The sequence below is a fragment of the Telmatherina bonti genome (genome assembly GCF_933228915.1).
Source record: "Telmatherina bonti genome assembly, chromosome: 12".
Classification (NCBI taxonomy): Eukaryota; Metazoa; Chordata; class Actinopteri; order Atheriniformes; family Telmatherinidae; genus Telmatherina; species Telmatherina bonti.
The window spans coordinates 3,975,996-4,264,353 of record NC_136610.1 but is presented as its reverse complement, the minus strand read 5'-3'; the positions used below and the strand labels follow the sequence as shown (position 1 = coordinate 4,264,353).

The window sequence follows — 288,358 nt, the reverse complement described above, 5'->3', positions numbered from 1 at the left end:
TACAAATACATACATACTACAAATACATGCATACTACAAATACATACATACTACAAATACATACATACTACAAATACATACATACTACATATACATACATACTACAAATACATGCACACTACAAATACATACATTCTACAAATACATACATACTACATATACATGCATACTACAAATACATACACACTACAAATACACACATACTACAAATACACACATACTACAAATACATACATACTACAAATACATACACACTACAAATACATACACACTACAAATACATACATACTACAAATACACACATACTACAAATACATACACATTACAAATACATACACACTACATATACATGCATACTACATATACATGCATACTACAAATACATACACACTACAAATACACACATACTACAAATACACACATACTACAAATACATACATACTACAAATACATACACACTACAAATACATGCATACTACAAATACATACATACTACAAATACATACATACTACAAAAACACACATACTACAAATACATACACATTACAAATACATACACACTGCAAATACATACATACTACAAATACATACATACTACAAATACATACACACTACAAATACATACATACTACAAATACACACATACTACAAATACATACACATTACAAATACATACACACTACAAATACATACGTACTGCAAATACATACATACTACAAATACATGCACATTACAAATACATACACACTACAAATACATACATACTACAAATACATACATACTACAAATACATACATACTACAAATACATACATACTACAAATACATACATACTACAAATACACACATACTACAAATACATACACATTACAAATACATACACACTACAAATACATACATGCTACAAATACATACATACTACATATACATACATACTACAAATACATACATACTACAAATACATACATACTACATATACATACACACTACAAATACATACATACTACATATACATACATACTACAAATACATACATACTACAAATACATACACACACTACAAATAAATGCACACTACAAATACACACATACTACAAATACATACACATTACAAATACATACACACTACAAATACATACATACTACAAATACATACATACTACAAATACATGCACATTACAAATACATACACACTACAAATACATACATACTACAAATACATACATACTACAAATACATACATACTACAAATACATACACACTACAAATACACACATACTACAAATACATACACATTACAAATACATACACACTACAAATACATACATACTACAAATACATACATACTACATATACATACATACTACAAATACATACATACTACAAATACATACACACTACATATACATACATACTACAAATACATACATACTACAAATACATACACACTACAAATATATACATTCTACAAATACATACATACTACAAATACATACACACTACAAATACATACATTCTACAAATACATACATACTACATATACATACACACTACAAATACATACATACTACATATACATACATACTACAAATACATACATACTACAAATACATACACACACTACAAATAAATGCACACTACAAATACACACATACTACAAATACATACACATTACAAATACATACACACTACAAATACATACATACTACAAATACATACATACTACAAATACATGCACATTACAAATACATACACACTACAAATACATACATACTACAAATACATACATACTACAAATACATACATACTACAAATACATACACACTACAAATACACACATACTACAAATACATACACATTACAAATACATACACACTACAAATACATACATACTACAAATACATACATACTACATATACATACATACTACAAATACATACATACTACAAATACATACACACTACAAATACATACATTCTACAAATACATACATACTACATATACATACACACTACAAATACATACATACTATATACATACATACTACAAATACATACATACTACAAATACATACACACACTACAAATACATGCACACTACAATTACATACATACTACAAATACATACATACTACAAATACATACACACTACAAATACATACATACTACAAATACACACATACTACAAATACATACACATTACAAATACATACACACTACAAATACATGCATACTACAAATACATACATACTACAAATACATACATACTACATATACATACATACTACAAATACATACATACTACAAATACATACATACTACATATACATGCATACTACAAATCATACACACTACAAATACACACATACTACAAATACACACATACTACAAATACATACATACTACAAATACATACACACTACAAATACATACACACTACAAATACATACACACTACAAATACATACATACTACAAATACACACATACTACAAATACATACACATTACAAATACATACACACTCCATATACATGCATACTACCAATACATACATACTACAAATACATACATACTACAAATACATACATGCTACAAATACATACACACACTACAAATACATGCACACTACAATTACATACATACTACAAATACATACATACTACAAATACATACACACTACAAATACATACATACTACAAATACATACATACTACAAATACATACACACTACAAATACATACATACTACAAATACACACATACTACAAATACATACACATTACAAATACATACATACTACAAATACATACATACTACAAATACATACACACTACAAATACATACATACTACAAATACACACATACTACAAATACATACACATTACAAATACATACACACTACAAATACATACATACTACATATACTTACATACTGCAAATACATACATACTACATATACATACATACTACATATACATACGTACTACATATATATATATACACACTACATAGACATACATACTACATATACATACATACTACAGATACATACACACTACAGATAAATACACACTACATATACATACATACTACATATGCATACATACTACATATACATACATACATATACATACTTACTACATAAACATACATACTACATATACATACACAGTACATAAACATACATACTACATATACATACACACTACAAATACATACATACTACAAATACACACATACTACAAATACATACATACTACAAATACATGCATACTACAAATACATACATACTACAAATACATACATACTACAAATACATACATACTAGATATACATGCATACTACAAATACACACATACTACATATACATACATACTACAAATACATACACACGACAAATACATACACATTACAAATACATACACACTACAGATACATACATACTACAAATACATGCATACTACAAATACATACATACTACAAATACATACATACTACAAATACACACATACTACAAATACATGCATACTACAAATACATACATACTACATATACATACATACTACAAATACATACACATTACAAATACATACACACTACAAATACATACATACTACAAATACATACATACTACAAATACATACACATTACAAATACATACACACTACAAATACATACGTACTGCAAATACATACATACTACAAATACATGCACATTACAAATACATACACACTACAAATACATACATACTACAAATACATACATACTACAAATACATACATACTACAAATACATACACACTACAAATACATACATAATACAAATACACACATACTACAAATACATACACATTACAAATACATACACACTACAAATACATACATGCTACAAATACATACATACGACATATACATACATACTACAAATACATACATACTACAAATACATACACACTACAAATATATACATTCTACAAATACATACATACTACAAATACATACACACTACAAATACATACATTCTACAAATACATACATACTACATATACATACACACTACAAATACATACATACTACATATACATACATACTACAAATACATACATACTACAAATACATACACACACTACAAATAAATGCACACTACAAATACACACATACTACAAATACATACACATTACAAATACATACACACTACAAATACATACATACTACAAATACATACATACTACAAATACATGCACATTACAAATACATACACACTACAAATACATACATACTACAAATACATACATACTACAAATACATACACACTACAAATACACACATACTACAAATACATACACATTACAAATACATACACACTACAAATACATACATACTACAAATACATACATACTACATATACATACATACTACAAATACATACATACTACAAATACATACACACTACAAATACATACATTCTACAAATACATACATACTACATATACATACACACTACAAATACATACATACTATATACATACATACTACAAATACATACATACTACAAATACATACACACACTACAAATACATGCACACTACAATTACATACATACTACAAATACATACATACTACAAATACATACATACTACAAATACATACACACTACAAATACATACATACTACAAATACACACATACTACAAATACATACACATTACAAATACATACACACTACAAATACATGCATACTACAAATACATACATACTACAAATACATACATACTACATATACATACATACTACAAATACATACATACTACAAATACATACATACTACATATACATGCATACTACAAATCATACACACTACAAATACACACATACTACAAATACACACATACTACAAATACATACATACTACAAATACATACACACTACAAATACATACACACTACAAATACATACACACTACAAATACATACATACTACAAATACACACATACTACAAATACATACACATTACAAATACATACACACTCCATATACATGCATACTACCAATACATACATACTACAAATACATACATACTACAAATACATACATGCTACAAATACATACACACACTACAAATACATGCACACTACAATTACATACATACTACAAATACATACATACTACAAATACATACACACTACAAATACATACATACTACAAATACATACATACTACAAATACATACACACTACAAATACATACATACTACAAATACACACATACTACAAATACATACACATTACAAATACATACATACTACAAATACATACATACTACAAATACATACACACTACAAATACATACATACTACAAATACACACATACTACAAATACATACACATTACAAATACATACACACTACAAATACATACATACTACAAATACATGCATACTACATATACATACATACTACAAATACATGCACACTACATATACATACATACTACAAATACATAAACACTACAAATACATACATACTACATATACTTACATACTGCAAATAGATACATACTACATATACATACATACTACATATACATACGTACTACAGATACATACACACTACAGATAAATACACACTACATATACATACATACTACATATGCATACATACTACATATACATACATACATATACATACTTACTACATAAACATACATACTACATATACATACACAGTACATAAACATACATACTACATATACATACACACTACAAATACATACATACTACAAATACACACATACTACAAATACATACATACTACAAATACATGCATACTACAAATACATACATACTACAAATACATACATACTACAAATACATACATACTAGATATACATGCATACTACAAATACACACATACTACATATACATACATACTACAAATACATACACACGACAAATACATACACATTACAAATACATACACACTACAGATACATACATACTACAAATACATGCATACTACAAATACATACATACTACAAATACATACATACTACAAATACACACATACTACAAATACATGCATACTACAAATACATACATACTACATATACATACATACTACAAATACATACACATTACAAATACATACACACTACAAATACATACATACTACAAATACATACATACTACAAATACATACACATTACAAATACATACACACTACAAATACATACGTACTGCAAATACATACATACTACAAATACATGCACATTACAAATACATACACACTACAAATACATACATACTACAAATACATACATACTACAAATACATACATACTACAAATACATACACACTACAAATACATACATAATACAAATACACACATACTACAAATACATACACATTACAAATACATACACACTACAAATACATACATGCTACAAATACATACATACGACATATACATACATACTACAAATACATACATACTACAAATACATACACACTACAAATATATACATTCTACAAATACATACATACTACAAATACATACACACTACAAATACATACATTCTACAAATACATACATACTACATATACATACACACTACAAATACATACATACTACATATACATACATACTACAAATACATACATACTACAAATACATACACACACTACAAATAAATGCACACTACAAATACACACATACTACAAATACATACACATTACAAATACATACACACTACAAATACATACATACTACAAATACATACATATTACAAATACATGCACATTACAAATACATACACACTACAAATACATACATACTACAAATACATACATACTACAAATACATACACACTACAAATACACACATACTACAAATACATACACATTACAAATACATACACACTACAAATACATACATACTACAAATACATACATACTACATATACATACATACTACAAATACATACATACTACAAATACATACACACTACAAATACATACATTCTACAAATACATACATACTACATATACATACACACTACAAATACATACATACTATATACATACATACTACAAATACATACATACTACAAATACATACACACACTACAAATACATGCACACTACAATTACATACATACTACAAATACATACATACTACAAATACATACATACTACAAATACATACACACTACAAATACATACATACTACAAATACACACATACTACAAATACATACACATTACAAATACATACACACTACAAATACATGCATACTACAAATACATACATACTACAAATACATACATACTACATATACATACATACTACAAATACATACATACTACAAATACATACATACTACATATACATGCATACTACAAATCATACACACTACAAATACACACATACTACAAATACACACATACTACAAATACATACATACTACAAATACATACACACTACAAATACATACACACTACAAATACATACACACTACAAATACATACATACTACAAATACACACATACTACAAATACATACACATTACAAATACATACACACTCCATATACATGCATACTACCAATACATACATACTACAAATACATACATACTACAAATACATACATGCTACAAATACATACACACACTACAAATACATGCACACTACAATTACATACATACTACAAATACATACATACTACAAATACATACACACTACAAATACATACATACTACAAATACATACATACTACAAATACATACACACTACAAATACATACATACTACAAATACACACATACTACAAATACATACACATTACAAATACATACATACTACAAATACATACATACTACAAATACATACACACTACAAATACATACATACTACAAATACACACATACTACAAATACATACACATTACAAATACATACACACTACAAATACATACATACTACAAATACATGCATACTACATATACATACATACTACAAATACATGCACACTACATATACATACATACTACAAATACATAAACACTACAAATACATACATACTACATATACTTACATACTGCAAATAGATACATACTACATATACATACATACTACATATACATACGTACTACAGATACATAGACACTACAGATACATACACACTACATATACATACATACTACATATGCATACATACTACATATACATACATACATATACATACTTACTACATAAACATACATACTACATATGCATACACAGTACATATACATACATACTACATATACATACATACTACAAATACATACATACTACAAATACATCCATACTACATATACATACACACTACAGATACATACATATTACATATACATACATACTACAAATACATACATACTACAAATACATACACACACTACAAATACATGCACACTACAATTACATACATACTACAAATACATACATACTACAAATACATACACACTACAAATACATACATACTACAAATACATACATACTACAAATACATACACACTACAAATACATACATACTACAAATACATACATACTACAAATACACACATACTACAAATACATACACATTACAAATACATACACACTACAAATACATACATGCTACAAATACATGCATACTACAAATACATACATACTACAAATACATACATACTACAAATACATACATACTACATATACATACATACTACAAATACATGCACACTACAAATACATACACACTACAAATACATACATACTACAAATACACACATACTACAAATACATACACATTACAAATACATACATACTACAAATACATGCATACTACAAATACATACATACTACAAATACATACATACTACAAATACATGCATACTACAAATACATACATACTACAAATACATACATACTACATATACATACATACTACAAATACATGCACACTACAAATACATACACACTACAAATACATACATACTACAAATACACACATACTACAAATACATACACATTACAAATACATACACACTACATATACATGCATACTACAAATACATACATACTACAAATACATACATACTACAAATACATACATACTACAAAAACACACATACTACAAATACATACATACTACATATGCATACATACTACATATACATACATACATATACATACTTACTACATAAACATACATACTACATATGCATACACAGTACACATACATACATACTACATATACATACATACTACAAATACATACATACTACAGATACATACACACTACAAATACATACATACTACAAATACACACATACTACAAATACATACATACTACAAATACATGCATACTACAAATACATACATACTACACATACATACATACCAGATATACATGCATACTACAAATACACACATACTACATATACATACATACTACAAATACATACACACGACAAATACATACACATTACAAATACATACACACTACAGATACATACATACTACAAATACATGCACATTACAAATACATACACACTACAAATACATACATACTACAAATACACACATACTACAAATACATGCATACTACAAATACATACATACTACATATACATACATACTACAAATACATACATACTACAAATACATCCATACTACATATACATACACACTACAGATACGTACATATTACATATACATACATACTACAAATACATACATACTACAAATACATACACACACTACAAATACATGCACACTACAATTACATACATACTACAAATACATACATACTACAAATACATACACACTACAAATACATACATACTACAAATACATACATACTACAAATACATACACACTACAAATACATACATACTACAAATACATACATACTACAAATACACACATACTACAAATACATACACATTACAAATACATACACACTACAAATACATACATACTACAAATACATGCATACTACAAATACATACATACTACAAATACATACATACTACAAATACATACATACTACATATACATACATACTACAAATACATGCACACTACAAATACATACACACTACAAATACATACATACTACAAATACACACATACTACAAATACATACACCTTACAAATACATACACACTACAAATACATACATACTACAAATACATGCATACTACAAATACATACATACTACAAATACATACATACTACAAATACATGCATACTACAAATACATACATACTACAAATACATACATACTACAAATACATACATACTACATATACATACATACTACAAATACATGCACACTACAAATACATACACACTACAAATACATACATACTACAAATACATACATACTACAAATACACACATACTACAAATACATACACATTACAAATACATACATACTACAAATACATACATACTACAAATACATACACACTACAAATACATACATACTACAAATACATACATACTACATATACATGCATACTACAAATCATACACACTACAAATACACACATACTACAAATACACACATACTACAAATACATACATACTACAAATACATACACACTACAAATACATACACACTACAAATACATACACACTACAAATACATACATACTACAAATACACACATACTACAAATACATACACATTACAAATACATACACACTCCATATACATGCATACTACCAATACATACATACTACAAATACATACATACTACAAATACATACATGCTACAAATACATACACACACTACAAATACATGCACACTACAATTACATACATACTACAAATACATACATACTACAAATACATACACACTACAAATACATACATACTACAAATACATACATATTACAAATACATACACACTACAAATACATACATACTACAAATACACACATACTACAAATACATACACATTACAAATACATACATACTACAAATACATACATACTACAAATACATACACACTACAAATACATACATACTACAAATACACACATACTACAAATACATACACATTACAAATACATACACACTACAAATACATACATACTACAAATACATGCATACTACATATACATACATACTACAAATACATGCACACTACATATACATACATACTACAAATACATAAACACTACAAATACATACATACTACATATACTTACATACTGCAAATAGATACATACTACATATACATACATACTACATATACATACGTACTACAGATACATAGACACTACAGATACATACACACTACATATACATACATACTACATATGCATACATACTACATATACATACATACATATACATACTTACTACATAAACATACATACTACATATGCATACACAGTACATATACATACATACTACATATACATACATACTACAAATACATACATACTACAAATACATCCATACTACATATACATACACACTACAGATACATACATATTACATATACATACATACTACAAATACATACATACTACAAATACATACACACACTACAAATACATGCACACTACAATTACATACATACTACAAATACATACATACTACAAATACATACACACTACAAATACATACATACTACAAATACATACATACTACAAATACATACACACTACAAATACATACATACTACAAATACATACATACTACAAATACACACATAGTACAAATACATACACATTACAAATACATACACACTACAAATACATACATGCTACAAATACATGCATACTACAAATACATACATACTACAAATACATACATACTACAAATACATACATACTACATATACATACATACTACAAATACATGCACACTACAAATACATACACACTACAAATACATACATACTACAAATACACACATACTACAAATACATACACATTACAAATACATACATACTACAAATACATGCATACTACAAATACATACATACTACAAATACATACATACTACAAATACATGCATACTACAAATACATACATACTACAAATACATACATACTACAAATACATACATACTACATATACATACATACTACAAATACATGCACACTACAAATACATACACACTACAAATACATACATACTACAAATACACACATACTACAAATACATACACATTACAAATACATACACACTACATATACATGCATACTACAAATACATACATACTACAAATACATACATACTACAAATACATACATACTACAAAAACACACATACTACAAATACATACATACTACATATGCATACATACTACATATACATACATACATATACATACTTACTACATAAACATACATACTACATATGCATACACAGTACACATACATACATACTACATATACATACATACTACAAATACATACATACTACAGATACATACACACTACAAATACATACATACTACAAATACACACATACTACAAATACATACATACTACAAATACATGCATACTACAAATACATACATACTACACATACATACATACCAGATATACATGCATACTACAAATACACACATACTACATATACATACATACTACAAATACATACACACGACAAATACATACACATTACAAATACATACACACTACAGATACATACATACTACAAATACATGCACATTACAAATACATACACACTACAAATACATACATACTACAAATACACACATACTACAAATACATGCATACTACAAATACATACATACTACATATACATACATACTACAAATACATACATACTACAAATACATCCATACTACATATACATACACACTACAGATACATACATATTACATATACATACATACTACAAATACATACATACTACAAATACATACACACACTACAAATACATGCACACTACAATTACATACATACTACAAATACATACATACTACAAATACATACACACTACAAATACATACATACTACAAATACATACATACTACAAATACATACACACTACAAATACATACATACTACAAATACATACATACTACAAATACACACATACTACAAATACATACACATTACAAATACATACACACTACAAATACATACATACTACAAATACATGCATACTACAAATACATACATACTACAAATACATACATACTACAAATACATACATACTACATATACATACATACTACAAATACATGCACACTACAAATACATACACACTACAAATACATACATACTACAAATACACACATACTACAAATACATACACCTTACAAATACATACACACTACAAATACATACATACTACAAATACATGCATACTACAAATACATACATACTACAAATACATACATACTACAAATACATGCATACTACAAATACATACATACTACAAATACATACATACTACAAATACATACATACTACATATACATACATACTACAAATACATGCACACTACAAATACATACACACTACAAATACATACATACTACAAATACACACATACTACAAATACATACACATTACAAATACATACACACTACATATACATGCATACTACAAATACATACATACTACAAATACATACATACTACAAATACATACATACTACAAAAACACACATACTACAAATACATACACATTACAAATACATACACACTGCAAATACATACATACTACAAATACATACATACTACAAATACATGCACACTACAAATACATACACACTACAAATACATACATACTACAAATACATACATACTACAAATACATACACACTACAAATACATACATACTACAAATACACACATACTACAAATACATACACATTACAAATACATACACACTACAAATACATACATACTACAAATACATACATACTACATATGCATACATACTACAAATACACACATACTACATATACATACATACTACAAATACATACATACTACAAATACATACATACTACATATACATACATACTACAAATACATGCACACTACAAATACATACATACTACAAATACATACATACTACAAATACACACATAGTACAAATACATACACATTACAAATACATACACACTACAAATACATACATGCTACAAATACATGCATACTACAAATACATACATACTACAAATACATACATACTACAAATACATACATACTACATATACATACATACTACAAATACATGCACACTACAAATACATACACACTACAAATACATACATACTACAAATACACACATACTACAAATACATACACATTACAAATACATACATACTACAAATACATGCATACTACAAATACATACATACTACAAATACATACATACTACAAATACATGCATACTACAAATACATACATACTACAAATACATACATACTACAAATACATACATACTACATATACATACATACTACAAATACATGCACACTACAAATACATACACACTACAAATACATACATACTACAAATACACACATACTACAAATACATACACATTACAAATACATACACACTACATATACATGCATACTACAAATACATACATACTACAAATACATACATACTACAAATACATACATACTACAAAAACACACATACTACAAATACATACATACTACATATGCATACATACTACATATACATACATACATATACATACTTACTACATAAACATACATACTACATATGCATACACAGTACACATACATACATACTACATATACATACATACTACAAATACATACATACTACAGATACATACACACTACAAATACATACATACTACAAATACACACATACTACAAATACATACATACTACAAATACATGCATACTACAAATACATACATACTACACATACATACATACCAGATATACATGCATACTACAAATACACACATACTACATATACATACATACTACAAATACATACACACGACAAATACATACACATTACAAATACATACACACTACAGATACATACATACTACAAATACATGCACATTACAAATACATACACACTACAAATACATACATACTACAAATACACACATACTACAAATACATGCATACTACAAATACATACATACTACATATACATACATACTACAAATACATACATACTACAAATACATCCATACTACATATACATACACACTACAGATACATACATATTACATATACATACATACTACAAATACATACATACTACAAATACATACACACACTACAAATACATGCACACTACAATTACATACATACTACAAATACATACATACTACAAATACATACACACTACAAATACATACATACTACAAATACATACATACTACAAATACATACACACTACAAATACATACATACTACAAATACATACATACTACAAATACACACATACTACAAATACATACACATTACAAATACATACACACTACAAATACATACATACTACAAATACATGCATACTACAAATACATACATACTACAAATACATACATACTACAAATACATACATACTACATATACATACATACTACAAATACATGCACACTACAAATACATACACACTACAAATACATACATACTACAAATACACACATACTACAAATACATACACCTTACAAATACATACACACTACAAATACATACATACTACAAATACATGCATACTACAAATACATACATACTACAAATACATACATACTACAAATACATGCATACTACAAATACATACATACTACAAATACATACATACTACAAATACATACATACTACATATACATACATACTACAAATACATGCACACTACAAATACATACACACTACAAATACATACATACTACAAATACACACATACTACAAATACATACACATTACAAATACATACACACTACATATACATGCATACTACAAATACATACATACTACAAATACATACATACTACAAATACATACATACTACAAAAACACACATACTACAAATACATACACATTACAAATACATACACACTGCAAATACATACATACTACAAATACATACATACTACAAATACATGCACACTACAAATACATACACACTACAAATACATACATACTACAAATACATACATACTACAAATACATACACACTACAAATACATACATACTACAAATACACACATACTACAAATACATACACATTACAAATACATACACACTACAAATACATACATACTACAAATACATACATACTACATATGCATACATACTACAAATACATACATACTACAAATACATATACACTACAAATACATACATTCTACAAATACATACATACTACATATACATACACACTACAAATACATACATACTACATATACATACACACTACAAATACATACATACTACATATACTTACATACATGCAAATACATACATACTACAAATACATACATACTACAAATACATACACACTACAAATACATACATACTACAAATAAAACACATACTACAAATACATACACATTACAAATACATACACACTACATATACATACATACTACAAATACATACACATTACAAATACATACACACTACAAATACATACATACTACAAATACATACATACTACAAATACATCCATACTACATATACATACACACTACAAATACATACATATTACATATACATACATACTACAAATACATACATACTACAAATACATACACACACTACAAATACATGCACACTACAATTACATACATACTACAAATACATACATACTACAAATACATACACACTACAAATACACACATACTACAAATACATACACATTACAAATACATACACACTACATATACATGCATACTACAAATACATACATACTACAAATACATACATACTACAAAAACACACATACTACAAATACATACACATTACAAATACATACACACTGCAAATACATACATACTACAAATACATACATACTACAAATACATACACACTACAAATACATACATACTACAAATACACACATACTACAAATACATACACATTACAAATACATACACACTACAAATACATACGTACTGCAAATACATACATACTACAAATACATGCACATTACAAATACATACACACTACAAATACATACATACTACAAATACATACATACTACAAATACATACATACTACAAATACATACACACTACAAATACATACATACTACAAATACACACATACTACAAATACATACACATTACAAATACATACACACTACAAATACATACATGCTACAAATACATACATACTACATATACATACATACTACAAATACATACATACTACAAATACATACACACTACAAATATATACATTCTACAAATACATACATACTACAAATACATACACACTACAAATACATACATTCTACAAATACATACATACTACATATACATACACACTACAAATACATACATACTACATATACATACATACTACAAATACATACATACTACAAATACATACACACACTACAAATAAATGCACACTACAAATACACACATACTACAAATACATACACATTACAAATACATACACACTACAAATACATACATACTACAAATACATACACACTACAAATACACACATACTACAAATACATACACATTACAAATACATACACACTACATATACATGCATACTACAAATACATACATACTACAAATACATACATACTACAAAAACACACATACTACAAATACATACACATTACAAATACATACACACTGCAAATACATACATACTACAAATACATACATACTACAAATACATACACACTACAAATACATACATACTACAAATACACACATACTACAAATACATACACATTACAAATACATACACACTACAAATACATACGTACTGCAAATACATACATACTACAAATACATGCACATTACAAATACATACACACTACAAATACATACATACTACAAATACATACATACTACAAATACATACATACTACAAATACATACACACTACAAATACATACATACTACAAATACACACATACTACAAATACATACACATTACAAATACATACACACTACAAATACATACATGCTACAAATACATACATACTACATATACATACATACTACAAATACATACATACTACAAATACATACACACTACAAATATATACATTCTACAAATACATACATACTACAAATACATACACACTACAAATACATACATTCTACAAATACATACATACTACATATACATACACACTACAAATACATACATACTACATATACATACATACTACAAATACATACATACTACAAATACATACACACACTACAAATAAATGCACACTACAAATACACACATACTACAAATACATACACATTACAAATACATACACACTACAAATACATACATACTACAAATACATACATACTACAAATACATGCACATTACAAATACATACACACTACAAATACATACATACTACAAATACATACATACTACAAATACATACATACTACAAATACATACACACTACAAATACACACATACTACAAATACATACACATTACAAATACATACACACTACAAATACATACATACTACAAATACATACATACTACATATACATACATACTACAAATACATACATACTACAAATACATACACACTACAAATACATACATTCTACAAATACATACATACTACATATACATACACACTACAAATACATACATACTATATACATACATACTACAAATACATACATACTACAAATACATACACACACTACAAATACATGCACACTACAATTACATACATACTACAAATACATACATACTACAAATACATACATACTACAAATACATACACACTACAAATACATACATACTACAAATACACACATACTACAAATACATACACATTACAAATACATACACACTACAAATACATGCATACTACAAATACATACATACTACAAATACATACATACTACATATACATACATACTACAAATACATACATACTACAAATACATACATACTACATATACATGCATACTACAAATCATACACACTACAAATACACACATACTACAAATACACACATACTACAAATACATACATACTACAAATACATACACACTACAAATACATACACACTACAAATACATACACACTACAAATACATACATACTACAAATACACACATACTACAAATACATACACATTACAAATACATACACACTCCATATACATGCATACTACCAATACATACATACTACAAATACATACATACTACAAATACATACATGCTACAAATACATACACACACTACAAATACATGCACACTACAATTACATACATACTACAAATACATACATACTACAAATACATACACACTACAAATACATACATACTACAAATACATACATACTACAAATACATACACACTACAAATACATACATACTACAAATACACACATACTACAAATACATACACATTACAAATACATACATACTACAAATACATACATACTACAAATACATACACACTACAAATACATACATACTACAAATACACACATACTACAAATACATACACATTACAAATACATACACACTACAAATACATACATACTACAAATACATGCATACTACATATACATACATACTACAAATACATGCACACTACATATACATACATACTACAAATACATAAACACTACAAATACATACATACTACATATACTTACATACTGCAAATAGATACATACTACATATACATACATACTACATATACATACGTACTACAGATACATAGACACTACAGATACATACACACTACATATACATACATACTACATATGCATACATACTACATATACATACATACATATACATACTTACTACATAAACATACATACTACATATGCATACACAGTACATATACATACATACTACATATACATACATACTACAAATACATACATACTACAAATACATCCATACTACATATACATACACACTACAGATACATACATATTACATATACATACATACTACAAATACATACATACTACAAATACATACACACACTACAAATACATGCACACTACAATTACATACATACTACAAATACATACATACTACAAATACATACACACTACAAATACATACATACTACAAATACATACATACTACAAATACATACACACTACAAATACATACATACTACAAATACATACATACTACAAATACACACATACTACAAATACATACACATTACAAATACATACACACTACAAATACATACATACTACAAATACATGCATACTACAAATACATACATACTACAAATACATACATACTACAAATACATACATACTACATATACATACATACTACAAATACATGCACACTACAAATACATACACACTACAAATACATACATACTACAAATACACACATACTACAAATACATACACATTACAAATACATACACACTACAAATACATACATACTACAAATACATGCATACTACAAATACATACATACTACAAATACATACATACTACAAATACATGCATACTACAAATACATACATACTACAAATACATACATACTACAAATACATACATACTACATATACATACATACTACAAATACATGCACACTACAAATACATACACACTACAAATACATACATACTACAAATACACACATACTACAAATACATACACATTACAAATACATACACACTACATATACATGCATACTACAAATACATACATACTACAAATACATACATACTACAAATACATACATACTACAAAAACACACATACTACAAATACATACATACTACATATGCATACATACTACATATACATACATACATATACATACTTACTACATAAACATACATACTACATATGCATACACAGTACATATACATACATACTACATATACATACATACTACAAATACATACATACTACAGATACATACACACTACAAATACATACATACTACAAATACACACATACTACAAATACATACATACTACAAATACATGCATACTACAAATACATACATACTACAAATACATACATACCAGATATACATGCATACTACAAATACACACATACTACATATACATACATACTACAAATACATACACACGACAAATACATACACATTACAAATACATACACACTACAGATACATACATACTACAAATACATGCACATTACAAATACATACACACTACAAATACATACATACTACAAATACACACATACTACAAATACATGCATACTACAAATACATACATACTACATATACATACATACTACAAATACATACATACTACAAATACATCCATACTACATATACATACACACTACAGATACATACATATTACATATACATACATACTACAAATACATACACACACTACAAATACATGCACACTACAATTACATACATACTACAAATACATACATACTACAAATACATACACACTACAAATACATACATACTACAAATACACACATACTACAAATACATACACACTACAAATACATACATACTACAAATACATACATACTACAAATACACACATACTACAAATACATACACATTACAAATACATACACACTACAAATACATACATACTACAAATACATGCATACTACAAATACATACATACTACAAATACATACATACTACAAATACATACATACTACATATACATACATACTACAAATACATGCACACTACAAATACATACACACTACAAATACATACATACTACAAATACACACATACTACAAATACATACACCTTACAAATACATACACACTACAAATACATACATACTACAAATACATGCATACTACAAATACATACATACTACAAATACATACATACTACAAATACATGCATACTACAAATACATACATACTACAAATACATACATACTACAAATACATACATACTACATATACATACATACTACAAATACATGCACACTACAAATACATACACACTACAAATACATACATACTACAAATACACACATACTACAAATACATACACATTACAAATACATACACACTACATATACATGCATACTACAAATACATACATACTACAAATACATACATACTACAAATACATACATACTACAAAAACACACATACTACAAATACATACACATTACAAATACATACACACTGCAAATACATACATACTACAAATACATACATACTACAAATACATGCACACTACAAATACATACACACTACAAATACATACATACTACAAATACATACATACTACAAATACATACACACTACAAATACATACATACTACAAATACACACATACTACAAATACATACACATTACAAATACATACACACTACAAATACATACATACTACAAATACATACATACTACATATACATACATACTACAAATACATACATACTACAAATACATATACACTACAAATACATACATTCTACAAATACATACATACTACATATACATACACACTACAAATACATACATACTACATATACATACACACTACAAATACATACATACTACATATACTTACATACTGCAAATACATACATACTACAAATACATACATACTACAAATACATACACACTACAAATACATACATACTACAAATAAAACACATACTACAAATACATACACATTACAAATACATACACACTACATATACATACATACTACAAATACATACACATTACAAATACATACACACTACAAATACATACATACTACAAATACATACATACTACAAATACATCCATACTACATATACATACACACTACAAATACATACATATTACATATACATACATACTACAAATACATACATACTACAAATACATACACACACTACAAATACATGCACACTACAATTACATACATACTACAAATACATACATACTACAAATACATACACACTACAAATACATACATACTACAAATACATACATACTACAAATACATACACACTACAAATGCATACACACTACAAATACTTACATACTACAAATACACACATACTACAAATACATACACATTACAAATACATACACACTACAAATACATACATACTACAAATACATGCATACTACAAATACATACATACTACAAATACATACATACTACAAATACATACATACTACATATACATACATACTACATATACATACATACTACAAATACATGCACACTACAAATACATACATACTACAAATACATACATACTACATATACATGCATACTACAAATACATACACACTACAAATACACGCATACTACAAATACACGCATACTACAAATACATACATACTACAAATACATACACACTACAAATACATACACACTACAAATACATACACACTACAAATACATACATACTGCAAGTACACACATACTACAAATACATACACATTACAAATACATACACACTACATATACATGCATACTACAAATACATACATACTACAAATACATACATACTACAAATACATACATACTACAAAAACACACATACTACAAATACATACACATTACAAATACATACACACTGCAAATACATACATACTACAAATACATACATACTACAAATACATGCACACTACAAATACATACATACTACAAATACACACATACTACAAATACATACATACTACAAATACATGCATACTACAAATACATACATACTACAAATACATACATACTACAAATACATACATACTACATATACATACATACTACAAATACATGCACACTACAAATACATACACACTACAAATACATACATACTACAAATACACACATACTACAAATACATACACATTACAAATACATACACACTACATATACATGCATACTACAAATACATACATACTACAAATACATACATACTACAAATACATACATACTACAAAAACACACATACTACAAATACATACACATTACAAATACATACACACTGCAAATACATACATACTACAAATACATACATACTACAAATACATGCACACTACAAATACATACACACTACAAATACATACATACTACAAATACATACATACTACAAATACATACACACTACAAATACATACATACTACAAATACACACATACTACAAATACATACACATTACAAATACATACACACTACAAATACATACATACTACAAATACATACATACTACATATACATACATACTACAAATACATACATACTACAAATACATATACACTACAAATACATACATTCTACAAATACATACATACTACATATACATACACACTACAAATACATACATACTACATATACATACACACTACAAATACATACATACTACATATACTTACATACTGCAAATACATACATACTACAAATACATACATACTACAAATACATACACACTACAAATACATACATACTACAAATAAAACACATACTACAAATACATACACATTACAAATACATACACACTACATATACATACATACTACAAATACATACACATTACAAATACATACACACTACAAATACATACATACTACAAATACATACATACTACAAATACATCCATACTACATATACATACACACTACAAATACATACATATTACATATACATACATACTACAAATACATACATACTACAAATACATACACACACTACAAATACATGCACACTACAATTACATACATACTACAAATACATACATACTACAAATACATACACACTACAAATACATACATACTACAAATACATACATACTACAAATACATACACACTACAAATGCATACACACTACAAATACTTACATACTACAAATACACACATACTACAAATACATACACATTACAAATACATACACACTACAAATACATACATACTACAAATACATGCATACTACAAATACATACATACTACAAATACATACATACTACAAATACATACATACTACATATACATACATACTACATATACATACATACTACAAATACATGCACACTACAAATACATACATACTACAAATACATACATACTACATATACATGCATACTACAAATACATACACACTACAAATACACGCATACTACAAATACACGCATACTACAAATACATACATACTACAAATACATACACACTACAAATACATACACACTACAAATACATACACACTACAAATACATACATACTGCAAGTACACACATACTACAAATACATACACATTACAAATACATACACACTACATATACATGCATACTACAAATACATACATACTACAAATACATACATACTACAAATACATACATACTACAAAAACACACATACTACAAATACATACACATTACAAATACATACACACTGCAAATACATACATACTACAAATACATACATACTACAAATACATGCACACTACAAATACATACATACTACAAATACACACATACTACAAATACATACACATTACAAATACATACACACTACAAATACATACATACTACAAATACATACATACTACAAATACATGCACATTACAAATACATACACACTACAAATACATACATACTACAAATACATACATACTACAAATACATACATACTACAAATACATACACACTACAAATACATACATACTACAAATACACACATACTACAAATACATACACATTACAAATACATACACACTACAAATACATACATACTACAAATACATACATACTACATATACATACATACTACAAATACATACATACTACAAATACATACACACTACAAATACATACATACTACAAATAAAACACATACTACAAATACATACACATTACAAATACATACACACTACAAATACATGCATACTACAAATACATACATACTACAAATACATACACACTACAAATGCATACATTCTACAAATACATACGTACAACATATACATACACACTACAAATACATACATACTACATATACATACACACTACAAATACATACATACTACATATACTTACATACTGCAAATACATTCACACTACATATACATACACACTATATATACATACATACTACAAATACATACATACTACAAATACATACACATTACAAATACATACACACTACAAATACATACATACTACAAATACATGCACATTACAAATACATACACACTACAAATACATACATACTACATATACATACACACTACAAATACATACATACTACATATATATACACACTACAAATACATACATCCTACATATACTTACATACTGCAAATACATACATACTACATATACATACATACTACATATACATACACACTACAAATACATTCACACTACATATACATTCACACTACATATATATACGTACTACATATATATATACACACTACATAGACATACATACTACATATACATACATACTACAGATACATACACACTACAGATACATACACACTACATATACATACATACTACATATGCATACATACTACATATACATACATACATATACATACTTACTACATAAACATACATACTACATATACATACACAGTACATATACATACATACTACATATACATACACACTACAAATACATACATACTACAGATACATACATACATATACATATACTACATAAACATACATACTACATATACATACACACTACATATACATACACACTACATATACATAAATACTACATATACATACTCACTACATATACATACTTACTACATAAACATACATACTACATATACATATATACTACATATACATACTTACTACATAAACATACATACTACATATACATATATACTACATATACATACTTACTACATAAACATACTTACTACAGATACATACACACTACAGATACATACTTATTACAGATACATACATACTACAAATACATGCACATTACAAATACATACACACTACAAATACATACATACTACAAATACATACATACTACAAATACATACATACTACAAATACATACACACTACAAATACATACATACTACAAATACACACATACTACAAATACATACACATTACAAATACATACACACTACAAATACATACATACTACAAATACATACATACTACATATACATACATACTACAAATACATACATACTACAAATACATACACACTACAAATACATACATTCTACAAATACATACATACTACATATACATACACACTACAAATACATACATACTACATATACATACACACTACAAATACATACATACTACATATACTTACATACTGCAAATACATACATACTACAAATACATACATACTACAAATACATACACACTACAAATACATACATACTACAAATAAAACACATACTACAAATACATACACATTACAAATACATACACACTACAAATACATGCATACTACAAATACATACATACTACAAATACATACACACTACAAATGCATACATTCTACAAATACATACGTACAACATATACATACACACTACAAATACATACATACTACATATACATACACACTACAAATACATACATACTACATATACTTACATACTGCAAATACATTCACACTACATATACATACACACTATATATACATACATACTACAAATACATACATACTACAAATACATACACATTACAAATACATACACACTACAAATACATACATACTACAAATACATGCACATTACAAATACATACACACTACAAATACATACATACTACATATACATACACACTACAAATACATACATACTACATATATATACACACTACAAATACATACATCCTACATATACTTACATACTGCAAATACATACATACTACATATACATACATACTACATATACATACACACTACAAATACATTCACACTACATATACATTCACACTACATATATATACGTACTACATATATATATACACACTACATAGACATACACACTACATATACATACATACTACAGATACATACACACTACAGATACATACACACTACATATACATACATACTACATATGCATACATACTACATATACATACATACATATACATACTTACTACATAAACATACATACTACATATACATACACAGTACATATACATACATACTACATATACATACACACTACAAATACATACATACTACAGATACATACATACATATACATATACTACATAAACATACATACTACATATACATACACACTACATATACATACACACTACATATACATAAATACTACATATACATACTCACTACATATACATACTTACTACATAAACATACATACTACATATACATATATACTACATATACATACTTACTACATAAACATACATACTACATATACATATATACTACATATACATACTTACTACATAAACATACTTACTACAGATACATACACACTACAGATACATACTTATTACAGATACATACATACTACAAATACATATATACTACATATACATACATACTGTTCTGCCCTCAGACTGTTCATGAATATAAAGAAATGCACATTTATTCAGGGAGTACTGCTTTATTTGATGCCGTTTTGAACAAACGAGACTTTGTGCAAGTATTGCTGGACTTTGTGGTACTTCTGTGTGCATCAAGGCCGTTAAGTTAATACATGTCAAGCAGTTTACAAGCAATGTCGAGTTTTTCTCAATATTTTCCCACGACAGTAAAGTCCGTAAGTATGTTGTTCGGTTTTACTTAGCTAATGCCGGGTGGACACTGCAATTTTAGAAATCTGACTGTCGGGGAAATGCTCCCACTGCACGACCGGGTTTGTCCCTCGTACTCTATTTGACCCTACGACATGTGTACTCCTACTGTACGACTCCTGTCAGCCACGATTATTGACAACCACGACTAGTTGTCGGAGTCAGTTGGTGTGTGATGGCATGACGTGCTCGAGTGTGAACAACGAAAAACAAAGGTTCCTAGTTCCTATGACAACCACAGCGTGCCTGACAACAAGATGGCAAGCAGGCAGCAAGTTGTTGCAGTTGTCTGCGCTGTCTTGTGGCAATCAAGAGACTGGTCATTTTTATAAATGGTGTCGTGGTTTGCTGTTTGAGTTTGTGCAGGTTGCCATGGGGACCTTGGGGCGGAGTCTGGAGCTTCAATTGCTACCACCTGGAGCTCATCTTCCTGGTTGATTACCCTGCTATGACAGCCTGCTATTTACGGACAAGCTGGAGCTCCAGTCTTCACCAGATTGTCTCTCTTTACTGCCTGGTAATTATGCCAGTTCCAGTGCTTACCTTCTGGCTCATAGCTGGAGATTTCATTTTGTTTTTCTTTGCCTCCTCAGCACATCAAGACCATTATAGACGTCTTTCTGGATTGGGATCCTTTTCCTTAGCCAAACTTCACCAACTGCTTATGCTTGCCTGCTCGCCCTGCCTCAAACCAGGACCAACCACCATGACCAGAGACCACACCCCAGCAACCTCCACTCTCATCAGAATTCCAGTTATCTGAGAAGTTCTTCCCTGGCCCTGGACCAGACCAACAGGATCTGAGTTACTAAATAAATACTTCATTCAGTTCTCCATCTGTGCGTTCTGCTTTTGGGTCCACCCCTCCACCCCGGTCTCTGACCGTGACAAACGACTGCCTCCTTGTGTTGTCTGCATGTCGGTATATTTGTAGGTTATTTGACAAGTTCCATTTGAAATATGAGCTTAAAATTATTCCACATTTGCATTTCCACTTTGATGGCAGGGAATCAAAACAACCTGCTCTGTTGTTCATGTCATGGGTCTGATGACCTGGTGTGTGTGTACAGGCATGTCTTGTTTTGTTCAGGTGTTAGTCAGGAGGTCGATTCCAGGCTTCCCCTGACTAAAATGCCGAAGTGTCCTGGGGCAAGACACTGAACCCCAAGCTGCCCCCCGATGTGCCTATCGGGGTATGAGTGTATTGTATGAGTGTGAATGGGTGAATGTGACAAGTAGTGTAAAGCGCTTTCAGTGGTCTGAATGACTAGAAAGGCGCTACAGAAGTACAAGTCCATTCAGGTGGAACCTTCATTCCCGGCAGGTTTTCCACACAGCTGTAGGCAATCTTTTCGTTACTGGCGGCAGTATATCTACCCTGGTTTGAGCACAATTTTCCGCTGGATCGTTTCTTACACTTCTCTGGTAACGTCTGATCTTCCCAGTCTGTCATCAGGTCTGATTGTGTGGTACTTCTGTCTTTGCTATTTGAAGGAAGTTTAGCTTGTTTTTCCAGAAACTCTTCCACCAACCAGCCGTTCCAGTCCCTCAGCTGCCATCACTGCCTGCCTTGCCGACACCACTTGCCACCTTTTTGTAAATAAACTGTTTTTGTCACCACAAGGTAACTCATCCCCTGTTGGATCCTTTTATTTCCCTCTTGACAGTTCAAGGTGGTATCAGACCGATTTAAACAGCAAAAACAAATCAGTCTACGGTCTTTGTGTTTCCTCTTTTTGGCATTCCTGAGGAGGATGGAAACCAGTTTTCCTGCAGCATTCTATAGTCTCCTGCCTGCTCCTGAAAACATGTTTATCCAGTTCTAACCTGGTTTTACAGAAACATGCAGCCATCACATACACACTGAAAGACTTTAGCTTCCTTCACTCAGCTGATCCGAAGCATGTGTCCCTGCTTGCAGCAAAGACTGCAGATGTGCACAAGGATCCTGTCAACCCATATTCCCATGAGACTTGCTTTCCATCGTCCTTTTTCCCTCCTAATCTACAAAAATCAGCTTTTTTCCTGAATGCAGTCTTACCTGATTCTGTGCCTCCTGTGTAAACCCTGTGTGTTCATGTTAAAAAAGTAGCAGCGATGAATGAAATGTGTCAAACTTGGATAAAGTTCATCGTTTTAACCAAGTGGAAAAGATGCAGGAGAGAAAATGGCAGGGAAGTTGACAAGAAGGGAATTAAAGGACAAAGGAGAGAAAAAACACATGATGAAATATGCTAATTTTCCCGATCAGCATGTTTTTCCACAACACAAAACTGGGACAGAATTGTGAATAATCCAAAGTTCCCCAAACAACCGCCCACCCACACTGCAGCCACCCACCCATCACCCTGAAGCTTCGTCTAAATCCAGAGAGACACAACAAACCAAATGCAACCAAAGGATGGGGGGGGGGGGGGGGGGGGGGGGGATTTGGAGCTCGAGTAGAAAAAAGTTCCATATGGACCTAAATCCTCACTGATACTGGTGATAAACAGAAGATTTAGTAAATGCCCAAATCATGTTGTCATGTGCACAAGTGGTGAAAATCAAAATGTTGCGACATGACAAGAATAAATAAGAGAACTGCTGTTTCTTTTTGCAGGTTGTTTGCACAGATTTGAAACATGCATGAGCTCCAGCTCTGTTTTTCCATGGATGGAGTTGGTGGGACAGTTTAAACCCTCTACTAGTGAAAGAAAACACCACAATGCTCACTGATTCAATCTGAACCTGACTAAAGTCATAATTAAAGGTACCTTAAAAATAACCAGAGAAAATCAGACATTTTCTTTTAAATTATATGATATATATATAAATGCTTAAGTCTGACCTCTGAAAAGCTACATGACGACTGTCACATCTAGTTAAAGACATAACGATGGAAGACGGCGACGCCGAGACAAAATGGTAAAAAATTCTCGTCTTTGTTGAAGTTGTGCCAGATTGTTCGATTGTTGCAAGCTGCAGATGAAACAGAAACATCTCTGCATATTAAAACCACCTCTGATCTGAACTCGTGTTGATTAACTCGTGTTTCTTCTGTGGATTTGTGAGAAATGTATTTGAATTTCAAATTGCATATAAATCATTTATTACATCATCACAGTAGTCACTTGCAGCACAGGAGGATGTCTCCAGTTCAGCTTCAGTTTTACTGTAAACATGAACATCATCATAAGTAAAGTGGACCTAACGTCGTCTGGCTAAAATCAGGATGGAACCATTAAACATGGAATCATACTGTTAAAGCAGCACTTTTATAATTACTGAAAAATGAAGTGTTTATACTGTTAATGTCATTAACAAACTACAGATGGAAATTAGCATTCAGCATGTTTATGGAAATATGTTTAGTGTACATTAATATTCAGTGTTCCAACCAAATACCGGATTAATTTAGGAGTCGCTCTGCAGGCGAGTGCCAAAGATTAAGTTGTGGTCAGGCTTTTCTGATGTGTGGCCACAAGATCTTATCCCTGGCCAGACATTATTAAGTCACGGCCACGTACCACTCATGCAAGAGAACAAGATAATTAACTTGTGGCCACTTTAATCTTCATTTTAACGGAGGAATGAATGGTAGTCTTGTAACATTGTTAGCTGTGCTCATCAGGCTGGAGAGTTTACAGCAAAACAACAAACGTCTGCGCTTGATGCTGCAGCCAAGTTTCACTTCACATGTACGAACACACACCTTGAATCATTTAGCAAAGACAACAAGCAGACATCGGAGGAAAAGACAAGAAAGGGAGGAAGGGACAGACGAAGAGGCCGGAGAAGCTGATATTTAGCTGGCTGGACAGAGAGAGCTCACAGTGCAGGTAGGAGGTGGCAGCAGCTGCAGGTTTTATGCAGAGGTTTGGGTCGGTGGGATTGTAGCCAACCTCCCTGGACATGTTCGCAGAGACAAAGCATTGAAGAGATGGACAGAGTCATTGGTAACCATAGAGCCCAGAAACATCTCTACAGACATTACAGGTAAAGTCCAGGATCAATGTAGGATACGGTTAGATGGCAACGTCCCTCACTTCATGGCAGATGACCAAGATGGGACCGAACTGGAGTCTTTAGCGAGACATCAGAGTTATGTTTACGGATGGAAAAACGCAGCACACTAAGAAAAGAAGACTGTCCCACATGTGGAGGCCCAGTTTCATCCTAGTTAGGTCCCAGTTATGTCCCAGTTACATCCCAGTTAGGTCTTGGTTATGTCCCAGTGACATCCCAGTTAGGTTCCAGTTAGGTCCCAGTTACATCCCAGTTAGGTCCTGGTTATGTCCTGATTACATCCCAGTTAGGTTCCAGTTAGGTCCCAGTTACATCCCATTAGGTCCCAGTTAGGTCCCAGTTACATCACATTAGGTCCCAGTTAGGTCCCAGTTACATCCCAGTTAGGTCCCGGTTATGTCCTGATTACATCCCGGTCCCTACAGTGGAACGTGGAGCAGACTGGGCGATGTTCCGGTCCCTACAGTGGAACGTGGAGCAGACTGGGTGATGTTCCGGTCCCTACAGAGGAACGTGGAGCAGACTGGGTGATGTTCCGGACCCTACCGTGGAACGTGGAGCAGACTGGGTGATGTTCCGGTCCCTACAGTGGAACGTGGAGCAGACTGGGCGATGTTCCGGTCCCTATAGTGGAACGTGGAGCAGACTGGGTGATGTTCCGGTCCCTACCGTGGAACGTGGAGCAGACTGGGTGATGTTGTGGTCCCTACAGTGGAACGTGGAGCAGACTGGGTGATGTTCCGTTCCCTACAGTGGAAGGTGGAAATAACTGGGTGATGTTCCGGTACCTACAGTGGAAGGTGGAAATAACTGGGCGATGTTCCGGTCCCTACAGTGGAACGTGGAGCAGACTGGGTGATGTTCCGGTCCCTAACGTGGAACGTGGAGCAGACTGGGTGATGTTCCGGTCCCTACCGTGGAATGTGGAGCAGACTGGGTGATGTTCCGGTCCCTACAGTGGAACGTGGAGCAGACTGGGTGATGTTCCGGTCCCTACAGTGGAACGTGGAGCAGACTGGGCGATGTTCCGGTCCCTACCGTGGAACGTGGAGCAGACTGGGTGATGTTCCGGTCCCTACAGTGGAACGTGGAGCAGACTGGGTGATGTTCCGGTCCCTACAGTGGAACGTGGAGCAGACTGGGTGATGTTCCGGTCCCTACAGTGGAACGTGGAGCAGACTAGGTGATGTTCTGGTCCCTACAGTGGAACGTGGAGCAGACTGGGCGATGTTCCGGTCCCTACAGTGGAACGTGGAGCAGACTGGGCGATGTTCCGGTCCCTACAGTGGAACGTGGACCAGACTGGGTGATGTTCCGGTCCCTAACGTGGAACGTGGAGCAGACTGGGTGATGTTCCGGTCCCTACCGTGGAATGTGGAGCAGACTGGGTGAGGTTCCGGTCCCTACAGTGGAACGTGGAGCAGACTGGGTGATGTTCTGGTCCCTACAGTGGAACGTCGAGCAGACTGGGTGAGGTTCCAGTCCCTACAGTGGAACGTGGAGCAGACTGGGTGATGTTCCGGTCCCTACAGTGGAACGTGGAGCAGACCGGGTGATGTTCCGGTCCCTACAGTGGAACGTGGAGCAGACTGGGTGATGTTTCGGTCCCTACCGTGGAACGTGGACCAGACTGGGTGATGTTCCGGTCCCTACAGTGGAACGTGGAGCAGACTGGGTGATTTTCCGATCCCTACCGTGGAACGTGGAGCAGACTGGGTGATGTTCCGGTCCCTACAGTGGAACGTGGAGCAGACTGGGCGATGTTCCGGTCCCTATAGTGGAACGTGGAGCAGACTGGGTGATGTTCCGGTCCCTACCGTGGAACGTCGAGCAGACTGGGTGATGTTCCGGTCCATACAGTGGAACGTGGACCAGACTGGGTGATGTTCCGGTCCCTACAGTGGAACGTGGAGCAGACTGGGTGATGTTTCGGTCCCTACCGTGGAACGAGGAGTAGACTGGGTGATGTTCCGGTCCCTACAGTGGAACGTGGAGCAGACTGGGTGATGTTCCGATCCCTACCGTGGAACGTGGACCAGACTGGGTGATGTTCCGGTCCCTACAGTGGAACGTGGAGCAGACTGGGTGATGTTTCGGTCCCTACCGTGGAACGTGGAGTAGACTGGGTGATGTTCCGGTCCCTACAGTGGAACGTGGAGCAGACTGGGTGATGTTCCGATCCCTACCGTGGAACGTGGAGCAGACTGGGTGATGTTCCGGTCCCTACAGTGGAACGTGGAGCAGACTGGGCGATGTTCCGGTCCCTATAGTGGAACGTGGAGCAGACTGGGTGATGTTCCGGTCCCTACAGTGGAACGTGGAGCAGACTGGGTGATGTTCTGGTCCCTACAGTGGAACGTGGACCAGACTGGGTGATGTTCCGGTCCCTACAGTGGAACGTGGAGCAGACTGGGAGATGTTCCGGTCCCTAACGTGGAACGTGGAGCAGACTGGGTGATGTTCCGGTCCATACAGTGGAACGTGGACCAGACTGGGTGATGTTCCGGTCCCTACAGTGGAACGTGGAGCGGACTGGGTGATGTTCTGGTCCCTACAGTGGAACGTGGAGCAGACTGGGTGATGTTCTGGTCCCTACAGTGGAACGTGGAGCAGACTGGGAGATGTTCCGGTCCCTACCGTGGAACGTGGAGCAGACTGGGTGATGTTCTGGTCCCTACTGTGGAACGTGGAGCAGACTAGGTGATGTTCCGGTCCCTACAGTGGGACGTGGAGCAGACTGGGTGATGTTCCGGTCCCTACAGTGGAACGTGGAGCAGACTGGGTGATGTTCCGGTCCCTACAGTGGGACGTGGAGCAGACTGGGTGATGTTCTGGTCCCTACAGTGGAACGTGGAGCAGACTGGGTGATGTTCCGGTCCCTACAGTGGGACGTGGAGCAGACTGGGTGATGTTCTGGTCCCTACAGTGGAACGTGGAGCAGACTGGGTGAGGTTCCAGTCCCTACAGTGGAACGTGGAGCAGACTGGGTGATGTTCCGGTCCCTACAGTGGAACGTGGAGCAGACCGGGTGATGTTCCGGTCCCTACAGTGGAACGTGGAGCAGACTGGGTGATGTTTCGGTCCCTACCGTGGAACGTGGAGTAGACTGGGTGATGTTCCGGTCCCTACAGTGGAACGTGGAGCAGACTGGGTGATTTTCCGATCCCTACCGTGGAACGTGGAGCAGACTGGGTGATGTTCCGGTCCCTACAGTGGAACGTGGAGCAGACTGGGCGATGTTCCGGTCCCTAACGTGGAACGTGGAGCAGACTGGGTGATGTTCCGGTCCCTACCGTGGAACGTCGAGCAGACTGGGTGATGTTCCGGTCCATACAGTGGAACGCGGACCAGACTGGGTGATGTTCCGGTCCCTACAGTGGAACGTGGAGCAGACTGGGTGATGTTTCGGTCCCTACCGTGGAACGAGGAGTAGACTGGGTGATGTTCCGGTCCCTACAGTGGAACGTGGAGCAGACTGGGCGATGTTCCGGTCCCTATAGTGGAACGTGGAGCAGACTGGGTGATGTTCCGGTCCCTACAGTGGAACGTGGAGCAGACTGGGTGATGTTCTGGTCCCTACAGTGGAACGTGGACCAGACTGGGTGATGTTCCGGTCCCTACAGTGGAACGTGGAGCAGACTGGGAGATGTTCCGGTCCCTAACGTGGAACGTGGAGCAGACTGGGTGATGTTCCGGTCCATACAGTAGAACGTGGACCAGACTGGGTGATGTTCCGGTCCCTACAGTGGAACGTGGAGCAGACTGGGTGATGTTTCGGTCCCTACCGTGGAACGTGGAGTAGACTGGGTGATGTTCCGGACCCTACAGTGGAACGTGGAGCAGACTGGGTGATGTTCCGATCCCTACCGTGGAACGTGGAGCAGACTGGGTGATGTTCCGGTCCCTACAGTGGAACGTGGAGCAGACTGGGCGATGTTCCGGTCCCTATAGTGGAACGTGGAGCAGACTGGGTGATGTTCCGGTCCCTACCGTGGAACGTGGAGCAGACTGGGTGATGTTCCGGTCCCTACAGTGGAACGTGGACCAGACTGGGTAATGTTCCGGTCCCTACAGTGGAACGTGGAGCAGACTGGGTGATGTTCCGGTCCCTACAGTGGAACGTGGACCAGACTGGGTGATGTTCCGGTCCCTACAGTGGAACGTGGAGCAGACTGGGTGATGTTCTGGTCCCTACAGTGGAACGTGGACCAGACTGGGTGATGTTCCGGTCCCTACAGTGGAACGTGGAGCAGACTGGGTGATGTTCCGGTCCCTACAGTGGAACGTGGAGCAGACTGGGTGATGTTCTGGTCCCTACAGTGGAACGTGGAGCAGACTGGGTGATGTTCTGGTCCCTACAGTGGAACGTGGAGCAGACTTAGTGATGTTCTGGTCCCTACAGTGGAATGTGGAGCAGACTGGGTGATGTTCCGGTCCCTACAGTGGAACGTGGAGCAGACTGGGCGATGTTCCGGTCCCTAACGTGGAACGTAGAGCAGACTAGGTGATGTTCTGGTCCCTACAGTGGAACGTGGAACAGACTGGGTGATGTTCTGGTCCCTACAGTGGAACGTGGAGCAGACTGGGTGAGGTTCCAGTCCCTACAGTGGAACGTGGTGCAGACTGGGTGATGTTCCGGTCCCTACAGTGGAACGTGGAGCAGACCGGGTGATGTTCCGGTCCCTACAGTGGAACGTGGAGCAGACTGGGTGATGTTTCGGTCCCTACCGTGGAATGTGGAGTAGACTGGGTGATGTTCCGGTCCCTACAGTGGAACGTGGAGCAGACCGGTTGATGTTCCGGTCCCTACAGTGGAACGTGGAGCAGACTGGGTGATGTTTCGGTCCCTACCGTGGAATGTGGAGTAGACTGGGTGATGTTCCGGTCCCTACAGTGGAACGTGGAGCAGACTGGGTGATTTTCCGATCCCTACCGTGGAACGTGGAGCAGACTGGGTGATGTTCCGGTCCCTACAGTGGAACGTGGAGCAGACTGGGCGATGTTCCGGTCCCTATAGTGGAACGTGGGGCAGACTGGGTGATGTTTCGGTCCCTACCGTGGAACGTCGAGCAGACGGGGTGATGTTCCGGTCCATACAGTGGAACGTGGACCAGACTGGGTGATGTTCCGGTCCCTACAGTGGAACGTGGACCAGACTGGGTGATGTTCCGGTCCCTACAGTGGAACGTGGAGCAGACTGGGTGATGTTTCGGTCCCTACAGTGGAACGTGGAGCAGACTTGGCGATGTTCCGGTCCCTACAGTGGGACGTGGAGCAGACTGGGTGATGTTCCGATCCCTACCGTGGAACGTGGAGCAGACTGGGTGATGTTCCGGTCCCTACAGTGGAACGTGGAGCAGACTGGGCGATGTTCCGGTCCCTATAGTGGAACGTGGAGCAGACTGGGTGATGTTCCGGTCCCTACCGTGGAACGTCGAGCAGACTGGGTGATGTTCCGGTCCATACAGTGGAACGTGGACCAGACTGGGTGATGTTCCGGTCCCTACAGTGGAACGTGGACCAGACTGGGTGATGTTTCGGTCCCTACCGTGGAACGTGGAGTAGACTGGGTGATGTTCCGGACCCTACAGTGGAACGTGGAGCAGACTGGGTGATGTTCCGATCCCTACAGTGGAACGTGGAGCAGACTGGGTGATGTTCTGGTCCCTACAGTGGAACGTGGAGCAGACTGGGTGATGTTCCGGTCCCTACAGTGGAACGTGGAGTAGACTGGGTGATGTTCCTGTCCCTACAGTGGAACGTGGAGCAGACTGGGCGATGTTCCGGTCCCTACAGTGGAACGTGGAGCAGACTGGGTGATGTTCCGGTCCCTACCGTGGAACGTGGACCAGACTGGGTGATGTTCCGGTCCCTACAGTGGAACGTGGAGCAGACTGGGTGATGTTCTGGTCCCTACAGTGGAACGTGGACCAGACTTGGTGATGTTCCGGTCCCTACAGTGGAACGTGGAGCAGACTGGGTGATGTTCTGGTCCCTACAGTGGAACGTGGACCAGACTGGGTGATGTTCCGGTCCCTACCGTGGAATGTGGAGCAGACTGGGTGATGTTCCGGTCCCTACGGTGGAACGTGGAGCAGACTGGGTGATGTTCTGGTCCCTACAGTGGAACGTGGAGCAGACTTGGTGATGTTCTGGTCCCTACAGTGGAACGTGGAGCAGACTGGGTGATGTTCCGGTCCCTACAGTGGAACGTGGAGTAGACTGGGTGATGTTCCTGTCCCTACAGTGGAACGTGGAGCAGACTGGGCGATGTTCCGGTCCCTACAGTGGAACGTGGAGCAGACTGGGTGATGTTCTGGTCCCTACAGTGGAACGTGGAGCAGACTGGGCGATGTTCCGATCCCTACCGTGGAACGTGGAGCAGACTGGGTGATGTTCCGGTCCCTACAGTGGAACGTGGAGCAGACTGGGCGATGTTCCGGTCCCTATAGTGGAACGTGGAGCAGACTGGGTGATGTTCCGGTCCCTACCGTGGAACGTCGAGCAGACTGGGTGATGTTCCGGTCCCTACAGTGGAACGTGGACCAGACTGGGTGATGTTCCGGTCCCTACAGTGGAACGTGGAGCAGACTGGGTGATGTTTCGGTCCCTACCGTGGAACGTGGAGTAGACTGGGTGATGTTCCGGTCCCTACAGTGGAACGTGGAGCAGACTGGGTGATGTTCCGATCCCTACCGTGGAACGTGGAGCAGACTGGGTGATGTTCCGGTCCCTACAGTGGAACGTGGAGCAGACTGGGCGATGTTCCGGTACCTATAGTGGAACGTGCAGCAGACTGGGTGATGTTCCGGTCCCTACCGTGGAACGTTGAGCAGACTGGGTGATGTTCCGGTCCCTACAGTGGAACGTGGACCAGACTGGGTGATGTTCCGGTCCCTACAGTGGAACGTGGAGCAGACTGGGTGATGTTCTGGTCCCTACAGTGGAACGTGGAGCAGACTGGGTGATGTTCCGGTCCCTACAGTGGAACGTGGACCAGACTGGGTTATGTTCCGGTCCCTACAGTGGAACGTGGAGCAGACTGGGTGATGTTCTGGTCCCTACAGTGGAACGTGGAGCAGACTGGGTGATGTTCTGGTCCCTACAGTGGAACGTGGAGCAGACTGGGTGATGTTCCGGTCCCTACAGTGGAACGTGGAGCAGACTGGGCGATGTTCCGGTCCCTAACGTGGAACGTAGAGCAGACTAGGTGATGTTCTGGTCCCTACAGTGGAACGTGGAACAGACTGGGTGATGTTCCGGTCCCTACAGTGGAACGTGGAGTAGACTGGGTGATGTTCCGGTCCCTACAGTGGGACGTGGAGCAGACTGGGTGATGTTCTGGTCCCTACAGTGGAACGTGGAGCAGACTGGGCGATGTTCCGGTCCTTACAGTGGAACGTGGAGCAGACTGGGCGATGTTCCGGTCCTTACAGTGGAACGTGGAGCAGACTGGGTGATGTTCCGGTCCCTAACGTGGAACGTAGAGCAGACTAGGTGATGTTCTGGTCCCTACAGTGGAACGTGGAACAGACTGGGTGATGTTCCGGTCCCTACAGTGGGACGTGGAGCAGACTGGGTGATGTTCCGGTCCCTACAGTGGGACGTGGAGCAGACTGGGCGATGTTCCGGTCTTTATAGTGGAACGTGGAGCAGACTGGGTGATGTTCCGGTCCCTACAGTGGAACGTGGAGGTGACTGGGCGATGTTCCGGTCCTTACAGTGGGACGTGGAGCAGACTGGGCGATGTTCCGGTCCTTACAGTGGAACGTGGAGCAGACTGGGCGATGTTCCGGTCCCTACAGTGGAACGTGGAGCAGACTGGGTGATGTTCCGGTCCCTACCGTGGAACGTCGAGCAGACTGGGTGATGTTCCGGTCCATACAGTGGAACGTGGACCAGACTGGGTGATGTTCCGGTCCATACAGTGGAACGTGGAGCAGACTGGGTGATGTTCCGGTCCCTACCGTGGAACGTGGAGTAGACTGGGTGATGTTCCGGTCCCTACAGTGGAACGTGGAGCAGACTGGATGATGTTCCGGTCCCTACAATGGAACGTGGAGCAGACTGGGTGATGTTCCGGTCCCTACAATGGAACGTGGAGCAGACTGGGTGATGTTCCGGTCCCTACAGTGGAAGGTGGAAATAACTGGGTGATGTTCCGGTCCCTACCGTGGAACGTGGAGCAGACTGGGCGATGTTCCGGTCCCTATAGTGGAACGTGGCGCAGACTGGGTGATGTTCCGGTCCCTACCGTGGAACGTCGAGCAGACTGGGTGATGTTCCGGTCCATACAGTGGAACGTAGACCAGACTGGGTGATGTTCCGGTCCCTACAGTGGAACGTGGAGCAGACTGGGTGATGTTTCGGTCCCTACCGTGGAACGTGGAGTAGACTGGGTGATGTTCCGGTCCCTACAGTGGAACGTGGAGCAGACTGGGTGATGTTCCGGTCCCTATAGTGGAACGTGGAGCAGACTGGGTGATTTTCCGATCCCTACCGTGGAACGTGGAGCAGACTGGGTGATGTTCCGGTCCCTACAGTGGAACGTGGAGCAGACTGGGCGATGTTCCGGTCCCTATAGTGGAACGTGGGGCAGACTGGGTGATGTTCCGGTCCCTACCGTGGAACGTCGAGCAGACGGGGTGATGTTCCGGTCCATACAGTGGAACGTGGACCAGACTGGGTGATGTTTCGGTCCCTACAGTGGAACGTGGAGTAGACTGGGTGATGTTCCGGTCCCTACAGTGGAACGTGGAGCAGACTGGGCGATGTTCCGGTCTTTATAGTGGAACGTGGAGCAGACTGGGTGATGTTCCGGTCCCTACAGTGGAACGTGGAGCAGACTGGGTGATGTTCTGGTCCCTACAGTGGAACGTGGAGCAGACTGGGCGATGTTCCGGTCCTTACAGTGGAACGTGGAGCAGACTGGGCGATGTTCCGGTCCCTACAGTGGAACGTGGAGCAGACTGGGTGATGTTCCGGTCCCTACAGTGGAACGTGGACCAGACTGGGCGATGTTCCGGTCTTTATAGTGGAACGTGGAGCAGACTGGGTGATGTTCCGGTCCCTACAGTGGGACGTGGAGCAGACTGGGTGATGTTCCGGTCCCTACAGTGGAACGTGGAGCAGACTGGGCGATGTTCCGGTCTTTATAGTGGAACGTGGAGCAGACTGGGTGATGTTCCGGTCCCTACAGTGGAACGTGGAGCAGACTGGGCGATGTTCCGGTCCTTACAGTGGGACGTGGAGCAGACTGGGCGATGTTCCGGTCCCTACAGTGGAACGTGGAGCAGACTGGGCGATGTTCCGGTCCCTACAGTGGAACGTGGAGCAGACTGGGTGATGTTCGGGTCCCTACCGTGGAACGTCGAGCAGACTGGGTGATGTTCCGGTCCATACAGTGGAACGTGGACCAGACTGGGTGATGTTCCGGTCCATACAGTGGAACGTGGAGCAGACTGGGTGATGTTCCGGTCCCTACCGTGGAACGTGGAGAAGACTGGGTGATGTTCCGGTCCCTACAGTGGAACGTGGAGCAGACTGGATGATGTTCCGGTCCCTACAGTGGAACGTGGAGCAGACTGGGTGATGTTCCGGTCCCTACAATGGAACGTGGAGCAGACTGGGTGATGTTCCGGTCCCTACAGTGGAAGGTGGAAATAACTGGGTGATGTTCCGGTCCCTACCGTGGAACGTGGAGCAGACTGGGCGATGTTCCGGTCCCTATAGTGGAACGTGGCGCAGACTGGGTGATGTTCCGGTCCCTACCGTGGAACGTCGACCAGACTGGGTGATGTTCCGGTCCATACAGTGGAACGTAGACCAGACTGGGTGATGTTCCGGTCCCTACAGTGGAACGTGGAGCAGACTGGGTGATGTTTCGGTCCCTACCGTGGAACGTGGAGTAGACTGGGTGATGTTCCGGTCCCTACAGTGGAACGTGGAGCAGACTGGGTGATGTTCCGGTCCCTATAGTGGAACGTGGAGCAGACTGGGTGATTTTCCGATCCCTACCGTGGAACGTGGAGCAGACTGGGTGATGTTCCGGTCCCTACAGTGGAACGTGGAGCAGACTGGGCGATGTTCCGGTCCCTATAGTGGAACGTGGGGCAGACTGGGTGATGTTCCGGTCCCTACCGTGGAACGTCGAGCAGACGGGGTGATGTTCCGGTCCATACAGTGGAACGTGGACCAGACTGGGTGATGTTCCGGTCCCTACAGTGGAACGTGGAGTAGACTGGGTGATGTTCCGGTCCCTACAGTGGAACGTGGAGCAGACTGGGCGATGTTCCGGTCTTTATAGTGGAACGTGGAGCAGACTGGGTGATGTTCCGGTCCCTACAGTGGAACGTGGAGCAGACTGGGTGATGTTCTGGTCCCTACAGTGGAACGTGGAGTAGACTGGGCGATGTTCCGGTCCTTACAGTGGAACGTGGAGCAGACTGGGCGATGTTCCGGTCCCTACAGTGGAACGTGGAGCAGACTGGGTGATGTTCCGGTCCCTACAGTGGAACGTGGACCAGACTGGGTGATGTTCCGGTCCCTACAGTGGAACGTGGAGCAGACTGGGTGATGTTCCGGTCCCTACAGTGGAACGTGGACCAGACTGGGTGATGTTCCGGTCCCTACAGTGGAACGTGGAGCAGACTGGGAGATGTTCCGGTCCCTACCGTGGAATGTGGAGCAGACTAGGTGATGTTCCGGTCCCTACAGTGGAACGTGGAGCAGACTGGGTGATGTTCCGGTCCCTACAGTGGGACGTGGAGCAGACTGGGTGATGTTCTGGTCCCTACAGTGGAACGTGGAGCAGACTGGGTGATGTTCCGGTCCCTACAGTGGGACATGGAGCAGACTGGGTGATGTTCTGGTCCCTACAGTGGAACGTGGAGCAGACTGGGTGATGTTCCGGTCCCTACAGTGGAACGTGGAGCAGACTGGGTGATGTTTCGATCCCTACCGTGGAACGTGGAGCAGACTGGGTGATGTTCCGGTCCCTACAGTGGAACGTGGAGCAGACTGGGTGATGTTCCGGTCCCTATAGTGGAACGTGGAGCAGACTGGGTGATGTTCCGGTCCCTACCGTGGAACGTCGAGCAGACTGGGTGATGTTCCGGTCCATACAGTGGAACGTGGACCAGACTGGGTGATGTTCCGGTCCCTACAGTGGAACGTGGAGCAGACTGGGTGATGTTTCGGTCCCTACCGTGGAACGTGGAGTAGACTGGGTGATGTTCCGGTCCCTACAGTGGAACGTGGAGCAGACTGGGTGATGTTCCGATCCCTACCGTGGAACGTGGAGCAGACTGGGTGATGTTCCGGTCCCTACAGTGGAACGTGGAGCAGACTGGGTGATGTTCCGGTCCCTACAGTGGAACGTTGACCAGACTGTGTGATGTTCCGGTCCCTACCGTGGAACGTCGAGCAGACTGGGTGATGTTCCGGTCCATACAGTGGAACGTGGAGCAGACTGGGTGATGTTCTGGTCCCTACAGTGGAACGTGGACCAGACTTGGTGATGTTCCGGTCCCTACAGTGGAACGTGGAGCAGACTGGGTGATGTTCTGGTCCCTACAGTGGAACGTGGACCAGACTGGGTGATGTTCCGGTCCCTACAGTGGAACGTGGAGCAGACTGGGTGATGTTCTGGTCCCTACGGTGGAACGTGGAGCAGACTGGGTGATGTTCTGGTCCCTACAGTGGAACGTGGAGCAGACTGGGTGATGTTCTGGTCCCTACAGTGGAACGTGGAGCAGACTTGGTGATGTTCTGGTCCCTACAGTGGAACGTGGAGCAGACTGGGTGATGTTCCGGTCCCTACAGTGGAACGTGGAGCAGACTGGGCGATGTTCCGGTCCCTAACGTGGAACGTAGAGCAGACTAGGTGATGTTCTGGTCCCTACAGTGGAACGTGGAACAGACTGGGTGATGTTCCGGTCCCTACAGTGGAACGTGGAGTAGACTGGGTGATGTTCCTGTCCCTACAGTGGAACGTGGAGCAGACTGGGCGATGTTCCGGTCTTTATAGTGGAACGTGGAGCAGACTGGGTGATGTTCCGGTCCCTACAGTGGAACGTGGAGCAGACTGGGTGATGTTCTGGTCCCTACAGTGGAACGTGGAGCAGACTGGGCGATGTTCCGATCCCTACCGTGGAACGTGGAGCAGACTGGGTGATGTTCCGGTCCCTACAGTGGAACGTGGAGCAGACTGGGCGATGTTCCGGTCCCTATAGTGGAACGTGGAGCAGACTGGGTGATGTTCCGGTCCCTACCGTGGAACGTCGAGCAGACTGGGTGATGTTCCGGTCCCTACAGTGGAACGTGGACCAGACTGGGTGATGTTCCGGTCCCTACAGTGGAACGTGGAGCAGACTGGGTGATGTTTCGGTCCCTACCGTGGAACGTGGAGTAGACTGGGTGATGTTCCGGTCCCTACAGTGGAACGTGGAGCAGACTGGGTGATGTTCCGATCCCTACCGTGGAACGTGGAGCAGACTGGGTGATGTTCCTGTCCCTACAGTGGAACGTGGAGCAGACTGGGCGATGTTCCGGTCCCTATAGTGGAACGTGCAGCAGACTGGGTGATGTTCCGGTCCCTACCGTGGAACGTTGAGCAGACTGGGTGATGTTCCGGTCCCTACAGTGGAACGTGGACCAGACTGGGTGATGTTCCGGTCCCTACAGTGGAACGTGGAGCAGACTGGGTGATGTTCTGGTCCCTACAGTGGAACGTGGACCAGACTGGGTGATGTTCCGGTCCCTACAGTGGAACGTGGAGCAGACTGGGTGATGTTCCGGTCCTTACAGTGGAACGTGGACCAGACTGGGTGATGTTCCGGTCCCTACAGTGGAACGTGGAGCAGACTGGGTGATGTTCTGGTCCCTACAGTGGAACGTGGAGCAGACTGGGTGATGTTCTGGTCCCTACAGTGGAACGTGGAGCAGACTGGGAGATGTTCCGGTCCCTAACGTGGAACGTGGAGCAGACTGGGCGATGTTCCGGTCCCTAACGTGGAACGTAGAGCAGACTAGGCGATGTTCTGGTCCCTACAGTGGAACGTGGAACAGACTGGGTGATGTTCCGGTCCCTACAGTGGAACGTGGAGTAGACTGGGTGATGTTCCGGTCCCTACAGTGGAACGTGGAGCAGACTGGGCGATGTTCCGGTCTTTATAGTGGAACGTGGAGCAGACTGGGTGATGTTCCGGTCCCTACAGTGGAACGTGGAGCAGACTGGGTGATGTTCTGGTCCCTACAGTGGAACGTGGAGCAGACTGGGCGATGTTCCGGTCCTTACAGTGGAACGTGGAGCAGACTGGGCGATGTTCCGGTCCCTACAGTGGAACGTGGAGCAGACTGGGCGATGTTCCGGTCCCTACCGTGGAACGTGGAGTAGACTGGGTGATGTTCCGGTCCCTACAGTGGAACGTGGAGCAGACTGGGCGATGTTCCGGTCCCTACAGTGGAACGTGGAGCAGACTGGGTGATGTTCCGGTCCCTACAGTGGAACGTGGAGCAGACTGGGTGATGTTCCGGTCCCTACAGTGGAACGTGGACCAGACTGGGTGATGTTCCGGTCCCTACAGTGGAACGTGGAGCAGACTGGGTGATGTTCCGGTCCCCACAGTGGAACGTGGACCAGACTGGGTGATGTTCCGGTCCCTACAGTGGAACGTGGAGCAGACTGGGAGATGTTCCGGTCCCTACCGTGGAATGTGGAGCAGACTGGGTGATGTTCCGGTCCCTACAGTGGAACGTGGAGCAGACTGGGTGATGTTCCGGTCCCTACAGTGGGACGTGGAGCAGACTGGGTGATGTTCTGGTCCCTATAGTGGAACGTGGAGCAGACTGGGTGATGTTCCGGTCCCTACAGTGGGACGTGGAGCAGACTGGGTGATGTTCTGGTCCCTACAGTGGAACGTGGAGCAGACTGGGTGATGTTCCGATCCCTACAGTGGGACGTGGAGCAGACTGGGTGATGTTCCGATCCCTACCGTGGAACGTGGAGCAGACTGGGTGATGTTCCGGTCCCTACAGTGGAACGTGGAGCAGACTGGGCGATGTTCCGGTCCCTATAGTGGAACGTGGAGCAGACTGGGTGATGTTCCGGTCCCTACCGTGGAACGTCGAGCAGACTGGGTGATGTTCCGGTCCATACAGTGGAACGTGGACCAGACTGGGTGATGTTCCGGTCCCTACAGTGGAACGTGGAGCAGACTGGGTGATGTTTCGGTCCCTACCGTGGAACGTGGAGTAGACTGGGTGATGTTCCGGTCCCTACAGTGGAACGTGGAGCAGACTGGGTGATGTTCCGATCCCTAACGTGGAACGTGGAGAAGACTGGGTGATGTTCCAGTCCCTACAGTGGAACGTGGACCAGACTGGGTGATGTTCCGGTCCCTACATTGGAACGTGGAGCAGACTGGGTGATGTTTCGGTCCCTACCGTGGAACGTGGAGTAGACTGGGTGATGTTCCGGTCCCTACAGTGGAACGTGGAGCAGACTGGGTGATGTTCCGATCCCTACCGTGGAACGTGGAGCAGACTGGGTGATGTTCCGGTCCCTACAGTGGAACGTGGAGCAGACTGGGTGATGTTCCGGTCCCTACAGTGGAACGTGGACCAGACTGGGTGATGTTCCGGTCCCTACAGTGGAACGTGGAGCAGACTGGGTGATGTTCTGGTCCCTACAGTGGAACGTGGACCAGACTGGGTGATGTTCCGGACCCTACAGTGGAACGTGGAGCAGACTGGGTGATGTTCCGGTCCCTACAGTGGAACGTGGAGCAGACTGGGTGATGTTCCGGTCCCTACAGTGGAACGTGGAGCAGACTGGGCGATGTTCCGGTCCCTACCGTGGAACGTGGAGCAGACTGGGTGATGTTCCGGTCCCTACAGTGGAAGGTGGAAATAACTGGGTGATGTTCCGGTCCCTACAGTGGAAGGTGGAAATAACTGGGTGATGTTCCGGTCCCTACCGTGGAACGTGGAGCAGACTGGGCGATGTTCCGGTCCCTATAGTGGAACGTGGCGCAGACTGGGTGATGTTCCGGTCCCTACCGTGGAACGTCGAGCAGACTGGGTGATGTTCCGGTCCATACAGTGGAACGTAGACCAGACTGGGTGATGTTCCGGTCCCTACAGTGGAACGTGGAGCAGACTGGGTGATGTTTCGGTCCCTACCGTGGAACGTGGACCAGACTGGGTGATGTTCCGGTCCCTACAGTGGAACGTGGAGCAGACTGGGTGATGTTCCGGTCCCTACCGTGGAACGTCGAGCAGACTGGGTGATGTTCCGGTCCATACAGTGGAACGTGGACCAGACTGGGTGATGTTCCGGTCCCTACAGTGGAACGTGGAGCAGACTGGGTGATGTTTCGGTCCCTACCGTGGAACGTAGAGTAGACTGGGTGATGTTCCGGTCCCTACAGTGGAACGTGGAGCAGACTGGGTGATGTTCCGATCCCTACCGTGGAACGTGGAGCAGACTGGGTGATGTTCCGGTCCCTACAGTGGAACGTGGAGCAGACTGGGCGATGTTCCGGTCCCTATAGTGGAACGTGGAGCAGACTGGGTGATGTTCCGGTCCCTACAGTGGAACGTGGAGCAGACTGGGTGATGTTTTGGTCCCTACAGTGGAACGTGGACCAGACTGGGTGATGTTCCGGTCCCTACCGTGGAACGTGGAGCAGACTGGGTGATGTTCCGGTCCCTACAGTGGAAGGTGGAAATAACTGGGTGATGTTCCGGTCCCTACAGTGGAAGGTGGAAATAACTGGGTGATGTTCCGGTCCCTACCGTGGAACGTGGAGCAGACTGGGCGATGTTCCGGTCCCTATAGTGGAACGTGGAGCAGACTGGGTGATGTTCCGGTCCCTACCGTGGAACGTCGAGCAGACTGGGTGATGTTCCGGTCCATACAGTGGAACGTGGACCAGACTGGGTGATGTTCCGGTCCCTACAGTGGAACGTGGAGCAGACTGGGTGATGTTTCGGTCCCTACCGTGGAACGTGGAGTAGACTGGGTGATGTTCCGGTCCCCACAGTGGAACGTGGAGCAGACTGGGTGATGTTCCGGTCCCTACCGTGGAACGTCGAGCAGACTGGGTGATGTTCCGGTCCATACAGTGGAACGTGGACCAGACTGGGTGATGTTCCGGTCCCTACAGTGGAACGTGGAGCAGACTGGGTGATGTTTCGGTCCCTACCGTGGAACGTGGAGTAGACTGGGTGATGTTCCGGTCCCTACAGTGGAACGTGGAGCAGACTGGGTGATGTTCCGATCCCTACCGTGGAACGTGGAGCAGACTGGGTGATGTTCCGGTCCCTACAGTGGAACGTGGAGCAGACTGGGCGATGTTCCGGTCCCTATAGTGGAACGTGGAGCAGACTGGGTGATGTTCCGGTCCCTACAGTCGAACGTGGAGCAGACTGGGTGATGTTCTGGTCCCTACAGTGGAACGTGGACCAGACTGGGTGATGTTCCGGTCCCTACAGTGGAACGTGGAGCAGACTGGGTGATGTTCTGGTCCCTACAGTGGAACGTGGAGCAGACTGGGTGATGTTCCGGTCCCTACAGTGGAACGTGGAGCAGACTGGGTGATGTTCTGGTCCCTACAGTGGAACGTGGACCAGACTGGGTGATGTTCCGGTCCCTACAGTGGAACGTGGAGCAGACTGGGTGATGTTCCGGTCCCTACAGTGGAACGTGGAGCAGACTGGGTGATGTTCTGGTCCCTACAGTGGAACGTGGAGCAGACTGGGTGATGTTCTGGTCCCTACAGTGGAACGTGGAGCAGACTTAGTGATGTTCTGGTCCCTACAGTGGAACGTGGAGCAGACTTAGTGATGTTCTGGTCCCTACAGTGGAACGTGGAGCAGACTGGGCGATGTTCCGGTCCCTAACGTGGAACGTAGAGCAGACTAGGTGATGTTCTGGTCCCTACAGTGGAACGTGGAACAGACTGGGTGATGTTCTGGTCCCTACAGTGGAACGTGGAGCAGACTGGGTGAGGTTCCAGTCCCTACAGTGGAACGTGGAGCAGACTGGGTGATGTTCTGGTCCCTACAGTGGAACGTGGAGCAGACCGGGTGATGTTCCGGTCCCTACAGTGGAACGTGGAGCAGACTGGGTGATGTTTCGGTCCCTACCGTGGAATGTGGAGTAGACTGGGTGATGTTCCGGGCCCTACAGTGGAACGTGGAGCAGACTGGGTGATTTTCCGATCCCTACCGTGGAACGTGGAGCAGACTGGGTGATGTTCCGGTCCCTACAGTGGAACGTGGAGCAGACTGGGCGATGTTCCGGTCCCTACAGTGGAACGTGGGGCAGACTGGGTGATGTTCCGGTCCCTACAGTGGAACGTCGAGCAGACTGGGTGATGTTCCGGTCCATACAGTGGAACGTGGACCAGACTGGGTGATGTTCCGGTCCCTACAGTGGAACGTGGAGCAGACTGGGTGATGTTTCGGTCCCTACCGTGGAACGTGGAGTAGACTGGGTGATGTTCCGGTCCCTACAGTGGAACGTGGAGCAGACTGGGTGATGTTCCGATCCCTACCGTGGAACGTGGAGCAGACTGGGTGATGTTCCGGTCCCTACAGTGGAACGTGGAGCAGACTTGGCGATGTTCCGTTCCCTATAGTGGAACGTGGAGCAGACTGGGTGATGTTCCTGTCCCTACCGTGGAACGTGGAGCAGACTGGGTGATGTTCCGGTCCCTACAGTGGAACGTGGACCAGACTGGGTGATGTTCCGGTCCCTACAGTGGAACGTGGAGCAGACTGGGTGATGTTCAGGTCCCTACAGTGGAACGTGGACCAGACTGGGTGATGTTCCGGTCCCTACAGTGGAACGTGGAGCAGACTGGGTGATGTTCTGGTCCCTACAGTGGAACGTGGAGCAGACTGGGTGATGTTCCGGTCCCTACAGTGGGACGTGGAGCAGACTGGGTGATGTTCCGGTCCCTACAGTGGAACGTGGAGCAGACTGGGTGATGTTCCGGTCCCTACAGTGGGACGTGGAGCAGACTGGGTGATGTTCCGATCCCTACCGTGGAACGTAGAGCAGACTGGGTGATGTTCCGGTCCCTACAGTGGAACGTGGAGCAGACTGGGCGATGTTCCGATCCCTACCGTGGAACGTGGAGCAGACTGGGCGATGTTCCGGTCCCTACAGTGGAACGTGGAGCAGACTGGGCGATGTTCCGGTCCCTACCGTGGAACGTCGAGCAGACTGGGTGATGTTCCGGTCCATACAGTGGAACGTGGACCAGACTGGGTGATGTTCCGGTCCCTACAGTGGAACGTGGAGCAGACTGGGTGATGTTTCGGTCCCTACCGTGGAACGTGGAGTAGACTGGGTGATGTTCCGGACCCTACAGTGGAACGTGGAGCAGACTGGGTGATGTTCCGGTCCCTACAGTGGAACGTGGAGCAGACTGGGCGATGTTCCGGTCCCTAACGTGGAACGTAGAGCAGACTAGGTGATGTTCTGGTCCCTACAGTGGAACGTGGAACAGACTGGGTGATGTTCCGGTCCCTACAGTGGAACGTGGAGTAGACTGGGTGATGTTCCGGTCCCTACAATGGAACGTGGAGCAGACTGGGCGATGTTCTTGTCTTTATAGTGGAACGTGGAGCAGACTGGGTGATGTTCCGGTCCCTACAGTGGAACGTGGAGCAGACTGGGTGATGTTCTGGTCCCTACAGTGGAACGTGGAGCAGACTGGGCGATGTTCCGATCCCTACCGTGGAACGTGGAGCAGACTGGGTGATGTTCCGGTCCCTACAGTGGAACGTGGAGCAGACTGGGCGATGTTCCGGTCCCTATAGTGGAACGTGGAGCAGACTGGGTGATGTTCCGGTCCCTACCGTGGAACGTCGAGCAGACTGGGTGATGTTCCGATCCCTACCGTGGAACGTGGAGCAGACTGGGTGATGTTCCGGTCCCTACAGTGGAACGTGGAGCAGACTGGGCGTTGTTCCGGTCCCTATAGTGGAACGTGCAGCAGACTGGGTGATGTTCCGGTCCCTACCGTGGAACGTTGAGCAGACTGGGTGATGTTCCGGTCCCTACAGTGGAACGTGGACCAGACTGGGTGATGTTCCGGTCCCTACAGTGGAACGTGGAGCAGACTGGGTGATGTTCTGGTCCCTACAGTGGAACGTGGACCAGACTGGGTGATGTTCCGGTCCCTACAGTGGAACGTGGAGCAGACTGGGTGATGTTCCGGTCCCTACAGTGGAACGTGGACCAGACTGGGTGATGTTCCGGTCCCTACAGTGGAACGTGGAGCAGACTGGGTGATGTTCTGGTCCCTACAGTGGAACGTGGAGCAGACTGGGTGATGTTCTGGTCCCTACAGTGGAACGTGGAGCAGACTGGGTGATGTTCCGGTCCCTACAGTGGAACGTGGAGCAGACTGGGCGATGTTCCGGTCCCTAACGTGGAACGGGGAGTAGACTGGGTGATGTTCCGGTCCCTACAGTGGAACGTGGAGCAGACTGGGCGATGTTCCGGTCCATACAGTGGAACGTGGAGCAGACTGGGTGATGTTCCGGTCCCTACAGTGGAACGTGGAGCAGACTGGGTGATGTTCCGGTCCCTACAGTGGAACGTGGACCAGACTGGGTGATGTTCCGGTCCCTACAGTGGAACGTGGAGCAGACTGGGTGATGTTCCGGTCCCGACAGTGGAACGTGGAGCAGACTGGGTGATGTTCCGGTCCCTACAGTGGAACGTGGAGCAGACTGGGTGATGTTCCGGTCCCTACAGTGGAACGTGGAGCAGACTGGGTGATGTTCCGGTCCCTACAGTGGAACGTGGAGCAGACTGGGCGATGTTCCGGTCCCTACCGTGGAACGTGGAGCAGACTGGGTGATGTTCCGGTCCCTACAGTGGAAGGTGGAAATAACTTGGTGATGTTCCGGTCCCTACAGTGGAAGGTGGAAATAACTGGGTGATGTTCCGGTCCCTACCGTGGAACGTGGAGCAGACTGGGTGATGTTCCGGTCCCTACCGTGGAACGTGGAGCAGACTGGGTGATGTTCCGGTCCCTACCGTGGAACGTGGAGTAGACTGGGTGATGTTCCGGTCCCTACAGTGGAACGTGGAGCAGACTGGGTGATGTTCCGATCCCTACCGTGGAACGTGGAGCAGACTGGGTGATGTTCCGGTCCCTACAGTGGAACGTGGAGCAGACTGGGTGATGTTCTGGTCCCTACAGTGGAAGGTGGAAATAACTGGGTGATGTTCCGGTCCCTACAGTGGAACGTGGAGCAGACTGGGCGATGTTCCGGTCCCTATAGTGGAACGTGGAGCAGACTGGGTGATGTTCCGGTCCCTACCGTGGAACGTCGAGCAGACTGGGTGATGTTCCGGTCCATACAGTGGAACGTGGACCAGACTGGGTGATGTTCCGGTCCCTACAGTGGAACGTGGAGCAGACTGGGTGATGTTTCGGTCCCTACCGTGGAACGTGGAGCAGACTGGGTGATGTTCCGGTCCCTACAGTGGAACGTGGAGCAGACTGGGCGATGTTCCGGTCCCTATAGTGGAACGTGGAGCAGACTGGGTGATGTTCCGGTCCCTACCGTGGAACGTGGAGCAGACTGTGCGATGTTCCGGTCCCTAACGTGGAACGTAGAGCAGACTAGGTGATGTTCTGGTCCCTACAGTGGAACGTGGAACAGACTGGGTGATGTTCTGGTCCCTACAGTGGAACGTGGAGCAGACTGGGTGAGGTTCCAGTCCCTACAGTGGAACGTGGAGAAGACTGGGTGATGTTCTGGTCCCTACAGTGGAACGTGGAGCAGACCGGGTGATGTTCCGGTCCCTACAGTGGAACGTGGAGAAGACTGGGTGATGTTTCGGTCCCTACCGTGGAATGTGGAGTAGACTGGGTGATGTTCCGGGCCCTACAGTGGAACGTGGAGCAGACTGGGTGATTTTCCGATCCCTACCGTGGAACGTGGAGCAGACTGGGTGATGTTCCGGTCCCTACAGTGGAACGTGGAGCAGACTGGGCGATGTTCCGGTCCCTACAGTGGAACGTGGGGCAGACTGGGTGATGTTCCGGTCCCTACCGTGGAACGTCGAGCAGACTGGGTGATGTTCCGGTCCATACAGTGGAACGTGGACAAGACTGGGTGATGTTCCGGTCCCTACAGTGGAACGTGGAGCAGACTGGGTGATGTTTCGGTCCCTACCGTGGAACGTGGAGTAGACTGGGTGATGTTCCGGTCCCTACAGTGGAACGTGGAGAAGACTGGGTGATGTTCCGATCCCTACCGTGGAACGTGGAGCAGACTGGGTGATGTTCCGGTCCCTACAGTGGAACGTGGAGCAGACTTGGCGATGTTCCGTTCCCTATAGTGGAACGTGGAGCAGACTGGGTGATGTTCCGGTCCCTACCGTGGAACGTGGAGCAGACTGGGTGATATTCCGGTCCCTACAGTGGAACGTGGACCAGACTGGGTGATGTTCCGGTCCCTACAGTGGAACGTGGAGCAGACTGGGTGATGTTCTGGTCCCTACAGTGGAACGTGGACCAGACTGGGTGATGTTCCGGTCCCTACAGTGGAACGTGGAGCAGACTGGGAGATGTTCCGGTCCCTACCGTAGAACGTGGAGCAGACTGGGTGATGTTCTGGTCCCTACAGTGGAACGTGGAGCAGACTGGGTGATGTTCCGGTCCCTACAGTGGGACGTGGAGCAGACTGGGTGATGTTCCGGTCCCTACAGTGGAACGTGGAGCAGACTGGGTGATGTTCCGGTCCCTACAGTGGGACGTGGAGCAGACTGGGTGATGTTCCGATCCCTACCGTGGAACGTGGAGCAGACTGGGTGATGTTCCGGTCCCTACAGTGGAACGTGGAGCAGACTGGGCGATGTTCCGGTCCCTATAGTGGAACGTGGAGCAGACTGGGCGATGTTCCGGTCCCTACAGTGGAACGTGGAGCAGACTGGGCGATGTTCCGGTCCCTACCGTGGAACGTCGAGCAGACTGGGTGATGTTCCGGTCCATACAGTGGAACGTGGACCAGACTGGGTGATGTTCCGGTCCCTACAGTGGAACGTGGAGCAGACTGGGTGATGTTTCGGTCCCTACCGTGGAACGTGGAGTAGACTGGGTGATGTTCCGGACCCTACAGTGGAACGTGGAGCAGACTGGGTGATGTTCCGGTCCCTACAGTGGAACGTGGAGCAGACTGGGCGATGTTCCGGTCCCTAACGTGGAACGTAGAGCAGACTAGGTGATGTTCTGGTCCCTACAGTGGAACGTGGAACAGACTGGGTGATGTTCCGGTCCCTACAGTGGAACGTGGAGTAGACTGGGTGATGTTCCGGTCCCTACAATGGAACGTGGAGCAGACTGGGCGATGTTCCGGTCTTTATAGTGGAACGTGGAGCACACTGGGTGATGTTCCGGTCCCTACAGTGGAACGTGGAGCAGACTGGGTGATGTTCTGGTCCCTACAGTGGAACGTGGAGCAGACTGGGCGATGTTCCGATCCCTACCGTGGAACGTGGAGCAGACTGGGTGATGTTCCGGTCCCTACAGTGGAACGTGGAGCAGACTGGGCGATGTTCCGGTCCCTATAGTGGAACGTGGAGCAGACTGGGTGATGTTCCGGTCCCTACCGTGGAACGTCGTGCAGACAGGGTGATGTTCCGGTCCCTACAGTGGAACGTGGACCAGACTGGGTGATGTTCCGGTCCCTACAGTGGAACGTGGAGCAGACTGGGTGATGTATCGGTCCCTACCGTGGAACGTGGAGTAGACTGGGTGATGTTCCGGTCCCTACAGTGGAACGTGGAGCAGACTGGGTGATGTTCCGATCCCTACCGTGGAACGTGGAGCAGACTGGGTGATGTTCCGGTCCCTACAGTGGAACGTGGAGCAGACTGGGCGATGTTCCGGTCCCTATAGTGGAACGTGCAGCAGACTGGGTGATGTTCCGGTCCCTACCGTGGAACGTTGAGCAGACTGGGTGATGTTCCGGTCCCTACAGTGGAACGTGGACCAGACTGGGTGATGTTCCGGTCCCTACAGTGGAACGTGGAGCAGACTGGGTGATGTTCCGGTCCCTACAGTGGAACGTGGACCAGACTGGGTGATGTTCCGGTCCCTACAGTGGAACGTGGAGCAGACTGGGTGATGTTCCGGTCCCTACAGTGGAACGTGGACCAGACTGGGTGATGTTCCGGTCCCTACAGTGGAACGTGGAGCAGACTGGGTGATGTTCTGGTCCCTACAGTGGAACGTGGAGCAGACTGGGTGATGTTCTGGTCCCTACAGTGGAACGTGGAGCAGACTGGGTGATGTTCCGGTCCCTACAGTGGAACGTGGAGCAGACTGGGCGATGTTCCGGTCCCTAACGTGGAACGTAGAGCAGACTAGGTGATGTTCTGGTCCCTACAGTGGAACGTGGAACAGACTGGGTGATGTTCCGGTCCCTACAGTGGAACGTGGAGTAGACTGGGTGATGTTCCGGTCCCTACAGTGGAACGTGGAGCAGACTGGGCGATGTTCCGGTCTTTAAAGTGGAACGTGGAGCAGACTGGGTGATGTTCCGGTCCCTACAGTGGAACGTGGAGCAGACTGGGTGATGTTCTGGTCCCTACAGTGGAACGTGGAGCAGACTGGGCGATGTTCCGGTCCTTACAGTGGAACGTGGAGCAGACTGGGCGATGTTCCGGTCCCTACAGTGGAACGTGGAGCAGACTGGGCGATGTTCCGGTCCCTAACGTGGAACGGGGAGTAGACTGGGTGATGTTCCGGTCCCTACAGTGGAACGTGGAGCAGACTGGGCGATGTTCCGGTCCATACAGTGGAACGTGGAGCAGACTGGGTGATGTTCCGGTCCCTACAGTGGAACGTGGAGCAGACTGGGTGATGTTCCGGTCCCTACAGTGGAACGTGGACCAGACTGGGTGATGTTCCGGTCCCTACAGTGGAACGTGGAGCAGACTGGGTGATGTTCCGGTCCCGACAGTGGAACGTGGAGCAGACTGGGTGATGTTCCGGTCCCTACAGTGGAACGTGGAGCAGACTGGGTGATGTTCCGGTCCCTACAGTGGAACGTGGAGCAGACTGGGTGATGTTCCGGTCCCTACAGTGGAACGTGGAGCAGACTGGGCGATGTTCCGGTCCCTACCGTGGAACGTGGAGCAGACTGGGTGATGTTCCGGTCCCTACAGTGGAAGGTGGAAATAACTTGGTGATGTTCCGGTCCCTACAGTGGAAGGTGGAAATAACTGGGTGATGTTCCGGTCCCTACCGTGGAACGTGGAGCAGACTGGGTGATGTTCCGGTCCCTACAGTGGAACGTGGAGCAGACTGGGTGATGTTCCGGTCCCTACCGTGGAACATGGAGTAGACTGGGTGATGTTCCGGTCCCTACAGTGGAACGTGGAGCAGACTGGGTGATGTTCCGATCCCTACCGTGGAACGTGGAGCAGACTGGGTGATGTTCCGGTCCCTACAGTGGAACGTGGAGTAGCCTGGGTGATGATCCGGTCCCTACAGTGGAACGTGGAGCAGACTAGGTGATGTTCAGGTCCCTACCGTGGAACGTGGAGCAGACTGGGTGATGTTCCGGTCCCTACCGTGGAACGTGGAGCAGACTGGGTGATGTTCCGGTCCCTACAGTGGAACGTGGACCAGACTGGGTGATGTTCCGGTCCCTACAGTGGAACGTGGAGCAGACTGGGTGATGTTCCGGTCCCTACAGTGGAACGTGGACCAGACTGGGTGATGTTCCGGTCCCTACAGTGGAACGTGGAGCAGACTGGGAGATGTTCCGGTCCCTACCGTGGAATGTGGAGCAGACTGGGTGATGTTCCGGTCCCTACAGTGGAACGTGGAGCAGACTGGGTGATGTTCCGGTCCCTACAGTGGGACGTGGAGCAGACTGGGTGATGTTCTGGTCCTTACAGTGGAACGTGGAGCAGACTGGGTGATGTTCCGGTCCCTACAGTGGGACGTGGAGCAGACTGGGTGATGTTCTGGTACCTACAGTGGAACGTGGAGCAGACTGGGTGATGTTCCGGTCCCTACAGTGGGACGTGGAGCAGACTGGGTGATGTTCCGATCCCTACCGTGGAACGTGGAGCAGACTGGGTGATGTTCCGGTCCCTACAGTGGAACGTGGAGCAGACTGGGCGATGTTCCGGTCCCTATAGTGGAACGTGGAGCAGACTGGGTGATGTTCCGGTCCCTACCGTGGAACGTCGAGCAGACTGGGTGATGTTCCGGTCCATACAGTGGAACGTGGACCAGACTGGGTGATGTTCCGGTCCCTACAGTGGAACGTGGAGCAGACTGGGTGATGTTTCGGTCCCTACCGTGGAACGTGGAGCAGACTGGGTGATGTTCTGGTCCCTACAGTGGAAGGTGGAAATAACTGGGTGATGTTCCGGTCCCTACAGTGGAACGTGGAGCAGACTGGGCGATGTTCCGGTCCCTACCGTGGAACGTGGAGCAGACTGGGTGATGTTCCGGTCCGTACCGTGGAACGTCGAGCAGACTGGGTGATGTTCCGGTCCATACAGTGGAACGTGGACCAGACTGGGTGATGTTCCGGTCCCTACAGTGGAACGTGGAGCAGACTGGGCGATGTTCCGGTCCCTATAGTGGAACGTGGAGCAGACTGGGTGATGTTCCGGTCCCTACCGTGGAACGTCGAGCAGACTGGGTGATGTTCCGGTCCATACAGTGGAACGTGGAGCAGACTGGGTGATGTTTCGGTCCCTACCGTGGAACGTGGAGTAGACTGGGTGATGTTCCGGTCCCTACAGTGGAACGTGGAGCAGACTGGGCGATGTTCCGTTCCCTATAGTGGAACGTGGAGCAGACTGGGTGATGTTCCGGTCCCTACAGTGGAACGTGGAGCAGACTGGGTGATGTTCTGGTCCCTACAGTGGAACGTGGAGCAGACTGGGCGATGTTCCGATCCCTACCGTGGAACGTGGAGCAGACTGGGTGATGTTCCGGTCCCTACAGTGGAACGTGGAGCAGACTGGGCGATGTTCCGGTCCCTATAGTGGAACGTGGAGCAGACTGGGTGATGTTCCGGTCCCTACCGTGGAACGTCGAGCAGACTGGGTGATGTTCCGGTCCCTCCAGTGGAACGTGGAGCAGACTGGGTGATGTTCCGGTCCCTACCGTGGAACGTCGAGCAGACTGGGTGATGTTCCGGTCCATACAGTGGAACGTGGACCAGACTGGGCGATGTTCCGGTCCCTACAGTGGAACGTGGAGCAGACTGGGTGATGTTCCGGTCCCTACCGTGGAACGTGGAGCAGACTGGGTGATGTTCCGGTCCCTACAGTGGAACGTGGAGTAGACTGGGTGATGTTCCGGTCCCTACAGTGGAACGTGGAGCAGACTGGGCGATGTTCCGGTCTTTATAGTGGAACGTGGAGCAGACTGGGTGATGTTCTGGTCCCTACAGTGGAACGTGGAGCAGACTGGGCGATGTTCCGATCCCTACCGTGGAACGTGGAGCAGACTGGGTGATGTTCCGGTCGCTACAGTGGAACGTGGAGCAGACTGGGCGATGTTCCGGTCCCTATAGTGGAACGTGGAGCAGACTGGGTGATGTTCGGGTCCCTACCGTGGAACGTCGAGCAGACTGGGTGATGTTCCGGTCCCTACAGTGGAACGTGGACCAGACTGGGTGTTGTTCCGGTCCCTACAGTGGAACGTGGAGATGACTGGGTGATGTTTCGGTCCCTACCGTGGAACGTGGAGAAGACTGGGTGATGTTCCGGTCCCTACAGTGGAACGTGGAGCAGACTGGGTGATGTTCCGATCCCTACCGTGTAACGTGGAGCAGACTGGGTGATGTTCCGGTCCCTACAGTGGAACGTGGAGCAGACTGGGCGATGTTCCGGTCCCTACAGTGGAACGTGGAGCAGACTGGGTGATGTTCCGGTCCCTACCGTGGAACGTGGAGCAGACTGGGTGATGTTCCGGTCCCTACAGTGGAACGTGGACCAGACTGGGTGATGTTCCGGTCCCTACAGTGGAACGTGGAGCAGACTGGGTGATGTTCCGGTCCCTACAGTGGAACGTGGACCAGACTGGGTGATGTTCCGGTCCCTACAGTGGAACGTGGAGCAGACTGGGTGATGTTCCGGTCCCTACAGTGGAACGTGGAGCAGACTGGGTGATGTTCCGGTCCCTACAGTGGAACGTGGAGCAGACTGGGTGATGTTCCGGTCCCTACAGTGGAACGTGGAGCAGACTGGGTGATTTTCTGGTCCCTACAGTGGAACGTGGAGCAGACTGGGTGATGTTCCGGTCCCTACAGTGGAACGTGGAGCAGACTGGGCGATGTTCCGGTCCCTAACGTGGAACGTAGAGCAGACTAGGTGATGTTCTGGTCCCTACAGTGGAACGTGGAACAGACTGGGTGATGTTCCGGTCCCTACAGTGGAACGTGGAGTAGACTGGGTGATGTTCCGGTCCCTACAGTGGAACGTGGAGCAGACTGGGCGATGTTCCGGTCTTTATAGTGGAACGTGGAGCAGACTGGGTGATGTTCTGGTCCCTACAGTGGAACGTGGAGCAGACTGGGCGATGTTCCGATCCCTACCGTGGAACGTGGAGCAGACTGGGTGATGTTCCGGTCCCTACAGTGGAACGTGGAGCAGACTGGGCGATGTTCCGGTCCCTATAGTGGAACGTGGAGCAGACTGGGTGATGTTCCGGTCCCTACCGTGGAACGTCGAGCAGACTGGGTGATGTTCCGGTCCCTACAGTGGAACGTGGACCAGACTGGGTGATGTTCCGGTCCCTACAGTGGAACATGGAGATGACTGGGTGATGTTTCGGTCCCTACCGTGGAACGTGGAGAAGACTGGGTGATGTTCCGGTCCCTACAGTGGAACGTAGAGCAGACTGGGTGATGTTCCGATCCCTACCGTGTAACGTGGAGCAGACTGGGTGATGGTCCGGTCCCTACAGTGGAACGTGGAGCAGACTGGGCGATGTTCCGGTCCCTATAGTGGAACGTGGAGCAGACTGGGTGATGTTCCGGTCCCTACCGTGGAACGTGGAGCAGACTGGGTGATGTTCCGGTCCCTACAGTGGAACGTGGACCAGACTGGGTGATGTTCCGGTCCCTACAGTGGAACGTGGAGCAGACTGGGTGATGTTCCGGTCCCTACAGTGGAACGTGGACCAGACTGGGTGATGTTCCGGTCCCAACAGTGGAACGTGGAGCAGACTGGGTGATGTTCCGGTCCCTACAGTGGAACGTGGAGCAGACTGGGTGATGTTCCGGTCCCTACAGTGGAACGTGGAGCAGACTGGGTGATGTTCCGGTCCCTACAGTGGAACGTGGAGCAGACTGGGTGATGTTCTGGTCCCTACAGTGGAACGTGGAGCAGACTGGGTGATGTTCCGGTCCCTACAGTGGAACGTGGAGCAGACTGGGCAATGTTCCGGTCCCTAACGTGGAACGTAGAGCAGACTAGGTGATGTTCTGGTCCCTACAGTGGAACGTGGAACAGACTGGGTGATGTTCCGGTCCCTACAGTGGAACGTGGAGTAGACTGGGTGATGTTCCGGTCCCTACAGTGGAACGTGGAGCAGACTGGGCGATGTTCCGGTCTTTACAGTGGAACGTGGAGCAGACTGGGTGATGTTCCGGTCCCTACAGTGGAACGTGGAGCAGACTGGGTGATGTTCCGGTCCCTAACGTGGAACGTGGAGCAGACTGGGCGATGTTCCGGTCCCTACCGTGGAACGTGGAGCAGACTGGGCGATGTTCCGGTCCCTACAGTGGAACGTGGAGCAGACTGGGCGATTTTCCGGTCCCTACAGTGGAACGTGTAGCAGACTGGGTGATGTTCCGGTCCCTACAGTGGAACGTGGAGCAGACTGGGTGATGTTCCGGTCCCTACAGTGGAACGTGGAGCAGACTGGGTGATGTTCCGGTCCCTACAGTGGAACGTGGAGCAGACTGGGCGATGTTCCGGTCCCTACCGTGGAACGTGGAGCAGACTGGGTGATGTTCCGGTCCCTACAGTGGAAGGTGGAAATAACTGGGTGATGTTCCGGTCCCTACCGTGGAACGTGGAGCAGACTGGGTGATGTTCCGGTCCCTACAGTGGAACGTGGAGCAGACTGGGTGATGTTCCGGTCCCTAACGTGGAACGTGGAGCAGACTGGGTGATGTTCCGGTCACTACCGTGGAACGTGGAGAGGACTGGGCGATGTTCCGGTCCCTACAGTGGAACGTGGAGCAGACTGGGCGATTTTCCGGTCCCTACAGTGGAACGTGGAGCAGACTGGGTGATGTTCCGGTCCCTACAGTGGAACGTGGAGCAGACTGGGCGATGTTCCTGTCCATACAGTGGAACGTGGAGCAGACAGGGCGATGTTCCGGTCCCTACAGTGGAACGTGGAACAGACTGGGCGATGTTCCGGTCCCTACCGTGGAACGTGGAGCAGACTGGGTGATGTTCCGGTCCCTACAGTGGAACGTGGAGCAGACTGGGCGATGTTCCGGTCCCTACAGTGGGACGTGGAGCAGACTGGGTGATGTTCCGGTCCCTACAGTGGAACGTGGAGCAGACTGGGCGATGTTCCGGTCCCTACAGTGGGACGTGGAGCAGACTGGGTGATGTTCCGGTCCCTACAGTGGAACGTGGAGCAGACTGGTTGATGTTCCGGTCCCTACAGTGGGACGTGGAGCAGACTGGGTGATGTTCTGGTCCCTACAGTGGAACGTGGAGCAGACTGGGTGATGTTCCGGTCCCTACAGTGGGACGTGGAGCAGACTGGGTGATGTTCCGGTCCCTACAGTGGAACGTGGAGCAGACTGGGAGATGTTCCGGTCCCTACAGTGGAACGTGGAGCAGACTGGGTGATGTTCCGGTCCCTACAGTGGGACGTGGAGCAGACTGGGTGATGTTCCGGTCCCTACAGTGGAACGTGGAGCAGACTGGGTGATGTTCCGGTCCCTACAGTGGAACGTGGAGCAGACTGGGTGATGTTCTGGTCCCTACAGTGGAACGTGGAGCAGACTGGGTGATGTTCCGGTCCCTACAGTGGAACGTGGAGCAGACTGGGCAATGTTCCGGTCCCTAACGTGGAACGTAGAGCAGACTAGGTGATGTTCTGGTCCCTACAGTGGAACGTGGAACAGACTGGGTGATGTTCCGGTCCCTACAGTGGAACGTGGAGTAGACTGGGTGATGTTCCGGTCCCTACAGTGGAACGTGGAGCAGACTGGGCGATGTTCCGGTCTTTACAGTGGAACGTGGAGCAGACTGGGTGATGTTCCGGTCCCTACAGTGGAACGTGGAGCAGACTGGGTGATGTTCCGGTCCCTAACGTGGAACGTGGAGCAGACTGGGCGATGTTCCGGTCCCTACCGTGGAACGTGGAGCAGACTGGGCGATGTTCCGGTCCCTACAGTGGAACGTGGAGCAGACTGGGCGATTTTCCGGTCCCTACCGTGGAACGTGGAGCAGACTGGGTGATGTTCCGGTCCCTACCGTGGAACGTGGAGCAGACTGGGTGATGTTCCGGTCCCTACAGTGGAACGTGGACCAGACTGGGTGATGTTCCGGTCCCTACAGTGGAACGTGGAGCAGACTGGGTGATGTTCCGGTCCCTACAGTGGAACGTGGACCAGACTGGGTGATGTTCCGGTCCCAACAGTGGAACGTGGAGCAGACTGGGTGATGTTCCGGTCCCTACAGTGGAACGTGGAGCAGACTGGGTGATGTTCCGGTCCCTACAGTGGAACGTGGAGCAGACTGGGTGATGTTCCGGTCCCTACAGTGGAACGTGGAGCAGACTGGGTGATGTTCTGGTCCCTACAGTGGAACGTGGAGCAGACTGGGTGATGTTCCGGTCCCTACAGTGGAACGTGGAGCAGACTGGGCAATGTTCCGGTCCCTAACGTGGAACGTAGAGCAGACTAGGTGATGTTCTGGTCCCTACAGTGGAACGTGGAACAGACTGGGTGATGTTCCGGTCCCTACAGTGGAACGTGGAGTAGACTGGGTGATGTTCCGGTCCCTACAGTGGAACGTGGAGCAGACTGGGCGATGTTCCGGTCTTTACAGTGGAACGTGGAGCAGACTGGGTGATGTTCCGGTCCCTACAGTGGAACGTGGAGCAGACTGGGTGATGTTCCGGTCCCTAACGTGGAACGTGGAGCAGACTGGGCGATGTTCCGGTCCCTACCGTGGAACGTGGAGCAGACTGGGCGATGTTCCGGTCCCTACAGTGGAACGTGGAGCAGACTGGGCGATTTTCCGGTCCCTACAGTGGAACGTGTAGCAGACTGGGTGATGTTCCGGTCCCTACAGTGGAACGTGGAGCAGACTGGGTGATGTTCCGGTCCCTACAGTGGAACGTGGAGCAGACTGGGTGATGTTCCGGTCCCTACAGTGGAACGTGGAGCAGACTGGGCGATGTTCCGGTCCCTACCGTGGAACGTGGAGCAGACTGGGTGATGTTCCGGTCCCTACAGTGGAAGGTGGAAATAACTGGGTGATGTTCCGGTCCCTACCGTGGAACGTGGAGCAGACTGGGTGATGTTCCGGTCCCTACAGTGGAACGTGGAGCAGACTGGGTGATGTTCCGGTCCCTAACGTGGAACGTGGAGCAGACTGGGTGATGTTCCGGTCACTACCGTGGAACGTGGAGAGGACTGGGCGATGTTCCGGTCCCTACAGTGGAACGTGGAGCAGACTGGGCGATTTTCCGGTCCCTACAGTGGAACGTGGAGCAGACTGGGTGATGTTCCGGTCCCTACAGTGGAACGTGGAGCAGACTGGGCGATGTTCCTGTCCCTACAGTGGAACGTGGAGCAGACAGGGCGATGTTCCGGTCCCTACAGTGGAACGTGGAACAGACTGGGCGATGTTCCGGTCCCTACCGTGGAACGTGGAGCAGACTGGGTGATGTTCCGGTCCCTACAGTGGAACGTGGAGCAGACTGGGCGATGTTCCGGTCCCTACAGTGGGACGTGGAGCAGACTGGGTGATGTTCCGGTCCCTACCGTGGAACGTGGAGAAGACTGGGTGATGTTCCGGTCCCTACAGTGGAACGTGGAGCAGACTGGGTGATGTTCCGATCCCTACCGTGTAACGTGGAGCAGACTGGGTGATGTTCCGGTCCCTACAGTGGAACGTGGAGCAGACTGGGCGATGTTCCGGTCCCTACAGTGGAACGTGGAGCAGACTGGGTGATGTTCCGGTCCCTACCGTGGAACGTGGAGCAGACTGGGTGATGTTCCGGTCCCTACAGTGGAACGTGGACCAGACTGGGTGATGTTCCGGTCCCTACAGTGGAACGTGGAGCAGACTGGGTGATGTTCCGGTCCCTACAGTGGAACGTGGACCAGACTGGGTGATGTTCCGGTCCCTACAGTGGAACGTGGAGCAGACTGGGTGATGTTCCGGTCCCTACAGTGGAACGTGGAGCAGACTGGGTGATGTTCCGGTCCCTACAGTGGAACGTGGAGCAGACTGGGTGATGTTCCGGTCCCTACAGTGGAACGTGGAGCAGACTGGGTGATTTTCTGGTCCCTACAGTGGAACGTGGAGCAGACTGGGTGATGTTCCGGTCCCTACAGTGGAACGTGGAGCAGACTGGGCGATGTTCCGGTCCCTAACGTGGAACGTAGAGCAGACTAGGTGATGTTCTGGTCCCTACAGTGGAACGTGGAACAGACTGGGTGATGTTCCGGTCCCTACAGTGGAACGTGGAGTAGACTGGGTGATGTTCCGGTCCCTACAGTGGAACGTGGAGCAGACTGGGCGATGTTCCGGTCTTTATAGTGGAACGTGGAGCAGACTGGGTGATGTTCTGGTCCCTACAGTGGAACGTGGAGCAGACTGGGCGATGTTCCGATCCCTACCGTGGAACGTGGAGCAGACTGGGTGATGTTCCGGTCCCTACAGTGGAACGTGGAGCAGACTGGGCGATGTTCCGGTCCCTATAGTGGAACGTGGAGCAGACTGGGTGATGTTCCGGTCCCTACCGTGGAACGTCGAGCAGACTGGGTGATGTTCCGGTCCCTACAGTGGAACGTGGACCAGACTGGGTGATGTTCCGGTCCCTACAGTGGAACATGGAGATGACTGGGTGATGTTTCGGTCCCTACCGTGGAACGTGGAGAAGACTGGGTGATGTTCCGGTCCCTACAGTGGAACGTAGAGCAGACTGGGTGATGTTCCGATCCCTACCGTGTAACGTGGAGCAGACTGGGTGATGGTCCGGTCCCTACAGTGGAACGTGGAGCAGACTGGGCGATGTTCCGGTCCCTATAGTGGAACGTGGAGCAGACTGGGTGATGTTCCGGTCCCTACCGTGGAACGTGGAGCAGACTGGGTGATGTTCCGGTCCCTACAGTGGAACGTGGACCAGACTGGGTGATGTTCCGGTCCCTACAGTGGAACGTGGAGCAGACTGGGTGATGTTCCGGTCCCTACAGTGGAACGTGGACCAGACTGGGTGATGTTCCGGTCCCAACAGTGGAACGTGGAGCAGACTGGGTGATGTTCCGGTCCCTACAGTGGAACGTGGAGCAGACTGGGTGATGTTCCGGTCCCTACAGTGGAACGTGGAGCAGACTGGGTGATGTTCCGGTCCCTACAGTGGAACGTGGAGCAGACTGGGTGATGTTCTGGTCCCTACAGTGGAACGTGGAGCAGACTGGGTGATGTTCCGGTCCCTACAGTGGAACGTGGAGCAGACTGGGCAATGTTCCGGTCCCTAACGTGGAACGTAGAGCAGACTAGGTGATGTTCTGGTCCCTACAGTGGAACGTGGAACAGACTGGGTGATGTTCCGGTCCCTACAGTGGAACGTGGAGTAGACTGGGTGATGTTCCGGTCCCTACAGTGGAACGTGGAGCAGACTGGGCGATGTTCCGGTCTTTACAGTGGAACGTGGAGCAGACTGGGTGATGTTCCGGTCCCTACAGTGGAACGTGGAGCAGACTGGGTGATGTTCCGGTCCCTAACGTGGAACGTGGAGCAGACTGGGCGATGTTCCGGTCCCTACCGTGGAACGTGGAGCAGACTGGGCGATGTTCCGGTCCCTACAGTGGAACGTGGAGCAGACTGGGCGATTTTCCGGTCCCTACAGTGGAACGTGTAGCAGACTGGGTGATGTTCCGGTCCCTACAGTGGAACGTGGAGCAGACTGGGTGATGTTCCGGTCCCTACAGTGGAACGTGGAGCAGACTGGGTGATGTTCCGGTCCCTACAGTGGAACGTGGAGCAGACTGGGCGATGTTCCGGTCCCTACCGTGGAACGTGGAGCAGACTGGGTGATGTTCCGGTCCCTACAGTGGAAGGTGGAAATAACTGGGTGATGTTCCGGTCCCTACCGTGGAACGTGGAGCAGACTGGGTGATGTTCCGGTCCCTACAGTGGAACGTGGAGCAGACTGGGTGATGTTCCGGTCCCTAACGTGGAACGTGGAGCAGACTGGGTGATGTTCCGGTCACTACCGTGGAACGTGGAGAGGACTGGGCGATGTTCCGGTCCCTACAGTGGAACGTGGAGCAGACTGGGCGATTTTCCGGTCCCTACAGTGGAACGTGGAGCAGACTGGGTGATGTTCCGGTCCCTACAGTGGAACGTGGAGCAGACTGGGCGATGTTCCTGTCCCTACAGTGGAACGTGGAGCAGACAGGGCGATGTTCCGGTCCCTACAGTGGAACGTGGAACAGACTGGGCGATGTTCCGGTCCCTACCGTGGAACGTGGAGCAGACTGGGTGATGTTCCGGTCCCTACAGTGGAACGTGGAGCAGACTGGGCGATGTTCCGGTCCCTACAGTGGGACGTGGAGCAGACTGGGTGATGTTCCGGTCCCTACAGTGGAACGTGGAGCAGACTGGGCGATGTTCCGGTCCCTACAGTGGGACGTGGAGCAGACTGGGTGATGTTCCGGTCCCTACAGTGGAACGTGGAGCAGACTGGTTGATGTTCCGGTCCCTACAGTGGGACGTGGAGCAGACTGGGTGATGTTCTGGTCCCTACAGTGGAACGTGGAGCAGACTGGGTGATGTTCCGGTCCCTACAGTGGGACGTGGAGCAGACTGGGTGATGTTCCGGTCCCTACAGTGGAACGTGGAGCAGACTGGGAGATGTTCCGGTCCCTACAGTGGAACGTGGAGCAGACTGGGTGATGTTCCGGTCCCTACAGTGGGACGTGGAGCAGACTGGGTGATGTTCCGGTCCCTACAGTGGAACGTGGAGCAGACTGGGTGATGTTCCGGTCCCTACAGTGGAACGTGGAGCAGACTGGGTGATGTTCTGGTCCCTACAGTGGAACGTGGAGCAGACTGGGTGATGTTCCGGTCCCTACAGTGGAACGTGGAGCAGACTGGGCAATGTTCCGGTCCCTAACGTGGAACGTAGAGCAGACTAGGTGATGTTCTGGTCCCTACAGTGGAACGTGGAACAGACTGGGTGATGTTCCGGTCCCTACAGTGGAACGTGGAGTAGACTGGGTGATGTTCCGGTCCCTACAGTGGAACGTGGAGCAGACTGGGCGATGTTCCGGTCTTTACAGTGGAACGTGGAGCAGACTGGGTGATGTTCCGGTCCCTACAGTGGAACGTGGAGCAGACTGGGTGATGTTCCGGTCCCAAACGTGGAACGTGGAGCAGACTGGGCGATGTTCCGGTCCCTACCGTGGAACGTGGAGCAGACTGGGCGATGTTCCGGTCCCTACAGTGGAACGTGGAGCAGACTGGGCGATTTTCCGGTCCCTACCGTGGAACGTGGAGCAGACTGGGTGATGTTCCGGTCCCTACCGTGGAACGTGGAGCAGACTGGGTGATGTTCCGGTCCCTACAGTGGAACGTGGACCAGACTGGGTGATGTTCCGGTCCCTACAGTGGAACGTGGAGCAGACTGGGTGATGTTCCGGTCCCTACAGTGGAACGTGGACCAGACTGGGTGATGTTCCGGTCCCAACAGTGGAACGTGGAGCAGACTGGGTGATGTTCCGGTCCCTACAGTGGAACGTGGAGCAGACTGGGTGATGTTCCGGTCCCTACAGTGGAACGTGGAGCAGACTGGGTGATGTTCCGGTCCCTACAGTGGAACGTGGAGCAGACTGGGTGATGTTCTGGTCCCTACAGTGGAACGTGGAGCAGACTGGGTGATGTTCCGGTCCCTACAGTGGAACGTGGAGCAGACTGGGCAATGTTCCGGTCCCTAACGTGGAACGTAGAGCAGACTAGGTGATGTTCTGGTCCCTACAGTGGAACGTGGAACAGACTGGGTGATGTTCCGGTCCCTACAGTGGAACGTGGAGTAGACTGGGTGATGTTCCGGTCCCTACAGTGGAACGTGGAGCAGACTGGGCGATGTTCCGGTCTTTACAGTGGAACGTGGAGCAGACTGGGTGATGTTCCGGTCCCTACAGTGGAACGTGGAGCAGACTGGGTGATGTTCCGGTCCCTAACGTGGAACGTGGAGCAGACTGGGCGATGTTCCGGTCCCTACCGTGGAACGTGGAGCAGACTGGGCGATGTTCCGGTCCCTACAGTGGAACGTGGAGCAGACTGGGCGATTTTCCGGTCCCTACAGTGGAACGTGTAGCAGACTGGGTGATGTTCCGGTCCCTACAGTGGAACGTGGAGCAGACTGGGTGATGTTCCGGTCCCTACAGTGGAACGTGGAGCAGACTGGGTGATGTTCCGGTCCCTACAGTGGAACGTGGAGCAGACTGGGCGATGTTCCGGTCCCTACCGTGGAACGTGGAGCAGACTGGGTGATGTTCCGGTCCCTACAGTGGAAGGTGGAAATAACTGGGTGATGTTCCGGTCCCTACCGTGGAACGTGGAGCAGACTGGGTGATGTTCCGGTCCCTACAGTGGAACGTGGAGCAGACTGGGTGATGTTCCGGTCCCTAACGTGGAACGTGGAGCAGACTGGGTGATGTTCCGGTCACTACCGTGGAACGTGGAGAGGACTGGGCGATGTTCCGGTCCCTACAGTGGAACGTGGAGCAGACTGGGCGATTTTCCGGTCCCTACAGTGGAACGTGGAGCAGACTGGGTGATGTTCCGGTCCCTACAGTGGAACGTGGAGCAGACTGGGCGATGTTCCTGTCCCTACAGTGGAACGTGGAGCAGACAGGGCGATGTTCCGGTCCCTACAGTGGAACGTGGAACAGACTGGGCGATGTTCCGGTCCCTACCGTGGAACGTGGAGCAGACTGGGTGATGTTCCGGTCCCTACAGTGGAACGTGGAGCAGACTGGGCGATGTTCCGGTCCCTACAGTGGGACGTGGAGCAGACTGGGTGATGTTCCGGTCCCTACAGTGGAACGTGGAGCAGACTGGGCGATGTTCCGGTCCCTACAGTGGGACGTGGAGCAGACTGGGTGATGTTCCGGTCCCTACAGTGGAACGTGGAGCAGACTGGTTGATGTTCCGGTCCCTACAGTGGGACGTGGAGCAGACTGGGTGATGTTCTGGTCCCTACAGTGGAACGTGGAGCAGACTGGGTGATGTTCCGGTCCCTACAGTGGGACGTGGAGCAGACTGGGTGATGTTCCGGTCCCTACAGTGGAACGTGGAGCAGACTGGGAGATGTTCCGGTCCCTACAGTGGAACGTGGAGCAGACTGGGTGATGTTCCGGTCCCTACAGTGGGACGTGGAGCAGACTGGGTGATGTTCCGGTCCCTACAGTGGAACGTGGAGCAGACTGGGTGATGTTCCGGTCCCTACAGTGGAACGTGGAGCAGACTGGGTGATGTTCTGGTCCCTACAGTGGAACGTGGAGCAGACTGGGTGATGTTCCGGTCCCTACAGTGGAACGTGGAGCAGACTGGGCAATGTTCCGGTCCCTAACGTGGAACGTAGAGCAGACTAGGTGATGTTCTGGTCCCTACAGTGGAACGTGGAACAGACTGGGTGATGTTCCGGTCCCTACAGTGGAACGTGGAGTAGACTGGGTGATGTTCCGGTCCCTACAGTGGAACGTGGAGCAGACTGGGCGATGTTCCGGTCTTTACAGTGGAACGTGGAGCAGACTGGGTGATGTTCCGGTCCCTACAGTGGAACGTGGAGTAGACTGGGTGATGTTCCGGTCCCTAACGTGGAACGTGGAGCAGACTGGGCGATGTTCCGGTCCCTACCGTGGAACGTGGAGCAGACTGGGCGATGTTCCGGTCCCTACAGTGGAACGTGGAGCAGACTGGGCGATTTTCCGGTCCCTACCGTGGAACGTGGAGCAGACTGGGTGATGTTCCGGTCCCTACCGTGGAACGTGGAGCAGACTGGGTGATGTTCCGGTCCCTACAGTGGAACGTGGACCAGACTGGGTGATGTTCCGGTCCCTACAGTGGAACGTGGAGCAGACTGGGTGATGTTCCGGTCCCTACAGTGGAACGTGGACCAGACTGGGTGATGTTCCGGTCCCTACAGTGGAACGTGGAGCAGACTGGGAGATGTTCCGGTCCCTACCGTGGAATGTGGAGCAGACTGGGTGATGTTCCGGTCCCTACAGTGGAACGTGGAGCAGACTGGGTGATGTTCCGGTCCCTACAGTGGGACGTGGAGCAGACTGGGTGATGTTCTGGTCCTTACAGTGGAACGTGGAGCAGACTGGGTGATGTTCCGGTCCCTACAGTGGGACGTGGAGCAGACTGGGTGATGTTCTGGTACCTACAGTGGAACGTGGAGCAGACTGGGTGATGTTCCGGTCCCTACAGTGGGACGTGGAGCAGACTGGGTGATGTTCCGATCCCTACCGTGGAACGTGGAGCAGACTGGGTGATGTTCCGGTCCCTACAGTGGAACGTGGAGCAGACTGGGCGATGTTCCGGTCCCTATAGTGGAACGTGGAGCAGACTGGGTGATGTTCCGGTCCCTACCGTGGAACGTCGAGCAGACTGGGTGATGTTCCGGTCCATACAGTGGAACGTGGACCAGACTGGGTGATGTTCCGGTCCCTACAGTGGAACGTGGAGCAGACTGGGTGATGTTTCGGTCCCTACCGTGGAACGTGGAGCAGACTGGGTGATGTTCTGGTCCCTACAGTGGAAGGTGGAAATAACTGGGTGATGTTCCGGTCCCTACAGTGGAACGTGGAGCAGACTGGGCGATGTTCCGGTCCCTACCGTGGAACGTGGAGCAGACTGGGTGATGTTCCGGTCCGTACCGTGGAACGTCGAGCAGACTGGGTGATGTTCCGGTCCATACAGTGGAACGTGGACCAGACTGGGTGATGTTCCGGTCCCTACAGTGGAACGTGGAGCAGACTGGGCGATGTTCCGGTCCCTATAGTGGAACGTGGAGCAGACTGGGTGATGTTCCGGTCCCTACCGTGGAACGTCGAGCAGACTGGGTGATGTTCCGGTCCATACAGTGGAACGTGGAGCAGACTGGGTGATGTTTCGGTCCCTACCGTGGAACGTGGAGTAGACTGGGTGATGTTCCGGTCCCTACAGTGGAACGTGGAGCAGACTGGGCGATGTTCCGTTCCCTATAGTGGAACGTGGAGCAGACTGGGTGATGTTCCGGTCCCTACAGTGGAACGTGGAGCAGACTGGGTGATGTTCTGGTCCCTACAGTGGAACGTGGAGCAGACTGGGCGATGTTCCGATCCCTACCGTGGAACGTGGAGCAGACTGGGTGATGTTCCGGTCCCTACAGTGGAACGTGGAGCAGACTGGGCGATGTTCCGGTCCCTATAGTGGAACGTGGAGCAGACTGGGTGATGTTCCGGTCCCTACCGTGGAACGTCGAGCAGACTGGGTGATGTTCCGGTCCCTCCAGTGGAACGTGGAGCAGACTGGGTGATGTTCCGGTCCCTACCGTGGAACGTCGAGCAGACTGGGTGATGTTCCGGTCCATACAGTGGAACGTGGACCAGACTGGGCGATGTTCCGGTCCCTACAGTGGAACGTGGAGCAGACTGGGTGATGTTTCGGTCCCTACCGTGGAACGTGGAGTAGACTGGGAGATGTTCCGGTCCCTACAGTGGAACGTGGAGCAGACTGGGTGATGTTCCGATCCCTACCGTGGAACGTGGAGCAGACTGGGTGATGTTCCGGTCCCTACAGTGGAACGTGGAGCAGACTGGGTGATGTTCCGATCCCTACCGTGGAACGTGGAGCAGACTGGGTGATGTTCCGGTCCCTACAGTGGAACGTGGAGCAGACTGGACGATGTTCCGGTCCCTATAGTGGAACGTGGAGCAGACTGGGTGATGTTCCGGTCCCTACCGTGGAACGTGGAGCAGACTGGGTGATGTTCCGGTCCCTACAGTGGAACGTGGAGTAGACTGGGTGATGTTCCGGTCCCTACAGTGGAACGTGGAGCAGACTGGGCGATGTTCCGGTCTTTATAGTGGAACGTGGAGCAGACTGGGTGATGTTCTGGTCCCTACAGTGGAACGTGGAGCAGACTGGGCGATGTTCCGATCCCTACCGTGGAACGTGGAGCAGACTGGGTGATGTTCCGGTCGCTACAGTGGAACGTGGAGCAGACTGGGCGATGTTCCGGTCCCTATAGTGGAACGTGGAGCAGACTGGGTGATGTTCGGGTCCCTACCGTGGAACGTCGAGCAGACTGGGTGATGTTCCGGTCCCTACAGTGGAACGTGGACCAGACTGGGTGTTGTTCCGGTCCCTACAGTGGAACGTGGAGATGACTGGGTGATGTTTCGGTCCCTACCGTGGAACGTGGAGAAGACTGGGTGATGTTCCGGTCCCTACAGTGGAACGTGGAGCAGACTGGGTGATGTTCCGATCCCTACCGTGTAACGTGGAGCAGACTGGGTGATGTTCCGGTCCCTACAGTGGAACGTGGAGCAGACTGGGCGATGTTCCGGTCCCTACAGTGGAACGTGGAGCAGACTGGGTGATGTTCCGGTCCCTACCGTGGAACGTGGAGCAGACTGGGTGATGTTCCGGTCCCTACAGTGGAACGTGGACCAGACTGGGTGATGTTCCGGTCCCTACAGTGGAACGTGGAGCAGACTGGGTGATGTTCCGGTCCCTACAGTGGAACGTGGACCAGACTGGGTGATGTTCCGGTCCCTACAGTGGAACGTGGAGCAGACTGGGTGATGTTCCGGTCCCTACAGTGGAACGTGGAGCAGACTGGGTGATGTTCCGGTCCCTACAGTGGAACGTGGAGCAGACTGGGTGATGTTCCGGTCCCTACAGTGGAACGTGGAGCAGACTGGGTGATTTTCTGGTCCCTACAGTGGAACGTGGAGCAGACTGGGTGATGTTCCGGTCCCTACAGTGGAACGTGGAGCAGACTGGGCGATGTTCCGGTCCCTAACGTGGAACGTAGAGCAGACTAGGTGATGTTCTGGTCCCTACAGTGGAACGTGGAACAGACTGGGTGATGTTCCGGTCCCTACAGTGGAACGTGGAGTAGACTGGGTGATGTTCCGGTCCCTACAGTGGAACGTGGAGCAGACTGGGCGATGTTCCGGTCTTTATAGTGGAACGTGGAGCAGACTGGGTGATGTTCTGGTCCCTACAGTGGAACGTGGAGCAGACTGGGCGATGTTCCGATCCCTACCGTGGAACGTGGAGCAGACTGGGTGATGTTCCGGTCCCTACAGTGGAACGTGGAGCAGACTGGGCGATGTTCCGGTCCCTATAGTGGAACGTGGAGCAGACTGGGTGATGTTCCGGTCCCTACCGTGGAACGTCGAGCAGACTGGGTGATGTTCCGGTCCCTACAGTGGAACGTGGACCAGACTGGGTGATGTTCCGGTCCCTACAGTGGAACATGGAGATGACTGGGTGATGTTTCGGTCCCTACCGTGGAACGTGGAGAAGACTGGGTGATGTTCCGGTCCCTACAGTGGAACGTAGAGCAGACTGGGTGATGTTCCGATCCCTACCGTGTAACGTGGAGCAGACTGGGTGATGGTCCGGTCCCTACAGTGGAACGTGGAGCAGACTGGGCGATGTTCCGGTCCCTATAGTGGAACGTGGAGCAGACTGGGTGATGTTCCGGTCCCTACCGTGGAACGTGGAGCAGACTGGGTGATGTTCCGGTCCCTACAGTGGAACGTGGACCAGACTGGGTGATGTTCCGGTCCCTACAGTGGAACGTGGAGCAGACTGGGTGATGTTCCGGTCCCTACAGTGGAACGTGGACCAGACTGGGTGATGTTCCGGTCCCAACAGTGGAACGTGGAGCAGACTGGGTGATGTTCCGGTCCCTACAGTGGAACGTGGAGCAGACTGGGTGATGTTCCGGTCCCTACAGTGGAACGTGGAGCAGACTGGGTGATGTTCCGGTCCCTACAGTGGAACGTGGAGCAGACTGGGTGATGTTCTGGTCCCTACAGTGGAACGTGGAGCAGACTGGGTGATGTTCCGGTCCCTACAGTGGAACGTGGAGCAGACTGGGCAATGTTCCGGTCCCTAACGTGGAACGTAGAGCAGACTAGGTGATGTTCTGGTCCCTACAGTGGAACGTGGAACAGACTGGGTGATGTTCCGGTCCCTACAGTGGAACGTGGAGTAGACTGGGTGATGTTCCGGTCCCTACAGTGGAACGTGGAGCAGACTGGGCGATGTTCCGGTCTTTACAGTGGAACGTGGAGCAGACTGGGTGATGTTCCGGTCCCTACAGTGGAACGTGGAGCAGACTGGGTGATGTTCCGGTCCCTAACGTGGAACGTGGAGCAGACTGGGCGATGTTCCGGTCCCTACCGTGGAACGTGGAGCAGACTGGGCGATGTTCCGGTCCCTACAGTGGAACGTGGAGCAGACTGGGCGATTTTCCGGTCCCTACAGTGGAACGTGTAGCAGACTGGGTGATGTTCCGGTCCCTACAGTGGAACGTGGAGCAGACTGGGTGATGTTCCGGTCCCTACAGTGGAACGTGGAGCAGACTGGGTGATGTTCCGGTCCCTACAGTGGAACGTGGAGCAGACTGGGCGATGTTCCGGTCCCTACCGTGGAACGTGGAGCAGACTGGGTGATGTTCCGGTCCCTACAGTGGAAGGTGGAAATAACTGGGTGATGTTCCGGTCCCTACCGTGGAACGTGGAGCAGACTGGGTGATGTTCCGGTCCCTACAGTGGAACGTGGAGCAGACTGGGTGATGTTCCGGTCCCTAACGTGGAACGTGGAGCAGACTGGGTGATGTTCCGGTCACTACCGTGGAACGTGGAGAGGACTGGGCGATGTTCCGGTCCCTACAGTGGAACGTGGAGCAGACTGGGCGATTTTCCGGTCCCTACAGTGGAACGTGGAGCAGACTGGGTGATGTTCCGGTCCCTACAGTGGAACGTGGAGCAGACTGGGCGATGTTCCTGTCCCTACAGTGGAACGTGGAGCAGACAGGGCGATGTTCCGGTCCCTACAGTGGAACGTGGAACAGACTGGGCGATGTTCCGGTCCCTACCGTGGAACGTGGAGCAGACTGGGTGATGTTCCGGTCCCTACAGTGGAACGTGGAGCAGACTGGGCGATGTTCCGGTCCCTACAGTGGGACGTGGAGCAGACTGGGTGATGTTCCGGTCCCTACAGTGGAACGTGGAGCAGACTGGGCGATGTTCCGGTCCCTACAGTGGGACGTGGAGCAGACTGGGTGATGTTCCGGTCCCTACAGTGGAACGTGGAGCAGACTGGTTGATGTTCCGGTCCCTACAGTGGGACGTGGAGCAGACTGGGTGATGTTCTGGTCCCTACAGTGGAACGTGGAGCAGACTGGGTGATGTTCCGGTCCCTACAGTGGGACGTGGAGCAGACTGGGTGATGTTCTGGTCCCTACAGTGGAACGTGGAGCAGACTGGGTGATGTTCCGGTCCCTACAGTGGGACGTGGAGCAGACTGGGTGATGTTCTGGTCCCTACAGTGGAACGTGGAGCAGACAGGGTGAGGTTCCGGTCCCTACAGTGGAACGTGGAGCAGACTGGGTGATGTTCCGGTCCCTACAGTGGAACGTGGAGCAGACCGGGTGATGTTCCGGTCCCTACAGTGGAACGTGGAGCAGACTGGGTGATGTTTCGGTCCCTACCATGGAACGTGGAGTAGACTGGGTGATGTTCCGGTCCCTACAGTGGAACGTGGAGCAGACTGGGTGATGTTCCGATCCCTACCGTGGAACGTGGAGAAGATTGGGTGATGTTCCGGTCCCTACAGTGGGACGTGGAGCAGACTGGGTGATGTTCTGGTCCCTACAGTGGAACGTGGAGCAGACTGGGTGATGTTCCGGTCCCTACCGTGGAACGTCGAGCAGACTGGGTGATGTTCCGGTCCATACAGTGGAACGTGGACCAGACTGGGTGATGTTCCGGTCCCTACAGTGGAACGTGGAGCAGAATGGGTGATGTTTCGGTCCCTACCGTGGAACGTGGAGTAGACTGGGTGATGTTCCGGTCCCTACAGTGGAACGTGGAGCAGACTGGGTGATGTTCCGATCCCTACCGTGGAACGTGGAGCAGACTGGGTGATGTTCCGGTCCCTACAGTGGAACGTGGAGCAGACTGGACGATGTTCCGGTCCCTATAGTGGAACGTGGAGCAGACTGGGTGATGTTCCGGTCCCTACCGTGGAACGTGGAGCAGACTGGGTGATGTTCCGGTCCCTACAGTGGAACGTGGAGCAGACTGGGTGATGTTCCGGTCCCTACAGTGGAACGTGGAGCAGACTGGGCGATGTTCCGGTCTTTATAGTGGAACGTGGAGCAGACTGGGTGATGTTCCGGTTCCTACAGTGGAACGTGGAGCAGACTGGGTGATGTTCCGGTCCCTACAGTGGAACGTGGAGCAGACTGGGCAATGTTCCGATCCCTACCGTGGAACGTGGAGCAGACTGGGTGATGTTCCGGTCCCTACAGTGGAACGTGGAGCAGACTGGGCGATGTTCCGGTCCCTATAGTGGAACGTGGAGCAGACTGGGTGATGTTCCGGTCCCTACCGTGGAACGTCGAGCAGACTGGGTGATGTTCCGGTCCCTACAGTGGAACGTGGACCAGACTGGGTGATGTTCCGGTCCCTACAGTGGAACGTGGAGATGACTGGGTGATGTTTCGGTCCCTACCGTGGAACGTGGAGAAGACTGGGTGATGTTCCGGTCCCTACCGTGGAACGTGGACCAGACTGGGTGATGTTCCGGTCCCTACCGTGGAACGTGGACCAGACTGGGTGATGTTCCGGTCCCTACAGTGGAACGTGGAGCAGACTGGGTGATGTTCCGGTCCCTAACGTGGAACGTGGAGTAGACTGGGTGATGTTCCGGTCCCTACAGTGGAACGTGGAGCAGACTGGGCGATGTTCTGGTCCCTACAGTGGAACGTGGAGCAGACTGGGCGATGTTCCGATCCCTACCGTGGAACGTGGAGCAGACTGGGTGATGTTCCGGTCCCTACAGTGGAACGTGGAGCAGACTGGGCGATGTTCCGGTCCCTATAGTGGAACGTGGAGCAGACTGGGTGATGTTCCGGTCCCTACCGTGGAACGTCGAGCAGACTGGGTGATGTTCCGGTCCCTACAGTGGAACGTGGACCAGACTGGGTGATGTTCCGGTCCCTACAGTGGAACATGGAGATGACTGGGTGATGTTTCGGTCCCTACCGTGGAACGTGGAGAAGACTGGGTGATGTTCCGGTCCCTACAGTGGAACGTAGAGCAGACTGGGTGATGTTCCGATCCCTACCGTGTAACGTGGAGCAGACTGGGTGATGGTCCGGTCCCTACAGTGGAACGTGGAGCAGACTGGGCGATGTTCCGGTCCCTATAGTGGAACGTGGAGCAGACTGGGTGATGTTCCGGTCCCTACCGTGGAACGTGGAGCAGACTGGGTGATGTTCCGGTCCCTACAGTGGAACGTGGACCAGACTGGGTGATGTTCCGGTCCCTACAGTGGAACGTGGAGCAGACTGGGTGATGTTCCGGTCCCTACAGTGGAACGTGGACCAGACTGGGTGATGTTCCGGTCCCAACAGTGGAACGTGGAGCAGACTGGGTGATGTTCCGGTCCCTACAGTGGAACGTGGAGCAGACTGGGTGATGTTCCGGTCCCTACAGTGGAACGTGGAGCAGACTGGGTGATGTTCCGGTCCCTACAGTGGAACGTGGAGCAGACTGGGTGATGTTCTGGTCCCTACAGTGGAACGTGGAGCAGACTGGGTGATGTTCCGGTCCCTACAGTGGAACGTGGAGCAGACTGGGCAATGTTCCGGTCCCTAACGTGGAACGTAGAGCAGACTAGGTGATGTTCTGGTCCCTACAGTGGAACGTGGAACAGACTGGGTGATGTTCCGGTCCCTACAGTGGAACGTGGAGTAGACTGGGTGATGTTCCGGTCCCTACAGTGGAACGTGGAGCAGACTGGGCGATGTTCCGGTCTTTACAGTGGAACGTGGAGCAGACTGGGTGATGTTCCGGTCCCTACAGTGGAACGTGGAGCAGACTGGGTGATGTTCCGGTCCCTAACGTGGAACGTGGAGCAGACTGGGCGATGTTCCGGTCCCTACCGTGGAACGTGGAGCAGACTGGGCGATGTTCCGGTCCCTACAGTGGAACGTGGAGCAGACTGGGCGATTTTCCGGTCCCTACAGTGGAACGTGTAGCAGACTGGGTGATGTTCCGGTCCCTACAGTGGAACGTGGAGCAGACTGGGTGATGTTCCGGTCCCTACAGTGGAACGTGGAGCAGACTGGGTGATGTTCCGGTCCCTACAGTGGAACGTGGAGCAGACTGGGCGATGTTCCGGTCCCTACCGTGGAACGTGGAGCAGACTGGGTGATGTTCCGGTCCCTACAGTGGAAGGTGGAAATAACTGGGTGATGTTCCGGTCCCTACCGTGGAACGTGGAGCAGACTGGGTGATGTTCCGGTCCCTACAGTGGAACGTGGAGCAGACTGGGTGATGTTCCGGTCCCTAACGTGGAACGTGGAGCAGACTGGGTGATGTTCCGGTCACTACCGTGGAACGTGGAGAGGACTGGGCGATGTTCCGGTCCCTACAGTGGAACGTGGAGCAGACTGGGCGATTTTCCGGTCCCTACAGTGGAACGTGGAGCAGACTGGGTGATGTTCCGGTCCCTACAGTGGAACGTGGAGCAGACTGGGCGATGTTCCTGTCCCTACAGTGGAACGTGGAGCAGACAGGGCGATGTTCCGGTCCCTACAGTGGAACGTGGAACAGACTGGGCGATGTTCCGGTCCCTACCGTGGAACGTGGAGCAGACTGGGTGATGTTCCGGTCCCTACAGTGGAACGTGGAGCAGACTGGGCGATGTTCCGGTCCCTACAGTGGGACGTGGAGCAGACTGGGTGATGTTCCGGTCCCTACAGTGGAACGTGGAGCAGACTGGGCGATGTTCCGGTCCCTACAGTGGGACGTGGAGCAGACTGGGTGATGTTCCGGTCCCTACAGTGGAACGTGGAGCAGACTGGTTGATGTTCCGGTCCCTACAGTGGGACGTGGAGCAGACTGGGTGATGTTCTGGTCCCTACAGTGGAACGTGGAGCAGACTGGGTGATGTTCCGGTCCCTACAGTGGGACGTGGAGCAGACTGGGTGATGTTCTGGTCCCTACAGTGGAACGTGGAGCAGACTGGGTGATGTTCCGGTCCCTACAGTGGGACGTGGAGCAGACTGGGTGATGTTCTGGTCCCTACAGTGGAACGTGGAGCAGACAGGGTGAGGTTCCGGTCCCTACAGTGGAACGTGGAGCAGACTGGGTGATGTTCCGGTCCCTACAGTGGAACGTGGAGCAGACCGGGTGATGTTCCGGTCCCTACAGTGGAACGTGGAGCAGACTGGGTGATGTTTCGGTCCCTACCATGGAACGTGGAGTAGACTGGGTGATGTTCCGGTCCCTACAGTGGAACGTGGAGCAGACTGGGTGATGTTCCGATCCCTACCGTGGAACGTGGAGAAGATTGGGTGATGTTCCGGTCCCTACAGTGGGACGTGGAGCAGACTGGGTGATGTTCTGGTCCCTACAGTGGAACGTGGAGCAGACTGGGTGATGTTCCGGTCCCTACCGTGGAACGTCGAGCAGACTGGGTGATGTTCCGGTCCATACAGTGGAACGTGGACCAGACTGGGTGATGTTCCGGTCCCTACAGTGGAACGTGGAGCAGAATGGGTGATGTTTCGGTCCCTACCGTGGAACGTGGAGTAGACTGGGTGATGTTCCGGTCCCTACAGTGGAACGTGGAGCAGACTGGGTGATGTTCCGATCCCTACCGTGGAACGTGGAGCAGACTGGGTGATGTTCCGGTCCCTACAGTGGAACGTGGAGCAGACTGGACGATGTTCCGGTCCCTATAGTGGAACGTGGAGCAGACTGGGTGATGTTCCGGTCCCTACCGTGGAACGTGGAGCAGACTGGGTGATGTTCCGGTCCCTACAGTGGAACGTGGAGCAGACTGGGTGATGTTCCGGTCCCTACAGTGGAACGTGGAGCAGACTGGGCGATGTTCCGGTCTTTATAGTGGAACGTGGAGCAGACTGGGTGATGTTCCGGTTCCTACAGTGGAACGTGGAGCAGACTGGGTGATGTTCCGGTCCCTACAGTGGAACGTGGAGCAGACTGGGCAATGTTCCGATCCCTACCGTGGAACGTGGAGCAGACTGGGTGATGTTCCGGTCCCTACAGTGGAACGTGGAGCAGACTGGGCGATGTTCCGGTCCCTATAGTGGAACGTGGAGCAGACTGGGTGATGTTCCGGTCCCTACCGTGGAACGTCGAGCAGACTGGGTGATGTTCCGGTCCCTACAGTGGAACGTGGACCAGACTGGGTGATGTTCCGGTCCCTACAGTGGAACGTGGAGATGACTGGGTGATGTTTCGGTCCCTACCGTGGAACGTGGAGAAGACTGGGTGATGTTCCGGTCCCTACCGTGGAACGTGGACCAGACTGGGTGATGTTCCGGTCCCTACCGTGGAACGTGGACCAGACTGGGTGATGTTCCGGTCCCTACAGTGGAACGTGGAGCAGACTGGGTGATGTTCCGGTCCCTAACGTGGAACGTGGAGTAGACTGGGTGATGTTCCGGTCCCTACAGTGGAACGTGGAGCAGACTGGGCGATGTTCCGGTCCCTACAGTGGAACGTGGAGCAGACTGGGTGATGTTCCGGTCCCTACAGTGGAACGTGGAGCAGACTGGGTGATGTTCCGGTCCCTACAGAGGAACGTGGACCAGACTGGGTGATGTTCCGGTCCCTACCGTGGAACGTGGAGCAGACTGGGTGATGTTCTGGTCCCTACAGTGGAACGTGGAGCAGACTGGGTGATGTTCCGGTCCCTACAGTGGAACGTGGAGCAGACTGGGTGATGTTCCGGTCCCTACAGTGGAACGTGGAGCAGACTGGGCGATGTTCCGGTCCCTACCGTGGAACGTGGAGCAGACTGGGTGATGTTCCGGTCCCTACAGTGGAAGGTGGAAATAACTGGGTGATGTTCCGGTCCCTACCGTGGAACGTGGAGCAGACTGGGTGATGTTCCGGTCCCTACAGTGGAACGTGGACCAGACTGGGTGATGTTCCGGTCCCTAACGTGGAACGTGGAGCCGACTGGGTGATGTTCCGGTCCCTACCGTGGAACGTGGAGCAGACTGGGCGATGTTCCGGTCCCTACAGTGGAACGTGGAGCAGACTGGGCGATTTTCCGGTCCCTACAGTGGAACGTGGAGCAGACTGGGTGATGTTCCGGTCCCTACAGTGGAACGTGGAGCAGACTGGGTGATGTTCCGGTCCCTACAGTGGAACGTGGAGCAGACTGGGTGATGTTCCGGTCCCTACAGTGGAACGTGGAGCAGACTGGGTGATGTTCCGGTCCCTACAGTGGAACGTGGAGCAGACTGGGTGATGTTCCGGTCCCTACAGTGGAACGTGGAGCAGACTGGGCGATGTTCCGGTCCCTACCGTGGAACGTGGAGCAGACTGGGTGATGTTCCGGTCCCTACAGTGGAAGGTGGAAATAACTGGGTGATGTTCCGGTCCCTACCGTGGAACGTGGAGCAGACTGGGTGATGTTCCGGTCCCTACAGTGGAAGGTGGAAATAACTGGGTGATGTTCCGGTCCCTACCGTGGAACGTGGAGCAGACTGGGTGATGTTCCGGTCCCTACAGTGGAACGTGGACCAGACTGGGTGATGTTCCGGTCCCTAACGTGGAACGTGGAGCAGACTGGGTGATGTTCCGGTCCCTACAGTGGAACGTGGAGCAGACTGGGTGATGTTTCGGTCCCCACCGTGGAACGTGGAGTAGACTGGGTGATGTTCCAGTCCCTACAGTGGAACGTGGAGCAGACTGGGTGATGTTCCGATCCCTACCGTGGAACGTGGAGCAGACTGGGTGATGTTCCGGTCCCTACAGTGGAACGTGGAGCAGACTGGGCGATGTTCCGGTCCCTATAGTGGAACGTGGAGCAGACTGGGTGATGTTCCGGTCCCTACCGTGGAACGTGGAGCAGACTGGGTGATGTTCCGGTCCCTACAGTGGAACGTGGACCAGACTGGGTGATGTTCCGGTCCCTACAGTGGAACGTGGAGCAGACTGGGTGATGTTCTGGTCCCTACAGTGGAACGTGGACCAGACTGGGTGATGTTCCGGTCCCTACAGTGGAACGTGGAGCAGACTGGGTGATGTTCTGGTCCCTACAGTGGAACGTGGACCAGACTGGGTGATGTTCCGGTCCCTACAGTGGAACGTGGAGCAGACTGGGTGATGTTCCGGTCCCTACAGTGGAACGTGGAGCAGACTGGGTGATGTTCTGGTCCCTACAGTGGAACGTGGAGCAGACTTAGTGATGTTCTGGTCCCTACAGTGGAACGTGGAGCAGACTGGGTGATGTTCCGGTCCCTACAGTGGAACGTGGAGCAGACTGGGCGATGTTCCGGTCCCTAACGTGGAACGTAGAGCAGACTAGGTGATGTTCTGGTCCCTACAGTGGAACGTGGAGCAGACTGGGTGATGTTCCGGTCCCAAACGTGGAACGTGGAGTAGACTGGATGATGTTCCGGTCCCTACAGTGGAAGGTGGAAATAACTGGGTGATGTTCCGGTCCCTACAGTGGAAGGTGGAAATAACTGGGTGATGTTCCGGTCCCTACCGTGGAACGTGGAGCAGACTGGGTGATGTTCCGGTCCCTACAGTGGAACGTGGAGCAGACTGGGCGATGTACCGGTCCCTACAGTGGAACGTGGAGCAGACTGGGCGATGTTCCGGTCCCTACAGTGGAACGTGGAGCAGACTGGGCGATGTTCCGGTCCCTAACGTGGAACGTAGAGCAGATTAGGTGATGTTCTGGTCCCTACAGTGGAACGTGGAACAGACTGGGTGATGTTCCGGTCCCTACAGTGGAACGTGGAGTAGACTGGGTGATGTTCCGGTCCCTACAGTGGAACGTGGAGCAGACTGGGCGATGTTCCGGTCCCTAACGTGGAACGTAGAGCAGACTAGGTGATGTTCTGGTCCCTACAGTGGAACGTGAAACAGACTGGGTGATGTTCCGGTCCCTACAGTGGAACGTGGAGCAGACTCGGTGATGTTCCGGTCCCTACAGTGGAACGTGGAGCAGACTCGGTGATGTTCCGGTCCCTACAGTGGAACGTGGAGCAGACTGGGCGATGTTCCGGTCTTTATAGTGGAACGTGGAGCAGACTGGGTGATGTTCCGGTCCCTACAGTGGAACGTGGAGCAGACTGGGTGATGTTCTGGTCCCTACAGTGGAACGTGGAGCAGACTGGGCGATGTTACGATCCCTACCGTGGAACGTGGAGCAGACTGGGTGATGTTCCGGTTCCTACAGTGGAACGTGGAGCAGACTGGGTGATGTTCCGGTCCCTACAGTGGAACGTGGAGCAGACTGGGCAATGTTCCGATCCCTACCGTGGAACGTGGAGCAGACTGGGTGATGTTCCGGTCCCTACAGTGGAACGTGGAGCAGACTGGGCGATGTTCCGGTCCCTATAGTGGAACGTGGAGCAGACTGGGTGATGTTCCGGTCCCTACCGTGGAACGTCGAGCAGACTGGGTGATGTTCCGGTCCCTACAGTGGAACGTGGACCAGACTGGGTGATGTTCCGGTCCCTACAGTGGAACGTGGAGATGACTGGGTGATGTTTCGGTCCCTACCGTGGAACGTGGAGAAGACTGGGTGATGTTCCGGTCCCTACCGTGGAACGTGGACCAGACTGGGTGATGTTCCGGTCCCTACCGTGGAACGTGGACCAGACTGGGTGATGTTCCGGTCCCTACAGTGGAACGTGGAGCAGACTGGGTGATGTTCCGGTCCCTAACGTGGAACGTGGAGTAGACTGGGTGATGTTCCGGTCCCTACAGTGGAACGTGGAGCAGACTGGGCGATGTTCCGGTCCCTACAGTGGAACGTGGAGCAGACTGGGTGATGTTCCGGTCCCTACAGTGGAACGTGGAGCAGACTGGGTGATGTTCCGGTCCCTACAGAGGAACGTGGACCAGACTGGGTGATGTTCCGGTCCCTACCGTGGAACGTGGAGCAGACTGGGTGATGTTCTGGTCCCTACAGTGGAACGTGGAGCAGACTGGGTGATGTTCCGGTCCCTACAGTGGAACGTGGAGCAGACTGGGTGATGTTCCGGTCCCTACAGTGGAACGTGGAGCAGACTGGGCGATGTTCCGGTCCCTACCGTGGAACGTGGAGCAGACTGGGTGATGTTCCGGTCCCTACAGTGGAAGGTGGAAATAACTGGGTGATGTTCCGGTCCCTACCGTGGAACGTGGAGCAGACTGGGTGATGTTCCGGTCCCTACAGTGGAACGTGGACCAGACTGGGTGATGTTCCGGTCCCTAACGTGGAACGTGGAGCCGACTGGGTGATGTTCCGGTCCCTACCGTGGAACGTGGAGCAGACTGGGCGATGTTCCGGTCCCTACAGTGGAACGTGGAGCAGACTGGGCGATTTTCCGGTCCCTACAGTGGAACGTGGAGCAGACTGGGTGATGTTCCGGTCCCTACAGTGGAACGTGGAGCAGACTGGGTGATGTTCCGGTCCCTACAGTGGAACGTGGAGCAGACTGGGTGATGTTCCGGTCCCTACAGTGGAACGTGGAGCAGACTGGGTGATGTTCCGGTCCCTACAGTGGAACGTGGAGCAGACTGGGTGATGTTCCGGTCCCTACAGTGGAACGTGGAGCAGACTGGGCGATGTTCCGGTCCCTACCGTGGAACGTGGAGCAGACTGGGTGATGTTCCGGTCCCTACAGTGGAAGGTGGAAATAACTGGGTGATGTTCCGGTCCCTACCGTGGAACGTGGAGCAGACTGGGTGATGTTCCGGTCCCTACAGTGGAAGGTGGAAATAACTGGGTGATGTTCCGGTCCCTACCGTGGAACGTGGAGCAGACTGGGTGATGTTCCGGTCCCTACAGTGGAACGTGGACCAGACTGGGTGATGTTCCGGTCCCTAACGTGGAACGTGGAGCAGACTGGGTGATGTTCCGGTCCCTACAGTGGAACGTGGAGCAGACTGGGTGATGTTTCGGTCCCCACCGTGGAACGTGGAGTAGACTGGGTGATGTTCCAGTCCCTACAGTGGAACGTGGAGCAGACTGGGTGATGTTCCGATCCCTACCGTGGAACGTGGAGCAGACTGGGTGATGTTCCGGTCCCTACAGTGGAACGTGGAGCAGACTGGGCGATGTTCCGGTCCCTATAGTGGAACGTGGAGCAGACTGGGTGATGTTCCGGTCCCTACCGTGGAACGTGGAGCAGACTGGGTGATGTTCCGGTCCCTACAGTGGAACGTGGACCAGACTGGGTGATGTTCCGGTCCCTACAGTGGAACGTGGAGCAGACTGGGTGATGTTCTGGTCCCTACAGTGGAACGTGGACCAGACTGGGTGATGTTCCGGTCCCTACAGTGGAACGTGGAGCAGACTGGGTGATGTTCTGGTCCCTACAGTGGAACGTGGACCAGACTGGGTGATGTTCCGGTCCCTACAGTGGAACGTGGAGCAGACTGGGTGATGTTCCGGTCCCTACAGTGGAACGTGGAGCAGACTGGGTGATGTTCTGGTCCCTACAGTGGAACGTGGAGCAGACTTAGTGATGTTCTGGTCCCTACAGTGGAACGTGGAGCAGACTGGGTGATGTTCCGGTCCCTACAGTGGAACGTGGAGCAGACTGGGCGATGTTCCGGTCCCTAACGTGGAACGTAGAGCAGACTAGGTGATGTTCTGGTCCCTACAGTGGAACGTGGAGCAGACTGGGTGATGTTCCGGTCCCAAACGTGGAACGTGGAGTAGACTGGATGATGTTCCGGTCCCTACAGTGGAAGGTGGAAATAACTGGGTGATGTTCCGGTCCCTACAGTGGAAGGTGGAAATAACTGGGTGATGTTCCGGTCCCTACCGTGGAACGTGGAGCAGACTGGGTGATGTTCCGGTCCCTACAGTGGAACGTGGAGCAGACTGGGCGATGTACCGGTCCCTACAGTGGAACGTGGAGCAGACTGGGCGATGTTCCGGTCCCTACAGTGGAACGTGGAGCAGACTGGGCGATGTTCCGGTCCCTAACGTGGAACGTAGAGCAGATTAGGTGATGTTCTGGTCCCTACAGTGGAACGTGGAACAGACTGGGTGATGTTCCGGTCCCTACAGTGGAACGTGGAGTAGACTGGGTGATGTTCCGGTCCCTACAGTGGAACGTGGAGCAGACTGGGCGATGTTCCGGTCCCTAACGTGGAACGTAGAGCAGACTAGGTGATGTTCTGGTCCCTACAGTGGAACGTGAAACAGACTGGGTGATGTTCCGGTCCCTACAGTGGAACGTGGAGCAGACTCGGTGATGTTCCGGTCCCTACAGTGGAACGTGGAGCAGACTCGGTGATGTTCCGGTCCCTACAGTGGAACGTGGAGCAGACTGGGCGATGTTCCGGTCTTTATAGTGGAACGTGGAGCAGACTGGGTGATGTTCCGGTCCCTACAGTGGAACGTGGAGCAGACTGGGTGATGTTCTGGTCCCTACAGTGGAACGTGGAGCAGACTGGGCGATGTTACGATCCCTACCGTGGAACGTGGAGCAGACTGGGTGATGTTCCGGTCCCTACAGTGGAACGTGGAGCAGACTGGGCGATGTTCCGGTCCCTACAGTGGAACGTGGAGCAGACTGGGTGATGTTCCGGTCCCTACCGTGGAACGTGGAGCAGACTGGGTGATGTTCCGGTCCCTACAGTGGAACGTGGACCAGACTGGGTGATGTTCCGGTCCCTACAGTGGAACGTGGAGCAGACTGGGTGATGTTTCGGTCCCTACCGTGGAACGTGGAGTAGACTGGGTGATGTTCCGGTCCCTACAGTGGAACGTGGAGCAGACTGGGTGATTTTCCGATCCCTACCGTGGAACGTGGAGCAGACTGGGTGATGTTCCGGTCCCTACAGTGGAAGGTGGAAATAACTGGGTGATGTTCCGGTCCCTACCGTGGAACGTGGAGCAGACTGGGTGATGTTCCGGTCCCTACAGTGGAACGTGGAGCAGACTGGGCGATGTTCCGGTCCCAAACGTGGAACGTGGAGCAGACTGGGTGATGTTCCGGTCCCTACAGTGGAAGGTGGAAATAACTGGGTGATGTTCCGGTCCCTACAGTGGAAGGTGGAAATAACTGGGTGATGTTCCGGTCCCTACCGTGGAACGTGGAGCAGACTGGGTGATGTTCCGGTCCCTACAGTGGAACGTGGAGCAGACTGGGCGATGTTCCGGTCCCTACAGTGGAACGTGGAGCAGACTGGGCGATGTTCCGGTCCCTACAGTGGAACGTGGAGCAGACTGGGCGATGTTCCGGTCCCTAACGTGGAACGTAGAGCAGACTAGGTGATGTTCTGGTCCCTGCAGTGGAACGTGGAACAGACTGGGTGATGTTCCGGTCCCTACAGTGGAACGTGGAGTAGACTGGGTGATGTTCCGGTCTTTATAGTGGAACGTGGAGCAGACTGGGTGATGTTCCGGTCCCTACAGTGGAACGTGGAGAAGACTGGGCGATGTTCCGGTCCCTACAGTGGAACGTGGAGCAGACTGGGCGATGTTCCGGTCCCTACAGTGGAACGTGGAACAGACTGGGCGATGTTCCGGTCCCTACCGTGGAACGTGGAGCAGACTGGGTGATGTTCCGGTCCCTATAGTGGAACGTGGAGCAGACTGGGCGATGTTCCGGTCCCTACAGTGGAACGTGGAGCAGACTGGGTGATGTTCCGGTCCCTACAGTGGAACGTGGAGCAGACTGGGTGATTTTCCGGTCCATACAGTGGAACGTGGAGCAGACTGGGTGATGTTCCGGTCCCTACAGTGGAACGTGGAGCAGACTGGGTGATGTTCCGGTCCCTACCGTGGAACGTGGAGCAGACTGGGTGATGTTCCGGTCCCTACAGTGGAAGGTGGAAATAACTGGGTGATGTTCCGGTCCCTACAGTGGAAGGTGGAAATAACTGGGTGATGTTCCGGTCCCTACCGTGGAACGTGGAGCAGACTGGGTGATGTTCCGGTCCCTACAGTGGAACGTGGAGCAGACTGGGCGATGTTCCGGTCCCAAACGTGGAACGTGGAGTAGACTGGATGATGTTCCGGTCCCTACAGTGGAAGGTGGAAATAACTGGGTGATGTTCCGGTCCCTACAGTGGAAGGTGGAAATAACTGGGTGATGTTCCGGTCCCTACCGTGGAACGTGGAGCAGACTGGGTGATGTTCCGGTCCCTACAGTGGAACGTGGAGCAGACTGGGCGATGTACCGGTCCCTACAGTGGAACGTGGAGCAGACTGGGCGATGTTCCGGTCCCTACAGTGGAACGTGGAGCAGACTGGGCGATGTTCCGGTCCCTAACGTGGAACGTAGAGCAGACTAGGTGATGTTCTGGTCCCTACAGTGGAACGTGGAACAGACTGGGTGATGTTCCGGTCCCTACAGTGGAACGTGGAGTAGACTGGGTGATGTTCCGGTCCCTACAGTGGAACGTGGAGCAGACTGGGCGATGTTCCAGTCTTTATAGTGGAACGTGGAGCAGACTGGGTGATGTTCCGGTCCCTACAGTGGAACGTGGAGAAGACTGGGTCATGTTCTGGTCCCTACAGTGGAACGTGGAGCAGACTGGGCGATGTTCCGGTCCTTACAGTGGAACGTGGAGCAGACTGGGCGATGTTCCGGTCCCTACAGTGGAACGTGGAGCAGACTGGGCGATGTTCCGGTCCCAAACGTGGAACGTGGAGTAGACTGGGTGATGTTCCGGTCCCTACACTGGAACGTGGAGCAGACTGGGCGATGTTCCGGTCCTTACAGTGGAACGTGGAGCAGACTGGGCGATGTTCCGGTCCCTACAGTGGAACGTGGAGTAGAGTGGGCGATGTTCCGGTCCCAAACGTGGAACGTGGAGCAGACTGGGTGATGTTCCGGTCCCTACAGTGGAACGTGGAGCAGACTGGGTGATGTTCCGGTCCCTACAGTGGAACGTGGAGCAGACTGGGTGATGTTCCGGTCCCTACAGTGGAACGTGGAGCAGACTGGGTGATGTTCCGGTCCCTACAGTGGAACGTGGACCAGACTGGGTGATGTTCCGGTCCCTACAGTGGAACGTGGAGCAGACTGGGTGATGTTCTGGTCCCTACAGTGGAACGTGGACCAGACTGGGTGATGTTCCGGTCCCTACAGTGGAACGTGGAGCAGACTGGGTGATGTTCCGGTCCCTACAGTGGAACGTGGAGCAGACTGGGCGATGTTCCGGTCCCTACCGTGGAACGTGGAGCAGACTGGGTGATGTTCCGGTCCCTACAGTGGAAGGTGGAAATAACTGGGTGATGTTCCGGTCCCTACCGTGGAACGTGGAGCAGACTGGGTGATGTTCCGGTCCCTACAGTGGAACGTGGAGCAGACTGGGCGATGTTCCGGTCCCTACAGTGGAACGTGGAGCAGACTGGGTGATGTTCCGGTCCCTACAGTGGAACGTGGAGCAGACTGGGTGATGTTCCGGTCCCTACAGTGGAACGTGGAGCAGACTGGGTGATGTTCTGGTCCCTACAGTGGAACGTGGAGCAGACCGGGTGATGTTCCGGTCCCTACCGTGGAACGTAGAGCAGACTGGGTGATGTTCCGGTCCCTACAGTGGAAGGTGGAAATAACTGGGTGATGTTCCGGTCCCTACCGTGGAACGTGGAGCAGACTGGGTGATGTTCCGGTCCCTACAGTGGAACGTGGAGCAGACTGGGTGATGTTGCGGTCCCTAACGTGGAACGTGGAGCAGACTGGGTGATGTTCCGGTCCCTACCGTGGAATGTGGAGCAGACTGGGTGATGTTCCGGTCCCTACAGTGGAACGTGGAGCAGACTGGGCGATGTTCCGGTCCCTACAGTGGAACGTGGAGCAGACTGGGTGATGTTTCGGTCCCTACCGTGGAACGTGGAGTAGACTGGGTGATGTTCCGGTCCCTACAGTGGAACGTGGAGCAGACTGGGTGATGTTCCGGTCACTACCGTGGAACGTGGAGCAGACTGGGCGATGTTCCGGTCCCTACAGTGGAACGTGGAGCAGACTGGGCGATTTTCCGGTCCCTACAGTGGAACGTGGAGCAGACTGGGCGATGTTCCGGTCCCAAACGTGGAACGTGGAGTAGACTGGGTGATGTTCCGGTCCCTACAGTGGAACGTGGAGCAGACTGGGCGATGTTCCGGTCCTTACAGTGGAACGTGGAGCAGACTGGGCGATGTTCCGGTCCCTACAGTGGAACGTGGAGCAGACTGGGCGATGTTCCGGTCCCAAACGTGGAACGTGGAGCAGACTGGGCGATGTTCCGGTCCCTACAGTGGAACGTGGAGCAGACTGGGCGATGTTCCGGTCCCTACAGTGGAACGTGGAGCAGACTGGGCGATGTTCCGGTCCCTACAGTGGAACGTGGAGCAGACTGGGTGATGTTCCGGTCCCTACAGTGGAACGTGGACCAGACTGGGTGATGTTCCGGTCCCTACAGTGGAACGTGGAGCAGACTGGGTGATGTTCTGGTCCCTACAGTGGAACGTGGAGCAGACTGGGTGATGTTCCGGTCCCTACAGTGGAACGTGGAGCAGACTGGGTGATGTTCCGGTCCCTACAGTGGAACGTGGAGCAGACTGGGCGATGTTCCGGTCCCTACCGTGGAACGTGGAGCAGACTGGGTGATGTTCCGGTCCCTACAGTGGAAGGTGGAAATAACTGGGTGATGTTCCGGTCCCTACCGTGGAACGTGGAGCAGACTGGGTGATGTTCCGGTCCCTACCGTGGAACGTGGAGCAGACTGGGTGATGTTCCGGTCCCTACAGTGGAAGGTGGAGCAGACTGGGTGATGTTCCGGTCCCTACAGTGGAACGTGGAGCAGACTGGGTGATGTTCCGGTCCCTACAGTGGAACGTGGAGCAGACTGGGCGATGTTCCGGTCCCTACCGTGGAACGTGGAGCAGAATGGGTGATGTTCCGGTCCCTACAGTGGAAGGTGGAAATAACTGGGTGATGTTCCGGTCCCTACAGTGGAACGTGGAGCAGACTGGGCGATTTTCCGGTCCCTACCGTGGAACGTGGAGCAGACTGGGTGATGTTCCGGTCCCTACAGTGGAAGGTGGAAATAACTGGGTGATGTTCCGGTCCCTACAGTGGAACGTGGAAATAACTGGGTGATGTTCCGGTCCCTACCGTGGAACGTGGAGAAGACTGGGTGATGTTCCGGTCCCTACAGTGGAACGTGGAGCAGACTGGGTGATGTTCCGGTCCCTAACGTGGAACGTGGAGCAGACTGGGTGATGTTACGGTCCCTACCGTGGAATGTGGAGCAGACTGGGTGATGTTCCGGTCCCTACCGTGGAACGTGGAGCAGACTGGGCGATGTTCCGGTCCCTACAGTGGAACGTGGAGCAGACTGGGTGATGTTCCGGTCCCTAACGTGGAACGTGGAGCAGACTGGGTGATGTTCCGGTCACTACCGTGGAACGTGGAGCAGACTGGGCGATGTTCCGGTCCCTACAGTGGAACGTGGAGCAGACTGGGCGATTTTCCGGTCCCTACAGTGGAACGTGGAGCAGACTGGGTGATGTTCCGGTCCCTACAGTGGAACGTGGAGCAGACTGGGCGATGTTCCGGTCCCTACAGTGGAACGTGGAGCAGACTGGGCGATGTTCCGGTCCCTACAGTGGAACGTGGAGCAGACTGGGTGATGTTCCGGTCCCTAGCGTGGAACGTGGAGCAGACTGGGTGATGTTCCGGTCCCTACCGTGGAATGTGGAGCAGACTGGGTGATGTTCCGGTCCCTACAGTGGAACGTGGAGCAGACTGGGCGATGTTCCGGTCCCTACAGTGGAACGTGGAGCAGACTGGGTGATGTTCCGGTCCCTACAGTGGAACGTGGAGCAGACTGGGCGATGTTCCGGTCTATACAGTGGAACGTGGAGCAGACTGGGCGATTTTCCGGTCCCTACAGTGGAACGTGGAGCAGACTGGGTGATGTTCCGGTCCCTACAGTAGAACGTGAAGCAGACTGGGCGATGTTCCGGTCCCTACAGTGGAACGTGGAGCAGACTGGGCGATGTTCCGGTCCCTACAGTGGAACGTGGAGCAGACTGGGCGATGTTCCGGTCCCTACAGTGGAACGTGGAACAGACTGGGCGATGTTCCGGTCCCTACCGTGGTACGTGGAGCAGACTGGGCGATGTTCCGGTCCCTACAGTGGAACCTGGAGCAGACTGGGTGATGTTCCGGTCCCTACAGTGGAACGTGGAGCAGACTGGGCGATGTTCCGGTCCCTACAGTGGAACGTGGAGCAGACTGGGTGATGTTCCGGTCCCTACAGTGGAACGTGGAGCAGACTGGGCGATGTTCCGGTCCCTACAGTGGAACGTGGAGCAGACTGGGTGATGTTCTGGTCCCTACAGTAGAACATGGAGCAGACTGGGCGATGTTCCGGTCCCTACCGTGGAACGTGGAGCAGACTGGGTGATGTTCCGGTCCCTACAGTGGAAGGTGGAAATAACTGGGTGATGTTCCGGTCCCTACAGTGGAAGGTGGAAATAACTGGGTGATGTTCCGGTCCCTACCGTGGAACGTGGAGAAGACTGGGTGATGTTCCGGTCCCTACAGTGGAACGTGGAGCAGACTGGGTGATGTTCCGGTCCCTAACGTGGAACGTGGAGCAGACTGGGTGATGTTCCGGTCCCTACCGTGGAATGTGGAGCAGACTGGGTGATGTTCCGGTCCCTACCGTGGAACGTGGAGCAGACTGGGCGATGTTCCGGTCCCTACAGTGGAACGTGGAGCAGACTGGGTGATGTTCCGGTCCCTAACGTGGAACGTGGAGCAGACTGGGTGATGTTCCGGTCACTACCGTGGAACGTGGAGCAGACTGGGCGATGTTCCGGTCCCTACAGTGGAACGTGGAGCAGACTGGGCGATTTTCCGGTCCCTACAGTGGAACGTGGAGCAGACTGGGCGATGTTCCGGTCCCTACAGTGGAACGTGGAGCAGACTGGGTGATGTTCCGGTCCCTAACGTGGAACGTGGAGCAGACTGGGTGATGTTCCGGTCCCTACCGTGGAATGTGGAGCAGACTGGGTGATGTTCCGGTCCCTACAGTGGAACGTGGAGCAGACTGGGCGATGTTCCGGTCCCTACAGTGGAACGTGGAGCAGACTGGGCGATGTTCCGGTCCCTACAGTGGAACGTGGAGCAGACTGGGCGATGTTCCGGTCCCTACAGTGGAACGTGGAGCAGACTGGGTGATGTTCCGGTCCCTACTGTGGAACGTGGAGCAGACTGGGTGATGTTCTGGTCCCTACAGTGGAACATGGAGCAGACTGGGTGATGTTCCGGTCCCTACAGTGGAACGTGGAGCAGACTGGTTGATGTTCCGGTCCCTACAGTGGAACGTGGAGCAGACTGGGTGATGTTCCGGTCCCTACAGTGGAACGTGGAGCAGACTGGGTGATGTTCCGGTCCCTACCGTGGAACGTGGAGCAGACTGGGTGATGTTCCGGTCCCTACAGTGGAAGGTGGAAATAACTGGGTGATGTTCCGGTCCCTACAGTGGAAGGTGGAAATAACTAGGTGATGTTCCGGTCCCTACCGTGGAACGTGGAGCAGACTGGGTGATGTTCCGGTCCCTACAGTGGAACGTGGAGCAGACTGGGTGATGTTCCGGTCCCTAACGTGGAACGTGGAGCAGACTGGGTGATGTTCCGGTCCCTACCGTGGAATGTGGAGCAGACTGGGTGATGTTCCGGTCCCTACAGTGGAACGTGGAGCAGACTGGGCGTTGTTCCGGTCCCTACAGTGGAACGTGGAGCAGACTGGGTGATGTTCTGGTCCCTACAGTGGAACGTGGAGCAGACTGGGCTATGTTCCGGTCCCTACCGTGGAACGTGGAGCAGACTGGGTGATGTTCTGGTCCCTACAGTGGAACGTGGAGCAGACTGGGTGATGTTCCGGTCCCTACAGTGGAACGTGGAGCAGACTGGGCGATGTTCCGGTCCCTAACGTGGAACGTGGAGCAGACTGGGCGATGTTCCGGTCCCTACAGTGGAACGTGGAGCAGACTGGGCGATGTTCCGGTCCCTACAGTGGAACGTGGAGCAGACTGGGCGATGTTCCGGTCCCTACAGTGGAACGTGGAGCAGACTGGGCGATGTTCCGGTCCCTACAGTGGAACGTGGAGCAGACTGGGCTATGTTCCGGTCCCTACAGTGGAACGTGGAGCAGACTGGGCGATGTTCCGGTCCCTACAGTGGAACGTGGAGCAGACTGGGCGATGTTCCGGTCCCTACAGTGGAACGTGGAGCAGACTGGGCGATGTTCCGGTCCCTACAGTGGAACGTGGAGCAGACTGGGCGATGTTCCGGTCCCTACAGTGGAACGTGGAGCAGACTGGGTGATGTTCTGGTCCCTACAGTGGAACACAGAGCAGACTGTGTTCCGGTCCCTACAGTGGAACGTGGAGCAGACTGGGCGATGTTCCGGTCTATACAGTGGAACGTGGAGCAGACTGGGTGATGTTCCGGTCCCTACAGTGGAACACAGAGCAGACTGTGTTCCGGTCCCTACAGTGGAACGTGGAGCAGACTGGGCGATGTTCCGGTCTATACAGTGGAACGTGGAGAAGACTGGGTGATGTTCAGGTCCCTACAGTGGAACGTGGAAAAGACTGGGTGATGTTCCGGTCCCTACAGTGGAACGTGGAGCAGACTGGGTGATGTTCCGGTCCCTACAGTGGAACGTGGAGCAGACTGGGTGATCTTCCGGTCCCTAACGTGGAACGTGGAGCAGACTGGGTGATGTTCCGGTCCCTACCGTGGAACGTGGAGCAGACTAGGTGATGTTCTGGTCCCTACAGTGGAACGTGGAGCAGACTGGGCGATGTTCCGGTCCCTACAGTGGAACGTGGAGCAGACTGGGTGATGTTCCGGTCCTTACAGTTGAACGTGGAGCAGACTGGGCGATGTTCCGGTCCTTACAGTGGAACGTGGAGCAGACTGGGCGATGTTCCGGTCCCTACAGTGGAACGTGGAGCAGACTGGGTGATGTTCCGGTCCTTACAGTTGAACGTGGAGCAGACTGGGCGATGTTCCGGTCCTTACAGTGGAACGTGGAGCAGACTGGGCGATGTTCCGGTCCCTACAGTGGAACGTGGAGCAGACTGGGCGATGTTCCGGTCCCTAACGTGGAACGTGGAGCAGACTGGGTGATGTTCCGGTCCCTACAGTGGAACGTGGAGCAGACTGGGCGATGTTCCGGTCCCTACAGTGGAACGTGGAGCAGACTGGGTGATGTTCTGGTCCGTACAGTGGAACGTGGAGCAGACTGGGCGATGTTCCGGTCCCTACAGTGGAACGTGGAGCAGACTGGGCGATGTTCCGGTCCCTACAGTGGAACGTGGAGCAGACTGGGTGATGTTCCGGTCCCTACAGTGGAACGTGGAGCAGACTGGGTGATGTTCCGGTCCCTACAGTGGAACGTGGAGCAGACTGGGTGATGTTCCGGTCCCTACAGTGGAACGTGGAGCAGACTGGGTGATGTTCCGGTCCCTACAGTGGAACGTGGAGCAGACTGGGTGATGTTCCGGTCCCTACAGTGGAACGTGGAGCAGACTGGGTGATGTTCCGGTCCCTACAGTGGAACGTGGAGCAGACTGGGTGATGTTCCGGTCCCTACAGTGGAACGTGGAGCAGACTGGGTGATGTTCTGGTCCCTACAGTGGAACGTGGAGCAGACTGGGTGATGCTTTGGGGCTGCTTGGCTGCATCTGGAATAGAGTTTCTTGAGTCTTTGCAGGATACAACAAAATGTTAAGACTACCAAAGCACTCTGCCTGCTGTCAGAAAACTCATTCTCCGTTGTGTCTAACTGGTCTTCTAAAAGGACAGACGTGTCCAAAATCGGTGTTCAGGCCCGCTGTCCTGCAGGTTTCCATGTGTGTCTGTTCAAACTCACCTGCCTACACTGAATGGATCCAACAGCCTATGAAGTTCTGTACTCTGACTGATTAGTTAGAGTCAGGTGTTGGAGCAGGGATGCTTGGAAAACCTGCAGGATTTTGGCGCTCAAGGACCGGAGCTCGACATCCCATCAATAGGATTATGACCAAAAACACACAACTAAAAAAAACATGAATGGATAAAGAGCAAAAATCATTGGATCCTTTTGAAATGTCCTTCTGTGATCGTTGATCTAAATCCCACTAAACTCCTGTTGCAGGAGCTAAAACATGCATCTGTGGAAGGCACTGTTGCAGCTCCTGCCTTCCTTTGGGCGTAGCCTCCAGTGTCTGGGCTGTTTGCTCACCTGGAACAAGAGATTACTGCAGCCTTTCAGCCTGGGTTTCCTCTTCAGGCAGTACCAGTTTATCTGGTGTCCGAGTCTGTTCCGTTCCAACACTTAAAAAGAGGTTTTTGTTGCCTTTGAACTGGTTCTCCTCTGTTTCCCAGCTCCTCAGTCAGGACTGTGCAGGGATCAGCCACTGGAAGAATCAGCTCAGGAAAACAGTCCTCATCTAACCCCTCCTGTAAACAAGACATGTACTGTGTAAGCCGGAACTTCCACCTGCTGCAGACACATTCTGGCAGGGACACGCCATCTTCCTCCACCTTTAGATCTGACAACTAGTTCACTTCACACCTCTCTGCCACACTGGCATCATTCACCCCACAACAACATGCTGCTACTGGTTGGTGGTTGGTGGTTCTGTAGTTGGCGCCTGAAAATATCGAAGGCACCACTCTTTATTTTAAGGGAGACCCAGAAGGTATATGTGAAGATTGTCTATAGTGACAGACATCACACTCTCACACAAAACCAACGCTAATCTCTTTCTGTCCCTTTCTTTACGTACCAACTGCTTCACCAACAGCTTTTGTCTCTTTAGGGTGTTAAACTCCTGTCCTCGAGGGCCAGTATCCGGCAGGTTTTTGCTGTTTCCCTCTACCAACACAGCTGCCTCAAATAAAATAGAACCTATTTATAAATTTTGGTCAGGTGCGTTGGAGCATGTAGACAACAAAAACCTGCAGGCCCTTGAGGACTGGAGTTTGGCACCTGTGGATTGTCAGATCCTGATTGTCTTCTGATTAATGTTTTATTCCATTTTCCACAAGTTTGCTTTGAAAATACGTCTTGCCATTGGTCGCTTGCTGGAGCCTTCTATAGGTGAGGAGGTCCGATGGGTGCCAGAGGAGAAACCAGAAGTCCTGCCCATATTTTCAGGTAAATTCTCGGCTACTTCTCCTTCAAGTCCTCTGATTACCGGCTGCAGACAGATGGTATTCCGGTAAGATTTCCTTCTTGTGACTCTAAATGTTGATCTTGTGTTTTTAGTTTTGTCACACATTGCAGCATCCGTACGTGTAATGAAACACTTTTATTTATTTTGCAGGATCGTAGGAAGTCGGCAAATAATGAACACACAAACTCTCTGCCCAATGATTAACTCAGCGTTTTATTAACCTTGCAGCACAAGAGTAAGCACATCGGTTAAGGCACTTTTCAGTTTCCAGCTCTTACCGTAACGCGGATAGGTTGGGGAGCCCACAACCCCGGTAGAGAGTGCCAAAACCAGCTGGGCGTCCTGATCAGATAGACCCGCAGCAGACTCCACCGAAGTCTGGGGCTTCCCCGCTTTAATACCCCTCATTCTGCAACATAACGTGGGAGCGCTAGGGAGGTGGCCAACCATCCCCACACACACACACACACACACACCATGAGACCATAATTTTTGTTGTTTCACACGCTCAGTTTACCTTCTTCAGTGATATAAGCAAGCAGCTCTGCAAAACAGGATTCTCTTCCCACAACACCAATGAATGAGGGCACACAACATCACCAATAAAGTTTATACTTCAGTACGTTACTTCTGACGTTGTTCAGGAGTTTTCATCAGCAACACCGGGTAATCCTCATCACTGAAGGACTCAGCAGAGATACACTTACCGTTATCCTGGAAGTCAGGTGGAAAATCATCCAGGAGGGAGTCATCATGGATGTCGTCCATCGATTTGTAGTCAGAATCTGCAAATGCAAACTCTGTGATTGTTGGCTTTGTGAATCGTGTATCCTCGTAGCATGTTGGAAAAAAGTACTTCTACTTGAAATTCACAATGTCTGCTCATCTGATTGGTGAAGTTCTTCCTAACAATCGGAACAAACACTAATGTGTTTCCTCTGGTCCAAAAAGTTAGAATGATCTGGAGGGCCTTTACTGGATAAATGGTGTCTTAATGATGTCACAAAGCGTCAAAGCAGAAATTCAGCCCCACACATTCAGCAGAGAATCTGAAACCTGCTGGATGTTGCTTAGCAACAGCAGCAACGTGAGTTCTAAAATGTGTATTAAAGATGTTAATACCAGCATGGGGCTGCACAGTGGCCAAGTGGTTAGCACCGTGCTCTCACAGCAAGGAGGTTGCTGGTTTGAGCCTCAACTGGATGGAGATTAGAACAGTTGCCTGTGTGTTTGCATGTTCTCCCCGTGTTTGCAAACAGACAAACAGATAAATGCTGGTAAAAACATAACTTCCAAGCCGGAGGTAATGAACAACTTTCCATGTAGCGTTTGGAGAATGTCACCAAAAGGCAGATCAGACCAGCTGCTTCGGATGGATGACCAGCCACAAAAACTGCAGTAAAATAAAACTTTTAAAACCATAAAACATTTTCAGACCTGCTCAAATTTACCGACCAAAAAATCAGACAAATAACCAAAACTGAATTATTTTCCATAAAATAAATGAATAGGGGCTGCACGGTGGCGCAGTGGTTAGCACTGTGGCCTCACAGCAAGAAGGTCGCTGGTTTGATCCTTGGCTGGTTTGGTCAGTGGCCTTTCTGTGTGGAGTTTGCATGTTCTCCCCATGTATGCGTGGGTTCTCTCCGGGTACTCTGGCTTCCTCCCACCATCCAAAGACATGCATGATAGGTTAATTGGTCACTCTAAATTGTCCCTAGGAGTGAGTGTGAGTGTGGTTGTTCGTCTCTCTGTGTGTGGCCCTGCGATGGACTGGCGAGCTGTCCAGGGTGTACCCTGCCTGTCGCCCAAAGCCAGCTGGGATAGGCTCCAGCTTCCCCACAACCCTGAATTGGAATAAGCGGTTCAGAAAATGAATGAATGAATGAATAAATGAATAGCAGGTGGTGATGGGCAACTCAAAGATCAGTAAAGCCACTAATTCTAATGCATTTGTTGGTGACCAGGGCATATTAAAGCAAAATAAATTAAATAAAAACAAGTTTAAAAAAAAAAAAAAAAGTTGTGGCTCGGAGGTTACTGGAACAGCAATCAGAATTAAACACATGCAACAAGACAATTCCATATAAAACCCTGGAGTTCGGCCCCGTCACACAATCATGTGTAGAAATTATATAAATACTCACACTGGTGATCTATATGTCCAAAACCACCCTTTCGACTTTCATTAAAGCTTATCTTAGTTTAAAATAATTCATTCTTTAATGTCAGAATTTAATTTAGAAGAAAAGTTGTGAAAAATCAGTCATTTCATTCATTTAACTTAAAGTCTCAAAAATGATTATATTTTGGGTTGTTTTAAGCATGACTGAAGGTTTTATTTTACGTAATTTTAAAAAAAAAAAGATCCCATATGATTATTTTATAGCGGTTTTTGTGTGTTTGGACATTTTAAATGCTATAAAATGCATCAACTGAGTACAAAACTACACAACCACAGTTACACATCTTGTCTCATTTTTGCTGTTTTGTGGTGATAAATGTTTTTCCAGCTTTAAAGGACGCTGCTGCACCTGAGACTCTGCTTTTGTTTGGAATGAATCATGAAGGTCCTGCTGGTTTCCATGGAGATGAAGAAGGTTTTATAGTCAAGTATTCTTTTTCACAAGAAAATGGGGATATTTTCAGCACTTTGTCCGGCACAAAAAGGGTGAAATGAAATTTTTCACAAGGTCATCGTTCTTTTTGTCTTCCAACAGCAAATTCTCATCACTAAACTCAGAATTTCTTCTGAGTCTTTGAGTCCAAATATCCGTCCTGCAGGCTATCAGACTCCTCCGTCACACAACACACACACTGCAACATGCATTTTCCTTTCTTTGATCTTATTCAGCAGAGAAAGGCTGAGATGGACCGAGGCAACAGCTAATCTGATTGTACTCTGATCTTCAGCCCAAATCAGAAACTACTCCAGATTCTCCATGTCACCTTTGAAATACTTGAAGTCTAACTTCATGGCGTGAAAAGAGGCATGGCGGCTCCTCCACTGCCGTCGAGAGGAAGCCTTCCTTCCTTTGCTTTAGCTACAGGCCAGTGCTTTTTTTACTGTTCCATCCTTTTTTAAAGGTTTCACGATGATCTTTGGGCCGCTCTAAATGTTTCTGACATGTATCGACATTTTGTGCTTCATTAGGAAACATAAATGTACAAGAAGAAACGAGACTTTATATGAAATTTGGATCAGCAGAGTTTTAAGAAACCGAACTATGTCGGTTGCAACGATACAACCCCAGTTCAGAGCAGTGGAAAGATTTTCTCAATCTTATCAAGACATATTTTACTCCGACTAGAACATAATGTTACGTGCATCATCAAACTTGTCATCCCTGTTATCTCCAGGTGTTTCCAAGTAGCTGAAGTGGAGATCTGCCTAGCCTGGGATCTATTGGCTGGTTCAAATTCAGATGCTCCAATGAGCACTAAAGGCACCCTTTAAAAGAGCAGCACCTGGAGGCCATCAAGCTCTTCTTTGCTTTTGCTTGTGTTTGTTAATGGCATGGTGGAACAGGTACGTGGGGAGGCATGAGGACCAGGTAAGTTTGGGCGCCCTTTACATTTTCCACATGTAGAAAACATTGTATAGACACACTAGGGCTAGAGGTTGTTGCCACCCCTTGTAAACGTTTTGGTTAAGCTGGTTATTAGATCAGTTAGATAGGAGTTTATTTGGTTTTTATTTGGTTCACAGATACAGTCTGAGTTAGGCCTCGTTTTGTTTTGTTTTCTTTGATTTTGGCACAGCCTAAATGTCCCATCCTCTCCCACAGGTTCCATAATCCTGCCATATCCAAAACTTGTAAATAAACGTGTCAACCCTCTATACTCGTCCTGTCTCCCTCTGTGGTCGTCAGGTTGCGCCCCTCCCAGGGGACGTAACAATAAACACTTATCAGATGTAACTGAGACATTTTATCATTTCATATGAGGTCATTTCCATCCTGATGGCAGCAACACATCTGTAAAAAGTAGTTCCAGGATGATGTTTAGTTGCATCTTCTCTATTTTTAACATCTGTCTGAAACATCTGGGAAGCGAGGAGAGCAGCTAGTGGAGTTTCCTCAAAACCCTGTCTTGTCCGATCACTTCTTATTAACCTTTGAATTCACTTTATTTGATTACTCACTGACCAAAAATAAATTCTACTATAGTAGATGTTTATCAGACAATAATATTACAAAATTTAAACAATCAATTGAATCAATTTTTTCACATCTACCATGTGTTAGCATGACTGAGAGTCCCCATTTAAGCTTTACTCCTGCTCAGATTGATCAACATGCTGATACTATAACAGCTTCAATGCGTACAACCTTGGATAATGTTGCTCCCCTAAAGAAGAAGAAATTAGGTAAGAGTATGAAGGCTCCCTGGTTTAATTCCCAGCTTCGAGCTCTAAAACAGGCATCAAGGCTTTTGGAAAACAGATGGCGTTCATCAGGACTAGAGGAGTCTCACTTAACCTGGAAAGAAAGTTTAATCGTATACAAAAAAGCCTTACATACGGCAAGAACAGCTTATTATTCATCATTGATAGAGGAAAACAAAAACAACCCCCGGTTTCTTTTCAGCACTGTAGCTAGGCTTACTAGGAGCCGGAGCGCTGTGGAGCCATGTATTCCTTTCTCGCTTAGCTGTGATGATTTCATGTATTTTTTCAGGAATAAAATTGACACTATTAGAGATCAAATTCACAATACTCTTCCTTCTACCTATAATGTTGAGCCTGTTGTGGTCTCCGAAGCATCCTTAGAACCAGGATCTGACTTGTGTCTAAATAGTTTCTGTACGGTCCAACCCTCTGAATTAACTAAAATAATAGCTTCATCTAAACCATCCACCTGTATCTTAGACCCTCTCCCAACGAGCCTCTTTAAGGACATTTTCCCTTTAATTAATACATCACTACTAAGTCTTATCAATATGTCTTTAGTGACAGGATATGTACCACAATCATTTAAAACTGCTGTAATCAAGCCTTTACTTAAAAAGCAATCTCTGGATCCAGAGGTGATAGCAAATTATAGACCTATATCTAACCTCCCGTTTATGTCCAAAATTCTGGAGAAAACAGTTTCCGCTCAGCTACATGCCCACCTGAGCAGAAATAATTTATGCGAGGAGTTTCAGTCAGGATTTAGAGCTCATCATAGCACTGAGACAGCATTGGTGAAAGTTACTAATGACCTTCTTATGGCCTCAGACAAAGGACTTGTGTCCGTACTTATCTTGCTTGATCTTAGTGCTGCATTTGATACAGTCGATCATAACATTCTGTTACAGAGACTAGAACAGGTGGTTGGAATTACAGGTACAGCGTTAAGCTGGTTTAAATCATATTTATCTGATAGACTTCAGTTCGTTCATGTAAATGACAAGTCCTCCTCCCAAACTACAGTAAGTCATGGAATTCCTCAAGGTTCTGTACTTGGACCAATACTCTTCACGCTATATATGCTCCCTTTAGGCAAAATTATTAGACAGCATGGAATAAACTTTCATTGTTATGCAGATGATACTCAACTATACTTATCCTTTAAACCAGATGAAACAAATCAGCCCAATAGGCTACAAAATTGTCTCATAGACATAAAGACTTGGATGTCTAGAAATTTTCTCCTCTTAAACTCAGATAAGACTGAAGTAATTCTCGTTGGATCTGAAAATCACAGAGCTAAATTTTCCAGTTTTGTAATGAACCTGGATGGCATTACTTTAGCTTCCAGTGCTACAGTGAGAAACCTTGGAGTAATATTTGACCCTGACCTGTCCTTTGGTCCACATATTAAGCAGGTTACTAAAACAGCCTTCTTTCATTTACGTAATATAGCCAAAATTAGGGACATTCTGTCTCAGAGTGATGCAGAAAAACTGGTTCATGCTTTTGTTACTTCGAGACTAGATTACTGTAACTCTCTATTACTGGGCTGTCCTAAATATGCCCTGAAAAGCCTTCAGCTGATCCAGAATTCTGCAGCCAGAGTCCTGACGAGAAACAGCAGGAGAGATCATATTTCTCCAGTTTTAGCCTCTCTTCATTGGCTGCCTGTTGAATCTAGAATAGAATTTAAAATCCTTCTCCTTACATATAAAGCCCTCCACAACCAGGCACCACTATATATCAGAGACCTCATTGTTCCTTATATACCAAGCAGAGTACTTCGTTCGCAGACTGCAGGCTTACTTGTGGTTCCTAGAGTCTCAAAGAGCCGAGCAGGAGGCAGAGCCTTTGGTTATCAGGCCCCTCTCTTATGGAATAAGCTCCCAGTTAGTGTTAGGGAAGCAGACACCCTCCCCACCTTTAAGACTAGGCTGAAGACTTATCTTTTTGATAAGTCCTATAGCTAGGGATGGTTAGCGTCCCTTAGTTATGCTGCTATAGGTTTAGACTGCTGAGGGACATTTCCTGATACACTGAGCTTCTTTCTTTTTCTCTTTGTCTCTTTCTTTTACCCCCCCATAACTGTGTTGCATCATTAACATGTATGTCTCCTGTCTCAGCAGGTCTCCCTGGCCGGGAGTAGCAGTTCCTGTTGTCTGTTGTCTTTCTGTCCTCTTCCCCCCACACAGCAGAGGCAGATGGCTGCCTGTCCTTGAGCCGGGTTCTGCCGGAGGTTTCCTTCCTGTTAAAAGGGAGTTTTTTCCTTCCCACTGTCGCCAGTGTGCTTGCTCAGGATGGGAGATTGAGTTGGACTCAACTCAATCTGTTGGTTTCCTTATATAGGCTGTTATGAATTGGCCTTCATTATGTTTTCCCCTTTGTCTGTAAAGCGTCTTGAGATGGCATTGCCGTGATTTGACGCTATATAAATAAAGTTGAATTGAATTGAATTTAGGAGGAACGTTCCCATTCTGGTCTAATGAAGGAGTCCAGCAACAGTTCTGGACCGTGTTTCTGGACTTCAGCTTCCATGATGCTCCAGATAGCAGGCAGACCAGTTGAAGCAATGCTGTTGTGATGGATGCAGGATGTGGTCCAGGAGCTTCACAGATGTGGAAGCTGCCCACATACATATCCATCCCATCAGATATGCAGGCTTCTCAACTGCACACAAGCTGCCGAGGCTTCAAACATCCACCAGCTCCAGTGTGCCAAACTCTTTGGAGTTTTGTGCATAAAATCTAGAGACCCAATCTGCCTTTTTGGAGTTTTGATCTGGAATTTGGACATTGGCAGATACTGATATGTGTATATATAAAATCTGTTTATGGGAACATTATAATCATTATTGCTGTTATTATTGTGTCTGGTTTCAGCAGATTGCAGTAAAACACACAGCACCCTTTGTGAAAGAGGAACTGGTGAACAAAAATGTATTTAAAGTGTTTTTCCAAAACTGTCAATAAGAAAAAAACTCCTAAATTAAATCTGTAGCTGCTTCATAACCTTAATACCAACAATGATGGTTAGAATTTATCAGTAACAAGTGATCTTTTAAAACTTAAGATTCAAGCAAAAGTACTGAAAGGGATGTGTTAATAATCTGATAACACTAAACAGTCTGACAGCAGATTGATGGTCTGCAGTATCGGCTCAGGAGGCATTTCATTGGTTCAGTTTGGCCATGATGTTTTTGTGGAGTTGATTTGCAAGAAACTTTATTTCAGTTTGAAGATCCTGTAAAGTAACTGAACTAGTTGTGGATGTTTGAAATGCTCCACAGGTTTATGTGTAGCCGTTAAAGAAAGCATCGCTGATGCCGTCATGCCGGACGAGTTGCAGCTGTGAGCAGAACAACCCCAGCTGAGGACTCCCACTTCTTCCCTCAACTTCTCCGCGTAACTGTCAAGCAGGATTACAGCGAGCTGACTTTTCCAGATCCTTGACAGACAGACACTGGCAGGCCAGAATAATGAACTGTTGTTGCACTGAACAAAGCTAGAAGTAAAATGTGCCAAAGTACTACCATGCAAATGGGGCTTCTGTACTAGCTCGGTAGCTGGAAGCTGCTGTGGCGACCTGTTCAGGCAGGAAAGACAAAAATAAACCAAGTCCGACTTAAGGAAGGGGCGAGAGGGGGAAACACCTGCTTACACTAACACCTTGCTCCCTCAAATTAAATTCCTAAACTCTCCTCTGCACCGAGCTGTGAGCCGGATCGACAGGATCTACTTCAGGTGGAAAGCCTAACAGGTGCTTCTGTCTGAGTTTTCAGATCATGGAGGCAACAAACCAAAGCAGCAACAAACCGGTTACCAAACCGTCAAAGAAAGGTTCTACTTCAGGACCAAAAATATGACAGACAGAAAGACGAGGAAAATAACTGGTTTTGTTGGAGCTGAATGCTCATGTTGCTGTTTTGTTCACCCTGTAGAGTAGCTGCTTCTGAGGTGTAACCCTAAATTCCCACATCTCCCTGATTCTCATCTACTGCTTGACAATAAAGGACGCGGGAAGCCCACACAAAGTTAAAATATAACAACACACAAATGATACAAATAAGTGTTTAATAGTTTTCATTTTAATGTAATTGCATTTTCGATCCTTGGCTGGGGCGGGGTTTGAACAGTGGCCTTTCTGTCCAAAAAACTTCTGGATCGATTCTTTTCCCGCTTCCTCTCGCTGGCCTCCTCAGACACCGTTTTCTCCTTCTCACTTCTTTCAGCCATGACAAACTTTGGTTGGAGGAGGAGGAGGAAAGAGGGTGTGTGGTGACATGGTGTCCCTTTAAACATACAAATAAGGAGCAATTTATATGCAGCAGCTGATAAAATGGATGCAGACACAGAAAATGATACATTTCCTGAGACACACAAACACAAATTTAGGGCATATTCACTTAAACTTTTTTGATTCAAATCGGAGTCCGTTTGCTCGGAAAGTCTGCTTCATTTGGGGAAATGTGAACGCACCAAACGATTCAGACCAAAGAAGCGGACTCCAGCACAGATCTCGGCCTGTTTCAACTGGACCAAATACAGTGAGCGGACTACAAAAAATTGCATTGTGGGTAAATCCATAGCGATGGCATTAAGGGTCCTCTGCCTCGTCTGGTGTTAATACTGCGTCCATTGTTGCAGTGGATTTCTGCAGGATACTTGCATAAGACACAATAAAAACCCAAAACAGCCATAGTTTGGTCTCCATGTTTAACTGGCAGGTGGAGGAAACAGTTTTCTTCTTCACGCCGGTCTTGTCCTCTCTTTAACTAAATACCAGTGCAGCGCCACCTCTGGTGGGAATGGGGAGATATTATTCTAATGGTTTGGCTGGTTTGACCAGAAAGCAGCGTGAACACGATCTCGGTCCACTTGGATACACCCCCCTACAGCTGGACCGAGTCCTCAACCGGACCGAGTCTAGCGGACTATCCTGATGTTAATGCACCCTTAGTCTATCCTGGCAACTCAAAAGGTGACAGAGCTGCTTTTGCAAAAGGAAAATTCATTTGAAGTAATGTCATTTTTTGTCCCCCTCAGGAACCAGCTGACAGACTGGTTTAACAAATGTTTATTAATACTGTTGCCAGTTAGTTCTGCTCTGTTCAGAAGAAGTTGTGCAGCCTTGAAGTTTGGTGTTCACAACAACTTGTTTTAACTTAAAAGCATCCAGAATGAGTAAAGATTTAACTTTGTGAGTCCTGTTGGCTGAAAATAATGAAGTTAGCACAGGACCTGTCCATCTCTGGTATGTTCTGAGAGGAAAGACAGAAATCTGTTCAACCATTCATGAAGGCCGGAGTCTGCTCTGCTGGGACCGGATGTTGATTGATACTTTATGCATCTGGACTCAGTTCTGTGAGCCAGCAGCTGGAGGTCAACTTGTTTACAGCTTTGTTAACCTGACATCACAAACATCAGCTCTAAGCCGTCAGATGAAGCACGCAGCGGCTGTTACGGTTACATCTTTGTCATGTGTGTCAGACACCGGGACTGAAGGCTTCAGTGACCTCAGACTCAACTTGGACTTGTGATTTCAGACACGTTTGGACCTTCTGTCTGCTGTGTGGGATTTATTTTCTCAGACGTAACTCCGACTTAACGTCACAACACACACACCTGCGGCGCACCTTGTCATTCTGACTTTTGGGTATGAATACTTCATAAAGGGAAAAATAGAAGTAAACTGCGTTATCTGCGGTATAAAAGTCCAGGATGTCCTCTGTGAACACACCTGGCGTGGTGACACAGCAGGATAAACATTAGCTGGTTACGATTCTTCACAAACTTCTGATCTTATAACCAGGTGTGTGTTTTATATTTCAGCATGGATGTCAGCTAGTTAAACAAACAGTTTCTGTCTGAGGAATCACATTAATTCAATGATGTCTAACTGACATGAAAGGCAGAATAACTTTTTCTGACTGGTTTATTTGAAAGCAGGTTTTATGATTGGAAAACTGGGACGGCTTAGTGTCCCTGTAGCCTGATCACAATGTGATGAGATGTGCTGTTTCCTCCTCCTCCAACTGATTCCGATCAGCTTAACAGGCCAAAGTTTGACAGCAACACTCGGTGATTCAGGACCCCCACCCCAGCCTTGAAAGAAAAACACACATTTTGAGGTTTTTATTAAATCTCTGCTGCATTTCCATCCAGTTCATAATGGTAAATGTTGGAGTCAGTTGCCCTCAAGCCAAACATTTCCTGCATCCTTGGTTTGACTGCACTTCCATAAAAAAGAAATTAGTTTGGACAAGATGTTTCTCAATGTGCTGGTTTCATTTTGAAACATCATCCACGACGTCTTGACGTTCATTCTTTTGTTCTTCATGTAAATGGGATGATGTTCTCATCCTGTAAGGACAGCAGGACGTCCTCTCTTTGGCCTTGGGTTAGCAAACGACACGCTGATGTATTTTCTTTTCCGACTTCAGCCTCATGGACTCTCGCCTTGTGGGAACTGTTTTCCAACAGCAGTTGCTATCACGGGGAGTTATACTGTATGACGGACTGGTGTGTGTCGGAGACTTGTTTATGTTTGATCTCTACTGTAAGACATGACGCATGGAATGAGCTGGAAGTCACGATTTAGAATACCAGATGGGTGTAATCAACAATGAGAACATTATGGAGGCCCTCATTATTCACAAAAAGAGCAGATTAATGCCACTTTGTGCTGGTAGAACTAATGAACAGTGGGTGGAGAGGCTTTCACGATCTCTAAAAATGAGATTCAGCCAGAGGAGCTTGAATGAATTAACAAAGGAAGCAGAAAAAGATGCCAAAGAATCCTATCAGACGCCCTCGCTTCTTCTCAAGACAAAACAACATCAGTGAAAGAGCCTCCCTTGGTTTTTGTCTGATTTCTCAGCCAAAGTGTCTGAAACAATTACAAGTCCAGGATCAGAGTCTTTCTCAAAGCTCTTTTTTCCCCAACCTTCAGCTCGCCCCATTCTTTGTGCATGCTTTGATTTCTGAACCAATTAAACTGAGACAAGAGCTCGCTTTGCTCAGCAGCATTCAGGGGAGAAAAACAGCAGCACCCGTTGTGCAAATACTGAAATCACTGGATCACATCAAACCCAGATCAGACTGTGTGATGTCTCACCGGCAGCGCACACGTCTCCGAGGGAATCCAATCAGCCAAACAAAGTCAGGTTGGTGTGTTTCACTGCTACCAAGCAGCAGCCGTGCACAAGCAGCAGCCGTGCACAAGCAGCAGTCAGCAAAGTGAAGGTGGTTCAGTTCAGCAAACATCTCCATGCTGTCCTGTTACCTCACAGTGCGCTGAAGGAAGGCCATCCTCGTTCCCTCCTTCCAGCTCAAATTATTGTCTCTAATCTCCACCTGCAGTTGCCATGGTGACACAAATCATCTAGATGTTCTGCAGCCAGGTGTGTAGCTTAACTTCAGGAAGCTCTAAAACTCAAACAGTCAAACATATTTGAAAAACACGCTACATGTTTTTAAGCATGACGACAGCAACATGTCCTCCATGTGAGTCGGAACCAGATCCAGAGCCTGAATCTGAACACCATGAAGCAGCATGAGGACGTGTCTGCTGGTAAACCTGCTCATCGCCTGCAGCTGTCCAACATGATGGATGAAGTCGTTGCTGGTAGTTTTCTGTGTACTTGGTGTTAAATGTGGTCAAATGCTGGTTGAAGCCAAAAACATCTCCTGCTTCATGTAGAAAGGTAATGATGCTTACACACTGCTCCGCTGAAACCTGAAGCTAAGCCACTGGTAGCTTTTCTTTGTGTGATGGCTTGTGTGAATCTCTGAGCTTTAGAAGCACGAACTTTCAGCTCTGTTAGTTTACTAAGAGATTTTTTACTTGCTGTGTGTGTGATATTTGTTCAGTAATTTGCGTGTGCGAACTAGAAATTCATGCGTGGGGTTAAACCGCGGGTTGTGAGGGATTTACTAAGAGTGATTGTGTAAATGGGCGGCAGGTGCAAACGTGTTGCAGACTCCCTATTTAAATGAGCGCTTTGCACATGTCGTAGTTTGCAGCAGGGCAAGTTTGGAGAGGAAACACAGCCTACAGCAGAGAAATCTGCCTGACACACAAACAAAAGCTGTATGGAAGCAAATTTAAGAAAAAATTAATGCTGTCGGTAAAATGATGCAAACAGGAGACGAAGTAAAGACGTACAATGTATAAAGACATTAGGTGAATGGATTAGGGTTACAAGGTGCATTTCCATCACACCTAGAATTGCTCAAAAAACTAAAAATTAAAAACTGCTACTTTAAAAAATAATAATAAAAATCATTGCTTGAAAGTTTTTATGCTCTCATGAGGTGATTTTTCAGAGATTTTGACAGAAAAATATGATGGAAACACTTTTTTTTCGCATTTACGTGTCCTCAGACATGACGTGGGGGTCGTGTGACCAGATGTGGAGCAAACAACAGCGAATTTCAAAGTTTTAGAAAATATTAATATATATTAAAAATATTTGAAAAGCCGAAGCAAATTCTCTGTAACAAATAAAAAAATGCCAACAAAACGCTACGTGGCTACCTTGCATAAGTCACAGTTTTCATAAAATCTTGTTGCTCTTGTGAATTTTTACGAGACTTGAGGCTAACACGCTAAACACTGTTCAATGGAAACGCCCACCAATCGCAATTGTTGTTTGTTGAAACTGACAAATATTGCTTTTATTTTGCTAAAAGATGTAATGGAAACGCAGCTACAGTCTCTTATTTCTCATTAAGGCCTCGTTTTGTCATGTTTCCTTCAGAAAAAAGAGGACTCAAGCTGCGAACGGTCAAAAAGGTAAAGGATTTATTCACAAACTGTAGACAGGAACTCAGAGGTAAGATTGACGACGATCTGGTAACTGCCAAAATGGAGTGAACTGCTTATATAATGGTGGTGATGAGGAACAGGCGTGCTTCTTATTAGGTGCAGCTGCAGGTGGAGAGGGAGGAGAAACAGAGTCACAAACAGGGAAGCTTGAGAAGCCGAAGGGAACCGTCACATGACACGTTTATTCTCACTAAGAATGTTATAAACTGCTGCGATGGACTGGCGAGCTGTCCAGGGTGGGACTGCTGGGATAGGCTCCCGCTTCCCCGCGACCCTGAATTGGATTAACAGGTTAGGAAAATGAATAAATGTTATAAACTGACCCACCTACAAGCCAGCAGTCTAAAAACTCACCAGCTCCCAACATGAAGAACAGAAGACAGTTTTGACTGCATGGAATCACACAGTAGCAAATTTTGGTGCATAAAAATGTACTTCCCTGAATCATTCTGTGCCCCCGGAACCACCATCATGTTTGTGTTGACATCTGAATACGTGACGACGGTCTGTGGGTTGAAATGTTAAATGACAGCTGCTTCCACGTCACCTCTTGTAGAAAGCAGCAAACATCTGCTGCAGGCTTGTTAACATGAAAAACAGCTGATCGAGTTTTTGTAGCTCATTCAGGATGTTAACGTGTCTGTCAGGCCAGTAAGTGGGTTAACATGGGAAGTGACTCATCATGTTTGTCTGCCAGTCTGAGCGTTCAGCAAGTAAAAGTTCCAGAGTGTTTCACAACACTCAGGACACAGATGACTATCACTGAGAGGAAGATGTTCAAAGATGGTTCTGTGATGCAAACGGTGTGAACTGGATAAACTGGGAACCAGAGTATCAACACTGCCTGCAGACTATTATGTGAAAAACCTCCATCAGAACCACAACCTGGAAGGAAAACCTCCATCAGAACCAGGACCTGGAAGGAAAACCTCCATCAGAACCACAACCTGGAAGGAAAACCTCCATCAGAACCAGGACCTGGAAGGAAAACCTCCATCAGAACCAGGACCTGGAAGGAAAACCTCCATCAGAACCACGACCTGGAAGGAAAACCTCCATCAGAACCAGGACCTGGAAGGAAAACCTCCATCAGAACCAGGACCTGGAAGGAAAACCTCCATCAGAACCAGGACCTGGAAGGAAAACCTCCATCAGAACCAGGACCTGGAAGGAAAACCTCCATCAGAACCACGACCTGGACAGAAAACCTCCATCAGAACCACGACCTGGACAGAAAACCTCCATCAGAACCACGACCTGGAAGGAAAACCTCCATCAGAACCACGACCTGGAAGGAAAACCTCCATCAGAACCAGGACCTGGAAGGAAAACCTCCATCAGAACCAGGACCTGGAAGGAAAACCTCCATCAGAACCAGGACCTGGAAGGAAAACCTCCATCAGAACCAGGACCTGGACAGAAAACCTCCATCAGAACCACAACCTGGAAGGAAAACCTCCATCAGAACCACGACCTGGACAGAAAACCTCCATCAGAACCACAACCTGGACAGAAAACCTCCATCAGAACCACGACCTGGACAGAAAACCTCCATCAGAACCAGGACCTGGAAGGAAAACCTCCATCAGAACCAGGACCTGGAAGGAAAACCTCCATCAGAACCACAACCTGGAAGGAAAACCTCCATCAGAACCAGGACCTGGAAGGAAAACCTCCATCAGAACCAGGACCTGGAAGAAAAACCTCCATCAGAACCACAACCTGAGCGGAAAACCTCCATCAGAACCACGACCTGGAAAGAAAACCTCCATCAGAACCAGGACCTGGACAGAAAACCTCCATCAGAACCACGACCTGGACAGAAAACCTCCATCAGAACCACGACCTGGACAGAAAACCTCCATCAGAACCACGACCTGGACAGAAAACCTCCATCAGAACCACGACCTGGACAGAAAACCTCCATCAGAACCACGACCTGGACAGAAAACCTCCATCAGAACCACAACCTGGACAGAAAACCTCCATCAGAACCACGACCTGGACAGAAAACCTCCATCAGAACCACGACCTGGACAGAAAACCTCCATCAGAACCACAGGCTGGAAGGAAAACCTTCCTTCACTGATGATACCAACATTTATACAATCTGGACTGGCATCCTGTCCAGGTCTACCTGCCTCTCGCCTGATGATTGCTGGGATGGACTCCAGTTTCCTTTAATGGGATTTATTATGGAAAATGAATGAATGGATGAACTGTCATTCATTTTCTATTTCACCATTGACTTTACCTCCAACATACATCTCCACACTCTGCTTCCGAAGAAGATGAAGGTTTGGGTGAAGCAGAACATTCTATATCTCAGCAGCTCAAGTTATTTGTGTTGGCAGTCCCAATCAGGTGCCATCATCTCCCTTCGCAGCCACGTTATTCTCTGGTCGTGGAATCCTTCTGTAAACTATGTCTCCGGTGTAAATCCCACCTCTCACTCAGCTCTTATATTTAAACAGCCTGTAAAATTTTGTTCTTTCATCTCAAAAGTATTGCAAGTCGCCGTTCAACACTTGTCAAAAAACTTCAGTCCATTCAGATCAATGTGGTCAGCTTATAAAACTAAAAACCTGAACACATCGCTCTACTGGCTCTCTGTCCCAAGATCCATCTCCTCACCGTAGACTGTATATAAAGATGGACAGAGCCTCCAGCAGTAAAAGGTTTACCCTCAGCGATAGTGTGAAAACCTGCAGTTCCCCCTTCATCCACAAGGGGCTCCAAAACAAAGCAAATCTCTATAGACTCCCATGTTAAAAAGACAAACTTCACAGCAAAAATAAACATGTTTACGTCAGAAATAAACATCTTCACAGCAGAAATAAACATGTTTACATCAGAAATAAACATCTTCACAGCAGAAATAAACATGTTTACATCAGAAATAAACATGTTTACAGCAGAATTAAACGTGTTTACAGACTGGTTCAAAAATCCATATTAGATTTAATAGGTCAGGTTTATCTTCATGACAACTGTGCAGAGAGGGATTTTTTTTCTAACTTGCCCGTTTAAAAGTAATTAAATCTTGAAATTTGTTTTCTTTAGGGGCGTGTCTTTTTGATTGACTCCTGCTTCTAGAAGGAGGAATGTAAAACAACCAGCGTTTTTAGCTGGTTAACAACATGGCTTAGCTTCCCCTTAGCTCCTGTTAGCTCCGGGTTAGCTCGGTTAGTGCTTAGCTACAGGCAGATCGGAAATCGCTAGATGTAACTGCTCCAAGACACGCTACGAGCCCCCGCCTCAGCTCTACCTCTTTGATAAATTTTTGTGTTTTCCGGTAGAGATGAAACACGTGACTTTACTTCCTGGAGCCAAACTGAGAACTCCTTCTGCCACTATAATCCTACATTTAGAACCATCAGTGAACCTTGTTAGATCTTCAAACATCAGATAGTCGGGTGCAGTATCTTATTAACGCTTCAGCATTTTATGAGTTAAGAAAATCTAATCAATTAAGTTCCAAGTTTTACTCAATAATTCAAAATCTCTTCCCAAAAATCACAACATATGTGTGTCTACATGTCAACACTGTGTTATCAACACATCAACAAAGCTTTCAGACCATTGATTGAATTATTATGCAAAGTCCCTTATGCTTCCTGCCAAACTGCAGGCTTTGATCACCTGGATTATCCCCTCATTTCTGACGAAATTTCATTTTATTGCTGAGCAGTCCCCTGTGATGGTCCCCGGTGACCTGTCCAGGGTGTAGCTGCCTCTCGCCAAACGTTGGGATGGGCTCCAGCTTCCTCCCACCTTGAACAACCAGTTTAGAAAATGGATGGATGTTCATCTGTCTTTGATTATTAGAAAAGATACAGTGAAGACAGACAAATTAAATGACAAGAAACCAGATCAATTTATTATCACAGACATTTTGTCAGGGATTATGCTGAATGCAGTAACTCGTATAAATGAAACTCTCCAGGCAAGTGGCTGTAGGTCTGACATTTGTTGAGCTTTGGGGCTTTGGTTCTCCAGAATGCAGAGAAAGAACGAAGCCCGCACCAACATCAGCAGCATGTTTCCTTCCAACTGCCAGAATGAACAACTGGCTGCGATGGGTCTTTTATTCGATGAAGGCGGTGTTGACTGAGGGAAGGAGGATCTGGAGCTGCTTCCAGGTGTCCAACAAGGCCAGTTCTTCACCACCTAAACTTTCTCAGAGACCACCTTGTCTGTCCCTGTTGGATGATATGGGCCAAAAAGACAACTGGCCTCTTCATGGACTCACATTCTTCCTTAGAAAAAAAAAAAATGAAAACCTAGTCATCTCTTTGGACTTTGGAGTGGAAGAAACCAACGACACCTGGCGCATAAGAATGAGAGATATACCCTTTCATTTCTGCCATCAGGCACAGACTTCCTGCTTGGTTTCAAGAAGCAGACGCTTCCTTTCAGATTAAACTTACAATAAATGATGGTTAGCCACCCCTTTTTCTTTCCACTGTCTCCCGCCACCCTACAGATGTTCAGGTAGATAAAGAAGATTTGGTTTTTATGGATGCTGCGTTGGAGTACATGGGAACAGAGAAATGGATGGATCACAATGATTTTGCTTGGACGGATTATGTCTGTGAAGTTCCTGAAGATGATCATTTGCTGATGGGGAGGAGCGCTACAGGTCTGTGGTGCAGTCGGGATGATGAGGTGATCAAGCCAGGGCATGACAGAAACCTCTGGGACACAGAACCAGTAATTACCTGTCCTGCAGGTCATGTTGTCCTCCACAGAGGCGAGACGGCCGACCGGCTGAGATGGCGCCATCTCCGCTACATGACTACCAGGAAGCAGCGTTTCCATAGTTGTGGAGATGATCTCAGCCAGACTTTCCATCCTGCTAGTTGGGCTTACTAAGAATAAACAGGTGCAGCAGCGAGTATGAAACGCAGCTGGGGTGGTTCAGAATCAGAAGTACGTTATTAATACTTAAGGGGAATTCTTGAGTGATTTATTCTTGACGGAAGTCACCAGCCTGTTTTCAGATCCACACACTCCTGACAAACACTGAAAAAGATGCTGAGAACCATCATCCTTACACAATAATAAATAAGCTTTAAGTTTTTTAATAAAACCTCCCGAAAGTCAGAGTTTTAGCATCAAATGCCTGAGCCCAAACTACAGCCCGACTCCTGAGCAGCCCCATTAAAAGACGTACCATAGAGGTTCCTGAAACACAGCAGAGGCCAGAGGACCACAGAGAAACAGAGCTTGTGAAGCTGAATCTGCAGCCTCCAAACCTGCAGGCGTTACGGAGGCAGATTATATGCAGCCTGAGCCTGAGGCTGGGCTACTCTGATTAACAATTACAAGAGATCAGATTAACTATTCATGTTGTCCAGGTAGTAGAGCTGATTAGACAGAGCTCTGAACCAGCCACCATTTCTTCATCCTGCTCTGGTCCATGTCCTTCTGGTCTGTGTTAAGGTTCGCAGCAAACGGACCATAAGCAGAGACTGGGATGAGATTAAAACAACGTTTTATTACAAGCTTATCATCCTTCCTTTCCTCCACAAAACTCCTCAAATGATGATGAGTCTCTATCACAGAAGAGGATGTTGATCATCCAGCAAACAGAAGATGCCGTCAGTGAAAGACATCAGTTAAACTGCTGAATTGATGGGTTGCGTCTACACTGGCACTGCTTGCTCCACTTTGAACAAATCCTGATCCACTTCCACAGACAGTCCTCTCCATTTGGAGTGGTGTGAATGTTCATTTGGACCACAGAGGCATACTGTGGTCCATTGGAAACCTGGAGTACTGTTTGTTTAAAGGAAAGGTAGCACCCAGGAGAGGTGGTGAAGTAGATCTGCTGCCTGTCCTGCTCAAACTGGGCAGATTCTGGTGAAAACCGGATTAAGTTTGACCACCAAGTAAAAACCAGACTGCAGAAGTCTAATGTTGCTCCGTTGTTTGCAGGGAATGAGACGTTTTCAGTCCTGGCCAATCAATGGGCTGGATTTTCTTCTTTTTTCTTCCTGGTCAGCAGTAATTTACCTCTCCCTAGTGAGCAGATGATGTAGCTGCATGATGACCAGAAGGTTTGGTCCTCAGTTCAGTGCAGTTTGAAACCAAACCAAAGGAAGGAGCTAAAGGTCTTGGCATTCCCACCCAACCGAACCGAGTCTCCCAGACAATCCTGAATGTGCCACAAAACTCCCCAGGTGGTCGTAGCAGTGGAGCTGCTCTCCTCCAGATAAAAGCAGGGAAGTTAAACTGGTGCAACAGGAGAAAAGGTGTCCTTAACAAAGCAAAACATGAAAAAGGGTCATCAGTCAGTGGAAGGCAGGAGAAGATACCAGGAAAATGTAGAACATTGATGCTATAAATGCCTCATTCCATCTGTGATGTCAGATGAAAATGTCACAGGGGTGTGTGTTTGTGTGTGTGTGCGTGTGTGTGTGTGTGTGTGTGTGTGTGTGTGTGTGTTTGCACCCGGCTCCTTCCAAGCAGGACAGGCAGCTTGCAGTGAGTTGCACACAAGCAGCAGTGAACCAAGGCCGTACGAAGAGACATACGGCTACACCGAAGCGACAGAGCGCCTGCAGGAGTACGGAGGCAGTTGAATACACCGGGCACAAGATGCCGCTTTAAAAAATCCGGAGTTGGAACTTCAACGGCGTACAGAGACGCCGAGGACGCCACGGACTGGGCCTCCCCCCTCACCACACGTGGGAGGGGGGAGGCGTGCGAGGAGAGCAGACCACTGTTACAATCGCTCTGTTGTCGCCTGATTTTAGTTTGTTTGTTTCCATTGTGCCGTTTAGAGACTCTCATTTGGTTTGCAGGGGATCTGATGTCGGCATTTGGAGCAGTGGCCGAGGTTGTCCCAGAGGGGTCAAAGGCCGTCTGTCAGCGGAGTATACTTTCCCATGCCGGCCGTGGATGGAACTAGGACTCCTCCTTTTGTGTTTTTTAGAATAAACTGAATATATTTTACTTACAGAACTGTGTGACTGTCAGTGCTCCTCAGAAACCCAGCTATTGGTTTACTCTGGGCCAACATTACGCCCTGTTGCAGAAATATCTCTGTCATGGTGAGTAGGGGGTGTGGGGGCCCAATCGGCAGGAGGCAGACCAGAAGCAGGAAAAAGGTTTAATGGAACACAAAACGGGACGGAGAAAATACACAAACTAACACACAATGAACCAGCAAGTGGGAACAGACACCAAGAGGTACACACACACACACACACACACACACACACACACAGGTGGAATGACTTAACTAATGAGTCCAGGTGAACCTAATGAACAGGAAAGTGAAACAGGACACAAGGGAACTAAACTACAACATAAAATGGGGAAACTAGAACTAAAGACACACCATGACAATTGTCTTAATATTGGTCTTTATCAAATCACTCTGACTTCCCTGTGAAGCTACATCCCACCAGAGAGTTTTCCTAACACCTCCATTACTGCCGTGGAGCAAAAGGTTCATTTTTCTCTTGATTCTTCTCTTTTTGTTTCCAGGCTTCGCTCCTGTCACTCTCATCCCCGTTTCCCTGCGTCAGAGGAACCAAGCCGATGGCAACAGTGAGTCGCATTGTGGGGCTTCTGCAGCCAATGGTGAGGCTGGTCAGAAGGCCGTTGAAAGAAAGGCAGATTTGCCAGGCAACAAGCACAGAAAGCAGCTCTATCAACAGAATGTCCGTTCAGTCACAATCCTGAACGTTTTGAAACCAAGTTGGAAAATAAATGTTGACTGTTTGACACAGATTACAGGTTCAGGTTCTTCTCTTGGTTCGTCTCGGTTCAGACGGAAGCTGCTGCTTCAGTCATGGAGGAGCTGCCTGAAAGCAAACAACTTCAGTCGGGATGGAGTGATTCTCCGACCTGAATCAGTGTTCCAAGTCAGATGTTTGTGATGCAGCTGCACCGGTACCTCTGGTGTGCATCGGCAACAGCAGCAGGCCAAATGTACAAGATATCCTTCATTGCAGTGTCTCTCCTCTGCACCGGTGTTAAGATGCCCTGAACGTATCATCACGGTCTCTGAGAGGCAGGTGGTGCCGCTGCAGCGAGTACTCACTCCTACTTCTCACATTTCTCAGGACTTTAAAACGATGCAGAAGTCCATCTCATTGAGTTTTTCTGCTGTCGGCTCATTAAAATAAACTAAAATTACAATAATGATTTAGTCACATTTTAAAAAATAACTGGGGATTTATAATTTGGTTCTGATGAATGTTGAGATACCAAAGCTATAGTGTGTAAAGTGTGTGTCCCATACACAGATAATACGCTGCCCAGTAGCCGCGTGCCTGGACACACGTTACCTGGTCGCTTCAACCTGGTTTAAATAAAACCAGGTTAAAATCTGGAAGGAGGGAAGGAAAACAGACGAGTCACACAAACATGCACACACGTACGAAGAACGATGCCTCTTCTATCTTTTAGCAAAAGAAAATAAAATAAAATTAACAAAGGGAATGGGAAATAAACTGGCACAGGAGACATGGATTAGATAGGTTAACAAGTGCATTAATAATGCAAATATAAATGTGTCAATCACTTAATAAACTGGTAAAACAGAATCAGAAATAATAAAACCAGATTTAACACAAGACCACAGCAGAGAAGTACTTTAAATCAAAACAGAGATAAAGTTGATATGAAAGATAATTTATTAAAAATCTTTACTATGATGTAATTTTAAAGCTTTCTGAACAAAATATCAAGAATCCAAAATGCCCTGAAGTCATCTGGAAGGTTTTTCCATTAAAACGTTTCCTGTCCGGAGCTTTTAGGTCCATGTTGGTGATGACATGATGGGAGGCTCGCAGACAAAGAGCTTTAAATACTAATAAAGTCCTTTAAACCAAGTTTAAAAACACGCCGGAAGCCAATGCTGAGATGTTGAAACTAATGTAATACCAAAGAAAGCATTTTCTGTCTGTAAGATTAGACCTGAACCACTTTAAACCAGTACCATACAGCTGGTATGTAGCTGGCAACTGGGCAGCAGTCACCAGTTTACAATGTCACCAGTATGCATGTCCAGCTCAGGTTCACGATGACGAAGACTGTTCAGTTAGTTGTGTTTGTGGAAAATATGCAGATATGTTTCTGTCATCCACTTTCCTCGCTGTGTCACCATGTCCGCCAGACTTCCATGTCCCAGTTCACCTCTCCCAGCTCTCCCAGTTCACCTCTCCCAGCTCTCCCAGCTTGCCTCTCCCAGCTCTCCCAGTTCACCTCTCCCAGCTCTCCCAGCTTGCCTCTCCCAGCTCTCCCAGCTCTCCCAGCTCATCCGGGGATCGTGAGGAGTTTCCATCACAGCCAAACAAACAAATGCTGATATATGTAAATATTAGCTCTTAGCCCTGAGCTGTCCAGGGTGTTCCCTGCCTTTCACCCAGACTGCTGGGATAGACTCCAGCTTCACCGCCACCCTTCATTCTATTCTATTCTATTCTATTCTATTCTATTCTATTCTATTCTATTCTACAGTCATTTAGCAGACGCTTTTATCCAAAGCGACTCACATCTGAGTGAGAACAACACAAGCACAAAATCTAACAGTAGAGAACATGGTAGGAAGGTGCTGGTGGACTGTCCAGTTGGACGCAGGTCCTTCCATGAAGTGCTACCGTTTTTTTTTGTTGTTTGTTTGTTTGTTTACTCCCTTCCCACTACATAATACCACCTATGTTAAAATACAAAGAATTAATACCATAAGGTTTGTTGCAAGGAACTGGACTAAGTTCTCCAACTTTCCAACAAATACAGCTATACTAAGTTCTCCTTGAAGAGCTGAGTCTTCAGCTGGATCTTAAAAGTAGACAGGGACTCTGCAGAGTGGACAGATACTTTGGGAGATCATTCCACCATCGTGACACAACAGAGGAAGAGTCTGGCTGGCTGCGTTCATCAGACTAAGCGGTTAGGATGATGAATGAATGAGTGAATGAATCTTCCCACTAACCCTGCAACCCTTAATTGGACAACAGAAACCGAATGAATGTTCTTACTAAGTGGATCATTTTGTACTTTGTGAAACTGGTTTGGGAATATCTGGCATGTGTTTGTGGAGCAGCGATGACGGCTGTCCATCTGGAGCCAGCCGCTGGTCGCTTCGGATTAGTGGCTTTGTCTCATCAGCCATCCTCACTACCTAACTCCTAAGCTGAGTGTTGCTCACTAGACCTGACTCACAAGCGGCAGTGTGTCAGTCTGTGTGTGTGTGTGTGTGTGTGTGTGTGTGTGTGTGTGCGTGCATCAGTCAGCCTCTCTGACAGCAGCACCCTCAGGCCGCTCTGCCTCCTCTGCAACACATTTACATACAGAAACAAACTGCAAAGCTCCTTAAAACGAGCTCACATTCATCTCTGCTTTAAAGAAGAGAACAACACACACACATGCACACACACACACACACCGTCTTGTCACTTCCATTTGGGCCACGAGTAAGCCTGTGGGCGGAGCCCTCTTACCTGGGGGAAGTGGGGTCTGAAGCTTCCTGGTTATGGGGACAATCCGCCACACATGCACACGAACACATGCATGCCCCATTAGTCACACTTTGCCGCAGGATACCCTCCCCACCCCAGCCCTACTCGCTTGAGTCATGGTCCCATTATAACAAGCTCACGCACACACACACACACACACACACACACACACGCTTATGAAACAATAAGTCTGTATTGTGATGAACTAACCCTCTTGCTAGCTTGTTGTTGGACGAGATCATCTATAAAACCAGTCATTTCCCCACTTCTGACACCAGTTTACCGTTTCCTTCCTCCTGCTTTCCAGTTCGCTCCTCCTCATTTGACCTCTCAGCACCAACACACACTCAATGTGTCTGGATTTAAAAGAACAAATGAACCTGTGAAGACGCGTTAAGTAACTTTCTGACCATAAAACTCTGCATCCTGGACGTGTTGGATGACACAGTGATATCTATCATGTGTATGTCTAGATCTGCTGCCGCCCATCAGCATCCGGAGGCTGGGAAACTGACACGATACTTTTATATCCGGGACGCGACGTGACGTTGTAGCAGAGTTTTGCATCACAGTATGATCAGGAACTGGTTGTTTTAAACACACAACATCGCTGATTCAGCAAAGAAATGCAAGAAGATTAAAAGAGACAAAACAGGAGTCATGGTCAGATGGTCTGCTGGCTGGAGAGAGCTGACAGGTCCGGTAGGATGCAGGATGGAGGCCGAGTTAGGGGGCTATAGGGGGCCAGTTTTTGCTACTTTTTATTATTTTTTACTACATGTAAAAGCTGAAACTTTGTCGTTGCAGACATGATGTCTCCATGACGACATCGGCTGTCAGCTTATGACAACGTATCAATAGATGAAGCAGCATGAAGGTCAACCAGGAGAAGAAAACAGAATTTTTTACTAAACAACTGAAAAAACTTCATCCTGTCATCATGATCTTTGGCTGCTCTGCATTATTTAGGTGATTTGATTCTTCAACAGCTTCACCAGGTCAATTTCCAGGTCAGAATATGGGTCTCCTAGCAACAAAGTAGTGACAGTGGGTCATAATCCTGGGTCATTGTGGTAAATCCACAATGATCCATGGCAACACCATTATGTATCACATTTTCATCATAAAGATCGATCACTACCACTCCTGTGTTGCTAAGAAACCTCTATTCAGACCTGGAAACACTTCCTGTCAAGCTTTCCACCAATCAGGGAGCTCATATTGATGCACTCTAAAAGTTAATTTCTGTTCTTACTCAAATTACTATTGTATACTTTACTTAAGTCTTACTATCCTGTTGATTGAACTCAAGGAATGTGAGTAATGTACCTCTTTAGTCCAAAAGAGATGTAAGACTCAGTTCTTTTGTGTTCACTGGACTTGAAATTTTTTTACTGGAGGAATTGCTTGAGTTCAGCAGTGCACATGCGCAGTAAAGCACTGCAAGAAGCTTCTGGAAACTTTGCAGACTTGACCGTTGGAAGACTCTGACCTCCTCTTTAGGTAAGTTATTCAACTTAAATACATTTGTTTCATTTGTCCTTTAGGACTTTATTATTCACATATTATTGCAATAGGTGATTATTTTTTCATTTTTCATAGGTGAAATATTTGCTGACTCATGTTAATATTAACACAAGCAACCAGCTCCAGCTCCGCTCCCACATGAGAATCATACAAAATGGATCATGAAATTGACCACATACCTCACAAAAAAAACATATAATGTATATATCTAGTAGCAGCCCGCTCTAGCTCTTTAACACGATGAAAAGTTGGAAGAAAGAGATGAGCCTCACCACGACATTCAAGCTAGCAGCTAACGCTAAGGAAAACGTCACTTTTAAGAGGAAATCTTGAACAAGGCTCTCAAAGTTAACAGTGGTGATGTGCAAGGATACAACACATTCAGGGATGGTTCATGTTTTAAAGAAAATACTTTACTGCCGGAAGAACAATTTACCATTGCTTTGGGTCTCTACATAGATGACTTTGAAGTAGCAAATCCACTCGGAACATCTAAAAAGAAGCACAAAATGTGTGCAATGTATTGGGTATTTGTTAATCTTGCACCAAGATTTTGCTCTTCTCTCAACTCTATACAGTTGGCTCTTCTTTGTAAGACAAATACTGTCAAGGCACACGGATACTCTGAAGTCATTAAGACCAAGGTCAATTTATTTATCAAGTTTGTGGTTCTGTCTTCACTTTTATACAAGGTGTTGTTTTTGTTCTGTTTTGTCCTTACAGGTTTTTGCAGAGTTCACCAGAGTGGCCAGTAAGGATCTAGAGCAAGACTTCTTTGAGTCCTTGGACCGCCACACACCACGTTTCATGGAGATCTTCAAGTCCAAGAAGGGAATTGTTGGAAATACACTTGTCCAGGTTGAAAAAAAGGTTAGTATTTATTTTCATTTTGTGTAAGGTTCAGGAAATTCTGGAAGTTCTTACTTTAATTGATGTTCACTTTCACATGCACACGTACAATATTACTTTTTAAAACGCTCTCATTTACAGTAATTATGTTATGTATAATCAGTTTTGTCTCATATGGAGGACCAGGAGAATCTTTGGAAAAGCAATGCAGCATTTTCATAAGGCTTAAAAAATTGTAATAAAACAAAAATAGCTGAATATTATTTTAAAATTAATACAATAAAAAAGATTACTTTGCATTGTGTTTTGAATTGAATAACACAATTCCTAAATGTAGTTGGAAATACCTTTTTATATCTTATAATAAAAATGGTGATTCTCTATACCTTTTCCATTTTCTTTTCCACCCTGCATTTTCAAAAAAATTTTTAAATGTAAAAAGATGCTGAGAATTCTTAATAAAAGGCTGTATTGCTTCACCAAAGACACTCCTGATCCTCCATACATATCAGCCAAAAAAATCATAATGATATTCTTATCTATTTTAGCAAGACTATAAACAAGTGCACTTAAGGAACAATAATTTTATACCAATTTGGAAAAATGTGATGAAGATTTTACAAAAAATGCGTTTGCTTAGTTTTACTATTTTCCCCCCACTGGCAGACCAATGATGTCGCTGCCAAGAGGACTGCTGTCCTGCGATGTCTTTCAGTTTACCTTGGGGATGATGGAAGAGATTTCTACAATGTCTGTTTTGTAAGTATTGCCAGATTTGGTATATTGCAGGACACTAGGAAGCCAAGAGTTAACCTGATTTTCTAAAAAAAAAAAAATCTTTTAATGTTTACAGGATTCAGATGTCATGGCAGACTTCCTCCAGGTTCCAGTGGGGTTATTGACTGTTATTCCTGAAGCAAGTCAGCAGCCAGGTCCAAATGCTCTGCACCTTGAACCATCCAGCATTGGGGTCATTCTCGAGGGTACAGTTGTCATGGATGACATTGAAAGCCACGATCAAGCAATTTGTCTTGTATTTGGACTAATCTATGCCCTTCATCTTGACTATCCAAAAGCACTAAAAAAACACCTTTGACTTCATTCAGAGAGTGATGTTCAATCTGGGTCTTGGTAACCTCAGACCAAAACTTCAGAGCTTGAAAAATTCACTTTTGCTGTAGAGGCTCACAGCTGCACACACCTACTTAAAAAAGTTAAATATGCAGAAGCATAATCAGTTACTTTATTTGATAGTTGCAGAAATTTGCCAATATTAACCAGTTATTTCAGGTTTTACTGTTAGATTTGGTAATTAACATATTACCAAACTGTGTAATGTTCCATTTAGTGTTTCAGTACATGGGGTATACTTTACAGCTGATTTGTTTGATAAAGCTGGAAACAAAACAAACAAGCTTGATTTCTAATACCATCAGCATTACTGTAGTGCAATGTGTTGTTATTGTGACATTTGTCAGATTTGTGAAACATAATCACCCCCAAGTTAGGTAAAGGGTTTAAATAGCAAATTATGGCTGTATGTGAGAAACCAGCAGCTTGGTCTTTAGTTAAGATACTACATTGAAAATAAACATTGATCCTTGTAAACCATTCTTTGTTGTGTTTATTTGATATTTGTAAGGCAATCAGTTTAATTTTACGGAGTAAATGGTACTGTTCATGTATGTTACAGTAACTTGATATATTTAAGTAAATAACAAGTTTATTTCACTTATTATTTCAAAGTAGCAACAACTTCACCAACGTTAAGAGAACTTCACAAAGTTAAGTACATATAATTAGTAGTAAGTTAAATATACTTGATTAGTTTAAGTAAACAAAACTTAAGACTAATAGCTGAATTTACCTACTTTTTTCAAGGCAATCGGTTTCCAAGATTTTTCCAACATAACATAACTTGTCATATGTTAGAGTGTGGTAACATCCAATCAGCAGCAGCCAGAGATCAACAAGTGAGGAGAACAGAAGGAAATGCTCCTCTGTGCCTGGAATCAAGCCAAGAAAAGGTTTTGGTGGTTTGAATCCCACTCCAGTCATCTGTTCTTGTGCCCTTGGGCTAGACTGTACCCTCTTTGATGATGGTCGTAGGGGCACGTTTCCCGTCGGTTCCATCATTCTGCTCCTGGGCAGCTGCGGCTCCACATTTAGTTTACCGTCACCAGTATGAATATGGAACAGGTGAGTAACGGGTGAAAAGGCACTTTGAGGGGCGTCACTACAGACAGAAATCCATCATTTTGTTTTTTCTGCTGAAAGTCAAGACGTGAGAGAATGATGTGCAGATGGGAAAAGACTTGGTCACTGCTGATCTATGTGTGTTATTTCTACTAACTTCTGGTTGCTCTTTATGCTGCTTTATCTGTTCATACATTCATTTTACATCATTTTATCCCCAGAATCTGACAGCTGGGGGTGTCCTGAAAAAAAAGACTGGATGCTGCCTGGGATGAACGGGGTTTAACATCAGGTGGATCAAAAAACCGCTTGGAGTTCAAAGAGTTCCCAGAAGCATTAAAACACACACCTAAGAAATGGAACAGACCCAGGAAAAGCTGGAAACAGACAGAATACACACAGTCAGGTGGATGTGATGCAAATTGGCCTCCGAAAAATGTGAATTACATTCAAATGCAGTAAATATTTATTCTTCTGGTATTTGAAATGTAAAATCAACATGAGCTGAACATGAAATGAACCTGTGTGGACTCATTTCTGTGCAGTTAAAATATTCTAAGTGTTGTTAAAGGAAAAAACATGTCGGTTGAAGCCAAAGAAACAGTAAAAGCATAAATTATTCATTTCATATATATATATATATATATATATACACATATATATATATATATATACACATATATATATATATATATATATATATATATATATATATATATATATATATATATATATATATATATATATTACAACAACAATAAAACTGAAACCAGTGTGAAACCAGTCGACAGGCTGGGATGCCGTGACTGGGACTCAGTAATCAGAGAGGGACAGACATCACAAGCAGGTGGAGGACAGTGAAGTTCTGATCTGATGGTTTGATCCTGATCAGTACCTGCGTTCTCCTCACCTCCTCGTTCATCTACCTGCCATGTTGTTCTGCTCACAAAACCTTGATGCTGAAGATGAGTAAAGGTTGCGGATAAAGACTGAGCTACTTTTTGTCAGAGTGAAGCTTCACTATATTTATGAAGCACTGGGAGTCCTTGACATAAGGAAAGTTATCATTTATTCTCAGATGTGTCTTTGTATTCCAGGTCCACATCCTGCTAACCTTCTCATTTCTGCCTCTTTGTTGCTTCGCGCGGAAACAGATGCCAGTTATCATATGGAACAAAAATCCTCCGTTTACTTTTCATACTGTTTACTGTAACCGAACAATATCTCTTCCTAGCATCCATTCAGTGTTATTTCAGTGTTTGGCAGTGTCTCCTTGTTTATCAGCAAGCTAAGCTGCAGAAGCATCCAGGAGTTGTGAAGCACTGCAGCGCCTCCAAGTGGCACCTAGTGGAACTGCACTGGCTCGGCTCGCTTCATAAAAATGGGAGACGCTGTGTGTGTGTGTGTGTGTGTGTGTGTGTGTGTGTGTGTGTGTGTTGCTGTTTTGTTTGTACCACAGTGAAAGGTCGTCATGTGAAGAGGTGGGTGGTGAGAAAGGAGACAGAGCAGCGAAGGAGAGAATGAGAAGCGGAAGAGGAGAAGAGATACTTACATCTCCTCCAGGCTGTCTCTGTAAACTAGTTTCCATTTCAACATGCCTTCAGAGAGAAAGAAAAAAGGAAATGAATGATCTAAGATGTCAGTGTGACCTTCATCAACCAGCGTCTGAATGTTTTCCATCTGCTGAGCTGCTTAGAGGACACTTGTTTGTGCATTTCTACTTGTCGACTCTATCAGGACGAACAGTTCAACACAACAAGCAGAAGCAGCTCTCAGGAGTTAAAACCCATCCTGGGAACAGTCCATGTAGCAAAATAACTTATTTCTATTTTGAAACATGAAAACTAAATTCAGCCTTAAAACTCTGAAACAAAGAAAAGAGAAGAAAAAAATAAAATCAGGCGCAATTAAATGAATATAAAATGAAAATTAAGTTAAGTTGAGAATATTTATAAATGTAAACGTTCTGTAGCTTGTTTCCAAACATTTCAGCAGTCATGGTCATCTTCATCAGCTCCACCTGAGGCCTACACACTACGGACTGGGATCAACTAGCCGGTAAATCATGTCAACCAGCTGCAGCCAAACAGTGAAGTATTGCTGCGACCTGAAGCTCCAGGTTGGGAGAAAAGTAGTGAAGTGGTTTGTCAGGACGATGAAGGACAGCAGCAGCTGCAGGAAGGGACATCCTGACGGCCAGTGTGACATCAGGACGAGCCAGAAACAGAGTTTTAGCATCAGAAAGTCGATCTGGACACTTCCAGCAGAACCAGAGGAACAGAAAGGAAAGACAAGACACGGATGTGTCATGACTGAATCAGTGTGTCCAGGCTTCTCTGTGATCATGGGACACATTCACACATCCCAATGAAACACCACAAATAAGATTATTGATTGAATCTTTCATTTATTTAATTAGAAATAAGTCCTTCTAAGCGAGCAGAATGCTTTCATTTGGATGTGAAGGTGATTGGACTCTGTTAGCGCAGGGCGCTGGGTCACCTCCCCATCACAACATCTGCTTCCACTACTAAACATGAATTATTTAGATGGGGCAAAATTCTTCTGAAATTCAAATAGTTTGCAAATAATTTAAACAATATTGTGTCTGGTATGTAATCTCCTCCGATTTATTGGGAAGTGGATTTGTTTATTTGCTTTTTGTATAAATACATACCTTTCATAGGCGATGGGCGCGGGACAAATGGGTGTGTATGTGACAGATAAAACGTTTGGCAGACAGGTGACTGGAGGCTGCTCTCTCATTGGCTTTGTCAAGATCCTACCTGGGACACAGCTCTATGAGCCCCTGGCCCATCAGCATTAATTTAGCTTCTTTATTTAGTGAATGATGTTGATATTAGACCTGTCATACACAATCACACCCCTGATGTCCAACTGTGCAAACATAACAGCGCAAAGCTGAGCCATTCACACGGCGTTTCCTGAAAGAATATTAGAGATTAAAGGAGCCTGGATCCTACCAGTCAGATGTAAAAATCCAGAAACAGGCAAGTGACCGAGGACGAAGTTGCACTCAGGGCTTCTCCCGCTCATGTTATGACAAACGAAGTTGGCTAGCTGGATGTGATGTTAGCGGTGCTTCTGATTGCTTTCCCTGCTTGCTTTTTTCAAAGTGTCAATACTGAAGAGTTGTGGACAAGAACAGGAGTTATAGATCTAAAACCTCTTTCTGAAACATGCAAGTGGCATGAAAGTAGCCACAGCCATCTGGAGAATAGCATGAAGCTAGAATCCCTTTGCAGAGTCAGTATTGCTGAAGAGCTCGATGTCGGCAGCAGAGTTGGCTTCAGGAGGACAGTAAATGGTCATACACTGTCCAGAATGACTGACTGTGTCATGCTCTGTGGAGCCTTTGAGTTGGCTTTAGGTGGCCAAGAAGAGAGCGAGAGCTCTGAAAAGCTGAGATATTCCATGGCTTCTCTTTGAAAGAGCACGTTAATGCCCCTGTATTTAGGGGAACTTCTGACACTGTGCAGAACGAGCTGCTGGACTGCATGTTGTCTGTTGCAAGGGGGAAAATAATTACTGAATCCATGAGCAGTGATTTCTCCTCAATCCAGGCAGATGAGCCCATGAATATCACCACACCGTCCCAACTCGTGCTGCTGCGTTAAACTGATGACAAAAACAATGTACAGGAAAGATTTTTTCACAGTTTTTCACAATTTGTTGTAAAACATTTCTCACCTCGATAAAGCCGAAAAATTTCTTCTGATTTCAGGAAATCTTACCAGCTGAATCTTCTCATGACGTTTCTTACATACAGAAAGCTGGTTTGAAACATGAAAAATGAGAGAGGGGTTCAAGGGGAGAAGACGAGGACTGATTGTACATGATGAAGGGTTTAGATAAAGATTAGATTGTTGGAGTGGAAGGGTTCTCTGAGGAACCATCATGGCTGCATTGAGTTGGAATCTATTCAGATCTTCTCTTTCTTGAAGACGTCTTCTTTGGTTTGTCCTCTGATGGACGCCATTTTCTGCTTCTTAATTCTCTCCGTCAGACTCTCTGAGGATCCTCTTCTTCCTCTGCGAGCGTCTCGGTCAGAGTAGGTATCGTTTCTAGCAGGGAGGACTTCCTTCTCTGGTTCTCCAGACGTCCTCGTTACTGTTCCAGGTTGTCTGGAGGTGTTGGTAGACTGTGGCTGAATTGCTGAGGCTGAAGTCATAAGTTGTCCCAGTCCATGGAGAGGTGGAGCCAGCATACCAGATGAAGGTACTGGCTGGTTGGTGGTCTTTCTAGGTTCTGGTTCTTTTATGGGGGTGGAAGTTGTGACTCTTGTTTTCAGGAATGTCTTTTCTTTCTGCAGAGTCTTTGCTCTGTGATAGTTGAAGGACTGGACATGGGGACTCTTGTAGTGGGGCATATAAACTGTAAGGGATTCATCCAGGCTGTGGCCATGTTGTCTAGAAGAACCACCGCCGCAGGGAGACCAGCAGGAGTGTCTCTGATGCTGCTGGTCTGGAGGTCTCTAGGTTCTGGTTCTTTATCTGGGTCTGGTTTCTCCAGAGCAGGGACATGGGGTGGAGCCAGCATGCCAGATGAAGGTGTTGACTGGAAAAGGGTTGCTTCAGGCTCTGGTTTCTGGTCTGCTGCAGAACTTTTGTTCAGGTGTTCTCAGGTACCTGCAAAGCTGATGCTTGTTCAGGCGCTCTGACTGGTTTCTGTTTAGATCAGTCCAACGTGGGTTTGATGGGGTCCCTGATGGCTGTAACTGCTGTGGAAGGACCCACAGAGATGGGGCTTGTGATGATGCCTCTGAAGGGGCCGGGAAGGCAGACGCTGACTTCTGCTCTGCAGCAGAAATCTTGGCTGCACTTTCAGGAACCTTCTCAGCGGTTGTCTGTTTAATGCTCTCTGACTGGTTTCTGTTTAAATAAATCAGTGCAACGGCTGTTTGCCATCTTGACTGTGTGTGTACGGTGTTATTACGCTATCTACCGTTAGCCCAACAACTCCCACCGTAAAGGGTGAGCTTACTGGTGAAAACAGTGTCTCACTCAAACAAGAGCTTACTGGACTGCAAGCATTTATTAAATATGCATGAAACACATATGCTAACTACATTATTATCTCCACATGTACAGTTGTGCTCATATGTATTCGTCCCCTTTCATTAAAGAAAAGGCTGAATTTAAAACAGTCACTCAAATAACTGGAGACTTAAAAAGGAAAAATAACTAAAAATTTGCAAAAATATACTTTAGTAATATAAGGCACTGTTTTTTCATTTAATTGAGTTGAAGAAAGGAAAAAAAACAACCAAACAAATGTGTCCTGGACAAACTAGAGACTTTTCTGTTGAACAGTGGGACAAAATACCTGTCAACAGGTGCAGAAGTCTGACTGAGAGGAACAGAAAACACCTGCCTGGAGCGGAAACATTAAAGCATTGTTCAACTAAATATTACTTTATGACTGATGTAACATGTAATAAATTATATTGTTTGTTTGCTTTTTAAAAGACATTTCAGTTGAATCAGAATTAGAAAATAATGTCATGATTTTCATAAAATTCTTATTTATTATTACTTTAGTCATTTCATCTTATTTTACAGACAGCTGTTTTTTTTTTCCTTCTTTAATGAATAAATATGAGCACAACTGTAACTGTGCGGTATACAGGTAAAAAACTGGGAAAACAAAGATAAATAAAACATTAAAGGCACGTACATGTGAACAACTATAGACCACACATGTAGATTCTATGTGAAAATAACTACAGCGTTACTTACCAGCTCAGCTTCACCAGCAAACAATGCTAACTGTGCAGAAAGAGGATTCAGTTCGTAACAGACGGACTGCGTCACTCCCTCGTTTTTCACAGTTAAAGCCGGTCCATGTACAACATAGAGAAAATGATAAAACTCTGCTTTTTTCAGGGAAACGTAGGTGGAGATGGAGTTCTTATTAATGGCACGTTGCGTTACTGTCCTGACTGAAGATTTAAGGGACAGAGAGTGAAACCTGCTGTGAAAATACCGATGAAGTCGTGTCTGTTTGCTGTCAGAAAACCAGACTGATACACATTCTGGATGTCCAGCTTTAAAATGTTCATGCATGGAAAAAACGTTTTGTTTTACAGATGTTACAGGATTTAGGTTAAAACTTCCTCATGTTTCAGACCACAACATTACAACAACCAGGTGGAAACAGTCTGACTGTCGATATTTTCCTGATCTGATTACAAATTCCACGTCTGACAGATGATGACTGGATCCATGATTGATCAGGATTTTCTGTTTGGATCGATGTTATTGGATCATCTATTAACTGACGTGTCGATGCAGACTGATGTCTGCCTCTGACTGAGAATGGAATTATGTAGACGTGGTTTGATCTTCATGTATTGTCGCTGGTTAGAAACCACTGGAAGAGGCCTGAGAAGGCAGCGTGGCGGCGGCGTGGTGGACTATGGCAGCACCATGGCGGCGCTGCACATGCCCGCAGCGTGGCGGCACCATGGCGGCACTGAACATGCCCGCAGCGTGGCGGCACCATGGCGGCGCTGCACATGCCCGCAGCGTGGCGGCACCATGGCGGCGCTGCACATGCCCGCAGCGTGGCGGCACCATGGCGGCGCTGCACATGCCCGCAGCGTGGCGGCAGCGTGGCGGCGCTGAACATGCCCGCAGCGTGGCGGCAGCGTGGCGGCAGCGTGGCGGCAGCGTGGCGGCGCTGCACATGCCCGCAGCGTGGCGGCACTGCACATGCCCACAGCGTGGCGGCGCTGCACATGCCCACAGCGTGGCGGCAGCGTGGCGGCGCTGAACATGCCCGCAGCGTGGCGGCAGCGTGGCGGCACCATGGCGGCGCTGCACATGCCCGCAGCGTGGCGGCAGCGTGGCGGCACCATGGCGGCGCTGCACATGCCCGCAGCGTGGCGGCAGCGTGGCGGCGCTGCACATGCCCGCAGCGTGGCGGCACCATGGCGGCGCTGAACATGCCCGCAGCGTGGCGGCACCATGGCGGCGCTGCACATGCCCACAGCGTGGCGGCACTGCACATGCCCACAGCGTGGCGGCGCTGCACATGCCCACAGCGTGGCGGCGCTGCACATGCCCGCAGCGTGGCGGCACCGTGGCGGCGCTGAACATGCCCGCAGCGTGGCGGCACCATGGCGGCGCTGCACATGCCCGCAGCGTGGCGGCACCGTGGCGGCGCTGCACATGCCCACAGCGTGGCGGCGCTGCACATGCCCGCAGCGTGGCGTCAGCGTGGCATCAGCGTGGCGTCAGCGTGGCATCAGCGTGGCGTCAGCGTGGCGTCAGCGTGGCGTCAGCGTGGCGGCACCATGGCGGCGCTGCACATGCCCGCAGCGTGGCGTCAGCGTGGCATCAGCGTGGCGTCAGCGTGGCATCAGCGTGGCGTCAGCGTGGCGTCAGCGTGGCGTCAGCGTGGCGGCACCATGGCGGCGCTGCACATGCCCGCAGCGTGGCGTCAGCGTGGCGTCAGCGTGGCATCAGCGTGGCGTCAGCGTGGCGTCAGCGTGGCGTCAGCGTGGCGTCAGCGTGGCATCAGCGTGGCGTCAGCGTGGCGTCAGCGTGGCGTCAGCGTGGCGTCAGCGTGGCATCAGCGTGGCGTCAGCGTGGCGTCAGCGTGGCGTCAGCGTGGCGGCACCATGGCGGCGCTGCACATGCCCGCAGCGTGGCGGCAGCGTGGCGGCAGCGTGGCGGCGCTGCACATGCCCGCAGCGTGGCGGCAGCGTGGCGGCGCTGCACATGCCCGCAGCGTGGCGGCAGCGTGGCGGCAGCGTGGCGGCGCTGCACATGCCCACAGCGTGGCGGCAGCGTGGCGACACTGAACATGCCCGCAGCGTGGCGTCAGCGTGGCGTCAGCGTGGCATCAGCGTGGCGTCAGCGTGGCGTCAGCGTGGCGTCAGCGTGGCGGCACCATGGCGGCGCTGCACATGCCCGCAGCGTGGCGGCAGCGTGGCGGCAGCGTGGCGGCGCTGCACATGCCCGCAGCGTGGCGGCAGCGTGGCGGCGCTGCACATGCCCGCAGCGTGGCGGCAGCGTGGCGGCAGCGTGGCGTCAGCGTGGCGTCAGCGTGGCGGCACCATGGCGGCGCTGCACATGCCCGCAGCGTGGCGGCAGCGTGGCGGCAGCGTGGCTACTCTCACACAAAGGCCGCTGCTTGTTGAGTTGAAGCCGACTTTTTCATGGCTCAGGTCATTTTGTCTCCAGCCTGCCATCCTGTCATCTGCTGTAAAAGCCCTCCGTTTCCAGGACACACAGCTGAGAGGGATGCAGGAGCCACAAGGCAGCAGTTACACAGACAAATTACCTGCAAATCCCACCCAGGGGGAACGGAGAGGAGCCACATCAGCAGCCTGCACACCAGTTCCACACACAGCTCAGTAAGAATGTAACCACACCAGGTCACAGGGGGCCAAGCCGCTTCATTCCTGATGCAGGAGGAGGAGGTGGTGCTGATGCTGTCTGACTGGCAAACGTGAAATGTGAGGGAGAGAGAGCAGATAAGGTCAGAGTGGTGATGGAAAGTCATAATAATGATTGAGTCAAATGGCAAAGGTCCTAATGGGAGAACTGGACCATCTGCATGCTAAAAGCAGAGCAGCAGCAGCACACTGTTCACAGCCCAACCTCCATCACAAAACTCAGGAAAATGCCTGTTTCTCTGGTACTGCACGCGTTCTTAGTAACCATGCAGTTGTAAACAGTTTTATCTGACGTGAACATTAGAAACAACTCATTGATCTGAGCAATAGTTGAAGAAATGAATAAATAGAACTGAAGGTGAAAACACTGCTTGAACTTGTGTTTTATTTCTGTGAATATTACTGGAATACTGAGACTGTTTAATAAACTATAAACAAAAACATGAATAACAAAGATGGCTGCTCTGAATTCAAGTGAATGTTGATTTAAATGAGATAAAAATACAGAAATTTCACACTTCAAACAGGAAATATAACAAAGAGTATAAAATATGATCATGATGCTGCTTCCAACACACATTTCTATTCTTTCAATAAAAATCATCATTATGGTTCAGTTTGTGAGTCAGTTTTTCTGCAGGTTGATGTGAACTCGCGGCGTCTCCACGGCGGCGAGCTGGACTCCAGTTTGAGAGACACTGAACTGGTCCTGCTGCGTTTCAACCAGCAGCAGAACATCCGAGTCTCTACGTTGCTACTGGTCTGCTGGGACCACCTCCAGCAGGATCTGCAACGTTCTGTTGAAGGAATCTGAAAGACAACAAAAACATAGAAATAACCTCCGAGATAAACAAACAAATACGATGTGGAAAGAAAGAAGGAATAAAAAAAAGTTTTGTATGAACTCCAAAAGCAAACAGCAGGCAGGTCGGTGCAATGGATTTATCTCACTGGAACCAGTCGAACTGAAGTTAATAAAATAATTTATTTCATTTAACTGACCTGGAAAAAAGTTAAATAAATAGAGTTTATTTTAACTGAAATTAATTTTAATTTAATTTATTGAGATTGTGAAAAAAACTGAACTAAACTGAATGGAAATAAAACAAATAAAAGTTGTTGAACTGAGTTCAAGCTGAAACTGACTGAATGGAAAAGTGAACTAGTTCCAGATGCACCTGTTCCTCCTCCAGATCCTCCCTGGATCACCTGGACCCCAACCTGGACCCCAACCTGAACCCCAACCTGGACCCTAGCCTGGACCCCAACCTGAACCCCAACCTGAACCCCAACCTGGACCCCAACCTGAACCCCAACCTGGACCCCAACCTGGACCCCAGCCTGGACCCCAACCTGGACCCCAACCTGGACCCCAGCCTGGACCCCAGCCTGAACCCCAACCTGGACCCCAACCTGGACCCCAGCCTGGACCCCAACCTGGACCCCAACCTGAACCCCAACCTGGACCCCAACCTGGACCCCAGCCTGGACCCCAACCTGGACCCCAACCTGAACCCCAACCTGGACCCCAACCTGAACCCCAACCTGGACCCCAACCTGAACCCCAACCTGGACCCCAACCTGAACCAACCTGAACCCCAACCTGAACCCCGACCTGAACCCCAACCTGGACCCCAACCTGGACCCCAACCTGAACCAACCTGAACCCCAACCTGAACCCCGACCTGAACCAACTTGAACCCCAACATGAACCCTAACCTGAACCCCAACCTGAACCCCAACCTGGACCCCAACCTGGACCCCAACCTGAACCAACCTGAACCCCAACCTGAACCCCAACCTGAACCAACCTGAACCCCAACCTGAACCCCGACCTGAACCAACTTGAACCCCAACATGAACCCTAACCTGAACCCCAACCTGAACCCCAACCTGGACCCCAACCTGGACCCCAACCTGAACCAACCTGAACCCCAACCTGAACCCCGACCTGAACCAACTTGAACCCCAACATGAACCCTAACCTGAACCCCAACCTGAACCCCAACCTGAACCAACCTGAACCAACTTGAACCCCAACATGAACCCTAACTTGAACCCCAAGTTAGGGTTCGCAGCACGCATCAAATTTAACGCTTTGCTTCTGGTTTACAAAACAATAACTCAAACGGCTCCCGTCTACCTTCACTCCGTAATCCAGACCTACACTCCCTCTCCACAGCTACGTTCCACCAGTGAAAGACGCCTCGTGTTACCACCACAATGTGGGACTAAATCACCAGCCAGACTCTTTTCCTCTGTTGTGCCACGATGGTGGAATGATCTCCCAAACTCTGTCCGCTCTGCAGAGTCCCTGTCTACTTTTAATAACAAGCTGAAGACTCAGCTCTTCAAGGAGAACTTCCACACTTAGTATAGCTATTAATTCTTTGTATTTTAACATATTATGGGGTGGGAAGGGAGTAAAAAAAAAATAAATAAATAAATAAATAAAACAAAAAAATAAATAAATAAAAAAAATAAAAAGCCTGTAGCACTTCATGGAAGGACCTGCGTCCAACTGGACAGTCCACCAGAACCTTCCTACCATGTCCTCTACTGTCTGATTTCCTGCTTGTGTTGTTCTCACTCAGATGTAAGTCGCTTTGGATGAAAGCGTCTGCTAAATGACTGTAGAATAGAATAGAATAGAATAGAATAGAATAGAATAGCTTATTGATCATTTCCAGCTGCCAGTGTTACCTATCGCTCTCTGGAGCCACTTGGGTCGGTTGCTGAAGTAGATAAACGTGTAATAAGCAGGGATGCCGGTGAGCGAAATAGCAAAGCCGATGCCTGTGTTGACGGGGTCGGAGTACAGGGACAGGAAGACCATGAAGAAACACGTACAGCAGAAGACCACCGGGATGAAGAGCGGGACCTGTGGACAAGATAAGATGCGTGAATTCACCCTTCTCATGGTTTCTGTGTATAAAAGCAGCTCAGACTCATCTGCTGTATGACAGACATGAGGAGCGACGGGACGGCGTGCTGTGGAACCACAGAGTGGTAAAAGCATCGAGTCGGATGGGTGAGAAATGGCGTAACACGCTGTGAAAGTACGGTGGCTGTCAGTGGCCAAAACTCTCCCAGACATTTTTATCCCTAACTGGATCCAGTTGCAACCATAACTGCCGTACAGGTAACTACTTCCTCATTGTGTGCAGGTGTGCTGTCTTCTTCTGTGGTCTGTTTGACACCTTACTCCCCCCAGACAAACAAAGCTGCTGTTGCAAACACGCGCAGAGGCAGCGCTAGCTGCTGCAGATGTGTGACCTTACGGCTGCTCAACGCTGGAAGTCTTCATACTGTAAATCTGTTAAATCTTCTCTTTGGTTTGAATCAATTATGAAACTTATTTATTTTTATGTTCCAAGCTCAGAGCTCAGGAGCTAAATTTACTTATTACATGTGTATTAGTATGAATTTCTGTGTATTTACTGCCATATGAAGCACTTTTTAGCCGTGATTTAGAAACATTAAAGAATTCTTTAAACACAGTTCTGATCTCAGCTGCTGTGACGACATGGAGTCAGTCGTTCTGCAGTGGGAAAGATTATCATTTTAATAATATTCTATTATTATTTAATCAGATTACATTAATTTATTATGATTCTTTTCATTGTGAATAATCTGTAAATATTTCTGTTGGACTTGTATTCTTGCTCTTATTCTCATTAGAACAGTTTATTATTCCTCCTCGTGTTGTTACTGATGTCTCATTGTGTTTCTGCAGACAAGCTGAACATGTATATATGACATGTACAAACGTGCACGTGTGCAAACGAGTACATGAACCCTGTAAACCTCTTAGATCCTGCGGTACCTGCTGGTTTAGGGATTTAAACAACATTTTAGTCTGTGATGACGAATTCAGGATGCCGCTCAACATCTCAACACGGTTCAGGTACATGTACGGCAGTCTGAGTCTGGATCCAGCTGGAACAGCTGTGTGCAGATGTGGAACCACTGACCTTAAAGGGACGGGGAAGGTCAGGTTTGGTATATCGCAGGTAGATCAAACCCACGACCACCACACCGATGAACAGCCAGCGCAGGAAGCTCATGAAGTTTAACAGGCTGTAGATGTCCCCCACAAACAGCTGCAGCATGGTCATCGGGTACTGCACACACACACACACACACAAACATACACTGGTTGTGATTCCTTCAGCTGCTTCCTGCCTCACTCTGCAGCGTTCCCTCATTTACATGCCAGTTGTTTACTGACCAGTATGAGGACGGCAGCCAGTGGAGTGTGTCTGCGCACGTGGATCATAGACAGGACCTCAGGGAGCTGTCCTTCTCGTGAGGCGACGTAGAACATTCTGGTGAACAAGCAAGTCAGACGTTTAGATAAACAGAGAAACAGTCAGCTGCACATAAAGACCACACTCAGTTTGTTCACCATGAAAACATCTCATAGGAATATTTTATTGGTAGCAGAGCAACAGGAAACAAGTGATACGTCCCACAAATGAACCCACTTCTTATTGATCTTAGGTGATGACTGATGAGGACCTGAGCGAGAAGCAGGAGGACACGGATCAGAAAACCAAGAAGGAACAATCAGTGCAGAAACTGCAGGAAGGAGGTTTAATTTCACCGCAGCTTGTAAAGCTTTAAGTGACATCTCAACGTTAGTGTTTCACTTCAGGTGTTTGACGTGGTTTTTGTCAGCCAACACAAGGTGAAAGAAACCAAGCCTACAAACTGACTGAAACACATGCAAGTAAAGCTCTGGAAAACTGATTAAATATTTACTGAGTCATAAGAGAAAAATCAGTTAACATGTGGTTTAATCCGTTTTTTCCCTTTATTTTATGAAAACAAAAAGTGGAGTGGCAGCGTGTTCAGGGTGTTAGCGCCTGGGATGGATTTCAGCTTCCCAGAGACCCTGAACTGGACAAAGCAGATTAAATTTATTTTTGTGATGAGAATCTCCCGTTTTACCTCATCATGATGAGAATCTCCCGTTCCACCTCATCACGATGAGAATCTCCCGTTCCACCTCATCATGATGAGAATCTCCCGTTCCACCTCATCACCATGAGAATCTCCCGTTCCACCTCATCACCATGAGAATCTCCCGTTCCACCTCATCATGATGAGAATCTCCCGTTCCACCTCATCATGATGAGAATCTCCCGTTCCACCTCATCACCATGAGAATCTCCCGTTCCACCTCATCACCATGAGAATCTCCCGTTCCACCTCATCACCATGAGAATCTCCCGTTCCACCTCATCATGATGAGAATCTCCCGTTCCACTTCATCATGATAAGAATCTCCCGTTCCACCTCATCATGATGAGAATCTCCCGTTCCATCTCATCATGATGAGAATCTCCCATTCCACCTCATCACCATGAGAATCTCCCGTTCCACTTCATCATGATGAGAATCTCCCGTTCCACCTCATCATGATGAGAATCTCCCGTTCCTTCTCATCATGATGAGAATCTCCCTTTCCACCACCTCATCACCATGAGAATCTCCCGTTCCACTTCATCATGATGAGAATCTCCCGTTCCACCTCATCACCATGAGAATCTCCCGTTCCACCTCATCATGATGAGAATCTCCCGTTCCACCTCATCATGATAAGAATCTCCCGTTCCACCTCATCATGATGAGAATCTCCCGTTCCACTTCATCATGATAAGAATCTCCCGTTCCACCTCATCATGATGAGAATCTCCCGTTCCATCTCATCATGATGAGAATCTCCCGTTCCACCTCATCACCATGAGAATCTCCCGTTCCACTTCATCATGATGAGAATCTCCCGTTCCACCTCATCACCATGAGAATCTCCCGTTCCACCTCATCATGATGAGAATCTCCCGTTCCACCTCATCATGATAAGAATCTCCCGTTCCACTTCATCATGATGAGAATCTCCCGTTCCATCTCATCATGATGAGAATCTCCCGTTCCACCTCATCATGATCAGAATCTCCCGTTCCACCTCGTCATGATGAGAATCTCCCGTTCCATCTCATCATGATGAGAATCTCCCGTTCCACCTCATCACCATGAGAATCTCCCGTTCCACCTCGTCATGATAAGAATCTCCCGTTCCACCTCATCACCATGAGAATCTCCCGTTCCATCTCATCATGATGAGAATCTCCCGTTCCACCTCATCATGATGAGAATCTCCCGTTCCTTCTCATCATGATGAGAATCTCCCTTTCCACCACCTCATCACCATGAGAATCTCCTGTTTCACCTCATCATGATGAGAATCTCCCGTTCCACCTCATCATGATGAGAATCTCCCGTTCCACCTCATCATGATGAGAATCTCCCGTTCCACCTCATCATGATGAGAATCTCCCGTTCCACCTCATCATGATGAGAATCTCCCGTTCCACCTCATCATGATGAGAATCTCCCGTTCCACCACATCATGATGAGAATCTCCCGTTCCACCTCATCATGATGAGAATCTCCCGTTCCACCTCATCATGATGAGAATCTCCCGTTCCACCTCATCATGATGAGAAGCTCCCGTTCCACCTCATCATGATGAGAATCTCCCATTCCACCTCATCATGATGAGAATCTCCCGTTCCACCTCATCACCTTGAGAATCTCCCGTTCAACCTCATCATGATGAGAATCTCCCGTTCCACTTCATCATGATGAGAATCTCCCGTTCCACCTCATCATGATGAGAATCTCCCGTTCCACCTCATCATGATGAGAATCTCCCGTTCCACCTCATCATGATGGGAATCTCCCGTTCCTTCTCATCATGATGAGAATCTCCCTTTCCACCACCTCATCACCATGAGAATCTCCCGTTCCACTTCATCATGATGAGAATCTCCCGTTCCACCTCATCATGATGAGAATCTCCCGTTCCACCACCTCATCACCATGAGAATCTCCCGTTCCACTTCATCATGATGAGAATCTCCCGTTCCACCTCATCATGATGAGAATCTCCCGTTCCACCTCATCATGATGAGAATCTCCCGTTCCACCTCATCATGATGGGAATCTCCCGTTCCTTCTCATCATGATGAGAATCTCCCTTTCCACCACCTCATCACCATGAGAATCTCCCGTTCCACTTCATCATGATGAGAATCTCCCGTTCCACCTCATCATGATGAGAATCTCCCTTTCCACCACCTCATCACCATGAGAATCTCCCGTTCCACTTCATCATGATGAGAATCTCCCTTTCCACCACCTCATCACCATGAGAATCTCCTGTTTCACCTCATCATGATGAGAATCTCCCTTTCCACCACCTCATCACCATGAGAATCTCCTGTTTCACCTCATCATGATGAGAATCTCCCGTTCCACCTCATCACCATGAGAATCTCCCGTTCCACCTCATCATGATGAGAATCTCCCGTTCCTTCTCATCATGATGAGAATCTCCCGTTCCACCTCATCATGATGAGAATCTCCCGTTCCACTTCATCATGATGAGAATCTCCCGTTCCACCTCATCATGATGAGAATCTCCCGTTCCACCTCATCACCTTGAGAATCTCCCGTTCCACTTCATCATGATGAGAATCTCCCGTTCCACCTCATCATGATGAGAATCTCCCGTTCCACCTCATCATGATGAGAATCTCCCGTTCCACTTCATCATGATGAGAATCTCCCGTTCCACCTCATCATGATGAGAATCTCCCGTTCCACCTCATCATGATGAGAATCTCCCGTTCCACCTCATCATGATGGGAATCTCCCGTTCCTTCTCATCATGATGAGAATCTCCCTTTCCACCACCTCATCACCATGAGAATCTCCCGTTCCACTTCATCATGATGAGAATCTCCCGTTCCACCTCATCATGATGAGAATCTCCCGTTCCACCACCTCATCACCATGAGAATCTCCCGTTCCACTTCATCATGATGAGAATCTCCCGTTCCACCTCATCATGATGAGAATCTCCCGTTCCACCTCATCATGATGAGAATCTCCCGTTCCACCTCATCATGATGGGAATCTCCCGTTCCTTCTCATCATGATGAGAATCTCCCTTTCCACCACCTCATCACCATGAGAATCTCCCGTTCCACTTCATCATGATGAGAATCTCCCGTTCCACCTCATCATGATGAGAATCTCCCTTTCCACCACCTCATCACCATGAGAATCTCCCGTTCCACTTCATCATGATGAGAATCTCCCTTTCCACCACCTCATCACCATGAGAATCTCCTGTTTCACCTCATCATGATGAGAATCTCCCGTTCCACCTCATCACCATGAGAATCTCCCGTTCCACCTCATCATGATGAGAATCTCCCGTTCCTTCTCATCATGATGAGAATCTCCCGTTCCACCACCTCATCACCATGAGAATCTCCCGTTCCACTTCATCATGATGAGAATCTCCCTTTCCACCACCTCATCACCATGAGAATCTCCTGTTTCACCTCATCATGATGAGAATCTCCCGTTCCACCTCATCATGATGAGAATCTCCCGTTCCACCTCATCATGATGAGAATCTCCCGTTCCTTCTCATCATGATGAGAATCTCCCTTTCCACCACCTCATCACCTTGAGAATCTCCTGTTTCACCTCATCATGATGAGAATCTCCCGTTCCACCTCATCATGATGAGAATCTCCCGTTCCACCTCATCATGATGAGAATCTCCCGTTCCTTCTCATCATGATGAGAATCTCCCGTTCCACCACCTCATCACCATGAGAATCTCCCGTTCCACTTCATCATGATGAGAATCTCCCTTTCCACCACCTCATCACCATGAGAATCTCCTGTTTCACCTCATCATGATGAGAATCTCCCGTTCCACCTCATCACCATGAGAATCTCCCGTTCCACCTCATCATGATGAGAATCTCCCGTTCCACCTCATCATGATGAGAATCTCCTGGTCCACCTCATCATGATGAGAATCTCCCGTTCCACCTCATCATGATGAGAATCTCCCGTTCCACCTCATCATGATGAGAATCTCCCGTTCCACCTCATCATGATGAGAATCTCCCGTTCCACCTCATCACCTTGAGAATCTCCCGTTCAACCTCATCATGATGAGAATCTCCCGTTCCACTTCATCATAATGAGAATCTCCCTTTCCACCTCATCATGATGAGAATCTCCCGTTCCACCTCATCATGATGAGAATCTCCCGTTCCACCTCATCCCAAAGCTGCTCTGCTGGATGTAGATCTGGTGACTGTGGAGGCCGTTGGAGGACAGTGAACTCATCGTCATGGTGGAGATGATGTGAGCTTTGTGACATGGTGCATCATCCTGCTGGAAGTTTCCATCAGAAGATGCTACCCTGTGCTCAGAAAGGGATGGACATGGTCAGCAGCAGGACTCAGGTAGACTGTGGTAGTTAAACCAGGTCATACTGGTACTAAGGGGACCAGAGTGGGAGAAGAAAATTTCCCGCCCCACACTATTCTGCCAGCAGCAGCCTAAAGCGCTGATCCTGACGGCAGGATGGATCCATGTTGTCATGATGTTTCCAGCAGATTCTGATGTGAATGTGAAGCTGAACTAGAGACTCATCAGACCAGCAACATTTTTTAGTTACTTAAATCTCCTTTTATCCTCATTCTGATGCTCAGTTTGAACTTCAGCAAGCCGTCTTCATGTCTTCATGACCCAGTGTGTTGAGTTGCTCTCGTGTGATTGGCTGGTTAGATTTTTGCATTAACATGAAGATGAACATGTGGAGCGGATTAAGTGAACGGTGAGTTTGGATTCATTTGTCTTGTAAGGCCATCATCTTACCCCACATTGAGACCCTCACAACTGTAAGTGTTGTGCTTCATAGTCAAGTGAAACATGCAAGTTTCCGTTCCTGCTGTCACTGTGTGCATTCTGTAGACGTGAGTTAAAATCCCCAAAAGCAGAGAATTTTTACCTTGACAAAGCAAATAGGCAGCCATTCATGGAGCCGTAGCAGGACAAGGCCACAAACACTGGGACTGCGATGGAAAAATTCCCCAGAAGCCTCTCTGCAAAGGTCTGAGAAACAAAGAAAAAAGATGAAGAAACACTTGATTTTTTTAGAGCAGATGAGTGACAGTAGCTTTCCTGGAGTTATTTCCTCCCAGTGTTAAAGTGACACTCAGATTCACGTGGATTTTAACCGCCTAATGACTCATTCAGGACAATGTTTTCCCACAATAATAAATCTGTTTTATCAGCTGTTTTATCAGAAGATAAAGTCCCGGAGACGAGGGGCAGGAAAATGTGCAGAATATGTGCAGAAAATGTGCAGAAAATGTGCGTCATTGGGACAGGACGAAGTAACAAACATACACAGAATAATCGGAGTGAATGAACGTTCACATCATGGAGGAACTACTTAGATCAGATTTAAAATGGGAATAAACCAGTCACTTACTGGTTATTTTTCATCATCATGTCATGCGTGTCATGAGATGTCATGCGGTGTCATGAGATGTTATGCGGTGTCATGTGGTGTCATGTGATGTCATGCGGTGTCATGGAATGTCATGCGATGTCATGGAATGTCATGCGGTGTCATGTCATGAGTTGTCATGCGTTGTCATGTGATGTCAGGCGGTAACATGAGTTGTCATGCGATATCATGCGATGTCATGAGATATCATGTGATGTCATGCGGTGTCATGAGATGTCATGCGATGTCATGCGTGTCCTGAGATGTTATACAGTGTCTTGAGATGTCATGCGATGTCATGCGTGACATGAGATGTTATGCGATTTCATGCGGTGTCATGAATTGTCATGCGATGTCATGAGTGTCATGTGTGTCATGAGATGTTATGCAGTGTCATGAGATGTCATGCGGTGTCATGCGATGTCATGCGATGTCATGAGATGTCATGCGATGTCATGCGATGTCATGAGATTTCATGCGGTGTCACGAGATGTCATGTGACGTCATGCGATGTCATGACATCACATGACATTAGATGTCATGCATCTCATGAGATGGCATGCGGTGTCATGCGGTGTCATGAGATGTCATGCGGTGTCATGTCATGAGATGTCATACAATGTCATGAGATGTCATGAGATGTCATGCGGTGTCATGTCATGAGATGTCATACAATGTCATGAGATGTCATGAGATATCTTGAGGTGTCATGCGGTGTCATGTCATGAGATGTTATGCGTTGTCATGTGATGTCATGCGGTAACATGAGATGTCATGCGGTGTCATGACATGGGATGTCATACGGTGACATGAGTTTTCATGCGATGTCATGCGTGTCATGAGATGTTATGCGGTGTCATGAGATGTCATGCGGTGTCATGTTATGTCATGCGGTAATATGAGATGTCATGCGGTGTCATGAGATGTCATGCGATGTCATGCGATGTCATCAGTTGTCATGTGAGGTTATGCGTGTCATGCGTGTCATGAGGTGTTATGCAGTGTCATGAGAAGACATGCGGTGTCATGTGATGTCATGCGGTAACGAGATGTCATGCGGTGTCACGAGATGTCATGTGATGTCTTGCGATGTCATGTGGTAACATGAGATGTCATGCGTGTCATGAGATGTCATGCGGTGTCATGAGATGTCATGCGGTTTCATGTGATGTCATGCGGTGTCCTGGAATGTCATGCGATGTCATGGAATGTCATGCGATGTCATGAGATATCATGTGATCTCATGCGGTGTCATAAGATGTCATGCGGTGTCATGCGGTGTCATGCAGTGTCATGAGATGTCATCCAGTGTCATGAGATGTCATCCAGTGTCATGAGATATCATGCAGTGTCATGCGGTGTCATGAGATATCCTGCAATGTCATGCGATGTCATGCGGTGTAGTGAGATGTCATGCGATGTCATGCAGTGTCATGCGGTGTCATGCGGTGTCATGAGATGTCATAAGATGTCATGCGGTGTCATGAGATGTTATGCGGTGTCATGAGATGTCATAAGATGTCATGCGGTGTCATGAGATGTTATGCGGTGTCATGTGCTGTCAAGAGGTGTCATGAGATGTTATGCGGTGTCATGAGTTGTCTTGCGATGTCATGCGATAACATGAGATGTCATGCGGTGTCATGCGATGTCATGAGATGTCATGCGATGTCGTGTCATGAGATGTCATACAATGTCATGAGATGTCATGAGATGTCATGAGGTGTCTTGCGTTGTCATGCGTTGTCATGCATTGTCATGTGTTGTCATGTGATGTCATGCGGTGACATGAGTTGTCATGCGATGTCATGCGTGTCATGAGATGTAATGCAGTGTCTTGAGATGTCATGCGATGTCATGCGTGTCATGAGATGTTATGCAGTGTCATGAGATGTCATGCGGTGTCATGCGATGTCATGCAATGTCATGAGATGTCATGCGATGTCATGCGGTGTCATGTCATGAGATGTCATGAGATGTCATGAGGTGTCATGCGGTGTCATGTCATGAGATGTCATGCGTTGTCATGTGATGTCATGCGGTAACATGAGATGTCATGCAGTGTCATGCGATGTCATGCGATGTCATGAGATGTCATGCGATGTCATGTGGTGTCATGTCATGAGATGTAATGAGATGTCATGAGATGCCATGCGGTGTCATGTCATGAGATGTCATGCAATGTCATGAGATGTCATGAGATGTCATGAGGTGTCATGCAGTGTCATGTCATGAGATGTCATGCGTTGTCATGTGATGTCATGCGGTAACATGAGATGCCATGCGGTGTCACAAGATGTCATGTGATGTCATGCAATGTCATGAGATGTCATGCGGTGTCATGTCATGAGATGTCATGCGTTGTCATGTGATGTCATGCGGTGGGTGTCATGTCATGGGATGTCATGCGGTGACATGAGTTGTCATGCGATGTCATGCGATGTCATGCAGTGTCATGCGTGTCATGAGATGTTATACAGTGTCATGAGATGTCATGCGGTGTCATGAGATGTTATACAGTGTGATGAGATGTCATGTGGTGTCATGAGATGTTATGCGGTGTCATGAGTTGTCTTGCGATGTCATGCGATAACATGAGATGTCATGCGGTGTCATGCAATGTCATGAGATGTCATGCGATGTCATGTCATGAGATGTCATACAATGTCATGAGATGTCATGAGATGTCATGAGGTGTCTTGCGTTGTCATGCGTTGTCATGCATTGTCATGTGTTGTCATGTGATGTCATGCGGTGACATGAGTTGTCATGCGATGTCATGCGTGTCATGAGATGTAATGCAGTGTCTTGAGATGTCATGCGATGTCATGCGTGTCATGAGATGTTATGCAGTGTCATGAGATGTCATGCGGTGTCATGCGATGTCATGCAATGTCATGAGATGTCATGCGATGTCATGCGGTGTCATGTCATGAGATGTCATGAGATGTCATGAGGTGTCATGCGGTGTCATGTCATGAGATGTCATGCGTTGTCATGTGATGTCATGCGGTAACATGAGATGTCATGCGGTGTCATGCGATGTCATGCGATGTCATGAGATGTCATGCGATGTCATGTGGTGTCATGTCATGAGATGTAATGAGATGTCATGAGATGCCATGCGGTGTCATGTCATGAGATGTCATGCAATGTCATGAGATGTCATGAGGTGTCATGCAGTGTCATGTCATGAGATGTCATGCGTTGTCATGTGATGTCATGCGGTAACATGAGATGCCATGCGGTGTCACAAGATGTCATGTGATGTCATGCAATCTCATGAGATGTCATGAGGTGTCATGCGGTGTCATGTCATGAGATGTCATGCGTTGTCATGTGATGTCATGCGGTGTCATGTCATGGGATGTCATGCGGTGACATGAGTTGTCATGCGATGTCATGCGATGTCATGCGTGTCATGCGTGTCATGAGATGTTATACAGTGTCATGAGATGTCATGCGGTGTCATGAGATGTTATACAGTGTGATGAGATGTCATGTGGTGTCATGAGATGTTATGCGGTGTCATGTGATGTCATGAGGTGTCATGAGATGTCATGCAGTGACGAGTTGTCATGCGATGTCATGCATGTCATGCGTGTCATGAGATGTTATACAGTGTCATGAGATGTTATGCAATGTCATGAGATGTTATGCAGTGTCTTGAGATGTCATGCGATGTCACGCGGTGTCATGCGTTGTCATGCGATGTCATGCATTGTCATCAGTTGTCATGTGATGTTATGCATGTCATGCGTGTCATGAGATGTTATACAGTGTCATGAGATGTTATGCGGTGTCATGTGATGTCATGAGGTGTCATGAGATGTCATGCAGTGACGAGTTGTCATGCAATGTCATGCGATGTCATGCATGTCATGCGTGTCATGAGATGTTATACAGTGTCATGAGATGTCATGCGGTGTCATGAGATGTTATGCAGTGTCATGAGATGTTATGCAGTGTCTTGAGATGTCATGCGATGTCACGCGGTGTCATGCGTTGTCATGCGATGTCATGCAATGTCATCAGTTGTCATGTGATGTCATGCGTGTCATGCGTGTCATGAGGTGTTATGCAGTGTCATGAGATGTCTGTGATGTCATGCGGTAACATGCGATGTCATGCGGTGTCATGAGGTGTCATGAGATGTCATGAGATGTCATAAGATGTCATGCGATGTCATGCAATGTCATGCAGTGTCATGCGATGTCTGTGATGTCATGCGATGTCATGCTGTGTCATGCAGTGTCATGCGGTGTCATGCGCTGTCATGAGATGTCATGCAGTGTCATGCGGTGTCATGTGGTGTCATGAGATGTCATAAGATGTCATGCGATGTCATGCGATGTCATGCAGTGTCATGCGATGTCTGTGATGTCATGAGATGTCATGAGATGTCATGCAGTGTCATGCGGTGTCATGCGCTGTCATGAGATGTCATGCAGTGTCATGCGGTGTCATGTGGTGTCATGAGATGTCATAAGATGTCATGCGATGTCATGCGATGTCATGCGGTGTCATGCGATGGCTGTGATGTCATGTGATGTCATGCGGTGTCACGCGATGTCATGCGGTGTCATGCGCTGTCATGAGATGTCATGAGATTTCATGCGCTGTCATGAGATGTCATGCAGTGTCATGCGGTGTCATGCGCTGTCATGAGATGTCATGCAGTGTCATGCGGTGTCATGCGCTGTCATGAGATGTCATGCGGTGTCATGAGGTGTCATGAGATGTCATGCGATATCATGCGATGTCATGCGGTGTCCTGCAATGGCTGTGATGTCATGTGATGTCATGCGGTGTCACGCGATGTCACGCGATGTCATGCGGTGTCATGCGCTGTCATGAGATGTCGTGAGATTTCATCCGCTGTCATGAGATGTCATGAGATGTCATGCAGTGTCATGCGGTGTCATGCGCTGTCATGTGATGTCATGCAGTGCCATGCGGTGTCATGTGGTGTCATGAGATGTCAAAAGATGTCATGCGATGTCATGCGGTGTCACGCGATGTCATACGGTGTCATGCGCTGTCATGAGATGTCATGAGATTTCATGCGCTGTCATGAGATGTCATGAGATGTCATGCAGTGTGATGAGATGTCATGAGATGTCATGCAGTGTCATGCGGTGTCATGCGATGGCTGTGATGTCATGTGATGTCATGCACTGTCACGCGATGTCATGCGGTGTCATGCGCTGTCATGAGATGTCATGAGATTTCATGCGCTGTCATGAGATGTCATGAGATGTCATGCAGTGTCATGCGCTGTCATGCGCTGTCATGCGCTGTCATGAGATGTCATGCGGTGTCATGAAATGTCATGAGATTTCATGTGGTGTCATGTGGTGTCATGAGATGTCATGCGATGTCATGCGATGTCATGCGGTGTCATGCGATGGCTGTGATGTCATGTGATGTCATGCGGTGTCACGCGATGTCATGCGGTGTCATGCGCTGTCATGAGATGTCATGAGATTTCATGCGCTGTCATGAGATGTCATGAGATGTCATGCAGTGTCACGAGATGTCATGAGATGTCATGCAGTGTCATGCGGTGTCATGCGCTGTCATGAGATGTCATGCGGTGTCATGTGGTGTCATGAGATGTCATAAGATGTCATGCGGTGTCATGCGGTGTCATGAGATGTCATAAGATGTCATGCGATGTCATGCGGTGTCATGAGATGTCATGAGATGTCATAAGATGTCATGCGATGTCATGCGGTGTCATGAAATGTCATGAGATGTCATGCGTTGTCTTGCGGTGTCATGAGATGTCATAAGATGTCATGCGATGTCATGCGATGTCATGCAGTGTCATGCGATGTCTGTGATGTCATGCGATGTCATGCTGTGTCATGCAGTGTCATGCGGTGTCATGTGGTGTCATGAGATGTCATAAGATGTCATGCGATGTCATGCGATGTCATGCGGTGTCATGCGATGGCTGTGATGTCATGTGATGTCATGCGGTGTCACGCAATGTCATGCGGTGTCATGCGCTGTCATGAGATGTCATGAGATTTCATGCGCTGTCATGAGATGTCATGCAGTGTCATGCGGTGTCATGCGCTGTCATGAGATGTCATGCGGTGTCATGAAATGTCATGAGATGTCATGCGGTGTCATGTGGTGTCATGAGATGTCATGCAATGTCATGCGATGTCATGCGGTGTCCTGCGATGGCTGTGATGTCACGTGATGTCATGCGGTGTCATGCACTGTCATGAGATGTCATGAGATTTCATGCGCTGTCATGAGATGTCATGAGATGTCATGCAGTGTCATGCGGTGTCATGCGCTGTCATGAGATGTCATGCAGTGTCATGCGGTGTCATGTGGTGTCATGAGATGTCATAAGATGTCATGCGATGTCATGCGATGTCATGCGGTGTCATGCGATGGCTGTGATGTCATGTGATGTCATGCGGTGTCACGCGATGTCATACGGTGTCATGCGCTGTCATGAGATGTCATGAGATTTCATGCGCTGTCATGAGATGTCATGAGATGTCATGCAGTGTCATGAGATGTCATGAGATGTCATGAGATGTCATGCAGTGTCTTGCGGTGTCATGCGATGGCTGTGATGTCATGTGATGTCATGCGGTGTCACGCGCTGTCATGAGATGTCATGAGATTTCATGCAGTGTCATGAGATGTCATGAGATGTCATGCAGTGTCATGCGGTGTCATGCGATGGCTGTGATGTCATGAGATGTCATGAGATGTCATGCAGCTTCATGCGGTGTCATGCGCTGTCATGCGCTGTCATGCACTGTCATGAGATGTCATGCGGTGTCATGAAATGTCATGAGATGTCATGCGGTGTCATGTGGTGTCATGAGATGTCATAAGATGTCATGCGATGTCATGCGGTGTCATGCGATGGCTGTGATGTCATGTGATGTCACGCGATGTTATGCGGTGTCATGCGCTGTCATGAGATGTCATGAGATTTCATGCGCTGTCATGAGATGTCATGAGATGTCATGCAGTGTCACGAGATGTCATGAGATGTCATGCAGTGTCATGCGGTGTCATGAGATGTCATGAGATGTCATGCAGTGTCATGCGGTGTCATGCGCTGTCATGAGATGTCATGCAGTGTCATGCGGTGTCATGTGGTGTCATGAGATGTCATAAGATGTCATGCGGTGTCATGCGGTGTCATGAGATGTCATAAGATGTCATGCGATGTTATGCGGTGTCATGAGATGTCATGAGATGTCATAAGATGTCATGCGATGTCATGCGGTGTCATGAAATGTCATGAGAAGTCATGCATTGTCTTGCGGTGTCATGAGATGTCATAAGATGTCATGCGATGTCATGCAGTGTCATGCGATGTCATGCGCTGTCATGTGGTGTCATGCGATGGCTGTGATGTCATGTGATGTCATGCGGTGTCACGCGATGTCATGCGGTGTCATGCGCTGTCATGAGATGTCATGAGATTTCATGCGCTGTCATGAGATGTATGCAGTGTCATGCGGTGTCATGAAATGTCATGAGATGTCATGCGGTGTCATGTGGTGTCATGAGATGTCATGAGATTTCATGCAGTGTCATGAGATGTCATGAGATGTCATGCAGTGTCATGCGGTGTCATGCGATGGCTGTGATGTCATGAGATGTCATGAGATGTCATGCAGTGTCATGCGGTGTCATGCGCTGTCATGCGCTGTCATGCACTGTCATGAGATGTCATGCGGTGTCATGAAATGTCATGAGATGTCATGCGGTGTCATGTGGTGTCATGAGATGTCATAAGATGTCATGCGATGTCATGCGGTGTCATGCGATGGCTGTGATGTCATGTGATGTCACGCGATGTTATGCGGTGTCATGCGCTGTCATGAGATGTCATGAGATTTCATGCGCTGTCATGAGATGTCATGAGATGTCATGCAGTGTCATGAGATGTCATGAGATGTCATGCAGTGTCATGCGGTGTCATGAGATGTCATGAGATGTCATGCAGTGTCATGCGGTGTCATGCGCTGTCATGAGATGTCATGCAGTGTCATGCGGTGTCATGTGGTGTCATGAGATGTCATAAGATGTCATGCGGTGTCATGCGGTGTCATGAGATGTCATAAGATGTCATGCGAATTTATGCGGTGTCATGAGATGTCATGAGATGTCATAAGATGTCATGCGATGTCATGCGGTGTCATGAAATGTCATGAGATGTCATGCATTGTCTTGCGGTGTCATGAGATGTCATAAGATGTCATGCGATGTCATGCAGTGTCATGCGATGTCATGCGCTGTCATGTGGTGTCATGCGATGGCTGTGATGTCATGTGATGTCATGCGGTGTCACGCGATGTCATGCGGTGTCATGCACTGTCATGAGATGTCATGAGATTTCATGCGCTGTCATGAGATGTATGCAGTGTCATGCGGTGTCATGCGCTGTCATGAGATGTCATGCGGTGTCATGAAATGTCATGAGATGTCATGCGGTGTCATGTGGTGTCATGAGATGTCATGCTATGTCATGCGATGTCATGCGCTGTCATGAGATGTCATGAGATGTCATGCAGTGTCCTGCGATTGCTGTGATGTCATGTGATGTCATGCGGTGTCACGCGATGTCATGCGGTGTCCTGCGATGGCTGTGATGTCATGTGATGTCATGCGGTGTCGCGCGATGTCATGCGGTGTCATGCGCTGTCATGAGATGTCATGAGATGTCATGCAGTGTCATGCGGTGTCATGTGGTGTCATGAGATGTCATAAGATGTCATGCGATGTCATGCGGTGTCATGCGATGGCTGTGATGTCATGTGATGTCATGCGGTGTCACGCGATGTCATGCGGTGTCATGCGCTGTCATGAGATGTCATGAGATGTCATGCGGTGTCATGAAATGTCATGAGATGTCATGCAGTGTCATGCGGTGTCATGCGCTGTCATGAGATGTCATGCAGTGTCATGCGGTGTCATGTGGTGTCATGAGATGTCATAAGATGTCATAAGATGTCATGCGATGTCATGCGGTGTCATGCGATGGCTGTGATGTCATGTGATGTCATGCGGTGTCACGCGATGTCATACGGTGTCATGCGCTGTCATGAGATGTCATGAGATTTCATGCGCTGTCATGAGATGTCATGAGATGTCATGCAGTGTCATGAGATGTCATGAGATGTCATGAGATGTCATGCAGTGTCTTGCGGTGTCATGCGATGGCTGTGATGTCATGTGATGTCATGCGGTGTCACGCGCTGTCATGAGATGTCATGAGATTTCATGCAGTGTCATGAGATGTCATGAGATGTCATGCAGTGTCATGCGGTGTCATGCGATGGCTGTGATGTCATGAGATGTCATGAGATGTCATGCAGTGTCATGCGGTGTCATGCGCTGTCATGCGCTGTCATGCACTGTCATGAGATGTCATGCGGTGTCATGAAATGTCATGAGATGTCATGCGGTGTCATGTGGTGTCATGAGATGTCATAAGATGTCATGCGATGTCATGCGGTGTCATGCGATGGCTGTGATGTCATGTGATGTCACGCGATGTTATGCGGTGTCATGCGCTGTCATGAGATGTCATGAGATTTCATGCGCTGTCATGAGATGTCATGAGATGTCATGCAGTGTCACGAGATGTCATGAGATGTCATGCAGTGTCATGCGGTGTCATGAGATGTCATGAGATGTCATGCAGTGTCATGCGGTGTCATGCGCTGTCATGAGATGTCATGCAGTGTCATGCGGTGTCATGTGGTGTCATGAGATGTCATAAGATGTCATGCGATGTTATGCGGTGTCATGAGATGTCATGAGATGTCATAAGATGTCATGCGATGTCATGCGGTGTCATGAAATGTCATGAGATGTCATGCATTGTCTTGCGGTGTCATGAGATGTCATAAGATGTCATGCGATGTCATGCAGTGTCATGCGATGTCATGCGCTGTCATGTGGTGTCATGCGATGGCTGTGATGTCATGTGATGTCACGCGGTGTCACGCGATGTCATGCGGTGTCATGCGCTGTCATGAGATGTCATGAGATTTCATGCGCTGTCATGAGATGTATGCAGTGTCATGCGGTGTCATGCGCTGTCATGAGATGTCATGCGGTGTCATGAAATGTCATGAGATGTCATGAGATTTCATGCAGTGTCATGAGATGTCATGAGATGTCATGCAGTGTCATGCGGTGTCATGCGATGGCTGTGATGTCATGAGATGTCATGAGATGTCATGCAGTGTCATGCGGTGTCATGAGATGTCATGAGATGTCATGCAGTGTCATGCGGTGTCATGCGCTGTCATGAGATGTCATGCAGTGTCATGCGGTGTCATGTGGTGTCATGAGATGTCATAAGATGTCATGCGGTGTCATGCGGTGTCATGAGATGTCATAAGATGTCATGTGATGTCATGCGGTGTCATGAGATGTCATGAGATGTCATAAGATGTCATGCGATGTCATGCGGTGTCATGAAATGTCATGAGAAGTCATGCATTGTCTTGCGGTGTCATGAGATGTCATAAGATGTCATGCGATGTCATGCAGTGTCATGCGATGTCATGCGCTGTCATGTGGTGTCATGCGATGGCTGTGATGTCATGTGATGTCATGCGGTGTCACGCGATGTCATGCGGTGTCATGCGCTGTCATGAGATGTCATGAGATTTCATGCGCTGTCATGAGATGTATGCAGTGTCATGCGGTGTCATGAAATGTCATGAGATGTCATGCGGTGTCATGTGGTGTCATGAGATGTCATGAGATTTCATGCAGTGTCATGAGATGTCATGAGATGTCATGCAGTGTCATGCGGTGTCATGCGATGGCTGTGATGTCATGAGATGTCATGAGATGTCATGCAGTGTCATGCGGTGTCATGCGCTGTCATGCGCTGTCATGCACTGTCATGAGATGTCATGCGGTGTCATGAAATGTCATGAGATGTCATGCGGTGTCATGTGGTGTCATGAGATGTCATAAGATGTCATGCGATGTCATGCGGTGTCATGCGATGGCTGTGATGTCATGTGATGTCACGCGATGTTATGCGGTGTCATGCGCTGTCATGAGATGTCATGAGATTTCATGCGCTGTCATGAGATGTCATGAGATGTCATGCAGTGTCATGAGATGTCATGAGATGTCATGCAGTGTCATGCGGTGTCATGAGATGTCATGAGATGTCATGCAGTGTCATGCGGTGTCATGCGCTGTCATGAGATGTCATGCAGTGTCATGCGGTGTCATGTGGTGTCATGAGATGTCATAAGATGTCATGCGGTGTCATGCGGTGTCATGAGATGTCATAAGATGTCATGCGAATTTATGCGGTGTCATGAGATGTCATGAGATGTCATAAGATGTCATGCGATGTCATGCGGTGTCATGAAATGTCATGAGATGTCATGCATTGTCTTGCGGTGTCATGAGATGTCATAAGATGTCATGCGATGTCATGCAGTGTCATGCGATGTCATGCGCTGTCATGTGGTGTCATGCGATGGCTGTGATGTCATGTGATGTCATGCGGTGTCACGCGATGTCATGCGGTGTCATGCACTGTCATGAGATGTCATGAGATTTCATGCGCTGTCATGAGATGTATGCAGTGTCATGCGGTGTCATGCGCTGTCATGAGATGTCATGCGGTGTCATGAAATGTCATGAGATGTCATGCGGTGTCATGTGGTGTCATGAGATGTCATGCTATGTCATGCGATGTCATGCGCTGTCATGAGATGTCATGAGATGTCATGCAGTGTCCTGCGATTGCTGTGATGTCATGTGATGTCATGCGGTGTCACGCGATGTCATGCGGTGTCCTGCGATGGCTGTGATGTCATGTGATGTCATGCGGTGTCGCGCGATGTCATGCGGTGTCATGCGCTGTCATGAGATGTCATGAGATGTCATGCAGTGTCATGCGGTGTCATGTGGTGTCATGAGATGTCATAAGATGTCATGCGATGTCATGCGGTGTCATGCGATGGCTGTGATGTCATGTGATGTCATGCGGTGTCACGCGATGTCATGCGGTGTCATGCGCTGTCATGAGATGTCATGAGATGTCATGCGGTGTCATGAAATGTCATGAGATGTCATGCAGTGTCATGCGGTGTCATGCGCTGTCATGAGATGTCATGCAGTGTCATGCGGTGTCATGTGGTGTCATGAGATGTCATAAGATGTCATAAGATGTCATGCGATGTCATGCGGTGTCATGCGATGGCTGTGATGTCATGTGATGTCATGCGGTGTCACGCGATGTCATACGGTGTCATGCGCTGTCATGAGATGTCATGAGATTTCATGCGCTGTCATGAGATGTCATGAGATGTCATGCAGTGTCATGAGATGTCATGAGATGTCATGAGATGTCATGCAGTGTCTTGCGGTGTCATGCGATGGCTGTGATGTCATGTGATGTCATGCGGTGTCACGCGCTGTCATGAGATGTCATGAGATTTCATGCAGTGTCATGAGATGTCATGAGATGTCATGCAGTGTCATGCGGTGTCATGCGATGGCTGTGATGTCATGAGATGTCATGAGATGTCATGCAGTGTCATGCGGTGTCATGCGCTGTCATGCGCTGTCATGCACTGTCATGAGATGTCATGCGGTGTCATGAAATGTCATGAGATGTCATGCGGTGTCATGTGGTGTCATGAGATGTCATAAGATGTCATGCGATGTCATGCGGTGTCATGCGATGGCTGTGATGTCATGTGATGTCACGCGATGTTATGCGGTGTCATGCGCTGTCATGAGATGTCATGAGATTTCATGCGCTGTCATGAGATGTCATGAGATGTCATGCAGTGTCACGAGATGTCATGAGATGTCATGCAGTGTCATGCGGTGTCATGAGATGTCATGAGATGTCATGCAGTGTCATGCGGTGTCATGCGCTGTCATGAGATGTCATGCAGTGTCATGCGGTGTCATGTGGTGTCATGAGATGTCATAAGATGTCATGCGATGTTATGCGGTGTCATGAGATGTCATGAGATGTCATAAGATGTCATGCGATGTCATGCGGTGTCATGAAATGTCATGAGATGTCATGCATTGTCTTGCGGTGTCATGAGATGTCATAAGATGTCATGCGATGTCATGCAGTGTCATGCGATGTCATGCGCTGTCATGTGGTGTCATGCGATGGCTGTGATGTCATGTGATGTCACGCGGTGTCACGCGATGTCATGCGGTGTCATGCGCTGTCATGAGATGTCATGAGATTTCATGCGCTGTCATGAGATGTATGCAGTGTCATGCGGTGTCATGCGCTGTCATGAGATGTCATGCGGTGTCATGAAATGTCATGAGATGTCATGAGATTTCATGCAGTGTCATGAGATGTCATGAGATGTCATGCAGTGTCATGCGGTGTCATGCGATGGCTGTGATGTCATGAGATGTCATGAGATGTCATGCAGTGTCATGCGGTGTCATGCGCTGTCATGCGCTGTCATGCACTGTCATGAGATGTCATGCGGTGTCATGAAATGTCATGAGATGTCATGCGGTGTCATGTGGTGTCATGAGATGTCATAAGATGTCATGCGATGTCATGCGGTGTCATGCGATGGCTGTGATGTCATGTGATGTCACGCGATGTTATGCGGTGTCATGCGCTGTCATGAGATGTCATGAGATTTCATGCGCTGTCATGAGATGTCATGAGATGTCATGCAGTGTCATGAGATGTCATGAGATGTCATGCAGTGTCATGCGGTGTCATGAGATGTCATGAGATGTCATGCAGTGTCATGCGGTGTCATGCGCTGTCATGAGATGTCATGCAGTGTCATGCGGTGTCATGTGGTGTCATGAGATGTCATAAGATGTCATGCGGTGTCATGCGGTGTCATGAGATGTCATAAGATGTCATGCGAATTTATGCGGTGTCATGAGATGTCATGAGATGTCATAAGATGTCATGCGATGTCATGCGGTGTCATGAAATGTCATGAGATGTCATGCATTGTCTTGCGGTGTCATGAGATGTCATAAGATGTCATGCGATGTCATGCAGTGTCATGCGATGTCATGCGCTGTCATGTGGTGTCATGCGATGGCTGTGATGTCATGTGATGTCATGCGGTGTCACGCGATGTCATGCGGTGTCATGCACTGTCATGAGATGTCATGAGATTTCATGCGCTGTCATGAGATGTATGCAGTGTCATGCGGTGTCATGCGCTCTCATGAGATGTCATGCGGTGTCATGAAATGTCATGAGATGTCATGCGGTGTCATGTGGTGTCATGAGATGTCATGCTATGTCATGCGATGTCATGCGCTGTCATGAGATGTCATGAGATGTCATGCAGTGTCCTGCGATTGCTGTGATGTCATGTGATGTCATGCGGTGTCACGCGATGTCATGCGGTGTCCTGCGATGGCTGTGATGTCATGTGATGTCATGCGGTGTCGCGCGATGTCATGCGGTGTCATGCGCTGTCATGAGATGTCATGAGATGTCATGCAGTGTCATGCGGTGTCATGTGGTGTCATGAGATGTCATAAGATGTCATGCGATGTCATGCGGTGTCATGCGATGGCTGTGATGTCATGTGATGTCATGCGGTGTCACGCGATGTCATGCGGTGTCATGCGCTGTCATGAGATGTCATGAGATGTCATGCGGTGTCATGAAATGTCATGAGATGTCATGCAGTGTCATGCAGTGTCATGCGCTGTCATGCGCTGTCATGAGATGTCATGCGGTGTCATGAAATGTCATGAGATGTCATGAGATGTCATGAGATGTCATGCGGTGTCATGCTCTGTCATGAGATGTCATGAGATTTCATGCGCTGTCATGAGATGTCATGAGATGTCATGCAGTGTCACGAGATGTCATGAGATGTCATAAGATGTCATGCGGTGTCATGCGGTGTCATGAGATGTCATAAGATGTCATGCGATGTCATGCGGTGTCTTGCGATGTCATGCAGTGTCATGCGATGTCTGTGATGTCATGCGATGTCATGCTGTGTCATGCTGTGTCATGCTGTGTCATGCGGTGTCATGCGGTGTCATGCGGTGTCATGAGATGTCATGAGATGTCATGTGATGGCTGTGATGTCGTGCGGTGTCATGTGATGTCATGTATGATGGACTGCGCTCTCCACACTATTCACGCCACGGTGTTTTCACTGAACATTCTCCTCAACAACAATCCGTCTACAGTGTCTTTTCTTTTTGTTGCTGCCGGACATCGTCTTCACCTGCCTGTGTACAACTTATGTGTTTTTGTACACATGTAATTTCCTTATCAAAACTGTAAATATGGATACTTTAACCCACCCTACTATTACAATTACAAGATAGTACTCTTAATCATTTGCTTGCTGCTGTAAAAACTGGAATGTTCCTGTGTGAGACCAATAAAGGACCAGTCTTCTAACTGGAAGAGGAATTAATGGTGGGAGGAAGAGTCAAACGGAACCTTTTCAGAGGTGTTTCCAGTTATGACGGGATTTCTGCGCGCAGCTTTTCAACATCTTTGGAAGAATTTAACTTCTTTAGTGAAAATTTTCAAACTTTTACAGAATTACATTTTTAATATAAGTGTGTTTGATGAAAAGGTAGCGGTAGAAAAGACCGCTGGCAGCTGTTAGAGAGGGGCCTTGTGGGAGAAAAAGCTGATCAGCATTCATGAAGCTATTCTGTCTGTGCTTAATATAAAGTCCGCTGTCCATTTTTTGTTGCAGATCATTGCGTAAGTAAATCCTTTCTCTAAAGATTTTCAATGTTTTGGATCAAAATAAAGAAAGAAATTAGATTCTTCAACTCCCATTTCTTTGTCTTTGGTTGCAAATGTTCTGTAAACTTACATCTTTAATGCTGTCTGTGTTCACACCTCTGACTCATACTGGATAAAATTATCCTCCATGGCGAGTTTTCCAACACAACTTGGAGACACGAGTTAAATTCTTAAATTGAGTTTTGGGTGTAAACTTCTGTCTGCCGTCTCCCAGAAAGGAAGAAGGGAGTATAATCCTGTTATCTCATTGCAGCCTTCTAAGAACACAGGAATGCTCTTACCGCCTTTCTTAAGGCACTCTTAACGTTGGTTTGTATCAGGGTAATAAAACTAATCGCATTACAAAAGAGCAGGATCTCTGAGTGATGGAGTCTTTAGCAACTTTGGGCTTACAGTTGTGCTGATAGCAGTCCCCAGACTAACAAGGGTCATTGGATGTTACTGGGGGATGATGTGATTAGCATTAACAGGGCTGGGCTGGAACAACTGCATTAACAGCTGCTGGGAAACCAACCGTCAGAAACGTGTCAGTAATATTGACACGTAAAGTGCAGGAAGGTGGTGATCATGTGAACATCACCACACTGCCAAGATGAAACCACAACCATACTTTAATACCCTCATACAACGTTTTCAGCAGAAGAAGAAAGTCTTATTTTAATCTGATTCAGAAAATATAGAAAGATAGAAAATATAATATTACCATCAATTACTTCCTAATTCCACATGGATCAGTTTAGTTGTGCTGAACATATCTGATGGATTTATTAATTTCCAATCACATTAAACAGCTGAAACTACTGACTCACGCTGTCAAAAAGTCAAAAATCATCTTACATCAGTTTCAGTTTACATTTTCCTCTAGGTTACACCCAAACTCTGAAATGATGGATGGATGGATGAATGGATGATGGATGAATGAATGAATGAATGAATGATTGAATGAATGAATGGAGGGAGGGAGGGAGAGAAGGAGGGATGGATGGATGGAGGGAGGGAGGGATGATGAATGAATGGGTGATCGATGGATGGATGGATAGATGGATGGATGATGAATGAATGAATGAATGAATGTAGGGAGGAGAGAGGGAGGGCTAGATGGATGGATGGATGGATGATGGATGGATGGATGGATGGATTGATCGATGGATGGATTGATGAATGGATGGATGGATGGATGGATGGATGGATAGATGGATGGATGGACGGATGTAGGGAGCGAGGGAGGGATGGATGATGAATGAATGAATGAATGAATGAATGGAGGGGGGAGAGGGGAAGGGATGGATGGATGAATGGATTGATGTATGGATGAATGGATGATGGATGGATGGATGGATGGATGAATGGATGGATAGATGGATGGATGATGGATGGATGAATGGATTGATGGATGGATGAATTGATGAATGGATGGATGGATGGATGGATGGATGGACTGATGGATGGATGGATTGATGGATGGATGGATGAATGGATGGATGGATGGATGGATGGATGGATGGATGGACTTACCACAGCCACAGCCTCGGAGGCCAGGAGTTCCTCAGCTGACATCACAGTGTAGTAGGCAATGTTGGTCAGCACATAACAGGAAGTCACAATCGCCATGGAGATACAGATTGCGAGTGGCACAGTCCTGTAAGCAGAGGGATTGATCAGAGTTTTTCACCATTACAACCTTGCTTTTTCTCCTCCCTCACTCGGTTGTATTTGACTCATTGAAGACATTGCTTTTTAAAAAAAAATATCAATAAATATGCAATATGAGGCGTTTGCATGCTATTCTATGTGTTGTGAGGAAAAAATGTACATCAGTGGTGACGCAGAGAACGCATTTTTCACCCTCGTCTGAATATTTTTGGGAAGAAGGAGAAAAGAATCATCCAAACATGGCTTTTCCAGCGTGTTGGAGCTGTTGGAGGAACACAGGGTGGATGTGGTGAGGAGTCACACATATCTGCAGATGACAGGTGTTGCGTGTCACAGCTGGAATCCTCCAGATTTGCTGTCCAAGTCCGTAATGTCATGTGTCACTGGATGGTTATGGTTACTACGTTTTTTTTCAGAATCTGAATTTCTTAAATATTAGCGAATGATTACAACCATGTGCAAAATATCTCAGTGAATGACGCTTTTATTTTGAAAACAGTCCACTTTGCAAGCTGTTATTTTTTAGCTGGCTTGTAGGCGGGTCAGTTTATGAAATCCTTAGTAGAAATAAATGACGCCCTTATTAGAGAGACTGTGTTATATTCATCCATGTTTTTAAGTTAACACGCACCCCACACCCCTACCTGATGTATTATATAAAGATTTTATAAACTTCCTATACATTAAATATGTTATATTTTAATTTTATACATTGTTAGACTTTTCATATGAATTTCTTTAACACATTTAATTTTTTTATGTGTTTACTTTCTGTTGTATTTATTTGACATCACCAGATCACGATGAATCTAAAGGATCATAAAACCTTTAACAGGACTTAAAAATCCAGTGTTTCGCATTATAATTACAGTGACATTCCTTGATCTGAACAATATTTTAAACGTCCATTCATGAACATTTTAGCATGTGAAATGCTGACTCATCATATAATCTGACGCCAGGTCAGTCGGACCCCCACAGTGTCTCCAAGCACCCTGAGTGGTACGTCATTTCAGAACTACTGACTTGAAATATTACGCATGCTGGCTGAGTTTCAACATCTGATATGTTGTTTTTGTTGTGTTGGGAATAAAAATCTGGTTTGGCGAGACTTGTTTACAGAGTCAACCTTTTGGGACTTGGGTTGTACAACTGCTTTAGTTTGGAGTCCATGAGTCCATGAGTCCATGGAGTCCATGAGTCCATGAGTCCATGGAGTCCACTGCTTTGTGTGTCTCCAGTATTTCCACAGCAGAAACTCAACCAGCTCATGTGTGTGAACTTCCACTGGGACCGGCTAGAATATGTCTGTCCTCGTCTGTCTCTGATTGTATAAAAGAGCTGAATGAAACACTCAGTGGGCCTAAAGGGAAATCCGCTGCACTACATGGTAGCTGTTTAACTTTATTTGTCACTACAACCATCCCAGCTTCAAATATCTCTCTTGTGACATGTTCCCTCAGTTTAGTTCTGTTCACACCAAGAAAACAGTTTTGTTTGGATGCTGAGCATCTAAAAACAAAAAGGAGGGCTTACTTCTCAGGGTTGTCCACTTCCTCCGTCACAAAGTTCAGATAGAACCTGGAAAAGCAAAGCAGAGGGACATCAGAGCCACATGGGGAGCCTCAGCACATGATGATCACATGTTTGATTACTGACGGTGAAATGAAAACACTGGCATGGTGATTCTGTCATATCAACCATTTACATGCCTTCCTCTGCTTCTCAGCTATTTCAATTCTCTCTACTTATCTAATACTTCATTCATTCATTCATTCATTCATTCATTCCCAGCAGGCTTTGGGTGAAAGGCAGGGTACACCCCGGACAGCTCGCCAGTCTAATACTTAGTAAACATAATTTGTCATCATTAATTCATTTTTCTGTTTATCTAGATGATGTCTCGACTGAAAGTATTTAATCCGACATATTTAGATTAACTGAAATGTTCATCTTTTCTGTCGAGTAACATTATCACTGATTAGATGTGAAATTCTGTCTGTCTCTTCTCTGAGACCTCTCCTGACATCAAGTGTGTGAGAAGACTCTCGTCTTATTTCTGTTCATTGCTGTCTACCTTCTTTAAGGCATTTGGACACCATTTTTGGCCCTTTGATTGTTGCTTTGATGTTGATGTAAGTCCTTTGGTTTCCACAAAGGTACTTTTAATAAAATAAAATATTATTTTCTTGTCCTCCTCTAGTAAAGTCTTCCTGGATTTCCTTATGGATTGGGCCATGGTGACTGGTATTTTGGCCTGTGACGTGGGGCGGTAAAGTGCGACGTGGCAGCAACGTGACGCCCTGGCTGGAAATAAAGCTGAGAACTCTGGTTTCTCTGCCTTGCAATGCTGCAGGGCAACAGTGGCTCCTGGAATGTACATAATAAATACCAGAGTGCCATAAAAACCAGCTAGAGGCAATGTTTAAGGTTGGAAATTTATGGTGTCATTTTAACTACATATTCATCTAAATGACAGATAATTATCTGCAGATCTTCATCAGAACTTTCATCTTCAGTCTGAATCTGTTTCCTCTCTGGATTTTATCCGTTAGCTTGGTGTTCTGTCATGAACATGAATTTAAACTGTCTTCATGCCAGATCTTGGTGGTTTTCTGCTCCTCAGGCTGTGGACATCCTCCTCTACCCTCCTTTTCCAGTAACTGGCCTCTTTCCACCATCTCCACATTTCTGTTTTACCTTCTGCACGTCTTTTCTCTCCTCCTTCACTGTGTTCAGGCTACACAGTGTCACAGCTACTGCCGCTTTCTCCAGGCAGTAGCTGGTAAACAACACTGTGCAGCCAATGGATGAAAGACATTTATGACAAATGTTGGGAATGCTGGGAATTGTGGTGAGAACTGACGACCCAACAACTGGAATGACCAGCTGAACTGGACAAGTTTCCATTCATGCCCAACGACATGAGTTTAATTTGGAGGGTTAATGGATGGTCATTCAGAGCCCTATATAAGTGTGTGTGAGTGTGTGTGTGTGTGTGTGTGTGTGTGTGTGTGTGTGTGCCTGTATTTGTATCTTAAAGTGTTTATGAGGACCATACCTACCACCCAGCATATGCGTACATCCCAGAGTAGAAGGCCAGCGGCATCCCAGACAGTTCCACGTTGCTCAGATCAAAGGCGTTTTCAAAGTTTTTGGTCTCTCCTGCAAACACACACACAAGCACACACACACACGCATGCACGCACGCACACACACACACACACACACACACACACACACACACACACCATTTAGTGTGCATATAAATATCCATTTCACATATATCTATTTATCTCTCTCTCTCTCTTTACATATATGTGTGTGTGTGTGTGTGTGTGTGTGTATATATATATATATATATATATATATATATATATATATATATATATATATATATATATATATATATATATATATATGTATGTATGTATGTATATGCATATTTATTGTAAAATAAATGAATAAATATATATACATATATATATATATATATATATATATATGTATATGTATGTATATATTATAAAATAAATATATATATATGTATGTATATATATAATATTTATCATAAAATATATATTTTATATATAAAACATATAAAATATATATCCACAGTAATCTCCGATAAGATTAGAAGAAGGAAAAACAAGTAAAAGACACTAAAAAGAATGAACGAAGCGGCACTTTGTCTTGTTAACTCAGAAAACCACATTATTCTTCCAGTCCCTGGGACAGACTGAATCCCATTCAGGTGTGATCAGCTTTAAGTTCATACGAACACATGAATCCATTTGGCAGGGTGAGGATTTCCAGGGTGTGATGAGAGAAGAAACGACGGCGAACATCCGGTTATCATCTGTGTGTGATTATTAGTGTGTTTTGGCCTGTTTTAAACTGAAGCTCTGTAGTGTTTGTTTGTTCATAACTGAAATGGCAGAACAGCTTCGTTTTCTGAACGTTGCTGTGAACTCGGCTCATGTTGAATAAAACACGTGTTTGCTTGCAGCGATAAAAACATTCCCTAAACAGCGATGTGTTAATCAGTCTTTTATTAAGTTGTGTTAAAAGCGGTTCATCTGTTGAGTTGGGCTTTTGCCTCAGGATTAAACAAATGTTTAATCAATCTCTTCTTATTAATTATTGTTTAAGATAAACAACTTGTTTACATTTTGGCAGCAAACACTGACCGACAATGAAGTGTAATTAATAAATCATAAACACAACATCATGCCGTGTCTGTGGAAAGAAATCCTTTTTTTATATTTCCAGATTGTAAAACTTTCATTTCAAATTATTATTATTATCATTTTTATCATTATTATTATTTATTAGTTGTGTGTGGACAGCATGGACGGCGTGTCCTGCAGACTAAAGAGGAGAGGGAGCATCCAGCTTGTTATCAGCCTGCATCTCTGATGGGATGGGGTTGCATTAGTGCCGATGGCGTGGGCAGCTTCCACATCTGGGAAGCTCCATCAATGCTGAAACATCTGCTCCCATCCAGACAACGTCTCTTTCAGGGAAGACCTTGCAGGTTCCACCATGCTGGACCACATCCTGATGGTGGAACAGGAGAACTGGTCCAGTAGGACCATGCTGAACCACATCCTGATGGTGGAACAGGAGAACTGGTCCAGTAGGACCATGCTGAACCACATCCAGCATCATCACAGCAGCATTGCTAATATCATCCATGAAATGGTAAAATGTTACAGTTTTAACATTAAGTATGTATTTTATGTTCTGCTGGGTATAAAATGTGGTTTGATAAGATTTGTTTGTTGAAATGGGGTTTATGGTTGTGTAAACTGGTAACTGCAGGTTCCAGCAGGGTTAACTCAGACTGGGCTGCACCTCGGCTCATCAGCGCCTGCTGGTGTGTTTATGCTCATCTGATGTCCTGGAGTTTCAGTTTCCTCCAAAACCCACAAAGTCAACAAGGTCACCGTGTCACTGTGACAGGCTTTACACGCCAAATCAATCAGGACTCACAGGTCAGAGCCTGGGAACGCCAACATGGAAGAGATGCTCCACCACAGAGGGGGTGTTAGGAGGAGTGTGTGTGTGTGTGTGTGTGTGTGTGTGTGTGTGTGTCTGACATTACTCATTGGATGATCAGGACATCAGAGAAAAACTTTGGAACTTTGTTTCACTTCAGCTCCCCGAATCTTTGGACCATTAACTGTATATAAAAGATGGGCGGAGCCTCCGTGACGTCACCCGTAGGTTTCTGAAGAGCTGAATTGAAGCTCGGTGGGCGGTTCCTACCATCACCTTCTTGGCAGGGGCATGCGTCTCGTCTCTCTTGGAAAATACAAATATGGGCAAAGAGGTGGAGCTGAGAGGGGGGCTGTGAACGTCATGGTGGATGATTGACATCGAGCGAACTCCGAGCTTTCTGTAGCTAAGAGCTAACCGAGCTAACCTGGAGATAACAGGAGCTAACCAGCTAACGGAGGTAAGTGGGCTAAAGCTAAGTCACGTTGTTAACCGGCTAAAAACGGCGGTTGTTCTACGTTCTTCTGACTTGAAGCGGGAGATCGGGTAACTGTCAATCAAGAGGACACGCCTCTAAATATGCCGAATTTTAAAATTAAATTACTTTTAAACGGGCGAGTTAGAAAAAAATTCACTCCCCCCACAGTTGTCATGAAGGTAAACCTGACCTATTAAACCTAAAATGGATTTTTGAACCAGGCTGTAAACATGTTTATTTCTGCTGTAAACATGTTTATTTCTGTTGTAAACATGTTTATTTCTGCTGTAAACATGTTTATTCCTGCTGTAAACATGTTTATTTCTGTTGTAAACATGTTTATTTCTGCTGTAAACATGTTTATTCCTGCTGTAAACATGTTTATTTCTGCTGTAAACATGTTTATTCCTGCGGTAAACATGTTTATTCCTGCTGTAAACATGTTTATTCCTGCTGTAAACATGTTTATTTCTGCTGTAAACATGTTTATTCCTGCTGTAAACATGTTTATTTCTGCTGTAAACATGTTTATTCCTGCGGTAAACATGTTTATTCCTGCTGTAAACATGTTTATTCCTGCTGTAAACATGTTTATTTCTGCTGTAAACATGTTTATTCCTGCTGTAAACATGTTTATTTCTGCTGTAAACATGTTTATTCCTGCGGTAAACATGTTTATTCCTGCTGTAAACATGTTTATTTCTGCTGTAAACATGTTCTTTCTGCCGTTTGCGCTGTTTTCAGCCCCTAGTGGATGAAGGGGGAACTGCAGTTTTATGCACTTTGCATAAGGTTCACTTTTAACTGCCGAAGGCTCCGTCTATCTTTCATATACGGTCTATGCTTTGGACACATAACAGAAGTTTTTTTGTCTGCTGAAGCGGAAATCAAATTAAACAAAATGCTAAATTAAATTCAGGTAAAGAGAAGACCCGGCCTTTGCTTCCTCAGTAACTAATACAGTTATGATGCTTCCACATCTGGAGGAAACTCCGCAGCGTTTGCTTTACTGTCATGTCAACGTTGTTTACACCGACTCAGTGTTAATTCGCTTTGGGTGTCATTTTCCAGCAGAAACCTTTTAACATGCTGAAAACATTTGGTTTGTTTGTACTGCATCACATCAGCTTGAGCACCATCAGACTCAGGACATGCTGACCTGGAGAGGAAGGAAGAAAGGAAAGAGCAAAAACAGAGGAAATAACACACTGTAAACATCCAGCTGGTGAAAGCCTGCAGGTACGATCCGTCTCCCAGTCAATAGCTCCACCGATCTGAGACGCTTGTGTTGCTCTGCGTCACGGAGAAGGCAGGCATCACCAACACGAAACCAGTGAAGTTTAAGCTGAAATGATTACCAGTAATACTGCCATGGCAGTCATGCCTCAGAGACGCAAAGTCCAATTTAAAAGCGACAGTAATTCCCTCTGAACACCTGTTGGAGGACATGGTGGGACGCTGGAGCTGCTGCTTGCTGTGAGCAGCTGTGCTCTGCGGCCTGCAAGGCCTCAAGGTTATATTTACAGTGTTGCACATGGAATGTGGGAAGGCATGATAATTGTTACAGCTGAGAGCTCTGCATGAAGCCGGGGACATTTCCATGATGCTTGGGACAGCAGCATGGTGCCAAGCGCACATCTTACACATGATGATGAATGTTACCTTTAAAGAGCTGGTACACCCCGGGCACGATGATGGTGGCGATGGCCAGCAGCTTGCTGAGGGTCAGCAGAATTTGGATCCTGGCCGTCCACGTGACGCTCATACTGTTCAGGTACATGACCGAAGCTGTTCGGAGACACAGAATCTTTTATTCTGAGGAGATTTTCTCTCCATCTGCTTTCTGTTTTTACTGTAAATATCAAACTGCATGGAGACGATGAACTGTGTTAATCCCAGTCAGCATCCAGACATGATGCCTTCAGGACGGCCTCAGCTGTCAGACCAGCAGGCTGAAATGGTGCCAGATCAATGGATCAATACATATAGCAGAATATAGAGAAGAAGAAACTGAAGTTATTACTAAACAACACTTTTCCATGTTTCCACACGTCTTCCTGCTACTATCTACCTGCTGTCCTCACTGCAGCACCTCCACCTCAGCTGCATCCCAAACGTCTTCTTGGCTTTATTCCAGCCATAGAGGATCATTATTTTCCTGCTTTTCTCATCACTTGTTGATCTTTGGCTGCTCCTGATTGGACGTTACCGTCAGTTTAAGGTCTCTGATTGGTGGAAAGTCTGACAGGAAGTGTCTTCATCATCATGTCCAGGTGAAAATAGAGGTCTCTTAGCAACATGGTGGTGATGGTGATAAAGATGTGATAAATAATGGTGGATTTACCATCTAGAGTCTCTGAATAAACACTACATCTGGATTGTAGACCTCCTGGACGGATAGAAACGCTGGAAAACCTCCGTAGATCAGCTGGAGCATTATTTGATGAATCTGTTTGGGTTACATGCAATGGGACCACAGTGAACTGGACTGAATTGGACTGAAGCTCAGGAGGAAGAGCAATTGGCTTGTAACTGGGAAGTTGGAAGTTCAATTCCAGGCTTCCCCTGACTACGTGCCGAAGTGTCCTTGGACAAGACACTGAACCCTAAGTTGCCCCCTGATGTGCCTATCGTGGTATGATCATGTATGTAAGTCGCTTTGGATAAAAGCATCTGCTAAATGACTGTAGAATAGAATAGAATTGGACTGAACTGGACTGAACTGGACTGGATTGGACCATGTCTGTAAGCATACATCGGGGTATTCTCGTTGTGAATTGTTCTTCTCCCAGTGGTTCTGATGAGTGGAACAGTGTAAGATGGTGCTGCTTATGCTCTACATAACGTACGTTAAACAAGTGCTTTTATTTGCTGTGATTTCTTCGGAGGCTGAAAGTTTAAACATCATCAGCTTGTAAAATATTAAAACATAAAAGTTCCCTGAATGTAGTTTTACTCTGGTAAATAAAGTCCGTTGTCATGGTGAGAATTTGCTTTCTGCAGCCGAGTTCCTTCCTTTTTATCACGCTCCTCTTCCTCCTCCCTCCCTCTAGCTGCACATCTGCATGTCTTCCCATCCCCTCATTCAAACAGCAAGAAGCCATGACACGCCATGCAGACAGACAGACGACGTACTGATGCCGATGGCTGTGGCCAGTTTGACGGCCATGGGGGGGATGTCGCACGGCATGAACAGCGGCTCCAGGATGTACTGTCCAAACGCCAGAGAGATGACTGCCATGGCTGCAGGCCTGCAGGACACAACACAACATCACACATGTGTCAACAAGATCCTCCAACCCCCCCCCCCCATTGCTGAACAGAGTTGATGGAGTTCATGGAGACCCAGAAACCAGCAGTAGGAGACTCTAACATGTAACCTGCAGTAGGTGGAGTTAAAACCAGAGCTGCGAACAGACACAAACCGTGTCTGCTGACAGGAAGAGGTTTAAGCTCACAGCTGTTTGCACTCTGCTCGAGGTCACACCAGGAACACCAGGTTACTCCAGGAAGCAGGTGTAGAAGATCCTTTTCAGGAGCTCCCAGTCCATGTGACTGGTGTTACTGGGAAGCTGCCCACTGCATAACAACAGCTCAAGGCTGAGATGTGAGGATTTCAGAGGCAACCTGATGACTTTTATCATGTTCCTGATCTGAACATCCTGGTCCTGATGCAGGATTCCAGCTGTTCTACTGGTCCTGATGCAGGATTCCAGCTGTTCTACTGGTCCTGATGCAGGATTCCAGCTGTTCTACTGGTCCTGATGCAGGATTCCAGCTGTTCTACTGGTCCTGATGCAGGATTCCAGCTGTTCTACTGGTCCTGATGCAGGATTCCAGCTGTTCTACTGGTCCTGATGCAGGATTCCAGCTGTTCTACTGGTCCTGATGCAGGATTCCAGCTGTTCTACTGGTCCTGATGCAGGATTCCAGCTGTTCTACTGGTCTGATGCAGGATTCCAGCTGTTCTACTGGTCCTGGTGCAGGATTCCAGCTGTTCGACTGGTCCTGATGCAGGATTCCAGCTGTTCTACTGGTCCTGATGCAGGATTCCAGCTGTTCTACTGGTCTGATGCAGGATTCCAGCTGTTCTACTGGTCTGATGCAGGATTCCAGCTGTTCTACTGGTCCTGATGCAGGATTCCAGCTGTTCTACTGGTCCTGATGCAGTATTCCAGCTGTTCTACTGGTCCTTGTTGCTGGATTTCTGCTTCCATGACGCTCCAGATGTTTTGTACTGGTGGAACTGGACTGCAGCAGACCAGTTCTCCCGTTCCACCATCAGGATGTGGTCCAGCATGGTGGAACCTGCAAGGTCTTCCCTGAAAGAGACGTTGTCTGGATGGGAGCAGATGTTTCAGCATTGATGGAGCTTCCCAGATGTGGAAGCTGCCCACGCCATCGGCACTAATGCAACCCCATCCCATCAGAGATGCAGGCTGATAACAAGCTGGATGCTCCCTCTCCTCTTTAGAATAGAATAGACTAGAATAGAATAGAATAGAATAGAATAGAATAGAATAGAATAGAATAGAATAGAAGATCACCAGGTTCCAGTCTTGTCCCCAGAATACAGAGATTCCTCCTGATTCTCGGAATCTGTGGAAGATATTACACACTGCAGAAGGTGTATCAGGATGTTTGGAGTATCGGGAACATTTTTCTGAAACTGGTCCATTTTCAGACCCAGTTTGTCTCAGACTGGTGAAGTTCTGTCCGTCTTTCCCTCTGAGAGACTCTCTGAAGTGCTCCTTTCATGCTGCTGACCTGTTGCCAGGTAACCTGACCAGGTGGCAGATTCTCCTCCAGATGTTACTTTTCCAGTCTTTTGTTGCTCCTGATCCAGCTGTTTACAGATGTGTTGCTGCTTCTGATTCATATTTTCTATGAAATGATGAAACATCTCCGTTTCTTCATCTGACATGTTGTTTGTCTCCTTCAAATCAGATTGATGATGTTTGGAAATGATTGCTTGTTTGCAGTGTCTCCATCTTTTTGGGAATTTTGGGTTTCAGCCATTCCAGACGTTTTGTCATGATAGCACTATTAGTACTTATTAACAGTAATAATTAGTACTTAGTAACCAGAACTCCTGTGTAATCTCATCTGCTTTAAAGTTGGTTCTGTAGTTACAGTCATACTAAGTGTTTCCTCCGACTCGTCTCCATGTGCGGCGGGTCAGAACCGAACCAGGTTGCTTGCCTCCACGCTGATCTCACGGCTCATCTGTGGATCCCTTCTCATTTCCCGCCGCAGACACTGAGGCGCTGCAGCCCAGAAAATCTCTCTTTGTCCTCCTCATCCTTGTTTTCACTCTCTGTTCATTTCCCAGGGCTTCCACAGCGTCCCAGCAGCCCGGGGCCAGCATTGAACTGGGCAGCTCTGACACTGTTTGTACTGCTTGGGCTTGGCAGAGTACACATGGTGGGCTTTTTCTCTGATCCTGCATTAGGCTACCGGCATACGGGCTGTGGGGGGGGTCAGCAGGCACAGTCTGCTATGTCTTGTAGAAAACACACATAGAATGGGTTACATGGGATCAGATGGTCGCCCTGTCAGATTAACGTAGAAAGGAGTCATACACAGTCGCTGGCTGTGTGGAGGAGCTGGGGGGGGGTCGTTGCTACTAGCAACATGCTGTAATATTTCAGCGCCCAGACACCGATCTTTGCACCTGAACCTTTCACATACGTACATGTCGATGACAGTTTTGCTTCTGTAGCAGATTTAAATGAATCAGAGTAAAACAGCTTGTTTACTCCAAAACCAAAGATCTTCGTCTTTTTCTTTTCCGTAGCCTGACGGGGTCGTGGGGACAGAGACGAGGTGGAACGCCAGGAGGCGTGGTCAGCATGAGTCCTACCTGCAGCTGACTGGAGCAAGTCCAGTCCAGGAAGAACTGGAAACTGGGGAGCAGTCCAACCAGATTCTCTTCTTTGCTTTATTTGGGTTGTTTTGTTTTGTTTCGATGGATTTATCATCAATTCTGAAGTGTGCAGAGAAAAACGGTTTAATGTGACCAAATGGCGATCCATCTACATTCAGTCAGTGGTTGAGTCCAGCAGCAACGCCTCCATCAGCTTCTCCACGTCCAACTTTCATAAAGAAACCAGAGAAATGGTCATTTTTACGGCTTTTCACAAAGATTGTTGTTCCTCATCCGCTGCAGGTTTCCAGACCACCTTGTCCTTCACAGGTTCACGATTCAACAGCCTGAAACGTTTTCCTTCCTGCAGCTGCAGCGTTGGGTCAGGCCGCTTCCCGTTCACATGGCAGAAGCTGCGATGAACCGACCACAGCTGGAAGCAGGAGAGACTAGACGTCTCATCCTGGTGTTTCCAACATTTCATCATCGTTCTGCACAGAAGCTGCATGTTAAAATCCTGAAACATGTGGAAACATCAAACATCCCCGTTAGTTTGAGTGTTTTTATGTCTCTTCAACACGTCCTGGTTTGTTCCTGAAAACTCCGAACCTTCCTGCTGTTTTTATTCCCAGAACTTCCTTGTGTTTGACGAAGACGAATCCCAAAGAAAGCTCCTTACAGGAAAGTTAAAAACCAACACAAAGCCAGGAATCTGGCAGGGACACTAGGAGAACTTGAAGGACGCTGACCGGCAGGGACACTAGGAGAACTTGTAGGACGCCGACCGGCAGGGACACTAGGAGAACCTGCAGGACGCCGACCGGCAGGGACACTAGGAGAACTTGTAGGACGCTGACCGGCAGGGACACTAGGAGAACCTGCAGGACGCCGACCGGCAGGGACACTAGGAGAACCTGCAGGACGCCGACCGGCAGGGACACTAGGAGAACTTGTAGGACGCTGACCGGCAGGGACGCTAGGAGAACTTGTAGGACGCCGACCGGCAGGGACACTAGGAGAACCTGCAGGACGCCGACCGGCAGGGACACTAGGAGAACTTGTAGGACGCTGACCGGCAGGGACACTAGGAGAACCTGCAGGACGCCGACCGGCAGGGACACTAGGAGAACCTGCAGGACGCCGACCGGCAGGGACACTAGGAGAACTTGTAGGACGCTGACCGGCAGGGACGCTAGGAGAACTTGTAGGACACCGACCGGCAGGGACACTAGGAGAACTTGTAGGACGCCGACCGGCAGGGACACTAGGAGAACTTGTAGGACGCCGACCGGCAGGGACACTAGGAGAACCTGCAGGACGCCGACCGGCAGGGACACTAGGAGAACTTGTAGGACGCTGACCGGCAGGGACACTAGGAGAACTTGTAGGACGCCGACCGGCAGGGACACTAGGAGAACTTGTAGGACGCCGACCGGCAGGGACACTAGGAGAACTTGTAGGACGCCGACCGGCAGGGACACTAGGAGAACCTGCAGGACGCCGACCGCAAGAGACACTAGGAGAACCTGCAGGACGCCGACCGGCAGGGACACTAGGAGAACTTGTAGGACGCCGACCACAAGGGACACTAGGAGAACTTGTAGGACGCCGACCGGCAGGGACACTAGGAGAACTTGTAGGACGCCGACCGCAAGGGACACTAGGAGAACCTGCAGGACGCCGACCGGCAGGGACACTAGGAGAACTTGAAGGACGCTGACCGGCAGGGACACTAGGAGAACTTGTAGGACGCTGACCGGCAGGGACACTAGGAGAACTTGTAGGACGCCGACAGGCAGGGACACTAGGAGAACTTGTAGGACGCTGACCGGCAGGGACACTAGGAGAACTTGTAGGACGCCGACCGGCAGGGACACTAGGAGAACTTGTAGGACGCCGACCGGCAGGGACACTAGGAGAACTTGTAGGACGCCGACCGGCAGGGACACTAGGAGAACCTGCAGGACGCTGACCGCAAGGGACACTAGGAGAACCTGCAGGACGCCGACCGGCAGGGACACTAGGAGAACTTGTAGGACGCCGACCGCAAGGGACACTAGGAGAACTTGTAGGACGCCGACCGGCAGGGACACTAGGAGAACTTGTAGGACGCCGACCGCAAGGGACACTAGGAGAACCTGCAGGACGCCGACCGGCAGGGACACTAGGAGAACTTGTAGGACGCTGACCGGCAGGGACACTAGGAGAACCTGCAGGACGCCGACCGGCAGGGACACTAGGAGAACTTGTAGGACGCTGACCGGCAGGGACACTAGGAGAACCTGCAGGACGCCGACCGGCAGGGACACTAGGAGAACCTGCAGGACGCCGACCGGCAGGGACACTAGGAGAACCTGCAGGACGCCGACCGGCAGGGACACTAGGAGAACCTGCAGGACGCTGACCGGCAGGGACACTAGGAGAACCTGCAGGACGCCAACCGGCAGGGACACTAGGAGAACTTGTAGGACGCTGACCGGCAGGGACACTAGGAAAACTTGTAGGACGCCGACCGCAAGGGACACTAGGAGAACCTGCAGGACGCCGACCGGCAGGGACACTAGGAGAACTTGTAGGACGCCGACCGGCAGGGACACTAGGAGAACCTGCAGGACGCCGACCGGCAGGGACACTAGGAGAACTTGTAGGACGCTGACCGGCAGGGACACTAGGAGAACCTGCAGGACGCCGACCGGCAGGGACACTAGGAGAACCTGCAGGACGCCGACCGGCAGGGACACTAGGAGAACCTGCAGGACGCCGACCGGCAGGGACACTAGGAGAACCTGCAGGACGACGACCGGCAGGGACACTAGGAGAACTTGTAGGACGCCGACCGGCAGGGACACTAGGAGAACTTGTAGGACGCCGACCGGCAGGGACACTAGGAGAACCTGCAGGACGCCGACCGGCAGGGACACTAGGAGAACTTGTAGGACGCCGACCGGCAGGGACACTAGGAGAACTTGTAGGACGCCGACCGGCAGGGACACTAGGAGAACTTGTAGGACGCCGACCGGCAGGGACACTAGGAGAACTTGTAGGACGCCGACCGGCAGGGACACTAGGAGAACCTGCAGGACGCCGACCGCAAGGGACACTAGGAGAACCTGCAGGACGCCGACCGGCAGGGACACTAGGAGAACTTGTAGGACGCCGACCGCAAGGGACACTAGGAGAACTTGTAGGACGCCGACCGGCAGGGACACTAGGAGAACTTGTAGGACGCTGACCGGCAGGGACACTAGGAGAACCTGCAGGACGCCGACCGGCAGGGACACTAGGAGAACTTGTAGGACGCTGACCGGCAGGGACACTAGGAGAACCTGCAGGACGCCGACCGGCAGGGACACTAGGAGAACCTGCAGGACGCCGACCGGCAGGGACACTAGGAGAACCTGCAGGACGCCGACCGGCAGGGACACTAGGAGAACCTGCAGGACGCCGACCGGCAGGGACACTAGGAGAACCTGCAGGACGCCGACCGGCAGGGACACTAGGAGAACCTGCAGGACGCCGACCGGCAGGGACACTAGGAGAACCTGCAGGACGCCGACCGGCAGGGACACTAGGAGAACTTGTAGGACGCCGACCGGCAGGGACACTAGGAGAACCTGCAGGACGCCGACCGCAAGGGACACTAGGAGAACCTGCAGGACGCCGACCGGCAGCGACACTAGGAGAACTTGTAGGACGCCGACCGCAAGGGACACTAGGAGAACTTGTAGGACGCCGACCGGCAGGGACACTAGGAGAACTTGTAGGACGCCGACCGCAAGGGACACTAGGAGAACCTGCAGGACGCCGACCGGCAGGGACACTAGGAGAACTTGTAGGACGCTGACCGGCAGGGACACTAGGAGAACCTGCAGGACGCCGACCGGCAGGGACACTAGGAGAACTTGTAGGACGCTGACCGGCAGGGACACTAGGAGAACCTGCAGGACGCCGACCGGCAGGGACACTAGGAGAACCTGCAGGACGCCGACCGGCAGGGACACTAGGAGAACCTGCAGGACGCCGACCGGCAGGGACACTAGGAGAACCTGCAGGACGCCGACCGGCAGGGACACTAGGAGAACCTGCAGGACGCCGACCGGCAGGGACACTAGGAGAACCTGCAGGACGCCGACCGGCAGGGACACTAGGAGAACTTGTAGGAGGCTGGTCCTCGAGGACCAGGATTAGGGATAACTGACTTAGAGAACGTCTGGAAGATTAAAGGACTGATGACTCAGCAGGATTTCTCTAGACTAGAATGACTTTACTGGTCTCCGTAAAGTCCATCAGACAGATGCAGGTCATCCAGAATGCTGCTGTTCCTGTCCTCACTAAGACCAGGAACCTGGACGATAGAACTCCAGTCCTCCAGGTCTTCATGCTGGTTTCCTGTCAGCTGATTGTTCCCATTCAGGATCTTGTGGTTTGTTCTGACTGAAGCAGACCCTTCAGGTCACCAGGATCAGGTCTACTTTCTGGTCCAGAGTCAGAAGTAAACCTGGAGCTCAGTAATTGGTCCATTTTCTGCACTGGTACACAGGTACGCATTGGTACACAAGGCAAGGGTTCAAATCCAGTCTTAAACATTGTGCACTGTGATGTTGTCAGTTCTGCACACAGAATGCTGTGGACCGATCTGATCAAAGAGCTTTGGTTTTGGTTTTGGCTGCAAACTGTGCAGTTAAAGTGTGGGCTGTCTGCACAAATAAGACAGATCCTGTCCAAGGTCTGGCTTCAAAACTTTTGCAATTAATATGAAGGGTTAGTTCAAGGTAAAAAAATAAATAAATAAACTGCAGAAATGACAGTAAAATATTACAGTTTTGTTGTTTAAATGCTTCAAATGAAGCAACATTGCTAAAGTTAAACAATAAAGTCTTTAACTGATTACACAAGCAGTTCTAAATGGTTTTCTGCAATGTCTGATGTAGTTAACTACTGACTTCAGAATTTTAGTCGTATTTACAAACTATTTAAAATAAACTTTGGCTTCTTGACAGCAGTTCAACTGTTCACATCTTTTTGCAGTTCTGCTGATGACACACTGGTGGCAAAGGCAATCCCATACCAACGGCAAAAAATATTAGACCTGCCAGCCTGCCAGGTTGCAAAGAAGTGTTGTAGAGGTATAGTGGTAAAGTGAATTGTCTTTCATTCAGAAGGTTGTGAGTTCAAATCCAGGTGCTAGATTGTCATAAATCATATCAGATGGTTGTACTTCTTCTGCTGATCTATATCTAATAGATCCTGTGTGCTACTTTACACATTTAAATCTTAAGCTCTTTTGCCAAATAGTGTAAAAGAAAAATAACCATTCCAATTATAAAAACTGTTGATGATTCTGCCATGATGGATCGGAGAGCTGTGCTGGTGTAGTAGTGAAAGAAATGTGCTCTTGTTCAGATGTTTGTGGGTTCAAATCCTGATGCATTGCCATAATAAATTAAGTTGCATAGTTGTGCAATTTCATATCAATCATTCAGCATAGAAGGGCATTCACATTTACTCTTCTGCAAGATGAACGCTTTTCTAGTTTTTATTTTTCTATTTCATCTGATTTCCCTGCTGGCTGGAGCTTCAGGAACCAGTCTGCTGCCTCCTCATACTGGTTTCCAGTCTGCTGCCTCCTCATACTGGTTTCCAGTCTGCTGCCTCCTCATACTGGTCTCCAGTCTGCTGCCTCCTCATACTGGTCTCCAGTCTGCTGCCTCCTCATACTGGTTTCCAGTCTGCTGCCTCCTCATACTGGTCTCCAGTCTGCTGCCTCCTCATACTGGTCTCCAGTCTGCTGCCTCCTCATACTGGTCTCCAGTCTGCTGCCTCCTCATACTGGTCTCCAGTCTGCTGCCTCCTCATACTGGTTTCCAGTCTGCTGCCTCCTCATACTGGTTTCCAGTCTGCTGCCTCCTCATACTGGTTTCCAGTCTGCTGCCTCCTCATACTGGTCTCCAGTCTGCTGCCTCCTCATACTGGTCTCCAGTCTGCTGCCTCCTCATACTGGTCTCCAGTCTGCTGCCTCCTCATACTGGTTTCCAGTCTGCTGCCTCCTCATACTGGTTTCCAGTCTGCTGCCTCCTCATACTGGTCTCCAGTCTGCTGCCTCCTCATACTGGTTTCCAGTCTGCTGCCTCCTCATACTGGTTTCCAGTCTGCTGCCTCCTCATACTGGTCTCCAGTCTGCTGCCTCCTCATACTGGTTTCCAGTCTGCTGCCTCCTCATACTGGTTTCCAGTCTGCTGCCTCCTCATACTGGTCTCCAGTCTGCTGCCTCCTCATACTGGTCTCCAGTCTGCTGCCTCCTCATACTGGTTTCCAGTCTGCTGCCTCCTCATACTGGTCTCCAGTCTGCTGCCTCCTCATACTGGTCTCCAGTCTGCTGCCTCCTCATACTGGTCTCCAGTCTGCTGCCTCCTCATACTGGTTTCCAGTCTGCTGCCTCCTCATACTGGTCTCCAGTCTGCTGCCTCCTCATACTGGTCTCCAGTCTGCTGCCTCCTCATACTGGTCTCCAGTCTGCTGCCTCCTCATACTGGTTTCCAGTCTGCTGCCTCCTCATACTGGTCTCCAGTCTGCTGCCTCCTCATACTGGTTTCCAGTCTGCTGCCTCCTCATACTGGTTTCCAGTCTGCTGCCTCCTCATACTGGTCTCCAGTCTGCTGCCTCCTCATACTGGTCTCCAGTCTGCTGCCTCCTCATACTGGTCTCCAGTCTGCTGCCTCCTCATACTGGTTTCCAGTCTGCTGCCTCCTCATACTGGTCTCCAGTCTGCTGCCTCCTCATACTGGTCTCCAGTCTGCTGCCTCCTCATACTGGTCTCCAGTCTGCTGCTTCCTCATACTGGTTTCCAGTCTGCTGCCTCCTCATACTGGTTTCCAGTCTGCTGCCTCCTCACACTGGTCTCCAGTCTGCTGCCTCCTCATACTGGTTTCCAGTCTGCTGCCTCCTCACACTGGTCTCCAGTCTGCTGCCTCCTCATACTGGTTTCCAGTCTGCTGCCTCCTCATACTGGTTTCCAGTCTGCTGCCTCCTCATACTGGTTTCCAGTCTGCTGCCTCCTCATACTGGTTTCCAGTCTGCTGCCTCCTCATACTGGTCTCCAGTCTGCTGCCTCCTCATACTGGTTTCCAGTCTGCTGCCTCCTCATACTGGTTTCCAGTCTGCTGCCTCCTCATACTGGTTTCCAGTCTGCTGCCTCCTCATACTGGTCTCCAGTCTGCTGCCTCCTCACACTGGTCTCCAGTCTGCTGCCTCCTCATACTGGTTTCCAGTCTGCTGCCTCCTCATACTGGTCTCCAGTCTGCTGCCTCCTCATACTGGTTTCCAGTCTGCTGCCTCCTCATACTGGTTTCCAGTCTGTTGCCTCCTCATACTGGTCTCCAGTCTGTTGCCTCCTCATACTGGTCTCCAGTCTGCTGCCTCCTCATACTGGTTTCCAGTCTGCTGCCTCCTCATACTGGTCTCCAGTCTGCTGCCTCCTCATACTGGTTTCCAGTCTGCTGCCTCCTCATACTGGTCTCCAGTCTGCTGCCTCCTCATACTGGTCTCCAGTCTGCTGCCTCCTCATACTGGTCTCCAGTCTGCTGCCTCCTCATACTGGTTTCCAGTCTGCTGCCTCCTCATACTGGTTTCCAGTCTGCTGCCTCCTCATACTGGTTTCCAGTCTGCTGCCTCCTCATACTGGTCTCCAGTCTGCTGCCTCCTCATACTGGTTTCCAGTCTGCTGCCTCCTCATACTGGTCTCCAGTCTGCTGCCTCCTCATACTGGTTTCCAGTCTGCTGCCTCCTCATACTGGTTTCCAGTCTGCTGCCTCCTCATACTGGTCTCCAGTCTGCTGCCTCCTCATACTGGTTTCCAGTCTGCTGCCTCCTCATACTGGTTTCCAGTCTGCTGCCTCCTCATACTGGTTTCCAGTCTGCTGCCTCCTCATACTGGTTTCCAGTCTGCTGCCTCCTCATACTGGTTTCCAGTCTGTTGCCTCCTCATACTGGTTTCCAGTCTGCTGCCTCCTCATACTGGTCTCCAGTCTGCTGCCTCCTCATACTGGTCTCCAGTCTGCTGCCTCCTCATACTGGTCTCCAGTCTGCTGCCTCCTCATACTGGTTTCCAGTCTGTTGCCTCCTCATACTGGTCTCCAGTCTGTTGCCTCCTCATACTGGTCTCCAGTCTGCTGCCTCCTCATACTGGTCTCCAGTCTGTTGCCTCCTCATACTGGTCTCCAGTCTGCTGCCTCCTCATACTGGTCTCCAGTCTGTTGCCTCCTCATACTGGTCTCCAGTCTGCTGCCTCCTCATACTGGTTTCCAGTCTGCTGCCTCCTCATACTGGTCTCCAGTCTGCTGCCTCCTCATACTGGTCTCCAGTCTGCTGCCTCCTCATACTGGTTTCCAGTCTGCTGCCTCCTCATACTGGTCTCCAGTCTGCTGCCTCCTCATACTGGTTTCCAGTCTGCTGCCTCCTCATACTGGTCTCCAGTCTGCTGCCTCCTCATACTGGTCTCCAGTCTGCTGCCTCCTCATACTGGTTTCCAGTCTGCTGCCTCCTCATACTGGTTTCCAGTCTGTTGCCTCCTCATACTGGTCTCCAGTCTGTTGCCTCCTCATACTGGTCTCCAGTCTGCTGCCTCCTCATACTGGTTTCCAGTCTGCTGCCTCCTCATACTGGTCTCCAGTCTGCTGCCTCCTCATACTGGTTTCCAGTCTGCTGCCTCCTCATACTGGTCTCCAGTCTGCTGCCTCCTCATACTGGTTTCCAGTCTGCTGCCTCCTCATACTGGTTTCCAGTCTGCTGCCTCCTCATACTGGTTTCCAGTCTGTTGCCTCCTCATACTGGTCTCCAGTCTGTTGCCTCCTCATACTGGTCTCCAGTCTGCTGCCTCCTCATACTGGTTTCCAGTCTGCTGCCTCCTCATACTGGTCTCCAGTCTGCTGCCTCCTCATACTGGTCTCCAGTCTGTTGCCTCCTCATACTGGTCTCCAGTCTGCTGCCTCCTCATACTGGTTTCCAGTCTGCTGCCTCCTCATACTGGTCTCCAGTCTGCTGCCTCCTCATACTGGTTTCCAGTCTGCTGCCTCCTCATACTGGTCTCCAGTCTGTTGCCTCCTCATACTGGTCTCCAGTCTGCTGCCTCCTCATACTGGTTTCCAGTCTGCTGCCTCCTCATACTGGTTTCCAGTCTGCTGCCTCCTCATACTGGTCTCCAGTCTGCTGCCTCCTCATACTGGTTTCCAGTCTGCTGCCTCCTCATACTGGTTTCCAGTCTGCTGCCTCCTCATACTGGTTTCCAGTCTGCTGCCTCCTCATACTGGTCTCCAGTCTGCTGCCTCCTCATACTGGTTTCCAGTCTGTTGCCTCCTCATACTGGTTTCCAGTCTGCTGCCTCCTCATACTGGTTTCCAGTCTGCTGCCTCCTCATACTGGTCTCCAGTCTGCTGCCTCCTCATACTGGTTTCCAGTCTGCTGCCTCCTCATACTGGTTTCCAGTCTGCTGCCTCCTCATACTGGTTTCCAGTCTGCTGCCTCCTCATACTGGTCTCCAGTCTGCTGCCTCCTCATACTGGTTTCCAGTCTGCTGCCTCCTCATACTGGTTTCCAGTCTGCTGCCTCCTCATACTGGTCTCCAGTCTGCTGCCTCCTCATACTGGTTTCCAGTCTGCTGCCTCCTCATACTGGTCTCCAGTCTGCTGCCTTCTCATACTGGTTTCCAGTCTGCTGCCTCCTCATACAGGATCTCTGCTTTAACTGTCCCAGTGATCCGATGTTTCCCAGTGAGAGAGGTGTGTTCCCATACCATCACACTGCCTCCACCTATCCAGCCCTAAGCAGAACTCTGCAGAACTTCTCCACCCTTCGATCCGACGCTCCACCTGCAGAATCCAGATCCGCCAGCAGACTGTCGGGCTTGGAGAAGCTCAGACCGGCAGTCGATACCAGAACCAGCTGTTTGCATCGGCAGAGAACGATGCTCCTCATCCCACAGCTCCTTACGAAGCTCAAGTTCAGATTTATTTCCAAGTAACGTTTGTTACAACAGATGAAGAATCTGCTCCTTTTTCTCCTCCTGCAGCAGGTCCTCAGTACACATAATGCATTCAGATGAGCATTTATTCATAAAAAGCACCAGTTATCGGTGAAAAAGCTGCCTGCCTGATGGTTGTTGGACTTATAGACTTAAATTGAGGAGGCAGGTTTTACCTTATAGCAATGAGATCCACCCAGAGTCGGATGAAAGCCATCTGAGGTCCAAATGCCTCCATTATGTATGTGTAATGTCCTCCAGACTTCTTTATACAAGTCCCCAGCTCGGCATAGGACAGGGCCCCTGTAGAGACAAAGACAAAGTTAGTCGTGGCTGTGTGAACAGAAGGTAGGTGCAGATCCGAGGCTGTTAATCTGTCTGAGCTGAAAGGCCCCTGCTAGGCCCCGCATCCCAACACAACCCCAAATACCTCCGCGGGGCCCGGTCCATAACTCAGAAAGTAGGATTCAGGTGGCTGAATCCTACAGGCTTTAGGGAGAGCGGGGAAGAGGCTGAGGAGGATTTTCCAAGATGATGGCTGCAGTTTTCATTTCAACGTGAAGATGGAAGGATTTCAGGATGTTCTGCTGCCGTGCTGCCGTACACTTCCTCAGAGCTGCAGCACTTTCACCAGGTCTACATTCAGAGAAAAGTTCTGCTGCAGTTCAGATGTCTCCTAATTTCTCCCGTTGTGGTGGTGAATGCAGCTGGAAGGGTTGCAGGGAGAACGTTAAATGCTGCTCATACCAGAGGTTTGGCATGAGGACGTGACGTCTGCAGGGACCAGTCGATGCCTCCAGGCTCTATCAATCACTAATCTATCATCAGAACCATATAAAGATAAAGGTCTTTATCTGAGCAGGACTGTCCTGCTCATACAGACCCTGAATGCCTCATTGTAATGTAGAGGATGCATTATTAAAGATCTCCAAAGAAGAAAACTGGTTCCTTCCTACTTGTATTCATGGTAGATGCAGTGCTAAGTTAACGCCGCCTAAACTTATTCCAGCTGAACATCTTCGGTTTCAGTCACCCATCACTAGAGAGGTTTACCACGCCATAAAGCAGCTGAGAGCGCACACTTTGTGTCTGTTTCAGAGGGACTCGGCACTGGGACTCTGTTGTCATGGCAACGTCAACAAGCAGGTGCAGTTTTGTGTGAAGCAGTGGAAAAACACACACACCTCCCAGAAACAGTCATTCAGGGGAACAGGATGCGTTTAATAAAGCAACCTGGCAACCCATCAACATTTCTTCAGACAGTATAAAACCTCATTCAAGCTGTTTGTTTTCACAGCGGAGTCAAGATTAATGACTCCTGCTGCTCGCAGAGAGTGGCCCAACAACATTCTGACTTTCTGGTTTTTGTTTTGTTTGTTTGTTTTAGTAAAGAACAGCTTTTCACACACAAAGAAAAGCATCCGCCAGCAGAGAAATCCTCTGCAAAAACATGAACAGCAAAGAACTGATGCTTAGTGGGATCCGAAAAATATTAGACTTGGCTTTTATACGATACACCACCAATCTAAAGTTTGGACACACTTTTACATTAAATCCAATGGGAAAGTGTGTCTAAACTTTTGACTGGTAGTGTACCTCAGATTTGCTTTGGTATGTTTGTGTCGGGGATGGTCTGAGGAGGACGGCGCAGGATAAAGAAGGAACAGATGGGACAAGGCAAGGAAACAACCTGCAGATACAACAGGAAGCAGAACATGAAATAACACAGTCAAACATGGAGGAAAAGAGGAAGATCCAGATGATAAAACCACCAAACTTCATCTTTCCCAGATGAAAACCAGACAGACTAAAAGCACAACCTGACACATGGATGCAGCTTCTTCCATGTTTTTATTTGCTACAGTCCACACACGGCTGAACCAGCAGTTTGATCCTGCTTTGCATGGAAACCGAGACACAAAGCTCCTCACGCAGAGTTCAGGACAAATCCAGGTACGACAGCCAGGTTTTAGATGGAAGCTAAAAATCTAATGATACTCCAGCAAATCCAGAAATGTTGCATCATCCCAGTCAGTTCTGCGTAACAGGAAGTGGGGATCAACCAACTCATTGTGGACCAGAGTGTTGAAAGTTGCTGGAAAATTCCTCACATTTATGTTGCAATGAGTCCATGCCTTTATTACTTCCAGACTGGATTACTGCAATTCCTTATTTATGGGTTGTCCCAAATATGCCCTGACAAGTCTCCATCTGATCCAAAATGCTGCAGCGAGGGTTCTGATGAGGACTAGCAGGAGAGATCATATTTCACCAGTTTTAGCCTCTCTACACTGGCTCCCTGTTAAATCCAGGATAAAGTTTAAAATTCTTCTCCTCACATATAAAGCTCTCCATGACCAAGCTCCATTGGACATAAAAGATCTTATAGTTCCATATATTCCAAATAGAGCACTTGGCTCTCAGACTGCAGGTTTACTGGTGGTTCCCAGAGTCTCAAAGAGTCCTATGGGAGGAAGGGCCTTTAGCTATCAGGCTCCTCTCTTATGGAACCAGCTCCCACCGTGGGTTCGGGAAGCAGACTCCCTCCACACCTTTAAGATGGAGCTGAAAACCTTCCTTTTCCATGATTCTTATAGTTAGGATATGAGCATCTGCTGAGTTGGAGTCTGCATGCACGGGACCCAACTGTCCAGGTTATGCTCATTGCTCTTATAGTTATGGGTAGTCTAGCCATCCATTACTTATGTAGCAATGGGGATGTTACCTGATGCACTGAGAAGTACCTCGCTCTATTTCTCTAATATATTAATGTATAAATATATGCCAATATGGCCGTCTCTAACTTATTTCTCCTTTTTTCCGCAGGTCTTCCTGAATAAGTGCAGTTGTACATGTTGTTCTGTCTTTCCTGTCGTCTCCACCCCAACCAGTCGAGGCAGATGGCTGCCCTCCCTGAGCCGGGTTCTGCCGGAGGTTTTCTTCCTGTTAAAGGGGAGTTTTTTCCTTCCCACTGTCGCCTCGTGCAGCTCAGGATGGAGGACTGGATCCAAGTCATGACTCGATACAATCAGTTGGTTTCTGTTATAGGATATGTATGAACTGGAATGATGTGTATGTAAAGTGTCCGGTGACAACATTGTTGTGAAGTGGTGCTGTACAAATAAAGCTAAACTGAAATTATTGATCAAACAAGGAAGCTGATGGAGAGTCCTTCATGGTTCCTCATCATATAAATGTGAGAGTAAGTCAATGACTGAATGAAAAGTCAGAACGACTGTTTGGGGTTAAATCCAGATCATGTCAGAGTGATCCGGTTGGTCAGCAGTAAAAGCTGGGACTGCTTTCTGGTTTTATCTGTCAAGCTTGTTGCTAAGCAACAACATGCGAGTTAGGCTTTAGCTCAAGTTGATTAATCCTGAGATAACATAGACAAACCTTTAGCGGTTCTGTATTTAAATCTTGTAAACAGTGGAAACACTCAGACAACATCTCAGTTATTGTGGCCGATGTAGTCTGACCCAGCCGACTTCATGGGACCCTTCCTGCTGGGGGTCCCAGTCTCACTGATCTGACCCTCCATGGTGGAGCCTGACATGCTATGATCCATTGGTAGAGACACTCCTCTCTCTGTGTGCGACTTGGCACAAAGAATGAAGCAAGAATGATTCCAGAAAGACAGAACCTGCCGGATGTTGCATCAGTACGCCACCACCTACCAGGTTAGGGCACAGTTGCTATGGGAACACAGCACAAATCAGGGTTTACTGTGCCACACTGTCTCGTCCCAGGCCAGACCCCTTGGTGGCTTTGGACCACCCCTGTGTGACACTTTGTCCTGTCTCGGTTTGGTTTGTATTTTCTGTCTCTACGTTGCCTAAAACCCTGCAGGTTAGAGGACGGTTAAGCTGTTAAAGGCACGAAGTCGTCATGCCTCTGGAAAGCATGAGTCTGGCATGTTCAGCAGGTCGCCCTGAAGCCTTCACACGCCATGATGTCACCAGTTAGACACAATAAGTCCGACTCACAAGCGAGACCTTGACATGCTAACACACTGATCCAGAGAGAATAAACTCCAGGCTGTTTGCGGCGGAGCCGTGTGAGTGTGTGTGTGTGGAAGCGCAGCATGTGAGGGTCAACAGCTGGACGGCGGGCCCTTCGCTGAGACGCCGGTGTGCGCCAGCATCAGCACGCCGTCTCAGACAGGACTTCATCCTAAAACCTCCAGAAGCGAGGAAAGACTCCTCTCGTTCAACCAAGTCTGTTCTGTGTTGTCTGACACGTTTGTGTTGATTTGAAAATCTCCGAAATGAGAAGAAAAACTCACCGAAGAGAGACAGCACCCCACAGGCGATCCACACCACCAGGGACATTCCCACGCTCCCAGAGTGCTTTAGAATTCCCTTTGGTGAGATGAAGATCCCAGCTCCAATGATGGTCCCGATGATGATGGAGATCCCTCTGAGCAGGGTCACCTTCCTCCCCAGTCCCACTGTGTTGCTGTCCTCGTCCGGCAGCTTCCCGCTGGGCTCCGTCCCGTTCCGAGACACGCTTCCATGGCTGTGAGCAGACCTGCTCTTCATCTTCTTCACCTCTGCCTCTCTGTCGAAGTGGATCTGACCCAGTCTGGGGGACTGGTGCAGATAGAGACCTCAGAGTAAAGGTCCGGCCCAGCGAGGGAAGACCTCCTCTCTTGTATTGTCATTCATGCCTTGCTCACAAATCACCTCAGAGCCCCGGGGCGCCGGCTCTGCACCCAGCTCTTCCTCTGTCACTCTGCCTTCTTATCTCTGTTCATCCCAGCCGTCCTTCCCACCACCTTCCCCCGGTCACAGAGTCCTGCCTCTTTTCTAAAACTCACCGGGTATGACGTTGCTCTGGTGCAAGGTAAGCATGACATGGCAAGTTCTCCTCCAGGCTACATTATCTGGAGCTCTTCCTGGTTTTTCCTCTCCTCCTTTCAGATCCAGGCCAGGATTGCTCAACTTGTTCGGGTTGTTTTCTTCCCATCAACAAGACAGAACAAGACACAGTTAGATGATTAGGTGGGTGTGGTAGAACACACACATTCCGGTCTCACAGCTGTTCCAAGTCATGTGAAGTCATGGAGGCCTGTCTTCCGACAACATGGACACATGATCCGGGCTTCTTTTCATTTCCTGGAGATAAATTCCAGTTATTATGTGACTTAAACTGAAGGAAATCTTATCTAAAGCATGTTCAGCTTTGGAGCTAATCTTTGACAATGTGGAGTATAGCTCTCCTGAGTCATGCAGCGAATTCTTTCACCTGACGGACGTTTTCTCTCTTCATGAGACGCCATTAAAAACTGTCATGTTTTAGTAATGTTTGGCTAAATCTATGATAGTGAATAAGTACTGAACAGAAGGGACGCAGATCGTACAGAGGTTTGTAGAACAATAAACTAAATTAGAATATTTCTGTCTTTGATTCAAACTTAGCTGGGAATGACAGAGAAGTCAGGAATCTTCCATCATTAAGGAAAAAGGTGGAAACACCAGATAATATCTGCTGTGACACAGTTTACTTCAACACAAACAGCTCCAAGCTGTTATTGTTCCTTTTAATGTCAAACTGCATGTAGAAGTTAATCTCAGTCAGCCTGGAGACATGATGTTTTCAGCCTCAGCTGTCAGATTATGAAGCTAAAATAGCATGAAGAGCAACTTGTTGATCTTTGGCTGCTCCTGATTGGACGTTACCGTCAGTTTAAGCTCTCTGATTGGTGGAAAGTCTGACAGGAAGTGTCTTCATCATCATGTCCAGGTGAAAATAGAGGTCTCTTAGCAACATGGTAGTGATGGTGATGAAGATGTGATAAATAATGTTGGATTTACCATCTGGACTGTAAACCTCCTGGACGGATAGAAACGCTGGAAAACCTCCATAGACCAGCTGGAGGGTCACATGACCATCACAGAGTTACACACTACGATTACTAACAGCTGATGGTGTTGTACAGAACCAGACAATAGTTTTCTCATGAGATTTAGCACAAAAGGTGCCCAAACTTTTGACACTAACTGTAAGTGATGGTCCTTAAGGAAGACTATCTAGCACAGTGGTTCTCAATCTGGGTCCGGGACCCCCATGGTGGTTGCAACATCATTCCAGCATGTCACCAGACAACGGTAAAAAGCTGTACAGGCTACATTTATAAAATAAATTTAGGATTTTTACCAATGGCTGACAAAAAGAAATCATTAACATAGAGTATTGTAAATTGGCACCTGGAATTTTTAACAGCGCAAAAACAACAGCGCTATCCCACATCAATCTCTCTGCAAATGTTGGGCATGTAGGTGCCTGGTCACCGAGGTAAACCAATTCTACCAAAACACACTTCATCCTCCATATTTATAAAGATTTTCACAGTTTTGAGTCTTACATTTCCAGGATGGCTGCAAGATGGCTCATTTGATGTGTCACGCTATTACTAAGTCAGTCGTTGCTGCGGGGTGGGGGTGACAGACACCCCCGTATGTGTTTGTTATCATAAGGGTTGTGGCTCAAAAAGTTTGGGAACCTCTGATCTAACTGAGTTTTAAGGGTTAAAAAAGACATGAAAGACATTAAATACACAAATCAGATGTTGACTTTGTTTTGTCTGATCTGTAGTCTCTGTAATCAGTCAGCTGCATGAATGACAAACAATCCAGAGTCTGTAGAAACAGGAAATCAACACCAACAACCAGGAGTAACACAACCTCCGCAGGTTAGCAGGGAACATTGCAGTTCCCCCTTCATCCACTAGGGGCTCCAAAACAGAGCAAATCTCCACAGACTCCCATGTTAAAAAGACCAACTTCACAGCAGAAATAAACACGTTTACAGCCTGGTACAAAAAACCATTTCAACCAGTTTACCAGGTCAGGTTTACCTTCATGAAAACTGTGGGGAGAGGGATTTTTTTTTTATAACCTCCATTTAAAAGTAATTAAATCTTGAAATTTGGGGGCGTGTCCTTTTGACTGACAGGCACCTAATCTCTGGCTGCAAGAAGGCAAGATGTTACACAACTAAACAGCTTGGTTTAGCACCAGTTTAGCTTAGTTAGCGCTTAGCTACAGACTGTGATAACAACCATCCAGCCCCACGCTTACAGCCCAATGAGCTTCGCTTCAGCTTCTCAGAAACCTACCGGTGACGTCACAGAGGCTCCATCGCTCTTTTATACAGCCGATGTGTACACGTCAGACACAGATATAAAATAATACGTAAACTAAGTTTGGCCTTACTTAATTTTCATTCAAACATTAAATTATTTCAGCCTGGTTTTTTTGGGTTTTTTTAAAAAAAAAAAAAGCTCACTTTGGTAAAAAAAAAAACTGTTCTAATTAAGATTTTTCTGTTTTAAGTCACTGAATTTAAATTAAAAAAAATCCTGAGCTGGACTTTAATGTAGATCAGAGAGGAAATGTAGAGGCGCTTTGAGCCTGCAGGAACCAAACTTTTTTTCTCTTCATGGTGACTTTAAACTGGTTTAACCTGTCCTGCAACCTAAACTAAGCATCTGGCTCCAGCAACAGGAACCTGTATGGTGACCACTAAAGACCTGCTGTTTCCTGCTCTGCACATTTCTGTCTGCATGTTAGGTTTCAGCAGACAAAACATCCACTTCCACAGACTCATTAAATCTTCTTCTGGCCTTGGCACACAGAAAACAGGAGAGATTTGGAGAGGTTTTATTGATTGTGAAATCTGCAAAAGTCCGGCACAGGATTTTCACAAGGCTCATATAAACCCACCATGTAGAAATTCATCCAGCTGTCATTCCTTCATCGTGATGAATAAATGTAAGATATCTGGTTTACGGAGAATCCAGAACATTCCGAGCCTAAATGTTTTGCTCCTTCAGCTTCTGCATGATGAAAGCAGTCAGATGACTGTAGTTAGACTCCAGCTAACTGTAATCAGAGTAGAAATCCATTCCTCACTCATTCTGATAGTTTTCCTGTGTTGTGAAAACATTCAAATTGGTGTGAACCAGTCTGGGATTCTGTGCATTCAAACTGGTTATGCTGAACAAAAAGGTTTCGTAAGAGATGATCTCAGCGAAGAGCTGCATCCTCCAACGAACCTCAACCGGAAACACATCATAGTGTCAAAGTGAGATGAAAATAAGTTAAAATAGAAAAGCTGATAGTCATTTAGATTGATCCTCCAGCTGGATCACGTGTCAGTCACATGTCCGTGCTTTCACTTCTTGAAAGTCGCCTCCATGTAGAATCTACATGAAGAAGAGATGCGAGTCGTTTCAGTAAGAGTGGGGAAGCAAGTCACCTTCATCATCATCAGAAAACTCTTCCTGTTTGAGCACTTTGCGTCGAAAGTTACTCATAATTACAAGTTGTAATCCACTATCACCATCTAATAAAAAATAATTCACACAATGATTGAGTCACTTTTCAGTTCAATGTGGTCAAAAATAATTTTAAAAAATGAAAAAATGACACAATGTGTTATTTTACACTGGGTCTCTTTCGTTATTGTGACGGCATTAACTCTGAACAGATCGCTAGACAGAAACTATTTCTTACTTTAGAGAGAAATTCAAGTGTGCAGCAGCTGCGGAATCACAGAACTATCTGTATTCCTTGTTTTAATATATGCAAAGCACTTGGCACTGCTTCATGTTGGAATAAATAATCTTCACTAAAACAAGTGGTGATGGCACCAAACAGCTACAGTGTAGCGAAAATGTATCTACTGTCAGCAGAATAAAGATTCAGTCGTCTCTACAGATCTGAACTGAAGGGAAGGTTGTAATCTGGGTGGAGGAGTAACACGCTGATTTGATAAACAGTATTAGTAAAAGGGTAATTACCTTTGTTAGACAAAGGAAAATCCTGGAAATTCTAATGTTAGATCTGTTGCAACCAAAGGAGTTCTGGTACCAGGTTAGACCCCTTTTTCCACCAGAACAGCATTAATTCATAGTGTGGAAACATTCCTCTGACATTTTGCTCCATACTGACATGAAACATGAGAATTTCCCATTCTACCTCATCATGATGAGAATCTCCCGTTCCACCTCATCATGATGAGAATCTCCCGTTCCACCTCATTATGATGAGAATCTCCCGTTCCACCTCATCACGATGAGAATCTCCCGTTCCACCTCATCACCATGAGAATCTCCCGTTCCACCTCATCACGATGAGAATCTCCCGTTCCACCTCATCATGATGAGAATCTCCCGTTCCACCTCATCACCATGAGAATCTCCCGTTCCACCTCATCACCATGAGAATCTCCCGTTCCACCTCATCACGATGAGAATCTCCCGTTCCACCTCATCATGATGAGAATCTACCATTCCACCTCATCACCATGAGAACCTCCCGTTCCACCTCATCACGATGAGAATCTCCCGTTCCACCTCATCATGATGAGAATCTACCATTCCACCTCATCATGATGAGAATCTCCCGTTCCACCTCATCATGATGAGAATCTACCATTCCACCTCATCATGATGAGAATCTCCCGTTCCACCTCATCACCATGAGAATCTCCCGTTCCACCTCATCACCATGAGAACCTCCCGTTCCACCACGTCCCGAAGCTGCTCTCCTGGATGTAGATCTGGTGACTGTGGAGCCGTTGGAGGACAGTGAACTCATCGTCATGGTGATGTGAGCTTTGTGACATGGTGCATCATCCTGCTGGAAGTTTCCATCAGAAGATGCTACACTGTGCTCAGAAAGGGATGGACATGGTCAGCAGCAGGACTCAGGTAGGCTGTGGAGGTTAAACCATGTCATGGTGGTACTAAGGGGACCAAAGTGGGACCACAAAACCTCCCCCCACCATTCCACCAGCAGCAGCCTGAAGTGTTGATCCTGACAGCAGGATGGATCCATGTTGTCATGATGTTTCCAGCAGATTCTGATCCTACCATGTGAATGTGGAGCTGAACTGGAGACTCATCAGACCAGCAACGTTTCTCCATCTTCTATTGTCCAGTTCTGGTGAGTCTGTGGGAATTGTAGCCTCAGTTTCCTGTTCTTACTGACAGGAGGAACCCGCTGTGGTCTTCTGCTGCGGGGAAGGCCCTTGATCGAAGTCACCATGTCATTTTTATTTATTTTCCTCATGTTGTTATGGATGTTTGATTCATAAATATTGGTAAACAACTGTGGGGACTTGAAAGTAGTTTTTATTTTATCATATTTTCTTTTATTTCTTCTTAACAAGAAGAAAGCTTAAAAACACAGAAGACAGCGAGCGACTCTGTCTTAACTCTCATGCTAACCTCATGCTAACCCTTCAGGTGCATAAAGGAATAAATGTGCAGATCTCGATCTCTGCTATGACGTTGTTTTCTCTGAGCAGTCATGTCAGACGGTTACACAAGCAGAGCTACATCTTGCAGAACTGAAGCCAGCAGATCACCTGGAGAGGCTGTGTTGGCTGCAGATGGATGCTAGCAGAAGCTTGTGGTGAAAAACAAAAGCTGAGCAGCTCCAGATGAAGACAAACTGGCTCCGTGTTGGAAACTCTGCTCCAGTCTGGACGTCAACATCCAGAGGAAAGAAATTCAAACGAAGTATTTTAATGTTGACCCACATCGAACACTGCTGCAAAAGCATGATTGTTTAGTTCTGTTTCCAGCGGCTCCCAGAAACCATCAAAGAACAACTGATTACAAAGAACATAAAGCAACATGAAGGACTGAGGAGGATGAAGCTTTTCTGTTTGTACTCTGTGTGTGGGATGAAAAATCCCCTTTCAGACTCCAACTAAAGGCTCTTGACAAGTGTTTAAGCGGCATTACAAAAGACGGTGAAGGCGCAGCCGCAAACAGAAAACAGCCTCTCCACTACCTCCAGCTGAATGAGAGGACACACAGTCAGCTCGTCACTAAGTCATGATCCGGAAGCAGGACCCATTCACCACAAACAGCTTTCACCCTCCTCTTCCTCACGCTCAGCACCTTCAGCGCAGGAGGCCCAGAAAAGCCTCGGCCGTCACACAGCTGGAGGTCTGGAAGTTTCTGCACATGATGCCGACACTTATGACGACTAGCAGGAACGAAAGCAGCTGATGGCGCGTTTTAAAGGCTGACGCCAACATGGATATTTTGCTGATCAAAAGAAATGAAGCAGCTATTTTCACCAGAGAGAAGATCTGAAACAAAGCTGTGAAGTGGAGCAACAGAACCTCTTTGTGATCTCATTTTATTCCCATTTTATTTTCATTCTGTGTATTTTACCTAATTTTTCTGGTTATTTTTAGTGGGCGTATAAATTTGTAGTAAATTTTAAAAAAAAACTACAGTGGAATAACTAGAATATTGCAGATTTTATGCGGCGTGTATGGTAACACTGGAGGGACATACAGCGTCCTGCTGAAAACAACCCAATAAAATGAAGTGTTCTGTTATAAAACCACTTTTAATCTTAAACTCTATGTTTTTGTCTTCTTTTGATGGCACACTGACATTCATCGGCTTTATTTGTGAGTATTTATGTCACAGAACACAAAAAGGAGTCCTCTGCTTTTAGTCCTTCACTACTTACGCTACGAACACAGTGCTGCTATTTTCTGGTGTTCAGGGAGTGATCTAAGATGGTCCACAGTGGTTCAGCTCTGTTGCCAGCCTGGGAACCCGGGTCGTCCGGACCTGGACCCAGCAGGCTTGTTGGAACCACAGGCCGACAGCCCTCTCATGTACGTTAATGGAGACTACGGTTACGAGGAGTACGGTTTAATTAGCTAAACCCTGATCGCTGATGTGTTTCCACGGCAACCGTATCCTTACATGTCAGAGGTCAGTGTATATGAGCCAGATAGCACGATATCATTGTGATTCAACAGAAAGAAGATAAGAACCAGAAACAAAGCAGGAGTTTGTCTTCTTCCTTCCTGTCATGTAGTTCCATGTTCCAGTCTTTCACTCGCCTCCTGTGAGACTACGTACCACTAAAAGTGGTAACTTTTTAAATTCTGATTTAAGGGTGATCGGTGTGCGAAGACTGAACCAAAGATAAAACCTTTGTGTTCTTCTTTTGTGTGAAAACCCAGAAAAACCCTGCAAAGAACACAACCCTAAGCTTTTCTGTCTTCTCAGCAGGTTTTTGTTTGGAATCTGGAGAAAAGCAGCAGCAAAGAAAACCGTGTCCGTCCCAGTTAGAGGCATGAACCACTACAGCTGAGCTGATGGGAGAAGATGACGGATGTGGATGTCTCCATTCACATTAAGATCAGCTGTTTACAGGCAGGTCATCCATTCTCCCAACCTTTTAGTCCAGTTAGGGGTTGCAGGGGAGCAGTCGTTCAGCGAGGGGCAGGTACACCTGGACAGGTCGCCAGTCCATCACAGGGCAACACAGAGAGACACAATACCATTCACACACACACACACACACACTCTGAGGGGGAATTTAGAGTGATAAGGTAACCCAACATGTGTGTCTTTGCATGGTGGGAGGAATCTGGACAACCTGGAGAGAACACACACATACAGGGAGAACATCCACTTGTTTAACGTACGTTATGTAGCGCATAAGCAGCACCATCTTACACTGTTCCACTCATCAGAACCACTGGGAGAAGACGGGAATGTTGTCCTGGGAAACCTGCATCCTGCTGTTCACACCAACGTTCCACCCCAACAGGCGAGGAGCTCGTTTAGTCCATTTAGCTTTATTTATACAGGAACAATTCACAACGAGAATACCCCGATGTATGCTTACAGACATGGTCCAATCCAGTCCAGTTCAGTCCAATCCAGTCCAGTTCAGTCCAATTCTATTCTATTCTACAGTCATTTAGCAGATGCTTTTATCCAAAGCGACTTACATACATGATCATACCACGATAGGCACATCAGGGGGCAACTTAGGGTTCAGTGTCTTGTCCAAGGACACTTCGGCACGTAGTCAGGGGAAGCATGGAATTGAACTTCCAACTTCCCAGTTACAAGCCAATTGCTCTTCCTCCTGAGCTTCAGTCCAATTCAGTCCAGTTCACTGTGGTCCCATTGCATGTAACCCAAACGGATTCATCAAATAATGCTCCAGCTGATCTACGGAGGTTTTCCAGCATTTCTATCCGTCCAGGAGGTCTACAATCCAGATGTAGTGTTTATTCAGAGACTCTAGATGGTAAATCCACCATTATTTATCACATCTTCATCACCATCACCACCATGTTGCTAAGAGACCTCTATTTTCACCTGGACATGATGATGAAGACACTTCCTGTCAGACTTTCCACCAATCAGAGACCTTAAACTGACGGTAACGTCCAATCAGGAGCAGCCAAAGATCAACAAGTGATGAGAAAAGCAGGAAAATAATGATCCTCTATGGCTGGAATGAAGCCAAGAAGACGTTTTCTTTTGCGTGGTCTTGGTGAAAAATGAATGCAACACTGGATGGAAAGAAATCTTGTGACACTACTGGAGCGTATGAAAACAATGACGCAGAGATCAATGCTGGTATGAACGGCGGTCCACCTGTCGCTGTGTGTGACTGTGGTTTTTATCGAAGCCAGGCGGTGAAGTTTCTGCTTTCCACCGTCTGAACAAGCGCTTCAGTGTCGTATGAGATGAAGCGTGTTGGCCTCAGCTGACGCCACTCCACGTCTGCAGCGTTCCTGCTGTGGATTCTTCACATCCTGATCAGTGGGGATTTACACTCTATAAATGTGGGTTTTTAACAAAATGGAGCCCAGAATAGAAACTAAATAAATGTAAAACTTCAGCTGCCTGGAGATTATTGGCTAGTTTTAGGCTCCAGCATCTATCCGCCAGCAAGGTTCACTGTTAAAGTTTCCGGCTGGCATCTCCACGCCTTCACCTATTCATGGAGAGGGTGAATAATAGACAGATCAGGGCTCTGGGCTCCTCTCTGATGCCCCGTTTCTTCCTTCTGCACCGCCAAGCAGGTGGGAAGGCCATGTCTGGGACCTAAAGCAACACACTGTTCAGCCAACAGAGGAGAAAAACAGAGTTAGGGACGGAAACAACTGAACGTCATGTTCCTCCAGGAAGTCCCAATGTTTCCTCATGAAACTTTTATCAAAAACACAACTTAAGTCAAGTTTCCAGACAAATAAATGAATAAATAATGTGATGAAAAGCAAAACAAAAGAATAAAGAGAAGCTTATTTTAAAGAGAAATCTAACAGCAGGTGGAAATCCCTCAGATGGAAGAGTTTCTCAGCATCCAGACTAAAACTGTTCCTCATCTCTGCAGCAAATTTAAAGCTCCATTTCAGAAAATAACGGGCAGAAAAGTCCTACTTTTATTCAGCCTATTAACAAAATGTGACCAAAAAACAACAGTAAGTGTCGTGTCCAGTACCATTCATTCATTCATTATCTGTTTGGTCCGATTCAGGGAAGCTGGAGCCTATCCCAGCAGTCTTTGGGTGGAAGGCCGTGTACAGTCCCAGTAAAAAGGTTTGTTTCCCATTAAACCACATAATAAATCCACAGGTAAAAGGTTCTTTTTTTTTCTTTCTTTTTTTTAAATTTTGAACTAAAAAAAAGGACTTTTAAAAGAACAAATGTTCATTCATTCATTCATTTTCCAAACTGCTTTATCCAATTCAGGGTTGCGGGGAAGCTGGAGAACAAATATTGGTTACAACAAACAACAAATAAAATAAGCTTCTTAAGTTCGAAAAAGGGTTTTAGAAGAAGTTGGGCACTTATCTAGTCCAAACCCTCTTATCGATGACACCGTATGACAGCATGAAAAATACACTAATACACATTAAATTCCATTACAATGAAACTTAAACAGTATACAGTCATAATACACACAATAAATCATAGAATTCAACATATATTGCTTTAAAAAAATAACCTTATTTGCCTCATAACTTTCAATTATCTCATCTTTTATCATTTGTTTAAATTTTCCTATTGACTGACATGATTTTATTTCTTTACTGCAGCTGTTCCAGAGGTGAACTCCTCTTTCTGGAAACGCTGCTAGAAGATGTGAATGGAGGGCGGATGTGGCCTCGACTGCCAGGAGGCCAGCAGGACTGGAAGCTGGAGTTACTGGTTTCCTCTAGAGAACACCATGAACATCTTCTTTTTTACGCTACAGCAGAAAACGGAAGCAGTTCCTCCTGACCTTTAGTCCTCAGATAGAAAGACGTTCATTAAGCTGCAAAAGATGAAAAGTTTCTTATTTTACTGAACTGCAGGTAGAAAACTAAATACAGACAGATCTGTTTGGTTTGTAAATGTGGGTTTGAAGTTGTCAGGAACATGCTGGAGTCTTCAGAAAGAGCTGGTCAGTGTTGAGACAGAAATGAAATGTAAGAAAGAAACAAGTTTCCTGGATTTTCAGTTAAACTTAGTCTCCATCTCGCTGTGCGACCGCAAAGACAAGTCATGCTTCTCAGGGACATATTTCTATTCTTTTGAAATGAAATTTTTCACTCCTCTGATCTGGTTTTACGCTGAGAAAGGGCAATAAAGGAAAAGCTTCTTCTAAAACGCTGCTTATTAAGTTTTAAATTCAACAAAAGCACAAAATGATTTATGGATTAGTGTCGCATCACGCAGTGTCTTTATGAAGCTTCCTCTTTCAGACCACACAGTATGAGAACTGCAAAGGTCACATGTCTCAGAGAAAACCCAGAACCAGCCCTGAACATCAGGATCAGCAGCAGCTAGATGAGTTTCCAGTTAGTCCTGAAAGCTCCCCATATCTCTGTGTGATCCAGAACATCCAACATCGCTGGGAGAGAAGGAAATGAGAGGAAAGGTTTAGTGTTAATAAAAATCTCTGCCTTCCAAAATAACTTGTTCATTCACACACTGAGCAGATGAGCAGGTGTGTGTCTGTGTGTGTAGTCGCTGCATTATTACAGGAAGCATGGCGGCTTGATAAAGCCCGAGCCTGCAGTGTGTGTGTGTGTGTGTCCACACAGACACAAGTTAGTGTTTTCTTTACCTGTCCTGACGCCTGATCCACATCAGCTGTTGGGTCTGATCAGGCGCCGCAGGTCCAGTTCTGTGTTTCCGGTCGACACAAACAGGCGGCCAGTGGGCTGTGAACACTCACGGTGTGTGTGTGTGTGTGTGTGTGTGTATTTTTCTTACTGTACTGTTTATGTGGACACTGTTTTAGTGTGGACACTGTGGTGGACACCGTTACCATGGTGACCTGAGAGGGCAAAGGTCACAATGACAACCAGTAAATATGATTTTTTTAATAAACGTGATAGTCTGAGGAGCTGTGTGTCTTTGTGGTGGTTTGGGTTCCATTATGGAGAATATAATAGTTTTGGGACAGAAATGTTCTTAGACATTCATCCTGCTCTGTAAACCGCTGTCCTTCTGACATCACTTCTGGTCCAGCATTAATCTACCAGTAAAGCACTGGGAGAGCCAGACCCGCGCCAAGCTGCCCATTTCCACCCACACTGTGCCAAACCTTTAAAAAATTCCAGTGTCCACAGTTTCATCCACAACACTCCCAAAGTGTTATACAAGTTAGACCAAAACCCGTTGTGAGGAAAAATTCCCCCTAAAATCCAGTTTTTCCGTGCGGTTGAAGGCAGATCAATGAAACAGACAGATCAATGAAGGCAAATCCAACCTCCTCCTGGGTGGAGGTGATGAAGAAGACACTGGACAAGGTTTGATCATACAAACTCACAGATAGATGATTTAACCCTTTGCAATATAAACAATAACCCGTTGATGCACCACTGGATTGGACACAGCTTCGGCTGCCAACAAACTGTTCCTGAAGCTGGCAGTCGATCATCTGCATTGATTGTGCCTAAACTAACTGATTAAAATTAGATTAAATGTATATTTTGCAACACAGATGAAGCATCAGATTGGAGCAACAACCCGGTCACAGAGGAAGCAGCGGCAGCTCACTTCCCACAGGAGAGACCAGGAAAGTTTTCTCTGCAGGCGGGCGACCAAATGCAGGAAATGACATCTGCAACCAGAAGGGAGCTCAGACCTCCACCAGGCCATTGTAACAGGTTGTTTTGTTGGCTTTTTCTTTTTCTTGCCAAAGATTCTGGGCCAAACGTTTGAGTTAGAAGCTCAAAATGATCCTGCTGGATCCAGGTGGTGGTCCAGATCATCCCCAAAATCTAATCACGTGTTTCTTATTTCATTCTGAGATTTCCTGAAAAATTAATCAGTTTCCATACGTAGCTTTTTAAGTTATGTTGCCGACAGACAAAACAACCCCACCAAACACATGACAATGGCTGCCAGCTTCTCCATGCTAATGGTTAGCCTGTCCATAACGGTTAGCCTGTGCATAACGGTTAGCATGTCCAAAATGGTTAGCCTTTCCATAATGGTTAGCCTGTCCATAATGGTTAGCCTGTCCATGACGGTTAGCCTGTCCATAATGGTTAGCCTGTCCATAATGGTTAGCCTGTCCATAAAGGTTAGCCTGTCCATAATGGTTAGTCTGTCCATAACGGTTAGCCTGTCCATAACGGTTAGCCTGTCCATAATGGTTAGCCTGTCTGTAATAGTTAGCCTGTTCATAACGATTAGCCTGTCCATAACGGTTAGCCTGTCCATAACAGTTAGCCTGTCCATAATGGTTAGCCTGTCAATAACGGTTAGCCTGTCCATAACGGTTAGCCTGTCCATAACAGTTAGCCTGTTCATAACAATTAGCCTGTCCATAATGGTTAGCCTGTCTGTAATGGTTAGCCTGTTCATAACGATTAGCCTGTCCATAATGGTTAGCCTCTCCGTGATGGTTAGCCTGTCCATAATGGCCATCTGAGTCGGTGCCAGCAGGTCACCAATACGCTTTTCCAAGACTAACATCAGAGTCTCTTTCCTTGTAGATGCCAGAGGGAGTGTTTTATGGTGTAGACCACCAGCCTAGAGAAGCTTCTCAGCAGCCCCTCCAATGCAGACACACACACACACACACATACACACGGGCATTGTCCAGGTAGAACGAGCCGTTGTCTTCTGATTTCGCCACCGCAGATGGATTGGTTACCCATGCAGGCTGCTCAGCCATCAGACTTTACTGTTAATGTGTGGACCTGGTGATTAAATATTATTAAATGTTAGTTTGCGACCCGCTACAAGACCGCAGATGTAAATCAGCAGCTAAATCCATCTACGCATTTTACAATTAAGGGTTGCAGGGAAGCTGGAGCTATCCCAGTAAACACTGGGCAGGTTGCCAGCATTCTGCTACTGGGACGTAACCTGATAAAAAGCATTAGCGTTGCCAAATCTACCTGTTGCATTTTAAGTTTTCCCAGCTGTATCTACACTTGTCCATCAGAAAGCAAGAGTTTAACTTTAAATAAACTTTTTCATACACCTGTCAGACGTACCTGATACATGCTAATAAATTCTTCATGTGAGCTGTTATCCAACTCTTGTTTCTCTTAGTTTTAAACAGACTGAGATAAGGATACCGTGATATTTATTTAATATGACAAGAAGCCAAATTTAGCTTCTCACAGGCTTGGACGAGTAACTGACCTCATCATTATGCTGGCTGTGAGGCTCAGGAGAAAATATTTAATGAAGAGACTGGCTCGATCTTCCTTTTTCCCAGCTAACGGAGCAACAGGTCCCCATTACGCATGGTTTTATGGAACAATAGCAGGAAAAACAAAACAAACAGAAAACCTGATAAGCCCTGTTTTAAACATCTTCACAAACCTTTCTGACAGTTTGAGTTTTCCCAGCGTGATTGTCTGGAAACTCTAAAATGAACGGTCCTTCTGGGGTTGGTAGTGCTGATGGTATGAACTTTCACCATGTTGTGGAGGCTGTGGCCAGCTGGTGGCCTACCGCCTGGACAGGAACTGATGTTTGCTTTGGTTAAATGGAAAAGTCTGCAAAACAAATCCAGCAATTCAGGAATGTGTTAGAGCCATCATATATGTGTAATGCTGCCTGCGTCATGAGAAGTCATCACATCATTATTTGCACAGTGTGCGCCTCATTACAGAAGCCATGTCAGAAACTTGTGCAATAAGCTTGGTCTAATGTGTACTTGGAGGAATGTTGTTTAGCTTCTCCAGGTGATGCTGTCTGCTGTCAGGATGCTAATTAACTCAAAAAAGCCCACTTAGATGGTTTTGTTGGCATCAGTGTACCATGCCGGGTGTAAATGTCAATCATCTCGTCTGTTTGAGTGGAAATAAAATCAGCAACCCAACTTCCATCATCTCTTATAATAGTCACTATGAAACCCAGCAGCTCATTATGGACCATTTTTTGACGAGCCATTAAAACAGTTGCTGTCCTCCGGTGCTCCTCCTGAAGATTATCCAGGAAAGCAACCAAATTTACCAGTCTTTAAGAAATGCTGCCATTCAGAGGTAAGTCTAATCACTACCAAACAAACTCAATCCAAAAGCAGCACAAAAGTTCAGACAATCAATTATTTTTGATCAAACATGCTGGTTTTATCCGGCTCCTAACTGTCCTTCGATCCAGCAGGGTTATGGCGAGCTTGTCTGAGTTATGCGTGTTCATCCTGGTCATTTTGTTCTTTTACTTTCTCAGGAAGGTGCTGCACATCGCTCACCATCCAGGCTGGATGTGCCACAGCAAGATAGCCTTAAGAGAAGCTCTGGTGGTAGCGTTTTTACTTCTTGCTTGCTTGCTTTCGGGATGATCAACGCCTAGGTCTTTCGCTGTCAAAGTTCCACTTTAAAAAGGAGAAAATGTCTTACGGAACTAAGATGTGACCTTGTCTTGGTTTTCCTCTGTCAGATTGTAAAACGGATTCCTGTTGAAAGAAGGCGTCCTAGCTTTGGATAAAACTTTGGGCATAAAATTAAAGATCCTTGTTGAGCTAGTTTGCTCGGTAGCGTTGACAGGCGAGTTGTCTAAAGTCCCACCTCTACGCTGATCTTTCCATCAGAGCCGAACAGAGCTGTAGGAAAAAGATCAGCAGAGCTTCTTCTGGAACAGACCAACACATTATGGAGAGCTCGGCGGAAAAAAAAGAGCCTTTTACTCAGTAGGAGGCATAAAGGGAGGGCTCAGAGTCATCAAAGCATAATCAAACTTTAGTCTTTCAGCCTGATCCTAAGGCTCATTTCTGCTCGGTGCAGAAGACGGGTAAGCAGTCAGACCGGTTCCTTACAAAATTTAGTTTGTTTTGTTCGTGAGCTGTCAGATGATGTAGAAAACGGAACAATACCACCAGAAGTTGCATTGTTGTGTAGCTGACATATAAACAACAAAAGAAATAAACCAGAGAAGAAGAAGCAGAACAGGAAGATAGCACAGAAACCACCAAACAGAAAGCACCAGAAGAAGACGCAAAAAAGTTTATGATAGCAGCAAAATACTTTGTGGCTGAATTCTTGTAGTTCTGCTGGTGTTCTAGGACGATTATAAACTTCTTTACATCGGTACTTTACTGCTACCAGGCAGTGTAAAACTCATCGCTGCCCTCTAGTGGTTGAACGGACTGATCTATGGAACGGCAGATAGATACGGTGGCCCTGAAGTGTCACAGCAAAACAAAAGCTACAATACATAACAATTAGCCACATCACAACATAATTAGCCACAACACAACACAATTAGCCACAACACAACATAATTAGCCACAACACAACACAATTAGCCACATCACAACACAATTAGCCACATCACAACACAATTAGCCACAACACAACACAATTAGCCACATCACAACACAATTAGCCACATCACAACACAATTAGCCACAACACAACACAATTAGCCACAACACAACATAATTAGCCACAACACAACACAATTAGCCACAACACAACACAATTAGCCACAACACAACACAATTAGCCACAACACAACACAATTAGCCACAACACAACATAATTAGCCACAACACAACACAATTAGCCACAACACAACACAATTAGCCACATCACAACACAATTAGCCACAACACAACACAATTAGCCACAACACAACATAATTAGCCACAACACAACACAATTAGCCACAACACAACACAATTAGCCACAACACAACACAATTAGCCACAACACAACACAATTAGCCACAACACAACACAATTAGCCACAACACAACATAATTAGCCACAACACAACACAATTAGCCACAACACAACACAATTAGCCACATCACAACACAATTAGCCACAACACAACACAATTAGCCACAACACAACACAATTAGCCACAACACAACATAATTAGCCACAACACAACACAATTAGCCACATCACAACACAATTAGCCACATCACAGCATGTTAAGCTACAACGGAAATTACATACTTTGTATTATTTTTGTCGCAGGACCATCGTAATGGAATTTACGTCACCGATACTCAGCAGTTTTCAGTACAGATAAGCGAAAAATCTTTTGAAAAAGTTTGAGAAGTAAATAAAACACTGATGGTAAAAATAAAAAAATAAAAATGAATTAAAAAAAATAAAAAGCATGTCACTTCCGTTGTAGCTTAAAGTGTTGTGGCCTTTTTTTTTTTGCTGTGACACTTCAGGGCCACCGTACATGGAAGCATGAAGGCAGTGACGTACGACAAGGCAATGCAGATGTCCACATAAAAGGAAGCAAAAATGAACCTTTGTCTCCTTTTATTTCTGTTTATCTCTGTCTCCAGTCTTGCAAGAAATTTGGGATCCTCTTCGGCTCACGTTGGAGTATTTCATATTTACAGAGATGCTGGAGCATTTTGTGCTGTGAAGAAGATGGAAACATGATCTCTCACGAAGAAATCTGGCCAAACTAAATTTCTACTTTTACTTCAGATGGATTCACTGTTTTTCCTGCTTTATCATCTTACAAAGAAAGTTGGGATGGAGGTCTCAGGAGGCAAAAGAAGAGCAGACAGAGATGGAATGAGAGTTACAGAGAGGTAGAGATGAAGCAATCAGCCATCAGCGTACATCAGATCCTCAGAGACAGGAGGACGCAGCAGAGTTAATCCCTCTGAGCGTTCGCAGACACAACTTCCCTGATCCCGTTTTAATTAAACCAGCTACTTTTATTCATGCAGTATCGCTCGTGTGCACTTCCTGTTCTTTGTCTTTTATCCAAATGGGACCAACAGTAGAACTCAGGTTGAACAGCAGTGTTGGTGTGAGTCTAAAAGCCACAGTAAGGAAATGGTCATTTCAAAGCAGACCATGTCAGCTGGAAAATCAGTGAAACTTTGTACAATCCCAGCACATCATGTTGTGTTCCTCTTGCGATGATGCGGCTCCTCACTGCTAACAGGATGCTACACAGCAAACACAAAGCAGAGTTCCTGTTTGTGTTGCAGTCAGGAGGAGATCTATGAGTGAAGCTACCTGAGCATCTGGTGGAAGATGTCCTGAATAAATGTCCAGATTCCTGGTCAACTCACCTCTGTCTTGTCTTCACTCTGCCTGTTTTCTTTTGTTGCTGTCAGATAGAAAACTTGTCACTTTTAGCAACTTGTTCCCTCATGTCTGTTTGAATACAATGCAGCGCGACTCAAGGTGTGTGTGTGTGTGTGTGTGTGTGTGTGTGTGTGTGTGTGTGCGCGTGCGTGTGTGCTCTGTGATGTATATACATGATGCGGACATGTTTTATTTTGCAACTTCGGTTTTATGACTCAGTAAAAACCAAAAAGGCCAATGCCTACGTTTACCTGGTGTTTTTTAATTCGGAATTAATAATTCGGAATAAAATAATTCGGAATTAACGTATTATTTGTATAAAAATAATAATGATGGTTTACATGAAACACATCCTCACTTAATTCCTCTTTAGAGCGGCGGGTTGGGAAGGGTTCTGATTGGACGTGACATATAATGTAAACCGGAAATAAACAAAGTCGTAACTTATAAAAACTGCATAATAAGTACTAGTTTCACCGCTATTTTTATTCTAAATGTGAAGTAGCAGCTCAACACCAGCATACTACTTCACTTTCTGCAGCAGCTGAGAAGGAGAAGAAAGATAGAGCACCGAACACGGGAGGTAAAACAAGGCGCGTCATCGGGACAGGACAAGGTAACGAGCATGCTCAGAACGACTGGAATGAACTTAGAGCGGAACGAAGGTTTACATGACAGAGGGATTAAATAGTTCGGAATTAAAATGCGAATAAACCAGGCACATTGGAATTAAGTTTAATTCCGGATAGAAATTTGCATTAGGAATAAGGTTGATTACATGGTTGTTTTTCATCAGTTTAAAGCAGAATTAACTTTTGAAAAGAATCATAAAAATAGGCCAATTAGCAAAGGCCCCTAGAGGCCAAGAATACAGTACTACATGGTGTTAATTGTGCAAACCTGTGATAATTATGATTGCTCTGACTGTTTGTGTCACTGTACACCAACGATACGCTTTGGTGTATTTTTGTTATTCTTGCCCATTTTTAATCAAGCTCTTTTAATTCTCACCACTTTTAATGGCTGGACCTGGATGTTTTTTCCATTCCTTGGATTAGAGTCGTCCCCTCAATTAACTTTTTCTCTGAAGTAAACAGGAATTAAAACTTCCATATAAATGTTGCCATTGTTAAGGTGGAATTATTGGAGGACTTAAACGTATGTGAATAAACAGGTGTGGTATCCACTAGACGTCCAGAATCTCAGCTAAAAGCTCATTAAAACCATTTCTGTCACCACCAAACACATTTAAGACAAAAAAGTAAAAGAGCAGATAACTAAAGTTTGCAGAAAGATGGAAACACAAATGTTGGATCAACCGATGGCGCGAACACGGACACGGACGATGTCTCCACTGAGAGTTCATCATCTCCAGCTGAGATTCACCGAACCAGAAGCAGAAGAAGCAAAATTCTGTTTCACGTCTGAAAATAAACCAACGTTGTTGTCTGGCCTGCAGAACCTCCATCCATAAAAGCTCCACCTGTTCCAGAGTCCGGTTCCATGGACTTGACTGGAGGAGGAAAGGTGTCGGAGATATTTTCTCCCATAGCGTTGATGATAGGTGAGATGGACGTAATTATGATGACATCAGCATAATTCTGCTGAATCACATCATGATAATGAGGATCCATCATGTAAATCGACTGAATGAATCAGGAGTTATGAGCAGATTTCCACCTCATATTTCAGCTTCATGTGTTTCCAGGTTTATGCTGTTTGCAGTGTTTTCCTCTGCTTTCGATCTGCTTCTGGATGAAATATCCTTTTCTACGAAATGGTTTTGGCGACAGCGGGCCGAGCTGCGTTCATTAGATGATTAAAAAAACACGTGGCTTTGTATTTGGTAAATCCTCTGCAGCATTGTTGCATGATGAACATCCACATGTTGATTTGTGCTTTCCTGGATTCCTGTCTCCCCTCCTGATCTGCAACACGGTTCTTTTCTACGAAATGCTGAGAAAAGAGAAAATCCGTTACATTTTCCCACCTTTCGCCTTGTTTCCTCTAACATCAGCAGTGATGCATTTATCACCAGTGTGGCTTGATTTTCGTGCCAGGAGGCTGCTTGGAGCTGCAGACAAGTCATTAATGTTTGGTTTGTCATTTTCCTGAACTCCTCTCATCCTCGGCGAAGTGAATGATTCTGAACAAACTACATGAAGATCAAATCCAGACTGATAATGGCTTTCTGATATTTCTGACAGTGACTGAACAGTTTGGATTCTGCCTTTTTCTCACCGTTTTTTCACCTCTCGGAGGACTTCTCCTCACTCCAACATGACTCCATGAATCATTGAAGCAGAGGATTTCAATAAACCAAGACAAGCCTCCCTAAAAATATCAAGATAATGAGAAATTCAAATAAACACAGTGGAGAAAAAGTCAATACTCTGAGGGTGCGAGGGAGTAGGAGAGAGTCACACATGCATTAACACCAAGGTCATTTATTAAGCCTGCAGCTGGAAGTCTGCTGCAGCAGTACTCAGAGGGAAACTGCAAATCTCATTTTCCACGCATCTCATAAGTGGTGGAGCAACCGCACTCACTTATCATTCTCTGTTGTGCTTTCCCTCTGTTCATTCTTCCTCCACTGGTTTCAATAATTGCTAAAGCCTCTGGTGTGGAGTGTAATGGGGCATTATCTGGAGCTGCTCTGGTTTTCCCTCTGACTGGGTGCTTTTAACGGCCAGTGTGCTGCTGATGGAAACCAGGACGGATGCGTAGTTAGAAGGGTGTTTGGGGTTATTTACACGCATGAATAAGTAGGAAGTTTTTTTAGGAATTTCCATCATAAAAGCGTGAACTCCTCTGACTGTGTTGCATGTCTGACATTTGCATGACAATAAGTTTTTCAGACTGCATTTACTGTCTCAGATCAAAACAGCGAGTAAACAATCATCCGTGTTTCTAACTGGGAGTGAAGCTTCTCACAGACCGAGGTCTACATCACAAACACTGCATTAGGTTTAAAAGTCACGATGAGCGGCGGATGCAGGCTGGAAACCCTGATCTTAGCACCTGCCTGTGTTGCACATGTATTTCTATGAGTTTCTGAATTCTGATTATTTCATTTGACATTTTATGTTCCACCATTTGCTGCTGTTCTGATGGGGGAGGTGTCTTATCACGCTAGCCCTACGTCCTGCTGCTCTTTGTTGACAAAATGTCCAGAGAAAGACGTTGACGTTGACGCTGCCGTTGACGTTGAAATTGCCATTGACGTTGGTGTTGACGTTGACGTAACATACACACTCCAGCACCGCTACCTCAGTTTACCTCCAACGACTTCCATGTCGATCACGACGAGTAAGAAAAATGTTCTGAATCTGAACTGAACATGATGTGTTTAATTCGGAATTAATCATTCGCAATAAAATGATTTGGAAGTATTTTTCTGCACATTTACATGGAAATAATAATTCTGAATGTAGGTTTCCATGGAAACACGTACTTACTGATTTACACCTTAGATGGCGGGTCGGAAAGGGTTCTGATTGGACGTATTTACGTCTACCGGAAATAAACAAAGTTAGCTTCCTGCTTGTCGTCCTTTCGGTTGTAACGTGGAAATCTACATAATAAGAAACGTTTTCGCCTTTATTTTGATTATAATTTATAATAATAATATAATGAATAAGCAGCAGTTCAACCCCATACTTCGTACTACTTCACTTTAGTCACCTGCGTAGCAGAGGGAAGATAGACGAACACCGGAGGGAAAACAACGTGTCATATGTGCGTCATCGGGACGAGGTAAGGAGCATGCTCAGGATGATCGGAACTAGCTTAGAGCGGAACGAAGGTTTACATGACGGAGGAATTAATTAGTTCGGATTTAAAATGGGAATAAACCAGACACTTCCTTTGGAATTGTTTAAATATTATATGTATATCGAATATCGTGCTCGTTTTAAAATCCTAGTACTTACTTTCCGAGCCCTTCATGGACAGGGTCCTAGCTACATGGAGGATTTAGTGAAGCCCTGCAGTCCGGCTCGAAGTCTGAGGTCGACCAGGAAACACCTGTTGATGGTCCCACAAAGCCGTTTTAAGCCGTTTTAATGAGCTTCCCCAGAATCTGCACTCTCTGGATTCAGTAGATGCTTTTAAAAACCTCTTAAAAACATCTTTGTTCTGACATTTTAGCTCCAAAAAGACTCGGTGACACTCCTCTGTATTTATACTGTTTTCATTTATTTTTGTTTTCCACATGTTGCAGGTTTTTTATGTTTTATTGTTGTGAAGCACTTTGTGACCTTGTGTCTATGAAAAGCGCTGTATAAATAAAGTTTATCTTATCTTAAATCTGAAGTGACTTTTTCCTTCAGAATTAGGAGTTTACATGGTCATTTTTCACCAGTTTAAAGTGGATTTAACTTTTATTTGGAATTAAAACTTCAATGTAAAGTCTACTTCCTATCTAACCAGCCAACTCTATGCATGACGTCATGTCGGCATGGTGAAGACGACTCGCTGAAGTTCAACCCTTAGCATCAGGATGAAGAAGAATAAAGGAAAAAGGAGATTTAAGTGACTTTGAATGCTTTAAGGTTGTTGGGATTTTAGAAACTTCTCATCTACTGGTATATTTACACAGCATGCTGTGGTTGTCTGGACCAGAATGGACCAAACACTGGAATCCATATCTGGTCTGATGAGTCTCCATTTCGGCTCCACGTTCAGGTGGTGGGATCAGATTCTTCTGGAAACTTCCCGACAACACGGATCCATCCTGCCGTCAGGCTGCTGCTGGTTGGAGGAGATTGTCTCATCCCAGAGTCTCATCATGAATGTGCAGCAACTGCATGATGCTTCATGTCAATATGAGGCAAAATCTCTGGGGAATCCGTCACACCAACAATTAAAGCAGTTCTGGAAGGAGACGGGGGTCCAACCTGGTATTAATAAATCTACCTTACCGTCTTTATTTATAAAGCACTTAACAAACAGCAACATGGCTGAACAAAGTGCTTCATAATAATAAAAGAAAACAACCGACACAAGAACAACTTTATAGATAAAACACAGATAAAACCAACTAATAACAAGATGAACGATAACTGTCAAAAGCATCCTTATAGTCACAGGGAGTGTGTATCACCATGTGATATTTAACAACGTCCTCACAGCTAACTGAATGAAATAATCCAGAATTGATTGATACATGTGCAGATCTCAGAGCTCTGCTGCTCCAGCGAGGCTTCATGGGGACGGATGATCCTGCAGAGAACCGGTCCAGATTACCATGAAAACAATAATCAGAGCAGGAGAAACTGTAACACTGTGTAGTCTGTAGCCTCATCACTCCCTGCTGACCCCTGGCTTACCTTTAGCACATCTCTCACACACACAGAGTCGGTGTGAAGGTAATATTCAGCTGCACAAACAGATAGAGAGGAAGTCTCTATTATAAGATGGCTGTGTACTTCCTGCAGACATATCAGCAAACAGCCCTCCATATCCTCACAAACAAATAACTCCAGGATTAAGTTTGTTGAGCTTTATGAAGTCAGCCAGGATGATATAGCAGCGTGTCCTCACTGAGCTGTGTGTCTTCCTGCCACTGATAAGACAGGCCAGCCTGGAGACTGCATTTACACACACACGCACACACACACACCCTCAGCGGGAGAGTGTGTGTCTGGCTGCAGACTCTGCAGGGGGAAGAAGATGCTTACAGGCAAGACGATGTACAGAAAGAGTTCTGTTAACTTTTCGTTTAAAAGATTATTCTGCTGGAGGACAGTCTGGACAGATTCAGGTGGAAACAAGCTGAGGTTGTTTCCGTCTCTTTCCTCGTTTTCTTCTAACAAGGTATGAAATAAGTTCCACTTCACACCAGAGTGGAGGGACAGAGCGGCGCAGAACTTTCTGTCCAAACCACTGGCCCACAAAACCGAGCAACAACCTCCGGAGGTTAAAAGTGAAGTGAGTGACAAAACCTGCAGTCCCCCCTTCATCCACTAGGGGCTCCAGAGCAGACCAAATTTTAACCCATGTTAAAAAGACCAACTTCACAGCAGAAATAAACATGTTTACTGCAGAAATAAACATGTTTACAGCAGAAATAAACACGTTTACAGTAGAGATAAACATGTTTACAGCAGAAATAAACAACATTACAGCAGAGATAAACATGTTTACAGCAGAAATAAACATGTTTACAGCAGAGATAAACATGTTTACAGCAGAAATAAACATGTTTACAGCAGAGATAAACATGTTTACAGCAGAGATAAACATGTTTACAGCAGAAATAAATATGTTTACAGCAGAGATAAACATGTTTACTGCAGAAATAAACATGTTTACTGCAGAAATAAACATGTTTACAGCAGAAATAAACACGTTTACAGCAGAGATAAACATGTTTACAGCAGAAATAAACAACATTACAGCAGAGATAAACATGTTTACAGCAGAAATAAACATGTTTACAGCAGAGATAAACATGTTTACAGCAGAAATAAACATGTTTACAGCAGAAATAAAAATGTTTACAGTAGAAATAAACATGTTTACAGCAGAAATAAACATGTTTACTGCAGAAATGAACATGTTTACAGCAGGAATAAACATGTTTACTGCAGAAATAAACATGTTTACAGCATAAATAAACATGTTTACAGCAGAGATAAACATGTTTACAGCAGAAATAAATATGTTTACTGCAGAAATAAACATGTTTACAGCAGGAATAAACATGTTTACTGCAGAAATAAACATGTTTACAGCAGGAATAAACATGTTTACAGCAGAAATAAACATGTTTACAGCCGAGATAAACATGTTTACTGTAGAAATAAACATGTTTACAGCAGGAATAAACATGTTTACAGCAGGAATAAACATGTTTACAGCAGAGATAAACATGTTTACTGTAGAAATAAACATGTTTACAGCAGGAATAAACATGTTTACAGCAGAGATAAACATGTTTACTGTCGAAATAAACATGGTTACAGCAGGAATAAACATGTTTACAGCAGACATAAACATGTTTACTGTAGAAATAAACATGTTTACTGCAGAAATAAACATGTTTACAGCAGAAATAAACACGTTTACAGCAGAGATAAACATGTTTACAGCAGAAATAAACAACATTACAGCAGAGATAAACATGTTTACAGCAGAAATAAACATGTTTACAGCAGAGATAAACATGTTTACAGCAGAAATAAACATGTTTACAGCAGAAATAAACATGTTTACAGTAGAAATAAACATGTTTACAGCAGAAATAAACATGTTTACAGCAGAAATGAACATGTTTACAGCAGGAATAAACATGTTTACTGCAGAAATAAACATGTTTACAGCATAAATAAACATGTTTACAGCAGAGATAAACATGTTTACAGCAGAAATAAATATGTTTACTGCAGAAATAAACATGTTTACAGCAGGAATAAACATGTTTACTGCAGAAATAAACATGTTTACAGCAGGAGTAAACATGTTTACAGCAGAAATAAACATGTTTACAGCCGAGATAAACATGTTTACTGTAGAAATAAACATGTTTACAGCAGGAATAAACATGTTTACAGCAGGAATAAACATGTTTACAGCAGAGATAAACATGTTTACTGTAGAAATAAACATGTTTACAGCAGGAATAAACATGTTTACAGCAGAGATAAACATGTTTACTGTAGAAATAAACATGTTTACAGCAGGAATAAACATGTTTACAGCAGAGATAAACATGTTTACTGTAGAAATAAACATGGTTACAGCCTGGTAAGAAAAAACATTTTAGGTTTAATAGGTCAGGTTTACCTTCAAGACAATTGTGAGGGGAGGGATTTTTTTCTAACTCCTCCATTTAGAAGTAATGTCATATAGGATATCAGCATATCTAGGGACGTGTCCTTTTGATTGACAGGTACCAGATATTCCGCCTCAAGCAGGAGGAATGTAGAATAACTGCGGTTTATAGCCGGTTAACTACGTGACTTAGCTTTAGCCTGCTTGGCTGGTTCGTGCCTGTTAGCTCCAGGTTAGCTTGGATAGCTCTTAGTTAAAGGGAGGTTGCGAGATGTCAATCATCCATGACACATTATGCGCCGCCATCTAAGCTCCACCTCTTTGCACATTTTTGTATTTTCCAGGAGAGACGACACGCAGGACGCTGGCAAGATGGCAATGGTAGGAACTGCCCACTCAATTTAGCTCTTCAGAAAGCTGAGTGACATCATGGCAATGCCATAACCAAGTAGACGGCATAGTGTACAGGAACATCTGTGCAGAATATGGACTGGAGACCTTCAAGTCCCAGTGGGAAACTCCCCCCAAGGTGGTGGAGAATGAGAGGGCTAAGATCCTCTGGGACTTCCAGATCCAGACAGATAAAATGGTGGTGGCCAACCAAGCGGACATAGTGATCATGGATAAGCAGCAGAGGAAAGCCGTAGTGATCAATGGATCCATCCCCAATGATGGAAATATCAGGAAAAAGGAGAAACTGGAGAAGTACCAAGGCCTTAAGGAAGACCTGGAGAAGGCCTGGAGGGTGAAAGCAACAGTAGTAGCCATAGTGATGGGAGCACTGGGGGCCGTGTCCCCCCCCCCCCACTGGAGAAGTGGCTCCAACAGATACCTGGTGAAACATCAGACATCTCCGTCCAGAAAAGATCAGTCCTCGGAACAGCTGAGATACTGAAGAGGACCCTCAAGCTCCCAGGACTCCGGTAGAGAACCCGAGCTGGAGAGATGAACAGCCACCCGCCCAACCCTGGGGAGATGGGAGGGGTGGTTAGAGAGGAGTTTTATATATAAATATATATGTATATAAAAAATAAAAAATGACAAATAAGTTTCCCACTTTCCATCTCTTGCTTACTTAGTGGTCAACAGGAAATATCTTGTTTTCCTGATTTTTTTAATGTTTTTTAGTATGAAAAGGAAAATGGGTTGTCTGTTCTTCACACGGAGCCTCATGAGTAAAATCTCCTTCATAGCAGAGCAAGTTTCCACACAGCAGTGTAGCTAAAACTAACTCAGATCCTGTTGGAAGTGATGATGGTGTTTTACGTCTATAAAAATACACAAATAAACTTTTATCATCCCACTTCAAACCAGAGCGATAAAGCGTTTTGAGATTGTGAGCTCCAGTCATGACTGACTGAAGAGACCATTCAGTGGAAGTTACCACGGCGACAATAAGCTTAGTAATTATTTATGTATACAGATGTGGCTTTCTGTTTGTGCGAGGCAGCCGGCTCTGACACGGGAGTAAATGGATGTGCTGCGAGCTTTAATAGATGGCTGTAAGAAGAGGAGGGCCGTGCATGTGAATCAGTCGCTTTGCTTCCTCTCTCTCTGTGGAACCTCTCTCTGTCTTGCTTGACAGTCAATCTGCACAGGATGTTTTATTCATGTCTGGTCCTTCTCTCTTTCTAACTCACTGGAAAACACACTGTCTTTTAACTCCAAATTCTCATTACAGACCGCCCTTTATATTCCTTTCTCTTCTGCTTCTTCTGATAGGAAGTTTTGGGGATTTTATTGGAAAAAAGTTTGCAAAAAATATTTTTATGTAAAAGAAATTTATGTCTACATAATATATATTGTACATTATATATATAATATATAATGTACATATATATATAATATATAATGTAAAAAAACTGCTGGGGAGGAGGTTTCTCTGCAAATCTTTGCATTGTGACATGAACGGTGGAACGTTGTTATTGATGTAATCGGTGAGAACGGAAGTTACAACTGCAGGATCACGTTGTTCTGAACTGACTGCAGAAGGTAAACTTGTCTGAGCAAACAGTGAGACAACTTTGCATCATGCATTTCATCTAAGCTCTCTGTCTTCGGCAATAAACCCGTCATTCCTGCACTGGATTCTGTGACCAAGAGTTTGGCCACATGTCATCTTGTCCTACGTTATTACTGACGTCTCTGTCAGCGGCAGTGTCTACGGCGACAGGAGCAGGCTCACTGTTGGATGCCATGATGCTAGCTTGCTAGTCGAGTGAAGAGCTGTTCAGTAGAGCTGCTGTTGTCATTCAGCCCTGTTCCAGTTCCTCACCTCTCTGAACCAGGAATCCACACACCTACATCCACTGGAATGTGTACACAGTACAGAGTCATCACACAAAACCTGTGCTATGATGTTGTATGGCTAGCACTGAGTGTCAAAACAATAAGTTTCTTATGAGGAAATGTTTTTATATCAACAAATACAAGCTGTGGGCTATAGGGAAACAGGGTTGGGGGGACGGGTACTGACTGCTGGGAAAAGCCAGAAAAAACCCTGGTCCATACCAGTGCATACCAGCCCACTGAAAGTTCATGTTTTTTATTGTTAAAAAAGAAACCCACGGTGATTGACTAGTTGTTTTGGTAATAGCGACACAAGCATGTTGTGTTTCTGTGTGTACAGTTCGTTTATATGCACAAAGAGTTAACGTAGCGCTTGTCAGGTCTGCTGTGGTTTAAACACGAGTTCACAATGTTTAGTTTTTCCTTGGAAAAATGCAGTGTGTCCCCAGGATGCATGAATAGTGAGTGAACCATCCTTTAAGTAGGGATGGTAAATGGTCAAATGGTCTTGTACTTCTATAGCGCCTTTGTAGTCATGCAGACCACTCAAAGCGCTTTACACTACTTGTCACATTCACCCATACACTCATACCCCAATAGGCACATTGGGGGGCATCTTGGGGTTCAGTGTCTTGCCCTAGGACACTTCGGCCTGGAATCGATCCCCCAACTTTCTAGTTGAAGGACAACTGCTTTTCCTCCTGAGCTACAGCCACCCCAATACTGGTGCTAGTGTCGGTATCGGCTCAGTACCAAGCATGTGTTCTCGTACTTGGTATTAATAAAAGTGTACCGATACCCGATACCACACTAGTCAAACTAACGCAGATGTGTTTGATGACATGCTTCGGACGTGTTTTAATAGAAATAAATGCCTTGAATGTTAAAATGTGACATTTTTTGTTACACTAAAAGCAAGATCCTTGTTTCAAAACCACACATTTATAGCCAAATCAGAATAAAACTTGTTAGCTCTGTAATGTTATTATATTTGTATTGGTGAGGTAACTTCAGAAAGGATGGATCATTTATTACAACCTAATGAAATCTTACACAGTTATAACAGCAATAAGTCACAATAATGTTCACATAAACAGGTATCTGCAAATATCGGTATCGGCAGATGTTCACATTTCAGATTTCGGTATCGGATTGGAACTCCAAAAAGTGGATCAGTGCATCTCTATTCCAGACTTTAATGAGTTATCGACGCCTACAACACCACTGCATTGTAGTTAATTGGTCTGAATACTGTGTAAAACACAGGGATTACTTTGTGTCTATAAGTAACTGTAAATAGTAAAGAGGAACTGAAGTATCCTGTGGAGTTCCCCAGGGCTCCATTCTGGGTCCCCTTACAGCTCAACATCTACAATATTTTACCAAAGTTGTGCTGATTATTAAGAATTATTAAAACTTTTCAGGGGCCTTAATTTTCACACGACCATTTTAACAACTTTTAACACTCTGACCCCAAGAGCAGGTCTTGGCGGTGGCTCAGGTGGTTAAGCTGTATGTCTTGTGACCTCATGGTCAGCGGTTCCCTACGCTGCTGCAGTGAGGAGGATTGTTCTCTGAGGGTCGGTCCCAAGCCCGGATAAATGCAGAGTTCGGGTCAGGAAGGGCATCCGGCATAAAACGTGCCAGTTCACCTGAGCGATGATTCACCGTGGCGACCCCTTCAAAGGGACAAATAACAACACTCTGACCTCAAGGACACCCTGAAAATGAGTCCATTTAAAAGGGCATATTTATAGCTGTGATCATTGACAATATATATTATATATAATATAGTAATTAGCTGAACTGCCTGTGGTGGAAATGATTTTACCAAGACTCTTTATGAGATGATAGCACTCGAGTTTATTAAACTTATGCAGCATATGGATAAAAGTACTCTTCTTGGCTTTGCCATGAATGTTTTATAAGGTGTAGTTTTAATAGAATTTATTGCGGTGTGTCCTTCAGCAGGAACTCTCTGCGTACATGGTGTCAGATAAGGAAGAACCAGATGTAATTAAAAATAATCCGTCAGATATCTGTCGGGTCTGTTGCATTAGATACACACTTTGCTTCAGTAATCACACACATCCTAATCTTTTACGTGTGCAACTGTTGGCTTGCTCATGTCAGTGATAACTGGCCAGTTACGATCAGATGTGTGTCAGTGGCAGTAGATAAAATGTGACTCACATCCAGTGTTTGGGACTTGACAGAGATGATGTGTCCTCCTGGAAGCATGGCTTCACCTTCACGTTTACCTGTTAGTTAACGTAACTAACAGATACGTTAAGAAAAATCCTCGGATCAAGCAAGGAGCAGAACCAGAGGGGGAAGAGCCAGGACAGGCGGAGGGGCCAGTGCAGGAGGAAGGGCCAAGACAAGGGGAGGGGCCAATGTAAGGGGAGGAGCCAAGACACAGCGCCACTTTCACATCCTGCTAGCTCCCTACCTACCCCAGCTTTTATGTCTGTTCAGAGATATTTTCTGTTTCTTTTCCTGTTTAAATAGAATTTAAATTTAATGTACTTTTCTAGACATGAATAGATCAAACATAAAACTGTTTATTATTTCAGTTCATCCTCCATTGGGACACATTTAAATCAAAGAAAAAATGGCTTTTGGGGGAAATATTGTTATGCAATTCAAATGTGATTAATTAAGATTAATTACTTACAAACCTGTAATTAATTAGATTTTTAATCAATTCCCACCTCTAATTTAAATATGCAAATTAATTTGATGAATTCTGTCAGCCGCATATCATTCAGCTCTGTAGTCGTCTGATTCAGGCATGTTGGAGAAAAGATGCATCCAGAGGTTCCAGGAGGCCAAGATGAAAAAGCCAAATTAGAAATGATTTATGTTTGTTATCACTTCTTATTCATACATTGTTTATATTTTTTTCTTTGTCCAATATTTTGTGTTTTTACGGCACTGTGATAGAAAGCCCATCCAGTCTTGTGACAGCTGTCAGTTTATTCCATTCTGATGAAGTTACTGAGAAGATGTTGCTGAAGTTGTTGAGACTGAATGTGTGGAGGTGGGGGGGAGTACTGTGGAGAAGGTAAAACTGTTGAGTAAACAAGTGTGTACTGGGGAATCCACCTTGAGTCAGATGAGGTCTACTGACTGTGGAGGTTTTAAGGAGGTGCATGACACTGAACTTTCCAGACAGGAGCAGAGTGGCCAGAGGACGATGAACCCACTGGACTGACTGATGACAGATTATTTACAGAAGCTTGAAAAGACACAAAAAGTTCAATGAACAAAATGCTGATTTATGACCTGGAACAGGTGGAAACATAAACAGCTTTCAGATGGGAACGTTATAGATCTGGCCATACCAGGTGAGCTGCCGACCCATCAACCAGAACCTGGAAACCAGACCAAAGGGAGGCAGGAACTGGAGATAAAACCCACTCAGGAAAAACCGAACAAAAGAGGAGAGGAGAGGGGCAGGTAAGTGAGAGATGCAGGAAAGTGACGCTATGCTGAAGTGACGTAATTGCTGCGAGACGGCAGATACAAACCACAAAGCGGGCTTAAATGTCAAGTAATCTATATCTATATATATATAGTTAATATTGACTCTCAGACGAAAACAAAAAAAATAAAGAAACGGTGATCAATCTGCAGGCTCGGAGTATGAGGGAGAATTTGGTGTTTTCAGGGATCCCGGAGCAGACCGAGGAGGACCCCAAAACCACGGTGAAAACCTTCATCCAAACACACCTGAAGCTCCCGGAAGAAACGGTGAAAAACATCTCCTTCCACAGAGTCCATCGTCTGGGAGGAAAAAACCCTGGTGCCAGCAGACCAAGACCCATCGTGGCAGTTTGTTAATTACAAACAGAAAGAGCAGGTGAAGAGTCAGTGTTGTGAACTTTGTGGTCTTCCATACGGAGTTAATGACCAGTTTCCTAAAGAAATCTTGGATCGGCGAAGACTCCTGTTTCCCATCAGGAAGAAATCCATCGCTGAAGGAGCTCGCGCTGTTATCGCAGTGAACAAACTATTTCTCAATGGACAGCTGTACCGCGACTCGAACATCACTACGGGGCTCTACTAACCTGTTGGTATGTGCTACTTTTCACTTAATCATGTCATATCGATAAAATTGTGTTTTAAAAAAAATAGTTAATAGTTTCACTGCCCGTCTCCACTACACCGCTCCCAACACGAATGTGTTTTTTGGATTATTTTCTTTCTTTCACACAGTCACACTTTTCACTTTCCACTTTTCCTTTCTTCAACCATGTCACCCCTATCAGTAATTTCACCTGTTATTTTATAAATATGACTCGCGGCGCATGCACACGATTGCACATCAGACCCAGCATTTGGCACGATTCACAAATACACACACACATAAGGGTGAGGAAAGCACACACGGAGACACTTTATGTGCAGATCCAGGTCCCGCACACAGTTAGCAGGTGCACAAGCAATGGGTTGCACACAGACACACGCTACAGTAATATGCAAGTAGCCTTCATCTTTGTCAGTTTATGAATACACTGAGGTTTGTCACTTGGAATGTGCGTGGAGCTGGTACAAGGGAGAAGAGGTAAAAAATCTTTAATCAGTTGCAGGAAATGAAGGCAGACATTGTTCTCTTACAGGAGACTCACTAATGTAATTCAGCAATAAATCTTTCAACAGACCAGTTTCCACATGTTTACTCAGCTTGCTATAATTCCAGACAAAGAGGAGTAGCCACTGTTATTAATAAAAAGTTAAATTTTTATATTGACCAAACAATCACAGATCCAAGAAGGTAGATTTTTAATTGTCACACTATCAATTCAAAATGTGAACTATTGCAAATGTTTATGGTCTAAATGTTGATGACTCATCTTTTTTTCACTCCCTCTTTACTTCACTCTATGATCACTTAGATAACACAATCATTGTAGCAGGGGACTTAAATGTTATTCTAGACAAATACAGTTCATCAGGGAAGCATCAAGGTTGGAAACCAGCTGAAACGGTTAAACAGTACATGAAGGATTTTGGTCTTTGCAATGCATGGCGTTCTCATCACCCGACACTGAGAGAATATACCTTCTTCTCTGCAGTTCACCACTCCTATTTTAGATTAGACTACTTCCTAACCAGCAGTTCACTCATGAGTGACATATCAGAGATGAAGATCCATCCATACACCAGTATCATTAACCTTTAGCAGTACGAACAGCAAGCCAGCCACAAGAAACTGGAGATTTAATACATCTTTACTTAAAGATCCTGAGTTTATCAGTTACTTTAAAAGAGAATGGTCCATATCTGGAAATCAATAACAGGGCAGAAACTTCAGTGTGTGTTCTGTGGGAAGCAGGAAAAGCAGTAATGAGAGGGAAAATAATATCCTTCTCTTCCCATAAGAAAAAGAAGGAAACTTTGAGAGCATCAGAATTAGAACTCAGAATTAAATCACTAGAGGAAGCTTACCATGTCTCCCCAGAAGAACACACACTGAATGATATTAGAAAAGCCAAATTAGAACATAATGAAATAATTGACAAAAAAAACACAATTCATGGTGCAAAGACTTCAATTGGACAGTTTTGAACATGGCAACAAATCTGGAAAGTTCCTGGCTAAGCAACTTAAAGCAAACAAGGAGAAAACTACAATTTCCTCTATAAAAGATTCAGAAGGAAATATCAGCCATGATCCTGACAAGATAAACAATACTTTCAAAGAATTTTACAAAACATTGTATAAATCACAAATAAACCCAACAGATGAGAATATTGATCAGTTTCTTAGCGATATTAATCTCCCAAAATTAAAACATGAAAATAAAATGGCTTTAAATTCACCCATTTCAGTTCATGAGCTCCATGAAGCTCTCCATCGTATGCCAAACAATCAAGCACCAGGTCCAGATGGTTATCCAGCTGAATTCTTCAAAGAATTCTGGACAACACTGGCTCCAACCTTTTACAACATGATTTCAGAAATAAAAGAAAAACAAAGAATAACCCCGAATATGAACTTGGCTAACATTACAGTACTATTAAAAGCGGGAAAAGACCCTGCACTTCCGTCCAGTTATCGTCCAATTCCATTAATAAATGTAGATCTCAAAGTAATCAGCAAAGCTCTAGCCAGAAAGATAGAAAAAATAACCCCTTCCATTATTCACCCTGATCAAACAGGATTTATAAAAGGTAGACATTCCTATACTAACATGCGCAGATTAATTAACATAATAGATTATTCAACTCTACATAATCTGGAGTCAACAGTTATTTCTTTAGATGCAGAAAAAGCATTTGACCGTGTAAATTGGAAATTCTTATTTGCAACTCTAAACAAATTTGGGTTTGGGCCATCATTCATTGACTGGATTAAAATATTATACAGCAGCCCAAATGCATGTGTAAAGACTAATGATCAAATCTCTCTAAGCTTCTGCTTACAGAGAGGCACCAGACAGGGCTGCCCACTTTCTCCATCCCTCTTTGTCAGTTTTATCGAACCCCTGGCAGCTGCCATATGACAGAATAAAGAAATCAAAGGAATCCATGCTAAAAATATAGAACATAAAATAAGTCTGATGATGTTTTACTTTTCCTTCAGAACTCACAAACATCTCTTTATCAGACAATCACACTCATTAATAAATTCTCATCAATATCAGACTACTCTATTAACTGGTTAAAGACTACAGCTATGCCCATTAACTGTGACTTTAAAAATATATCTAACACCATTATACAGTCGGGAAACATTAGGTTTTTAGGGATAAATATTTCCCCCAGACCAACAGAATTAGTAAAGTTAAATTACGATCAAGGGGGAACTGCTTGCCCATATCACTTATGGGGAGAGTTTCCACCATTAAAATGATGGTTCTATCTAAAGTTAATTATCACTTTTCAATGATCCCCACCAAACCATCCTCCACTTGGTTTCTCTCTAGATGAGCCATGGCTAGATGTAGCGCAAGCATTGTGTGAAGACTTAGTCATCTCTGATTTACCATTCATCAGCTCAACTGTTAAATCATAAAAGTGTTTCAAAAGCATTAACATCAGCTCCTCTCTAATGGCTTGGTGGGGATTCCTGAAAGTAACCAAGTCTGCACTTATTCCATGTAAGCTCACACCCATCTGGAACAATCCCAACATCCTGCAAAACAGAAAGCTGATAAACTTCCCTCAGTGGAAGAATAAAGGAGTAAATCAGTTAGAACATATAATAGAAAATATAAACTTTCTGCCTTTTGCTGTAATTCACGATATGAAATCAGCAGCACCAAATTTTTGGAATACCACCAACTTAAATCTATCATAGGTAAGAAATACACCCCTGATCAATTAAACTTAGAGCTACCTATCAGGGCTGCAGAATTATTAAATCTCAATGCCCCGAAGTTACTATCCAAAATATGTAGATTACTAACAAAGCTAGAAGATTCCATCTGTCTCCCAACTTCTAAATGGGAAGCAGACTTATCCAGTAACTTCAATCAAAATGAATGGTCACAAATCTGTTCAACCACATTTAAAATGACTAAGAATTCAAACATGCAATTAATACAATTCAAAATTCTGCATAAAACTCATTATACAGGACACAGGATGTTCAGGATGGGTCTGTCACAATCAAATATCTGTTCACACTGCACTGACAACACAATTGACAGCTACTATCATGCTTTATGGTCTTGCCCACCTGTCCAGAGATTCTGGCTTCAGGTATGTCAAGATCTGTCAGACTGGTTTAAATGTAATATACCTACAAACCCCACACTGGGCCTACCGGGTCACTTGGGTGAAAATAACATAGGGTTCAACTCTGCAGATCCAATCCTCACTAGCCTGTGCATCGCAAAGAAAACTGTCCTTGTGAACTGTAAAAGCAAACAGAAGCTTTGCATCCAGCAGTTTAGAAATCTATTATTAGATGACATCAGCATAGAGAGGTTGTCTGCCTCCTCAAAGGATCAATCAGCTGAATTTCATTCCCTCTGGCCCCCTGTGATCAGCTCCATCACATCAGTGTGGGGGGGTAGAGTGTGACCTCGATGCACTGGGCGTTGGGGGCGGGTTGGAGGTCTCTGGGGGCTGTGGGTCAGTGGTGGGCCCCTGAGTGGAGATCTTGCCTGCTTCACCACTGGGGTTGCTGGGTTCCCGGCCCTGGGGGGGGGGGCCCTTGGGTGGGTCAGCGGTTGGGGTTGCCTCGTGGCGGAGGGGCGAGGCCACTGACAAGGACTTGGCCGGCGGGTTCTGGCCCTGTGGCGGGCGACCACGCCGCTGCGGGGTGGGCTGGGCAGGGGCCCTGGGCCCCGGTGCCCGGGGCTGTCCCCTGTCTCTTGGCGGTGGGGGGTGTTGGCCTCTGCCGTGGGGGGCTGGGCTGACCTGGATCTGCCGCTGCAGCGGGGGGCAGGTCCGTGCCCTGGTGCCTGGTTGTGGACCTGGGACCAAGATGGTTGGGGTTCGGTTTGTGTGTGCGTGCGTTTGTGTGTGTGTGTGTGTCTGTGTGTCTGTGTGTGTTTATGTGTATACATGTGTGCATGGGGTATGTATGGAGGAGAGTTGTGGTGCATGAGAGTAGGGAAGTGTGGTGGTAGGGTAGGGTAGGGTAGGGTAGCAGGGTAGGAGTGTGTGTATGAGAGGAGTGTGGTGCTGCAAGTGGATGGGAGGTAGGGGTGCGTGTATGGGGGAGTGTGTTGGTGCATGTGGATGAGGGGTAAGGGGGGATGTATGGGGGAGTGTAGTGATACACGGTGATTGGGGTAGGCATGTGTGTTGGTTTGCAAGTGTGTATATAAATGTGTGTGAGGGTGCAAGTGTATGAATGCATAGTGTATGTGTATGAGGGATGGGAGGATAGAGGGGCACATAGAGGAGTGTTGAGGTGCGTGTGGGTGGAGGGATAGTGGTATGTGTGTATGGGGGTGGAGGGGTAGTGGCTATCAAGAGGGTAGGATATAGGTGAAAAAGGTGTTTGTGTGGTAACTTATTGGGGTGTAGGCAAGGAGGGACTCCAGCATGTCTCCAGGTGGGGAGTGTTCTGGGTGGGTGTGGATGGTGGACCGTTGGTCTGGGGTCCCCTTCTGCCGCCCCTCCCCTTCCTTGCCTTCCTGCCGCCCTTTGAATGTGGCTGATTGGTGCGGTCGCTCCTTCGGTCGCTCCTTGGTTGGCGTTGGTGAGGGCTCTGGCTGTTGGGGCGGCTGCTCCTGCTTGTCCTGGCCTCGGGGGCCCTGGCAATGGGGGCGTGCCTAGTGCCGAAGGCAGCTCACCTTTTAGAGGGAGTCACTTCCCTCTGGTCCTAAATCCCCTTTCCCTTCCCCGCTCTCCACCAGACACAGGTAGGTGTGCACGGTGTCCTGGGTGGTGAGAGAGACCATGAAGGTGGTCTTGATCACTAGACCCAGTACTGGCCCACCTCCCAATTTTAATTACACTTAGTCACCATATCACGAAAAACACACTGACAACTCATGGACATCTTTTGGGGGGCAGGCCATGCAGTGTATGGTGGACGGGGCCGCTTAGGCAGTCCCTCTCCCAACATGGTGGGGTTACTGCCCCTCAATTTTAATTAAAAAACATCACACACTTCACAATCATTAGCGGGGAGGGGGGAAGGGGAGAAGGGGTCCTCTCACGCCCTTATTTCCGGGGCTTCGCTGGGGGGTGCGGTTTAGGCAGGGTGGGGGGGCTGCCCAGTAGATCTGGGTCTGGGCTGGCCTGACTGGGGGGAGAACTCTGGGGGTTCTTCTCTGGGGGGAGAACTCTGGGGGTTACTGGGTCGGCTATGTCTGGGGGGTGGCGGTAGCTGTGGGGGCCCTGATCGGGTCCTTATTGGTTTCTGCTCCCCCAGGAGCGTCCCACACGGGACATGTTGGGAAAGAAAGATGAGGGTGTACAGGAGCGGATGGATTAAGTTGTGGATAGAATGTAAGAGAATAGAGGTGGGGGGTCGGGGGGGGGGGGGGGGGGGGGGGGGGAGTTGTATGGGTAGAGTGGAAGTGGGGTGGGGGAGTGTGCAATGGGGGGGTGTGAATAAAGGGGGAGTATGTAAGTGGGGTGTAGAGGGGGACGGATGGGATTGGAGGTGTGGGCACGTACAGGAGGTGGGGTGTGAATGAGACGGAAAGGTGAGTTGGGGTGTGTGTGTGTAGGGAGGAGTGGATGATTTGAGGTGTGGTGGGGATATTTGTGGGATGGGGTGTAAATAAGGGAGTGAGTGAACTGGGGGTGAGAAAGGGGGTGTGTGTCGAGGGAGCACGTGAGGGGTGTTGTGTTATGTGTTGTATGTGTGCATCAGGAAATATGTGAGTGGGGGAAGGGGGGTAGGGGGGTGTGATATGGATGATATGGAGCATGTGTAATGGATGGGGCGGGTAGGGTGTGTGTCACGAGGTAGTATGTGAGTTAGTTGGTACGTGTGTGTGCGTGTGTGTGATGTTTGTGTATGCCTCCGTGTGTGTGTGTGTGTGTTGGGGGTTGCCTTTGGACTCTTTGGGCCCTGAGGCCTGCGCTCTGTCTGCCCTGAGCGGCCGGTACCCGGCGGGGCCGGTTCCTGCCGGTCTGGGCCCGTTGGGGCCTGTTCCCCCTGACTGCAGGGTACTCCGGCTGGGGCTCCCCACCACTGCCTCCCGGGACGGTCTATAGCTGGCTTCGGGGTGGGGTGGTTGGATCCTGTGCTTGGGGGTGGCTACCGGTCACCTGGGTCTCGGGGTAGGCCTGCTTCTGGCCTTTGTGTGGGCGGGATCACTCTTCTCTGAACACGTTCCACTCTGTATGTTCTGCATGTGACAGAGACACTGAGTTGTGTGCAGGATTATTCACTAACAGCAGCTTGTTTTCCTTGTCTCCCATTAATATTTAACCTGGTAGTTTATGGTGCTCTTGACACTTGAATGGTAAATGGACTTGTCAGAAACGTGGCACTAGAGACACCGGGGACCATAGTCAAATGCATTCCTGGGGCCAGAGCAGTCGTCAGGGTACGTCGAATTGTATTTGAAACTGCTGGCTAAACGTAAATACTGTAAGATTGTAATTCACGTCGGCGGTAACGACACCCGGTTACGCCAATTGGAGGTCACTAAAATTAATGTTCCTTCGGTGTGTAACTTTGCCAAGAGCATGTCGGACTCCGTAGTTTTCTCTGGTCCCTTGCCAAATTTAATCAGCGATGACATGTTTATCCGCATGTCATCTTTCAACCGCTGGTTGTCTAGGTGGTGTCCCGATAACAACGTGGGTTTTTATAGATAATTGGAGCACTTTTTGGGGAAAGCCTGGTCTTATTAGGAGAGATGGCATCCATCCCATGTTGGATGGAGCCGCTCTCTTATCTAGCAATCTGGACTCTTTTATTAGTCAGCTAAATTGACAACTCAGGGTTGGGACCAGGAGGCAGAATTGTAGTCCTACACACTTTTCTGCAGCTTCCCACCTGTTGCCACCCACCCAAGACCCCATTCCGACCTTATACAACTCCCCAGCAGTAAGAATTAAACAACACAAAAACACTTCTGGGGTTAATCCTGAAAACCTCATAAAATAAAAACAATGGATGTTATAAAATCTGAAAATAAGACGATAAAGTGTGGCCTACTGAATATTAGATCCCTCCCAAATAAGTCTTTATTAGTCAATGACTTGATAGGTGATCACCACATTGATTTATTCTGTCTTACGGAAACCTGGTTACAGCAAGAGGATTATGTTAGTATTAATGAAGCTACGCCAGCTAACTATTTAAACTTTCACATTCCTAGAACTACAGGCAGAGGAGGAGGTATTGCAGCTATTTTTCAGTCAGAATTATTTATTAGTCCTAAACTCAAAACTAACTATAAATCCTTTGAATTCCTGACATTAAATTTATCTCATCCAAAATGGAATTCAGAGAAACCGCTCCTTTTAGCATTAGTGTATCGCCCACCTGGACCTTACTCCGAGTTTCTGACCGAATTCTCTGATCTCTTGTCTGAGTTAGTGCAGACTACTGATAAGGTCATTGTACTAGGTGATTTTAATATTCATGTTGACCATGAAAAAGATAGTTTAAACATTTCTTTTAGCTCTATTCTAGAGTCAATTGGGTTTTCACAAAATGTGCATGGTGCCACTCACTCTCATGGTCATACTCTTGATCTGGTTCTAACATATGGTATTGAGACTGACAAGCTTAAAGTTCTTCTCAAAACCCTGTCTTGTCTGATCACTTCTTATTAACCTTTGAATTCACTTTATTTGATTACTCACTGACCAAAAATAATTTCTACTGTAGTAGGTGTTTATCAGACATTATTACAAAATTTAAAAAATCAATTAAATCAATTTTTTCACCTCTAGCATGTGTTAGCATGACTGAGAGTCCCCCTTTAAGCTTTACTCCTGCTCAGATTGATCAGCATGGTGATACTATAACAGCTTCAATGCGTACAACCTTGGATAATGTTGCTCCCCTAAAGAAGAAGAAATTGGGTAAGATTATGAAGGCTCCCTGGTTTAATTCCCAGCTTCGAGCTCTAAAACAGGCGTCAAGGCGTTTTGAAAACAAATGGCGATCATCAGGATTAGAGGAGTCTTGCTTAACCTGTAAAGAAAGTTTAATTGTATACAAAAAAAAAGCCTTACATATGGTAAGAACATATGAACAGCACTGTAGCTAGGCTTACTAGGAGCCGGAGCGCTGTGGAGCCATGTATTCCTTTCTCACTTAGCTGTGATGATTTCATGTATTTTTTCAGGAATAAAAATTTATACTATTAGAGATCACATTCACAATACTCTTCCTTCTACCTATAATGTTGAGCCTGTTGTGGTCTCCGAAGCATCCTTAGAACCAGGATCTGACTTGTGTCTAAATAGTTTCTGTCCTGTCCAACCCTCTGAATTAACTAAAATAATAGCGTCATCTAAACCATCCACCTGTATCTTAGACCCTCTCCCAACGAGCCTCTTCAAGGACATTCTCCCTTTAATTGATACATCACTATTAAATTAGTGACAGGATATGTACCACAATCATTTAAAACTGCTGTAATCAAGCCTTTACTTAAAAAGCAATCTCTGGATCCAAATTATAGACCTATCACAACTACAGTAAGTCATGGAGTTCCTCAAGGTTCTCTACTTGAACCAATACTCTTCTCGCTATATATGCTCCCTTTAGGCAAAATTATTAGACAGCATGGAATAAACTTTCATTGTTATGCAGATGATACTCAAATATACTTATCCTTTAAACCAGATGAAACAAATCAGCCCAGTAGGCTACAAAATTGTCTCAGACATAAAGACTTGGATGTCTAGAAATTTTCTCCTCTTAAACTCAAATAAGACTGAAGTAATTCTCTTTGGATCTGGAAAAACTCAGAGCTAAAATTTCCAGTTTTGTAATGAACCTGGATGGCATTACTTTAGCTTCCAGTGCTACAGTGAGAAACCTTGGAGTAATATTTGACCCTGACCTGTCCTTTGGCCCACATATTAAGCAGGTTACTAAAACAGCCTTCTTTCATTTACGTAATATAGCCAGAGTGATGCAGAAAAACTGGTTCACGCTTTTGTTACTTCGAGACTAGATTACTGTAACTCTCTATTACTGGGCTGTCCTAAATATGCCCTGAAAAGCCTTCAGCTGATCCAGAATTCTGCAGCCAGAGTCCTGACCAGAACCAGCAGGAGAGATCATATTTCTCCAGTTTTAGCCTCTCTTCATTGGCTGCCTGTTGAATCTAGAATAGAATTTAAAATCCTTCTCCTTACATATAAAGCCCTCCACAACCAGGCACCACTATATATCAGAGACCTCATTGTTCCTTATATGCCAAGCAGAGTACTTCGTACGCAGACTGCAGGCTTACTTGTGGTTCCTAGAGTCTCAAAGAGCCGAGCAGGAGGCAGAGCCTTTGGTTATCAGGCCCCTCTCTTATGGAATAAGCTCCCAGTTAGTGTTAGGGAAGCAGACACCCTCCCCACCTTTAAGACTAGGCTGAAGACTTATCTTTTTGATAAGTCCTATAACTAGGGATGGTTAGCATCCCTTAGTTATGCTGCTATAGGTTTAGACTTCTGAGGGACATTTCCTGATACATTAAGCTTCTTTCTCTCTCTCTTTATCTCTCTCTTTTACCCCCCCCCCCCCATAACAGTGTTGCATCATTAACATGTATGTCTCCTGTCTCAGCAGGTCTCCCTGGCCGGGAGTAGCAGTTCCTGTTGTCTGTTGTCTTTCTGTCCTCTTCCCCCCACACAGCAGAGGCAGATGGCTGCCTGTCCTTTAGCCGGGTTCTGCCGGAGGTTTCCTTCCTGTTAAAGGGAAGTTTTTTTCCCTCCCACTGTTGCCAGTGTGCTTGCTCAGGATGGGAGATTGAGTTGGACTCAACTCAATCTGTTGGTTTCCTTATATAGGCTGTTATGAATTGGCTTTCATTATATTTTCTTCTCTGTCTGTAAAGTATTGCCATGATTTGACGCTATATAAATAAAGTTGAATTGAATTAAATATTATATTATATTATATTATATTATATTATATTATATTATATTATATTATATTATATTATATTATATTATATTATATTATATTATATTATTATACACAGGACCCATCTGTATGGAAGCTGAGAGCGATTGGGGTGGCAGGTTTTTTTTTTAACACTGTTATCTCAAGATCACGGGAAAATTATGTTGTGATCTCAAAAAAGCAAACCAGTTACGCCGTGATAGCAAGACATTTATCCCATGATCACACAGGAGCTGTGTGGTGTTTATTGAGGTAGCCAACCTGCTGTGCGTCTCTCTCTCTCCTCTCTCTAGCTCGACCATTCTTAGAGGACCCACTCTGTTCTTTTAACACATTGACAAATGAGTCTTGCAATCAGTTTTTACGGATAGAATCTGGCGGGCCAGATCCTGCCGGCGGGCTCATGGAGCTCATGTCCATTTATATTTGCATAATCACAGTTTTATTTCCTAAAGAAACACCAAAGTACTCTGACCTCCAGGTGTGTTTTTCCTGCACTGATTCATGAAGAAGTGTGTCTGATGGATTGCAGGTGAGTGGACTCTCAGTGGATCTTACCAAACACATCATCAAAATTGGAAAGAAATAGTATTTTATAGTGGATCTTCACCCAGCATTTCTTTGTATTTCTCTTTAACAGGACACTTGAATGAACACAGTAGAAAAGTACACATGTGGCTCAGACGGAGTCCCTGTGGAGGCTGTCACACTGGCAGCACTTCCAATATTCATCCCTGACACTCAGACTTACTGTTGACAGGTGGGAAGGTGGGCTGAGCGGCCCACGTACAAATATATTTACGTGCGTGACTGTGTGTGTGTGGATTTGCCCATCACAGTGAAGGTATTGATTTTGGAGCAGGTGCCGGCTGGTTAAAAGCGCTGGTCTTTACATCTCAATCCTCAGTGCGTACCACTAGCTGACAGGGCCTTTTTATTTGTTTATGCCAAAAGCATCGCAGCTCTTATCCCTCAGCAGCCTTTTCCACACAAATCAATGGCAGCACGTCAACTTGGATTTTAGTTTGCTCTGACAACACTCACACACACACTAACACACTCACAAGCAGTGTTCACTTGTGAAGGCAGGGCGAGTGGAGGATAGAGCGGTTCTTGAGGTTGTGTGGTGTCCTGCAGGGTGGCATGTTTTCCATTCAGCATCCTCCAGGTACAGCTTTAGCATCAGACACGGTGACACCTCTGGAGCACAGCTACACAGCCACATATAACACGCCAGAAAGTGTCTGTCCTGATTTCATAATGAAGGATCAGATAAACTTGTGCCTGACAGAGTAACTGTGTTCTGGTTCATGTAAAAACTGGAGCGGTTTTCTCCTTTTGTTGGTCTTTGTGGGGAGATTAGTGACTAAAACGACCTGCTTAATGTGACCCATTCCATCATATAGAGGTTGGTTTGGACCCTCCAGGATTTGATATTTTATGTACTTACAGTCTATTAAGTTTTCCTCGAGATGTCATCTTCTGCTCGTCTGGGAAGATGCATCCTCATCAGTTGTCTTGTTTTTGCTACCATAAGGTTTTACCTCATCCACACGGCGGGTTCGCTGGCAATATGTGAGCGTATCGCACGGAAACGCCCGCTTTAGCCAACCTGGTCTGTGAAATTAGACTGTATGAACAGAAGTAACTGTACCCTGGTTTTTACAGAAAGCAGCGGCAACCATGTAATTCTGCATTCTACACATTTTCACCTGAGAAAAAAACATCCTGGAGTCGGTTTTATGCACCATCTGCGCTGCATATTGGCTGATACTCGTATGCATCGATCTCTATGTAGGCTAAAGGACACGCCAGCTGTCTCTACTTTTCAGGTACAAGATCACGAGTGGGGAATGCGCTTCACCAAATCCCACTGTCCTCCAGCCATGCTGAGTCCAGAGGAGGAACTTTGTCCTCCTCTGTTTCAGCTGCTTTTTTATGTTTCATTCCCTGTCTGCTTGACATGAAGTCTGCTTGTGCTGCTCGGTCGCCGCGCTGTGGTCATGTGACTGCTGAGCCACGACTGACTGCAGAGGGAACACTGCAAAGACAGAGAAAACTTTGTGTTCGTGCAATTAGCAGCAACCTCCGGTGGTTAAAAGTGAAGCCGATGCAGAAGTGCATAAAACTGCAGTTCCCCCTTCATCCAATAGGGGCTGCAAAACAGAGCAAATCCCCATAGACTCCCATGTTAAAAAGACCAACTTCACAGCAGGAATAAACATGTTTACAGCAGGAATAAACATGTTTACAGCAGAAATAAACGTGTTTACAGCCTGGTACAAAAATCCATTTTAGGTTTAATAGGTCAGGTTTACCTTCATGACAACTGTGGGGGGAGTGAATTTTTTTCTAACTCGCCCGTTTAAAAGTAATTTAATCTCGAAGTTTGGCATATTTAGGCGTGTGTCCTTTTGATTGACAGATACCTGATCTCCCGCTTAAAGTCAGAAGAACGTAGAACAACCGCGGTTTTTAGCCGGTTAACAACGTGACTTAGCTTTAGCCCGCTTACCTCCGTTAGCTGGTTAGCTCCTGTTATCTCCGCTTAGCTCGGTTAGCTTTTAGCTACAGAAAGCTCGGAGTTTGCTCGATGTCAATCATCACAACCCCCCATATTTGAATTTTTTTAACAAGACAACGTGCATGCCCCTGCCAAGATGGTGATGGTAGGAACCACCCACCAAGCTTCAGTTCAGCTCTTCAGAAACCTACGGGTGACGTCACGCAGGCTCCGCCCATCTTTTATATACAGTCTGTGTTTGGGACCCCTGATCTCCAGCCGCTCTGTGGAAATTCTGCGGTACCTCAGCTTAGCGAGCGTCGAGCTGCACCAGTTATTTCTAACGTTAGATAAAAGCTCATCTACTGGAACCTCTTTTCTAAACGTTCTGACTCTGAACGTTGGAACGAGTTGTTGATCTCTGTCCGTTAACCTCTAGCTGAGATAAGTCATCCTCTCCTGTAGCGTGTGGACCAGGTCGGGCTCCACCAAGTCAATCAGACAATGAGAAATAATGAGGGGTGGGGAAGTTGGAGAGATCTCTTTATCTTTTCATCTTTTCATTTTAAAGACAACATGAAGAAACATCACCAGTCAAGAAACTGCTTTTTCCTTCTTACTATTTATTCTATTTCCCTCCTTTTCTGGTTGTTCTGCCCCCTCCTGTGTGTGGAGCCCTCCAGGCGCCACCAGCATGGCCTACGTCCAGCCCCAGACATGACGTCATCACAGAGCGATCAGGGAGGGCGAAACATCACACTCTTTCCTTTCAGTTGTTTCAGAGCTATCAGAAAGCGAAGAAAAAAATGCAGATTTTCCTTTAAAATGGAAGCAGAGAGGATTTGTGATGATGCAGGTAAAACGGACATGGGGGGTGCGTGTCTGAAGGTGTCTGCAGGAAGAAGCCCAGCGTGAGTCGCTGCTGAAGCTGCTTCCTGCTGAATATTGAGTGACAGCTGACAGACTGAGGTCATGTGGAAAATCTGTGGTGTGGAAGTGTGAGGGTGCATCCGTGCATGTGTCCTGAATTTCCCGCAGCTCAGGTCTAAATGTGCTTTCTGTCCCTCCCCAGCAGGAGGAAGACGTTAAAGCGCTCTTTGTTAAGCTAATTCAGCTGCACTTCCTTTGTACCAGCTGCTTTAAGGGACACTTTTTAAAAACACATCTTCTTAAAAAGAAGCTGTTCTTCCTAATGTCCACTGTGTGTGTGTGTCTGTGTGTCTATGTGTCTGTGTCTGTGTGTGCGTGTGCGCGTGTGCGTGTGTGTGTGTGTGTGTGTGTGTGTGTGTGTGTGTGTGTGTGTGTGTGTGTTTTAGAGCGTGGAGACTGAACCAGGGAGCTGGTTTTCTGGAGTCAGAGTGCCTCCAAGTGGCTGAAATAAAAACTAAACAGCTAACTCACCAGGACTGTCATGAAACACACACTCTGCTTGTAACAAAGTGTCTGGTCATGTGTGTGACCAGCATGTCCATTACTTTGGACACACATATGCTTACCGGCCCACAGTAAGCTGAATGTCAGCATATCTGGACGATGGGCTCATAAATATCTCCAGCAGTCGCTGCGTGAATTACCGCATTTCCCACTGCAGCACATCCGCCTCTCCCTGTGTGTGTGTGTGTGTGTGTGTGTGTGCTTTTGTTTCATCTAAATTATTTCCATTGTGTCGTCCAGGCACGATCAATCTTTCAGAGAAACCAGTAGCGCCTCACCCCATCAATCATTCAGACAGAATTTTACTCGCATTCATTTACAAATCAAATTGAAAGCCATCCATTATGAAGCAGCTGCAGGAAGCAGGACGCGGCCCACAGAAACACACACTCTTTTTTCACAGGTGACGCCTGATTTATTTTTTGACATTTTACAGTGTTTGGAGCTCTGACTCCTAAGTACCTGAAAAGAAGCATGTTTTCTTGGCATTTGCTTTACTAGTGGGAATTTGGTTTTTGGAGAGGAAGTCTGCCTGCATGCAAATTCCCAGCCAGAAAAAGCTCCTGCCACCATGGAGAGAAGTGCAAACCTCACGTTTTGTTTAGATTTTATTCCTTCTGATCTCTCTAAATGCTTCTGGTTTTGCTTTATGAGAAAAAGTTTTTTTTTTCTAAGTTTCTATGAAAGGGCATGAAATGGGCGACCAATTACGGGGGGGGGGGGGGGGGGGGGGGGGGGGGATGAGAAATGACATTCACTGTGTTCCTCTGTAATTTTACCAGCTATTTTGGACAGCAGTCTAATCATAAGAAAATTGCAGGATATGCTCTGCAGCAGACGAGGGGAAGAATATTGAGGTGGGAAAAGATTATGATTCCAGGTCCGAGCTGACCATCTCACACAGGAGAGAATTACGTGCCTAACAGGCTGATATCACTCAGCTGAATGGATCAGGGGTTCGTGGGGGTGATTTTATACATAAATTCTGTGTTTTCACACTTTGGTGGGAAAAATCAGATATTAATAATATTAATAACTTAAATGTGCAGCGTGTTGCAAAATCAATAATCAATGACAGAAAATGTCAATTTATTATTATGAACGGTGTGTTTGTTGGAAAAATAACTAATTAAATAATTCTAAGAAAATAAACCAGTTCTACATGCGGCGCCACCTTCATGTTCTTTTGAGTTACTCGTCTGCTGCACATGAAACCAGTTTCCCATTTACTGCATGTGAAACCAGTTTCCTGTCTGCTGCACATGAAACCAGTTTCCCGTTTACTGCACATGAAACCAGTATCCCGTTTACTGCATGTGAAACCAGTTTCCTGTCTGCTGCATGTGAAACCAGTTTCCTGTCTGCTGCACATGAAACCAGTTTCCCGTTTACTGCACATGAAACCAGTTTCCCGTTTACTGCATGTGAAACCAGTTTCCCGTTTACTGCATGTGAAACCAGTATCCCGTTTACTGCATGTGAAACCAGTTTCCTGTCTGCTGCATGTGAAACCAGTTTCCTGTCTGCTGCACATGAAACCAGTTTCCCGTTTACTGCACATGAAACCAGTTTCCCGTTTACTGCATGTGAAACCAGTTTCCCGTTTACTGCATGTGAAACCAGTTTCCCGTTTACTGCATGTGAAACCAGTTTCCTGTCTGCTGCACATGAAACCAGTTTCCCGTTTACTGCACATGAAACCAGTATCCCGTTTACTGCATGTGAAACCAGTTTCCTGTCTGCTGCATGTGAAACCAGTTTCCTGTCTGCTGCACATGAAACCAGTTTCCCGTTTACTGCACATGAAACCAGTTTCCCGTTTACTGCATGTGAAACCAGTTTCCCGTTTACTGCATGTGAAACCAGTTTCCCGTTTACTGCATGTGAAACCAGTTTCCTGTCTGCTGCACCTGAAACCAGTATCCCGTTTACTGCATGTGAAACCAGTTTCCCGTTTACTGCATGTGAAACCAGTTTCCCGTTTACTGCATGTGAAACCAGTTTCCTGTCTGCTGCACATGAAACCAGTTTCCCGTTTACTGCATGTGAAACCAGTTTCCCGTTTACTGCATTTGAAACCAGTATCCCGTTTACTGCATGTGAAACCAGTTTCCTGTCTGCTGCACGTGAAACCAGTTTCCCGTTTACTGCATGTGAAACCAGTTTCCCGTTTACTGCATGTGAAACCAGTTTCCCGTTTACTGCATGTGAAACCAGTTTCCTGTCTGCTGCACATGAAACCAGTTTCCCGTTTACTGCATGTGAAACCAGTTTCCTGTCTGCTGCATGTGAAACCAGTTTCCCATCTACTGCATGTGAAACCAGTTTCCCGTTTACTGCATGTGAAACCAGTTTCCCGTTTACTGCATGTGAAACCAGTTTCCCGTTTACTGCATGTGAAACCAGTTTCCCGTTTACTGCATGTGAAACCAGTTTCCTGTCTGCTGCATGTGAAACCAGTTTCCCGTTTACTGCATGTGAAACCAGTTTCCCGTTTACTGCATGTGAAACCAGTTTCCTGTCTGCTGCATGTGAAACCAGTTTCCCGTTTACTGCATGTGAAACCAGTTTCCCGTTTACTGCATGTGAAACCAGTTTCCCGTTTACTGCATGGGAAACCAGTTTCCTGTCTGCTGCATGTGAAACCAGTTTCCCGTTTACTGCATGTGAAACCAGTTTCCTGTCTGCTGCATGTGAAACCAGTTTCCCGTCTACTGCATGTGAAACCAGTTTCCCATTTACTGCATGTGAAACCAGTTTCCCGTTTACCGCATGTGAAACCAGTTTCCCATTTACTGCATGTGAAACCAGTTTCCCGTTTACTGCATGTGAAACCAGTTTCCTGTCTGCTGCACGTGAAACCAGTTTCCCGTCTACTGCACATGAAACCAGTATCCCGTTTACTGCATGTGAAACCAGTTTCCCGTTTACTGCATGTGAAACCAGTTTCCCGTTTACTGCATGTGAAACCAGTTTCCCGTTTACTGCATGTGAAACCAGTTTCCTGTCTGCTGCATGTGAAACCAGTTTCCCGTCTACTGCATGTGAAACCAGTTTCCCATTTACTGCATGTGAAACCAGTTTCCCGTTTACTGCATGTGAAACCAGTTTCCCATTTACTGCATGTGAAACCAGTTTCCCGTTTACTGCATGTGAAACCAGTTTCCCATTTACTGCATGTGAAACCAGTTTCCTGTCTGCTGCATGTGAAACCAGTTTCCTGTCTGCTGCACGTGAAACCAGTTTCCCGTCTACTGCACATGAAACCAGTATCCCGTTTACTGCATGTGAAACCAGTTTCCCGTTTACTGCATGTGAAACCAGTTTCTCGTCTGCTGTATATGAAACCATGAAACTTGAAACATGTGCGTCACATTAAAGTGGAGTTACACTTATGGCACACATGCTAGCAACTGGATATCCAACTGACCATTTTTGACTTTGCCATGACTGATTCATCAATGAACATCTGACAACATAATGAGGGAAGAAAGACAGGAAGTGATAAAAGAAGAGTCACATCAGTCAGGTTGGAGAGATCCCAGCAGAAAACAAGATGAAGAGGGTTAGCCGTTGTTAAGCGACGTCTCAGTAACAGAATCTGACAAAGTTCAGCACTGCTTCTTTAAATTATAACTTTTTACTTCTTTTCATTCTCATTTCAAGCTGTCTAAGCCTGGGATGTGGTGACATTTTACACAGAAACCAGATATCTACTAGCTGTTTGGCAGAAAAAAGAAATAAATTAAAAGCCTGAGTGCAATCAGACTTTTTGTGGAGAAAAACATCCACTCCGATTTATTTAATTAAAGTGCAAAGATGCAGCTCTGGACATGACAAACATTCAGTGAGCGTGGAACGATGGTCCACAGAGGCAGCCCTCATTTCACCACTGTGTTGTTCATTCAACCACATTTGCTGAGAGGATCATTAAAGCCTGCAGGGACCAGGAACAAGGTTTTAAACAACAGTCCAGCATCTTCCTCCTGACAGCTCAGTATCAGCAGAGCATCCTCATACTCCGTGTTGTGTGAAATATGAACAGTTTACTGGCTCATTTTCTAATTTTGTTTATCCTTCTTGAAAACATGATGACGTAAAGTGGGATTAAATGAAGATTTTCAGAGAATATTTCAGTTTTAACTTTGTCCACTGACTGTAATCATACAGTTTCACAAGTAGAGCTGATTTTTGATCACTTGGAGCTTCATCAGCTGCTTCAGTGGGTCTAAGGAGTTAATAAGGATGCAGATGAAATAAACTAAGACACAACTGGACAAGCAAATCCCTTTCCGCTGCATAGAACATCCAGATGTGCATGCACATATTTAATCCATACAACACACACCATTCTAGATAAATATGCCCATTGCATGTTGATTCCCTGAGTCTTTATTCCAGCTGCACACGACTATATGACTTCCTAGGCTAGCTTATACACCTCCATTTGTAAATCTTTCTATGTAGTCAAGACTTCCAATAACCATGAAAAAAGGACACACCTCAATGATTTTTACACTTCCAGCAAAATGAAATAATTTTCTCCACCCATGACAGATGTGGAAAGAATTACACTGGTCTGCAGCAGAAAACAAAGATGTTTCCCAGTAACAACTGCTACACTAACCTTCCTCTGTGAATTCTGGTAGTTTCAGTTCATTTACACATCAATTGTGTACAGGGAGGTAAGGATCCCAAAACTAGTGAATTAATGTCCACAAAGTTGCTTGCATGAGAATTCTTCTACATGGTGTTTCCATCCCACTCATAATACTGCACTTTCTTACTGCACTCTCACATGCAGGAAGTTAGCGCTAGGCTAAAAGTAGTTCTGTAGGGTTGAGTCTGGGTGGCCATGCCTGGGGCTCCAACTTCCTTCCACAGCCTCATGTTAAATGGTGATTGTAAAGTTAATCTGGTGTAAGTGGTTGTTTGTCTCTCCGATGGCCTAATGGACTGTCCATGTGTCACACCTTCCCCTTAAAGCGACAGAGATGGCCTCCACACACAAGAGTTGGATAAACCAGGCACAGGAAGTCATGCCTGACAGAAAACAACAGCCTTGGAATATGTTGCCAACTTACAAAGTACCGACGTGGACACCACCGCAGTTTCTTTCAAAACCATGTGGAAAGACACATGACCTGGTGATGTTTCATGAGGCCCAGATGATTGGCATTAAGCAGAGGATATATCTGAGGAGATGCAGGAACCTCTAAAAACTGGGTTACGAACTGTCCAACGCATTATTCTCAACTGGAAGGATGGTGGGAGACCACTAATCAGAAAAATAGCTTCAGCTTGCAAGGAAGCATAAAGACTGGACTCTGGAGCTGGAAGAAGGTCATGTGGTCTGATGAGTCCACATCAACCCTGTTCCGAACTCGTCAACCCTGTTCTGGACTCGTTGACCGTGTTCCGGATTCGTCGTGTGGCATGATGAATCCACGTTGACCTTGTCCTGGACTCGTCGTGTGGTCCAATCAGTCCAGATCTACCCTGTTCCAGAGTGATGGAGCATCAGGGAAGAGAGGCAGATGAAGTGATGCAGACATCATGTCTTGTGTCTACTGTACAAGCCGGAGGGGTCAGTCCATGGTCAGACTGAGCAGGTTGGTCCGTCTTCTCTGATGGCACAGCCATGTTCCAAGATGCCAACACCAGGATTCAACACCAGGATTCATGGCACTCAGACTGTAAAAAAAGTGGTTCAGGGAACAGGAGACATTGTTTTCATACACGGACCACATGGCCACAACAGAGTCCAGATCTGAACCTCATTTGGACTCTTTGAGATGTTGTGCAGGTCTAATTCTTTGTCATCAGTACCAGATCTTGGAGAAAAATTACGGAAACCATGGATGAAAATAAATGTTGCGTGATTACAGAAGCTTATCAAGACGATGCCACCTAGAAGGAATCTGTAATTAAACTGTAACTTTTTTCTGTTGTGGCCGATTTTCCGACAGCAGTTGGCTACTGCAAACATGGTTTGATGATCCCAGAACAGAACAAAGGTTTCCTTCTACAGTTCTAAGAGATATTTTGACATATGTCATCTCATGTAAATGCCTTATTGTGGATTTTAACAATAAAACAATATGTATCACAACTTCGCTCAGGAATTATAATGGATCTGTCATTGTTTCAGTGGTTCTTCAAAGAGCGAGCAAAGAGGCAGAAGACTGTCGATAAGTGCAGGACAACATGCACAAAAGACAATGTGGAGAAACCGAATGGAAATGGTGTTTACCAGTAAGAAGCTTCACTGGATCATGTTTAAGCAAGTATCTGATGAAAGCACCTGAAAGTCATCCACAAGGCTGCAGAAGTCATTACTTAATAATTAGATCTTATTATCTCTGAAAACGTCTCCTCCACAGAAGACAGTTAAAGTCTCGATAAACAGAAAGTTTCTTTCTAAATAGGTCAAGTCACTCAGCAAAGTGGCTTTGCAGTGAAAGCAATAACTTGTGTGTGAACTTGTGCATAACGGAGCGATTAGTTGCTCTTCTTGGAGATATTTTCCCATCTGCTGCTGCGCATGTAATAGTATGATGTGCTGGAAAAGACACTGCATATTTAGGAAAGTTTTTTTATTTTTTACAAAACTCCAGCAGACGTTTGTCACGTCTTCAGCTTTACATGCAGTTCTGTGTAATGTTCTTCCAAAGGGACCTTCACTGCTGCTCTAAATGTTTTCTGTCAGGTTTCCTTCACTTATCCAGCCCAAATCCCTTTTCATCAGTGATAACTTGAATATTGACACATTCACAGCATTTCATCAGGAGATCTAAACACATTACAAACCATTAAGCATGATAATAAAACACGTCTTGTCATCAATCATAATGCACAATATACATTGCTTTCAGCAAGTCTCACTGATTCCGTCATATCTATTAATTAAATCATGTTCAATTCTCTGTTTAAAATTTCGTGCTGTTTGACTTGTTTATGCATTTGAGAGGTTGAAAAGGACCAAACAAACTGGACATATTCATTTCTAGTTGAGAACCCAGAGCAGGCTCAGGTAGCCCAGTATTATAGTCTTTCCATCAAGACAGCGGGGTTAACTGTGCTCAAAGCTTCTGATAAAATCAACTAAGAGCACTGGTGTGCAGTCAGGGCAGGTGGTGCCCACCCAAAGCAGAAAAAAATAAATGTAATAATTCCATTTTAATAATTAGTTTATTATTTTTCACTTTCTGTTATTATTGTTGTCTTTAATCTAATCTTTCAAGTGATAATTTCCTGTTTCCTACAGTGCATATCGATTTGAACTGATGGCATTTGGTGCTTTTCATTGCTTAATAAAAATTACTCAACAGCACCTCCTCCTGGCACCCTTGAGCTATACAGTGGAGGCTGTAAGCCAGGGGTGTCCAGCTCCGGTCCTCCAGGCCACAATCCTGCAGGTTTTCAGGATTTTTCGGGGGGGGGGGGGGGGGGGTTCTTGTGCCCAGTTAGCGTGGCTGGTGCACTGGGGTACGGCCTGGCTTTGACTTGGTGGCAGTCTGGGGATTGTTGGCATGGGTAGGACCCTCTGCCTGTGGGGGTGGGGGGTTGCTTTTGGGCTCTTGGGGCCCTGGGACCCTGTCTGCCCTGGGTGGCCATTGCCCGGCGGGGCCGATCCTCATCGGTCCAGCCATGCCCCCCCCACCACCTCCTGGGTGGGTGCATGGCTGGCCCCGGGGTTGGGGCCTGTACCTGGGGGTGGCTGCCAGTTGCCCGGGTCTCAGGGGTCCTCCTGGGCTCCCTTTTGCCTTTGTGTGGGCGGGGTCACATTGGCATGATCACTCTTCTCTGAACACGTTCCACTCTGTATGTTCTGCATGTGACACAGCAGCATTACTAACAGCAGCTGGTTTTCTTTCTGTGTTTCTCATTCATATTTAACTTGTTTGTGGTGCTTCTGACAGCTGATAGCTTAGTCATCCTGCATGGGGGAATATGAATCTAAGGTTGGCTTGTGTGTGTATGTGTGTGTGTGTGTGTACATGTATATGTGTTCATACAGGCGAGTGTGTATATGTGTATATGTATGTTTTTTTTATCTCTCTCTTTATCTCTCTCTTTTTCTTTTTTGAGGTGTTTTCTCTGTTTTCTCTTATTTCTCTTTCTCTTCCATCCTCTCCGGTCCGGTCCAGCAGTACTAATAATAATGCAAAATAAATAGAAAAATAAAATAAGAATTCAGAAAACCAAGGGGATCATTTTATCTATAAAGCTCCCCTTGGCCATGTAAATTTGCTCAGCAGAACAGAGCATCCAGACCATCATTCTGCTTGCTCTAAATGCTTGACAAGACACCTACACACACACACACACACACACACACACACACACACACAAAAAGACAATAGGATTTGATGTCAAAACAATAGTTAGTTATTTGTACTTAACCTGTGATGCTTTTTGGAAAATATGACATTAGCATAATAATGTTTTACCAAACAGAGTATGTTCATTCCAAACATGTTGGTATTAGATTATCTATTTCCATTTGCATCACTGGTTCTGAAAAACTCATTTATAAACTTAAAACTATTTTCATAACATATAAGTAAAACTTGATAAACAAAAGAATTCAGGGTATCTGTAAATCTTCATAAAAAGAAATTTGATCTATTTTTTGTAATGGAGACAATATAGAAAATATAATCATGTCACTGCAAAAATCTTTTATAATAAAATATGTAATATGGAGGCTGCGATGGAGGAAAAGGTTTAAACCTCAGGGGTGATAAATGTTGATGCTTGCTTTCAAATCATGCTGGAATGAAGGCCTTGACTCCGTCGTCTGTCCCACCTGACAACAAAAACTCCTGACTTTCCTCTGACTTCTACAGGCTCACACACCCCAACAGGCCACAGCCAGCAGTCACTTTGCATCAGTCAGGACAAAGTGGAAATAAACTGCAATCTATTTGCAAGTAAGAGAAGAAGGAAATCCACCACCTTTATCAGTTTCATCCAATTGAGTTGAAGTCTGGCCTGTAATACATCCCAACACACACTTGCATACAAAACATGACACACACAAAGAGTCTCATTTTGTTGAGAGCATGACTGACAGACTCCATCATCAGCTGATAGGTCCCTGACAGCATGTCAAACAAAACTGCAGTGACCCTCCCTGCGTGAATGATGATATGCAAATAATACCCTTGTGCTGTAAGACACAATTTAAAGGACAAAATGGAGCCAAAGAAGCAAAACAACACACACATCTGCTATGTGTTCTTATTGGACTTTAGAAATAAATAAGATGAAAGGAAGAAGCTTGATGCGAACTTTGTCTTTTAAGTGGCCTGAACTTTGGAAAAGCAATCACCGCTCAGACTCAATAAATACTCCATAAAAACTGACAAACAGTTTTACTTACAGCATTTAACTTTAGCTTCATGCAGCGTAGCACCCTGTACTTATGCAAATCAGGAGGTCCATGCCAAACCATGTCAAACATCAATGCCAACATACCACCTGATAGTGTATAATTACAGATCCGTTTACATGAAAATGATTGTGATTATCGTCATAATTGTTGTTATTGTGTAAGATTTTGTTAAACTGAAGGAAATCAAACATCACATCTTGATTATCAAGATACCAATTAGTCCAGTTCAGGGTCACTGGGAAGCTGAAGTCTAACCCAGCAATCATCAGGCAGGAGGCAGATTGACCCTGGACAAATCGTCGTTCCATCACAGCACCGACACAGAGACAAGGAGGGCCATTCACACGCCTAGGAAGCAATGAGAGTGGCCAAGTAACCTAACATGCACATCTTTGGATGGTGTGAGGAAGCCAGAGCACACAAAGAGAACCCGCTACTCGGCTACACATACAGAACATGCAAAAAGAAAGGCCACACTTCAAACCCCCAAGGTGTACGTGAATAAGATAGACAGCCAAACTATTTTCCTCTGTTGTGCCACGATGGTGGAATGATCTCCCAAACTCTGTCCGCTCTGCAGAGTCCTTGTTTACTTGTAAGAGCAAGATGGAGACTCAGCTCTTCAAGGAGCACTTCCACACTTAGTTTAGATGTATTTGTCAGAGAAGTTAGAGAACTTTGCCCAGTTCTTTGCAACAAACATTATAGCATTAATTCTTTGTACGTTAATATAGGTAATATTTTGGGGTTGGAAGGGAGAAAAAAAAAAAGAGCCTGTAGCACTTTATATAAAGTCCTGCGGACAGTCCACTAGCACCTGATGTCCTCTACTGTTTGATTTTGGGCTTGTGTTGTTCTCACTCATATGTAAGTCATTCATTCATTATCCTAACCGCTTAGTCCGACGGAAGTGGGAGCCCATCCCAGCAGTCTTTGGGCAAAAGGCAGGGTCATATGAAAGTCGTTTTGGATAAAAGGTCTGCTAAATGACTGTAGAATAGAATAGAACAGAATAGAATAGAATAGAATTGATAGTCTGACAGTGTAGCAGGATGTACATGAATAATCTGGGAACACAGATAATGATTGTATGACAGCATGGCATAATGACTAAATAGAGTACACTTGTGTGTAATCTAATCTCAGTACAATCCAGCTGTTCTGTGACGTCTCAGAGGTTTGTTAGGAGAATGTTGGGGAACAAACCGACCATGAAGTCCAAGGAACACCCCAGACAAGTCAGAGATAAACTTGTGGAGAAGTTTAAAGCAGGGTAAGGCTATAAAAAAGATTTCCCAAGCTTTGAATATCTCACGGAGCACCGTTCAATCCATTGTCCGTAAATGGAAAGAGTACGCCACAACGCCAAACCTACCAAGACTCGGCTGTCCACCTAAACTTGCAGGTCGAACAAGGAAAGCACTGACAAGAGATGGAGCCCATGGTGAGTCTGGACGAACTGCAGAGATCCAAAAGCTCAGGTAGGGGAATCTGTCCACAGGACAACTATTGGGCGTGCATTCCACAAATCTGGCCTTTATGGAAAAAGGACAGATTTCCAACCATTGTGGAAAATTTATAGCTGCGTGTTCCAGCATAGATTTGATCCACTCTGAGTGCAGATTAATTAACCTGCGTGTTCCAGGTAATTTTATTTGGCTCAGAACCTCCACCTCACCCAGGAGTAGCTACCCGGATCGAATGAGAAAGTTGTTTGTTCCACCATGAACACAGCTGGAAGCGTATAAGATCCATGCAGCGGGTTCCTGCATGTAGATTGGTTTTAAATCCCTTAGGAAAAGGGACAGTTGCTCAGAAGTGAAGCTGAGTTAAATGCTTTTGTGCTGCAGACCGCTGCCAGTCTGCTGATAGCTGCCGTGTCGCTGAACACAACAAGAGGAAAGTTTTGCGAGGCAAGAGCTTGCTTTGATTGCCACGACAGAAGCTGTGTGGATAAAACATTTTTGTGGCCGCTGTGCCCTGCTGTGCTGTAAACTGTTGAAGAAGTGAATATAACTTAATTCTCTGAGGTACTAACGGTAATTCTCCATTACAGCGGGGGACACTCGGGGGGCGGAGCTAAACGTCACAGCTGACGTCAGCTTGCGGCCTTCAGTCACGGGGAATCCCCCTCTTGACTCATAGAAATCTGACGCCATCTAGTGGCGACTTACTGCACGTGAAACTGTGTTCAGGCAGTTCTGCCTCCATCATGTGGGGGATTAGTGTACTTACACCTTGAACCGTGCTCAAGCACCACGCACCACCTCTGGCCACTGGGTGTAATTACAAAAATAGTGATTTGACTTGGTGTGCAACTAGTAATGCAAAGTTGTTTAACAATTGACTGTTTTCACCCACTTTTGAATTAAAATAAAGCTTTTGTATTTTAATTAAGATTACTCATTGAACTTGAATTTTTTTTATTTATTTATTTTTTTTTAATTATTATTCATTTAATTTCTAATCCTTGAGGTCATTTACTAAGTTAAGCCACAAATACCTAACAAATAGTGACTTTGAATTTGTTCAGCCTCACTTGTTTCACTTTGATTTATTTAGGTGTTAACAACACTAGCTTGACGCTGCTAACAATTGTTTACTGGGCTACACTGGTGCCTGGTAAAGAAATCCAACTTGCTGTTACTTTTGTCGTTCTTGGTACCATTTATTCCCACTAACATGACATCTGTTCAGTCTGCACTCTCCCATCGGGGACATGATTTTCAGGCTGAAGAGCAGATAATCCGGGACTTAACTTTTGAAATTTTACCAGGTTACATGGATAACGTTTTAGGCACCGATCCAAATCACCTGCAATCTACCCACCTGAGCTATCAAATCATGGATGATTTGGTAGCTCAGGTGGAGGCTAAGGCCCCCAAAGATAAGGCTCTAACTAAAATGTTAGGCAGCCTCTCCACAGTTCTGTTCGCCCAGTTAAGACAAGCACATCAAGTAGTCAAACAGACTGCTGCAAAACTTAAGAGTCAACGGCAGAAACTCACACAGGTTATTGAAGAAAATAAATTTTTTCAAAACCAACTTGAAGTAGCTGCTCAAAATAAAGCTCGAAACACAGAGCTTGCTGACAAGGTGGGTTCTCTGACAAAAGAGAACACTGAACTCAGGGCACAGAATGACGCCCTGGAACAGGAGTTGCAGAACACTAAACGAACATTAGTGGCAATTGAGACACAGCTGGATGAAGTGAATCAAGCCCAAGAGACTTCGAGTCAGCCCCTCCAGGAAGCACTGGACAAGGTCCAGGACCTGACTCTTGAAGATAACGCCTATGAAAGGCATTTAGATGCAAAACAGCAACAGATTCCATCTTTGCAGGAGCAGCTTAACACTGCTAGGGATGAGGCCCGCTCTGCAGATAAGCAGAATAACCGCTTAGCAACCGAACTCATAGAGCTTCGTTGTAAGCTACATCAGGCCACTAAGGCATCCTCACAGGAGGAAAGAGGGCTTCTCATTGACTCAGGTGCTTCTGGTGGACCTCCTTTCACTTCTGGAACTTTCATTCCAAACACTCCTTTCAAGTATGAAAGGACATCTCCAGGTCCAGCCATACTGGATCCACCTGCTCACCCACCTGTACCTCACTTCCAACAGGGTCCATCCAACCTGGATAAGATCTCTCAGAACATCCTGCGGTTTGAACCCAAACCGGGTGGGTCACATGACACCAAGTCTTACTTGAATGACATTGATTTTTATCTGAGAAGATACCCACATGCTTCTATTTATGATCGTATCTACTTGATCAAACTGACAGCAAACCGCGAGGTTAGCAAGTTCATAGAGAGACAGACTGAACGTGTTCGCACCGACTATGCTGCTCTCTGCCAGGCATTAGAAAAAGAATTTTCTAATGACTTCCCCCAATCGGGTCTGTCAGTCGCCATCGCTGTAAAGCAGGGCAGACACGAAGTCCCAGAGTAATATTACCATCGCCTTCTGAACGCCTTCTTCAGTTCGAAGAATGAGCCTGGTATGGAAGAGGATGAGAACTTTAAATCCCTCTTTGTGCAGAATCTCCATCCTGCCACTAGCCATCACCTCGGAGTTCTGGCTAATCCGCACACTACAACCATCACACAACTTCGGGAGTGGGCGGCGCTGGCGTTCCAGAGACAACAGCGACGGCCTATACCCACAGAACCCGCCACGGTTCTAGCTGTTAACACTGACTCAGCACACATGGAGTTAGAAGGAGCCCAGTCTCACTCTGTTCATGGTGCTACCATTTATAGGTCTCAATCACCAAAGGCTGGTGAGAGACACCCAGCTTCATGGCCCCCAAAACCTGGTCAGAGACACGAAAACTTCAGCCCAGAGCTGATCCCAGGACTTTGCCGGCACCCGTGACCCGTGGATTCTAATCGGAGTTGGGTCCAGCTTCAGACGTTGAACCAGGCGGTTCCAGGCGACCTCCTGACTTCTGTGGAGGTCCCCTTTGGACAAGTATCAGAACGACCACTATATCCTTGCCCACTGGACCCAAGGTTCAGGTTCTCGACCACCAAGGCACTGAAGTAAGGCTGACCCATTATTCCACTGTCTCTGATCCAGCTGGTGTCTTAGCAGAAGCTGCCCTTTTTAAATCCATTCCCCCCAGTATCCGCCTGATAGTCTACCCTGACATAGTTAGTTAACTTCATTAGACTTGCCATCTTTCCAACCTTCCTAGTTGTGTAAGTTATGTAAGCTGCTTACACAACTTTAATTTAATAATTTTATTTTACATTTTTGTTGTTGGCTCGGCTCGAGCTTCCATACTCTCTCTCTCGCTGGCTCTCTCTCTCTCTCTCTCTCTCTCTCTCTCTCTCTCTCCCTCTCTCTCATCTTGGCTAATTCAGTTTTGATGTTTGCTGACGCTATTTCTGGTTTACATTATTAATTTCATTTGTGCCTGATGATTTTAACCGGTGTGGTTTTTAATAAAGTGTGTTATATCTTAAGAAGTCGTGGTAGCGTGATCAATCTTTAAGGAAGCGATTTGTTCCCTCTGACAAGAACTTACAGTAAGCGTATTTTGAGACTGATGGTTATCTGTTATTAGACAAATATCATTGTCATATTACGGTATTCCCTGCCTGACTGGGTGGTGCCCCGAGATCGTCCACTTGTCTAAGGACACAGAGAATTAATCATTAAAACACCCACTGTCACTCCGACACTGGATCCCAGGTTAATGTTAATGATAATACGCTACAGGTGGAAACCTAACACTGCACATCACCCTGAACACACCATCCCCACTGTCAAACATGGTTGGTGGTAGCTTCATGTTCTGGGTGTGCTTCTCTTCAGAAGGGACAGGAGAGTTGGTCAGAGTTGATGGGAAGATGGATGGAGCCAAATACAGGGCAAAAGACTTGCGACTGGGGCAGAGGTCCACCTGCCTAAAAGACAACAACCCTAAACGTAAAGCCATGACTACGATGATTTAAAACCAAACATATTCATGTGTTGGAACGGCCCAGTCAGAGTCCAGACCTAAATCCCATCAAGGATCTGTGGCAAGATCTGAAAACCGCCGTTCACAAACACTCTCCATCTAACCAGACTGAGCTTGAGTTGTTTTGCAAAGAAGAATGGGCAAATATCTGTCTCTAGATGTGCAACGCTGGTAGAGACGAACCCCAAAAAACTTGCAACTGTAATTGCAGCTAAAGAAGGTTCCACAATTATTGACTCAGGGGCACTGAATACTTTTGTACACTGCACTTTTCAGTTTTTTTATTTGTGACAAAGATCAAATCATGTGTATACTTCACTGAACTTCAGAATTGTGTGAAACTTCGTGTTGGTCTTTTTCATAAAATTCCAATAAAATATATTTGTTTGTGGCATGTAATGTGTCAAAATGTGGAAAACTTCAGGGGTATGAATACTTTTGCAAGCCACAGTATATATAGATCTATGTCTGTAACTCAATGAGATGCACTAATAGATTAAATAAGTTGAGGTTAAATTTATTGGGGATTTAGATTGTTCAATCCTATAAAGCATTATTGGAAACAGCTATTTAACACATAGGACTATAACTGTGCTCTTAGGGAAACATGTCACTGCCCCTTTTAGAGACTAGCAACAGCAGCTACATGGCGCTGCAGAGGCAGAGACATGAAGGAGAGCAGAGTAAGAAAAGGCAAGAGCAAGCGGTAATGAACAACGTGTAAAAAGCTGATTTAAACTTTATAAACCGCTTCTTACCTGGAGGAGACCAAAGGGGGAATAGATGTTGTTTTATTGTGTTTTTATTATGCTGTTCTGTTCAAATGCTAATTGGGAAGTACTGGAGAGCTGATGCTAGCAGCATAGCTTTATTCAAAGAAAATTTCCATTAACTGTTTTGTAATTATTATTTTCAGTATGTTGAAGAGTAACCATCGTCAATGACTATTATATGAGCATATGTGCATTGTTTAAATGAAATGTTTTCAGTACTTGTGGGGAAAAGTGAGCAGTGAGTTTATTCAGGCCGCTCCAGTGTGAATTTCAGTTTACTGTACACTGCAGCTGTAATGTTAAGACTGCAAGGAATGTAAAACCTTGTTAGTGTTGTTGGACAACTAAAAATAATTTATTATCTTATGACCTGTTATACAGGTCAAGTTTTTGGTTTGCTCGACCAGAAACCAAGTCAGAGCAAAGATTCATCGTGACATGCGCTACGTGTGGACATGATTCAAAATGGGGGGCCAGACCGAGATCTAACAGCTTTGGTTTCATCTTTTTCATCACACCAGGGAGGCTATCTTCTTGCTGCATTCAGCAGCAATCTGTGGGGGAACGGGAAGAAAAGAATCAACTGAGGAAAACAAACAGGAGATCTAAAATGTTGCAAAGCATCAGACGGTTAACGCCTCCATGTCGTCCATTAATTTCTGATAATGGATACCTCGTCAGGCATTATCCCTTACTTAATTTTCAACCAAGGAGAAACAACAAAAAAGGGTGGATTGTGCTTACTGGTTACTATACCTTTCCATTAGAACCTGCAGGAGGGTTTATTTGATTTTTCTTTTTTTCTTTTTTTCAATGTTCTTTTGTGTGTGTTGCCATTTCTCTTATTGTTAAATTAAACTGCCTTTTTTAAAATTGTATTTATAGCCATAATCTCTGGTTTACTTATTTTATTGTCCACTCCTTGGAACCTGGAACTGGTCTGTCGGCACAGCTAGTGGTGATAGTCGACACCCATGCTACATGTCCTTAAAATCTTTTTAAGTTCTTGAGGTTTAACAAGAAGCTCATGTCTTTCAGTCATGAAGCATTTTGGATTTGGGGTTTACCAACAATCTTCACTTTTAGCCATGGTTAAGCTGCTAATGGATTGTCTGTGCACATAATGTTGAAATCAGTAAATGCAAATGTTCATGGGTAATTTCACGTTTGAGCGAAAGAAACATAAACATAAAATAGCCTACCACTCCTCCTTCTAGTTGTTTGTTAAGCGAACAAATTTGAACTTTTCTGCTGGTCAGGATAAACGAGATGAATTCACCTCTACTAGATCACAGAGGCTGAAATGGGTTAACTTGTCCTACTACTACTTGGGATAGGTGGGGTGCCTGCCTGGAAAAGCTGACTGTAGAAGGAAAGAAAGAACCAAATCATTGTAAAAGAAAGACAGGAAACAGATTATAAAGGGAGCAACAGAGGGAATATTTTTAATAAAAAACTGACCAATGGGAAGAAAAAAGAAGAAAAGAAAGATAGAAGAGAAGAAAAGGGAAAAGAGTAATATATCACCCAGGAGGCACCAGCTCTCCTCAGATAAGATACAGAAAACAAGCAGCAACAGCTAATTGTTTTGCATAAGCAAGTCCCAAAGGCTTGATGGCAAGAAATCAGCATAAAAAGATAATTAAAAAGTTACTGTGAATGGTTATTTGTGTGATAGCAAAAGTTAGAAAGCAACTGAGATTACAGAAGAGAGAAAATAGCAACAATGCCCCAGGCTTAACATATGGAATCCACTCTCCTCACATCCTGGCAGCTAGATGATGCATGGCTGCTAATATGATGAAGTAACTTGGCAGAAAAAGACAGAATGGAGCATTTTAGAGAAGCTCTAGAGTTAGTCGAGCGCTCAGAAGACTCACAGGAAAGACTTGAGCTGTCAGGAACTCTGTGGAAGAAGTTTGAAAGTGCCAGGTGAACCTGTTAGCTCCGGGAAGGCTAACCAACTGGATCCAGGTCTGACCATGGTGATGTCAAAGGAGGATTCAAGTAGATAACCAGCAGGAGCCGGCAAATGAAGGATACAATAATACTCTAAACAAAAAGTTGTAAAACACACTGTAGGAGCAAGACTAGCAATATGTAGGGGTGAGAAAATCTAATAAAAAAAAAATCTAATATCAGGATTTTTGGCTTCACAATTTTAAAATTGATTTTTTTAACAAAGAAAATATTTTTTTTTCAAAATAAATAAATAATCCATTATGAAATTTATTGTTATTTTTATTGTTTTTATTGATCTTTTTACTTGTCTTCTTGGACAGCAGAATGATGGCCTAGCTATTGTGTTTTACTAATCTAAATCAAGACCAAGGCAAGAATCGAAGGACCAGCAAAAAAAGTTTTGTACTTTTTTTTTTGTTTGTTTTCAGTCTACAAACTTCAGCAATTTTGAGGAATCATGAGAATCGCAATTTAAATTGAATTGGCTCCCAAAACATAGGACTCATATCTAATTGAGACAAAAACTTATGAGAACAGCCCTAGCAGTAAGCTCCGTTTTAAATCATTTCTAATGTCTTTCATGGCCTCACAGATTGTGCAGTAAGTCTTGGGTTGTTGGGGGTCATGGAATAGTATCTTCTTTTATTGCTATAATTTCTGATGTTCTTCTCATCGATATTGTGAAATATATTTGTTATTCCTGTTATGTGGATCATTGTTGATGTTATTGTGTTGTATGGCGTATGGATGTTCTAATGCAAAGCATCATAAATAAAGTCTGTTTCCATCTTGGGACAAGGAAGTGTCCCCACAAGCGTTGTTTTGAATTGTATTTTACTTCCTCCTATCATGTCATATAGTATCACATTGTAGAATATTGTGTGTTGTGTCATGTTGTGTCTAATTCCAACACATCGTGTCATGTTGTAACATGTTGAGTTGCATCGTGCCGTATCATAAACATGGTGTTTTGTCTTGTCATATTGTATGATGTATTACAACTGGTGTTGTGTATAGTATAGTATCATGTTAAGTCATATACACTCCCACACACGCACACAGTCGCACACAGTCGCACACAGTCTCACGCACACACATATATGTAATTTGGACTGAGGCCACATTTAGTTGCCAACTGCTGATCATCATCAGTAGCTTCATCGTGGAGCCTCCTGGCCGATCCTTCCATGGATGCCTCTCCCCTCTGACAGGAGGCAATGGTCCATCTGGATTCTGCACCTCACATCTTAAATGTGTAACATTTTATACTTTTAAGATTTGAAAATACAATTTGTGTGTGTTTGTGTTGTCTTTGTTTTGCCCTCCAGCACAGGATAAATTCGTTGTATGTGCACACTGAGACTCATACTGATGCTGAATCTGAACAGAGGTTTAGCAGGGATATTTTCCTCTGGAGGAGGAAAACTCAGTTCATCAGTGACATCTCCAGCATCCGAAGAAAGCAGGAAGTTATTCCATTCATTTATCAGCTGGACTGAATTATTAAAGGAGAAGGTGATTGGAGCTGCATACCAGGCGAGTTCTCAGCTCGGCTCTGTAATGAGCACACAGCAGAGTAGTGATTAGGCTGCAGACTCCTCTGTGCTACGATATAGACTGTCCTCGGATCTGTCGGGATTATTGGTCTTCCTAACACAGCTCACAACATTGTCATGTTTCTAAATGAAAAGAAGCCATGCTCCAGATCAGCTGGAACACACTCATGCACATGGTTGACATCGATGATCTGTGGTCAGTGTTGGCCATCACCTGTTGAAACTGATAGAGGATTTGGTAAACTCAGAAGGGCATAATTCCGTATAATATACACCTGTTTATCATTAGATTTAGTTGTGTTTTAATGAGGTGGCAGAGATTTAACATTCATGCAATCTGCATCTTTCTGTCCTGCTTTGGCTTTTCACCCTGTCAGGAATATAAACGGTCCTCCGTGGCACTACTGCTCACTGCTTCCCGACCTAACAAACTAAGGTCTATCAGCTGGTCCATTTCCAGAAGGACAGAATCCACATCAGGGTGATCAGTGTCTCCTGGAGGAGGTGAGGCTGGATGTTGTTCAAGGTAATCAGACTGGAGAGGGTTCCTTACTTCCTGCACCACCTGATGATGAGCTGACAAACCAAAAGTGTCTCTGAAATCTATTTTAAATTGTTAAATGTTTTCTACTTTTGCATTTACGCAATGACCTTGTTAAGTGTTGTTTTCATCTTTTGGGAGGTTTTCTGAAATGGATCGATAGAGGTGATGGATCAACATCACTGACCAGCAGAGAGGATGTTAAAACTCACCTCTATCTCTCCTGCCGTCACAAATTTAATATGAACAGTTAAGCTGTAAATGTTTGAGCATTTCAGCCTCAGTTAATTCTGTCTTCTTAATAACAGGTGCTGGATTAAGAGACCAATATGCTCAGAACTGTATAGTCCTCAGAGATTTAGACTAATACCTGATGACACACACACACATTTATTCCCTCCACAGTATCTCTTCCGTCCCTGTCAGTGCTCTGACATTCTAGGGTTCCACATGGAAGAGCAAAGTACAGCCATGTCTACAAATGTAATATTCACTTGAAACACACAGAGTATCTGTCTGCCTCTCATTCACATGGACACAGAAACACACTGCAAAGTCTACATGAAATGAAAATGCAATCTGTCTTTTCAGACCCAATAAAAAGATGCGATTTTATCTCATTTACAGGAAGTCTTCACCGAATCTGTCTTTTATTCACCAGTCTGCTTCAAGTTAATCCACAAAGGTAAATACAATCTAAACTAGCCGGGACACCAAAAAACATAAAATGCAATTGTTTCCTAATCTCTTTAAACCATGTTTTATTCATAATGGAAGATAGACGACATATCAGATGTTCATATGAAACATTTTACCACTTCATAGAAAATATTGGTTCATTTTTAGTTTGGTAGTGAAAAAGCGATGCTACGGTCCTGTGCTGTCATCGTTGTAAACCAGTGTTACTCAACTCCAGCCATCAAGCACCACTGCCCTCCATCCTACAGAAACATCATCCTGTGTTTCTTTTGGTTTTATTGTCCCTTTTAGTATGTTTTTACATATGCCTGCTTTGAACATCTCTTATGATCCAGGGCAGTTTATGTTGGCAGGGTTGTTACAGAATAAATCCACCAGAGGGGCAGTGCAGAGTTCAGAGTTCACCTCCATGTTCTGACATCAGGTGGAGGAGATCATGATAATGTTCATTCTCAAAAAGAGACATAATAGACTGTGTGGCCATTCAATACAGCTTCTTCTTGTTTGTTCTTTTCACTGATTCCACATCAGCAATATAGCTCAATACTGTCCCCACAGTTTCCAAAGGCCCTCATCAGTAAGAGTCTGAGACATGGACTAAATTCCACACATAAAGGATGGAAGAGATGGGCTTTGTATCCATTTTTAGTGTAGAGCATAAATGGATCTACTGTTGCTGTATTGTTTACTTGTGGTGATTAAGCTATTTTCAGTCATGTTTCAATGACTTAGGTTTTTTTCTTCCTTCTTTCAATTAAGAGGTTTGGGGAATGTCGCCACTGACTGAGAAGTTGGTGTAGCTGCATTTTGTTGTCAGGGTAGTTTGGTCTGCTTGAATAAAGTGGAGTGTTGAAGCAAACCAAACTAAAGAAAAATTTGACCTGAGGTTCTCAGACTGTCCTGGTGTAAATAAGTCCAAAGGGAGGAGACACTGTGTCCATGTGGTCAGTGAGAGGTGCTCCATGAGCATGGAACACTGGGTCACTTATTTCCAGCCATCAAATCCCAGTAAAACCAGAGTACAAGTGTGTTGGGGATGCTGGGCGTGTTGGGTGTGTTAGGGATGTTGGCCATGTTGGGCATGTTGGGGATGTAGGGCGTGTTGGGCATGTTGGGCATGTTGGGAATGTTGGGCATGTTGGGGATGTTGGGCATGTTGGGGATGTTGGGCGTGTTGAGGATGTTGGGCATGTTGGGGATGTTGGGCGTGTTGGGGATGTTGGGCATGTTGGGGATATTGGGGATGTTGGGCATGTTGGGCGTGTTGGGGATGTTGGGCATGTTGGGGATGTTGGGAATGTTGGGCATGTTGGGGATGTTGGACGTGTTGGGCATGTTGGGCATGTTGGGGATGTTGGACGTGTTGGGAATGTTGGGCATGTTGGGGATGTTGGACGTGTTGGGCATGTTGGGCATGTTGGGGATGTTGGACGTGTTGGGCATGTTGGGCATGTTGGGCATTCAATTCAATTCAATTCAACTTTATTTATATAGCGTCAAATCAAGGCAATGCCATCTCAAGACGCTTTACAGACAGAGGGGAAAACATAATGAAGGCCAATTCATAATAGCCTATATAAGGAAACCAACAGATTGAGTTGAGTCCAACTCAATCTCCCATCCTGAGCAAGCACACTGGCAACAGTGGGAAGGAAAAACCTCCCTTTTAACAGGAAGGAAACCTCCGGCTCAGGACAGGCAGCCATCTGCCTCTGCTGTGTGGGGGGAAGAGGACAGAAAGACAACAGACAACAGGAACTGCTACTCCCGGCCAGGGAGACCTGCTGAGACAGGAGACATACATGTTAATGATGCAACACTGTTATGGGGGGGGGGGGGGTAAAAGAAAGAGATAAAGAGAAAAAGAAAGAAGCTCAGTGTATCAGGAAATGTCCCTCAGCAGTCTAAACCTATAGCAGCATAACTAAGGGATGCTAACCATCCCTAGCTATAGGACTTATCAAAAAGATAAGTCTTCAGCCTAGTCTTAAAGGTGGGGAGGGTGTCTGCTTCCCTAACACTAACTGGGAGCTTATTCCATAAGAGAGGGGCCTGATAACCAAAGGCTCTGCCTCCTGCTCGGCTCTTTGAGACTCTAGGAACCACAAGTAAGCCTGCAGTCTGCGAACGAAGTACTCTGCTTGGTATATAAGGAACAATGAGGTCTTTGATATATAGTGGTGCCTGGTTGTGGAGGGCTTTATATGTAAGGAGAAGGATTTTAAATTCTATTCTAGATTCAACAGGCAGCCAATGAAGAGAGGCTAAAACTGGAGAAATATGATCTCTCCTGCTGGATCTGGTCAGGACTCTGGCTGCAGAATTCTGGATCAGCTGAAGGCTTTTCAGGGCATATTTAGGACAGCCCAGTAATAGAAAGTTACAGTAATCTAGTCTCGAAGTAACAAAAGCGTGAACCAGTTTTTCTGCATCACTCTGAGACAGAATGTCCCTAATTTTGGCTATATTACGTAAATGAAAGAAGGCTGTTTTAGTAACCTGCTTAATATGTGGGCCAAAGGACAGGTCAGGGTCAAATATTACTCCAAGGTTTCTCACTGTAGCACTGGAAGCTAAAGTAATGCCATCCAGGTTCATTACAAAACCGGAAAATTTAGCTCTGAGTTTTTCAGATCCAACGAGAATTACTTCAGTCTTATCTGAGTTTAAGAGGAGAAAATTTCTAGACATCCAAGTCTTTATGTCTATGAGACAATTTTGTAGCCTATTGGGCTGATTTATTCCATCTGGTTTAAAGGATAAGTATAGTTGAGTATCATCTGCATAACAATGAAAGTTTATTCCATGCTGTCTAATAATTTTGCCTAAAGGGAGCATATATAGCGTGAAGAGTATTGGTCCAAGTACAGAACCTTGAGGAACTCCATGACTTACTGTAGTTTGGGAGGAGGACTTGTCATTTACATGAACGAACTGAAGTCTATCAGATAAATATGATTTAAACCAGCTTAACGCTGTACCTGTAATTCCAATCACCTGTTCTAGTCTTTGTAACAGAATGTTATGATCGACTGTATCAAATGCAGCACTAAGATCAAGCAAGATAAGTACGGACACAAGTCCTTTGTCTGAGGCCATAAGAAGGCCATTAGTAACTTTCACCAATGCTGTCTCAGTGCTATGATGAGCTCTAAATCCTGACTGAAACTCCTCGCATAAATTATTTCTGCTCAGGTGGGCATGTAGCTGAGCGGAAACTATTTTCTCCAGAATTTTGGACATAAACGGGAGGTTAGATATAGGTCTATAATTTGCTATCACCTCTGGATCCAGAGATTGCTTTTTAAGTAAAGGCTTGATTACAGCAGTTTTAAATTATTGTGGTACATATCCTGTCACTAAAGACATATTGATAAGACTTAGTAGTGATGTATTAATTAAAGGGAAAATGTCCTTAAAGAGGCTCGTTGGGAGAGGGTCTAAGATACAGGTGGATGGTTTAGATGAAACTATTATTTTAGTTAATTCAGAGGGTTGGACAGGACAGAAACTATTTAGACACAAGTCAGATCCTGGTTCTAAGGATGCTTCGGAGACCACAACAGGCTCAACATTATAGGTAGAAGGAAGAGTATTGTGAATTTGATCTCTAATAGTGTCAATTTTATTCCTGAAAAAATACATGAAATCATCACAGCTAAGTGAGAAAGGAATACATGGCTCCACAGCGCTCCGGCTCCTAGTAAGCCTAGCTACAGTGCTGAAAAGAAACCGAGGGTTGTTTTTGTTTTCCTCTATCAATGATGAATAATAAGCTGTTCCTGCCGTACGTAAGGCTTTTTTGTATACGATTAAACTTTCTTTCCAGGTTAAGTGAGACTCCTCTAGTCCTGATGAACGCCACCTGTTTTCCAAACGCCTTGATGCCTGTTTTAGAGCTCGAAGCTGGGAATTAAACCAGGGAGCCTCCATAATCTTACCTAATTTCTTCTTCTTTAGGGGAGCAACATCATCCAAGGTTGTACGCATTGAAGCTGTTATAGTATCAGCATGTTGATCAATCTGAGCAGGAGTAAGGCTTAAAGGGGGACTCGCAGTCATGCTAACACATGGTAGAGGTGAAAAAATTGATTCAATTGATTGTTTAAATTTTGTAATATTATTGTCTGATAAACATCTACTATAGTAGAATTTATTTTTGGTCAGTGAGTAATCAAATAAAGTGAATTCAAAGGTTAATAAGAAGTGATCGGACAAGACAGGGTTTTGAGGAAATACTTTGAGCTTATCAGTCTCAATACCATATGTTAGAACAAGATCAAGAGTATGGCCATGAGAGTGAGTGGCTCCATTGACATTTTGTGAAAACCCAATTGAGTTTAGAATAGAGCTAAAGGAAATGTTTAAACTATCATTTTCATCGTCAACATGAATATTAAAATCACCTAGTACAATGACCTTATCAGTAGTCAGCACTAACTCAGACAAGAGATCAGAGAATTCGGTCAGAAACTCGGAGTAAGGTCCAGGTGGGCGATACACTAATGCTAAAAGGAGCGGTTTCTCTGAATTCCATTTTGGATGAGATAAATTTAATGTCAGGAATTCAAAGGATTTATAGTTAGTTTTGTGCTTAGGATTATTTAAAAATTCTGACTTAAAGATAGCTGCAACACCTCCTCCTCTGCCTGTAGTTCTAGGAATGTGAAAGTTTAAATAGTTAGCTGGCGTAGCTTCATTAATACTAACATAATCCTCTTGCTGTAACCAGGTTTCCGTAAGACAGAATAAATCAATGTGGTGATCACCTATCAAGTCATTGACTCATTAAGACTTATTTGGGAGGGACCTGATATTCAGTAGGCCACACTTTATTGTCTTATTTTCAGATTTTATTAGATCCATTGTTTTTATTTTTATGAGGTTGTCACGATTAACCCCAGAAGTGTTTTTGTGTTGTTTAATTCTTACTCCTGGGAAGCTGTATAAGGTCGGAATGGGGTTTTGGGTGGGCGGCGGCAGGTGGGAAGCTGCAGAAAAGTGTGTAGGACTACAATTCTGCCTCCTGGTCCCAACCCTGAGTTATCAATTTAGCTGACTAATAAAAGAGTCCATATTGCTAGATAGGAGAGCAGCTCCATCCAACGTGGGATGGATGCCATCTCTCCTAATAAGACCAGGCTTTCCCCAAAAAGCGCTCCAATTATCTATAAAACCCACGTTGTTATCGGGACACCACCTAGACAACCAGCGGTTGAAGGATGACGTGCGGCTAAACATGTCATCGCTGATTAAATTTGGCAAGGGACCAGAGAAAACTACGGAGTCCGACATGCTCTTGGCAAAGTTACACACCGAAGCAACATTAATTTTAGTGACCTCCGATTGGCGTAACCGGGTGTCGTTACCGCCGACGTGAATTACAATCTTACGGTATTTACGTTTAGCGTTAGCCAGCAGTTTCAAATAATTCGACGTCGCCCGCTCTGGCCCCAGGAATGCATTTGACTATGGTCCCCAGTGTCTCTAGAGCCACGTTTCTATGGACTATGGAACTACCTATAATCAGGGTTTCTGCCTCAGCGGGTGTGTCGCAGAGCGGGGAAAATCTGTTAGAAACGTGAACAGGTCGGTGGTGGCCAGTGGGTTTTGGTTTCGGGCTACCCTTCCGCCTGACCGTCGTCCAGCCCGCCTCGGCTCCCGGCTGCGCGGGAACTGCTGAGGGACGGCTCGGGATGGCTGCCCTGGCTGGTAGCTCCGCACTGGCTAATGGGGGCTTGCTGACTAACTGCTTCCCTAACTGAGTGCGGAGCTGGGCTTCTAACTCACAGAGCCTCGCCTCCAAAGCTGCCAAGCTGCTACACTTAATACACCTACCGTTATCACTAAAGGAGGCGGAGGAGTAGCTAAACATCAGACACACCGAGCAAGAAAAGGCAGGGGACCGGGGTGTGGGAAGAGAGCTAGCAGCCATGCTAAAACCAAGTGCTTGAGCTGTTTAAGTCAGTAAACAGAAAGCCAAAGATCCCAAACATAAATGCAATATATAGAACAGTGGTTTGGGAAGATATTGTGCGCTAAAGTGAGTGGTTGGTTAACAATAGATAGAAGTTAGAAAGAAGTTAAAGGAGCCAACGGCTCGTAGCAATCCGCAGTGACACACGCTAGGGAAACAGGAAATGACACAATACGTTACCACAACGTCAGCCGGCATGTTGGGGATGTTGGGGATGTTGGGCATGTTGGGGATGTTGGGCGTGTTGGGGATGTTGGGCATGTTGGGCATGTTGGGGATGTTGGGCATGTTGGGCATGTTGGGCATGTTGGGCATGTTGGGCATGTTGGGGATGTTGGACGTGTTGGGCATGTTGGGCATGTTGGGGATGTTGGACGTGTTGGGAATGTTGGGCATGTTGGGGATGTTGGGCATGTTGGGCATGTTGGGCATGTTGGGGATGTTGGGGATGTTGGGAATGTTGGGCATGTTGGGGATGTTGGACGTGTTGGGCATGTTGGGCATGTTGGGGATGTTGGACGTGTTAGGAATGTTGGGCATGTTGGGGATGTTGGGCATGTTGGGCATGTTGGGGATGTTGGGGATGTTGGGCATGTTGGGCGTGTTGGGGATGTTGGGCATGTTGAGCGTGTTGGGGATGTTGCGCATGTTGGGCATGTTGGGGATGTTGGGGATGTTGGGCATGTTGGGCGTGTTGGGGATGTTGGGCATGTTGGGCGTGTTGGGGATGTTGCGCATGTTGGGCATGTTGGGGATGTTGGGGATGTTGGGCATGTTGGGCATGTTGGGGATGTTGGGAATGTTGGGCATGTTGGGGATGTTGGGGATGTTGGGCATGTTGGGGATGTTGGGAATGTTGGGCATGTTGGGGATGTTGGACGTGTTGGGAATGTTGGGCATGTTGGGGATGTTTGGCATGTTGGGCATGTTGGGCATGTTGGGGATGTTGGGCGGTTGCGCTCAACATGATTGCAGTCATGATTTTCACCATTCTGTCAGACACCAACAGGTGTCTGACAGAATGGTGAAATGAGCTCTAGACTTATCACTGTTCACTAGTGGAAGAAATGACTTAACAACCATGTAACAACCTGTAATATGGTCTACAGAAGCATCTGATCTCATTAGTCATCCCAAAAATCATAATGAATGTCCTTCTTATCAAGGAGAGTAAAATATGTGTTGTTTTGTATAATCTTTATTACTCAGCCAAACAAATTAAAGTGAAGAGTGTATTCAGAGTTAAACTACTCCACACACTCAGCTCATTGAAAAGTAATCCTGCTGCAGTGACTTTCCAAATGGCCTCAGATTTCTTCCCACTGTCACGCTGAGAGGAACATTTCCCCTTGGATGGTTTTAATGTTAGTCTCTTCCAAAGCTGGGGAGGCCGACAAGTCAATTATCTTTTAAGCCATTGAAGCAGCAATTCTCTTATCACTGACCTGTCAGCTATGATCTAAGGGTGAGCTGTGCTTTATAAACAGGCTTGACATCTGAAATGAAGCTCACCACACCTCCAAGCTGCAATCAGCCTGATGCGGTGCTGAGGAAAAACAGGTAAAGAGGTTTTAAAGAGCATCGCTTTGCAGATTGTGATTTTGCATGGAAAATGTCTATCAGACAAACTCCTGGTGAAGTGATGCATGCAGCATGTGGTGTGTTCAATCCCTTTTATTCTGAAATATTCAGTTACATCAGCCCCGCAATAACTGTTACTGCTAGCTAAAGCTGGCACTTCTTATATAACCTATATTTACCTAATGTAGATGCAAACAGGTATCTGTTACAATAAAACAGATAACATCTAATGTTTTCTTAGAAAATAAGTGTTTAACTTTAGTTTCTGAGTTTATTAAACTTGAATGGTTTTAGTGATGAAGTGTAAATAGTTGTTGCTTTGCAGCAGTTGAGTGGACGTGATTTTAGCTAAACTAATGTCAAACCACCAACCTCTCTGTGACGCTTCAGCAGCTGCCTGGATAACTGGTTTTAAACAGTCACATGACACAACCCACACTAATAATAAATCCCTTATCTTCATCATTATCATTCTAACAGATAAATGTATTTATCTGTTAGATGTATTTTATGTCTAGAACATGTCATCCAGACGCTGAAACTAGGTGGATTATTAATGATATGACCTTTCTGAAAACTGGATTCCTCCTACCATCAGATCTGGAGCCAAAAATCATCAAATAGACTTGAGGGGAAGGTTATCTATCTATCTATCTATCTATCTATCTATCTATCTATCTATCTATCTATCTATCTATCTATCTATCTATCTCTATCTATCTCTAAACCATGGAGGGTGACCCTCGACAGTTTGCCTGCCTCAGAATAGCACTGAACGATATCTTGCCGAAGGATGCAACAGAGCTCTTCAAGTATCAGATACTTGTTGATCACCTCAAACTGGAGGATACCCTGCTCATAGCAGACTTTTATGGTAATAGGACAACTCCCTACACAAAGACTATGGCTTCACTTACTGAACTTTATGGGCAGTCCTACAAATTAACTCTGCATTGCATCAACGTACCAGTCAGGAGTGGTGATAGTTGGAGTTCTAGTATCTTTGGACTCATGGGGCTGCTCATTCCATTACACAATTCAAGCCAAGATTCTGGTACAACATCTTTGGGGAAAGAAACGCGACTGGGATGACCTTTATCTTCCCGAGGACCTCCTTCAACCGTGGCAAGCTTGAACTCCATCCCTAATACTTCCCTTCTCTGTTGTCATGTCCATCTAGACAGAAAACCTCTCCATGGTATGTAACAGCCGTAACTGTGGAATGGCCCTTTAAGGACACTTCGGCTGTCCGCTAATAGTGATGTCATCAGACAGCACCCAGCAGATTGGGATGTGAACTTGAGGCAAAAGGAATGGACATTTTCTCAGGAGAACACTCTGCTCATTTTTAGTTCCTGATCGCATCGTAACACGCGGGTTGTGTCGCTTCTGTTTTATTGTATAATGAGGCACCAGCCGTCCAACCGGGCTTTGTAAGGTTGATGAATGTAAATAAATTAAAGCACTGTGGAAATCCAGTACCAGTGTCCAAGAGTTACTTATTACCACGTTTTTGTCATGTAGCTACCGAGTTAGCTTATCACCCACACAGCCCTTACAGGTAACTCAAAGCATCCACACCTTTGCAGATGCATCTGAGAAAGCATATAGGTCAAGACCACACCTTCCCGATCACATCGATCCCATACAGGAGTGATTCTACCACTGTTCTAAACTGGTTGCAGTCACCATCATGTCACTACAAAGTGTTTGTCGGTCCCAGAGTTACCGATATTCAAGAGCTAACTGAGAACAGTTCCTGGCACTACGTCCACTCCAGTGACGATCCAGCCGATGACATAACATGAAGACGAACTCTCCCACACATCATCAGTCTTATTTGCTTGGAGCAAAGGACCTAAATTTCTAAAACAAACCGAGTCATCGTGGTCTTCCACCGTCACCCCTCATTAGTCAACAGATAGCAGCCATGAAGGGACAGCAACTTTCTCCTGTCTTTGGACTCCTTTTCTTTCATTTAGACACCCATACTTTTCTTTAAAGAAGTGTTTATGCATGCGTGAAACTAAACATAAACCTCATCATAATCTGCATTGATCATCAATAGTTAAGAGTGGCATGAGTGTAACTGATGTCTACAATCATCTCCTCTGACCAGACAATCTGGGGAGATTACAGACTTAAATCAGTTGCATAAAGAGTCTTGTAGAGGTCACAAGTGTGGAATTACTACCAACACCTCCTTCACAGACTCTAAATGTTGATCTTGTGTTTTACTTTTGTCACACATTGCACCATCTGTACTTTGTTTCTGACGTTGTTCAGGAGTTTTCACCAGCAACACCGGGTAATCCTCATCACTGAAGGACTCAGCAGAGATACACTTACCGTTATCCTGGAAGTCGGGTGGAAAATCATCCAGGAGGGAGTCATCATGGACGTTGTCCATCGATTTGTAGTCAGAATCTGCAAATGAAAACTCTGTGATTGTTGGTTCTCAATCTTGCATCCTCATACCATTTTGGAAAAAAGTACTTCTACTTGCAATTCACAATGTCTGTTTATCTGATTCGTAAAGTTCTTTCTAACGTCCAAACACTCGTGTTTCCTCTGGTACAAAAAGTTAGAATGATCTGGAGGGCCTTTACTGGATAAATGGTGTCATAATGATGTCACAAAGCGTCAAAGCAGAAATTCATCCCCGCCCATCCAGATGATGTCAGCAGAGAATTTGAAACCTGCTGGATGTTGCTTAGCAACAGCAGCAACATGGGTTCTGAGCTGTGTCTTGAAATGACTGAATACCTGCGTTGTATTGTTTAAACACGACACCCTACACCCTGAAGGTGTGGAGCTCAAATCCCACCTCATATTTGGCCCATGTCTCTGACATTTTAAAGTCCACAGGATGCTTGTTGAGGCATAAATAAAATTAAATTTATACATATTCTATCTTCAACTTTTATTTTATCTAATCCATCTAAGCTGTCTAATATATTCGTCACTGAAGAGGTTGTGAGCTAAATCCCATCAAAGAGGACAGTTTGGCAGAGCTTCTTTCTTGTATTGCTGCCACTCTGAATGGAAAGAAGGCGAGTTGGGTAAAGCTTTGTTTTAAGGAATTCTGACACATCCAATAACAAGTTGGAGTGATGGTTACCATTGCCTAACTGCGTCTCCTGAATGTGTTTCCTGAGCAACAACACACCCTCAGAGCCGATGTTCTCCTGGACCACCTGTATGAATGTGCACAGTCATATGTTGCAGAAACTGCAATCAGCATTGCAACATCTGCTGGAGCAGCATTACCAGCGACTAAACAAACTGATCCAGAAGGCTGATTGTGTGCTGAGGATAAGTCTGGATCCGGTTCTCTGCTGGGACTAACTCCAGTTCTGGTTCTGTGCTGGGAATAGCTCTGGTTGTGGTTCTGTGCTGGGCATGATTCTGGTTCCAGCTCCATGCTGGGACTAACTCCGGTTCCGGTTCCATGCTGGGAATAATTCTTGTTCGGGTTCCACGCTGAGACTAACTCCCGTTCGGTGCTGGGACTAGCTCCGGTTCCAGTTCCGTGCTGGGACTAACTCCGGTTCCGGTACTGTGCTGGGACTAACTCCAGTTCCATGCTGGGGATAACTCTGGTTCCGGTTCCGTGCTGGGACTAACTCCAGTTCCATGCTGGGGATAATTTTGGTTCCGGTTCCGTGCTGGGACTAACTCCAGTTCCATGCTGGGGATAACTCTGGTTCCGGTTCCGTGCTGGGACTAACTCCAGTACCATGCTGGGGATAACTCTGGTTCCGGTTCCGTGCTGGGACTAACTCCAGTACCATGCTGGGGATAACTCTGGTTCCGGTTCCATGCTTGGACTAACTCCGGTTCCGGTCCTGTGCTGGGACTAACTCCGGTTCCGGACCCATGCTGTGGATAACTCTGGTTGTTCTGATGGAATCACCAGCCTGCAGGACGGTAGTAGCTCTCCACAGGTGATGTGGGGACAGCATCATTTACCAAGCCGGTGCAGAGCACATCACATGAAAGCTTTCCAACAAACTGCCAGACAACCAATTGTTCAGTAGGTGACGGAGGCAGGTGGGCTAAAGCTAAGTTGTGCCTTTACCCGGCTCAAAGCTGCAGGTGTGCTACCCTCTTCCTTCCAGCTGCCGGATATCAGATACCTGTCAATCAAAAGGGCACACCCATAATTATGCCAAATTTAAAGATTAACTAAAAATGTACTTCTGGTGACACAGTGGTAAAGAACAGGTTAAACCTTTTCTAGACTGGTGGACTATATGATGCTCTTACCAGTGTTTCCTGGTCAAGCACCACTGCCCTGCATGTCTCAAGCATGTTCCAAGCCCAACACCCAGATTCCAATTAACCAAATTCCCCATCAAGTTCTTTTCAGCGTTTTAATGGATCAATTATTTCATTTAGGTGTTTTAAGGTAAGGTTGCTTCTAAAACATGCAGGGCGGGGGGTCCAAAGGACCTAGATTGCTCCAACATCCACTCCTGCATCAGTGGTGCCTTCCCACAGATAAGGCAAGGATGGCCAATGATACTTTCATGTTATAACATTCAATTAACTGTAAGAAATACTCATTTTCTGTAACTATGGCAGTGTTATATGTCAGCAATATACCATATATGTTTCCCATAAACCAAGGATCACGCTTTGGATCAATAGGAAATTGTCATTTAATTAATTAAATCAGTTCAAGTCATTTAATCAATCAAGAGAAGGGTGTCAAATCTGCCCGAAAAACAGCGTGACAGTCTTTTTTACATTTATCCAATAACAATTTCTTTTAATTTTTTTTAAATGGAAAATATTAATACATGATTTTAAATCATCACTTAGTCCATAAATGGAAATATTTCTGCTTTTTAGGGTGGTACGTACATCTGGCTTCTGTAACATGGCTTTACCTCGCAGACTGCACACAGCAATTCTGTTTTTGAACATCTTTTGTGTATTATATCACATCTTATTACTTTCAACTTTGAACTTAACTGTAATTCATTTTCTATACCTTTTTCTACACCACTTAGTCCCAGTCAGGGTTTCAGGATGATTAAGGAAACTGTATGTAAATCATCAATCAGAATGATTAAAGTTCAGAAGGATCATATGGATTCTACAGGAGTCATGTTGACACACTGGTGGAAGACTGCAGGATCCAGTCATTCCCGCAGGATCCAGTCATTCCTGCAGGATCCAGTCATTCCTTCAGGATCCGGTCATTCCTGCAAGATCCAGTCATTCCTTCAGGATCCAGTCATTCCTGCAGGATCCAGTCATTCCTTCAGGATCCGGTCATTCCTGCAAGATCCAGTCATTCCTTCAGGATCCAGTCATTCCTGCAGGATCCAGTCATTCCTTCAGGATCCGGTCATTCCCGCAGGATCCAGTCATTCCTGCAGGATCCAGTCATTCCCGCAGGATCCAGTCATTCCTGCAGGATCCAGTCATTCCTTCAGGATCCGGTCATTCCTGCAAGATCCAGTCATTCCTGCAGGATCCAGTCATTCCTTCAGGATCCGGTCATTCCTGCAAGATCCAGTCATTCCTGCAGGATCCAGTCATTCCCGCAGGATCCAGTCATTCCTGCAGGATCCAGTCATTCCTTCAGGATCCGGTCATTCCTGCAAGATCCAGTCATTCCTTCAGGATCCAGTCATTCCCGCAGGATCCAGTCATTCCTGCAGGATCCAGTCATTCCCGCAGGATCCAGTCATTCCTTCAGGATCCGGTCATTCCTGCAAGATCCAGTCATTCCTTCAGGATCCAGTCATTCCCGCAGGATCCAGTCATTCCTGCAGGATCCAGTCATTCCCGCAGGATCCGGTTATTCCTGCAGGATCCAGTCATTCCTTCAGGATCCAGTCATTCCCGCAGGATCCAGTTATTCCTGCAAGATCCAGTCATTCCCGCAGGATCCAGTTATTCCTGCAGGATCCAGTCATTCCTTCAGGATCCAGTCATTCCCGCAGGATCCAGTTATTCCTGCAAGATCCAGTCATTCCCGCAGGATCCAGTTATTCCTGCAGGATCCAGTCATTCCTTCAGGATCCGGTCATTCCTGCAAGATCCAGTCATTCCTTCAGGATCCAGTCATTCCCGCAGGATCCAGTCATTCCTGCAGGATCCAGTCATTCCCGCAGGATCCAGTCATTCCTGCAGGATCCAGTCATTCCTTCAGGATCCGGTCATTCCTGCAAGATCCAGTCATTCCTTCAGGATCCAGTCATTCCCGCAGGATCCAGTCATTCCTGCAGGATCCAGTCATTCCCGCAGGATCCAGTTATTCCTGCAGGATCCAGTCATTCCTTCAGGATCCAGTCATTCCCGCAGGATCCAGTTATTCCTGCAAGATCCAGTCATTCCCGCAGGATCCAGTTATTCCTGCAAGATCCAGTCATTCCCGCAGGATCCAGTTATTCCTGCAGGATCCAGTCATTCCTTCAGGATCCAGTCATTCCCGCAGGATCCAGTTATTCCTGCAAGATCCAGTCATTCCCGCAGGATCCAGTTATTCCTGCAGGATCCAGTCATTCCTTCAGGATCCAGTTATTCCTGCAGGATTGAATAGTCGTATTATAGTCCTAATGTCGTTCTATTTGCGTTTTCTTACTCCTATCTCCGACTATCTCTGAACACATGGACAGTGTCTGTGTGAACGTCTCAGGATGAGATCTTTCTGGGCTACACAGCCTTCACACAATGAGAAAACCGTCATCATCGCAACATTTAAGCCAATCAGGGAAGAACTTTTACAGCTCATTGGGTAAAAGGGAGTCTAATCCAGCTTGTGGAGCAAAATCACATGAGGCCAACCACAACCTTCCTGTCTGTGCAGACAGATCCATAATAATAGCTCAGAGTGCTCCGTTTCCCATGGGTCTGCTCTGTTCTGACCTCATCCACCTGCACCATGTTGATTCTGCTCGCCTTCCATCCACCAATCAGGCGACAGGACTCTGCTTTGAGGGGTTAATGAATAACCATGGTGACTCACAGATGCCTCTGAGGTTACTGTAGCAAATACAGTCCAAGCATGTGTCATCCCCGAGCACCGGGATGTCACTCATCACCCATGCTATTAGCACAAACAGCAGCTACTGCTTTACTCTTCAGCTCAATGTGTTATGTGTGTGTACGAGTGCGTGTGCACACACGTGCACTTGCTCTCGACAGTTCAAGTACTTGAATTCTGCTTTTACCTTCATCAAAGCAAGAGAAGAGTTGTTGCATTAGATGGCATGTGTGTGCTGTGGGGAGATGAGAGGAGATGGTGGAAGATGTCAGATTTCCTGGTTTGTCTGTTAATCTGAATATTTGTTTTGTTTATTTGATGGCGGTAAATGATTGGTCATACGTAGACAAGCTTCTGAATTCTGAATATCCAAAGACTTTTTTCCATAATGTGTGTATTTGTGTCTTTTTTATTTACAACCTCAGAGTCCTTCTAGGCAGCCAGTCCCTGTTGAACGATGAAGCATCAGCTGTGATGCAACAGTGCCCCCTGCAGGAGGAAATCACCTCCATTCTTTCATTTTCAGTATAAAGATGAAAAATAAACTTTGTTTTTTGCATGAAAGTATCAGTTGTGTTTATTTAGTAGTTATTACACTAATGGTTCCCAAGTAAACTAACCCCAACTATGTGTTAACTAATTCCAGGAATAAGTCAAGTAATCACCTTTAAAATGCCTTTAAATCATGTTATTTTATAATCATCTCTTCTTTAAAAAAAAAACCAAAAAAAAACCCCAACAACTTCCAAGTAAAAATGTAAAAGACAAGAGTTCCCAAAGTGAGCAGAGAAAGAATTTAACGAACAGATCAGGATGATTCTCAGCTGGAGACAACAGTTATTGTTCTGGGCACCAAAATATCTCATAAACATCCAAATCTAGTGCCGTAGTAGTGCTGCAGCTAGATTTGACTGAAAACATGTTATTTATTGTGCAACATGATGTCTGGAATTTATACAAAGAGTAATGAGATGTTTCTACTCTTTCTCCTGCTCATTCCTCACATTTTCCCTCCAAATTTCTGCCGCCTCCTTTTAAAACCTTTTTTCATTGAGATCTGCATCTTGCAAGCATCATGTTTGGAAAGTTAGAATGCAGAAAAGGAAGGTTGGTTAAATATAAAACCAGATATTACATGTAAACACGCCGACAAGCTGCTTCTTGTCATGGCAGCCTGGTTCCCTGCCTGACACAGAGAAGGTTGGTTTCCTTTACCGTGATGCCATCACTCAGACTTCAGCCCTGAAACAGAGACTCTCCAAACGGTTTTCACATAGAAACATTTATAAACTCCTCTTGTGTTTATTGTGACCAAACCAAGGAAATAAATATGCTCAAATAATCTCACATCACCAGTGGCTTCTACTGCCTCCTGCTGGTGTGTTGGGTAATAAAAGTTCCTGAAAGAGCCGGGGAAAAAACCTCCTTCACATTGGCTGGGGGGTAGTTGACCCCCCCCCCACGTCTGTATCCTGACTTGTATATAAACAGGATACAAACATTTACTGTGATGTAAATATGAATAGAAATGTAAAATCTACATGGATGATTGTGTTGATGAGCAGCCTGCCGTGTTCAGACACGAACACGGTCATGATGACGGCGTCTGCAGTCTGAACCATCCTAGACACTCTACCCAGACTGATGATGATGCAGATGATGGAAAATCATCTTTTACCTGCTGTCATCTCCGTTAGATGACTCCATGCCGGTGGTCTCTCTGCTTCCTCATTTAATGAGAGGAACGTCTTTTTTGTTCTCGCGGCGTGAATCAATATTGGTCTGAAGGCAAGGTGACTGCTGAAGGTAGAAAACTATTGATCTGACCAAATGATACTTGCCAAATGTAATAAACAGAAGAGAGTAAAGTGTCTCAGTTTGTCCTTGTTAGAACGTTTTAACCAGCAACAACAATAACATAACGACGCAAGGAGGAGCACATCTGCCACATCCGGGGAGAACATTTACTACTTTAACATCGTTGGACAGAAGGAGATTCCTCCCAGCTGAACCGTCTCACCTTGACAAAGCAAAGGTAAAGTTTAATCTCTACTGTCCAGTTTCAGCAGCATGCCTCCATCAGCGCGGAGATGGTCACGTCCAGCTGCTGCTCAGTGCTTTTATTTTCCACATGAGACAGAACTGCTGCAACCCGCAGGAGGAAAATGACTGCATGCTGATTTTACGCAATTCTTTGCTCAGCTTGACTCCCACTAAAACAAATACCACTTTGCTTCATGTGTCCTGTTTTATGAAACAGTGCTGCATGAAATACTATATTAAATATGTCTGGTGATGGTGAGAATTCAGAGAAGATGATCCTGCATGAGGTGAAATGAAAAGCACAAACTTTTTCTGCCATTCTTCAGAGTGAACAGCAATGAACTAGGTCAGATTTAAGAGAAAAATGTCCATCTTTTAATCAATATTTGTGGTGTTTCAGTCATAACTACTTTTCTTATTTAACATGTCAACATGTGAACGTTGGATCTACTTTCTACATGTAACCACGACAGACAGCGATTCATTGCAGAACTAATGTTGCAGCCTTGTTCTGAGCGACCTGCAGCCTATCGAGGCTACGTTTTGTTGTACTTTAGAGAACAATAGTCTAAATATGACAAGACTAGTTGTTGGATCACTCATTTAATTAGATGACTGGGCATAAATTCCCTGTAATATTTAATCCCAGCCATTCCTCTACCTATTATCCACATTATCCCCTCAACAAGACTATTCTAGGACATTTGACTGTCCACAATGACTCCCAATAGGTTCACTGATACTTGTCTAATAACTACCTCACCCGTAGTTAAGCATAGCTTAAGATCTTTCCTAAACACAGTTTTTTAACCCAAACAAAACATTTAGTTTTTCTTTATTCATAACTCATTTGTTTCTACTCAGTAACGCTTTTTATATGCACTTGATGTGTTGAGTTTATCCCGTTTGTCCCAAAGTAATCTATTTTGCTCATTTATTACTTGTTCAATTATTTTACCTATTGCAAGTAAGGCCTGCTACTCCTACTTCAGAGGATTTCTTTATTTATTTAAGTAAAAGGAATAATCTTGGAAATCTTCCATTCAAAGAGCCAAACACATGTTTTTAAACTTGGACTAATCATAAAAGGCAGAGCAATCAAATCAGCTTCAGGTTCCAATAACTTCATATCAATCTGAAGATTTTTCTTTGCTTGCTCTGAGTAGTTTCGGTACTTCTTCAGTGTCAGTATTTTAACATGACTTATCACCCATCTGATCACTTTAGTTATTACTAAATCATCTACGGCATCATGGTCCAAATCCTCTCACATAAATTAAATTATGTCACTGAAAAAACCATGAGGTAAACCCTTCTATAGCAGTACCATGAGGTACACCCCTATACAGCGGAGCACGAGGTAGACCCCTGCATAGTAGTAGCATGAGGTAGACCCCTGCACAGTGTTAGCATGAGGTAGACCCCTGCATAGTAGTAGCATGAGGTAGACCCCTGCATAGTAGTAGCATGAGGTAGACCCCTGCATAGTAGTAGCATGAGGTAGACCCCTGCATAGTAGTAGCATGAGGTAGACCCCTGCATAGTAGTAGCATGAGGTAGACCCCTGCATAGTAGTAGCATGAGGTAGACCCCTGTAAAGTAGTAGCATGAGGTAGACCCCTGTACAGTGTTAGCATGAAGTAGACCCCTGTACAGTGTTAGCATGAAGTAGACCCCTGCACAGTGTTAGCATGAAGTAGACCCCTGTACTGCAGTAGCATGAAGTAAACCCCTGTAAAGTAGTAGCATGAGTTAGACCCCTGTACAGTGTTAGCATGAGGTAGACCCCTGTAAAGTAGTAGCATGAGGTAGACCCCTGTACAGTGTTAGCATGAGGTAGACCCCTGTAAAGTAGTAGCATGAGGTAGACCCCTGTACAGTGTTAGCATGAAGTAGACCCCTGTACAGTGTTAGCATGAAGTAGACCCCTGCACAGTGTTAGCATGAAGTAGACCCCTGTACAGTGTTAGCATGAAGTAGACCCCTGCACAGTGTTAGCATGAAGTAGACCCCTGTACAGTGTTAGCATGAGGTAGACCCCTGTAAAGTAGTAGCATGAGGTAGACCCCTGTAAAGTAGTAGCATGAGGTAGACCCCTGTACAGTGTTAGCATGAAGTAGACCCCTGTACAGTGTTAGCATGAAGTAGACCCCTGCACAGTGTTAGCATGAAGTAGACCCCTGTACTGCAGTAGCATGAGGTAAACCCCTGTAAAGTAGTAGCATGAGTTAGACCCCTGTACAGTGTTAGCATGAGGTAAACCCCTGTAAAGTAGTAGCATGAGTTAGACCCCTGTACAGTGTTAGCATGAGGTAAACCCCTGTAAAGTAGTAGCATGAGTTAGACCCCTGTACAGTGTTAGCATGAGGTAGACCCCTGTAAAGTAGTAGCATGAGGTAGACCCCTGTAAAGTAGTATCATGAGGTAGACCCCTGTAAAGTAGTAGCATGAGGTAGACCCCTGTAAAGTAGTATCATGAGGTAGACCCCTGTAAAGTAGTAGCATGAGGTAGACCCCTGTAAAATAGTAGCATGAGGTAGACCCCTGTAAAGTGTTAGCATGAGGTAGACCCCTGTAAAGTAGTAGCATGAGGTAGACCCCTGTAAAGTAGTATCATGAGGTAGACCCCTGTACAGTGTTAGCATGAAGTAGACCCCTGTACAGTGTTAGCATGAAGTAGACCCCTGCACAGTGTTAGCATGAAGTAGACCCCTGTACTGCAGTAGCATGAGGTAAACCCCTGTAAAGTAGTAGCATGAGTTAGACCCCTGTACAGTGTTAGCATGAGGTAAACCCCTGTAAAGTAGTAGCATGAGTTAGACCCCTGTACAGTGTTAGCATGAGGTAAACCCCTGTAAAGTAGTAGCATGAGTTAGACCCCTGTACAGTGTTAGCATGAGGTAGACCCCTGTAAAGTAGTAGCATGAGGTAGACCCCTGTAAAGTAGTATCATGAGGTAGACCCCTGTAAAGTAGTAGCATGAGGTAGACCCCTGTAAAGTAGTATCATGAGGTAGACCCCTGTAAAGTAGTAGCATGAGGTAGACCCCTGTAAAATAGTAGCATGAGGTAGACCCCTGTAAAGTGTTAGCATGAGGTAGACCCCTGTAAAGTAGTAGCATGAGGTAGACCCCTGTAAAGTAGTATCATGAGGTAGACCCCTGTAAAGTAGTAGCATGAGGTAGACCCCTGTAAAGTAGTAGCATGAGGTAGACCCCTGTAAAGTAGTAGCATGAGGTAAACCCCTGTAAAGTAGTAGCATGAGGTAAACCCCTGTAAAGTAGTAGCATGAGGTAGACCCCTGTAAAGTAGTATCATGAGGTAGACCCCTGTAAAGTAGTAGCATGAGGTAGACCCCTGTAAAGTAGTAGCATGAGGTAAACCCCTGTAAAGTAGTAGCATGAGTTAGACCCCTGTACAGTGTTAGCATGAGGTAAACCCCTGTAAAGTAGTAGCATGAGGTAGACCCCTGTAAAGTAGTAGCATGAGGTAGACCCCTGTAAAGTAGTAGCATGAGGTAAACCCCTGTAAAGTAGTAGCATGAGTTAGACCCCTGTACAGTGTTAGCATGAGGTAAACCCCTGTAAAGTAGTAGCATGAGGTAGACCCCTGTAAAGTAGTAGCATGAGGTAGACCCCTGTAAAGTAGTAGCATGAGGTAGACCCCTATAAGATTTTTCCAATCACAGGATTTCAAGCCAAAGAATTATTTTACAAATTAGTTGGGTTAGTTTTTTATTCTAAAAGACTTTTTTTAATGTGTCTCCTATTTGCCTTTACCATTTCTCTACTTCCCAGATTAATCAGCTGCTATCATCTGGTTTTCATGGAAAGTAATGTGGATTTCTATCAGCAGACGATAACATTTACATTTTCTGCTGTTTTCTGTTTCATTTACGCTGACACACAAATGCATATCTTGATTCTGTTGATATTTGCCTGTTTTGCTCTGAGACCAAGATCATCATGCAGGCCATGTTTTGGTGAAGATGTACCTGATTTACTTCAGGTATGTCATTTCAGATATGAGGGAGAAAAAATTCTAAAACCTTCTTCTGAGACATTGTGACCAGATGATGCCAAACTGTGCCAAAATGTCCAGTTTTAGCTAAAACCTCTCAAGTTGTTGTTTTTAACTTCATCCCGGTTGCTTTGCCAGTGATAATGTTCATGCATTGTTCTATAATACAGGTTTAGTGTTAGTCTGAAACTTTTGTAATTGTGCTGTGTGCAGTCTTAGTTTAATTTTCAACAGTAACACATGTACTGATATTTACTCATCTCAACAAATCTCCCAAGTGATCCCTTCAATATTACTCTAATGGTCGTCTCAACAACCTTGTGGTTTTATTCAGATTTTATGCGAAAGCCTAAGAAATAAAAACAGAGCTGAAAGGGATGAAAGGAATCATTCTACCTAACCATGATGCAATTCAGTCAAATTTGTTGCAACCCACTTTAATATTTATTCATTTTTTAATGAAGTAATGTCAGAAAAAGGTTCCTATCTAACGACCAAACCTCTGTTTTGCTCCCTGTTCTGATTCTGTTCATGGCAGCAGGTGACAGTGGAGAGGACAAACCTCCTGTTCACAGGAAGAAACCTCCAACAGAACTAGAACCTGGAAGAACGACCGCCTGCCTGGACTGGAGTGGACGGAGCAGGCAGCAGGCAGGCTGGAGCTGCTCTGGGCACAAAGTCAATGGCAACAGTGAAATATTTATATATGGAGATTAAAGGCGAAGAGAGGTGCTGTGCATCGGGAGACGCCTCAGCAGCCTCCTGGTGAACATTAGCACAACTTAAACAATGTTTGGGAGAGTTTAGGTGAGCAAGAAAAGCCACACAGTGTTTGGTTCCTAAAGTCTGACCTGGTAGCAGATGGTGCAGGATCTGTGATGGGACTGCAATGTTTCCTATGTTGTGTGTTTCTCTCTCCTCTTTGTCTGCTGTGTATTTTCCTTTCCTTTTCTGCTCTCATTCTGTCCTTTTTCTGTCTTCTTCTCCACTCAGGTCCAGCAGAACTATGTCAACTTAGTAAACAAACATTTAGGCAAAATAAACAAAGTAAAAAAAAACAAAAAAAAACGTAGGGTTTATTCACATCAGGATAGTCCACTAGACTCAGTCCGATTGGGGACTCGGTCCAGCTGTAGGGGGGTGTATCCATGCGGACCGTGTTCACGCTGCACTTTGGTCAAACCAGCCAAACCATTAGAATAATATCTCCCCATTCCCACCAGAGGTGGCGCTGCACTAGTATTTAGCAGAAGAGAGGACCAGACCGGCGTGAAGAAGAAAACTCTGTTTCCTCCACCTGCCAGTTAAACATGGAGACCAAACTATGGCTGTTTTGGGTTTTTATTCTGTCTTATTCAAGTATCCTGCAGAAATCCACTGCAACAATGGACGCAGTATGAACAGCAGACGAGGCAGAGGACCCTTAACGCCATCGCGATGGATTTACCCACAATGCAATGCTACGCCACATGCAGGAAGAGACTTGGTTTGTAGTCCGCTTCCTGTATTTGGTCCGCTTGAAACGGACCGAGACCTGTAGGCGGACCGAGTCTGGATCCGAATCAGAATTCGTTTGATGCGTTCAGATTTTCCTAAAGAAGCGGACTTTCCGCGTAAACAGACTCAGATTCGAATCAGAAAGGCTGATGTGAACGTGCCCTTAAACTTTTAAAGGAATCTTTACATATATATAAATCTCATCTTGAAAAAGCAAGTTTTTTCAGCACAACAGCAACCAGACCGCCATGCTGCGTCACTGCTGGACAGGACATGGTTTATGTTTCAGAGACAAGCCAGATGAGCGTGTGGAGAAATAATAAAAATAATAATAATTTCTAACAGAAGTGTGTATTAACCATGTCTCTGCATCTTTTGCAGCTCAAACCTTACTTTCCATGGTTAGACAAATCCATTCTTTTGCCAGAAGGTTAAAATAACTCATTTTACTCCCAAATAAAGACATAAGGAAACCCAGAGTAAATGTCATGCCTGTCAGTCGGAGGTTTCATTCATGTTAAACTGAGTTTTGAGCTGTTTACAGCGAGTTGAACCACTGCGGCAGAAAAAGGACATTTATAACATGTAAAAAGGCAAGCCAACGGTTTCCCAGACAAGTTCTTTCAGCTCAGATCACAGACGGCTTTCCATAGCACTTTCATGAAATGCACTGAGACTGTGGTGTAGATCTGAAGTGATAATAAGTCAAGATAACAGTGTTTTAATGGGTTTGTCACCATTTTCCCAGCTAAAGAACATCCGTGCTGTCCAAACACCGGCAGTATCATGCTGATGATCGGCAGCGACAGTCTGATTAAAGGAAATAAACTATAGATGGCAGGGGAAATGTGTAGAATAAAGAATGTTTAAATCTTTGCAAACGCTGGTGATGCGAGAATGCAGAGTGAGGTTCAGCTTCTGGAAGCATCTAGAAGAAATGACAGAGAAGACTCTACTTCTGGAGGAGACAGAGATTCTCCAATGTCTGAACAAACCGATCGAGAAGTTCTGGTTCTGGAGCTCCTGAATAGATTTCTCATATGTAGGAGAGTGGTTTCATTGCAGATAGGCAGAACGCAGTGATGACAGGTCTGCTGTTTCCTACGCGTTAGGCCCTGCAGCAGGGAAACTCCCAACACGTGCAGGACCCCTGGGGGTCCAGAGTTGTCCACCCCTGCCTTTCACACTGACTGCCACAAAGTATTTCACACAAAACAACTAGAATATTCCTTCAGCGATTGAATCTTCATCATGCATGCAGCGCTGGCTAAAATGGACCACTTGTTTACTGTCGTCATAGCAACAAGGTGCACACACCGTACTGTAATTCTAAGCGAGAAATCAGTCAACCTAAATTTCCATTTTGAGCTCTTTGGAATTTGCAGACCAGAACCAGAACTTCTTGTTTTTCTTTGGACAATTAAAAGAAAAAGAATAAATGTTCTTTTTAACAAACGGTTGAGAAAACAGTAAATAAGTCAGTAACAAACATGAAATGGTCCAAACTGGAAACATTGATGGGATAACAAACTCTTTTTACCAAGTGGTGAGATGTTTATTTACACACAGTTCTATCACGATTCTCTCAGAGCAGGGTTACAGAAAGCAGTCGATGAAGATAAGCAGATAAAACATACGACTCAGCTCACTGTGTGTGTGTGTGTGTGTTTGCACACTCGCCTTTAATGTTTGAGATAACACTTTGCTAGAAAATCACTCTTCAGTTGATGTTGTCCGCCTGGATTAATGTATGAACCGATGCAGCGGCGTCATTCTGCTGTCCGAACAGCAATGCTTCGTCTCTTTATTGTTACATCTGGATCTTGTAATTACACGACTTCCTCCTGCTAAGTACGTGATAGTAAGTCATTATGGAGATTTTATACATTCATTTCTTGGTAAATGTGATGAATCTCTGCTCAGTATATGTTTCATTTTCATGTTATCTTTCTGCTGCTCCTTTGCTGCTATTCTCTCTTTCCACAGTACTTCCTCTCACATTCCTCCTTTTAAGGCACGTTGTATTTCCTGTGCCCCTCCCCCCTAAAATACAATCATCCCCCTTATCAGCACAGCTACACATTTTCCATTTTCCACTTTACCCTCTCCAGCTCTGTTCTTCTCTCGCCGTCATATCTCTCCTTGGCAATACCCCGGCCTCTCCTTTCATGAATCAACAGCAGAGATTTGAGGACTTTGGTGATTCTAAAGCAGCTACAGCTGAGCACCGTCAGGTTGGAGGAAAAACTCTTCTGCATAACTTTCATTAGGTGGGAGCGGTTCGAGAGGTAGAGCTGGCGTCTGGTAACCAGGAGGTTGGTGGTTAGGTAGCCAAAGAAAGCACGACATAGGTCTGAATCAAGCGGCAACCTCCGGCGGTTAAAAGTGAAGCCTGTGCGAAAGTGCATAAAACTGCAGTTCCCCCTTCATCCACTAGGGGCTGCAAAACAGAGCAAATCCCCATAGACTCCCATGTTAAAAAGACCAACTTCACAGCAGGAATAAACATGTTTACAGCAGGAATAAAAGAAATAAACATGTTTACAGCAGAAATAAACATGATTACAGCAGAAATAAACATGTTCACAGCAGGAATAAACATGTTTACAGCAGAAATAAACATGTTTACAGCCTGGGTCAAAAATCCATTTTAGGTTTAATAGGTCAGGTTTACCTTCATGACAACTGTGGGGGGAGTGAATTTTTTTCTAACTCACATGTTTAGAAGTCATTTAATCTCGAAGTTCGGTATATTTAGGGGTGTGTCCTTTTGATTGACAGGTACTCAATCTCCCGCTTCAAGTCAGAAGAACGTAGAACAACCGCGGTTTTTAGCCGGTTAACAACGTGACTTAGCTTTAGCCCGCTTACCTCCGTTAGCTGGTTAGCTCCTGTTATCTCCGCTTAGCTTGGTTAGCTGTTAGCTACAGAAAGCTCAGAGTTTGCTCGATGTCAATCATCACAGCCCCCCCATATTTGTATTTTTTTAACAAGACAATGTGCATGCCCCTGCCAAGATGGTGATGGTAGGAACCACCCACCAAGCTTCAGTTCAGCTCTTCAGAAACCTACGGGAGACGTCATGGAGGCTCCGCCCATCTCTTTATATACAGTCTATGGTCTGAATACAGCTCTGCAACTGGCTACATGTTATTGCTTGTTGCTTCCACTTGGGGGCAGTGTGAGAAATCTGTGTGAAGGCTGAGCCATTCTTCCTCGTGTTGCTGCTTTTAGTTTTGCTCTTGCTTTACTTTTAGTGAAAGTGATGTGATGGAGTGAAACTACAGGTTAAAGCAGCTTCTCTTTATGTTTTTAACAGGGCTTCTGTACCATTTTTGGCTTTTGGTGCTTTGTCTGTCGTCAGCATTTGACCAGTTTATGGTATCATCTGGACCATCAGTCCCTGGCTCAAAGTTCAACCCCTCTGTCCAGTTCTCTCCACTCCCAACTGGCCGTCCTCCCTGATCCGGGCTCTGCTGGAGGTTTTTCCTCTCCACCGTCTCTCTTTGCATGCTCAGGACGGTGGACTCTGCTGCTATTCCAGCCTCCCTTACCATTAGTCCTGCTGTAACTGTAGAGGTTCCAGCTCTGATCCGGTCCTGTGGGTTCTGTCATCTGCGCCCATCGGCTCTCACTCCCGATCCTCCTGATCTGAAAAGAAAAGGGAAAAAGACGGACACACACCACCTGATGACATGCGTTTGTATCTTTATCTTCATCTGCTGATGAAAAGTGTTTGCTTGCATTACTCAATTCAATTCAATTCAACTTTATTTATATAGCGTCAAATCACGGCAATGCCATCTCAAGACGCTTTACAGACAGAGGGGAAAACATAATGAAGGCCAATTCATAACAGCCTATATAAGGAAACCAACAGATTGAGTTGAGTCCAACTCAATCTCCCATCCTGAGCAAGCACACTGGCGACAGTGGGAAGGAAAAACCTCCCTTTTAACAGGAAGGAAACCTCCGGCTCAGGACAGGCAGCCATCTGCCTCTGCTGTGTGGGGGGAAGAGGACAGAAAGACAACAGACAACAGGAACTGCTACTCCCGGCCAGGGAGACCTGCTGAGACAGGAGACATACATGTTAATGATGCAACACTGTTATGGGGGGGGGGTAAAAGAAAGAGATAAAGAGAAAAAGAAAGAAGCTCAGTGTATCAGGAAATGTCCCTCAGCAGTCTAAACCTATAGCAGCATAACTAAGGGATGCTAACCATCCCTAGCTATAGGACTTATCAAAAAGATAAGTCTTCAGCCTAGTCTTAAAGGTGGGGAGGGTGTCTGCTTCCCTAACACTAACTGGGAGCTTATTCCATAAGAGAGGGGCCTGATAACCAAAGGCTCTGCCTCCTGCTCGGCTCTTTGAGACTCTAGGAACCACAAGTAAGCCTGCAGTCTGCGAACGAAGTACTCTGCTTGGTAAATAAGGAACAATGAGGTCTTTGATATATAGTGGTGCCTGGTTGTGGAGGGCTTTATATGTAAGGAGAAGGATTTTAAATTCTATTCTAGATTCAACAGGCAGCCAATGAAGAGAGGCTAAAACTGGAGAAATATGATCTCTCCTGCTGGTTCTGGTCAGGACTCTGGCTGCAGAATTCTGGATCAGCTGAAGGCTTTTCAGGGCATATTTAGGACAGCCCAGTAATAGAGAGTTACAGTAATCTAGTCTCGAAGTAACAAAAGCGTGAACCAGTTTTTCTGCATCACTCTGACAGAATGTCCCTAATTTTGGCTATATTACGTAAATGAAAGAAGGCTGTTTTAGTAACCTGCTTAATATGTGGACCAAAGGACAGGTCAGGGTCAAATATTACTCCAAGGTTTCTCACTGTAGCACTGGAAGCTAAAGTAATGCCATCCAGGTTCATTACAAAACCGGAAAATTTAGCTCTGAGTTTTTCAGATCCAACGAGAATTACTTCAGTCTTATCTGAGTTTAAGAGGAGAAAATTTCTAGACATCCAAGTCTTTATGTCTATTAGACAATTTTGTACTTTACATTTTGTACATTACTATTTGCTTACATTTATGTTTATAATTAAATGATAAATCAGTTATGAAATAAAGGCTCCCAGCTCACCCAGCGGTGGCAGAATCACTGGGTTTCCATACTGGTACCAGCTCCTCATACTCTGGAAACCACGGCGAGTTTGAGCTCTGTCGAGGAAAACCAGGGGGGTGAGGTTGGAAAGAGATTGACAGATTAAGAATCACTGCTCACTGAGCGAAGAAGGAGCTGCAGAGACATTCCCCACGGAAGAGTTACTTTTATGATAGAAAACATTTATTAGTTAACAGGTTAGATCGTAGATTTCTTTCAACAATAAGAGGTTAGTAAGAGACATAATTTAATCTCATCCAGACTCTGATGTCTAATCTAAACAGCAGAACTCATGCACTAACCAGACCCAGAAGTTCTCCCAGAACAGCATCATGACAAATGAAACTGAAAGGACTGTAGGCGCTTTGAACATGGCTGAACCTTCTTTCTTCAAAGTGTTGTGTGTGACGGAGATGCGGATGTGCTGAAGGTGTGGGAAAATTAATGACATTCATTCCAAATTAAACTAATGTAATCCCAGTACCTTTTAAAGTCAAAGTCCATTAGTCCAGTTGCACATCTGCAGCCAGAACCACCTTCACCCATGATTACCTCACAATCCATTTCATTATCAGACTTTTGCTATCTGTCTCGCATGCCTGAACCTCTTTATGTGACAAATGTCCGTAAAAATAATGTTATACTTGCTGGTTGAGTTGCAGAAAATCACCTCTGCTCATTTTCTCAGCCTGTTTTTGATTTTCAGTCAAATGTGTGCGTGTGTTTCATAGAAATGGACGTGATTAGTCAAAGAAAGCTAACGACTTAGTGTACAGCCTTTGATTGTGCCCTGCAGTGAAGGTTAGCTTCCCTCATCAAGTGGACCATTTACTAATTATCTAGCAGGCAGCGCTGTGCGAGGCCAAGTTAATGGGCTCACTTCAAACTGACTTTCTGCTGTTCAGAAAGTCCTTTATGGTTCTGTGCTTCATTCTTACCTTCTTTGCACAGTTTAGGTGTTACTGCACACAGAAACTGTCCCATTATGCTACTGACTCCATTTGACAGAATGAAGCTTTGCACCCTCTCAACCTACCGAGGCATGCCCCACATTTCAGTCTGCACATGGAAAAACAGGGCAATAAAAGCCCCCGAAAGAGAAGCAAATGTGGAGAAGACTAAATGAAAGTTTGTTTTTTTTTAAATCACTATTTAAACCAAGGAGACTGTGATTTTATTCATATATTTCTATATTTATTTGATTTTTTAGGCAGTCTAAATCCCTGAGCTGCCACCTTACCGTGGTGGAGGCGTTTGGTTGTACTATGTCATTAGGGGGGCTTTATGGCCCTGATAGGGTCACTCGAGATTACCCACTTAAATGCCCCTAAAAAACAATGAGAACATACACAGGTGTCCTACCTCGCAAGCCAGGTCTGGAGTTGGGGCCAACGGCCATCGAACCTGGTCCGGTGGGCTCACCACCGATGGGAGGGCCAGGATGTTGCAAAGTTAGCAAGGCTTGCACATTTTCTCTGCCTTTTATAGTTTAGGCTGAATAAAATGTGGCAGTTTTACCACTGTAAAAAAGTACCAGTGAGACTTCAAGTACTAAAACAACAAAAGAAAATGTGATGGAGCATATCTGCCTTGCTTGACCAGGAAATAGTAATAGTAATAGTGATAATTAATGGTGGTTAATGAAGAAATGTGTTGGACGTATCAAAATATTATCATCTGATATTATGAAGTTGGCCACTTAGGGACTTTTCATCCTGAACACATAGAAAATCCTGTTGATTACTTTAGAAATAAAACACCCAACTATCACATCTAAATACATCCAGCAGAGCAGCTTTGGGACATGGTGGATCAGGATATTCTCATCAGGATGTGGTGGAACAGGAGATTCTCATCATGATGAGGTGGAACAGGAGATTCTCATGGTGATTAGGTGGAACAGGAGATTCTCATCATGATGAGGTGGAACGGGAGATTCTCATCATGATGAGGTGGAACGGGAGATTCTCATGGTGATGAGGTGGAACAGGAGATTCTCATCATGATGAGGTGGAACAGGAGATTCTCATCATGATGAGGTGGAACGGGAGATTCTCATCATGATGAGGTGGAACGGGAGATTCTCATGGTGATGAGGTGGAACAGGAGATTCTCATCATGATGAGATGGAACGGGAGATTCTCATGGTGATGAGGTGGAACAGGAGATTCTCATCAGGATGTGGTGGAACAGGAGATTCTCATGGTGATGAGGTGGAACGGGAGATTCTCATCATGATGAGGTGGAACGGGAGATTCTCATCATGATGAGGTGGAACGGGAGATTCTCATGGTGATGAGGTGGAACGGGAGATTCTCATCATGATGAGGTGGAACGGGAGATTCTCATCATGATGAGGTGGAACGGGAGATTCTCATCAGGATGTGGTGGAACAGGAGATTCTCATGGTGATGAGGTGGAACGGGAGATTCTCATCATGATGAGGTGGAACGGGAGATTCTCATGGTGATGAGGTGGAACGGGAGATTCTCATCATGATGAGGTGGAACAGGAGATTCTCATCATGATGAGGTGGAACAGGAGATTCTCATGGTGATGAGGTGGAACAGGAGATTCTCATCATGATGAGATGGAACGGGAGATTCTCATGGTGATGAGGTGGAACAGGAGATTCTCATCAGGATGTGGTGGAACAGGAGATTCTCATGGTGATGAGGTGGAACGGGAGATTCTCATCATGATGAGGTGGAACGAGAGATTTTCATCATGATGAGGTGGAACAGGAGATTCTCATCATGATGAGGTGGAACGGGAGATTCTCATCATGATGAGGTGGAACGGGAGATTCTCATGGTGATGAGGTGGAACGAGAGATTCTCATCATGATGAGGTGGAACAGGAGATTCTCATGGTGATGAGGTGGAACGGGAGATTCTCATCATGATGAGGTGGAACGGGAGATTCTCATGGTGATGGGGTGGAACGGGAGACTCTCATGGTGATGGGGTGGAACGGGAGACTCTCATGGTGATGGGGTGGAACGGGAGACTCTCATGGTGATGGGGTGGAACGGGAGATTCTCATGGTGATGGGGTGGAACGGGAGACTCTCATGGTGATGGGGTGGAACGGGAGATTCTCATGGTGATGAGGTGGAACGGGAGATTCTCATGATGATGGGGTGGAACGGGAGACTCTCATGGTGATGGGGTGGAACGGGAGATTCTCATGGTGATGGGGTGGAACGGGAGATTCTCATGGTGATGGAGTGGAACGGTGATGAAATCCTTTGAGAAGACCTGACATTAGAAAATAGAAAATTTGTACACATTAAAAATAAAATAATGTTGACATGTGTGATTGAATCGTGATTGTTTCGGATATGAAGCCTTTAATTCCACCTCCACTCAGGTTCTCCACTTCTTGCTGAGAGAAACTTTTTGTTTCCTTTGAAATAAAGTGAAAATCCCATAGATAAAAAGACAGCACAAGGATGAAAGAGGAGAAGTAAAAGGGTAGATGTGGGTTTCATAAAGCTGAAATAGGGCAGAGTGCTACAGCAAACTGATCAGTTTATATGTGGCCATAAAGTCTTCTAAATCAAATAACAGCCCTGCGGGAAGGTTTTTGGGCTGTTTTCTCTTTCACTTTCTGGGAAAAGTGCCCGTAGATGGCCTCATTTCATTTCAGCAAATATCTCAAGCCCTCCATCCCGCTGCTCCATCTCATCACACATAAACAGTGCAGGTTTGTCTTCATCGTCCCTGTCCGTCAGTCCAGCCACAGATGTTCAGAGCCTGAACTGACGTGTGTGTGTGTGTGTGTGTGTGTGTGTGTGTGTGTGTGTGTGTGTGTGTGTGTGTGTGTGTGTGTGTGTGTGTGTGTGTGTGTGTGTGTAGCTCTTGGAACATCCTTCCCTATAAAAGGTTCCAGCAAGTGAAAAATGGCAGCACATATTTCCAAAGCAGCAAACATAAAGGAATGCTCATGTGGACAATCAGGAACCAGTATTACCAGTATGAACAGCTACAGTCGCTGGCGAAAAGTAGATGGATTAAAGAAAAGGACAGATGTTGTTTAGCATTGGAAGTACGTCGAGGACAACATTAAATTTAAATAGTGCCAGATAAGCGGCATGAAATGGATGGATTTTATTTTGGCCTATTGTTCATATTTAGCAAAAAGAAAGAAAATTTTGTATTATAACATCATATTATAAAGCTGTTTATTAAATGTTTAAAGTAATAAACATTTGTCATAACATATTTTCTCTGTGTGAACGTGCGTTACATGGTTTTAATGCACGTCTCAGAACCCTGGTTGTTTAATCCTGACATGTTCCACAACACAGCGTCGTTATTCCGTCGCTCTCATGACTGATGATGGTTGGCGGGTGACAGTGATGTCAATCAACTTTATCTGTTTCTATCAGGCCTAATTTCAGGTTGATCATTATATTAACACATTTTTAGTTTGTGGGGGTTTTTTGTCTTACCTGGGTTTTACTTTTTCTTCTCCTTTTTTATTTTATTATTCATATTTATAACCTTGGATCGGTTAAATAAATATTCACATTTAATTACCTGGTTGTTCCAATCTAATTGAGATTCATGATTCGGATTAAATCCAACGAAAACGTGTGAAGTAGCATCTGAGATTGATTGGTTCAAGTTATTATTTTTTACTCAATGATATGGGTGTTGTTGTTATTGTTTGACACCACATATGAGATCATAGGTTCCTGTTTTAGCCCAAAGCTAAACCCTGTTTTTGGTCTACAGGCTGTCATCAACATCAATGATGTGGCGAAATAATTTTACTTTTTTAGGTTCACTTTTTTTCACACAACTCATCTCATATGTAGCAACTAACAATGTGGAAAGTTAGTTACTGCACGATTTCCTGGTACACAGATTACACCGGTGCACATGTAGAACTTGGCTCATAACTCAGCTGCTATATTTAATGAGCTTCAGACTCTCTGGCTACTCCATTTTTAAGGTTGGTAACAAATCTAGGGACTTTTTCTGGTTTTAGTTAAGAACATTTTGTTGATGTATGGATTTTTAAAAATTATGAACAATGTCTCTTTTTCTATTGGTGTTGAGAGCAGTTGTCATGGAGTTTTTCCACTACAGAGTGATCTCCATCCTGTTCTGGTCCTACATTCATTTCATATGGATCCACTATCAGATTCCAGATCCATGGATAATGAATACAGTGTCTTGGCTACATTTTGGTGTTTGTAGCATGTTTGTTCTCTTTCAGTGATGAAATGTTGTTCCTGTTCCAGATGGTAGTATCCAGAATGTTGTTCCTGGAAGAATGCTTGCTACCAGACAGACATACAGACGAGTAAAAACATAACCTTTGGCACCTCGTTGCAGAGGTAAAAATGGATTTAAGAGTTAAAAAAAACGATCAGTTAT

At 45.6% G+C, this 288,358-nt stretch overlaps 1 protein-coding gene across 1 annotated transcript; it reads right to left on the bottom strand.

Annotated features, from left to right (window-relative positions):
- Positions 1-136,001: 136,001 nt before the first annotated feature.
- On the bottom strand, positions 136,002-246,894 carry slc7a11 (solute carrier family 7 member 11; the record flags this gene model as incomplete). Its single annotated transcript, XM_079249707.1, has 16 exons — positions 136,002-136,114; positions 138,008-138,185; positions 139,279-139,428; positions 139,536-139,632; positions 145,197-145,300; positions 163,000-163,123; positions 164,674-164,718; positions 166,203-166,302; positions 170,279-170,404; positions 171,752-171,867; positions 184,674-184,800; positions 188,783-189,089; positions 195,392-195,503; positions 224,925-225,318; positions 225,864-226,125; positions 246,790-246,894. The coding sequence occupies 16 exons, from the start codon at positions 246,892-246,894 to the stop codon at positions 136,059-136,061; spliced, it is 2,403 nt and encodes an 800-aa protein (XP_079105833.1). The 3' UTR covers positions 136,002-136,058.
- Positions 246,895-288,358: the final 41,464 nt, after the last annotated feature.